The sequence below is a fragment of the Dama dama genome, chromosome 5, assembly GCF_033118175.1.
Source record: "Dama dama isolate Ldn47 chromosome 5, ASM3311817v1, whole genome shotgun sequence".
Classification (NCBI taxonomy): domain Eukaryota; kingdom Metazoa; phylum Chordata; class Mammalia; order Artiodactyla; family Cervidae; genus Dama; species Dama dama.
In genome coordinates, this window is record NC_083685.1 from 69,087,754 (window position 1) to 69,376,111 (window position 288,358).

Genomic DNA, 288,358 nt, shown 5'->3' on the forward strand with positions numbered 1-288,358 from the left:
ACAAGTGGCTGGTGACAGCTATGTTGGACAGGTGTTCTTATATTCCTATCTTCTAAAATTATTCCTTCTGCTTTATTTTCCCAGATAATGCCTTAGCACAGGCTCTGGTTATTTCTTGCCTGGACTATGGTAACATCCTCCCCTGAAGATTATTCCTCTCATCAGCGGTTAACCTCAGTTGCTAATCTTGCTGCCAAAACCACCTTTTTCCTCATTCACCTGGATTATGCCATCCACCATCCTGCCCTGTCCATCACTCAGTGGATCAATGCCAAAGCTGTGATCCTCTTCCTCAGAGAATTTCCTTAGAGAGCTCACTTCTTGTGCCTCCTCCTGCTTCTTTCACTAGCACATTTTCTCTCTCAAATTCCTGCCCCATCACCCCTCAAACCACAACACATTTATGTTTACCCTTTCCTTACCCCTGTGCTGTCCCTTTCTGCTCCCTAGTCCAGCCTCAATCCACTAACCTACTCCTGTTCTCACTTCCCCACCAAGCACTCTTCCCCTCTCCTGAAATTGCAGCTGCCTGCTCTCCTTGCAAACTCTCCTTGGCCAACTCTCTTCTCTCCTCTAGAAAACACTGAAATTCTCACTTTTTACTTTCCCCATTAGTTATCATCCAATGCTTCAACTTTCTCACAGCACATCCTCTCTCCCATGTGAATTCTCCTCTGTGGGTTCTGGCCCCACCCAGACTGAACATCCCCTGGCCTTGCCTGGGCTTCCTCAGGCCCGCACTTGGCCTGCTGTCCTGCTCCCTCTTCACATGCTCCATCTGGATGACCTCATCCTTGCTCATGGTATCAATTATCACCTCTCTGTTTGTCACGCCTAAGGTTGAGTCCTTTATCCATTCCCTCCCACTGAGAGGCAGAGACTGGCCTGGCTTGTGTGTTTGCCTCCACAGCCGAGCACAGAGGGCCACGGCCACCAGGACTCAACACGCTTGCAGACAGTGGGTAAACTGCTAACTTGCTACCGGCTGCCTTCTACTTTTGGCGCTGAGACTAATGCCTGTGTTTTTAATGCTCTGATTACTCAGTGAATTCCTGGGCTCTTTCATTCTTCTGCAGGTTCCCTTCCTTGGTTTGACACAACCAGTGTCCTCTTCACTCATCAACCACATGTACTAAGTTGTTTGCATGTAACAAGACATTTGCCGTGATCTCATTTTATCTATGTAATTCTTCAACGTAGTTCCTATCTCTCTCGACATTGTTGTTGTTCGTGTGGTCAGTTTAAGTAAACTGCATCACACATATAATATGCAAAAGAGAAAGGTGGATTTTTCTATGATGTTCTTATCTTTGGAAACCAAATTACTGAAATGAAAATCAAATTGCCATTTTCCATCATGTAAACCTCTCAAAGAATGATTGATTTTCCCTTCAACTGCTGGAAGCCAATCAACATGAATAATTCATGACAACTTCATACACAGGATGCCAACTTTATGGAGCTCAGGAATATTAAACATTATGTAGATCATGATGAAGTACTGAAACTCCTCATTACAAACAATAAACATGCCTTATCTACTACATAATATTTCTTGTATCTTTTTAAATCTCAAATGCCCAAGAAAGAAAGTTGTTCACCTCTTAGTTTTGCCACCCCATGGACTGTAGCCCACCAGACTCCTCTGTTTATGGAATTTTCCAGGCAAGAATACAGGAGTAGGTAGCCATTCCCTTCTCCAGGGGATCTTCCTGACACAGGGATCGAATCTGGATCTCCTGCATTGCAGGTAGAGTCTTTACCGCCAAGAATGAATTTTCTTTCTGCCTACTCCTCTCCACCTATATGTTTATAGAACATATGAAATGTCAAAGTGAAACAGTCTCTTATCTGAGGAAGCTGCCCATTTTCCTGTAAACTTAAAAGTATTAAGATAAGTAAATACATGTTGCACCCACACGTATAAGTTAAGGTGTCTTCTGCCTTGGCCAACATTTGGAAGCTTCTGCTTCTAGAGGGACTGACCAAGGTGCTAATGAGATTAAAATTGAGGCTGACTGATGACTCCAGTACAGAGGGGAAAACAAGAAAGTCAACAAGCAAATTTCTTACTCATTACCAGGACTGTACCTTTAATTTCAAAGAAGCTTTGTGGATAGCAACAAACCCACTGAAGGAATGACTTACATCATCCTGTGGGTAAGTGAGCAGTCAGTCACATCATTATTTGCAAAAGAAAAAAGTATAGCACATTCATCAAGTGGATGCTCAAACACTGTTCATAGACATCTGTGACTTTAACGTGGTACAGTTTCAGTCATTGATATTATGCACCTCGGTGTGGATTGATTAGTCTTTGAAGCTAAATCGGACTTTTCCTACACCCCATACATAGGACTGGGATTGGCCTTTTTGTTGAAAAATAACTCATAGGTTGAGTCTTGCTCCAAGTCAAAGAAGAAAGCAGTTTGGCTTATTCCTCTCTCAGTTGCATGATTTACTCCACGACTCTACATCCAGAGAGGGAGAGGGCAGACTAATACATCAGGAGAGAAGGGGCCAGGAAGTCTGGAGCGGTGGCTGCCCAGAAGGTTCTGCTGGCCAGTCATTCCTTCCTGTGAGTGCCTTAGTAGACTGTCCCCTTTAGGGGAAATCCCGTGGTGAAAGGAAAAGAGTGTAGCTGAGAACCTAGGTGGGATTTGTATTAGAGAGGAAGAGTGGGGTGGGAGGAGAGAAATAGTGAGACAGAGAGGAGGGCAAGGGGGAGAGTGAAAAAAATAAGAGGGAGAGAGGAAGAAAACAAGCAAAAGTAAGGCAGGTGAAAATCTGGTAATCTCTCTATTCAAGGGTCATAGAAGTTTAATAACTCCATCTACTTTGTGATGAGTGTGGGAAATTTGGAAGATTAGTCCCAAATCAAACTGAGAAATATCTTCATATATCTTATTTGAGATACGCAGTTGCCTAACAACAACAAATAAAATCTGTAACGTTTACAAAGTGTTTCCTCTGAATTTTCTAACTTGATTCTCACAATGACCTCATTTCATTATCTACATTTTAAAGACAAGTCACCTAAATTTATGGAGGATAAATTCCAAATCAAGGGGACACTGGGTCAAAGAGAAATATTATAACTCAAAGATATATTTTACAGTTACTCCATTTAATTTTGTGGATCTGAATGATTATATTTTAGAAAAACATACTATAAATCTAGAGGCTTAATATGTTACTGGAGCCAAGAATGAATTTTCTTTCTGCCTACTCCTCTCCACCCATGAACAAATTGTTCCTCAGTCTTTGTCAATGATAAATTGTGATATGTCTTTAACAACTATAAAATGTGATGATGGTGTTTACCACCACCACCATTTAACTTAAAATGATATACTCTGGTATCTAAAGCAGTATTCCAAAAATATAGTAAAAAAGATAGCAAAAACATAAAATATTATGCTAGACCCTAGTAGCTATCTCATATCCACACATGACTACTGGAAAAGCCATAGCCTTGACTAGACAGACCTTTGTTGGCAAAGTAACGCCTCTTCTTTTTAATATGCTGTCTAGGTTGATCATAACTTTTCTTACAAGGAGTAAGTGTCTTTTAATTTCATGGCTGCAGTCACCATCTGCAGTGATTTTGGAGCCCAAAAAAATAGTCTGCCACTGTTTCCCCATCAATTTGCCATAAAGTGATAGGATAGGATGCCATGATCTTAGTTTTCTGAATGTTGCGCTTTAAGCCAACTTTTTCACTCTCCTCTTTCACTTTCTTCAAGAGGCTCTTTAGTTCTTCTTCACTTTCTGCCATAAGGGTGGTGTCATTTTGCTCTGTTCAGTTCAGTTCAGTTCAGTCGCTCAGTTGAGTCCAACTCTTTGCGACCTCAAGAATCGCAGCACGCCAGGCCTCCCTGTCCATCACCAACTCCCAGAGTCCACCAAAACCCATGTCCATTGAGTTGGTGATGCCATCCAGCCATCTCATCCTCTGTCGTCCCCTTCTGTTCCTGCCCTCAATCTTTCCCAGCATCAGGGTCTTTTCCAATGAGTCAGCTCTTCCCATCAGGTAGCCAAAGTATTGGAGTTTCAGATTCAACATCAGTCCTTCCAATGAACACCCAGGACTGATCTCCTTTAGGATGGACTGGTTGGATCTCCTTGCTGTCCAAGGGACTCTCAAGGGTCTTCACCAACACCACAGTTCAAAAGCATCATTTCTTTGGCACTCAGCTTTCTTTATAGTCCAACTCTCACATCCATACATGACCACTGGAAAAACCATAGCCTTGACTAGACAGACCTTCATTTTGTTTGACAATAACTAAATATTCATTCACTTAATATTTACATTGAAATCAGTTTCCTTCTAAGCATTTTTGTCAACCTCTTCTGGTTTCAGTTAAAAATAGTCATATTTTCATTTTATTTAGCTTTCCTAGTACCCTCAAACACTGTGTAGGAACTGGGGATGCTACTGTGAGTAAAATAACCACTACAACAGTCATTGAGGGAAATTTTACAGACAAGCAAATTGGCCCTTGCAATGCAATATGCTCAGTGGTATGGTAGGGAAAGTACATCAGAAAACTACCCATACCACACTTGGAGAGAAAAGATCAGAAAATGATCATCAGAAATGCCTGATATGAAACAAAATGCATGGGAGTTAGCCAGGTGAAGAGGACCAAATTTCTGGGAGATGAAAGATTGTTCTTTCATCTTTCATTGTTCTTTCATTGCTCTCTGCATCAGGCAGAGAAAATGTAAGTGCCAAGAGGCAAGAGAGAATAAGGTTCTTTGCAGGGCTGAGCAGCTTGGTATGGACCTGATTGGAGCAGTACAAGTAGAGTCAATTGAACCTGTAACCATATGAAAATGATTATAACAATAAGTTAAAATATCTCCATTAGAATCACAGGCAGAGCTGGAAGTATCATTGGAAACAAACCTGTTCAAATGTTCCCTCATCTCAGAGATTTCTTCTGTGAAACACTGATTAAGGATCCTATAGCTGCTGCCTTGCAGAAGGAAATGGCAACCCACTCCAGTATTCTTGCCTGGAGAATCCCATGGACAGAGGAGCCTGGTGTGCTGCTGTCCATAGTGTTGTACAGAGTTGGACATGACTGAAGCAACTTAGCATGCATGCATGCATTGGACAAGGAAATGGCAACCCATTCCAGTGTTCTTGCCTGGACAACCCCAGGCATGGAGGAGCCTGGTGGGCTGCTGTCTATGGGGTCGCATGGAGTCGGACATGACTGAAGTGATGCAGCAGCAGCAGCAGCTGCTACTTAAGCCATCAAGGAAGAAGCAAGCAACAAACTCTAATGGCTAGAAAGTTCTTTCAAAGTTTGAGCTATTTAAAAATAATTCTATAACTTTATTTCCTAGTAAAATTCTTCTCTCTGAGGCAATAAGGAATGCCTCAGCCTCTTCTACAGAAAAATTTGTATTTAGTCCTTTTGTAACCAATCAGTGCTTTCTAAAAGAACTTCTGTAATGATGAACATGTTTTATAATTTATGCTATCAATTGCATCAGTAGCTACAAGTAGCCAGTCACTTTCATACTTGATGAAGCAGCTCTAGAGTAGGTCTCTACATTCACTCACACTATTTTGGTGTCATTATTGCTGGGCCTTAAGTCCTTCCTGACCAGCTAATCTAATCACACGGACACAGTCTTGTCTAATTCAGTGAAACTAAGCCATGCCATGTGGGGCCGCCCAAGATGGTCATGGTGGAGAGGTCTGACAGAATGTGGTCCACTGGAGAAGAAAATGGCAAACCACTTCAGTATACTTGCCTTCAGAACCCCATGAACAGTATGAAAAGGCAAAAAGATAGGACACTGAAAGAACTTCCCAGGTCGGTAGGTGCACGATATGCTCCTGGAGATCAATGGAGAAATAACTCCAGAAAGAATGAAGGGATGGAGCCAAAGCAAAAAACAACACCCAGTTGTGGATGGAACTGGTGATAGAAGCAAGGTCTGATGCTGTAAAGAGCAATATTGCATAGGAACCTGGAGTGTTAGGTCCATGAATCAAGGCAAATTGGAAGTGGTCAAACAGGAGATGCCAAGAGTGAATGTTGACATTCTAGGAATCAGCAAACTAAGATGGACTGGAATGGGTGAATTTAACTCAGATGATCATTATATCTACTACTGTGAGCAGGAATTCCTTAGAAGAAATGCAGTAGCCATCATGGTCAACAAAAGAGTCTGAAATGCAATACTTGGATACAATTTCAAAAATGACAGAATGATCTCTGTTCATTTCCAAGACAAACCATTCAATATCATGGAAATCTAAGCCTATGCCCCAACAAGTAATGCTGAAGAAGCTGAAGTTGAACGGTTCTATGAAGACCTACAAGACCTTTTAGAACTAACTCCCAAAAAAGATCTCCTTTTCATTACAGGGAACTGGAATGCAAAAGTAGGAAGTCAGAAAACACCTGGAGTAACAGGCAAGTTTGGCCTTGGGGTACGGAATGAAGCAGGGCAAAGGCTAATAGAGTTTTGCCAAGAGAACGCACTGGTCATAGCAAACACCCTCTTCCAACAAAAGAGAAGACTTTACACATGGACATCACCAGATGGTCAACATCAAAATTTTGATTATATTCTTTGCAGCCAAAGATGGAGAAGCTCTATACAGTCAGCAGAAAACAAGACCAGGAGCTGACCATGGCTCAGATCATGAACTGCTTATTGCCAAATTCAGACTTAAACTGAAGAAAGTAGGGATAACCACTAGACCATTCACGTATGACCTAAATCAAATCCCTTATGATTATACAGTGGAAATAAGGAATAGATTTAAGGGACTAGATCTTATCAGATCTGATAAGATAAGATAAGATCTTATCAGATCTTAACAGAGTACCTGATGAACTATGGACAAAGGTTTATGACATTGTACAGAAGACAGGGATCAAGACCATCCCCATGGAAAAGAAATGCAAATAAGCAAAATGGCTGTGGGAGGACGCCTTAAAAACAGCTGTGAAAAGAAGAGAAGCAAAAAGCAAAGGGGAAAAGGAAAGATATTCGCATTTGAATGCAGAGTTTCAAAGAATAGCAAGGAGAGATAAGAAAGGCTTCCTCGGCGATCAATGCAAAGAAATAGAGGAAAACAACAGAATGGGAAAGACTAGAGATCTCTTCAAGAAAATTAGAGATACCAAGGGAACATTTCACGCAAAGATGGGTTTGATAAAGGACAGAAATGGCCTGGACCTAACAGAAGCAGAAGATATTAAGAAGAGGTGGCAAGAATACACAGAAGAACTCTACAAAAAAGATCTTCATGACCCAGATAACCACGATGGTGTGATCACTCACCTAGAGCCAGACATCCTAGAATGTGAAGTCTGGTGGGCCTTAGAAAGCACCACTATGAACAAAGTTAGTGGAGGTGATGGAATTCCAGTTGAGCTATTTCAAATCCTGAAAGATGATGCTATGAAAGTGCTGCACTCAGTATGTCAGCAAATTTGGAAAACTCAGCAGTGGCCACAGGACTTGGAAAAGGTCCGTTTTCATTCCAATCCCAAAGAAAGGAAATGGCAAAGAATGCTCAAATTACCACACAATTGCACTCATCTCACACCTAGTAAAGTAATGCTCAAAATTCTCCAAGCCAGGCTTCAGCAATACGTGAACTGTGAACTTCCAGATGTTCAAGCTGGTTTTAGAAAAGGCAGAGGAAGCAGAGATCAAATTGCCAACATCCGCTGGATCATCAAAAAAGCAAGAGAGTCCCAGAAAAACATCTATTTCTGCTTTATTGACTATGCCAAAGCCTTTGACTGTGTGGATCACAATAAACTGTGGAAAATTCTGAAGGAGATAGGAATATCAGACCACCTGACCTGCCTCTTGAGAAACCTGTATACAAGTCAGGAAGCAACAGTTAGAACTGGACATGGAAAAACAGACTGGTTCCAAATAGGGAAAGGAGTACGCCAAGGCTCTTGACGTACCCTGCTTATTTAACTTATATGCAGAGTACATCATGAGAAATGCTGGGCTGGAAGAAGCACAAGCTGGAATCAAGATTGCTGGGAGAAATATCAATAATCTCAGATATGCAGACGACACCACCCTTATGGCAGACAGTGAAGAGAAACTAAAAAGCCTCTTGATGAAAGTGAAAGAGGCGACTGAAAAATTTGGCTTAAAGCTCAACATTCAGAAAACTAAGATCTTGGCATCTGGTCCAATCACTTCATGAGAAATAGATTGGATAACAGTGGAAACAGTGTCAGACTTTATTTTTGGGGGCTCCAAAATCACTGCAGATGGTGACTGCAGCCTTGAAATTAAAAGACACTTACTCCTTGGAAGGAAAGTTATGACCAAACTAGATAGCGTATTTAAAATCAGACATTACTTTGACAACAAAGGTCCATCTAGTGAAGGTTATGGTTTTTCCAGTGTCATGCATGGATGTGAGAGTTGGACGGTGAAGAAAGCTGAGCACCGAATAATTGATACTTTTGAACTGTGGGGTTGGAGAATACTCTTGAGAGTCCCTTGGACTGCAAGGAGATCCAACCAGTCCATCCTGAAGGAGATCAGTCCTGGGTGTTCATTGGAAGGCCTGAGGCTGAAGCTGAAACTCCAATACTTTGGCCACCTGATGCGAAGAGTTGACTCATTGGAAAAAACCCTGATGCTGGGAAAGATTGAAGGCGAGAGGAGAAGGGGACGACAGAGGATGAGATGGCTGGATGGCATCACCAACTCGCTGGACATGGGTTTGGGTAGACTCTGGGAGTTGGTGATGGACAAGGAGGCCTTTTGTACTGTGATTCATGGGGTCGCAAGGAGTCGGACATGACTAAGTGACTGAAGTGAACTGAACTGAACTGAAGCCTTTCCTGGTCATTGTTTTGAATCAAAATGTACCATAGTAATCATGATATACTCTTCCAGGTGCTGTCAACCAAGCAGTCAAATGAGATGACTGATTATTCTCTCTGAAGTTTGGGCTTGCCAATAATTCAGTTTAATATTTTCTTAACATTGGAGTAGGTTAGTGCTTGTGCTCTACTAAAACTCAAGTTCTTCAGGTGTATATTGCTATTTATCTAAGTCTGTAACTCTAAGCTTCCATTTTAATAGCTGAACTTTAAATGAAAGCAAAAAATTTATTGGTTGTTGAGTCTGTCATGTAAAACAAAGTGTTAGCTTTCTTTTTTCCGTTTGTTTTGATCAATAATTTGATAAGTTCGCCTTCAGTGGTATTATCCAAATCAATGAGTTTAACAGGAAAAGACCACCCCAATGTTTACTGTCACAGCACAGAAACTCTCACTAATCAAGATAATTTGTATTTTGTTGTTAAACCAGGTAGAATTCTAACTATGTTTGCGTGCCAAGTCGCTTCAGTTGTGTCCAACTCTTTGCAACCCTATGGACTGTAGCCCTCCAGGCTCCTCTGTCCATGAAATTCTCCAGGCAAGAATACTGGAGTGGGCTACCATGCCCTTCTCCAGGGGATCTTCTGGACCCAGGGATCAAATCTGCATCTCCTGTGTCTCCTGCATTGCAGGCAGATTGTTTACTGTCACCAGGGAAGCCCATAAGAATATCACTATATTCCTGGTCAAAAGTGATAAAGAGGTAGTCAAGTTCTTGATCTGGGTAGTGACCACATGAATATGATCATTTATCAAACTGTGGGGTTTTGTTTGCATGATGTATTTCAATTAAAACCCTCTAACACAGTATTGAAAAATAGTGACAACAGCATTGCAGTCTCTATTCAGAACTCTGTTCACAAAGGCTTTATGTCACCGGCCTCTTCCCATAGCTCTCCACAGACACCCCTCAAAGGGAGCAGATTATTCTCTGGAGAAATTGAACAAGAGAGGCTGAGGATTCTCCAGATAGTGGAGAGGCCTTGTGTGAGGTAGGTATACAGCTGAGAACAGAGGCATTTGGCTGAACTTGGGGATCCTAAGTTCCTTTTCCATAGCTGATCCTCAGAATGATGGCATTGGGGAATATTCTTCCCCATGCAGAGATTAGGAGACTCTTCCCTGGAGAAACTGAATTCAACCTAAAGAAAGAGACAAAGTCTGAAAAAAACAGAGTGATGCCTTATCATCTAAAGTGGTTTTAGAATCATGTTTGCAAATGCTTCCCTTTCTCAGAAATGTAACTCATTTGAAGCTGGTAACTTCATAGTTCATTTAAATTTATTATGCACTTGATGAAATATCTCCTCCTCTGTATTGGGGTTCAATTCCCTCTCAGGAGAGCTATTTGATTCATTTTCCACCTTGCACATAGCTTTACCCTGATGCAGAAGGGCAGGCACTGAGTGGCTCTGAAGCCCCCTAGATACTAACAGTGTGCCACCCATTCCTCAGGAGTAGCCCCTGCCTTATTCTTATGGCTTCCTCTTTACCTTCTTCCTTCACTAGCAGATGAGTTATTTTCTAGCATGAGAAAGCTCAGAGACGCTTCATGGAATACAAGAAGTCTTGCTCAAATCTGCCAAAATATAAAACAAAGTTTTACATATTTGTTTTTTTTTTTTTTGTTAATTTATTTTAATTGGAAGCTAATTATTTTACAATATTGTGGTGGTTTTTGCCACATATTGACATGAATCAGCCATGGGTGCACATGTGTACCCCCATCCTGAACTCCCCACCCACTTTCTTCCCCACCCCATCCCTCTGGGTTGTCCCAGAGCATTGGCTTTGAGTGCCCTGCTTCATGCATTGAACTTGCACTGGTAATCTATTTTACATATGGTTATATACATGTTTCAATGCTATTCTCTCAAATCATCCCACCCTCACCTTCTCTCACATAGTCCAAAACTCTTCTTTACTTCTGTGTCTCTTTCGCTGTCTTACATTGTTACTGTCTTTCTAAGTTCCATAGATATGCATTAATATACTATATTTGTGTTTCTCTTTCTGACTTACTTCACTCTGTATAATAGGCTCCAGTTTCATTCACTTCATTAGAACTGACTCAAATGCATTCTTTCTTAAGCTGAGTAATATTCCATTGTGTATATGTATACCTGCATATCCATTCATCTGCCAACAGACATCTAGGTTGCTTCCATGTCCTAGCTATTGTAAGCAGTGCTGCAATGAACATTGGGGTACATACATCTCTTTCAATTTTGGTTTCCTTGGTGTGGATGGCCTGCAGTGGGATTGCTAGGTTGTATGGCAGTTCTATTTCCAGTTTTTTAAGGAATCTCCACACTGTTCTCCATAGTGGCTGAACTAGTTTGCATTCCCACCAACAGTGGAAGAGGGTTCCCTATTCTTCACATCCTCTCCAGCATCAATTATTTCTAGACTTTTTTATTTATTAATTTTTTTATTGAAGGATATTTGCTTTACAGAATGTTGTTGTTTTCTGTCAAACCTCAACTTGAATCAGCCATAGATGTACATATGTCCCCTCCCTTTTGAACCCCTCTCCCATCTCCCTCCCCATCCCACCCCACTAGGTTGATATAGAGCCCCTGTTTGAGTTTCCTGAGCCATACAGCAAATTCCCGTTGACTATCTATTTTACACATGGCAATGTAAGTTCCCATGTTACTCTTTCCATATATCTCACCCTCTCCTCCCCTCTCCCCATGTCCACAAGTCTATTCTCTATGTCTGTTTCTCCATTGTTGCCCTGTAAATAAATTCTTCAGTACCATTTTTCTAGATTCTGTATGTGTGTTGAGTGAGTGAGTGAAGTCGCTCAGTTGTGTCTGACTCTTTGCGACCCCATGGACTGTAGCCTACGACTCCTCTGCCCATGGGATTTTCCAGGCAAGATACTGGAGTGGGTTGCCATTCCCTTCTCCAGGAGATCTTCCCGACCCAGGGTTTTACAGTCTGAGCCACCAGGGAAGTAATATGTGTGTTAGTATACGATATTTATCTTTCGCTTTCTGACTCACTTCACTCTGTATGATAGATTCTAGTATTGTTTGTAGACTTTTTGATGGCAGCTATTCTGAACTGTGTGAGATGGTGCTTCATTGCATTTCTCTGAAAATGAGTGGTGTTGAGCATCTTTTAATGTATTTGTTAGCCATCTGTATGTCTTCTTTGGAGAAATGTCTGTTTAGTTCTTTAGCCCACTTTTTAATTGGGTCATTTATTTTTCTAGTATTGAGCTGCATGAGCTGCTTGTATGTTTTGGAGATTAATTTTTTCTCAGTTGTTTCATTTGCTATTATTTTCTCCCATTCTGAAGGCTGCCTTTTCACCTTGCTTATAGTTTCCTTCGTTGTGCAAAAGTTTTTAGTTTAATTAGGTCCCATTTGTTTATTTTTGTTTTTATTTCCATTACTCTGAGAGATGGGTCATAAAGGATCTTGCTGTGGTTTATCTCAGAGAGTGCTCTGCCTATGTTTCCCTCTGAGAGTTTTAGAGCTTCTGGTCTTACATTTAGATCTTTAACCTACTTTGAGTTTAATCTATTCTTGTGTATGGTGTTAGAAAGTGTTCTAGTTTCATTTTCTTACACATGGTTTATCAGTTTTCCCAGCAACACTTGTTAAAGAAGTTGTCTTTTCTCCATTGTGTATTTTTGCCTCCTTTGTCAAAGATGAGGTGTCCATAGGTGCATGAATTTATCTCTGGGCTTTCTATTTTGTTCCATTGATCTATATTTCTGTCTTTGTGCCAGTTCCATACTGTCTTGATGACTATGGTTTTGTAGTATAGTCTGAAGTCAGGAAAGTTGATTCTTCCAGTTCCATTATTCTTTCTCTAGATTGCTTTGGCTGTTCAAGGTTTTTTGTGTTTCACAAACAAATTGTGAAATTATTTGTTTTAGTTCTGTGAAAAATACTGTTGATAGTTTGATAGGGATTGCATTGAATCTATCAATTGCTTTGGATAGTATACTCATTTTCACTATATCAATTCTCCCAATCCACGAGCATGTCATATTTCTCCATCTATTTGTGTCATATTTGATTTCTTTCACCAGTGTTTTATATTTTCCTATATTGAGGTCTTTTGTTTCTTTAGTTAAATCTTATTCCTAAGTATTTTATTCTTTTCATTGCAATGGTGAATGGGATTGTTTCCTTAATTTGTCTTTCTCTTTTTTCATTGCTAGTGTATAGGAATGCAAGGGATTTTTGTATATTAATTTTATATCCTGCAACTTTATTATATTCATCAATTAGCTCTAGAAATTTTCTGGTGGGGTCTTTAGGGTTTTTTATGCAGAGGATCATGTCACCTGCAAACAGTTTACAGTGACAGTTTACTTCTTCTTTTCCAATCTGGGTCCCTTTTATGTCTTTTTCTTCTCTGACTGCTGTGGCTAGGACTTCCAAAACTATGTTGAATAGTAATGGTGTGAGTGGGAACCCTTGTCTTGTCCCTGATTTTAGAGGAAACGCTTTCAATTTTTTGCCTTTGAGGATAATATATGCTGTGGGTGTGTCATATATGGCTTTTGTTATGTTGAGGTATGTTCCTTCTTTGCCTACTTTCTGGAGCTTTTATCACAAATGGGTGTTGAATTTTGTCAAAGACTTTCTGCATCTATTGAGATAAACATGTTTTTTATCTTTCAATTTGTTAATATGGTGTATCACATTGATTGATTTGTGAATACTGAAGAATCCTTCAACCCCTGGAATAAAGCCCACTTGGTAATGATGAATGATCTTTTTAATGTTGTTGGATTCTGGTTGCTAGAATTTTGTTGAGGATCTATGCATCAATATTCATCAGTGATATTGGCCTGTAGTTTTCTTTTTTGTTTCTGGCATCTCTGTTTGATTTTGATATTAGGGTGATGGTGACCACTTAGAATGAGTTTGGGAGTTGACCATCCTCTGCAATTTTCTGGAAGAGCTTGAGTAGGGTAGGTGTTAGCTCTTCTCTAGATTTTTGGTAGAATTCACCTGTGAAGCCATCTGGTCCTGGGCTTTTGTTTGTTGGAATATTTTTTTATTACAGCTTCAATTTCCGTGCTTGTGATGGATCTGTTAAGATTTTATGTTTCTTCCTGGTTCAGTATTGGAAGGTTATACTTTTCTAAGAATTTGTCCATTTCTTTCAAGTTGTCCATTTTATTGGCATATAATTGCTCACAGTAGTCTCTTAGGATCTTTTGTATTTCTGTGTTGGCTGTTGTGATTTGCCATTTTCGTTACTACTTTTATTGATTTGATTCTTCTCCTTTTTTTTCTTAATGAGTCTGGCTAATGGTTTGTCTATTTTAGATGTCTTCTCAAAGAGCCAGCTTTTAGATTTGTTGATCTTTGCTATAGTCTCCTTCATTTCTTTTTCACTTATTTCTGCTCTGATTTTTATGATTTATTTCCTTCTACTAACTTTGGGGTCCTTCTGTTCTTCTTTTTCTAGTTGCTTTAGATGTAAAGTTGGGTTGTTTATTTGATGTTTCTCAAGGTAGGCTTATATTGATTGCTATGAACCTCTCTCATATCACTACTTTTACTGAATCCCATAGGTTTTGGATTGTTGTGCTTTAATTTTCATTTGTTTCTATGCATATTTTGATTTCCTTTTTTTATTTCTTCCATGATCTGTTGGTTATCCAGAAGTTTGTTGTTTAGCCTCCATATGTTTATATTTTTAATAGTTTTTTCTCCTGTTCAGTTCAGTTGTGTATAACTCCTTGTGACCCCATGGACTGCAGCATGCCAGGCCTCCCTGTCCATCACCAACTCCAGGAGCTTGCTCAAACTCATGGCCATCGAGTCAGTGATGTCATCCAATTATCCTCTGTCATCCCCTTCTCTTCCCATCTTCAATCTTTTCCAATGAGTCAGTTCTTCACATCAGGTGGCCAAAGTATTGGAGTTTCAGCTTCAACATCAGTCCTTCCAATGAATATTCAGGACTGATTTCCTTGAGGATTGACTGGTTGGATCTCCTTGCAGTCCAAGGGACTCTCAAGAGTATTCTCCAAAACCACAGTTCAAAAGCATCAGTTCTTCAGAGCTCAGCTTTTTTTATGCTCCAACTCTCACATCCATACATGACTACTTAAAAAACCATAGATTTGACTAGACGGACCTTTGTTAGTAAAGTGATGTCTCTGCTTTTTAATATGCTGTCTAGGTTGGTCATAGCTTTTCTTCCAAGGAGCAAGCATCTCTTAATTTCATGGTTGCCGTGATTTTGGACATTTAATCTTACCATATTTTGATCAAAAAGATGCTTGAAATGATTTCAATTTTTAGAAATTTACCAAGACCAGATATGGCCCAGGATGTGATCTATCTTGCAAAATGCTCTGTGTGCACTTGAGAAAAAGCTGAAATCTACTCTTTTGGGGTGAAATGCCCATAAATATCAATTAACTCTAACTGGTCCATTGTATCATTTAAAGCTTGTGTTTCCTCACTAATTTTCTGTTTGGTTGAGCTATACATAGGTGAGAGTGGGGTATTAAAGCCCCTCACTATTGTGTTACTGTTAATTTCCCCTTTCATTCTTGTTAGCATTTGCCTTCCATGTTGTGGTGCTCCTATGTTGGGTTCATATATATTTATAAATGTTATATCTTCTTGGACTGATCCCTTTGGCATTATGTAGTGTCCTTATCACAGTCTTTATTTCAAAGTCTATTTTATCTGATATGAGTATTGCTATTCCTGCTTTCCTTTGGTCTCCATTTGCATGAAATATCTTTTTCCAGCCCCTCACATTCAGTATGTATGTGTCCCTAGGTTTGAGGTAGTCTCTTGTAGACAGCATATATAGGGGTCTTGTTTTTGTATCTATTTGGCCAGTCTTTGTCTTTTGGTTGCAGCCATTAATTCATTTACATTTAAGGTAACTATTGATAAGCATGATCCTGTTACCATTTACTTTGTTGTTTTGGGTTCGTTTTTATAAACCTTTTCTGTGTTTCCTGTCTAGAGAAGATCCTTTAGCACTGGTTGAAGGGCTGGTTTTGTGGCGCTGAGTTCTCTCAGCTTTTGCTTATCTGTAAAGCTTTTGATTTCTCCTCCGTATCTAAATGAGATCCTTGCTAGGCAGATTAATCTTGGTTGTAGTTTTTCTCTTTCATCACCTTAAGTATGTCCTGCCATTCTCTTCTGGCCTGAGCAATATCTATTGAAAGATTAGCTGTTATCTTATGGGGATCCCCTTGTGTGTTATTTGTTGCTTTTCCCTTGCTGCTTTTAATATTTGCTCTTTGTGTTTGATGTTTGTTAGTTTGATTAATATGTGTCTTGGGGTGTTTCACCTTGGGTTTCTCCTGTTTGAGACTCTCTGGATTTATTGGACTTGGGTGGCTATTTCCTTCCCCATTTTAGGGAAGTTTTTGACTATTGTCTCCTCAAGTATTTTCTCATGCCCTTTCTTATTGTCTTCTTTTACGGGAACACCTATGATTCAAATGTTGGGGCATTTTACATTGTCCCTGAGGTCTCTGAGGTAGTCCTCATTTCTTTTAATTCTTTTTTTCTTTTAACCTCTCTGCTTCATTTATTTCCACCATTCTATCTTCCACCTCAATTATCCTATCTTCTGCCTCAGTTATTCTACTGTTGGTTCCCTCCAGTTCAGTTCAGTTCAGTCGCTGAGTCATGTCCGATTCTTTGCGACCCCATGAATCGCAGCATGTCAGGCCTCCCTGTCCATCACCAACTCCCGGAGTTTACTCAAACTCATGCCCATCGAGGCGGTGATGCCATCCAGCCATCTCATCCTCTGTCATCTCCTTCTCCTCCTGCACCCAATCCCTCCCAGAATCAGGGTCTTTTCCAATGAGTCAACTCTTCGCATCAGGTGGCCAAAGTATTGGAGTTTCAGCTTCAGCATCAGTCCTTCCAATGAACACCCAGGACTGATCTCCTTCAGGATGGACTGGTTGGATCTCCTTGCAGTCCAAGGGACTCTCAAGAGTATTCTCCAACACCACAATTCAAAAGTATCAATTATTCGGTGCTCAGCTTTCTTCACAGTCCAACTCTCACATCCATGCATCACCACTGGAAAAACCATAGCCTTGACCAGGTGGACCTTTGTTGGCAAAGTGATGTCTCTGCTTTTTAATATGCTATCTAGATTGGTCATAACTTTCCTTCCAAGGAGTAAGCGTCTTTTAATTTCATGGCTGCAGTCACCATCTGCAGTGATTTTGGAGCCCCCCAAAATAAAGTCTGACACTGTTTCCACTGTCTCCCCATCTATTTCCCATGAGGTGATAGGACCAGATGCCATGCTCTTAATTTTCTGAATGTTGAGCTTTAAGCCAAATTTTTCAGTCGCCTCTTTCACTTTCATCAAGAGGCTTTTTAGTTTCTCTTCACTGTCTGCCATAAGGGTGGTGTCATCTGCATATCTGAGATTATTGATATTTCTCCCAGCAATCTTGATTCCAGCTTGTGCTTCTTCCAGCCCAGCATTTCTCATGATGTACTCTGCATATAAGTTAAATAAGCAGGGTACGTCAAGAGCCTTGGCGTACTCCTTTCCCTATTTGGAACCAGTCTGTTTTTCCATGTCCAGTTCTAACTGTTGCTTCCTGACTTGCATACAGGTTTCTCAAGAGGCAGGTCAGGTGGTCTGATATTCCTATCTCCTTCAGAATTTTCCACAGTTTATTGTGATCCACACAGTCAAAGGCTTTGGCATAGTCAATAAAGCAGAAATAGATGTTTTTCTGGGACTCTCTTGCTTTTTTGATGATCCAGCGGATGTTGGCAATTTGATCTCTGCTTCCTCTGCCTTTTCTAAAACCAGCTTGAACATCTGGAAGTTCACAGTTCACGTATTGCTGAAGCCTGGCTTGGAGAATTTTGAGCATTACTTTACTAGGTGTGAGATGAGTGCAATTGTGTGGTAATTTGAGCATTCTTTGCCATTTCCTTTCTTTGGGATTGGAATGAAAACGGACCTTTTCCAAGTCCTGTGGCCACTGCTGAGTTTTCCAAATTTGCTGACATACTGAGTGCAGCACTTTCATAGCATCATCTTTCAGGATTTGAAATAGCTCAACTGGAATTCCATCACCTCCACTAACTTTGTTCATAGTGGTGCTTTCTAAGGCCCACCAGACTTCACATTCTAGGATGTCTGGCTCTAGGTGAGTGATCACACCATCGTGGTTATCTGGGTCATGAAGATCTTTTTTGTAGAGTTCTTCTGTGTATTCTTGCCACCTCTTCTTAATATCTTCTGCTTCTGTTAGGTCCAGGCCATTTCTGTCCTTTATCAAACCCATCTTTGCGTGAAATGTTCCCTTGGTATCTCTAATTTTCTTGAAGAGATCTCTAGTCTTTCCCATTCTGTTGTTTTCCTCTATTTCTTTGCATTGATCGCTGAGGAAGCCTTTCTTATCTCTCCTTGCTATTCTTTGAAACTCTGCATTCAAATGCGAATATCTTTCCTTTTCCCCTTTGCTTTTTGTTTCTCTTCTTTTCATAGCTATTTGTAAGGCCTCCCTAGACAACCATTTTGCTTATTTGCATTTCTTTTCCGTGGGGATGGTCATGGTGGCTCCCTCCAGAGTGCTTTTAATCTCAGTTAATGCATTGTTCCTTATTGATTGACTCTTCTTTACTTCTTCTAGGTCCTTGTTAAACATGTCTGGCATCTTCTCAATATTTGTCTCTAGTCTATTTATCTGTAACTCCATTTTGTTTTCAAGATTTTGGATCATCTTTACCATCATTGTTCTGAGTACTTTTTCAGGTAGACTCCCTATCTACCTGGTTTGGTGGGTTTTATCACGTTCCTTCACCGGCTGAATATTTCTCGGCCTTTTCATTTTGCCTAGATTGCTGTGTTTGGGGTGCCCTTTTGCAGGCTGAAACTTCATGGTTCCTCTTAATTGTTTAGTCTGCTCCCTGTGGGTGGGGTTGGACCAGTGGCTTTTCACAGTTTCTTGGTTGTGGGAACTTGTGTCCGTGTTCTGGTGGGTGGAGCTGGATTTTGTCTCCCTGGAGTGCAATGAAGCATCCAGTAGTGAGTTTTGGGGGGATCCATGTGTTTGGCATAGCTTTGGGCAGTCCGTCTTTAATGTTCACGATTGTGTTCCTGTTTTGCTGGAGAATTAGTGCGGTGTGTTTTTCACGGGAACTTGTTGGCTCCTGTGTGGAGCTTGATTTCAGTGTAGGTGTGGAGACTTTTGGGTGAGCTCTTGTCTATTAATGTTCCCTGGAGCCGGGATTTCTCTGATGTTCTAAAATTCTGGAGTTAAGCCTCCTGCTTCTGGCTCAGTCCTTCTCTTACAGTAGACTCAAGACTCCTTCATACAGCACAGAAGATAAGACCTCTGTGTTAATGGTGAAACAATTCTCCACAGCCAGTAACACCCAGAGATATTTACAGAATTATATAGAGAAGAGGGAGGAAGGAGATAGAGGTGACCAGGAGGAAAAAAGGGAGAGTCAAAAACGGGGAGAGCAATCTAGCCAGTGATCAAATCCCTAAGTGCTCTCCATAGCCTGGAACATTCAGAGAAATTCACAGAGTTATATAGAGAAGAGAAGAGGGAGAAGGGAGATAGAAGTGACCTGCAGGAGAAAGGGGTGAGTCAAAAGATGATACACCAATTAATAATCAAATCCCTAAGTGAAAATGGAGACTGAAGATTAGATTCTTAAAGGTATAAAATTGATAACAAATCTCAAAAAGCAAAGATTAAAAACCTAGAATAGAGGTTAGACTCCCAAAAATACTATATAAAATACAAAACAAAATTAATCACAGAAATTAAAAAATATATATGGAATTTGTTTTAAAAAATAGGTTTTTTTTGAAAGGTAATAGTAGGTTATAAAAATAAAAGTTAGAGGAGTAATAAAGAACTAAAAGTTTAAAAAAATTATAAAGTGATAGTAGTAAAAATATATCTAGGAATTTCTCTGGAGCTGCTGTGGGCAGTGTGGGGTTCAGTGCCAGATAGTCCCGTGTTCTGGCTTGTACTTGTTCTCAAGGTCTATAGGTGTCTATCAAATGCAGTCTCAGCATTAACTGCAGGGTTTTAATCTGTTGCATCTGTCACTTCCAGAGTGGTTCCCCCTTCTTTGCTTATCTTGGCTTCCTCTGTTTGCAGGTCACTTCAGTTTCTAACCTCTCTCCTGACACAAGGGGGCAGACATGGCCACTCATTTAGGCTCGCTTGTTCAGTTGTGCTGTGGGTAGGGAGGGACACTGCAAACAAATCTGCTGGCACGTGTGGGGAGTGCTCACAGTGAGGTCCACACTGGGTTTGCCACAGCCCAAGGAGGCATGTACTTCCCAGGTCCACACTGCTCAGGCTCCAGCATGCTCTGCAAGGACACTGTCCCAAGTGGACCCTGTGTTTCATGCACTTCCCAGCACTAAGCTGCTCAGGTTCTCAGAGGCTCCACAGGGGCACAGATCCAGACGGGCTGTGCATTTTGTGCTCTTCCCAGGTCCAAGCAGCTCAGGCGACTGGGTGCTTGTTGAGCATCCCATCCCAAGTGTTCGTGCGTCTTCTACACCTCCCCGGCCCCGGCTGCTCAGTTTCCCGGGCGCACCATGAGAGCACAGTCCCAGGTGTGGCAGGTGTCTCCTCTGGGGAGCTGAGCTCTTCCTGTGACACTCCTGGCAGATGTGAGCCAACTAGTATCCCAGGAAGATGTGGTTAGCAACTGGCAGCCTGCTCACAGTTTGGTGGAAGATGCAGTCTCTGGGGCCAAGATTGCAGCAGCCTCTTGCTTTCCGGGTCTGGCTGTCACACACCTGCCTTTCTGCCTCTGGGGAGGGAGGACCCTCCCTATATGGCAGCCAGCTTGCTCTCCTTTGGTTATTGTTCACTCCTTTGTTCTGTGAGTGTGCCAGGGGTCACTGTGCAGCATGACAGCCTTTCTCAGAAAGGTCTTTTTTTCTGTTTCTGTGGTGATCCCACAGTTTGGGTTGCTATCTCACATTAGCTTCCTCAGATAGTCCTCAGGGCATTCGGGCCTGGTCCTTAAGGACCAATGATGCAGCCTGTGCCTCCCTGCCCAGCCCCCACTTCTCTGATGTCACTAGTGGTTGTGGTTCGGTGCATATTCTGTGGGTTTTGTTTTTTTTTTCCTCCAAGTTATGTTGCCCTCTGAGATTTCAAAACTCCCCACAGACACACCTGTAAGGGGGTTTCCTACTGTGTGGAAACTTTTCTCCTCCTTCACAACTCCCTCCCTAGGATGGGTGTCCATCCTAAATCTTTTGTCTTCTCTGTTTTCATCTTTTATATTTTGTCCTACCTCCTTTTGAAGAGATTGGGCTGCCTTTCTGGGTGCCTGGTGTCCTCTGCCAGTGTCCAGAAGTTGTTTTGTGGAAGTTGCTCAACATTCAACTCATCTTTTGATAAATTTGTGGGGGAGAAAGTGGTCTCCCCATCTATTCCTCTGCCATCTTGGGACAACCCCCCTACATTTTTCTTGTTAGGTAGGATTTCTTGTCAAGTTAAATACACACACATATACCCTCTAATCTGTAACTTGTTCCCTAAAAGAGCACATCAAACTGCATATTCCATGAGAATTTGTACCTATGATATCAAACTTTAGGATCCTGAAGAATTAGCACAAAGACTTCAACTGGCCCAAGCAGCCCCACACCTAGCTCTGGTTTTGTCATGCACTTCAAACATCACTTGCTCCCCTCCTGTACCCCCACTATTGGCTCTTATTACTTAAGACACTCTGAATTGTTTAAATGGCAATATAATTGGCAAATCCTATATTAAGTTGCTATTACAATAGTCTCCCCTTTTTTAAATTAATAAAACATTTCTTGATCTCCTATCATGTACAAGGCATCATGCCAGGTGTACAGAGGATATGGGAGGAAAGATGGAGAATAGTAAGTTCCCAGCTCTGCAGTCACTCATGACCTGCCTGACTTTGACCTTATTAATAACCCTCACTGAACCTCTTAAAGGCTCAGAAAGAGATTAGCAAGAACAATGTTACAGGAGAATGAAAGTACATAGAAATCTTTGGATTAAAAGAGGTAGCAATCCAAGGCAAAATGTGCTGAGGCATGAGAGACAGAGGTTAGTGATCCAGAATGGGGAGGAGGGAGAAGGGTGGGAGGCTGATGTTCCCTGAAGCAGCACAGGGCCTCAGTGAGGAAGTCGGCGCTGGTGGGAGGGGGCTGGAATTGGTTCAATTAGAAAACATGGAGGGAATTTTTAATACAATAGCTAACATTTTTTGCACACAGCAACAGGTACTTCACATGTAACATTTTAATCACTCCTCACCAACTCCCTATGAAATGTTATTATCCTCATTTCAGGATGAAGAAATTGGTGTAGAGTAGCAGGAGAGAGAAAGGTTTTCCAGGAAGTGGACCAGTTACTTGGAGCGAAGGGACAAGGCTCAGTCCTGCTTAGTGCTAGGTTCATTCTACTGTGAGCAAGTCTACTGCTTGATAGCCTAGGCTCTGAGCCTCCAACTGCACAGAGCTCCACCCTTCCCGAGTTTTATTTTTTCAAAACTTGAAAGTAGCATAGTGGGTTCTACCGTCTTCCACCCTCATCCTTTCAACACGTGGAGCACAAGTGTGTCCTAAGACGTCTTACCACAGCCCTCTGGTGACTTTATGGGAGAACGTCAGCATTTGACAACCACTTGCCACAGCATCTGTTTGACCAAAGGCATAGCTCACTCTTCTGAACATTAGTTGGAAGATGTTGATCTTTTCAAAGAATAGATTGGGATTAAATCCTCAGAGACAAACATACAGCCCTCTGTGCATTCACACATGAAGACTTTGAACAGTCTTTCTCCAACTTGGGGAATTTATAACCCTAGGCTTTATGTGAAAGTTTAGGAGTTAAAAGTTGAGACAGGAATTTCTTTAAATATTGCAGATCCAAGCTTTTCCAAAGGTTGAAATGTCTTTAGCCAGATTATATAGAAAAGAGTAACATACTAATAGCATGCATGCTCAATCACTTCAGTGGTGTCTCTCTTTGCAACGCTATGGACTGTAGCCCACCAGGCTCCTCTGTCCATGGGATTCTCCAGGCAAGAATACTGGAGTGGGTTGCCCTGTCCTCTTCCAGGGGATCTTCCCTACCCAGGGATTAAACCTGGGTTTCCTGTGTTGGAGGCAGATTCTTTATCACTGACCTACCAGGGAAGCTCAAAATATTAATTAATTATAACATTATAGATATTAACTCTAAGCATATCCTACACCTTCATTTTAATTATATTAACTTTAAGCTTTCAGATTACTACTTCAGCAAAATTCAAAATAGATAATCTAAGAAACAAAGAATCCCTTGTTTTCTAGACAGGTCTATGTATGGTTTTTATACTCTAGCCTTCATATTTATTTGTTTCTGTCCCACTGTCAAGTGCTAAAAAAAGATAGCTTGATTCAGGTAATCTTAAAAGAAGTCTGGTCAGTAAATCATATCAAAATTCATTTGTACTGAAGTGCCTATTAATGAGTCTTTCTAGATGGCTACTGGCTTAGAACTTTTTCTTTCCTTTCAAAGCATCTGTACTCTCAAAAAATTGTGCATAAGGGTTAAATTCTGGGAAGCATATTCTGAGATTTTCTAGAAGATGCAAGTCTGCAGTGTCTGCATGTAGTGGCCACAATCATGGTTTCTAAAGTCAAAAGTCTGGTCCCATATGCCCAGATTAACTTCACCTCTGAGACAGTTCCTTCACATATAAATAGAAAAAAAAAGGCAACTACATTCCAGAGCAATAAGTGAGATCAAGCACAATTCACAGTAAAAGTTATCTAGTATGAAAAGAGAATTAGAACATAACAAGTTGTTTAAAAATATTTAGCACCATTTTCAACAGTAGGTGTCACTCTACTCTTAGTTCAGACCCCTGTGTTCCAAGAGTATTAGGGAATGTAGATGATAAAAGAATTCCCCTAGATACCTTACAACTAAACAGCATAGTTTTAGGTACAGCCTCAAAATTGTTGTTTGAGAGTTAAGAACAGACTTATTAAACACACACACACACACACACACACACACACATTGGGGGAGGGTTGGAAAGTGACCCCCCAGGTCCATAGGTGTCCACTATGCTACTGGGGAGTAGCAGATAAATAGTTCCAGAAAGAATGAAGAGGCTGAGTCAAAGCAGAAAAGATGCCCCGTCTGTCTGGTGGTGAAAGTAAAATCTGATGAAAAAGTAAAGTCCAATGCTGTAAAGAAGCATATTGCATAGGAATCTGGAATGTTAGGGCCATGAATCAAGGTAAACTGGACGTGGTCAAGCAGATGACAAGAGTGAACATTGACATTTTACAAAATCAGTGAACTAAAATGGATGGAGTAGGCTAATTTAATTCAGATGAACATTACATTTACTACTGTTGGCAAGAATCCCTTAAAAGGGATGAAGTAGCTCTCATAGTTAAAAAAAAAGAGTCTGAAATGCATTACTTGGGTACAGTCTCAAAAACGACAGCATGATCTTGGTTCATTTCCAAGGCAAACCATTCAAATATCATAGTAATCCAAGTCTATGCCCCAACAACTGATGCTAAAGAAGCTGAAGTCAAACGGTTCTATGAAGACCTTCTAGAACTAACACCAAAAGTTCTTTTCATCATAGGGGATTGAAATGCAAAAGTAAATAGTCAAGAGACACCTGCAGTAACAGGCAAGTTTGGCCTTGGAGCACAGAATGAAGCAGGGCAAAGGCTAACAGGAGTTTTTCCCAGAGAATGCACAGGTCATAGCAAACACCCTCTTCAAACAACACAAGAGACAACTCTACACATGGACATCACCAGATGGGTCAATATTGAAATCAGATTGATTATATTCTTTGCAGCTGAAGACGGAAATGTTCTATACAGTGGGCAAAAACAAGACTTGGTGCTGACTGTGGCTTAGATCATAAACTCTTTATTGCAAAATTCAGACTTAAAGAACATATGGAAATCCACTAGGCCACTCAGGTATGACCTACATCAAATCCTTTATGATTATACGGTGGAAGTGACAAAAAGATTCAAGGGATTAGATCTGAAAGACTGCCTGAAAAACTATGGATGGAGGTTAGTAATACTGTACAGGAGGTGGTGACCAGAACCATCCCAAGAAAATGAAATGCAAGAAAACAAAATGGTTGTCTGAGGAAACGTTACAAATAGCTGAGAAAAGATGTCAAAGGCAAAGGAGAAAGGGAAAGATAGACCCAACTGAATGCAGAGTTCCAGAGAATACCAAGAAGAGATAAGAAAGCCTTCTTAAGTGAACAATGCAAAGAAACAGAAGAAAACAATAGAATGGGAGATGAGAGATCTCTTCAAGAAAATTAGAGATACCAAGGGAACATTTCATGCAAAGATGGGCATGATAAAGGCAGAAATGCTAAGGACCTAACAGAAGCAGAAGAGATTAAAAAGAGGTGGCAAGAATACACAGAATTGTACAAAAAAGGTCTTAATGATTCAGATAACCACTATGGTGTGGTTACAAATCTAGAGCTGGACATCCTGGAGTGTGAAGTGGGCCTTAGGAAGCATTACAACCAACAAAGCTAGTGTGTGGATGACTGAATTCCAGCTGAGCTATTTCAAATCCTAAAAGATGTTGCTCTTAAAGTGTTGCACTCAATATGTCAGTAAATCTGGAAAACTCAGCAGTGACCACAGGACTGGAAAAGATTTTCATTACAATCTCAAAGGAGTGCAATGCCAAAGAATATTCAAACTACCATACAATTGCACTCATTTCACATTCCAGGAAGGTAATGCTCAAAATCCTTCAAGCCTGGCTTCAACAGTACGTGAAATGAAAACTTCCGGGTGTACAAACTGGCTTCAGAAAAGGCAGAAGAACCAGAGATCAAAATTGTCAACAACTGTTGGATCATAGGAAAAGCAAAAGAATTCCAGAAAAACATCTACTTCCGTTTCATTGACTATGCCAAAGCCTTTGTGTGGATCACAACAAACCATGGAAAATTCTTCAAGTTATGGGAATACCAGACCACCTTACCTGCCTCCTGAGAAACCTGTACACAGGTCAACAAGCAAGTTAGAACTGGACATGGAACAATGGACTGGTTCAAAATTGGGAAAGGAGTACATTAGGCTGTATATTGCCACTCTACTTATTATTTAACTTACACATCATGTACAATGCCAGGCTGGATGAATCACAAGCTAGCATCAAGATATCTGGGAGAAATATAAACAACCTCAGATATGTAGATAACACCAATTCAATGGCAGAAAGTGGAGAGAAACTAGAGCCTCCGGATGAAGATGAAAGAGATGAGTGAAAAGGCTGGCTTAAAACTCAACATTCATAAAACTAAGATTATTGCATCCAGTCCCACAACTTCATGGCAAATACATGGGGAAACAATGGAAACAGTGACATTTTTATTTTCTTGGGTTTCAAAGTCACTCTGGACAGTGACTGCAGCCATGAAATTAAGACGCCTGTAGCTTGGAAGAAAAGTTATGACAAACCAAGATAGCATATTACAAAGCGGAGACATTACTTTGTGGACAAAGGTCGATCTAGTCAAGGCTATGGTTTTTCCAGTAGTTACGTATGGATGTGAGAATTGAACCATAGAGAAGGCTGAGTGCTAAAGAAATGATGCTTTTCAACTGTGGTGTTGCAGAAGACTCTTGTGAGTCTCTGGACAGCAAGGAGGTCAAGCTAGTCAATCCTAAAGGAAACCAACTCTGAATATTAATCAGAAGGACTGAGGCTGAAGCTCCAATACTTTGGCCACCTGATATGCAGAACCGACTCATTGGAAAAGACCTTGATGCTGGAAAAGACTGAAGGCTGGAGAAGGGAACAACAGAGGATGAGATGGTTGGATGGCATCATTTACCATGGATGGACACGATTTGAGCAAACTCCATGAGATACTGAAGGGCAAGGAAGCCTGGCATGCTGTAGTCCATGGTGTTATACAGTGGGACACGACTTAGCAACCAAACAACAGCCAGAGTCTGAGCTGTAACTTTCTCAGTCCCTATTTGAACCTCTTTACTGTATAAGTATTAAATATAAAAAAAAAGAAACTTACTAGAAGATAGTTCCATATTTTTTAGAAATTACAAATTGGTACTACCATATACAAAGTTAGAATTATCACCTCTCAATTTAAGCTAGACTCTAGATGTGTATGTGTGTGTGCTCAGTCATGTCTGACTCTTTGTGACCCCATGGACTATAACCCACCTCACTCTTCTGTCCATGGGATTTCCCAGGCAAGAATATTGGGATGAGTTGCCACTTCCTTTTCCTGGGGATCTCTCCAACCCAGGGATTGAACCCATGTCTCCTGCATTGGCAGGTGGATGTTTTCCCACTGGGCTACCTACTTGAAATTAAGTCAGCCCTTAAAATTCTGTCTCTATTCTTCCATCTTTATATTTTCTAAGTGGAGTAAAGAGCTGTTTCAATATCCTCCGTTTTATTAGGTCAACAGAATTTCCCACAATAGCCTGATAAATACATGTTGAAACTGTCAAAAAGTTTAAGAAATGAAGCATTTAAAAAGATAAAATTATTCCTTTTGTTATAAAACTTAATTTAGTGATTTTTATACTTTTCTTGATAAGAATAAATAAAAGGTGACAAATGATATTTTAAATTGGAAACGAAATAATCAAACAAAATCACATTTATTTCAATAGCTCCAAGTGCAAATACAGCAAGTCAGTACACAAAGTTTCAGGACACAATTTAAGTACAAAGAAAACTGGATATACAAAAATGAAAGGGTAAATAGCAGAAATAAAGCTCAATTTTTTAAAAAGTTCAAGTAACCTGAAAACCTTTAGACTAACGCAGTCTTTCATCAATTCATAAATGCCTTAATTTATAGATAGTACATTGTAAGCAAAAAGGACTTCCCAAAGAAAGAGTCACTTCAAACTGGTCAGTTCCAGATAAGAAATTTCTGGCATTGGCTATTCTGGGTTCGGCACTCACTCATACTGTACAGACTGGTTCAATCCATGGCATTTGATTTTTACGCAAATTCCAAAAAGGTATTTAAAGTTCAATAGGAGGCCAACACCACTACCAAGAGTTCCTGAAATGGCCAATATATATTTAAAAGGTTTAAAGACCAATTTTGGCTTCATGCCTATGGTACAATGTTGGGGGAAAGACTTCAATTAATACTGTTTCCATTACTTAAATCCTTTATGTAAGATTAGCAAAATGGCCCTTAAAACTTCCTCAGGAAAACTGTACTTAAATATATGAAAGCTCCCACTAGGAAATTAACTAAAAGTTGTTAATATTCTTTTTAATCACTTACTGACCAAGTCATATGTATATTTCTGCTCCCCAGAAGTAATGTTAGCTACTAGCTTCAATTGAGGAAATGCATATTTGCCGGAAGGTTTACATGAGATGCTTATTCAGTCTTTTTCTCAACTTTCTTCATCTTTTCATTGTAGGCATTAAATTGAGAGTCTGTTCCAAAAATTCTGTCCCACCATGTAAATGTTGAAGCATAGTTTCCAATGAAGTTCATGTGGTGGAAATCGTGATGCCGAGAACCAGCATAGAAAGGAATGAGATTTAAAGGGTTGAGAGGAATGTCATAACCACTGAAATGAAAATGATAAAGATTATTAAGGAAGCAAATACACCTTCAATAATCAACTTGTTCACTGACCGTAATATGCTTGTTAACCATTCAAATAACATTCCACTGTACCTAAGTCACTTATTTCTGACATGTTTACAAAAGTTCACAGCAAATGGTACATATCCTAGAAACCACTTTCAGTAATTAAAGAAAAACTTGAACAGTTTATAGAATTTACTATTAATATTATAATCAGGAGATGAAGGAAGGATTATAGTAATGAATTCTTAGACATAGATTTTCATGAATGTTTTCTGTTTTAGAGGAATTTGCTTACCAAAGTTTGTAACACCCATAATACTACGTATGTCTTTTAGGAAAAGTTATACGAAATTAGTACCAAGCATTACAAAGGTTAAATCTGAGGATTACTGTTTTGCAACTTCTTTTTAGAGTACCTGTCTTTATTTCTAACTACAAGTCTAAAATCTGATATATACAATTATACCAGTCTGAATCACCCCAATCCTTCCTCCTCACCCTTGAGTAGGCTGAGAAAGAAGGAAGTAGAAAGGAGCAATAGAAAGAAAGAAAAGAAAGGACACATCACCTACCACTTCTCTGCCTAAGACTTCCTAGATGCATTAATTTTGCTATTTTAATGATTCAGAAATAATTTCTAGAATTTCATATTCTGCTTGCACAGATGAAATAAAAGGTTCCCCTAAAATTCAAACAATATGTAATCATGTTTAAATAATGAATTAGGGTATTGTATTAGGCATTTGAAAAGGAATTAGATAGAAATAATTTACCAAAAAATTTCTTCTATTCAATACAAAGGAAGCATGTGAAATATGCACATAGTATTTGTCAGTGGTGGGCAGAAATGTGCAGAAATGTTCTATTTAGTGAAGGCTGGAAGCTTCAGTATTTTTTTCAAGTAAGGGTTAGATTTAGGGTCATTACAGAAGAATAAAATAACTGCTGTCCTGAATTACAGTATTTAACCAAATTTTTTATTAAAACCACAAATATTTTTCATTCAACACTGTTTCAGGAAGACATTAAACTTGCTTTTCAAGCAAGGCATGAAACCCAAAAGCCATAAAAAAATAAAACTGATAGATTTTACTATATAAAAATTTAAAACTTCAGTACTGCAAAAGAACCATCAACAGTTAAAACTGAAATGACAGATGGGGGAGAAAATATTTATAACATATGTAACAAAGTTACGTATGTTGTAATTTCATGTAACAACCATGAAATTAAAAGATGCTTGCTCCTTGGAAGAAAAGCTATGACAAACCTAGACAGCATATTAAAAAGCAGAGACATTACTTTGCCAACAAAGGTCCACCTAGTCAAAGCTATGATTTTTCCCGTAGTTGTGTATGGATGTGAGAGTTGGACCATTAAGAAAGCTGAGAGCTGAAGAATTGATGCTTTTGAACTGAGGTGTTGGAAAAGACTCTTGAGAATCCCTTGGACTACAAGATCAAACCAGTCAATCCTAAAAGAAATCAGTCCTGAATATTCGTTGGAAGGACTGACACTGAAATCTCCAATAGTTTGGCCACCTGATTCAAGAACTGACTCCTTAGAAAAGACCCTGATGCTGGGAGAGATTGAAGGTAGGAGAAGGGGACGACAGAGGATGAGATGGTTGGATGGCATCACCGACTCGATGGACATGAGTTTGAGCAAGCTCTGGGAGTTGGTGATGCACAGGGAAGTCTGGCGTGCTGCAGTCCATGGGGCTGCAAAGAGTCAGACGTGACTGACAGACCAAACTGAACTGAAATGAACAAAGCTTACACATGAACCAAAATGTTATAAGTCTCCCTGGTGGCTCAGGCGGTAAAAAATCTGCCTGCAATGCAGGAGAGACCTGGGTTCAATCTCTGTGTTGGGTAGATCCCCTAGAGAAGGAATGGCTACCCACTCCATCCCTCAGTATTCTTGCCTGGAGAATTTCATGGATCGAGGAGACTGATGGGCTACACACCACGGGGTCACATGGGCTACACACCACAGGGTCACAAAGAGTAGGACACAACAGAGTGACAAACACTTTCACTTTTTCATAATAGGTTATAAAACATATAACCTAACAAAAAAGTAGGCAAGTGATATAAAATGCTAATTCAAAGAAAAAAAAAAAACTGTTGGTCAACAAGCACTCAGGCATGCAGCCTCACCAGTCCCTGGGGAACGCAGATCACACCCCTAAAGGTTCTCTGCTCTCCTAATAACCAAGATTAACGAGATTGTAATGTCCAGGCTGGAAAAAGTATCAGAAGCAGGGAAAGCATTCTTGCAGGCTCCTGCTGGGCATGTAAAGAGATGCCCATGCCCAGTTTTGCAGCACTTCCAAAATTTTGTTTTGTTTTCCCAAATAATACATGAATATAGTCTTACCATAAAAATGACAACAGTTATAGACAAGAATACAAAAAAAAAGTCTATTATTTGAACTTTTTCCCAACGATTATGTTCTCCTGTTTTCTTAAAAACAGTAACATTAACAAGGTTTAACTTATCCTATTAGTCTACTTAGGAGAAAAGATAATCTATGACAATGACTATGAGTGTGTAAAATGGATGAAAGTGGACAAAGGTATGAACTTCCAATTGTAAGATGAGTAAGCCTTGGGCATGTCATGAAGAACATAGAGGCTGAAGTCAACAGTCCTGTGAATTTGAAAGTTGCAAAGAGAGTAAATCTTAAAAGTTTTCATCACACACACAAAAAATTATAACAATGTATAAAGATGGATCAGCAATATATACATCAAACCATTACACTGTATACCTAAAACACAATATGTCAATTACATCTCAATTAAAAAAAATAAGAAAGATAATCTATGACCATGAAGAAAGGATATTTTATGATACCTTCTACCTGAATAGAAACCAAACCTTACCTATGGACATCAATAGTCTCTATCAAACGAACAGTCACCCAGGCCCAAAGAAGAATAACATGATCACATAAAAGCATGATTCCAATGAAAAATCCAGTTCCAAGAATTATGGTTTCCAGAGGATGTGCATATTCAGCTTCCATTCCAAATGGAGCCTAAAAAAGTAAGAATTGCTTAATATATTGTGATGGTTAATTTTATGCATCAACTTATCTAAGCCATGGTGCCCAGTTGCTTGGTCAAACACGAGTCTAGATTTGGTATGAAGTTCTATTTTAGATGTGATTAATATTTAATATTTAAATCGGTAAAGAGGATCCTCCATAATGCAGGTGGGCTTCATTCAATCAGCTAAAGGCCTTAAAAGCAAAGACCGAGGCTTCCCAAGGAAAGAAGGAATGCTCAAGACTACAGTACAGAAAACCTGTGTGCTTTCCAGCCTGTTGCCCATAGGAATTCAGATCCAGGACTGCATCTCTCCTGCATTCCCAGCCGGTTAGCTGCCCTATAGATTTCAGATTTGCCAGCCCACACAACTGCATGAGCCAGTTCCTTAAAATAAATCTGTGTGTATGTATCTCCTATTGATTCTTGGAAGAACCCTGACTTATATGTATTTTAAATTTATTTGTGTATATCATTTTATAAAACTATATCCCTTCTATATGTTACGATAATACAGTCATCCCTCAGTATTCTAAAGGGATTGGTTCAAGGACCCCCATGGATACCAAACTTTAATATAAAGGTGCAGTATTTGGCAGCATTTGCACATAACCTATGCACAACCTCCCATATACTTTAAATCATCTACAGATTACTTACAAGACCTAATACAATATAAATGCTATATAATTGTGTAATTGTTGTAAATACAATTTAAATGTTATGTAAATAGTTGCCCACTCAAGGCTAATTCAAGTTTTGCCTTTGGGAACTTTCTGAAATTTTTTTCCCAAATATTTTCAATGAGGGTTTAAAGAGGATGTGCATATTCAGTTGGCTGAATTCATGAATTCAGAACCCATGGACACTAAGGGTCAACTGTATATCTAGCCATACCTATACAAACATTAACAGTAATTCTCAATAAAGATATCTCTTTAGCAAACACTAAAAGGCCTAGGGATGTCCTTAATATGATCTATTTCAATGGTTTGAGATAAAGGCATTAAAAGAACAGACTTGAATTCTAATTTTGGTTTATACACCTGAATTTGTTCTGCCAAGAAAGGGATATTTGGTTTATCATATCAGGTAATCAAGATCAATGCAGAACATACCAACGTAACAAATCTGACAAAGCTAACAACAAAGCAGTTCTGATTAAAAAAAAAAAAAAAAAAATCCCTGTTGTGTGGGAAGAAGTTAGCAATGAGGTGGAAAAGCATTAAAACTAAGTTGAAAATTGTTTTAAAAATTTAATGATTCAAGGCTTGTTGTTTTGGGGTCTCACTTAAATGATCGTAACAGCATTAGCGCCTCCATCAAACTGCCAGGTACCCAGCTGTGTGAGGACAGTGCTCTGAACCAAAATACAAAAACGAATATTTTTCTTTCAGGCTTCAATTTACCATGAAATTAGGATACTAGTAAAAAATCTGTAGAACCAGCTTTGTGTTCATGTTTATGTGTATGTGTCTATTCTAAACAATCATGCCAAAGGAAATTGAAATAAAAACATCACTGACAACTTTTTTAAGTTCAGATTAAAAAAAAAAATAACATTTTTGCCTCAAAGAGTGAAAAATATATTAAATATAATTCTAACATACCTGAAACTCATGATGAATTTTATGAATATATTTATATATTCTTTTGTGGTGTAAAAGCCTATGCAAGAAATAGTGCCAAGTATCCTCAATCACTGCACAGCCAAAACATCTTGCCAAAAGCATGTACCTTTTAAGATGAAAATACTGTAATGAGGATAAAATAACTTACTAAAACAATCTAGACTTTTACCTAGGATCACTGCTGGAGACACTGCATAAAATCAAATACCATCTTGACCTAACTGGTTATATTGATCAACAAATTCTCAAAACAATACATATAGTTACAAGCTAGATATATGATACCACCTGAAGATGGGTTAAAGAGGCTGACCACCATACCAATTCTAATTCAATTAAAAAAAAAAAAGTAAGTTATAAAATCAGAGCTAAGAAACAAAACTCAAAATTTCTAGGCAAAGAGTAACACTGATAAAGGACTTACTATTAATAATAGTAAAATTACTTTCTTCTGCCGAAGAGAAGCATGTAAGTGCAATGGGCAAAAATATTTTATTTATATAGGAACAAATACACAAATTCTCTTATATGTTGCATATACAGTAATAGGAAAAGCACATATCTATATATTATATATCTGTATTCAGGTTTAGTCAGAACAGAAAGCTAGAATACAAAAATTATTTGAACACAAATATTTATGCTCAGATAATATATATATATGTGTCTGTATGGACATAATTTTTATAACTTTATACTCATTTTTTTTCATTCATTTTAGACTTAAAATGTAATATATTTTTTCTTGGTATAAGTCTCTGTATTCTGTACATAATCATATAAAGGATGCCATGGAAACTTCTGATGTAAGAAACTCACCCTCCAATAAAGATATCAAAATACAGAAACACATAAAAATGGGAACATTTCAAGTTTCTACTATGTTTTCTATATTTTATTTACTTCAAAGTTAAGAACAAACATTAACCAAATGAAGAAAGAAGGTAATACTAACGATATTTTAATTGGATGATAAACCATAACTGAGTATAAAAATCAAATCTTTATCTACATACCATCTTGGCATTGTTTCCCAATCATAGGGAATACTGAAATACTCTGTAAAATAATAAGTTCCACAAATCAATGGAAGCTGGATACAAAAGTGATTAAAGAGAAGCACTTTAAAACATTTCCATTGGTTTTCCCATGTTTCTGGTTTATCCTATGGAGAAAAAAATTAAAACATTTAATATTAGCCTCTGCTATCAGAAGTTTCACCTGAAAACTAAAAGTAAAGTCTTAGCTTTTTCTCTAATGTTTATATGGGACCTGAAATTTATGTTATTTAATTAATCATATGTTATGTGGATTCTGTATTATAATTGCTATGTTATAGTAACTAAGGCCCAGGAACTACAACACTCACCCCCACCTTCTAAATTCTTGACAACTATTATCACTACTATAAACAGATGAAGAAATTGTCAAAACTCAGGCCCAGGCATAATGGTCCCAATGATCTTTAAGCAACACTACAGAGCAAACCAAAGCAACACTACAGAATGAGTAACTCCTGTTTTTGCTGCCCACGGATCATTTACTTTTATCAGGAATTCCAGAGATGAAGACATGTGTCATGCTACAATCACAGCTGAGTTCTCCGAACTGCTGAGGCAGCTATACACACAGCATTGAAAGCCTTACTACACAGGTAAATCAACACCATTCAGTGGTTTTCATTCCCAGAAATAAGTGCATTTTTCATACACATTGACAAAATTAGAAACTCTCTGAGCTAAAATAACTCCAGAAACAAATGTGTCCCCAAGGAATGGAGAGCTACTGGCCACAGATGAAGTTCACAGATTAAAGTGAAATGAGGAAGTGATCAATGTAGAGAAATGTTCACAAAACCCCATCAGGATTATCAACTTGCTCAGCAAGCCATAAAGAAAAGTGAAAATGTATTCAATTCAAAGGGCTCTACTTAGTTATGAGGTCCTTTTCGTTTTACAAAAAGATAGTAATAATAAATAGTTATTGCTCTTTTAAATGTCCTAATACCCCTAAATTCAGAAATTTGCAATGGAAACCACTGACCTCAGCAGAGGCCCAGAGGTCAACCACCTTGCCCAGCATCACACAGGCAGTTATTAGCAGAACTTGGGACTAACTAAAATCTAGGGTTCCAGTATTGTTCCTGAAATTCTTTAGAAGAGCTTCCCTCCCTGACAAAGAAGAAAGAGTTCAACTGAGTTCAGTCAGAAAGGAAGGGTTCAGTCAGAGACTTGGTTCTAACCCCAGGGTCTCTGTGAAGCTCACACCTCAGTCTCAACAATAAAATGAGGGAATTAGGCAAGATTAATTTATAATTATCTATCTCTGCTCTGAGCATGATCTGACCTTGCTCCTCTGAACTTCCAGTCTGTGACTAGGGACAAAATAAATCAAAGATTCTGGCTTGGGTAGAAAAAGCCACTCTTTTCCCCAAAGAACTATGTTTAACTAACTGGCGATATCTTGACTAGAATCTAACACTGATGTAGCTGCAGAAATTAACAGAAAAAGAAATCAGTTATAACATTAACTGTCTATTCTATTTCAAAGCAGAATTTTTGGTGTTGCTCCACCAGCAACTTTTTTCTGCACTGTCAAGTGTTTCAGGCTATCTGCCTTCAAAATGCATAAACCTGTAATTAACTTATACTGACTTATTGGCTTGTTTTTAAATCCACTTATATTGTGAAAACTTGTATTGATTTATCTTCAGTTAATTTTATTATAAAAAAATCTCAAAGCAGGGACTTTAATGGTTGCAAAACTCAAGAAACACATGCTAAGTACAGCCTTGAAGGCTTTCGATCTCTGTTTATAAGTAACTAGTTGTAAACTAGACTACTGCTTGTCCTTTCTTTTGTCACATTTTTCTCTGGAGTCTTCATAAAATCTTAACTGAAACAGGCCTTTCTCTCTCTGAAAAAATTACCACCTCTGACTAGTGAATCAACTGTAGAGGGCAGAAGGCAGAGAGGGACAGTTTGGCCTGGACAGTTATACAAGTCAATCAGCCCCATAAATAACGCACCGGGTGACCCACTGCAGTCAGAATTCCAAACATGCATGAGAACTTAGAGACATTCAAACACAATTCTGCCTTTCAAAGCAGAGCTTTTTATAAAAAGCATTTTGGAAACATTGTGTCCTTTATTCACAGTAACAGGATGCTCTCCTTCAGGCTTCAGCCCTTTTAATTCCTTCTCCCTTTACTCTTTGCTCTTCCCTCCTCTGACCTGGAGTCTACAAGCAGCTGCCCCCTGCAGTATCCCCAGAAAGGATGAATGCTAGCAGTTGCTTAAAGTGAGACTCACCAGGAGAGGCTACAAAGTGAAGAGACGGATTACAGAGGATGTGTGTACTGACTGCCACCAGACAGAACTCTGTGAGTGCAACCAGCCTCCCTTAGATGAACATCCCCAAATGCCTACTTTACATCAAGACTATGTGCCCGAGACTGAGTTTGCCATGACTTTTTGAAAAAAGTTCACAGTAAGCATTACAAACGATTATAAGTTTACTAAGTGTTGATAAATTATTTCTTTCTCTAACAATATGGTACAGATTCCTTCCTAAGAACTATGTCAAACTCTTCAGTTACAAGAGTTCATTATTTTCCCTATGTCTAAACCTGAGAAGATGTACCATGTATGCAAGCTCTCAAGAAATACTTAGTGCACTGAAGCAAATACTGAGAGGTTAGGAACATCATCAGTTTTGGGAAGATGACATGAATGCTGCAAAAATACTATGCTATATTTAGAATAAAAACAAAATCTTTAACAGTCTTGATCAAAGTCTTAGCATATTAACAACACTGAAGAGTTGAGACATCAAGGATTGTAGTGAATTGCAAAATAATACTCAGGAATTCCCATAAGATTCCCTTCCAGCTAATTAAAAAAATTACAATTTATATACGATAAGACTTCTCCATTAAGTGAGTATAAAGGGAGCATATCTCAATATAATAAAGGCCAGATGATAAGGCCACAGCTAACATAGTCAATGGTGAAAACCTGAAAACATTTCCTCTAAGATCAGGAACAAGATAAGGATGCCCACTTTTATTCAACATAGTATTGGAAGTCTTAGACACAACAATAGGACAAAAAAAAGAAACAAAAGGAACCCAAATTGGAAAGGAAGAAGTAAAACTGTCACTGTTTGCAGATGACATGAAAAATCCTAAAAACACCACCAGAAAACTACTAGAGTTTTATCAATGAATTTGGTAAAGTTGTTGGATACAAAATTAATACATAGAACTCTATCAGATTTTTATACACTAACAATGGACTATCAGAAAGAGAAATTAAGGAAACAATCCCATTTACCATTTCAGCAAAAAGAATACCATACCTAGCAATAAACCTACCTAAAGAGGTAAATGATCTGTACTCAGAAAACTCTTAAGACACGGATGAAAGAAACTGAAGATAACACAAATGGAAAGATACATCACGTTCTTAGATTGGAAGAACTGTTATATTGAATTGAATTATTATGAAAATGACAACACTACCCAAGATAATCTGTACAGTCAATACAATCCCTATCAAAACACCACTGGCATTTTTTTTTAGAACTGGAACAAATAATTTTAATATTTGTATGGGAACACCATAAAACTCACAGAAGACAACACATCACAACAATACCTTTTTAGATCCGTCTCCTAAAGCAAAGGAAACAAAAGTAAAAATGAACAAATGGGACCTAATTAAACTTAAAAGCATGTTTTTCATAGCAAAGGAAACTCCTGACAACACAGGCAACTACTGAATGGGACAAAATATTTGCAAGTTATTTAATTTGCAAGACTGATTAGGGGTTAATATCTAAAACATAAAAACAGTTCATATAATTTGATATAGAAATGAGCATTAAAACTTGAACAGACATTTTCCCAAAGAAGACATACAGATGGCCAATACACACATGAAAAAATACTCAATATCACAAATCATTAAGGAAATGCAAATAAAAATCCCATTGAGATATCACCTCACACCTGTCAGAATGGCTATTATCAAAAAAGACTACAAATACAAATGTTGGTGAGGATGTGAAGAAAAGGGAACCTCGGTACACAGTTGACATGAATGTAAACTGGACAGTATGTGGTGGACAGTATGAAGGTTCCTCAAAAGACTAAAAGTAGAATTATCTTATGACCCAGTCATTCCACTCCTGGGTATATATCTGAAAAAAACAAAAAAACTAATTAGAAAAGATACATGCACACCATACATTCATACCAGCATTCTTTACAATGGCAAAGAGATGGAAGCAATCTAAGTGTCCATCAACAGATGAATGGTGGAAGAAGATGGGGTATATATACACACAATAAACTACTCAGCCATTAAAAAAATGAAATTTTGCTATTTGCAACATCGTGGATGGACCTGGAAGGTATTATACTAAGTGAAATAAGTCAGAGAAAGACAAATATGTACGTTATCACTTAGATGTGAGAAAAAAACCCAAACGAATGAATAAAACAAGACATAGATTCAGATATAGAGAACCAACTAGAGATTACAGCCAGCAGGGAGAGAGAAGAGGAAAGGAGTGAGATAGAGGTAAGAGATTAAGAAGTACAAACTACTACATATAAAATAGATAAGTAACAAGGCTATTACTTCCTTGTTACTTCCCTTTTACTTGTTACTTCCCATGTTAGCTTCCCTGGTGGCTCAGACGGTGAAGGATCCACCTGCAATGCGGGAGACCTGGATTCCATCCCTGGGTTGGGAGGATCCCCTGGAGGAGGGCATGGCAACCCATTCCAGTATTCTTGCCTGGAGAATCCTCATGGACAGAGGAGCCTCAAAGGCTACGTCCATGGGGTTGCAAAGAGTTGGACACAACTGAGCGACTAAGCACAGCAAAACAAGGATAGCTTAGGGAATATAGCCAGTATTTCATAATAATGTTAAGTGGAGCATAATGTACAAAAATTCTGAATCACAATGCTGTACATCTGAAACTAATTTATTGTATAGCAACTCAATAAAAAAATTTAATTAAAACTTATAAACTCAAATTAGATAAACATCACATCTATTGAAGGCACAATTCAACCAATTCTTTCTGAAACCTTATCAGTAATGACCTAGGGTTGTGCTGTGTAATATGGTAGCAACTAGAGATGTGGCTACTGAACATTTTCAATTCACTTAGTCTTAATTGAGATGAGCTGAAATTAGTGTAAAATATACACTAAATTTTGAACACTTATTGTAAGAATAAGAACACAATATATCCCATTAAATACATTTTAAATTTTGATTATTGAAATATAATTGAGATTTATTGGATTAAACTAAATACACTGTGAACATTACTCCCCCTTTTTGTTACTTTTTAATATATTCTAGTAGGGAATTATCTATGTGGCTTCATTATATGTCTATTGGACAGCCCTGACATACAGTCTATTTTCAGTTACAAATTATATTTACTTTAAAAATATTCAACAAGACTAATGATAATACTCCAATGCAAGTCCATTATACTCACCTTTTGAATTTTGTACTTCTTCATGTAAGGTATGAATTGAAACAAAAATCCAGGTAAACAGAACAAGAAATAAAGGACCTCATGAACTATGAGAGATCCCCATGTTGCAATCTGGAACTTTGTGTAATTATTCAACATATAGTTCCAAGCATTTTTAAATGGTTCCTGCAGAGGATTCTCAGGCAAAAGTGAATCTACATATTCCACAGCCAAGGATGCTGAACTAAAGATGCTGATACTTTCATTTGTTGCCATTTTTCAAATCTTTGCAGACAGCCTTATTATTCTGTAAATATAAATAAATAAGTAAATAAGCAAGCAAAATAATAAAATTATAAGATAACAGTTTTTAAAATGCTTCTGATTAATTTTTAAATTGCTAAAGGAGTGCCAATCTCTCAGATCCTAAACCCATGATTAAAAACACCAGTCTACAGGATGTCATCACCACCTCCATTTGTAGATAGGATTTAAAAGCCACATGTTAATGTTCAAGAGCAGCATCTAAAGAATAGTGGATAAGAAATTTCAAGCCATCTTTAAGGAGACTTATCAATGTGGTCTCCCAGGAAAAACTTGTATTTCAAAGAGCAATAGCTGGGTTTAAAAGTATCACTTAAGAACCTATTTAGAAAAAGTCTGCCAATATGACTACATAAATACTAAATACTTATAATCGGGAATAAAAAGACAACCATAAATAAAGTCAAAGATCAAACAACAAACTGGAAAAAATATTTCCAAGAATTATGACAAAGGGCTACAATGAGTGCTTTAGAAAAAGCCTAAAAACCCAATAGAAAAATGACAGACTACTCACAGAAAGTTCACAGAAAAATAAATACAAATACTAAGAAAATTAATAGCTCAGTTCGACTCAAATAGGAAATGCATCGTAAAACAAAAACAGTTTCACAGTGCGCCTAGCAGTAACACTTTGGGGAAACCGGCACCACTGTACATTGTTGATGGGAGGATGAATTTATTCTTTGAGGAAAAAAATCACAGTATTTATTACAATTCAAAGTGAATACATCTTTTGATCCAGCAGTGTTCTCACTTAAGTACACAAAGATGAGCACACTAAGAATGAAGGAAGCATTGCTCATAATAGTAAAAACAAAGAAAAATACAGCAGGATGTTAGGGCCATCAACAAGAAATGAATTAAATAAATTCTATCAGGTCCTTCTAAAAACACTGCCACCGAGGAGGAAGATCTACATATTCTACATAGAAAGACATCTAAGTGAAATAGCAAGTTGCAGAATGTATAGGAAGAGCATCAGCTATGTTTTTGTGAAAAGGTTATGTCTTTATATATGCACTTTATGCATATATACAGAGGAGAAACACCCAAACAGAAAATGTACAGAAAATGTATTTGCATACATGGTAGGGAGGGATTATGAAAAGAAAAAAATTTACTTTCCATTTTATACCTCTTATAGTTTTAATTTTTTCATGAGTATGTTTTACTTATAAATAAGCTTAATAGGTCACCAAATCAAAAAACAGAGAAACTTATGAAGAATGTCACTTTTCTAAAAACATTTACTGATGTCCCTAGTTTATGAATTATGATGGGCCCCTCTAAAACTAAATATATTAAGCCTCAAAAGCATTCTTATTATTGTTTAAAATGCTCCTATGTCCTCGTGCACCAGCCCATGACCCACTCAACTACGGCCAACCCTTCAATAACACAGCTTTGAATTGTGCAGGCAGGTCCACGTAGACTTAGGTTTTTTTTGATAAACAAATTGGAAGAACTTGGGGAGATTTGTGACAATTTGAAAAAAACTCACAGACGAACTGCATAGCCTAGAAATATTAAAAAAAAAATTAAGAAAAAGTTAGGTATGTCATGAATGCATAAAATATGAAACTGTGAAAGTTAGTCTCCCAGTCGTGCCTGACTCTTTGTGACCCCATGGACTGCAGTCTGCCAGGCTCCTCTGTCCATGGAATTCTCTAAGCAAGAATACTGGAGTGGGCAGTCACTCCCTTCTCTAGGGGATCTCTCCAACCCAGGGATCAAACCTGGGTCTCCTCCATTGCTGGCAGATTCCAACAAATCTAATAATGTTGAATCAACACCACTTACTAGCTGTGTGACCTTGAGCAAGTTAAGTAACTTCTCTAAGCCTCAGTTTTATTACCTGCAAAATGTAAAGAATAACAATAACTAGATGATGGGAATCTTTTCATGATGTACATGTATATCAAATTACCACAATGTACATTTTGCTAACAGAAACTCAATAAAGTTGAAAAAATAAGGAATAACAATATAGTTCTTCTGAAGAGTCCAAGAAATAATACATGTTAACTACTTATGTTGAGGTGACACATAAGCTAAAAGAAGCTAACAATTATTAAGTGCTTTATATACACCAATAACTTCTAAGAGTGTCACATGCTCTCTCTATATTATACACTTTACTCCTTACCACAGCTTCAAGGTAGACACTTTTATTATTTCCATTTTACAGATAAAAACTGAGGTTTAGAAAGATTAAGTAACTTCCCCAAATTACAAAAACACTAAGTGGGGGAGCCTGTGCTCTCATCCATTATATCATACTGTGATCCTAAATTATAAAGCACACAATAAACAGTATAGTAAGAGGGGAATAATTCTCAAAGTTCACCCAAGCCTCCTGAAACAGTATTCCATATAGGCTGTCTTCATTTTCAGATTTCACATCCATTCTCTAGCAATTACAATCAGTTTTGTATTCTAACCAATGCACTGAATTTACTCCTACTAAATAAAACCACTAAATTTCCCAGCTGCCAGATCCAACAAAAATATTTTGGAGTTTATTTTATCTGGCCCTTCTGGAAAATTTGATACTTCTCACCTTGATATACCTGCCTTTCTCGCTTCTTGGGATTCATATGTATTTACTCTGATTTAACATGTGGTACCATTTGTAGCCACTGCGCTTCCTGCTGCTCTCACCCCTGACTTCAAATCATAAAATCTAGGGAGGAATACAAAGAAAGAACAAGACCGTCACAACATCTGTGATAAGAACAATAAAGGGTTGGAAATATAAAACAGAGAGGCCCAGGGAACAGATCTTAGAGAAAGAGGCATGTAAACTCAAACCTGGAGTGTGGAGGGAAGGCAGGTAAATCTAGTTTAACTAGATCAAAAGAGAGTAAAGTAGGCGGGATGGGGTCGATGGGTGGTTTTGAGCAGAAGAAACATCAGTTGTAGAGGCTCAACCAGGAGATAAGAAAGGATACAGCACTTTCCCGTTGAGTATGTCTGTGGTAGAGCTTTTGAGAAAGAAAGGCTCAAGAATTGAGGCTGAACAGTTTCCCAGAGATGCTTGATTTACTCCAACTATTCTAGATTGTCAGGAGTGATCATATCTGTTCCCTGTTGTGAGAATATGCTGAAATCCTCTCTCTCTCTAAAACCCCAAGTTCTGATTATCCAAAAGTATACTTGCCATCTCCAATTTAGGCAGTTTGGAGGCATACAAAGTCAACATGCCCTCAAATTCGGCCACTACTCCTGGCAACCCTGCCCACACACTCCCTTCCTACCTACTTTAACTTGGTGAACTGATGCCACTACCTACTTAGTCATCTAGGACAGAATATTCCAGATCTCTATCTCTGCTGCCTGGATTAAGTCTTCAAACACACCCGATTTAAGACAACTGGTTTAATTAAAATTCAGGAGTTTACTCTCTAGATTTAAGGGAGGGAAATAGATATACTACTGACAACTGAACAAAAGCAAAAAATAGGTATTAAGGAAGAGAGGAGAGGGGAAACGACGAGTGAATTTTCTTTTTGTCATCCTTGCACAACTGGATTGACTTGAGGTCTACTACAGACTCCGAAAAAAAGAAATGTAGTCGTCTGTGGATCCCCCCCTAGAAACTTTGAAGTTTCCCTGTCTCTGAGACCTGCCAGCAGTGCCTGGCCTTTGCCCGGCCCGGACGCCGAGCACCTCCAAGTGTGCCCTTCTTAAACCCTCCCTCTGAAACACGAGGCCAGCATTCCTGTAAACAGCAGACAGGGTTCAGCCCTTCTGCAGACCCTTACAGTTTCAGGGAGAGCCTCCCCACAGATGAAACACCTGGGCCTCTGCTCTCCTTTAACTCTCAGTTTTTCGCCCCCCACCCTCCGTAATGATACACGAAGGCCTCTGACTGTACTCCGCTTCGGGCCTCTCTGGCCATGAAACAGCTTCTCTTGCCGGTATAGTCCTCTGCCCAGTTGCTATTCACCCTTTAGAACCCTCCAGGACGCCCTTCCCACCCGCGCGCCCCGCCGCGCCTACAAGCAGGTCTTGCTTCTTCCTTTTGTAGACCTCTAGTCACGGTCACTCTGTGCTGAGCACTGCCTGGTTCCGACATTAAGAGATTTCACTCGTTTCCACCCATACCTGCCGCCAGGCCGTCCGTCCCGGAGTCTGTACGTGGGAGCCGACCGAGGTCCCTCCACCCCGTTCCCTCACCTTATGCACCACCCAGTCTGCCGCCGCCTCCAGAGCTGCGATAGGCGCTTCCACTCGGGAGTCGACGGGCTCCTCCGCTGTTATTGGCTTGCGTGGGCCCCGCCCCGCCTTCTGAGAGCCGTGATTGGCCTACGCAGCTGCCGGCATCGTGTGACTCGTGCGAACATGGCACTGGAAGCGCGGCCATTGGCTGCTCAGATGGAGTGAGGATCGTGAGAGCTAGGCGTCCGGCCAGTAGCTGGTCCACCAGCCCGGCTAGGCTGACGCGAGGCCTTGAGACGTCGCCTAGCAACCTCAGCCCCGCCCAGCACCCTCAGCCCCTTCCAAGAGCATGCGCACTCGGGGAGTTTGCAGGCGCGCCCACCCTGAAATCTTTACTAGGCGCTGTATTCACTGGCGCCCCTTTAACGCTCTTGCGCCTAAAGTTTAGACCTCTTTCTCATCCCAACCCCAGCGTCCTTTGATAACCCCTATATGTACGTGGGAAGTGAGTAACTCCAAATGCAGCGCGATTCCTGTTTGAGCACGGGAAGCCAAGAGTCGGAGGTTTAGAAGAGACGACGCGCAGCAGTTGGTTTTGCTGCTGTGGTCGGCTGCCTCCCGCCCCTCCGGGGATGCAGAGGTGTGCACGGATGGGGGTCATCCACGAAATTAAGCTTTCACTTAAGAGAGCCTTTTTAAAATTTGCACAAGGGCACTACTCGCTCTCGTTGAAGGCACTTTCTTTGCAGGACTTTGTGCAAATGGGACGCTATCGCTTCTTATAGCTGTGACTTTTTTTCTCATAGACTGACTTTTGTGCCTGAAATAACAGGCCAACTGCCATCTGCTTTAGGAAATCCCTCAACCCATTCATCTAACTGTCCCATGTATTTGACACCCACGTTCTTTGTAAAGTATGACAGAAGAGTCATATCAAATGAATAGAAATGGGATCTGTCCCTTGCGTGCTCAGAGCTCTGTCTTCAGGAGCCCTGTGGTATCCTGGGGTAGATGTGTGTTGCACAGCCTAGGTCTCTTCAGGACTGAAGTAGGCCTTCAGTGACCGAGAATGGGTAAAGCCATTTTCCCATGAAGCATTTTTCTTTCCAGTGGGAGTATAAAGGCCCAGACCCGCAACCCAATTTAGGATTCCTTTGATTGGCCAGTTTAGCTACAGACCACCCCCCCCCCCCCCCCCCCCCCCCCCCCCGCTCTCCCATTGACTGAGGTTGTGGGTATGACTGCAATGCAGTCTACTTTTCCCTCTGCCTAAATATGCTGCCCTCTGTTAAGGGAGGATTAAGAGCATATGCCATGGGGTCAGACCTACCAAGCTTTGCCACTCATTAGCAGTGTGCTCTTAGATAATTTACTTCTCAAAATTTTATCCAGTACTTATTAAAGTGGGTATTATAATAGTTTCTTATGACAATAAATGTGACTATATATGTAAGCCCATTGCACACTATCTGGAATACAGGAAGTGCTCAGTAATACTAAGTCGGTTATTATCCCTGACTTAGAGTCCTACTTACTATATTAAAGATATATTATTTTTAATATTAGAGAAGATGCAAGTATGTGAAAGGGTCAAATGATTATTTTAAATTTTGGGGATTTAGAACTGAAAGGAAACAGATATAACTCCGAAAAACAAAACAGAAATATGCTCAATTCCTTCCAGTGAAGAAATGGGAAACTACTTCAAACAGGAGGTTAGCTCAAACAGGGGCTCTGTTATCAACCTAGAAGGGTGGGATGGGGAAGGAGATGGGAGGGAGGTTCAAAAGGGAGGGGCTATATGTATGCCTATGGCTGATTCATGTTAAGGTTTGAAAGAAAATAACAAAATTCTGCAAAGCAATTATCCTTCAATAAAAAAATAAATAAAAAAAAAGAAATGGGCAGTTTAGAGAACTTCAACAATAGCGGTAATTTATTGAGACACATCCCTTTGGTGACAAAAGTCCATATAGTCAAAGCTTTGGTTTTCCCAGCAGTCATGTACAGATGTCAGAGTTGGACTATAAAGAAGGTTGAGTGAGGAAGAATTGATGCTTTTGAATTGTGGTGCTGGAGAAGACTCTCGAGAGTCCCTTGGACTGTAAGGAGATCAAACCAGTCCATCCTAAAGGAAAGCAACCCTGAATATTCATTGGGAGGGCTGATGCTGAAGCTGAAGCTCAACTTTGGCCACTTGATCTGAAGAACTGACTCATTGGAAAAGACTCTGATGCTGGGAAAGATTGAAAGCAGAAGGGGATGACAGAGGATGAGATGGTTGGATGGCATCACTGACTTAATGGACATGAGTTTGAGCTAATTCCAGGAGACATTGGAGGCATGCTGATAGAGAAAAGCCTGGCATGTCCATGGGGTCTCTAAGAGTCAGATACAATTTAACCACTGAACAACAACCCTGAGGGTCTTTGGTATTTCAAGCACAGTACTATACATCATTTCTTTCAAACTCCACAATAACCTTGTAAGTGATATGCTTTTGTTGTTTTTTGTTATTATTCAGTTGTGTCCAATTCTTTGGATCACGGAGAAAGCAAGGCAATTCCAGAAAAACATCTGCTTCACTGTCTACACTAAAACTTTTTGACTGTGTGGATCTCAACAAACTATGGAAAATTCTTAAAAGAGATAGGAGTACCAGTCCACCTTACCTGTCTCTTAAGAAACCTGTATGTGGATTAAGAGGCAATAGTTAGAACTGGACATGAAACAGACTGGTTCAAAACTGGGAAAGGAGTACAACATGGCTGTATATATTGTCACCCTGCTTATTTAACTTATATGCAGAGTACATCATGCGAAATGCCTGGCTGGATGAATCACAATCTGGAATCAAGACTGCTGGAAGAAATATCAACAACCTCAGATATGCAGATGATACCACTCTAATAGCAGAAAGTGAAGAGGAACTACAGAGCCTCTTGAGGGTGAAAGAAGAGAGTGAAGAAGCTGGTCTGAAACTCAACATTAAAAAAAAAACAAGATACAGATACTTATGTTGCCATTTTAGAGAAGACAAATAAGGGTCAGAGGTTAAGAAATGTGTTTAAAGTTACAATTAGCAACTGACAGAAAAATTAATTGCTCAGTTGTTGGGACTCTTTTGTGACCCCACAGACTATAGCCCGCCAGCCTCCTCTGTCCATGGAAATTTTCCAGGTAAGAATACTGGGGTGGGTTGCCATTCCCTTCTCTAGGGGATCTTCCCAACCCAGGGATTGAACCCATGTCTCCTGCATTGCAGGCAGTTTCTTTACCATTTGAGCCACCAGGAAAGCCAGTAACTGAGAGAAGGGGATGCAAACTCAGAGCCATCTGATTCCTATGCCCATGAACCCTGCAACACTTAAACTGCTTTTTTTCCCTTTAGAATTGTGAAGCCAGAATTAGAATGCCAGAAACTTGATTCAAAGTGTGATTCCACTTTCCCACCTAGCCTTCTCTCCAAAATCAGACACAGTCAGCCATATAAGCCAGTAGGAGGGAATCTGCTCAACAAACTGAAACAAGAGGCAGGCTAATCCATTATATCACTATGTAATACTATGCTAACTCATCAACAGCTGAGATTATAAATACATGGGTCCTCATGCTATCTATAGGGATGGTTAATAAAAACCAGGAATCATATATCAGAGTTCATGGGAAGGGAAGTGAAAGTATACTCATCATTTACCTAAACCCAAATCATCACTGCTCTTAGTTACGAAGGTGCAGAGCCAAGTGGAGCAAGAAGCAGAGCTGCTTTAAAATGTCTTTTCATGGAACTAGCCTTGAACTCTGCTCACACCTGGTGGTTCCCCTGGCAGGATTTCTAAGACTTCTGACCTCTTTTCTGGACAATAATCGAACAAGCCAGGAACACTTTTATAAGCTCAAAGAGAACAAAACAAGATGTTTCAAACTGGAGAGATAAAGACGGGCATGGAGGGGAGGGGAATAAATTCAAATTCTTCGAAATCAAGAGTTATGAATCTAGTACTGAAACTTGGCAAACTGTTTTATCATATAGCTGTATAACTTATTAAATCTCTAAAGAGAGAAAAGATAAAGAGGGATCTGACATGCTATTTTAAGAAAAGCTTTAAAAATTTTTAGATAAATCGTTAATTGATAATTCATGGAATATTCGTGTTTGGAAGTGATCAGGAGAGATAATGACTTTTTTTGGTGCCACTGTCTGAAGCAGTTAACAGTGCTCCAAGTTCATTAGATCCTCAACATGTTTGTTGACTATGGATGTGCTTGGAGCAACACTAATGCAGAAATTTATTTTCATAAGGTGAGCACAGGCTTTTGCTTTTCCTAATTATTTATAATTCCACTTACAATGGAAAATTCAACTAAGTTGGTAATAAATGTGGTTCTATGTTTAAATGTGACTCTATTAACTAAACAGAACTTTCATCACAGGTATAATTCTTCTTTTATTGACTGTTCTGGCAAGAGCTCAGGCCTGCTACCTTCTAAATCCCTGAGGAACAGCCACCATATCCCATCACCCCATCCCATCTCCTCCTCCCATGTTCAGCACCTCAGGTATCCACCCCACTTCCCTATGTCCATTTCCTCAATTCCTTCTATTTGGTATCAAAACCACAATTTATTTCTCGGTTGTGTCAGAGTAGATACTGTTTCTTTAGCTTCCTTTTGATTCAATGCTATTTCTTTTACTTTTATCTTGTGTCCTGCCCATGTTAGGGAGAGAACACTATGAAAACTTTTAAGTTTTACCAATTCTCGGGAGATGTTTTCCTTGATAATTAAGGTAGCTTTTTCTTGGAGAATAGTTTTCAGTGACTTTAGTTCAGTGACTTAACTAACTTGTCTTGTAGGTTACTTTGGCAACAAATTTTAAATATGGATTTATGAAGTAGAAAATGCAAATTTTATAAAAGAATACAAGAAGTAAACAGGCAACTTTCTTAATAGCAAACTACATAGACAAAAATCAAGGACAACGTGAAACAAATAATATACAAACTTTTATTCAAAGTTAATTCAATAAAGACGTATTTTGGTCATTTTTAAGGTGAGAGTAATTGAAGATCTCAGAAAAACTATCTGATTAATGCACATGGCTACTCACAGAAAATTCTCTCTTCTGTTAATAGCAGCTAAATTTATACACACAGAAAAAAATTCTTAAGAGCATGCAAATTCAGTTGAATTCCATACATTCATTATATTCATCAAAAACCTGCAATAACGTTCATGCCAAAGTGTTAAGAAAAAAATTTGAAACTCACACCAAAACATGACCAAGATTAAACCAAAGAAAGTAATAAATAAGCATAGTTTATATTTTATTTTAAAAAGTTTGGCATCATACAAGTATTCAAGTGTGTTACACCATGTTCATTCCTCAGAAGTGGCATTTTAAAGTGTTAAGCATTCTTAAATATCAAAAAATACAACTCTGTTTTACAATGTAGTACTGGCATAATTCAAAGTACTGTGCCAATTATAAATAGTATAATCAAGTTTCAAACATCTTTTCAAACATATTTAAAGGAAAGCATACAGACACACATTTATATGCATACAATTTATTATACTCATATAATCAAACATATTTTATAAAAGCAAACGGTTTTATCCCTCAACTAGTTTATATACTTACACAGAGTTTAATACCTGTTCAAAGATTTTCAGTTCCTGTGCATACAGATTTTCAGGAGAAGAAATAAAGATGAAATTTAATTTTACAAGAACACATATTACTTTATCCCCCTTCACAAAATAATCCATAGTTATTCATGGTTGATAACTACTCTTTGTAAAAGCAACTGTTGTCCAAAGACTACAGGATAATACTGCAATCCAAGTTTCTTATTAAAATTCAGTCAGCTGCTGCTCACTGCAGAAAAAGCCTACACGGTGCATCTACCAAAAATAATCTTCAGTATCTGAGGCCTATAGAGGCAGATGATCTTATCCTCTGCAGAGACTTAACGTGCAGCTACAAGTGGAGAAGTGCTAGACTCTCAGTCACTTCAGAAGTACTTGCTGAAGTCTGCTTCTCATGTGTAAATGCGCTGAAAATGTCCTTTAGGCTCATAATGGTTTATCAATAACTGTGACCCCTGAACAAAGAAACAAAGAAATAAAACTGAGGTCACGGGAAGCATTCTGTATCTCTGAGAAAATCCTCAATTTTTTTATAACTTAAGTGACGAGGACCAAAGAGATCATGATGTTTCTAAATCTCTAAGAAACTGTAGTATTACTATCATTTTAATCTAAATGACAATGAAATCTTTGTTTAAAAATTATGTACCAAAACTATCTCAGACTATTTAATCCAGAACACACCTTTTGCTCTTCATAGTTATATAATGAAGGGAAAATAATTTTACTCAAGAAATACTAAGATCCACCTAATACTAAAAGGGGCACAAAGAAACTTGTGAGAGTGATGAATATTCATTATCTTGATTGTGGTGATGGTTTCATACATATGTCAAAACTAATAAAATTGTACACTTTAAATATAAGCTATTTATTCTATGTCAGTTATATCTCACTAAAGCTGTTTTAAAAAATTTTACATAATTTCGAGGACTGCTACTGGAAGCTTATAGGTATATAGTTCTATTACATGTTGTTTTGGATGATACATAAATAACAGTGATGGCTAATTAGTATAAATTTCTTTTTTCTCCAGTAGTCAATCAGTATTAGAATGTTACTGAAACATTCTAATATTTAAAGCAATATAAATATAGATATCAGAAAATTCATATGCAACAGTTTTAAAGACTCATATTATTAAAGATTATTACCATTTTTCTTATGAAGAGAATGGACGAAAACGATTATTTTATAATTCAGTCAGTGCTGTGCTTAAAAAAAATTACTCTGTAGCCTCACCATAATACCTTCACATGGAGCCCTGCCAGGGAGATTTCTTTTAGCATGCATGATGAGTCGCTCAGTCACGTCTTGACTCTTTGAGACCCTTTGGACTATAGCCTATCAGTCTCCTCTGTCCATGGGATTTTTCAGACAATGATACTGAAGTGGGTTGCCATTTCCTCCTCCAGGGGGATTTTCCCAACCCAGGGACCGAAACTGTGTTTCCTGCATTGCAGGCAGATTCTTTACCCAGTGAGCTATTGGGGAAGCCCCCATATCTTTTAGATATCTGAGTAATTAGAGCCTTGCTACATAGTGAATTCCCTGCCACTGCATACAGGTGTAGCTATATTAAATTTTATTATATGATTCTACAATGGAAATATTTTTAATTTTGAATACAAATGACTACAGAATGACAAAAGAATACTAGTACCTTATTTTAGAACATACGTATCTGACATAAATTATTTTTAGAATAAGAAGTAAGATATACTTTGAGAAAAGACTTTCTTCTTATATGAGAAAAACATTCTTAATGTAAAAATCATAATGATTTTGTATTATAATAAAAGACTGTAAGAAAGCTGAACAATCATTACCTGCATAACTTCTCCCTGTGCTCATACAAGATGATACCACTGTCCATTTATCAGTTGTTGGGTTATAATATTCTACTGATGCCAAGTTACAGGAACCATCATCCCCTCCAACTACGTATAACAGACCATTAACTGCACAAACGCCTTTAAAAAAATTAAACAGAGAGAAAACAATTATTTTAAAAATTTGGATGACTATAAATGGCCCTGAACGTGTCTGGTCAAGTGATCCAGATACACTTACTTCTGTGTGAGAGGCAGGAAGAGAAGATGGGGGAAGCTGAAAAGAATTCCTTTGTGCGAGGAATTTCTCTAATCCCAACTGTAAGCTTCTACTCAAGTTACTGATACAGTAGTTGCTCTATATACGCATTATTTCATTTAATCTTCACAATAACCTTACTTTATAGGCTAGAAACTGTTTTATTCCCCACTTTATTAAAAACAGTAGAAAATTAAAAAGTCAAAGAAGTTTAATAATTCTCCCAAAGTCAGTTTCTAAGGAAATCCTAAGGAAAAAGAGAAAATAATAAATATATATATTTGTAGAAGGTAAAAATGATTCTGAATTTTATTATACTGACTAGCTAATTATTTTATCTCCTTTAAAGGGAGAACAGTATTATTTATTTCATTATTATGAGAATACTATGTTTTTTTCTTTTTTGGAAAAATTCAAAACCCCTAGAAAAGTACAAAGAGGAAAAGACCACCACTAATCTTATACACCTAGAATCCTGATCACTGAAATTTTGGCTCTTTTCTATGCATATATTCTCAGACTCTCCTTTTTTAACCCCAAAGTAGCTCATACTACATAAGCTACTTTTTACACACTCACACCAAAAAATATATACCTGGATATTTCCTCAAGTTAATAAATACAGATTTATATTATTTTAAATGGCTGCACAATATTCCATGTATGATACTACCATAATTCATTTGTCTTTTACTGATAGATGTTAAGTTATTTTCAGCTTTCTTGCTCTTATTGCCAATAATCTAGGAAGTACAAGCACATATGCTTTTCTAACTTCACATGTGCTGGGACCCAGATTTGTGGGGTTTTACTAGTTTTGGACTATCCATAGCTGAGAGCGCTTTAATACCTCACCTAGTACAACTGATTGGATGAGGTACAAGGTCAAGTGAATTAATTATATATTTTGTTCTGCTGAGTGAGTTCTTGGAGTCCGACATACTTATCTTCCTTAGTGATCCCATTTAAAGTAAAGAGAAATAGGAAGAGCATTTCTAGGGGGATGTAGGGTGCATCTTGCAACATCAATCAATGGTACACAGTGATTCTAAGAATCATCAGGATTATTTTGGATTGTGGGACCTGGCATGAAGACAATGGCATTTTTAAGAAGATGAGCATTTCCCCAAAAGACTACCTAGCTATTCTGAATCTATTTTCCATTTCTATTTCCCTTCCATAGATTTTCTTTTTAAGGAGGTACTTCCCTGGTCTTGAAGACCTCAGGTTTCTGAAAATTGCTATTGTTGTTTTAGCTTTTCCATTCTCTAGAAACCCTGAACTATATTAAATTGTGGTTACCTTCTTTAGGCTTCCCCTCCAGATTCAGATAAACAACCAGCTTTTTAATCTGGTGTAAGTATTTACTTTGGGATTGCCTTTCTTAGGGATTGGAATGAAAACTGACCTTTTCCAGTCCTGCAGCCACTGCTGAGTTTTCCAAATTTGCTGGCATATTGAGTGCAGCACTTTCACAGCATCATCTTTCAGGATTTGAAATAGCTCAACTGGAATTCCATCACATCCACTAACTTTGTTCGTAGTGATGCTTTCTAAGGCCCACCAGACTTCACATTCCAGGATGTCTGGCTCTAGGTGAGTGATCACACCATTGTGATTATCTGGGTCGTGAAGATCTTTTTTTTTTTGTACGGTTTTTCTGTGTATTCTTGCCACCTCTTCTTAATGTCTTCTGCTTCTGTTAGGTCCATACCATTTCTGTCCTTTATCGAACCCATCTTTGCGTGAAATGTTCCCTTGATATCTCTAATTTTCTTGAAGAGATCTCTAGTCTTTCCCATTCTGTTGTTTTCCTCTATTTCTTTGCATTGATCACTGAGGAAGGCTTTCTTATCTCTCCTGGCTATTCTTTGGAACTCTGCATTCAAATGCGAATATCTTTCCTTTTCTCCTTTGCTTTTCACTTCTCTTCTTTTCACAGCTATTTGTAAGGCCTCCTCAGACAACCATTTTGCCTTTTTGCATTTCTTTTCCATGGGGATGGTCTTGATCCCTGTCTCCTGTACAATGTCACGAACCTCCATCCATTGTTCATCAGGCTCTCTGTCTATCAGATCTAGTCCCTTAAATCTATTTCTCACTTCCAGTGTATACTCATAAGAGATTTGATTTAGGTCATACGTGAATGGTCTAGTGGTTTTCCCTACTTTCTTCAGTTTAAGTCTGAATTTGGCAATAAGGAGTTCATGATCTGAGCCACAGTCAGCTCCCGGTCTTGTTTTTGCTGACTGTATAGAGCTTCTCCATCTTTAGCTGCAAAGAATATAATCAATCTGATTTCGGTGTTGACCATCTGGCAAAAAATTGATGCTTTTGAACTATGGTGTTGGAGAAGACTCTTGAGAGTCCCGTGGACTGCAAGGAGATCAGTCCTGGGTGTTCACTGGAAGGACTGATGCTGAAGGTGAAACTCCAATACTTTGGCCACCTCATGTGAAGAGCTGACTTGTTGGAAAAGACCCTGATTCTGGGAAAGATTGAGGGCAGGAGGAGAAGGGGACGATAGAGGATGAGATGGCTGGATGGCATCACTGACTCGATGGGCATGAGTTTGAGTAAACTCCAGGAGCTGGTGATGGACAGGGAGGCCGGGCGTGCCGCAGTCCTTGGGGTCGCAAAGAGTTGGATGCTACTGAGTGACCGAACTGAACTGAACTGAAGTATTTACTTAACTAGACTAAAGTCCCTGAAAACTGAACTCCAAAATGTGATAGAGGCAGACATTCAAAAATGTCTGTGGTACAAAAGAATGAATTCAAGTATCAAATAGAGTTCTTTTTCTAACTTAGTATTTATGGTCATCACCAAAAAGTAAATTCTGACAGAAATTATAAGTTAACAGAAGGATCACATTAAACTGCATGCCCCACATCATGCTTGGCATTCACTACTTAGGATTATTCTAAGTTTCTGCCTTTAAAGAGCAAGTCTATTAGGAATTCAGATCAGTAAAAGAACAACGGAAATACAACAGTGATACTAGTAAAACTCTGAATACAATTCAATACAAAGTTCATAATCTTAAATTAGACAGATACCTGCATTTCTTCTGCACATGTTCATATCTGCAACCTGTCTCCATGTGTTGGTGGCAGGATCATACACTTCAACACTTTTTCGTACTAAAGGGCCATCATGACCCCCTACAGCATACAGTAAGTTGTTTAACACACCAACACCTATAAAACAAAAAAAACAACCTGTAGTAGAGTAAAAGGGACAGGAAGTTTGTAACATTTTAGGGTTTATTCAAATGACTTGTAAATAAAACTTCTGAAATTATTCATATTAAAAATCAATATTAAAGCATTCAACCTAGTAAAATGGAAATGAAAATAATTACAAATGAGAATCTTACTAAGAACTATTGTTATTGTCAAATACAATAAAAATAATGTGTAGGTGAAAACAGAGAGGGAAGTCCTTTACAATATAACCATTTTGAAAACAACTTTCATGATAGAAGGAAATCAGTATTAAGAGTATTAGATCTGTAAGAAATGGATATGAAGGGAGTTGATTATTAAGCAAGTTCTCCAATAAGCACTAAAAGCAAAAACCTAAAAGTAATGCCAAACAATATGAATAATTAAATGAAACAGAACAAGCCTTTAATATAGCACATGAGAAATTTTACAAAGTGAATTTAAGTGCATCTGTCTACTACTCCAACCTGTATAATGCAAAAGACATTTTAACAGTGTCACTAGAATCAGTATATATTTTCTGATAATATAAAGAGATGTCATTATTTCACTTGTTTAATTCTTTTCCATCATTTTTGTGTTTCAATTGCTGAATGAGGTTCCTATTCACCTGCTCCACTCCTTCTAGTACTCATTTCTGCTATATAGGTCCACTCATTTGCCGTGGCACTGTAGCATTCCACTGTGCTAAGACACTGACGTGAAGCTCCATCGTAACCCCCAACAGCATAGAGCAGACCTAAATGTGGAATCACAAAGAAAGTCAAATTCATAAACAGCTATTTTTACAAGTCATGAAATGTTGAATTTTCCTCCATGGTAGCAGAGTTTACCTTTAAAGTATTACTGATTTTTACGAACTATTTAAAATCTTGCCTAATGGTGATAGGTGGAGTTACCAAATCACATTATAAAGATCTATAGAATATACATGATATTAATATAACACTTTCATCAATAATCTGACAGAAAAGAAAGTACACTTATTATATCTTTGGATAACACTATTTGCTAAGTGAACAATATCCTAGAAAACCAAATTAAATAGCAAAGTTATCTTATATGTGTGTATGTGCGCGCAGTTGTGTCTAACTCTTAAAACCTCATGGACTGTAGCCCATCAAGCTCCTCTGTCCATGGGATTTCCCAGGCAAGAATACTGGAGTGGGTACCATTTTAAAAAAGTAATATTAAGAGTCAGTACCATATACAATGAAATATTATTTGCTAATAAAAAGAAATGAGGTATTGGTAAAAGCTACAGCATGAATGAACCTTGATCATTATGCCAAGTCAAAGAAGTCAGCTGCAAAAGGACAACATACTCTACAATTTCTTTAATATGAAAATGTCCATAAGTGGAAAATTTATACAGAGACAGGAAAGTAGGGTAGTGTTTGCCAAGGGCTGGCAGGATGCGGGTGATAACCAAGGGCAATAGGGTTGCTTTGGGGGTAATAAAAATGTTCTAAAATGAACTGTTACAATAGATGCACACCAAATTGTACACTTTAATGAGTGAAATGTACTGTATGTGAATTAAAATACAATAAATCTGGTTTTAAAAAAGTCAGTGCAGAGAATTATACCCACTATGGAGAGGAAGGTGGGAACCCACAAATTTGCCCAACGAGTAAAAAAACTCATATTTACAGCGCTAAATTCTTTGGGGGAACAAAGTAGCATATACATAAATAACTGGCAGCCCATCGCTTACAAGGTAAACCGCCCTTCTCTAAATGCAAAGCTTCATACTCACTCCATCTGGCTTGCTTCCCAAATGATTACACTAAGATCAGTTAATAATTTTACATATGTTATACAAAGAGATGAGAAAAAGAGGGAGGGAGGACAGAGAGAGGCCAGAGGGCAGGCAAGAAAGGACAACTAACATTTCATAGTAACCACTGTATGTTTCCCTTTTTAAAACAATCATTTGCTTGCCCATTTAGAAAACTTGGGTCTGGGTTACTGGAAGAAACACCCTTAACCACCAGAGGGTTGCCCGCACCTCCAACGACACCAACACCCACACTGCTCCTCCTCGTGTTCATGGGAGCCACGTGGAACCACTCGTTAGACTTGATGTTGTACGCTTCCACGGAGGACAGCCCTGTAATGAACAAAGCACAGTGCACTTCATCTCCTCCTCAGGCTCCTTACATATACAATAGGGGAAATACTTCAGCTGCATTAAGATGGGCTAACATTCAATTACATGATGAAGAGAAATAATTTCTTTTCTAGAGAACACCTATGCAAGCTACTGACATCCATTGGCTTTTTAAACTTGAGAAGATAACTGATACTGAAGCATGAGAAAAAAACTATATACTTAGCACTCTTAACATCATTTAAAGGAATTCTGGATGGAAATTTTAAAGTTATCTTTATAATACCTAGTAAAACACTCAACTGACTCCTAATTATGCCAGGCCTTGTTCCATAAATGTGATTGCTATGTTAATTTCTAACAGCAATTTAGAAAAGATGAAAGAAAATTGCCTGTACTCCCGTCAAAGCCTCCCACCGCATACAACAGTCCATTCAACACGGCAGCCCCCAGAGTGCTTCTCCGGTCTCGCATGTTAGCAACACTGGTCCACTGATCTTTCACAGGGTCATAAGAATCCACAGTGCGGACCCTCAAGGAACCATTAAAGCCACCAACAGCAAAAACGAGTCCAGCCATGTAAACCATCCCTGCAAAAGAAATACAGCAGTTACTAGTGAGTGTGCAACCCAACTGCTACCACCACCTAAAGACTGCATTCCAAACAGTCTAAAACTGTTGTCAGATTTTAAGTTCCCCTAAGGAGAAGCTTGGCTGAATAGGTCCTAAGAAACACTATTTGTTAGTGAGAATACAAAACAACTAGATTGCGCTCCTTTCTGCTATGAAAAAATGCAATGGCATGGGCTGAGGTATTACTTTGACTCCTGACTTTTTCAAAGATATTCACAGACTTAAACAATGAGCAAGAATTTTCCAACTACCTGAACATGTCTATATTTAATTTGCATAATGTGCTTCTCATTTATCATGTTAGTGGGCTAAATCTGGGGTTAGCAAATTATAGCCAGTAGGCTATTTCAGTAGAAGCTCACTGAACTGAGAATGATTTTTACACTGTTAAATGGTTGAAAAGCAGTCAAGAAGAAAAGAATATTTCATGATATACGAAAAGTTACATAAAATTAAAATTCCAGTATCCATAAATAAAGTTTTATTAGAACACAGCTCCAGACATTCATCATGCTGCTTTCAACTATGGTGGCACTTAATTAGTTGTGACAAAGGTCATATAACCCACAAAGCCACAAATACTTTCTGGTCCTTTAAGAAAAAGTTTGCTGGCTAGTGAGATGCTAGGGGGTCCCTAGGTGGAGAAACTAAATTGCAGACTCTGGATTTCACCACTTCTTCACCTTCCCAAACTTTTTTGTGCTGCTGTTCTGTTCTGAGAAGCTCCTCTTCAAGTTGGAAATCCCAATGAAAGTTTCATACTTTCTATGAGGCCTTCCCCAAACCACTAATCCTGAAGGGATTATCAGTAACTCCTGAACCACTAGAGCAAATAACATCTATTTCAAGGTTAATAAATCTTATACACTTTGCAGTATCATTGTAAAACATTCTTCAAAATATCTGATCAAATGCTCTTCCAAAGAATCAAGGGCATGAAAATACAGACAGACTATGGAACTGTCACAAGTCAGAAGAGATTAAGAAAACACGACAACTAAATGCACTATTACAGGGATCAAAACGGCAAAGCAGGAGGAAGTGGAGCTCACCTCACCCACAAATGCACCAAACACGCACTACATGTGGAACAACTCTCACAGAAAACTGACTGGAAACTGGCAGGAGATCTCTTTTACAACCAAAGCTGCAAGGAAGATTTCCATGTAACCAAGAAGGATGGGGGGGGGGGGGGGAGGGGGGGGCGGAGAGGCATTCAAGACAGGCCTGGCACCCCTGAGAGGGAGCTGTAAAGAAGGAAAGGTTCACATGGGCAGGACCTCGTCCTGGGGAGCCCCCCTTGCTTGCTGCAAGGTCTGCTAGGACAGATAGAGGGGCTGGAGGTGTTACAGGTATGGGTTCCTGGACTCTCTAAGCAATAGAAATTGAGAAGAGGCCAGATCAGGAATTCAGGCAGGCCTTTATTGGGATACGTGCTTAGCAAAAGGGAGCAAAAACAAGTAACAGGTTCCCTTGCTCACTCCCTGAAGAGAGGAGAGCTGATTTCTTAAATGGTGTGAAGATGAGAGAGGATTGGTGGGCTGCATGGGACATGTGACTTAGACGGTCTGCCCACCCCTTGGTAGTACTGTGTGCAGGACCCTGCTTTTGCTCCCAGCATGTCAGAAGTGGCAGTTGTGTTTTAGCCTTGTTCATAAGTGCCCTGACTATGCATGTGTGAAGTGGGCTTCCCTCATAGCTCAGTCAGTAAAATATCTGCCTGCAGTGCAGGAGACCTGGGTTCTATTCCTGGGTCAGGAACATCCCCTGGAGAAGGAAATGGCAACCCACTCCAATATTCTTTCCTGGAGAATCCTATGGACAGAGGAGCCTGTCAGGCTGCAGACCAAGGGGTCACCAGAGTCGGACATGACTTAGCGACTAAACTACCACCAGAGTTTCTTTATATTCTGCTGCTAAAGGTGTTTCCAGATACAAGCACTACAGTAAAGGATGCCATGTCCCAGGTCCCAGCCTGTCTCAAAGGGGCCTGGTCTTTGCTCTTGAGGAGTGTATGGGTGCTGGTTTACTAGCAATCAGAGCAGAGAGACCCTGGAGCTGATTGCTGCAACCTGCTTTCCTGTCTAAATTAAAATGCACAATGGGTGGGGATGCTAGTATGCACAGCAGCTAGATGCTGAATCTTGGGCAGATGGGCCCATGTTGAGAACTCAGTCTATCTGCATGGGGACAGCTTGGAGGGCCTTGTGTATGGCCTTGTCAAATCTCAGAGCCCACTGTCAGCATTCACACCATGATGGCACGCCCAGCCCCAGCAGACACTCTTGGTGTGTACACTGGGTGACACCACAGAAACACATGAAAACAGAAACACAGGAAGAACCTCTGGGGAGGAGTACATAGGGGATCCTTCTCTGGATGGAGCACTCTGGTTCTGCCCATCTGACACTGAAGCTTGGAGCCAGATCTAATGCAGATAGGTCCTGGGAAAGGTCTATCACAGAGGCAGCCCAAGTAGCAGAAGCAGCACAACCATCGTGATTCCTGCAGCTACGGCACCCTGGCCCCTAGCACCAGCCCACTCCACACCACACACAACAGCCTAGCAATAGATCTGGGATGAACAACATGGAGAAAGGGACATGACCATGGGCTGTTTCTAGGCAAAACCACAAATGACTGCACAGGGGTTCACACTGTGACCATGTGGTCCTCACTTGCTTCTAGAGCTCACTTCCTTTGAGACAGAGCAAAGGCAACGGTGCCATATTGAGCCTGAGACTCAGGGCTTCTACTCAAACAACTGGGGGGCAGATCCTGCCCCTGCCAAGGCTGTGACAGCCAAGAAGAGGAGAGGAGGCCCCGCTCAACACCTAGAGCAGGTTCTGGACACAACTCCAATCACATCCCCTTAATCAAGGGTTAACAGCCAGCACATTCTGAGAGATGTGGCTGGCGTACAGACAAGAAACAGCCCTCCCATCAAAAATACTGGACTTACACAGTCTACACAGGGATTTGACAGCTCTCTGTGTACGTACTTCGTTGCGTTCAACTCTTAGCGACTCCACAGATTATAGCCCACCATGCTCCTTTGTCCATGGGATTTTCCCAGCAAGAATACAGGAATGGGTTGCCATTTCCTCTTTTAGGGGATCTCCCCAAGCCAGGGATTGAACCTGAGTCTCCTGCATGGCAGGCAGATTCTTTACTGCTGAGCCACTTGGGAAGTCCTAATAAGTACATTCCTATCAATAATTACTTCAAATGTCAACAGACTAATCAAAAGACATATAGATTGGCAGACTAAACAACAACAACAACAAATATGACAAGAAATTACACTGTGTTGCCTACAAAGAGACTCACTTCAGTGTGAGAGACACAGATTGAAAGTGGGAAGATGAAAAAAGATACTTCATACAAATGGAAATGACAAGAAAGGAGTTGTAATACTCATATAAGACAAAATAGACTTTAAAAGTCCTAATGAAAGACACAGAAGGACATTATTTAATAATAAAGGGATCAATATTGGAAGAGGATACATGTACCCAATATAAAATAAATAAAATAAAAAAAAATACTAACAGGCATAAAGGAAGAAATTGACAGGAATACAATAATAGTAGGAAAATTTAATGCCCCATTGCTATCAATGGACAGACATTCCAGACAAAAAAATCAATAAGAGAGATCATAAATGATACAACATATTAGTTGGATTTAACCGATATCTACAGGACACTACATCCAAAAATACCCAAGATATAATTACATTTTTTTTTTAAGTGTGCTCAGACCATTCTCTAGGATACACCATACACTAGGTCACAAAACAAGTCTCAACAAATTTAAGAGGACAGAAATTATTTTATGTATCTTTTCTGACCACAATAGTGTAAAACTAGAAATCAACTACAGAAAGAAAACAGAGGAAAAAATGAACATATGGAGACTAAACAACATGCTACTAAAAAGCCAATGGGTCAATGATGGACTCAAATAAGAAATCAGAAAATGCCTTGACTCAAAGGACAATGAAAACACAACCTTACAAAATCTATGGGATGAAGTAAAAGCAGTTCTACAAGAGAAGTTCATAGCTATAAAGGCATTCCTCAAGTAAAAACTCAAACAACCTAACCTACCAACTAAAAGAATTAGGACAAGAAGAATAAACAAAACTGAAGGTTAGCAGAAGGAAAAATAACAAAGATCAGAGAGGAAATAAAGAAAATGAAGATTAAAAAGAAAAACAACAGAAAAGAGCAATAAAACCAACAGCTGGTTTTTAGAAAAGATAAGCAAAAATCAACAAACCTCTAGTTAGGCTCAACAAGAGAGCAAATCCAAATAAACAAACTAAGAAATAAAAGAAGAGAAATAACAACCACAGAAATACAAAATAAAATAAAATAAAATCATTAGCATACTGTGAACACTTACATAATGACAAACTGGACAGCCTAGAAGAAATGGAAAAGTTTCAAGAAACATGTTGCTGTTTAGTTGGTAAGTCATGTCCAACTCTTTGGTGACCCCATAGACTATATGTAGCCCACCAGGTTCCTCTATCCATGAGATTTCCCAAGCAAGAATACTGGAGTGGGTTGCCATTTCCTGCCTAGGAAAGGACTTTCTCATTTCCAGCCTCTTCCAAATATTACTTGGGGCCAGTGGATCAGAGACCCTCAGTATGAGGGTTAGGAGAATATGTTGCCTCAACAATTTAGGGACCATGCCCCTAAACAGCACGAAGTAGTTATGGAATGAAAGCAATGCCCCTTTCCCTTGGCAACATAATTCTCCTAAAAGAAAAGGGGGGAATGAGAGACTCCTTTCCTAGGCAGGTTGATAGGAAGTCTAGGGGTCCCCAAGGAGAGAGGGGTCTGGAATTCTCAAGGAGGAAGAAAGGACAAACTTTTTTTCCCTCTACATTCCTTAGGACTATATAACAATAATGTATCCTGCTTGAGGACAGTCTCTGGAAAAAACCTTCTGGCTAATTCTGTTATCTCAAAATGTAAATTATGGGAGTAGGTCTGGTGAGGTCTTTACAAACTCCAGACATTCTTTTGATTCACTGTAATAACTAATTTGAGAGTATATAACTCCATTGTTAATGCTAGCAAGAGGGTACTCTTTCTGCCCCCTTCTGATGTCTATGTCAGAAGCTTTCTCTATCCTTTTTATACTTTAATAAACTCTATTGCACAAAAGCTCTGAGCGATCAAGCCTCGTCTCTGGCCCCGAATTGAATTCTTCTCCTCCGGAGTCCAAGAATCCTGGCGTCTTTTCGTGGGTTCAGCAACAACCTTTCAGAACTATTAAATGAATGCAACAACATGGCAGGATACAAGAATAATACACAGAAATCTGTTGCATTCCTTTACACAAAAAATGAAATATCAGAAAAAGAAAGTTTAAAAGATAGTCCCATTTGAAATTCCAACAACCTAGGAATAAGTGTAACCAATGAGGTGGAAGATCTATATGCTGAAAACTATAAAACAACAATGAAGGAAACTGGAGATGATTCAGAATTTAAAGAAATCTCTTGCTCTTACAAAAATTAATATTGCTAAAATGACCATACAATTTACAGATTAAATGCAATCTGTAATACCCAGGGACAGTTTTCAGAGAACTAGAACAAACAATACTAAAACTTATATGGAACCATAAATGACCCAGAAATGCCAAAGAAATACTGAAGAAGAAGAATAAAGCTAGAGGCATAACTTCTAGACGTCACACAACACTACAAAGCTACAGTAAACAAAACACAATGGTAATGGCACAAAAACAGACATATAGATCAATGGAAGAGAACAGAGAGCCCAGAAATAAAGCCACATACCTATGGTCAATTAATCCAACAAAGGAGACAAGACTAAGCAATAGAAAAGAGACAGTCTCTTCAACAAGTAGTGTTGGGAAAGCTGAACAGCTGCATGTAAATCAATGAAATTAGAACATTCCCTCACACCACCTACAAAAATAAACACAAATGGTTTAAAAACCAAAATGTAAGACATGTTACACCTGGAAGAAAAAACAGGCAAAACATTCTTGGAAATAAATCACAGCAATATTTTCTTAGAGCAGTCTCCCAAAGCAAAAGAAATAAGAGCATATATCAACAACAGGACCTAATCAAACTTAAAAATTTTAATTTTTACAGAATCAAAGGAAACCATCACAAACACAATCACAACAAAGAAAACCATCATAAAATGAAATGACAACCTATGGGATGGGAGAAAATATTTCCAAATGATGCAACTGACAAGGGGCTAATATCCCAAATATACAAACCACTCATACAAGTCAATAGAAAAAAAAAAAAAAAAAGTCAACCCAATCAGAAAATGGGCAGAAGACTTAAACAGACATTTCTCCAAAGAAGATAAATAGATGTCCAAACAGGCACATGAAAAGATGTTCAACATCTGAGATTATCAGAGAAATGCAAATCAAAACCACAATGAAGTATTACCTCACAGTGGTCAGATGGCTTCATCAAAAAAATCTACAAATGATAAATGCTGGAAAGGATGTGAAGAAAAGGTTATCTACCTACATTATTGGTGGGAATGTAAATTGGTGTAGCTACTGTGGAAAATGGTACGGAGTTTTCTTAAAAAACTAAAAATGCAAACAACAATATGATCCAGCAATACCCCTCCTGGGCATATATCTGGAAAAGACGAAAATTGTGATTTGTAAAGATACATGCACCTCAATGTTCAGAGTAGCACTATTTACAATAGCAAAGACATGGAAACAAACCAAGTGTCCACCAACAGATGATTGGTTTAACATGTGTTACATATACAGCAGAATATTACTCTGTCATCACAAAGAACGAAACACTACCATTTGCAGCAACATGGATGAACCTAGAGAATACCATACAGAGGTAAGTCAGAAGACAAATACTACACGACATCACATAGGTGACGGTGAAGGTGAAGCTGCTCAGTCGTGTCTGACTCTTTGCGACCCCATGGACTGTAGCCTACCACGCCCCTCCGTCCATGGGATTTTCCAGGCAAGAATACTGGAGTGGGGTGCCATTTCCTTCTCCAGGAGATCTTCCCCACCCAGGGATCGAACCCAGGTCTCCCGCACTGTAGACAGACACTTTACCGTCTGAGCGACCAGGGAAGTCAACATCACATATGTGGAGTCTAAAACATGATACACACAAATCTACATACAAAACAGACTCACAGACATAGAAACCAAACTCATGGTTACCAAAGAGGAAAGGGGAAAAGGGATAAATTAGAAGTGTGGGATTAACACATATATACTACTACACATAAGGTAGATAAGCAACAAGGATTTACTGTATAGCACAGAGAACTATATTCAATATCTTGCAATAATGCATAATGGAAAACAGTCTTAAGATCAATATAAGTGAATCATTTTGCTGTATACCTAAAACTAACACGATATTATAAATCAACTATATTTACTTCAATTATAAATGCATGCATGCATGCAATGTGAGGGCTTGAAACAGAATAGGAACATTAACAGAAAAAACTGTAAAATATAGTAAGCCTTTAGCTTAGGTAACAGTAATATACCAATACTGATTTCTTAAGTTTTGAGAACTATCACAGCTATATGAGATATTAATACAATGAATTATACACACAAATAATTTTTGAGTAAGGCTTTTCTACACAAGAAAGAAATCCATAAGTACAAGGACAAAATTCTGATGGTACAGGAACCCACAGAAAGTAATAGAGTTACATGGCAAAAATAACACAAAAATAATGCAAATAAAGTCAAAAGATTAATACAAAGAAATATTCACACCACAACTGACAGGAAAAAAGGGCTATTCTCCTTAACATATCAAATCAATAATAAAACACTGGCAAAAATCATGAAACCATGAACTGACCATTTAGAAAGATGTTTAACTTTCCTCAAAATAAAAGTGCAAACTAGATGTGAAAGAATTTTTCACCTACCAGCTTGCAAAACTCAAACATTTAATTATAAGGTGTTACAGGGGCTTCCCTGATAGCTCAGTTGGTAAAGAATCCACCTGCAATGCAGGAGACCCCATTTTGATTTGTCGGTCGGGAAGATCCCCTGGAGAAGGGAAAGGCTACCCACTCCTACCCACTCTAGTATTCTTGGGCTTCCCTTGTGGCTCGGCCGGTAAAGAATCCGCCTGCAATGTGGGAGAGACCTGGGTTCAATCACTGGGTTGGGAAGCCTAGAGAGTTCCAGGGACTATGTAAGTCCATGCGGTCGCAAAGAGTTGGACACAACTGAGTGACTTTCACTTTCACAGGGTATGTAGCGAAATTAGTACCTTCATATTTACTGTTAGTGGAAGTAATAATTAGTATATCTTAAGATACCCTTTTAATAATTATTCCATTTCTAGACTTTTATCTAACTAAAATCTATTAGCACACACACATACTGATATATGTATAAGGAATTGCAGCACTGCTCATAAAGATTAAAAACAATCTTAATGTTCAATTAAAAACTAGTAAAAATTATACTACATCCAGAACCCCCCCCTCCAACATACTAGACAGCTATAAAGAAATGAGTTAAATCTATGCTCTTATATATAACAAGCTCCAGGATGTACTGTTAAAAGACTACCACAATATAAATGTTCTGTTATGCTTACAACTCATTTTGCTACAGGAGCTATGAATTTACAGATCCAGGTTTGAGTCTCAGAAAGAATTCTTAGAAATTGCAAAAGTCTTTTTTTGATTGCAGTTTTGGCTGAATTAAGGTCCACTTCAACAAATGTTTGAAAAGCAGATGCTTGGAAGAAAGCAACTGTGGCTTACAGCCAAGTTAGGAATTTCTTAGCAATAAGTGTCCCAAGCTAAAGAATTCCTTCTCAATACTTCAACAAAGGTAACAAGGAAAATATCCAACAAATTGCTAGCTACTCCACCTTACATTAGAATCAGAAAAATATGTAAATTTAAGAAAGAGCTTCTAACTCCATCAATGTCTTGTGAGTTGTATGAGGCTCCTGAATCACTGTTTAATCACACAGCTATTTTAATCAAAATTTTTCCAGTAAAGACTCTTTTAGTTACTAACTAAAGACTCTTTAGTTAGTAAGATAAGACCTGACAGGAAACTCCCAATGACCCAGCAGTAGGGAAATGATCACAATGCATCATGCTTACCTGCCCTACATCTCCTAGAAGGCAATTCTGCTACTTGGTGCCATCTCTCTTCTTTGAAGTCATAGCATTCCACACTTCGAATAGCCTTTGGTGCTTGGCCCCCAACCACCACCATTAACTGGAAGGGCAGAAGTATAAGCACTTGAACAAACGACTACTGCATACTCAGGAATTTAAAATGTCTTACTGATACAAAGACAATGACATGGAGAGTATTAGGATGAAGATGGTAAGGTGAGTTGGGGGAAAACAACCACCTAATAAACATTTAATAAACATCACCAAAGGGGGCACACATATGTTAGAACTACAATTCTATTTTCTAGCACATTTAGTCAAAAATAAGGATATCAGAAACTAAAATAAGTTTCTGATTCTTCAAGCAAAAGCAGTATTTAAGCCAAAAACAGCAGGCAATCAGCACTGGCAAGGCTGCAGTATGTCATCGGGCTTGCTATAAACTAGATCCCAGCTTTGTAATGACCAGGGATTAGATCTCCACAACTTAGGACAGCAGACAAAAGTGAAATTTATGTTAGTGGGTCGATGAGGTGAAGAGGACAGTATGGTATTAAAAGAAAGATGGAAGAAGAAAACAAACAAACTACTGAAAAAGGAGCACTAATTAAGTTCACGAGAGAGTACAGATTCCTAGATGTCAAGTAAAGAGATCTCCATGGATGTCCCACAAATAAAAACAAACAAGAGGTCAGATAATGGAAATACTAGAAATCATAACAAATGAATGAGCAGAGAATAAGTGAGGTCAACTCAATTCACCAACCATTTACTAAGTCTGTGTTTAATCAGAACTGTGCTAAGGTGTTCTACATAAGAAATATAAGACATGGTCTCTATCCCTAAAAGGTTATAGATTTCACTCGGGAGACAAGATTCTAAAGTAGTTCAAGAATAATATACAATTATATATGATTATAGACATTAACTGCTATTCCTGATCAGAAAATGAAATGTAGCCATAATTTAGTGAAAACTTCCTGGAGGGGGGAGAACCTTTACAGATAGACGGAATTTAGCAATTAATGTGTTTGTCTTATAATGAATATAAATAAGCACACTGAGCACTCTTTGGGCAGCTGTCAATTCAGAAGAATGTCAAAGTTAATGATGTCACAAGTAAAGATGTCACAAGTAAATGATGTCACTGTAAAGAACGGCAGGGACCTTTCAAGCGAGAAGTAGATAAATAAATGAAAAAGAATGTTCAAAAGAAACAAAAACTCAAACAGAAGATGGAATGATTCATAGACACAAAAGGGGGAAGTTTGCACCTGAACTGAGCAATGACCTACTCGTACTTAAAACTATAGAAAGATGGGTACACAGAAATCAAAGTAAATCCTGTTTCCAAAAAGAAGCCTATTCCAGTAATTTACAGGAAAGTAGAAAGAATTTTAAAGGTCTTAAAAAGAAGATCGGATACAGCACAAATATATGTTTTTTCAGACCTGTCATTCCCCTAGTGTTGAATGCAAATAAATAAAAGGCAGAATTAACAAAGAAAATCTGCATTACCCTTCCTTCCTATTCCTAAAGGAAAAAAAGGGATGGGGAAAACTTGTGAAATCACAAAGGTGCAACAGACAGTAAGATCAATCCTGTATCTAGGGATCTATAGAAGATCTATCTGTGCTTAAACTTTTAAACTCTGCCCAGCAGTTACACAACAGTTAGAAGAGGCTTGGTTAACATCTCTGATGAAGATCAGTTAAGGAAAAAATCTCTAAAGGGAATACTTCTCAAAAAATCCTTGAGAAACAAAATAGTTGAATAGATTTCATGATTCGCAACTATGAATTATGTAGATCAAAATGGGAAGGGAAAATGTGCTACTGATTACAGAGAAAGGTAGTAATACCTGTCCTTTACTCACCCAAGAAAAGTAAAATGGGAAGAGGATTTGGATCTCCAAAAATCAGAGATAAACAGGAAAGGAAGAATGTATAATGGGAAGATGAGAGCAGGGATATTTGTATGAGATAAAGAGACAGTGCTACTACCATCAAAAGTGTGTCATGACTCTGACACCCCAAATGTTTGTAAAAGACAGCTGGTTTCACTTGAGAAACACCATACTTATTAATATAAAGGAATAGAAAACTACTAAGACATGTGTATGGAAAAGTTAAATATGACATATTTAAGGAAGGTAAGAAGTAGGGAGTTATACAAAATCAAGTGAGCATCTTGAAATGTAGATCAATTAAATTTTGTTCTTTCATTTTCTTCACCTATTAAATATTAGTTTAGTTTAAATTGCCTCCTGAAATATCAAGTTTAGATATCCTGGGTAAAATAAAGAAAAATAGAAATAATATAGCATTTACAAAAATACAGATTCCAAATAAAAAAAGAAGCTAACAATAACATGGGACTTCCCTGGTGGTCCAGTGGTTAAGAATCTTCATTGCAATCCAGGGGATGTGGGCTCGATCCCTGGTCAGGGAACTAAAGTCCCACATGCTGAGAAGCAACTAAGCCCACACAACACAACTACTGACAAAGAGTGGAAACAGTGTCAGATTTTATTTTTGGGGGCTCCAAAATCATTGCAGATACTGACCACAGCCATGAAATTAAAACACACTTGCTCCTGGGAAGAAAAGTTATGACCAACCTAGACAGCATATTAAAAAGCAGAGACATTACTTTGCTGACAAAGGTCCGTCTAATCAAGGCTATGGTTTTTCCAGTGGTCATGTATGGATGTGAGAGTTGGACTATAAAGAAAGCTGAGCACCAAAGAATTGATGCTTTTGAATTGTGGTGTTGGAGAAGACTCTTGAGAGTCCCTTGGACTGCAAGGAGATCCAACCAGTCCATCCTAAAGGAAATCAGTCCTGAATATTCACTGGAAGGACTGATGCTGAAGCTGAAGCTCCAATACTTTGGCCACCTGATGCGAAGAACTGACTCATTTGAAAAGACCCTGATGCTGGAAAAGATTGAAGGTGGGAGGAGAAGGGGACAACAGAGGATGAGATGGTTAGATGGCATCACCGACTCAATGGACATAAACTTGAGTAAACTTTGGGAGCTGGTGATAGACAGGGAGGCCGGGCGTGCTGCAGTCCATGGAGTCACAAAGAATTGGACACAACTGAGCGATTGAACTAAACAATATCATACAGTAGCAAAACATACACAGTTTTTCATTATACTGTCCAAATCAGAGTGCCTTAGACAATCCCAAGACGGTTTACTGAAGACACAAAACTAATGTCTGAGCTATAAAAAGATTTATCTTATGCAAATAGTATCAGTCCACAAGATCAGAGCCTAATAAGTCACTGTCATGGTAGAAATATTATCTATTATTCCAGGACTGCTACCACATTTTGCCTGATGTGTCTTATTGTGATTATAATAAAATGCATCATTACTGTTAATCATGTTGCCTCATTCTTAACTATCTAGTTAGAATTAATCTTGACTATAGCCCCTCTAAAATGACAAACAGTGCTATTGTAAAAGCATACAGTAGAAGCACTTTTAAAAAATCTGTGCAGATAAATAAACTTTCAGGAGAGACTATGCAGATACAAAGCTAGCAGCAGTGTACCTCCCTGCTACCTGTCAGGTCTGCCGCCCTACTCTCCAGGCCCCCTGAGAGAGCAGAAGAGAACCTTCATGGATCGGCGTGTGTGTGTGTGTGTGTGTTAGTCGCTCAGTCGTGCACACCCACCACAGAATCAAAGCTAAAGAACTGAGAAATCCCAAGTTTAATACAGTCGGGAGGGCTACCCAAACTCATAGGCAGAGAAGAGCCCAGAGACAGTGTCAACTGAACAGATGATCACAAAAGAGAAAATAATTGACAGGATTTCACCAAGAACTCTTTAGAATGTTTTCAAACGTAGCATCCTTATTACAGAAATTAGAAGAGAATTAGTTTTCACTCTAAAGGTTAAGGCATAGCTAAAGACAGCAAAGCTAAAGATGCCAGCTAAGGGAATATACAGGTTAAGAAGAGACCTTTTACAAATATGAAATGTTTAAAAAGTACTAAAGATAAGACAAACCTTTTAGAAGGAAGTTAAAAAGACCAGCATAAAAGAAATAATAATTCAAATGGGCTAAGACTATAGACGGCTTTTATAAACCTGTATTTTTTTGTAAGAACAAAAACTGACACCAAACAATATGGACAGATATGAAGTAATGAAGACTTAATAGAGATGACTTCTTATAAAAGTAGGTAAAGGTATTTGGAAAATGTAAACACTTATAAAATCAGCAGACCCAGATGGCATGCATACTAAGGTATTAAGGGAACTAGCTAATGTACTTACTGAGCCACTTACAATTATTTTTGAAAAATCTTGGAGAACTGAGGAGAGATCAGAAAATTTAAAAACGGCAAATACCAATTTTCAAAATAGGGCAGGAAGTGAGTGCCTTGTAAATATCTTTTAAGTGATATTAATTCTCACTAAAACTTTAGAATATTTTGAGAAAAGCATTCAAACTTCTAGGAGCCTATGAAATGGTGAGTAACACACAGAGGGATATTAAAAAAATCATGCTAAATTTGAACCTATATGATCCTAGATCTCATCAGATGCTATTTGCCAAATTACTTGTTTTTGGTTTAGATAATAAACATAATAATGTGGACTGACACTTCCTATAAATGGACTATATTGCTAAGTAGGTATTTCTAATGAGGAATCACCAGGAAGAGTACTGAAGTCCATTTTAAATTAAAATATTTACTAATACTCTAGAAAAAAGGAGGGAGTAGCACACTGGCAAAATACAGTCAGTTCTAAATTGAGAACTCTTAACACTGGGCAAAACAGAAAAAGACTACTAATATGGATTTGAAGCAATTAAAATGTAGACTCAAAAAAAAAAAAAAAAAAACCTTGAAAAATACTAAATAAAAGTATTAAAGCAAAAGAACATAAAAGATATAATTTAATGGAAATATAAAAAGTAATAACTAAAGATGATGTAAGAAAACAGTAGACAACAGATTCTTATTTCTTAATCCATCATTGCCCCCAAACACACGAGAGCTAGAAATCAATACATAAATAAAAGTATTATATTCTGTATGGATCATTTTGATCAGACCATACACAAAATGGTGCTTTAAGTGCTGGCCTCCTAGTACTATAAAGATGAAAACAGAGCAGAAACTGCAAACAGAAAGACAGAAATAAGGGGTTATTTGTAAAGAAAATTCAATCAGTAAGAAATGAATGGTTTCAACTAAAAAGATAAAGGTAGAATACAAACTTTCACATAGGAAACTTAGGAACACTGGAGATCTGGGAAGACATATGGGAAATCTACACTGAAATGGCTATGTATGATGTGAGAGTGAACCATCACACTGTGTACTGTTTGTACACAACAGACAATAGGAGAGAACAAAAAACAAGCCAGCATCCTTAGTTGTAAGCAATTCTGGGAAGCTACTCAGTTTTCACTTATCATCCAAACATGTAGCTTACAAAGAAATCTTTAATCTACATATTCTAATTATCCTCTCTGCTGTTAACTACAGCTGAAGAAACTCAGAAGGGATAAATACCAGTTGCCTCTGTTCCAGAAGAGCAATATCAAGTGGTTTATAAAGATTAAATGAGTCAAACAATGCCCACCCTTCACAGACAAAAAAATCAAAAAAGAAGTTGAATTACATATACTACAGTGAATTCCTGGGTACATGGAAATTCAGATGAGTAAAATAAATTAAGAGCCTCATTATGGGCCTTTCAGATGAGGTAGTAACAGGTATGAATAGCAGATCCTACTTTGGGAAGGTTCATGGGTGTCCTCAGTCGGGTTCGGACACTCTTCATTAATATACGCTGCTCTGTTGGTAGCAGATGGTACTTCATAGCTTCAATGAGGTAATCTTTGCAAGCACTGCTGTTCTTCACCAGTGCTTCTTCCTCAACCCTCTGAAAGAAGAAATCAGACTCGCCCTATGAGGGGATAGCTACTTCATGATAAAATGACAAAGAAACAAGTAAAGAAGAGGAAAAAGGAATAACTATCTTCTGGTTCAATCTAAAAGTTACAGAGGCAAGTTTATAAATATCACTAAAAAAAAAAAGCCTGACTGCATTTTTTCTCTGGTCTGCAGAGAAAAATATATAAATAATAAAGAACTGCAATGAAAATCATATACTTCAATGTCAGTTGTAGAATAATCTTTAGTAGTACTATGTTCATCTATTTGTTATCTCTAAGCCAAATTAAGAAACAGTTTAAGCCAAACAGTAAGAAAAATTAGGAAATTGAGATCATGAGTCCTTCAGGCAGGGGAGGTAATATTATAAATACAACCTTTTAAAACTTGAAAAAAAATATCCAGTAAAGGGATTCAAAATACTTTATAACAACGTGCCTATACCACAAATAAATCTTGTCCCTCCTATCCCTATCCTCAAGTGTGGGACAGGTTTCTTCTGTTTTCTCTTTTTTTTTCTGTTCATTTTCTTAAAGGCGGAGTACCAGTGATTACACATTCTTCAAACAATTCTAAAACGTTCAGATCTACTGCTAAAAAAGAAATGTTTCTTCATATTGATAAATGGCAGAAACCAACACAACACTGTAAAGCAATTATCCTCCAGTTAAAAACAAATAATTTAAAAAAAGCTTCACTGGATGGCTTCAATTATAAATTAAAATGTTGAAATGACCCTAGTATAAAGGAATGCTAATAATAAAACAGTAAATTTAATATTGTTCAGAGACTACTAAAGATCCATTTATTGCTATTTGTTTCAAATAACCCGGTTTTCTTCAGCTTAGAATTCCATTCTATTCTATTCCATTCACTAATCAGAGGAGGCTATCAGAAGGAAGGCAAAAGAGCTGCAAAAGTGATACAGAACTATAGATGTGGTTTCTGCATGTACTTATATCACCACAGACAATGCTTCCACAAGCTCCAGTACTTGCTCGTGCAAATCAGATACTGGGGATAAGCAAACTTTAAGACTGGGAAGTAGCCCAAGAGGTAGCAGCTACCGAGGACATCAGGTATATTTACTGTCCTATGCCCAGTTACCACTGTGTAACGGAAATCAACACACTGTTGCCCCAGTGACATGGTGCTAGTGCATACTTATGTGTTCTGCAAATACTTTTACCTGAACTAAATATTCCCGAGGAAGCAAAGGTAACCGTACATGTTCCATCAGCCGAGCCATAAATTCTTGCCTCACATCCTTGTCATGATTCACCCAAGCTATCACTGCTTCAAATACCTTGCAGAGAATATGGGGGAAAGAAAATTAATGAGTTATGTACCAAGGTATCTGAATAAAATACAAGGAGATTACATTTTATATAAAACTCTTGCTAAGACATCCAAGTTTTATCCATGGTTGAAGTTTTTCAAATCATGACTATGCTGTTGCTGTTCAGTTGCTCAGTTGTGTCCAACTCTTTGTGACCCCACAGACTGCAGCAAGCCAGGCCTCCCTGTCCTTCACCATCTCCCCAAGTGTAAGCTGCAGGGGCCAGTCTAGAGGAAGAGGCTCAGTGTGCAACCTGTTAAACTTTGCTCAAACTCATGTCCATTGAGTCGGTGATGCCATCCAAGCATCTCAACCTCTGTCATTCCCTTCTTCTCCTGCCTTCAATCTTTCCCAGTATCAGGGTCTTTTCCAGTGAGTTAGCTCTTCACATCAGGTTGATGGCCAGTATTTTTACTGGTGCTTCAGCATCAGTCCTTCCAATGAATATTCAGGGTTGATTTCCTTTAGGATTGAATGGTTTCATCTCCTTGCTCTCCAAGGGACTCTCAAGTCTTCTCCAACACCACAATTAGAAAGTATCACTTCCTTGGTGCTCAGCTTTCTTTATGGTACAACTCTCACATCCATACATGACTACTGGAAAAACCATAGCTTTGACTAGATGGACCTTTGTCGACAAAGTAATGTCTCTGCTTTTTAATACGCTGTCCAGGTTTATCATAGCTTTCCTTCCAAGGAGCAAGCATCTTTTAATTTCATGGCTGCAGTCACTGTCTGCAGTGATTTTGGAGCCCAAAAATGAAATCTGTCACTGTTTTCACTTCTTCCCCATCTATTTCCCATGAAATGATGGAATGGATGCCATGATTTTAGTTTTATGAATGCTGAGTTTTAAGCCAGCTTTTTCATTCTAGCACCACTCTGTCCATGTAGCCGCTGACGGACACTCAAGTTGTTTCCACATCTTGGTTATAGTAAAAAATGCTACAGGCAAAGGGGAATGTAGATATTCCAAGACTCTGTTTTCATTTCCTTCGGATATACACTCAGAAGTGGGACAGCTGGATCATATGGTAGATCTACTTTTAATTAAATATGTACTTTAATAAGTATGTTTAGTACTTTTACATATTTAGTGAGTACTTTTCGCTAGGTATTTACTATGTATTTCAGCAAGTACATTATCTAATCTTCTTGAACTTCAGTGACAGAGGTGATAATTTGAAGATATATGATCTAATTCATTGGTGACAACCTTTCCAAACTGAACTTGGTTCTACTAGATTAAAATCTAAAGTCTCTTTTGAATAAAGCACCCAAAATAATAAAGCAAAGTGATACCTGGAATAACAATCATCTACTCCTAGCATTTTTTACTTTTTCTTTGGGTTTGCAAAATGCTGGACCACATACTTCTAAATAATCTGCAGAATAGATTAATTTTCTTTCATCATAACAGTACAATGTATTAAAATGTGATATTTAAAAATTTAAAAATCTAAATAATAGGGCATTAAAACATAGACCTATGAGAAAGTTAATAAGCTATTAAGAAGATGGTATTTAACCACATAATTTCCTTCCTGATTGATGAGAATATAACTCAATAATCTTATAAAAAAATGTTTGATGATATGTAAATGAATAACTGTGGAGCAAAAATTAGGTTACTGTACTGCAAGTATAGAGCAAGACACTGAAAATAATCTACACTATAATTAACATGCCTCTTCAATTCATTCAGTCAAGAAGTACCTTTATGTGCCAGATGCTAGAGACTAAGAGGGTCCTGCCAATTTCATCTGCTATTTCTTGGTTCTGCTCTCTCTTCTCCACCTCTTTCTACCACCCTACACCAACCAGATCTTACTGCACACTGGTAACTTCAGCATCCTCCCATCTGATCCTCACCCAACTTCTAATCTATTATGCACATCACCATTTTAGAGCTAGTCTCCAAAAATGGTCCCTAGTAAAACCATTTCTCTAATATCCATACCTTATATAGTAACCTCACACAGGAATCTAAGCTGGCCCTGAGAAACCAACAGGGAAGGTTGTGGAGGCAGTATTGTGGAGTCATATGTGTTCTGGGTCTTGAAATGCTCCTTTGAGGGGAAGCCAGATGTCATGTAAGAAGTCTGATTACTGGTGGTAAGAAGCCATGAGAGACCCAAGCCAGTTACAAAGAATAAGTGGGTGGGAGAATACCAGCCAACAATCGGCCCAAGAGCCAGACAAGTGAGAGAAGGAATTCTCCTGGGTGTTCCAGACACACCAGATGCCATGCGCAAAGGGACTGTAGCCTTGGGTCTGTGGCTCCAGTCAGAAACATGCCACCTGTCAGACCAGCCCGGCAGAAGCCCCAGGCTCTGTGCAGCAGAGACAAGCTGTCCCCATGTGCCCTGGATGAATCCTGTTCACAAACTGTGAACCTAAGAAAATGGCTGGTGAGGTTGTTATGTAGAAGTAGAAAACCAGAATAGTCTCCATGACATGTCTTATAGGGCAGGTATTATGGCACTCTCCTACTGCTCAGAACTCTTCAGATGCTCTTCATCACCAGGATAAAGTCAATTTTCTTTAACATGGCTGAGGAACTATTTTATTTCATCTTCCCATCTTATCTCCAACCACTGTGCCGATACACATAAACTCTATAGTGTATAGGCACAATGCTGCTGCTAAGTCACTTAAGTCATGTCTGACCCTGTGAGACCCCATTATCAGCAGCCCACCAGGCCACCCCGTCCCTGGGATTCTCCAGGCAAGAACACTGGAGTGGGTTGCCATTTCCTTTTCCAATCCATGAAAGTGAAAAGTGAAAATGAAGTCGCTCAGTCGTGTCCAACTCTTCCCGACCCCATGGACTGTAGCCTACAAGGCTCCTCCGTCCATGGGATTTTCTAGGCAAGAGTACTGGAGTGGGTTGCCATTGCCTTCTCCGGTATAGGCACTACAGTATAAACTATAAAGATACACTATAAACTCTAATCTTACTAAAACAACCAAATGCAATCATTCTTTCACGTCTCTTTATATTTACGTATTCTGTTCCCTCTACCTGGGCTACCCTTTCCACTCCCACCCGTCCTGTTTCCACGGAAAACTCATACTCACTTTAAAAAAACTTGGATCATACACTGGAGTCATGCTAAATTCCAATCTGTATCCAAGGAATGATCACATACTCCTACTGGATCCTCTACAGCATTCTGTGATCATTTATTACCTCACTGGTTGTTCTGCTAGTCATAACTAAAGAATTTTATGCTGTCAATCTTCTTATATCCAGAATTCCATAGCAATATCTGGTACACAGTAGAAACTCAAGACACATCTGTTAAACATGAATAGTAGTGTCTTCCTCTATATTTCTGGGATGCTAAAAGATTATATATTTCACAACATTCACATATTTTTTCACTTGGTAACTATTGTAAGAAATGTGTCTTGCCCCCAAGCAGGATGAATATCCTTGAGGAAGAGAACTAAAGTTTATGCAACAAAGCAAAAAAAGGAAAAAACTAAAGTTTCATTTCTTCCAAGCACAGCCTGTGCATAAGCTTTTGTGCCCTGATTCCCACAAGGTATAAAACCTATCCAAACAATAAAAGCCACCGAGAAGCTTTTCTCTCCACTGATATGAAAGATGCAGGTGGCTGACAGAGGCAACTTCAAATCTGGAGAGACAGGCTACACAGCCAGACAAAGGAACCACACATATCTCTGGAACTGGGGTAAGAAAACACAGGGAGAATACGTGTAAGCTGCAGGGCCCAATTGAAAGGAAGAAGCTCAGTGTGGAACCAGTTAAATTTTGCCACCTGGGTGTCTTCCAGTTCACAAGATGATGAAGTCAGTTTGGTTTGAGAATATTATGTTTTAGATCACAATTCTTCCAGGTATCTATCTAAGCCGTGAGAAGAAATCCAGTTCCCAAAAAGTCCTTTGTTTCAGACAGTTTAATGTGTGCAAGCTCTTGCTGTGGGGTCCAGTACAAAACTTCAGTGTCTAAACAGCTAGGAAGCGCCTATGGAATGAGAAGACAGTCATTTACACAACCAACGAGTCAACTAACTGAGTTTCTCAACTTCTGATCAAAGATAACTGGCTGTCACAAAACAAAGTGGAAAAAAAAAAAAAAAGGAAAACTACTATATCACTGTACACCAGAAAAAGAAAAATACACGTACCTTCTCTTCTGAAGAAATGGTAAGTTTGTCACTTGAGATTAAGCTGCACACTTGTTCAATGCCAAGGTTGAGAAATTCTTCACTGAGCACGACATCTGCAAAATGTTGCTCTGTTGGGAGGTTACAAAGAAAATCAATTCTATTATCATAGTTTCAAACTACTTAAAAAAGAAGAGATTTTTCTTAATCTAACCTATGAATGAGAAAACCAAGTATATTTCATAAGTGAGAACTCGTAACTAGTAACAACTCAAACAAATTCAGTGGCAGCCCAGGCAGGAAGGCTGCCTGACTGTACACTCAAATGGACTACTTTTATTTTATTAGGGGGTATTTTAGAGGTAAACATCTATTCCTTATGTGTTAATAAGACTACCAGTATTATTCTGTAATATCAGAGAAAAGACATGATGTCACACATTTGAATGTATTATGTAAAATATCAGAGGGCTTTAGAACATAACGATATAAGGAGAGGAAACTGCCTAATTTAAGAACTAAAGACTAAACTAAACAAACACATCTTAAAATCTGATCAGTCTGAATATATAACCATTATTTAAAAAAAACAGAATTGGTTTATGATATAGATAGCTCTGGGCTACCTGGTGACTCAGATGGTAAAGAGTGTGACAACAATGCAAGGGACCCTGGTTAGATCCCTGGGTTGGGAAGATCCCCTGCAGGAGGGCATGGAAACCCACTCCACTATTCTTGCCTGGAGAATCCCATGGACAGAGGAGCCTGGCGGGCTACAGTCTACAGGGTTGAAAGAGTCAGATAAAACTGAGTGACTAACACTTTCACTTTTACTTTCATAGATAGCTCTGAATACTATGTAAGCAACTTATTTGGGGATCAAGTTATATACTATTTTATACCTTCAACTCCCTTCCAGAAACCAGTGAGATTAACAATTCTTTAAAAAATTAAAACAAACAAACAAACAAACAAACAAAAAAAAAAACCCCAAAACAAAAAAACACCTTTCTTTGAATTCACAAATATACCATTCCTCCAAAGGGGAAGAGAGAACTATTAATACAACCAGTAACTTCAAAACTTAAAAATAAATAAATAAACAAATAATCATTCACAAAGTATCCTTTTCTCCACACCCAGTTCTCATTTTAAAGTGTGAACTCAAGTTTTGGCCACAGCAATCAGAGCAGAAAAAGAAACAAAAGGAATCCAGATAGGAAAAGAAGTAAAACTCTCACTGTTTGCAGATGACATGATCCTCTACATAGAAAACCCTAAAGACTCTACCAGAAAAATCCTAGAGCTAATCAATGAATATAGTAAACTTGCAGGATATAAAATTAACACACACAAATCACTTGCATTCCTATACACTAACAATGAGAAAACAGAAAGAGAAATTAAGGAAACAATACCATTCACCATTGCAAGAAAAAGAATAAAAATACTTAGGAATATATCTACATAAAGAAACAAAAGTCCTATATATAGAAAACTATAAAACACTGATGAAAGAAATCAAAGAGGACACAAATAGATGGAGAAATATACCGTGTTCATGGATCGGAAGAATCAATATCGTGAAAATGAGTATTTTCTATAGATTCAATAATCAATCTATAGATTCAATGCAATCCGTATTCAATGCAATCAGTATTCAATGCAATCCGTATCAAGCTACCAATGGTATTTTTCACAGAACTAGAACAAAGAATTTCACAATTTGTATGGAAATACAAAAAACCTCGAATAGCCCAAAGCAATCTTGAGAAAGAAAAATGGAACTGGAGGAATCAACCTGCCTGACTTTAGGTTCTACTACAAAGCCACAGTCATCAAGACAGTATGGTACTGGCACAAAGACAGAAATATAGATCAATGGAACAGAATAGAAAGCCCAGAGATAAATCCACATATGTATGTACACCTTATCTTCAACAAAGGAGGCAAGAATATACAATGGAGAAAAGACAATCTCTTTAACAAGTGGTGCTGGGAAAACTGGTCAACCACTTGTAAAAGAATGAAACTAGAACACTTTCTAACACCATACACGAAAATAAACTCAAAACAGATTAAAGATCTAAATGTAAGACCAGAAATTATAAAACTCCTAGGGGAGAACATAGGCAAAACACTCTCTGACATAAATCACAGCAGGATCCTCTATGACCCACCTCCCAGAATATTGGAAATAAAAGCAAAAATAAACAAATGGGACCTAATGAAACTTAAAAGCTTTTGCACAACAAAGGAAACTATAAGCAAGGTGAAAAGACAGCCTTCAAAATGGAAGAAAATAATAGCAAACGAAGCAACAAAGAATTAATCTCACAAATATACAAGCAACTCCTGCAGCTCAATTCCAGAAAAATAAATGACCCAATCAAAAAATGGGCCAAAGAACTAAACAGACATTTCTCCAAAGAAGACATACAGATGGCTAACAAAGCCATGAAAAGATGCTCAACATCACTCATTATTAGAGAAATGCAAATCAAAACCACAATGAGGTACCATTACACGCCAGTCAGAATGGCACTATCCAAAAGTCTATAAGCAATAAATGCTGGAGAGGGTGAGGAGAAAAGGGAACCCTCTTACACTGTTGATGGGACTGCAAACTATAACAGTCACTATAGAGAACAGTGTGGAGATTTCTTAAAAAACTGGAAATAGAACTGCCATATGACCCAGCAATCCCACTCCTGGGCACACACAATGAGAAAACCAGAACTGAAAGAGACACGTGTATGCCAATGTTCATCGCAGCACTGTTTATAATAGCCAGAACATGGAAGCAACCTAGATGCCCATCAGCAGACGAATGGATAAGAAAGCTGTGGTACATATACACAATGGAATATTACTCAGCCATTAAAAAGAATACATTTGAATCAGTTCTAATGAGATGGATGAAACTGGAGCCCATTATACAGAGTGAAGTAAGCCAGAAAGAAAAACACCAATACAGTATACTAACGCATATATATGGAATTTAGAAAGATGGTAATGATAACCCTATATGCAAGACAGAAAAAGAGACACAGATGTATAGAACAGACTTTTGGACTCTGTGGGAGAAGGCGAGGGTGGGATGATCTGAGAGAACAGCATTGAAACATGTATGTTATCAATTGTGAAACAGATCGCCAGTCCAGTTTTGATGCATGAGACAAGTGCTCAGGGCTGGTGCACTAGGATGACCCAGAGGGATGGGATGGGGAGGGAGGTGGGAGGGGGGTTCAGGATGAGGAACATATGTAAATCCACGGCTGATTCGTATCAATGTATGGCAAAAACCACTACAATACTATAAAGTAATTAGCCTCCAACTAATATAAATAAATGAAAAAAAAATAATAATAAAAAAAAATAAATAAACTGTGAACTCACAAGGAAATGTGGTTTTCAAATTCCAGCTCTGCCATGTGCTAGCTTGTAAAACCCTGGGCATGTTTTGTAATTTTTCTAAGTATTGGCTTCCTCAACCATAAAATGGGGAATATAAAAATACCTTACATAAGAAAGACTGCTGTGAGAATTAAATACCTTTATAGCTTATAAATAAGCATCTAGAAAAGAAATGACAACCCACTCCAGTATTCTTGCCTGGAAAATTCCATGGACAGAGGAGCCTGACTGGGCTATATACAGTCAAAGGGATCACAAAGAGTCAGATAACAACTGAGCATGCACACACACACATGGTAAATGGCAAATATTCAATAATTCAGATCTTACTGTATTGTGATACCTATGTTTTAAAGTAAAAATTTGCCAGGAATTGTAGGTATTTTCTAGGTCTTTACAATTAACTGTATTCTACCAGCAGTTTATTTTTAAGGTTTGTTGAAAAAAGATTCAAGTACATGTTTTAACATACCATAAAAATGAATAGTTGGCTTCCCTTGTAGAAAACACAGGGCAAACCATGTCATGTCCCCAAGACTGAAGACATCAAAAGGAGAATACAGGGAAGTGCAGCTGATTGGAGCAGAGACTCACAAGCGGAAACTGCATGGGAACTGGTGCAAGTGTAGCAAAATCTCAATGTGGAGATTTGAGCATTAAAAACTCCATGGGGACCCAGTCACAGGGGGATTCTACAATACTGGGAGATTTCCTCCAGAAGCTCAAACAGGTTTCCACAGTAAATATGAGACAAGAACCCCCTGTAGCTTCTGTAGGGAGAGGAGAAATGAAACAATTTTGAAATACCCAATGTACTCTGTTCTTAACATTACAGAATCTCAAGTCTGTGCGTCTGAAGCACAGAGAGACCCATCAATACTAAAACATTAGAGTTTGGAACAGAGAAAGGCTTATTACAGATTCATACAGGGAGATGGGTGGCTCACACCCTAACCACAAAGTTGCTGAAAGCTTTTAGCAAGCCCCTTTAAAAGCAAAAATTGAGGGACAGGTAGTTAGCTGTTGCAAACTTCTTGGTGTCAGATCCTTTGTTTTTGGGGTTAGGTCATGGTCCGGTAACAATTTTCCTGTAAATCTCTACCAAACGAATGTTACTCGTTTATTATTAACAGAATAATGTTACTCTGTCCTGACAAGAAAGGGCAAAGTCCCAAGGCACAACTTTCACCCTCTAAGGTCCCAGTCCTGGCTAAGAGGAGGCAGAGCTCAGCTACAGCTCCTCAGGGTCAGGCTCCGCACGCTGCCCACCTGTCACCCCTGATGGAGTCAGGCATCTGACCAAACTGGCCCTCAGTCTCCTCAGGCTGCCCGAGTAGGGGAGACCAGGTCTCACAGACTGTGACCCAGACAAATGGACACTGCTATTAGGTCACAGACAGGTTCACTGCTGCCTCAAGGCCTGGGCCTCGGCATGGAGGGCCTGAGTGAGGGCTCTGGAGCCCTGCAGGACAGAGTGTCCAGCATGCTCCCTGGGCCCACCAGCTCACCCGTTGGCCCAAGGCTGGGTAAGCTGGAGGGCCTCCAGGAGAAGCCTGAATCTGCTTCTTACCTCACTCTCCACCTGATGACCACACCACTGACCCTGGCTGAATTGCTCCCCTAATGGTCCCGTGGGCAGGGCCCACTGTGGTGCTGACCAATAGCTGGGCAGGACAGTTGGTTGCCTGGGGTGGGGAGCGGGCAGTGAGGCAGCACCAATCAATGGTCGAGTAAGACCTGTTGCCTAGTAACAGGATGGGGAATAATGAAGCACAGCAATGGCTGCCTGCTGAAGGGTGTGCTCATTCTGATCTGTTACATTAACAAGATCTGCCCTCAGGAGAATCTAGTTAACCAGAGCCTAACTGACTGAATTTAGAGAAACACCCAACTCCAGCCCACTCTGCCCAACCAGTTCCACCTAGGAAGGAGAAAGAAACCAGAGAAACACTTGTGAAGCTCAGTTCAGAGCCAAAAGCTCACTAACAAACCCTTCTAGTCACATATAGAAGGGTTCCTTCCCCACATCTCACTGCCAAATCTCTAAAGGCCTGCTTATAGCAGTTCACTGGGCACATCACATATGGCTATCAAGAAAAGAATTATGAGGTATTCCAAAAGACAAAAGACACAACTTGAAGAGACAGACCAAGCATTGGGACCAGATATGGCAGGGATGCTGCATTTATCAAACTGGGAACTTAAAACACAATTTAACAACTATGATCAATTCAGGGTTTCCCTGGTGGCTCAGACTGTAAAGAGTCTGCCTGCAATGCAGGAGACCTGGGTTCAATCCCTGGGTTGGGAAGATCACCTGGAGAAGGAAATGGCAATCCACTACAGTATTCTTGACTGGACATTCCATGGACAGAGGACCCTGGCGGGCTACAGTTCATGGGGTCTCAACAGTTGGACACGACTGAGTGACTAACACTTTCACTATCGTGATAAAGATGCTCAGGGCTCTACTGGATAATGTAGACAGCATGAAAGAATAGATGTGTAATGTAAACAGAGAGATAGAAATGTCTAAGAACAAAATCAAAAAGAAATGCTAGAAAACAAAAACACTATAAGAAAAATGAAGAATGTCCTTGATGAGCTTATTAGACTAGATAGGGCTGAGAAAAGAACCTCTGCCTTTGAGAATAATGGTGGATACATGTCATTATACATTGATAAAACCCCACGGAATATACAACACAAAGAGCAAACCATAATAAATACTATGGTCTTCAGTGAATAATAATGTATCAATATTGGCTCAGAATCTATAACAAATACACCACACTAATGTAAGATGTTAAAAATAGCAGAGACTGTAAGGAGAGGACACAGGAAGAACTCTGTTCTGCCCCTCTCTTTGTCTATAAACCTACAACTGCTCTAACAAATAAATTTTACTGAAAAAAGAATGCACTAATAAAGAACAAGAGAAATGAAGACTTTGTAACTGAATCTGTAATAAATCAAAAGTCAATGGAAAAAGGTAAAATTGGTATTTGAAAGACTACAAACTAAAGATTAAACTTAGATACCCATTTTTAAGAGCTACCTAGTCTTTATAGCATATTACTTCACAATAGTACTTCAAAACTTAGCATGAAATATTTAATAGGACTAGAGAGTTTAATAAACCATCATGATTAATTACAAAGATCATTTCTACACCTAAAATAAAATCCTAATTTTCGTGATCTCAAAAGAAGTTGACACAAAAAAATTATTTCAGAAGTTTTTGTACTTTCCTTATAAAGAAATAAGGAAAACCTTTTTTCAGTGGTTGGATCTGCATTTCAAAGAAGGAACATTAAAAAAAGCACAAAGAGATCCTTTGTATTTAAAGTTCCCAAATAAATTCATTTTAGCGAAAATATGGCAAATAGCATATGAACTTTAAAATGTTTGTGATAACAAATTGGAAGTTCAAAGATAAATGTAAAACAGCTACTGAATAAAAGACAAGTGAATATAAACTTCTTTACCTCCTAATCATAAAATATTTCACTTCCAAATACAGGTCTGCAGTGATTTTACACTAAGTTCCTTTTATAATTTTAAAATCTGAATCAAAGAAAGAGGTTACCTCTACATACTTTTCACATGGGAAAAAAATCCCTAGTAGTAACAAATACGTTACTTTTCCAAATCATGACTGTACGGGTTACTCTAGCCTCTGCCTCATCAATCAAAACAACAGACTTGCTAAAAAATAAATTTCTTGACTTTTTAAAAATAAATAATTATTCATTAATAAATTTTGAAGTAAGGGCATTAGTAACCTATCCAAAGTCAAGTTTGGGCTCTAAAGTCATCATGTACTCTTCATTAGTAGTACTCAAGATGGTCTGGTCATAGTGAAGAGTTCTGACAAAATGTGGTTCACTGGAGAAGGAAATGGCAGCCCAGTCTAATATTCTTACATGGAGAACCCCATGGACACTATGAAAAGGCAAAAAGATATTTCAATGCAATATGAGTCCCCTCACCCCAGGTTGGAAGGTGTCCAACATGCCACTGGAGGGCAATTACTAACAGCTCAAGTAAGAATGAAGTGGCTGAGTCAAAGCAGAAACAACACTCAGTTGTGGATGTATCTGGTGGTGAAAAGTCAAGTCTGATGTCGTAAAGAACAAAACTGCATTAAGAACCTGGAATGTTAGGTCCATGAATCAAGGTAAATTGGCTGTAGTCAAGCAGGAGATGAATGAACATCAACATTGTAGTAATCAGTGAACTAAGGACAGGAATGGGGAACTCTTATAATAATTCAGATGACCATTATATCTATTACTGTGGGTAAGAATTCCTTAGAAGAAATGGAGTAGCCCTCATAGTCAACAAGACTCAGAAATGCAGTACTTGGCTGCAACCCCCGTTTTCAAGGTAAACCATTCAACAACACAGTGCGTATTAAGTCACTTCAGTCATGTCTTTTTGACACTATAAACTATACCCTGCCAGGCTTCTCTGTCCATAGGATTCTCCAGGCAAGAATACTGGAGTGGATCTATGCCCTAACCACTGATGCCAAAGAAGCTAAAGATGACCAGTTCTATGAAGACCTACAAGACCTACTAGAACACCAAAAAAGATTCATCAAAAGATTCGTACAAAAGTAGGAAGTTAAGAGATACCCAGAATAACACGCAAGTTTGGCCTCGGAGTACAAAATTATGCAGGGCAAAGGCTAACAGAGTTCTGTCATGAGAACACACTGGTCATAGCAAACAACCATTTTGAACAACCAAAGAGATGACTCTACACACGGAGATCACCAGATGGTCAATACTAAAATCAGACCGATCATGTTCTTTGCTGCCAAAGATGGAGAAGCTCAGCAAAAAGAGCTGACTGTGGCTCAGATCTCAAGCTCCTTATTGCAAAATTCAGGCCTAAATTGAAGAAAGTAGGGAAAACTATCATGGCATTCAGGAATGAGCTAAGTCGAATCCCCTATGATTATACAGTGGAAGTGACAAATAGATTCAAGGGACTAGATCTGACAAACAAGAGTGCCTGAAGAACTATGGACAGAGGTTCGTAACACTGTAGAGGAGGTGGTAACCAAAGAAAAAGAATGCAAAAAGGCAGAGTGGGTATCTGAGGAGGCTTTACAAATAGCTGAGAAAAGAAAAGAAGTGAAAGCCAAGGGAGAAGGAGAAAGAAAAGAAGTGAAAGGCAAAGGAGAAGGGGAAAGATATACCCAACTGAATGCAGAGTTCCAGAGAACAGCAAGAAGGGATAGGAAGTGCAAATAAACAGTGCAAAAAATAGAGGAAAGCAATAGAATGGAAAGACTAGAGATCTCTTCAAGAAAACTGGAGATGCCAAGGGAACGTTTCACGTAAGGATGAGCACAATGAAGGATAGAAATGGAAAGGACATTAACAGAAGCAGAAGAGATTAAGACGAGGTGGCAAGAATACACAGATGAACTATACAAGAAATGTCTTAATGACCTGGATAACCACAATGCTGTGGTCACTCACCGAGAGCTGGACATCTTGGAATGTGAAGTCATGGGCCTCAGAAAGCTTTACTATGAACAAAGCTAGTGGAGGTGATGGAATTCTAGCTGAGCTATTAAAAATCCTAAAAGAAGATGCAGTTAAAGGGCTGTACTCAATATCCTAGCAAATTTGGAAAACTCAGCAGTGGCTATAGGACTGGAAAAGGTCAGTTTTCATTCCAATCCTAAAGAAGGGCAATACCAAAGAATGTTCCAACTACCATACAATTGTGCTCATTTCAGATGCTAGCAAGATTATGCTCAAAATCCTTCAAGCTAGGCTTCAGCAGTACTCGAACCCGGAACTTCCAGATGTACAAGCTGGGTTTGGAAGAAACAGAGGGACGAGAGATCAAATTGACATTCATTTGATCATGGAGAAAGTAAGGGAATTCTAGAAAGACATCTACCTCTGTTTCACTGACTACGCTAACCTTTGACTGTGTGGATCACAACAATCTGTGGAAAATCCTTAAAGAGATGGGAATACCAGACCACCTTACCTGTCTCCTGAGAAACCTGTATGTGAGTCAAGAAGTAACAGTTAGGACTGGACATGGAACAGTGGACTTGTTGAAAATTGGGAAAGGAGAATGACAAGGCTGTATATCATCGCCTTGCTTATTTAACTTATATGCAGAGTACATCATGAAAAGCTGTGGGTTGGATGAATCACAAACTGGAATCAAGACTGCCAGGAGAAATATCAAAAACCTCAACATGCAGATGGTATCAATCTAATGACAAAAAGTGAAGAAGAACTAAAGAGCTTCTTGATGACAGTGAAAGAGGAGAGTGAAAAGCTAGGTTAAAACTCAACATTCAAAAAAACGAAGATCATGGCAATGGTCCCATCACTTCATGGCAAGAGAACGGAAAAAAGTGGAAGCAGTGACAGATTTTATTTTCTTGGACTCCAAAATCACTGTGAACAGTGACTACAGCCAAGAACTTAAAAGATGCTTGCCCCTTGGAAGGAAAGCTATGACAAACCTAGGGAGTGTATTAAAAGGCAGAGACATTACTTTACCAACAAAGGTCTGTATAGTCAAAGCTATGGTTTTTCCAGTAGTCATGTAGAGATGTGAGTTGGACCATAAAGGATGAGCACCAAAGAATTGATGCTTTTGAACTGTGGTTTTGGAGAAGATTCTTGAGAGTCCCTTGGACTACAAGGAGATCAAACCAGTCAATCCTAAAGGATATCAACCCTAACTATTCATTGGAAGGACTGATGTTGAAGCTGAAGCTCCAATACTCTGGCCACCAGATGCAATGAGCTGACTCACTGGAAAAGACTCTGATTCTGGGAAAGATTGAAGGCAACAGGAGAAGAGGGTGGTAGATGATGAGATGGTTAGACAGCATCATGGACATGAATTTGAGCAAGTTTTGAACTGTGGTGTTGGAGAAGACTCTTGAGAGTCCCTTGGACTGCAAGGAGATCCAACCAGTCCATCCTAAAGGAGATCAGTTCTGGGTGTTTATTGGAAGGACTGATGTTGACGCTGAAACTCCAATACTTTGGCCACCTGATGCGGAGAGCTGACTCATTTGAAGAGACGCTGATGCTGGGAAAGATTGAGGGCAGGAGGAAAAGGGGACGACAGAGGATGAGATGGTTAGATGGCATCACTGACACAATGGACACGGGTTTGGGTGGACTCCGGGAGTTGGTGATGGACAGGGAGGCCTGGTGTGCTGTGGTTCATGGGGTTGCAAAGAGTTGGACATGACTGAGCAACTGAACTGGACTGAACTCTATTTAACAGCATCAATCTTCAAATGTTCTGCTGTATTAATTGACAGGCAGCACGACAGAACTCTTTCTGTAATATACCACATGCACCCAGAAACACTAGAATACTGGCTTAGTCACTGAAAAGCACTCTGGGACACTTTAAATGTCTTTGATTACAAAAGTTTGTCCTGTGAAAAATATTTTTAATTTAACGTCACCTAACATGAGCATTAACTGATCTTTCCCACTAAACCTGAAGATTCTACTTACCTACCTACAGCGATTCACACAATTTGTCTGGCCTGATCATCCCACAGGCCAACAGGACTTGGGGATACCCTAGGGCCACTATCCCCGACACAATCCTCACTAAACTGTTTCCAAAACAGCTTATACTTGACATTGCTAATAATCTGCTACTTTATATATTCTGAAGCCTTGGTCTCCAGTTCCTATTGGGATTTTTTGTTGTTCCTCATTTGTGCTTTGAAGTTTCTCTCTTATTTTTTAACATTTGTTTATTTTTGGCTGAGCTGGGTCTTTGTTTCTGTGCAGGCTTTTCTTTAGTTGCAAGGAGTGGGGGCCACTCTCCAGTTGCTGTGCACAGACTTCTCATTGTCGGGCTCTAGGGTGTGTGGGCTTCAGTAGTTATGGCTCCCATGCTCCAGAGCACAGACTCAATAGCTGTGACACACAGGCTTAGATCTCCGAAGCATGTGGATCTTCCTGGACTAGGGATGGAACCTGTGTCTCCTGCACTGACAGGTGGATTCTTTATCACTGAGGTGCCAGGGAATCTCCATATTGTTTCTTATCAGCCCATGTTTGCTCTGGATGATCCTACCAACCTTAAAAGTTTAACCAATTTATTCAGTATCAAGCTAAAAACATTGAAAGCATGCATTCTTTCTGATGTGATGGTATTAATAAGGACTTTAGCTGAAAGTGAAGCTCCAATACACTGACCATCTGATGCAAAGAACCGATTCATTGGTAAAGACCCTAACGCTGGGAAAGATTGAAGGCAGGAGGAGAAGGGGACGACAGAGGACGAGATAGTTGGATGGCATCACCAACTCAAAGGACATGAGTTTGAGCAAGCTTCAGGAGATGGTGAGGGACAGGGAAACCTGGTGTGCTGCAGTTCATGGGGCTGCAAAGAGTTGGACACAACTGAACAACTACAAATGTACTATTGGAGTTGGTTGGGTAGTATTTGGTTGAGGATTTTTACATCTATGTTCATCAGTGATTTTGGTCTGTAATTCTCTTTTTTGTGTGTGATATCTTTGTCTGGTTTTGGTTTCAGATGCCCTCACAGGATGACTTTAGAAGTATTCCTTCCTCTGCAATTTTTTGGAACAGCTTGGGAAGGACAGGTGTTAACTCTTCTCTACGTGTTTTATAGAATTCACCTATAAAGCCATATGGTCCTGGACTTTTGTTTTCTAGAAGTTTTAAAAATACTGATTCAATGTCATTACTTGTAATTGACTGTTCATATCTTCTATTTTTCCCTTGTTCAGTCTTGAGAGATTATACTTTTCTAAGAACTTCTGCATTTCTTCTAGGTTGTCCATTGTATTGTTATACAGTTCCTTAAGGTAGCCTCATAATTTTTTTTTTTTTTTTTTTTTTTGCATTTCTGTGGTGCTGGTTGTAACTTCTCCTTTTTCATGTCTGATTTTATTTATCTGGGTCCTTTCTCTTTTTTTCTTGATGAGTCTGGCTAAAGATTTATCGATTTTGTTTGCTTTTTCAAAAAGCCAGCTTTAGTTTCATTGATCTTTTCTATTTTTTTTCTTTAGCCTCTATTTTATTTATTTCTGCTCTAATCTTTATAATTTCTTTCCTTCTACTAACTTTGGATTTTGTCTGTTTTTCTCTTTCTAGTTCCTTTAGGTATAAGATTGGGTTGCTTATTTGAAACGTTTCTTGTTTCCTGGGGTAAGCTTGTATTGCTATAAATTTTCCTTTAGAATTGCTTCTGCTATTTCCCACAGGTCCTGGATCACTGTGTGTTCATTTCCATTTGTCTTCAGGTACTATTTTTAAATTTCATCTTTGATTTCTTCACTGACCCATTGATTGTTTAGCAGCTTATCATTTAAGCCTCCATATGTTTGTATTTTTTACAGTTTTTTTCCCTGCACTTAACTTCTAATATCATAGTATTGAGGTCAGAAAAGATAATAAGATAAAAGATCTGTACTTGGAAAACTATAAGACACAGATGAAAGAAATGAAAGGCAACACAAACAGATGAAAGATATGCCATGATCATTAATTGGAAGAATAGTGCTAAAATGACCATACTACCCAAGGCAATCCACAGATTCAATGTAATCCCTATCAAAGCAAAAGGGCATTTTTCACAGAACTAGAATAATTTTAAAATTTCTATAGAAACACAAAAGACCCCAAAATAGCCAAAACCATCTTGAGAAAGAACAGAGCTGGAAGAATAACGTTCCCTGGTTTCAGACTACACTACAAAGCTGTAGTAATCAAAATGCTATGCTAATGGCATAAAAACACAAAGAGATCAATGGAACAGAAGAGAGAGCACAAAACCCCACACATTTATGGTCAATTAATCTATGACAGAGGCAGGAATGAACAATGGAGAAAAGACAGTGTCTTCAATAAGTGGTTCTGGGAAAATTGGACAGCTACATGTAAAAGAATAAAATTAGAACACTCTCTAACACCACATACAAAAATAAACTCAAAATAGATTAAAGATCTAAATGTAAGAAAAGACACTATAAAACTACTAAAAGAAAATAGGCAGATTACTCTGACACAAATGGCAGCAATATTTCTTTTTTTATCTGTCTCCTAAAGCAAAGAAAGCAAAAGCAAAAACAAAAGGGACGTAATTAAACTTAAAAGCTTCTGGACAGCAAATGAGACCATAAAGAAACTAAACAACAACCTTCTGAGTAGGAAAAAACATTTGCAAACAATATGATCAATAAGGGGTTAATATCCAACACATATAAACAGTTGATACAAGTCAACATCAAAAAGACAAATCCAATTAAAAATGGGCAGAAAAACTGAACATTTTTCCAAAGAAGACATACAGATGGCCAATAAACACATGAAAAATACCCAACACTGCTAATCATCAGGAGCAAATCAAAACCACAATGAAGTATCGGCTCACACTAGTCAGAAAGACTATCATTAAAAAAGAACAGAAATAACAAATGTTGGCAAGAATGTAGAGAAAAAGGAATCCTTGCTCACTGTTTGTGGAATGTAAATTCCACAAAAAGGCAAAATTGGTGCAGCCACTGTGAAAAACAGTATGGAGGTTTTGCAGAAAATTAAAAACACAATTACCATATGGCCTACCATATGACCTAGTAATTGTGTTCCAGGGTAAATATCCAAAAAAAAAAAAACAAAAAACAAACCTCAAGAACACTCATTTGAAAAGATCCATGCACCCCAATGTTTAAGAGTGCATTATTTACAATTGCCAAGGTATGGAAGTGACCTAAGTGTCCATCAACAGATGAATGGATGAAGATGTGGGGTGTGTATATATATATATATCTATATATTTGTATGTATACACACACACACATGATGGAATTTACTCAGTCATAAAAAAGAATGAAAACTTTCCATCTGCAGCAAAATGAATAGACCTGAAAGGCATTATGCTTAGTAAAGCAAGTCAGAGAAAGATAAATCCTGTACGATATCACTTATATGTGGAATCTAAAACATACAACAAACTAGTGAATAAAACAAAAAGAAACAGGCTCACAGATTTAAAGAACAAACTAGTGGTTATCAGAGGGGAGAGAGAACAGGGAAAGGGTAGGGAGAAAAAGGTTATTATATAAAATCATTTGTGGGAAAGTTTTTGTACGTGTGTGTGAATGTGCATATGTGTGTTACTTAGTTTTATTTTATTATAGCGAAAGGATGGAGATTAACATCAGCCAAAGGAAAAAGCATACAGGGAAGAGTCCAGAAAGCTAAATTCAGAGCTTCCAGTTGTCTTTTTCATAGAATCAAGGCAGCAAGATTCTCCTGGTAATGATGTGTGAAAAAAGCATGAACTTTTGCCAAACAGGAAACCCAACGAAGCCTTGGTGTTAAGAGCGTTAAATTGGGGTCCATCTTGCATGCATAGTTGCCTGCCCATCAGGGCTGATTTGACCACCTCCACTTCCAATCCTGACGAAGTCAAGCTGTAAAGCTGAAAGTCCATGCCCTTCCTCATGCTGTGGGTGTGGCTCTGAGGTCCTGGGCAAATCACACAATTACTATCTGACCCATTCCAGTATTCTTGCCTGGAGAATCCCATGGACGGAGGAGCCTGGTGGGCTACAGTCCACGGGGTCGCAAAGAGTCGGACACAACTGAGAGACTTAAACACCCAAAAAAGATGTCCTTTTCATTACAGGGGACTGGAATGCAAAAGTAGGAAGTCAAGAAACACCTGGAGTAACAGGGAAATTTGGCCTTGGAGTACAGAATGAAGCAGGGCAAAGGCTAATAGAGTTTTGCCAAGAGAATGCACTGGTCATAGTAAATACCCTCCTTCCAACAACACAAGAGAAGACTCTACACATGGACATCACCAGATGGTCAACACCGAAATCAGATTGATTATATTCTTTGCAGCCAAAGATGGAGAAGCTCTATACAGTCAGCAAAAACAAGACCAGGAGCTGACTGTGGCTCAGATCATGAACTCCTTATTGCCAAATTCAGACTTAAACTGAAGAAAGTAGGGAAAACCGCTAGACCATTCAGGTGTGACCTAAATCAAATCCCTTATGACTATACAGTGGAAGTGAGAAATAGATTTAAGGGACTAGATCTGATAGACAGAGAGCCTGATGAACTATGGATGGAGCTTCGTGACATTGTACAGGAGACAGGGATCAAGACCATCCCCATGGAAAAGAAATGCAAAAAAGGCAAAATGGTTGTCTGAGGAGGCCTTACAAATAGCTGTGAAAAGAAGAGAAGTGAAAAGCAAAGGAAAAAAGGAAAGATATTCCTATTTGAATGCACAGTTCCAAAGAATAGCCAGGAGAGATAAGAAAGCCTTCCTCAGCGATCAATGCAAAGAAATAGAGGAAAACAACAGAATGGGAAAGACTAGAGATCTCTTCAAGAAAATTAGAGTTACCAAGGGAACAATTCATGCAAAAATGGGCTCAATAAAGGACAGAAATGGTATGGACCTAACAGAAGCAGAAGATATCAAGAAAAGGTGGCAAGAATACACAGAAGAACTGTACAAGAAAGATCTTCATGACCCAGATAATCACAATGGTGTGGTAACTCACCTAGAGCCAGACATCCTGAACTGTGAAGTCTGGTGGGCCTTAGAAAGCATCACTACGAACAAAGGTAGTGGAAGTGATGGCATTCCATCAGTTGAGCTATTTCAAATCCTGAAAGATGATGCTGTGACAGTGCTGCACTCAATATGCCAGCAAATTTGGAAAACTCAGCAGTGGCCACAGAACTGGAAAAGGTCAGTTTTCATTCCAATCCCTAAGAAAGGCAATCTCAAAGAATGCTCAAACTACCGTACAATTGCACTCATCTCACATGCTAGTAACGTAATGCTCCACATTCTCCAAGCCAGGCTTCAGCAATACGTGAACCGACAACTTCCAGATGTTCAAGCTGGTTTTAGAAAAGGCAGAGGAACCAGAGATCAAATTGCCAATATCTGCTGGATCATCGAAAAAGTAAGAGAGTTCCTGGAAACATCCAGAAATATGCTTTACTGACTACGCCAAAGCCTTTGACTGTGTGGATCACAATAAACTGTGGAAAATTCTGAAGGAGATGGGAATACCAGACCACCTGACCTGCCTCTTGAGAAACCTGTATGCAAGTAAGGAAGCAACAGTTAGAACTGGACATGAAACAACAGACGGTTCCAAATAGGAAAAGGAGTAGGTCAAGGCTGTATACTGTCACCCTGCTTACTTAACTTTATATACAGAGTACATCATGAGAAATGCTGGGCTGGAAGAAGCACAAGCTGGAATCAAGATTGCAGGGAGAAATATCAATAACCTCAGATATGCAGATGACAACACCCTTACAGCAGAAAGTGAAGAGAAACTAAAAAGTCTCTTGATGAAAGTGAAAGAGGCGACTGAAAAATTTGGCTTAAAGCTTAACATTCAGAAAACTAAGATCATGGCATCTGTTCCCATCACCTCATGGGAAATAGACAGGGAGACAGTGGAAACAGTGTCAGACTTTATTTTTTTGGGCTCCAAAATCACTGCAGATGGTGACTGCAGCCATGAAATTAAAAGACGCTTACTCCTTGGAAGGAAAGTTATAACTAACCTAGATAGCATATTAAAAAGCAGAGACATTACTTTGCCAACAAAGGTCCGTCTGGTCAAGGCTATGGTTTTTCCAGTGGTCATGTATGGATGTGAGAATTGTACTGTGAAGAAAGCTGAGCACCGAAAAATTGATGGTTTTGAACTGTGGTGTTGGAGAAAACTCTCGAGAGTCCCTTGGACTGTAAGGAGATCCAACCAGTCCATCCTGAAAGAGGTAAGTCCTGGGTGTTCATTGGAAGGACTGATGCTGAAGCTGAAACTCCAATACTTTGGCCACCTCATGCGAAGAGATTACTCGTTGGAAAAGACCCTGATGCTGGGAGGGATTGGGTGCAGGAGGAGTAGGGGATGACAGAGGATGAGATGGGTGGATGGCATCACCGACTCGATGGGCATGAGTTTGAGTAAACTTCGGGAGTTTGTTTTGGACAGGGAGGCCTGGCGTGCTGCAACTCATGGGGTCGCAAAAAGTCGGACACGATTGAGCGACTGAACTGAACTGACTGATCTACTTACATAATTACTATCACAAGGCCTTGGGGTAAATGAAGACATTCCTATCAACATAACATTCCAAGGGTCTAGAGATTACCTCCTAGAAACTGAGGCAAAGAAGAGACATTTCTCTGCCTGAGGTTCAAATCTTACTATACAATCTGTACCTGGCCTTTACCAAAGGCTCTTTGAGAGCAAAATATATTTATGTGGGAATCTACTTTCAGTATAGCATTTATATGACACATGACAACAGTAATAAACAAGCCCATCTTATAAAGTCATTACATACATTTTTGTATTTTTATACCAACTTCTTCTTTGATCTACCTCTATTTGTACTTTATAATAAACTTAGCTGATGGATAGCTGAATCAGTTTTCCCTCAAACTACTCATTTGCCATCTCTTTTATTTTTTGGCTGCACTGAGTGGCTTGTGAGATCTTAGTTCCCCAACAACAGACCCAGGCCCTCAGCAGTGAGAGCAGAGTCATAACCACTGGATCACCAGGGAACTCTCTGCCATCAGTATTATATCCTGAAAAGCCTTTAACTCAATTCCCCGATATATTTGACCATCAACAGAAATATAACCTTAGCAACAATACATTGTATTATGATACACTGTATGATACGACAGATGTAACTTACATACAACACTATATAGTCAACATAATACACTGTAGATTTAAAATTTGTAAACAGAGTAGATGTCCTGTGAAGTGTTCTTTCTGAAGTAAAATACTCAAAAGATACTGGCACATTACTAGAGTCCTACTCAGTCATCAACAATTGGTTCAGTCGATCTCCCAAAGCAAAGTCACTCAGTTTGCAGGCTTTCATCTTCTCAGGTTCCAAAAGGAGGAGCAGTCTTGGCAATATATGGCTGCATTCTTTGCAACATCTGCCAAAACTGAATTAAGATACAGTATCATCTCTTACCTTGAGCCTCTCAGGGCACCAATGGAATGACTTCTCTTGTTGTATGCCCTATTTATTCATTCTTTTACTCTCAGCTATCAGTTCAGTTCAGCACTCAGTCATATCGGACTCTTTGTGACCCCATGGACGGCAGCACACCAGGCGTCCTATCCATCACCAACTCCCTGTCCATAAGCCTCTTATCCATATCCATCAGAAGGCAGAGAGAATGAAAACTACAATCACAGAAAACGAACCAAACTGATCACAAGGACCACAGCCTGGTCTAACTCAATGAAACTATGAGCCATGCCGTGTAGGGCCACCCAAGACGGACGGGTCATGGTGGAGAGTTTTGACAAAATATGGTCCACTGGAGAAGGGAATGGCAAACTACTTCAGTATCCTTGCCTTGAGAACCCCATGAACAGTATGAAAAGGCAAAAAGATAGGACACTGAAAGATGAACTCTCAGCTATATTTCTCCTTTTCTCCATTTATCACTGAATTTGACCCAAACTTTTCCACTTCTGGAAGGGACACTTTTCAAAGTGTGGCCACTGTGCTGGTTCAGGCTGCCAGGAGCAACAACAGTCTACCAAATGCTTCCCCTTCAGCCCTCTCTCATTTACACAGAGTATCATTCTAGTGGTCTATCACAACCACTAGGTAATATAGCTGTGTTCACTGTCAACCCCAATTTTGCCAGATGAGGTGAACACACAACCTGTCATTAGGCCTTTAGGAATTCTGGTGTAAAAGTTTAAAAGTAGAGTTAAAGTTTCTTGCTTAGGAATTAGCCCTGCTTCTGGCCCCTGTAATTGCAGCCCTATTCCTAGGACCACTGAATCAGGTAGGAATAAAAGAAAGTTGAGGTATTGTGAGGGGAAACTGTATAATCATACCAGCAACATCTCCATCTCCCTGTTCCCCAGGTACTTCTGAAAAGTGAAGGACTCTATCTATTGAAGACCTTGCTTTGATTGCCTTCACATCCAGTGTGACCCATTCTGTTACATCTCCTTCATACCTGTGAAGACATGTAAGCCAGCCCTTCATGCTTTATCTCCCCCAGTTTTAGATAACAAGTGTCCAGTTGCCTATTCTAAATCTCAATCAAAGCACTACTCCTAGGATATCTCTTGGCTCATTATTGAACATTATGGATTGTTCCTGTGAATTGAACTACGTCCCCCCTTCAAATTTATATTTTGAAGCCCTAACCCTCAATATGGTTGTATTTGGAGATAGATCCTTCAAGGAGGTAATTAAATTTAAATGAGGTAACAAGAGAGCCTTAAATGAATAGGGCTGGTGTCACTATAAAAAGAGGGACATGCACAGAGAAAATGCTATGTGAGGACACAGTGAGAAGGTTGCAAACAAAGCAACAAACAAAGGATTAATCTTTAAAATATACAAACAGCTCATGGAGCTCAAAATCAAAAAAATAAACATCTCAGTCAAAAAATGGGCAGAAGACCTAAATAGACATCCCTCCAAAGATTTACAGATGACCAACAAACATATGAAAAGATGCTCAACATCATTAATTATAAGAGAAATGCAAATCAAAACTACAATGAGGTATCACCTCACATGGATCAGAATGGCCATCATCAAAAGTCTACAAACAATAAATGGTGTAGAGGGTGTGGAGAAAAGGGAACGCTCTTACACCACTGGTGGGAAGGCAAACTGATACAGCTACTTTGGAGAACAGTATGGAGGTTCCTTAAAAAACTGAACATAGAACTACCCTATGACCCAGCAATCCGGCTAATGGGTATATACCCCAAGAAAATAATAATTCAAAAGGACACATGTACCCCAATCACTGCAGCACTATTTACAACAGCCAAGAAATGGAAGTAACCTAAGTGTCCAACGACAGATGATGGATAAAGACAATGTGGTACATACACACAATGGACTATTACTCAGCCACCAAAGAAACGAAAGAGAGTCATTTGTAGAGACATAAATGGGCCTAGAGCCTGTCACACAGAGTAAAGTAAGTCAGAAAAAGAAACACAAATATCACATATTCATGGATATATATTCCCTGGTGGCTCAGACAGTAAAGAATCTGCCTGCAACGTGGAAGACCCGGGTTCAGTCCCTGGGTGAGGAAGATCCCCTGGAGAAGGGAATGGCAATCCACTCCAGTATTCCTGACTGCAGAATTCCATGGACAGAGGGGCCGGGTGGGCTATAGCCCATGGGGCCACAAACAGTCAGACAAAACTGAGCAACTAACATTTTCACATAGAATCTAGAAAAATGGTATAGATGAACCTATTTCCAAAGCAGGAATAGAGACACAGACCTAGAGAAATGCCATGTGGATAGGGGAGGGAGGGTAGAGTAGGACAAACTGGGAGATTAGGACTGACCATATGTAAATAGCAAGTGGGAAGCTGCTACAAAGCGCAGAAAGCTCTACCTGGTGCTCTGTAAGAACCTGGGAGGGGTCAGTCGGGGAGTGGGGGTCCAAGAGGAAAGGGGTAAATGTAAACATACAGCTGATTTACTTCATTGTAAAGAAGAAACTAACACATCATAAAGGAATCATATTCCAATAATTTTTTTAATATCTACAAAAAAAGCAGTATCCGAGCCTATTATATTATTTTCAAAAGCATGTAACATGTCTCTTTACTTCTTTGCAACCCCTTGTACTATAAGAAAAATTTTTTTCATGAAAAACAGTTTGGTGATTCAAGCTTCTGACAAAGTACGACTGGAAACTGAGAACAGAGGAAGGAATTAATTATTACTCAGTTAATGAGAAAGTATTAATGAATAGCCAAGAGAACACTTACAGCACATCTAAATAATGTATTAATAAACTCTTCTCTAAAATACATTAGGGTGTGCTTTAATCTACTACCTTTACTATGTGTGTGTTTGTGTGTATAAGTGTGTGAGTTTGTGTATAAAGTGGCTTCAGTCATGTCCAACTCTTTGCAACCCTGTGGGCGGTAGCCTGCCAGGCTCCTCTGTCCATGGGATTCTTCACGCAAGAATACTGGAGTGGATTGCCATGCCCTCCTCCAGGGGATCTTCAAGACCCAGGGATTGAACCCGAGTCTCTTACATCTCCTGCATTGGCAAGCAGGTTCTTTACGACTATCTCCACCGTCATTCTCAAACCTTATGCTGAAGATGATAGTTCCACTGTTGCCATGATACCATCCTTCTTTTTGACTGTGGGTTAGGACAACTATATATAGAGTAGTATTATCACATGCAAAGGATCCAAATGCAAAAGATGTACAGAAAAACGGGACATCTGTGCAGGTGCACAGACATATGCAAACCACAATGGGCCCATTAGCCTTTTCCAAGGGATATTCCTGACCCAGAGATTGAACCTGGGTCTCCTGCATTGCAGGCAGATTCATTACTACCTGAAGCCCTGTTAGCCAGCCACACTTCACCACAATTCAGCTTTATGCCTCAAAATGCTTTAGAGAATCGAGAGTAGTTTGCTTTAAAGTACCTATAAACAATTATCTTGAACTAGTGTAAGGCAAGCCTTGTCATTTGAATAGAAAAGTTTAATTCTATATCTGCTGAAGAAAAAAACAAAAACAAAAAACCCTGTTGTCAAACTTGAAAGGGCAAAAGCAGCTTTACAAAGTTGTTACAAGAACATATAAAATCCAAACCACACTTATAAAGGGAGTCTCCTGGCCATCTCAAAAGGAACATCTTTGGGTGAGACAAGATCACAAATGTTAGTCGGTTAATGCTGAGAGCTAATTGTTAGGTAGGCTGATAAAGAGTCTGGGGCCCTCAAGGAGGAAGGGGTCCAGGGCTTTCAAGATGGAGAAAGGGCAAAATGTTTTTTTATGCTACATTGCTTTCCTTTAATCACTTAACATGTGTTTTTCCTAAACTCTAAGTTGTACTGACAACAATCTTTAAGACTAACTTTCTTTAAGACCAGAGCTGATAGTTACACAACAAAACAACTCATCTTAAACTATGTAGCAGAAAATTGTATTAAAGATTTACTGAGCATGGCCCTGCCCATCAGAATAAGACTGCAGGTTCCCCCTCAGTCAGTCTTTCCTACCAGGAAGCTTCCATAAGCCTCTTATTCTTCTCCATCAGACAGACTGGAAACCACAATCACACAAAACTAACCAATCTAATCACATGGTCCACAGTTAGTTCAGTTAGTTAATTCAGTCGCTCAGTCGTGTCCAACTCTTTGCAACCCTATGAATCGCAGCATGCCAGGCCTCCATGTCCATCACCAACTCCCGGAGTTTACTCAAACTCATGGCCATGGAGTTGGTGATACCATCCAGCCATCTCATCCTCTGTCATCCCCTTCTCCTCCTGCGCCCAATCCCTCCCAGCATCAGGGTCTTTTCCAATGAGTCAACTCTTCGAATGAGGTGGCCAAAGTATTCGAGTTTCAGCTACATGGTTCACAGTGTGGTCTAACTCAATGAAACTATGAGCCATGCCAAGTAGGTCCACCCAAGACGGATGGGTCATGGTGGAGAGTTCTAACAAAGTGTGGTCCACTGGAGAAGGGAATGGCAAACCACTTCAGTATTCTTGCCTTGAGAACCACATGAACAGTATGAAAAGGCAAAAACACAGGACACTGAAAGATGAACTCCCCAGGTCAGTAGGTGCCCAATATGCTACTGGAGATCAGTGGAGAAATAACTCCAGAAAGAATGAAGAGACAGAGCCAAAGCAAAAACAATACCCAGTTGTGGATGGGACTGGTGATAAAAGCAAGGTCCGATGCTGTAAAGAGCAATATTGCACAGGAACCTGGAATGTTAGGTCCATGAATCAAGGCAAACTGGAAGTAGTCAAACAGGAGACAGTAAGAGTGAACATCGACATTTTAGGAATCAGCGAACTAAAATGGACTGGAATGGGTGATTTTAACTCAGATGACCATTATATCTACTACTTTGGACAGAAATCCCTTAGAAGAAATGGAGTAGCCATCATAGTCAACAAGAATCCGAAATGCAATACTTGGATGCAATCTCAAAAACGACAGAAAGATTTTTGTTCATTTCCAAGGCAAACTATTCAATATCACGGTAATCCAAGTCTATGCTCCGACCAGTAATGCTGAAGAAGCGGAAGTTGAATGGTTCTGTGAAGAGCAACAAGACCTTCTAGAACTAACACTCCAAAAAGATGTCCTTTTCATTATAAGGGACTGGGATGCAAAAGTAGGAAGTCAAGAAACACCTGGGGTAACAGGGAAATTTGGCCTTGGAGTCCAGAAGGAAGAAGAGCAAAGGCTAATAGAATTTTGCCAAGAGAACACACTGGTCATAGCAAACACCCTCTTCCAACAACACAAGAGAAGACTCTACATATGGACATCACCAGATGGTCAACACTGAAATCAGGCTGATTATATTCTTTGTAGCCAAAGATGGAGAAGCTCTATACAGTCAGCAAAAACAAGACCAGGAGCTGACTGTGGCTCAGATCATGAACTCCTTATTGCCAAATTCAGACTTAAATTGAAGAAAGTAGGGAAAACCGCTAGACCATTCAGGTATGACCTAAATCAAATCCCTTATGATTATACAGTGGAAGTGAGAAATGGATTTAAGGGGCTAGATCTGATAGACAGAGTGCCTGATGAACTATGGAGGAAGGTTCACGACATCGTACAGAAGACAGGGATCAAGCCTGCCCTCAAGACAAAGAAATGCAAAAAAACAAAATGGCTGTCTGAGGAGGCCATACAAATAGCTGTCAAAAGAAGAGAAGTGAAAAGCAAAAGAGAAAAGGAAAGATATAGCCATCTGAATGCAGAGTTCCAAAGAATAACAAAGAGATAAGAAAGCCTTCCTCAGCAATCAATGCAAAGAAATAGAGGAAAACAACAGCATGGGAAAGACTAGAGATCTCTTCAAGAAAACTAGAGATACCAAGGGAACATTTCATGCAAAGATGAGCTCAATAAAGGACAGAAATGGTATGGACCTAACAGAAGCAGAAGATATTAAGAGGTGACAAGAATACACAGAAGAACTATACAAAAAAGATCATCATGACCCAGATAATCACAATGATGTGATCACTCACCTAGAGCCAGACATCCTGGAATGTGAAGTCTGGTGGGCCTTAGGAAGCTTAGCTAGGAACAAAGCTAGTGGAGGTGATGGAATTCCAGTTGAGCTATTTCAAATCCTAAAAGATGATGCTGTGACAGTACTGCATTCAATATGCCAACAAATTTAGAAAACTCAGCAGTGGCCACAGAACTGGAAAAGGTCAGTTTTCATTCCAATCCCAAAGAAAGGCAATGCCAAAGAATGCTCAAACTACCATACAATTGCACTCATCTCACATGCTAGTAAAGTAATGCTCAAAATTCTCCAAGTCAGGCTTCAACAGTACATGAACTGTGAACTTCCAGATGTTCAAGCTGGTTTTAGAAAAGGCAGAGGTAGCAGAGATCAAATTGCCAACATCCGCTGGATGATTGAAAAAGCAAGAGAGTTCCAAAAATATATCTACTTCTGCTTTATTGACTATGCCAAAGCCTTTGACTATGTGGATCACAACAAACTGGAAAATTCTGAAAGAGATGGGAATACCAGACCACCTGACCTGCCTCTTGAAATCTGTATGTAAGTCAGGAAGCAACAGGTAGAACTGGACATGACAACAGACTGGTTCCAAATAGGGAAAGGAGTACGTCAAGGCTGTATATTGTCACCCTGCTTATTTAACTTATATGCAGAGTACATCATGAGAAATGCTGGGCTGGATGAAGCACAAGCTGGAATCAAAATTTCTGGGAGAAATATCAATAACGTCAGATATGCAGATGACACCACCCTTACGCCAAAAAGTGAAGAACTAAAGAGTCTCTTGATGAAAGTGAAAGAGGAGAGCGAAAAAGTTGGCTTAAAGCTCAACATTCAGAAAATTAAGTTCATGGCATCCAGTCCCATTATTTCATAGCAAATAGATGGGGAAACAGTGGAAACAGTGGCAGTTTTATTTTTTGGGGCTCCAAAATCACTGCAGATGGTGACTGCAGCCAGATATTAAAAGACACTTACTTCCTGGAAGGAAAGTTATGACCAACATAGACAGCATATTAAAAAGTAGAGACATCAGTTTGCCAACAATAGTCCGTCTTGTTAAGGTTATGGTTTTTCCAGTAGTCATGTATAGATGTGAGAGTTGGGCTATAAAAAAAGCTGAGCACCAAAGAATTGATGCTTTTGAACTGTGTTGTTGGAGAAGACTCTTGAGAGTCCTTTGGACTGCAAGGAGATCCAACTAGTCCATCCTAAAGGAGATCAGTCCTGAATATTCATTGGAAGGACTGATGTTGAAGCTGAAACTCCAATACTTTGGCCACCTGATGCAAAGAGCTCACTTTTTGAAGAGACCCTGATGCTGGCAAAGATTGAAGACAGGAAGAGAAGGGGGCGACAGAGGATGAGATGGTTGGATGGCATCACCGACTCAATGGACATGAGTTTGAATGGACTCCGGTAGCTGGTGATGGACAGGGAGGCCTGGTGTGCTGCAATCCATGGGGTAGCAAAGAGTGGGATAGGACTGAGGGACTGAACTGAAACTATGTAACAATGTATCCTGCTGGAGTACTTGTTTCTCCTTCTGAAGAACCTTCTGACTAATACTGTTATCTTAAAATGTATATTGTGGGAATGGGTCTGGTAAAACCTTCCTATTGTTAGTTCTAATCTTGTTAATTTAAGATGTATGTTATGGGAATGAGTCTGTGAAAGTATATAAGGCCTTGATAAGACTAGCCAGTGGGCCACTCCCTCTCCCCCTTCTCATGTCTGTGTCAGAAGCTTTCTCTGTACCTTTTTGTACTTTAATAAAACTGCTACATAAAAGTTCTTGAGTGATCAAGCCTGAAGCTAAATCTTCTGCAGAGATCACGAATCTGACATCATTCACTGTAAGCTATCAGTGCTAGACAATAACAATACAGTAAGCCATTTCTCCAATATATATTAAAAAAAAAAATAGTATGGTTTCCTATCAATACCTTTAACGAATGAATAAAATCTTGCAATATGTTTCCAAAACACTGAAATAACATAAGCCTAGCATGACTGATAGTAACAGTTCTAAATTTAATGATTCCTTTATGCATGTTCAAATTTCTAGGCACCAAAAGCAACTGAAAACATGTTTGGGTAGAAATTTGTTCAAAGGAACTCTGTAGGAAGAAAGGCAAGAAAATGGTTAGGGCTAACTATTTGTTATTTTATATTCTTTATACAAGTGGATAAGGCAATGGCAACCCACTCCAGTACTCTTGCCTGCAAAATCCCATGGACGGAGGAGCCTGGTAGGCTACAGTCCATGGGATCACGAAGAGTCGGACACGACTGAGCAACTTCACTTTCACTTTTCACTTTCATGCACTGGAGAAGGAAATGGCAACCCACTCCAGTGTTCTTGCCTGGAGAATCCCAGGGACGGCGGAGCCTGTTGGGCTGCCGTCTATGGGGTCGCACAGAGTCAGACACGACTGAAGCAAGTTAGCAGCAGCAGCAACAGAGCACTCTTTGTACAAGTCAGTATTTGTCTTTCTGTTGCTTAGCTTCTATTGTCAAATGCTCTAATAATACCACTACTGTAAATAAAAATGATATATGAACATTTCTTCTCTGGCCTCAAGCTACAAAACCATGAAGACCAAACTAAAAACAAACAGAAAAACAAAATAAATCCCTACTATGAACCAGGGTACTATTTCATACTGCTGGTAGGAACATAAATTAGTACAGGCTCTACAGACGGCTTCCCTGGTGACTCAGACAGTAAAGCGTCTGCCTGAAATGCACGAGACGCAGATTTGATCCCTGGTCGGGAAGATCCCTGGAGAAAGAAATGGCAACCCACTCCAGTATTCTTGCCTGGAGAATTCCATGGACAGAGAAGCCTGGTGCAGGCTACAGTCCATGGGTTGCAAAGAGTCGGACACGACTGAGCAACTTCACTTCACTACAGACAGCAATAATGAAATCTCATCCTACAAACACACTTTACTAATTACGAAATAACACATTCCAAGTTTTTCACTGTAACATTGTTTTTAACAATTGCAAAAGAGTTCATTGGTTGGCACTGATTAAAAATAGGAAAATTACACAATGGAATATTCTTCATCTATAAAAAAAGCATAGGAAAGCTCATGCTTTGAAAAGAGCTTTAGGAAATATTGCCAACTTGAAGCAGGGAAATGGTACTGAACAGAGTATACAGTATATCAGCTACCTTTTGTGTAAGAAAGGGGAAGGATAACACTATAGATTAACATATATTGGAAAACTATAAAAAGAACTAACAAAACCAGCAACCTACAGAGGAGGGCATACCTAAGGAGGAGGGAAATAGAGGGCAGATGTGGAAACATTTTTTCAATGGATAGCATTGTACACTTTGTTTAAAAAAAAAAAAAAAAATCTCCAGCCAGTTAAAGAAAAATTATACACAATTTATTTTTCCCCAATCTGTTCTGGCATGCTTCCAATGATATCAGTCACCTGGATCAATGACAGTCAATGTGCATACTCTGTAGTATTTTCCACATGCTATGCCCAATTCAGTATTATCACCACTGCAGTGACGGACACCAGTTTTGGCCAAGATGGCACAGTACTCTGTTTCAGATTTCCTCAAGGCTGGGCAGTTGTTGGCAAGGATGGCCAGTTTTGCTTTGCCTTGTCTGAACATTTTCAGAGTCTGCTTGTACCCAACTACATACATTCCACTTTTTGTAAACAACTGGAGCACAGCGTTGATTGACCCCGGTGACTTTTACATCTCCTTTGTGGCCACCGTCTTTCTACCTTAGGAGCAGGAAGCCCCCAACCAAGAGCAGCCACCAAGATGGCCAGGGAGCAAGAAAGGTGTGTGCTGTATTGTTATATGAACCATGTACATAGATTATCTAGCCTCCCTCACCCCACAAAACAGAACACAAAATTCAAAAACTAATACTAGTAATTACCTCTACAAGGGGATGGGAGTGAAGGTGATGAAGGGCAAGGGTGACAGCAGTGGGATTGCTAGATCATATGGCAGTTCTATTTTTAATTTTTTAAGGAACCTCCATAGTGTACTCTTCAAAGTACAACTTTCAATACCCTTGTGTATATTGCCAAATGATCTTTGATAAGGATACCAAGACCACTAAAAGAAGAAACAATAGTTTCTTCAAAAACAGTGCTGGGAAAAACTGGATACTCACATGCAAAAGAATGAGGGTGGGCTCTAATCTTATACCATACCCCAAAATTAATTGAAAATGGATTAAGTTCCTAAACCTAAAGACCCCAAACTATAAAACTCTAAAACAGAACACTGGGGAAAACCTTATGATGTTTAATTTAGCAATTTTTTCTTAGATATGACAACAAAAGAACAGGAAACCAAAACAAAACTAGACAAATGGGACCATATTGAACATAAAAATGTTGTGCATCAAAAGACACAATAATCAGTGTGCAAAAGCAACTTACTGGAATGGTAAAAAATACTTGTAGATCATACATCTGATTAGGTGTACTATGTTAAGAATATAAAAATAATTCCTACCACTAAACAGCAAACAAAACAAAAATCTGATTAAAAAATAGGCAGAGGATCTGCACAGATGTTTTTGCAAAGAAGATATACAAATGGCGAACAAGCACATGAAAAGATGCTCAACATCATTAATCATCAGAAAATGTAAATCAAAACCACAATGAGATATCACCTGACAACTGTTAGAATGACTATTATCAAAAAAGACAAGTACTGGTGAAGATGTGGAGAAAAGGGAACTCTCCTACACTCCTGATAGAAATGGTAAACTGTGCAGCCACTGTGGAAAACACTATGGAGGTTCCTTAAAACATTAACAACAGAACTACCGTATGATCTAGCAACCCCACTGCTGATATTTATTTAAAGGAAATGAAATCACTACTTGAAGAGATATCTATATTATCATGTTCACTGTGGTGTTATTCACAATAGCAAACATATTGTTGTTGCTCAGTCATGTCCAACTCTTTGCAACCCCATGGACTGCAGTACGCCAAGCTTCCCTGACCTATCCTGTCTCCCAGAGTTTGCTCAAACTCATGTCCATCAAGTCGGTGATGCCATCCAACCAGTTCATCCTACATCAGTCCCTCCAATAAACACCCAGGACTGATCTCCTTTAGGATGGACTGGTTGGATCTCCTTGCAGTCCAAGGGACTCTCAAGAGTCTTCTCCAACACCACAGTTCAAAACTTGCTCAAATTCATGTCCATTGAGTCCATGATGCTATCTAACCATCTCATCATCTACCACCCTCTTCTCCTCTTGCCTTCAATCTTTCCCAGCATCAGAGTGTTTTCCAATGAGTCAGCTCTTTTCATCTGGTGGCCAGAGTATTGGAGCTTCAGCTTCAGTATCAGTCCTTCCAGTGAACATGGAAACAACCTAAGAGTCCGTTAGCAAATGAATGAAAAAGGATGTCACACACACACATACATTACTTATGAACAAAGAAGAAAACTGTGCCATTTGTAACAATTCGGATGGACCTCGAGGGCATCATGCTAAGTGAAATAAGTCACATGAAGACAAATATCACTTATATGTGAAAGCTTAAACAGTCAAATCAATATAAACACCATAGATTGGGGCAATTAACAGGGCTTGGAGGGGTTAGGTCAAAGGGGACAATCTTCTAGCTATAAGGTGAATAAGTTCTGGGGATCTAACATATAGAGTGGTGATTACCATTAATAATAAGGCATTACACAGTTGAAAGCTGCTAACAGAAGAAATCTCATATAATCAAAAAGGCAACAGTAATTATGTTTTGTTACTGCATTGTATGAGATCATCATATATTTTAGATGCAAATACTTCCTCCTACTTTGTAGGCTGCCTTTTCATTTTGCTAACTATTTCTGTTGTTGTGCAGAAGCTTTTTGGTTTTTATAAAGTCCTATGCAGTAATTTTTGCTTTTTTTGCCATATCTGAAAAATCACTAACAACACCAACGTGTTTCACAAAAACTCTCTGTTTTCATCTAGGAGCTTTATGGTTTCAGGTCTTATGGATAACTCTTTAATCTATTTAATTTCCTTAAGTGATGTAAGACAGGGGTCCAATTTCATTCTTTTAAGTATCCAATCCTTCCAACACCATTTACTGAAGAAATGTGACACCCCTCATTGAATATTTTCACCTTCCTTGCCAAATACTGGTTGGCTATATACGAGGGGGTTATTGCCACGTGCTCAATTCTGTTCCATTGGTCCACGAGTTTATATTTATGCCACTATCACCCTGTTAGAGTGCTGCACTCAATATGCCAGCAAATTTGGAAAACTCAGCAGTGGCCACAGGACTAGAAAAGGTCAGTTTTCACTCCAATCCCAAAGAAAGGCAATGCCCAAGAATGTTCAAACTACTGCACAATTGCACTCATTTCATGTGTCAGAAAAGAAATGCTCAAAATTATCCAAGCTAGGCTTCAAGAGTACCTGAACTGAGAACTTCCAGATGTTCAAGCTGGTTTTAGAAAAGGCAGAGGAACCAGAGATCAAATTGCCAACATCCAGTGGATCATGGAAAAAGTATGAGAATCCCATAAAAACATCTACTTCGGCTTTATTGACTACGCTAAAGCCTTTGACTGTGTGGGTCACAATAAACTGTGGAAAATTCTTAAAAGAGATGGGAACTAAGCACCTTACCTGCTGCCTCAGAAACCTGTATGCAGATCAAGAAAAAACAGTTAGAACCGGACATAGAACAATGGACTGGTTTCAAACTGGGAAAGGAGGATGTCAGGCTGTATACTGTCACCCTTCTTATTTAACTTACATGCATCATGAGAAATGTCGGGCTGGAGGAAGCACAAGCTAGACTCAAGATTGCTGGGAGAAATATCAATAAAGTCAGATAAGCAGATGACACCACCCTTATGGCAAAGTGAAGAGGAACTAAAGAGCCTCTTGATGAAAATGAAAGAGGAGAGTGAAAAAGTTGGCTTAAAACTCAAGGTTCAAAAATCTAATATGGCATCCAACACCATCACTTCATGGCAAATTGATAGGGAAACAATGGAAACAGTGAGAGACTTTATTTTCTTGGGCTCCCAAATCACTGCAGATGGTGACTGCAGCCATGATATTAAAAGATGTTTGCTTCTTGGAAGAAATGCTATGACAAACCTAGACAGGACATTAAAAAGTAGAGACAGTACTTTGCCTACAAAGGTCCTAGTCAAAGTTATGGTTTTTCCAGTAGTCATGTATGGATGTAAGAATTGGACTATAAAGAAAGCTGACAGCCAAAGAACTGATGCTGTTGAATTGGTGTTGGAGAAGAGTCTTGAGAGTCCCTTGGACTGCAAGGAGATCAAACCAGTCAATCGTAAAAGAAATCAGTCCTGAATATTCATTGGAAGGACTGATGCTGAAGCTGAAGCTCCAATATTTTGGCCATCTGATGCAAAGAACTGACTCATTGGAAAAGACCCTGACACTGGGAAAGATTGAAGGTAGGAGAAGGGGTCGACAGAGGACGATATGGCTGGATGGCATCACTGACTTAATGGACCTAAGTTTGAGCAAGGTCCAGGAGTTGGTGATCGACAGGGAATCCTGGCGTGCTGCAGTCCATGGGGTCGCAATGAGTCAGACACAACTAAGCCACTGAACTGAAATGATAGATTTTGGTATGGTACAGTTTCATTTTTGTTTGCTTCAAGATATTTTTCAATTTTCTTTTTGATTTCTCCTTCTTTAGCTGTTTTCTTTAAATTTCCTTTTTTTGATCTACTGGTTGTTCAGGACTATGTTGTTTAATTTTCACATATTTGTGAATTTTTCAATTTCCTTCCATTACTGATTTATAGTATTATACCACTATGGTCAAAAAGAATACTTCTTTGATTTGAATTTTCTTAAATCTGTTAAGACTTGCTTTATGATCTAGCCTATGGTCTATCCTGGAGAACATTCTGTGTGTGCTTGAGAAGAACGTGTATACTGCTACTTTTGGGTGTAATGTTCTGAATGTATCTTTTAGGTCCATTTGGTTTAAAGCTTGGTTGAAGTCTAGTTTCCTTGTTGATAATCTAGAAGATTACCCATTGCTGAAGGTGGGGTAATGATGTCCCTGAAGACTATTTTATTGTTGTCTGTTTCTCTTTCCAGACCTTTGAGCATTTAATATATTTCAGTGCTCTAATGTTGGGTATACATATTCTGCCATAAGGGTGGTGTCATCTGCATATCTGAGGTTTCTGATATTTCTCCCAGCAATCTTGATTCCTGCTTGTGTTTCATCCAGCCCAGCATTTCTTATGATGCATATAAGTTAAATAAGCAGGGTGACAATATACAGCCTTGACGTACTCCTTTCCCTATTTGGAACCATCTGTTGTTCCATGTCCAGTTCTAACTGTTGCTTCCTGACCACCATACAGGTTTCTCAACAGGCAGGTCAGGTGGTCTGGTATTCCCATCTCTTTTCAGAATTTTCCAGTTTGTTGTGATGCACACAGTCAAAGGCTTTGGCATAGTCAATAAAGCAGAAATAGATGTTTTCCTGGAACTCTCTTGCTTTTTTGATGATAAAGCAAACGTTGGCAATTTGATCTCTGGTTCCTCTGCCTTTTCTAAAACCAGCTTGAACATCTGGAAGTTCATGATTCATGTACTGTTGGAAGCCTGGCTTGGAGAATTTTGAGCATTACTTTACTAGTGTGTGAGATGAGTGCAATTGTGCGGTAGTTTAAGCATTCTTTAGCATTCCCTTTCTTTGGGATTGGAATGAAAACTGACCTTTTCCAGTCCCGTGGCCACTGCTGAGTTTTCCAAATTTGCTGGCATATTGAGTGCAGCACTTTCACAGCATCATCTTTTAGAATTTGAAATAGCTCAACTGGAATGCCATCACCTCCACTAGCTTTATTCATAGTGATGCTTCCTAAGGCCCACTTGACTTCACATTCCAGGATGTCTGGCTCTAGGTGAGTGAGCACACCACCGTGATTATCTGGGTCGTGAAGATCTGTTTTGTAGAGTTCTTCTGTGTATTCTTGCCACCTCTTCCTAATATCTTCTGATTCTGTTAGGTCCATGCCATTTCTGTCCTTTATTGAGCCCATCTTTGCATGAAATGTTCCCTTGGTATCTCTAGTTTTCTTGAAGAGATCTCTAGTCTTTCCCATTCTACTGTTTTCCTCTATTTCTTTGCATTGCTTCTCTCATTGCTGAGGAAGGCTTTCTTATCTCTCCTTGCTATTCTTTGGAACTCTGCATTCAAATGGGAATATCTTTCCTTTTTTCCTTTGCTTTTCGCTTCTGTTCTTTTCACAGCTATTTGTAAGGCCTTCTCAGACAGCCATTTTGCTTTTTTTTGCATTTCTTTTTCTTGGGGATGGTCTTGATCCCTGTCTCCTGTACAATGTCACGAACCTCCATCCACAGTTCATCAGGCACTCTGTCTATCAGATCTAGTCCCTTAAATCTATTTCTCACTTTCACTGTAAAATCATAAGGTTTTTTATATAGGTCATACCTGAATGGTCTAGTAGTGTTCCCCACTTTCTTCAATTTAAGTCTGAATTTGCCAATAAAGAGTTCATGATCTGAGCCACAGTCAGCTCCCGGTCTTGTTTTTGCTGAATGTATAGTCATACTCAATCATTTTTAAGTATGCATATAGTTCAGTAGTGTTATGCGTGCTCACACTGTAAAATCTAAAACTGTGTACCCAGTAAACAACTCCTCTCTTCCTCTTCCTCCCCTCCTCTCCATAACCTCTAAAATAAATTGCTTCTCAAATCCTGGGAATCCTCAATAGTGACTCCGGAAAGTCATAAGATTTAGTGATACAAGAGACCTGACCACAACTTCTGTATGAAAGAGTAATCTCTAAAATGTTCACATTCAGTGGGTATCTGGCTATCGTTTACAGACATCAGCAGAGAGCAAAGTAGCCACATCACCCTTGAGCATTTACTACAAGCTTCTTTGTTGCACTAAAATCTTTCTCCTTAATTTTTAACACTGATTCTACTTATACTCACCACAGAACAAGGTTAAGCTCTTTCTCTCATGAAATTCCCTCAAACTTTTACAGAGAACATTATATTCTTCAGAATTTTACAAATTCTTTGACTACTCCTTGTAAAACTACTCCTAGTATCAGGTCTTCAACATCATCCTGGCTCTGAATTCAGTGCTTCAGTTCACCACTCTCTCTTAAAACATGTAATTGAAAATGAACTCAATTTCATAGATATGATCTGACCTGGGTGGAAGAGAATGAGATAATCACCTTACATATTTATAGATACAATTACATTATTGATTGCTATTGAATCCACTATCAACAAAAACTCTAATATCTTTGGATTGGTTTGACCAATACAAGCCTAATACTTGTCACAAGGGCTTCCCTAGTGGCTCAAATTATAAAGAGTCTGCCTGCAAACTCTTTACCATGAAACCTACAAACACGGAGACCCAGGTTCGATCCCTGGTTGGGAAGTTCCCCTGGGGAAGGAAATGGCAACCGACTCCTGTATTCTTGCCTGGAGAATCCCATGGACGGAGGAGCCTTGCTGACTACAGTCCCTGGGGTCGCAAAGAGTTGGACACAACTGAGCAACTTCACTTCCTTCCTTCCTTACTTGTCACAAAGCTGAGATAAGAGAGTCTTCCTTTTCACTAAATGAACTGTTATTCAGATTTCTGTATCTCAGTAAGGTATAGTAAAACTGAACAGCTACTACACATTGGCAATACACATGCACACACTGAGATTACCTACAAAGCTTTACCTAAAGCGTAATGCTAAAGGCAGAGCATTTCAGAGTCTAGTCTGCTTCCCGTACTCACATCCAGGGTCAGTTCCAAGATCCACAACCTTCTCTCTGTCTTCACCACCCTAATTCTGTTACAGACCTCACTGACTCTTTCCCATCCTCCCACCCACATGTTAACAGATTATTCTGTTTATAGCACAGAGCTTTTATTGTGGTATTAGTGATTTGCCTCTACTAGTTTCCTCTGCCACTGAGTAAAGCCAACCAGTAATCACACTGCCATTTGATGATCAGTTCCTTCTCTCTCAAAAAAGTATGATTCCTAGCAGTATTAACTATGCTTAGCCATGCAATATACATTAAACACATATATTATACATATATAATGTACACAAGCATTCTTCCTTATATATAAGAAATCTCTTTACTATGCAGAGCACCTGAATTTCCCTGTTTGCTTCCCTCCTACAAATAAAATAAGTTTATCAAGAAATGAGAGACAGTCACTAGGATTTATCACACCAAGTCTAAAAGGCTAAAGTTGCTCATCCCAAATTAAGCTGATGAAGGCAACAAAACAAGCCCAAAGTTCTTTTTTGTTTTGCACCCTCTGATAAGAAACAAAATAGTCTTCATACCTGATTTCTACACAACAAGAACCTTTTTGATCAAAATTGAATGCCATGAGGGGTTCATATAATTCCTCTATACTCCATCTAGGGCAGAATCTTATCTGAAAAGTGAGGTTAAGTGCCTGGATAACAACAGTATTTTAAGTTCACAAACAGCTTACCTCTGAGAAAGTGTTCTGGGGAAAATAAAGATATCTCTAGTCTTCATTTTCTTAATTAATACAATTAAAGTGTTAGACTAGATAACTGCTAAGTTCCCAACTAGTGCTAGCACTCCATGAGTCTTTCATTCTGAATACTATTAGTTTCTAGGGGGAAAAAAATCCATATATGTATCTCCAGCAGTTCCCATTAACACACAGTTTGGTGAAACCTGATAACAGCTAACTCATCTCAGCTAGAAAAACTGTCAACAAAGCAAAACAGACTGCATGTAGTTAACCAGGACATAGTGAAGTGAAATCACTCAGTTGTGTCCAACTCTTTGTGACCCCGTGGACTGTAGGTCACCAGGCTCTTCCGTCCGTGGGATTTCCCAGGCAGGAATACTGGAGTGGGTTGCCATTTCCTTCTCCAGGGGATCTTCCCGACCCAGGGATCGAACCCGAGTCTCCCGCATTGCAGGCAGACGCTTTAACCTCTGAGCCACCAGAGGTTAAAGCAACTAGGACATAAATGAGGACTATAATGAATTTAAGAATATAAAAATGATTAATTCTTTGAAGAGCTGTCATTTAAGTCAGCAAACAATCAAGCAGTGGTGCACATCAAATGTTTTCATTATCTTCCAAAGGAAGAATTTTCTTTAGTAGTACGTTAACATAGTAATAGACTCTCAATAATCAGCATCTACTCTTTATTTTGCATATCACAAAGTCAAGGCTGGTGACACCATTATTAGAACTACCCTCTCAAGTTTCTTTCAAGAGGGCTGTTTTCAAAATCATGAGTTTATTTTGACAGATGTTTACCCCAAGTAGTGATTCCTAGCCTAAATTAGAGAAATGGAAAAATGACTAAAGGAAACTGACAGCAGAAGAAAATGTCATGGGATCAGCTCTCACAGAACATAGAGCATAATCTGGATATGCTAAAATTGGGTGTGAGTTGACCATTACTGGCCAATAAACTCCACGGAATCAGGGGTTAAACCATACTGAACCTGTTACCACAGCAGTTCAGGCAATACCAGGCACACAGACGGTAGTTTTGAAAGGGCTGACTACTGGGTCTAAGCTCAGCAGCCAAGAGATGACTGGAAGAATTGGGACCAGAGAACACAGATTTATGAAGAAATACAAGAGCATGGGGCAGGAAATGGTCAGCATTGGTCAGAGTTTATGGTCATCACAAAGGTTGATACCTTGGAGCTCCAAATGGGAACAAGGTTCAAAATACCCTAGAATTGTGTGGCAAATGGGTTTATGGAAGGAAGACAGTAGTCACAAGGAGGTAGGAAGAGGGAGTCTCAGGAAAGACAGCAGTACAGATTTTTAAGTTTCTGGCAGCAAGAGAAACAGCACAGAGGGAAGAAACAATGGAGGCCTGAAGGCGTTGAGAGAAAATAGGCTGCAGAGAGAGTGTTGCAGGCTGACAGCCAGCCAGTGCAGAACTGAGGATGGTGACAGTGAGAGAGGAACAGTCTGGAAGTGTACCCTCCTACCCACCTTCCTGGTGAGTCACTCTCTTTAAGGGGGAATGCCACTTAAAGAAGTTTGCCCCCAACATACAGGTATGGGGAAAAGCTAAGTTTCATTTAAGATAACGGGAGAGAGGGCACACATGAAAACATCCAGCATATAAAAATGCTTGATCACGGTACAAGCACAGTGGGAAGGCTGAGTGGGGCAGCACGGGGCTCATGGACAGGCCTCGGATATACAAACAAAGAAGAATGAGAAATAAACTGAAAGGATGTCAGAGACAGGAGAAAGGGACTTCTTCACAGGTAGCTTTGTTGCAGAGGAATGCCAGGTTCCTCAGTTTCAGCTGGTTTGAAAATGATAGTAAATATTTCCCCGAAGATCAGTTAGAATCTATATTAAGCAGCTTCTCAGATTTTTAGTGTGGTGAGTGTTGAGACGTTGGAATGACTAAGAATCTGGTATTTATTGCTTCCCTTAAGTTTGTTAGAAATTCTCACAAGTCAACCACTGGTAACTTGTTTATCAACAAAGAAGGCTGAATAAAATTTGTATTTCAAATTAAAATCTAACTTCCAAAAGCATCTTTTACTGGGACTATTAAAATGCACCTGAAGTCATAAGTTCAATTTTTATCTTCTCTATATTTTCAGTCCAGCAAAAATGCTCAAAGTCTTAATGATTTGGGGAATGAATTAAATATAGACATCACTCAAAACACATCAGAAGTAAGAGCCCACAAACCAGCATTCTCCAAACAAGTCCACACTCTTGAAGGAGATGTGAAAGTTTTCATTTTTAGGTATACAGCAAAAATAATTTCATACAGCTTTTTAGCTAAGAAAACAACCACTCAAGAACTACTTTAGTTTAGTATTATACTGGATTATATATTTTAGAAAGAGCATCCTGGGTGGCTCAGTGAGTAAAGAAGTTTGCCTGCAATGCAGGAGACATGGATTCGATCTCTGGGTTGGAAAGATCCCCTGGAGGAAGGCATGGCAACCCACTCCAGTATTCTTGCCTGGAGAATCCCATGGACAGAGAAGCCTGATGGACTACAGTCCACAGGGTTGCAAAGAGTCGGCCATGACTGAAGTACGCATGCACATTTGTTTTAGAAAGTTTCCTGCAGCTAGTTATCAATACACCAAAGTTATGGAAATAGCTTGACTATATGAAATTGGTCACTGCAATTTTATTTCTTTAAAAGTATAAGAAAAATGACCCACCTCCTAGAATATTGGAAATAAAAGCAAAACTAAACAAATGGGACCTAATGAAACTTAAAAGCTTTTGCACTACAAAGGAAACTATAAGTAAGGTGAAAAGACAGCCCTCAGATTGGGAGAAAATAATAGCAAATGAAGAAACAGACAAAGGATTAATCTCAAAAATATACAAGCAACTCCTGCAGCTCAATTCCAGAAAAATAAATGACCCAATCAAAAAATGGGCCAAAGAACTAAACAGACATGTCTCCAAAGAAGACATACAGATGGCTAACAAACACATGAAAAGATGCTCAACATCACTCATTATTAGAGAAATGCAAGTCAAAACCACAATGAGGTACCATTACACGCCAGTCAGGATGGCTGCAATCCAAAAGTCTACAAGCAATAAATGCTGGAGAGGGTGTGGAGAAAAGGGAACCCTCTTACACTGCTGGTGGGAATGCAAACTAGTACAGCCGCTATGGAAAACAGTGTGGAGATTTCTTAAAAAACTGGAAATAGAACTGCCATATGACCCAGCAATCCCACTTCTGGGCATACACACTGAGGAAACCAGATCTGAAAGAGACACGTGCACCCCAATGTTCATCGCAGCACTGTTTATAATAGCCAGGACATGGAAGCAACCTAGATGCCCATCAGCAGATGAATGGATAAGGAAGCTGTGGTACATATACACCATGGAATATTACTCAGCCGTTAAAAAGAATTCATTTGAACCAGTCCTAATGAGATGGATGAAACTGGAGCCCCTTATACAGAGTGAAGTAAGCCAGAAAGATAAAGAACATTACAGCATACTAACACATATATATGGAATTTAGAAAGATGGTAACGATAACCCTATATGCAAAACAGAAAAAGAGGCACAGAAATACAGAACAGACTTTTGAACTCTGTGGGAGAATGTGAGGGTGGGATATTTCAAAAGAACAGCATGTATACTATCTATGGTGAAACAGATCACCAGCCCAGGTGGGATGCATGAGACCAGTGCTCGGACCTGGTGCACTGGGAAGACCCAGAGGAATTGGGTGGAGAGGGAGGTAGGAGGGGGGATCGGGATGGGGAATACGTGTAAATCTATGGCTGATTCATATCAATGTATGACAAAAAAAAAAAATAAAAATAAAAAAAAGAACATAGCAAAGGTTGATTACAGTCCAGAATACCAGGTTTAATATGCAGGTCATTTTGCCTGGCTGGTCTGGGTGACCCTTGACTGTTCATGGTTTGAGGCTGTTCACAACCCTAGAAAACAGCATGGGCCAGTGGGGACTGAGACTGAAACCAAGGGAGAGGGGCAACAGGCTGGGCAGAGCAGACTCTCCTGCACTGCTCAGACCTCCTACCTTCTCCACCTGGTTTCCCACATTTTACTTTTTCTAAAGATGCTAATACTAAGAAAAACAAGCACCATTCACAGATATTCCCATAGAATATCTTCACTCTTCCATTCTACCTGCACAATTTAACTATAGTGAATACAACAGAGCTCATTCCCAATCTCCAAGAGAAAGGAATGATGCAGATCTTGTGCCCAGAGCCCTGGTGAATTTTCAGAGGATAAGGATGCTCCAGTCTCAACACACAGTGATACCTTGGATCAGAAAGTACCCTGAGGTCATGCAACTTTCTTCACTTTCCCACCCTCTCTCTCAACCTTCTTTCTCCCCACTCCTTCCTTCCATGTATGTATGGACTTCCGTATGCATTAAGTTGTCTATTGCTCTTTATTTCTTCCTTTCCTTCTTTCTTGCCTGTATGTCTCAGACCCTACTTAAAAGCCTAACAGACTGGGAACAAAGTTAAGATTTTAACTTCCATCTATTACCATTGTTATGAAAACACCTCCACTCTCTTAGATCTATTCACATGTTCTAATTTGAACTTGAAAGCAATTTAGGTGTCTGGGTAGGCCTTCGGGACACATAAGTGCTTGAATTGTAAAAATAAATAAGGAAGGGATTGAAAAACAATTATTATGGCAGAAAAAGAGAACTCTAGGTATTTTCCTCTGTTGACTCTTTCTTTACCTTCTGTTTGCTTAAGATATAAACAACATTCAGATATTTTCACTATGAAGAACTACTTTAGTTTAGTATTATACTGGATTATATATTTTAGAAAGAGCATCCTGGGTGGCTCAGTGAGTAAAGAAGTTTGCCTGCAATGCAGGAGACATGGATTCGATCTCTGGGTTGGAAAGATCCCCTGGAGGAAGGCATGGCAACCCACTCCAGTATTCTTGCCTGGAGAATCCCATGGACAGAGAAGCCTGATGGACTACAGTCCACAGGGTTGCAAAGAGTCGGCCATGACTGAAGTACGCATGCACATTTGTTTTAGAAAGTTTCCTGCAGCTAGTTATCAATACACCAAAGTTATGGAAATAGCTTGACTATATGAAATTGGTCACTGCAATTTTATTTCTTTAAAAGTATAAGAAAAATGACCCACCTCCTAGAATATTGGAAATAAAAGCAAAACTAAACAAATGGGACCTAATGAAACTTAAAAGCTTTTGCACTACAAAGGAAACTATAAGTAAGGTGAAAAGACAGCCCTCAGATTGGGAGAAAATAATAGCAAATGAAGAAACAGACAAAGGATTAATCTCAAAAATATACAAGCAACTCCTGCAGCTCAATTCCAGAAAAATAAATGACCCAATCAAAAAATGGGCCAAAGAACTAAACAGACATGTCTCCAAAGAAGACATACAGATGGCTAACAAACACATGAAAAGATGCTCAACATCACTCATTATTAGAGAAATGCAAGTCAAAACCACAATGAGGTACCATTACACGCCAGTCAGGATGGCTGCAATCCAAAAGTCTACAAGCAATAAATGCTGGAGAGGGTGTGGAGAAAAGGGAACCCTCTTACACTGCTGGTGGGAATGCAAACTAGTACAGCCGCTATGGAAAACAGTGTGGAGATTTCTTAAAAAACTGGAAATAGAACTGCCATATGACCCAGCAATCCCACTTCTGGGCATACACACTGAGGAAACCAGATCTGAAAGAGACACGTGCACCCCAATGTTCATCGCAGCACTGTTTATAATAGCCAGGACATGGAAGCAACCTAGATGCCCATCAGCAGATGAATGGATAAGGAAGCTGTGGTACATATACACCATGGAATATTACTCAGCCATTAAAAAGAATTCATTTGAACCAGTCCTAATGAGATGGATGAAACTGGAGCCCATTATACAGAGTGAAGTAAGCCAGAAAGATAAAGAACATTACAGCATACTAACACATATATATGGAATTTAGAAAGGTGATAACGATAACCCTATATGCAAAACAGAAAAAGAGGCACAGAAATACAGAACAGACTTTTGAACTTTGTGGGAGAATGTGAGGGTGGGATGTTTCAAAAGAACAGCATGTATACTATCTATGGTGAAACAGATCACCAGCCCAGGTGGGATGCATGAGACAAGTGCTCGGGCCTGGTGCACTGGGAAGACCCAGAGGAATCGGGTGGAGAGGGAGGTGGGAGCGGGGATCGGAATTGGGAATACATGTAAATCCATGGCTGATTCATATCAATGTATGACAAAACCCACTGGAAAAAAATAATAATAATAATAATAATAATAAAAAAAAAAAGATAAAGAACATTACAGCATACTAACACATATATATGGAATTTAGAAAGATGGTAACCATAACCCTATATGCAAAACAGAAAAAGAGACACAGAAATACAGAACAGACTTTTGAACTCTGTGGGAGAATGTGAGGGTGGGATATTTCAAAAGAACAGCATGTATACTATCTATGGTGAAACAGATCACCAGCCCAGGTGGGATGCATGAGACAAGTGCTCGGGCCTGGTGCACTGGGAAGACCCAGAGGAATCGGGTGGAGAGGGAGGTGGGAGGGGGGATCGGGATGGGGAATACGTGTAAATCTATGGCTGATTCATATCAATGTATGACAAAACCCACTGAAATGCTGTGAAGTAATTAGCCTCCAACTAATAAAAAAAAATAAAAAAAGAAAAAAAAAAGTATAAGAAATATGTAGATGAAATAATATGACTGAATTGCTCCAAAATAATACAAGAATTCAAAAATTCATCAAGCTGTAGATGTCTAATTTGCATACTTTACATGTTTACTAGTCTGCACTAAAAAGTTTACATAAAAAATAATAACATAGGAGAGAGAAGTCAAGAAGGGTATAGTCAAAATGAAGTTATCCATGAACTGACAACTCTCAGTGTTGGGTAGTGAGTACTAGTCTATTTCTGCATGGTTGCAACTTTTCATAATAAAAGATGCTGTAAAATGTTACTGAGAAACTTGAGCAATTTTAAGATTCAGATGCATGGTATAAAAAGCAGTACATCTTTTAAAAAAAGATTTTGATTTAAAATTAGTGTGTAAATATGAGAAATCAAATTTTCTTTGTAATTTTGTTGAAAGTGTTAACATTTTCATAAAAAATTTTTGGCATAATTATGTAGAAAGAGTCTGTATACTAAGATGTAGAGGTGTTGTAATTCTAGTAGAAAATTGGTGACATTCTGTCATATACTACAATAAATTTAAAACTGTAAAGAAGAGTAAGAAATAATAAAATCTTATTGTCTTCCAAAACACAGTTAGTTGGTTCTGATATGAGTAAAACTAAGAGTTCTACCACAGCATGAGAACTATGTATGGAAATTTTTTGCATTAATCCTATTTTATTCCTTCTCTTTCTATCTCTTAAAACTCAGTAACATTTATCAAGTACGAAGGACAACTAGCAGTCCAAGAAAGGTATTAACTAGAGATTGTTTTATGTAGGAAAAACTATCCAAAAAAAATGCACAACGCCTCCTTGGCTTTCCTAACATAAATCACTTAGAACAGCCGCAGTATGTCTAGCAATTAAGGGGTCTAATGGATTTCTATTTAGCTGAAGAACAGAATTGGTTGCACTGGACCACATCAATAAATACAAACTTGTGTTTGGTTTTCTTAAAATACCTCATCCCACTCAAAAGGACTATATGAATACTGCTACATGCTATATGTATTCCCCAACTTACAGAAATTATATTCTAAAAGTTTATCTGTAATTAAGCATTCTGGGACTCAGATCACATTTTCCCACTGAAACAATTTTACAAAGGATAATTAAGCCTATCAGGCAACCCCAGAGAAATCTATAAATTTCAAAATTACTGGACCTATTATGGTTTACTGCAGCACTTTTTTTCCCAACTAACCACTTTGTACCACTATTTCTTTGATAAACGCAATATGGATTCTAGGAATAAAGCTCCTGTCAGATACTCTATGCCTTGCTGGTGTCTATGTTCCTTAGTTATCAGAGTAAGCAGAGTGGAGTAGAGTTTAGATGAGGGGCTTTTGCATTTGAAGGGTGCAGAAACTTGGGGCCCTATAATTTACTAAGGGGCCGCAGTCTTGGAAGGTTTTATAGTAACTTGCTCCTACTGGGTCTAACAGATACAAACTGGAGATGTGGGACTGTATCTTTCAACAGGTTTATCATCTAGAAAAAAAAATTTTTTTTTAAATTAGAAACTTCTTAATAATCACTTTTAATATGAATTTTTTAAATGTTTATAAACTCAGAGCTAAATAAATTATAGGTTACTCCTGTGAACTTTCAGTTCAGTTCTGTTCAGTCGCTCAGTCATGTCCGACTCTTTGCGACCCCATGAATTGCAGCATGCCAGGCCTCCCTGTCCATCACCAAATCCCAGAGTTTACTCAAACTCATGTCCATTGAGTCGGTAATGCCATCCAGCCATCGCATCCTCTGTCGTCCCCTTCTCCTCCTGTCCCCAATCCCTCCCAGCATCAGGGTCTTTTCCAATGAGTCAACTCTTTGCATGAGGTGGCCAAAGTATTGGAGTTTCAGCTTCAAAATCAGTCCTTCCAATGAAAACCCAGGACTGATCTCCTTTAGGATGGACTAGTTGGATCTCCTTGCAATCCAAGGGACTCTCAAGAGTCTTCTCCAATACCACAGTTGAAAAGCATCAATTTTTTGGCGCTCAGCTTTCTTCACAAGACAACTCTCACATTCATACATGACCACTGGAAAAACCATAGCCTTAACTAGATGGACCTTTGTTGGCAAAGTAATATCTCTGCTTTTTAATATGCTGTCTAGGTTGGTCATAACTTTCCTTCCAAGGAGTAAGGGTCTTTTAATTTCATGGCTGCAATCACCAACTGCAGTGATTTTGGAGCCCAAAAAATTAAAGCCTGGCATTGCTTCCACTGTCTCCCCATCTATTTCCCATGAAGTGATGGGACCAGATGCCATGATCTTAGTTTTCTGAATGTTGAGCTGTAAGCCAACTTTTTCACTCTCCTCTTTCACTTTCATCAAGAGGCTTTTTAGTTTCTCTTCACTGTCTGCCATAAGGGTGGTGTCATCTGCATATCTGAGATTATTGATATTTCTGTCGGCAATCTCGATTCCAGCTTGTGTTTCATCCAGCCCAGCATTTCTCATGACGTATTCTGCATATAAGTTAAATAAGCAGGGTGACAATATACAGCCTTGACGTACTCCTTTTCCTATTTGGAACCAGTCTGTTGTTCCATGTCCAGTTCTAACTGTTCTTCCTGACCGCCAAACAGGTTTCTCAACAGGCAGGTCAGGTGGTCTGGTATTCCCATCTCTTTCAGAATTTTCCACAGTTTATTGTGATCCACACAGTCAAAGGCTTTGGAGTAGTCAATAAAGCAGAAATAGATGTTTTTCTGGAACTCTCCTGCTTTTTCGATGATCCAGCAACGTTGGCAATTTGATCTCTGCTTCATCTGCCTTTTCTAAAACCAGCTTGAACATCTGGAAGTTCACGGTTCATGTATTCCTGAAGCCTGGCTTGGAGAATTTTGAGCATTACTTTACTAGCGTGTGAGATGAGTGCAATTGTGCAGCAGTTTGAGCATTCTTTGGCATCACCTTTCTTTGGGATTGGACTGAAAACTGACCTTTTCCAGTTCTGTGGCCACTGCTGAGTTTTCCAAATTTGCTGGCATATTGAGTGCAGTGCTTTCATAGCATCATCTTTCAGGATTTGAAATAGCTAAACTGGAATGCCATCATTTCCACTACCTTTGTTTGTAGTGATGCTTTCTAAGGCCCACTTGACTTCACAGTTCAGGATGTCTGGCTCTAGGTGAGTTACCACACCACTGTGATTATCTGGGTCATGAAGATCTTTTTTATACAGTTCTTCTGTGTATTCTTGCCACCTCTTCTTGACATCTTCTGCTTCTGTTAGGTCCATACCATTTCTGTCCTTTATTGAGCCCATCTTTGCATGAAATGTTCCCTTGGTATCTCTAATTTTCTTGAAGAGATCTCTAGTCTTCCTCATTCTACTGTTTTCCTCTATTTCTTTGCACTCATCACTGAGGAAGGCTTTCTTATCTCTCCTTGCTATTCTTTGGAACTCTGCATTCAAATGCGAATATCTTTCCTTTTTTCCTTTGCTTTTCACTTCTCTTCTTTTCACAGCTATTTGTAAGGCCTCCTCAGACAACCATTTTGCCTTTTTGCATTTCTTTTCCATGGGGATGGTCTTGATCCCTGTCTCCTGTACAACGTCACGAAGCTCCATCCATAGTTCATCAGGCTCTCTGTCTATCAGATCTAGTCCCTTAAATCTATTTCTCACTTTCACTGTATAGTCAGAAGGGATTTGATTTAGGTCATACATGAATGGTCTAGTGGTTATCCCTACTTTCTTTAGTTTAAGTCTGAATTTGGCAATAAGGAGTTCATGATCTGAGCCACAGTCAGCTCCTGGTCTTGTTTTTGCTGATTGTATAGAGCTTCTCCATCTTTGGCTGCAAAGAATATAATCAATCTGATTTCGGTGGAAGAGGGTGTTTGCTATGACCAGTGTGTTATCTTGGCACAACTCTATTAGCCTTTGCCCTGCTTCATTCTGTACTCCAAGGCCAAATTTGCCTGTCACTCCAGATGTTTCTTGACTTCCTACTTTTGCATTCCAGTCCCCTATAATGAAAAGGATGCCTTTTTTGGGAGATAGTTCTAAAAGGTCTTGTAGGTCTTCATAGAACTGTTCAACTTCAGCTTCTTCAGAGTCACTGGTTGGGGCATAGGCTTGGATTACTGTGATACCGAATGTTTTGCCTTGGAAACGAACAGAGATCCCTCTGTCATTTTTGAGATTACATCCAAGTACTGCATTTTGGACTCTTGTTGACCATGATGGCTACTCCATTTCTTCTAAGGGTTCCTGCCCACAGTAGTAGATATAATGGTCATCTGAGTTACATTCACCCATTCCAGTCCATTTTAGTTCATTGATTCCTAGAATGTCTACATTCACTCTTGCCATCTCCTGTTTGACCACTTCCAATTTGCCTTGATTCATGGACCTAACATTCCAGGTTCCTGTGCAATATTGCTCTTTACAACATCAGACCTTACTTCTATCACCAGTCACACCCACAACTGGGTATTGTATTTGCTTTGGCTCCATCCCTTCATTCTTTCTGGAGTTATTTCTCCACTGATCTCCAGTACTTTAGCTACACCCAAAGCTGTGACAATAATCTTGCTCTGTGACTGGACAGCCACAAGCCTCTACCCACTATAGGGAGAGGATGCCACCAGGAGGTCCTGAAAACCAGCATTTAATCTAAGCAGAGGGCTGCCTCTAGTTGGAGTCTATGTTACTCCTCTACTCACAGTCAGCTAGATTTCATTGCTTTGAAAATGTTTAAGCCACAAATTGTTTTCTTGGATACAAGAAAAGGTTGCAAAAAGCAGGGATAAAATGGGGATTAAATGACTTAATTTCATATGTAAACACTTTTTTTATCCCTATTAATCTGACAGTGTGAAAGAAAAACATAGAGATTCAATATTTGCATAAAATTATCTTCTCTATCATTTAGGCCTAATATCATATACAGTTTATGTTTTTTTTTAAAATTCAGAACTCTATGAGTATGCTTCAACTGTGCAGTGCTATAATACCAGTATAACATTTTAAATGTATTTTTTAATGTGCAGATCTAAAATCACGAAACAAATTTCCAGAAATCACTATAGAATCATATTAGAAATCAAGATTTCCAGATTATTCCTGTCTCAAATTCAGTTGAGATTTATTCCACTTGCCTGCATAGGTGTTGGCCTTGTTTAGGAGGTCCGTGCATGCATGCATATCAGCGAAAGCCCGGATTCCTAAGCAGTTGACAGGGTGAAGTTGAGATTCCAAAAATTCACAGCAAGTCTTCTTCACATCCTGTAACTGTAACAGACCAGCAGCTGGGAGAAGTACCTGTAACACAACAAGTGAGCATGCTTAGCTGACTGGCTAGAAGTTTACTCTTGATTGTGTCTACAGATGGCTCAGGGATTCAGCCACAGTTCAAGATCTGCACCCAGACACCAGCATCCCATAGACAAGTAATGTAACTATTATTTGCAAAAAGGATGATGCCTCCTTCCAACCCGTAATTTCTGTGGAATCTTTCAAAGATCTCTTCTTGGTCACAAGAATGTAAGAGACATCAGTTTATATTAGATTAACAATTCTTTTCATAGATCTAAACAAATGTTCCTTTGAATTTTAAAAACATATATTATTAGGCTGCAAGGGGGTGCTATGGTTCCATGAAAATGATTTTCTTCCCTTAGAGTAGTCAGGAGATTCAGTGATTTGTGAAGAAGGGGTAAGCACAGAGTAATAATGCTGGAGTGGCTTGGCATGTCCTCCTCCAGGGGGTCTTCCTAACCCAGGGATTGAACCCAGATCTCCCACATTGCAGGCAGATTCTTTACCAGGAAAGCCCACACCAAAACTTCATCTTTTTGTTATTCCACTAAGTAACACCACAAACTACTTTCCTTAGCGGGGTAGAACAATTTAAAACTCAACAGTCTAAATACAAGCAACTTCTCTGAAATATATGTGCTTAAAAAAGAAAACAAAAGGAGTAATTACCTAATAATAACTTTTTAATTTATATTTTTATTTCAATAACTCCACAAGACTCTGTATTAATTAGGTTATTCTTTGGGATTTAACCAGTGTCTTCACTATAAATATGATATCCAACACAATTACTTTTCAAATAGGCCAATAATGGAAACATTTTTACTTGTATGTAAATTAGTACAATGCTATGTAAAGGACCATATTGGAAAGTCAAATTTGGAAAACTTTATAAAAAAGAAGCTGGTAAATCCTTCTAGAAAAGCCAAAAAGGTGGGGGCGGGGGGGCTATTAGAACAATAGTCAATTTTAGAAAAGGTAATTTGGGCATATTAGCATAAAAATTAAGTAAGTTCTAAGTTCCTTCAGGAACTGATTTTCATATATTCCAAGCTGAGACCCAAACAGAAAATGAGAAAAGAGATAGCAGTTTTAAATATCCTTCAAAATTTTCCTAAATGTATGCAGTAAGTCCTAAATGCAGAAGAGAAAAAGTGCATCCCTGTCTTTCTGTAATACAAACTGCTTTATTTTCTTAAAGGAACCATAGCAACTTTAACTCTCCAAGCTAAAAACTGTGTGTCTGTCCACATATACAGTCAAGTAGTTATGAATCAAAGATGAAGAGGACTTTTTGTGTTTTTAGTTCAATTACACCAACTAAATAACTTTTCTCTGAAAATTATGAAAACAATATCTGGTGATAATGCCTTTTCTTTCGGAATAGGAGAAATAAAGTGCAAATAACTCTGTTTATACTCAAATCTTTTATATAATATGGATACTGTGTTTAATTATGTGATGGGAATGACTCTCCATGGAAGGCTGACAATTTGCACACTGGAGTTTTTCTACACTGGAATAATTGTGCTCTGAAGCATGTAAAGTACATTGCATGATGCTTAATAGCACAGCCATTTAATTCAGCAAATATTAAGAAAGTGGTCTTCTGTGTAAAATTCAGTCTCTGTGAAGTTTATAAAAATGGTAATCATCACCCATCTAATCAGCATTTTCCGAGACAACATAGTGTAATATAGTATAATGCAAACTGCTTTGTAATACACAAAGACAGGAATCCTTGAGGGGGAAAGCAGTCAAGCAGAAGCAAGCTCACCCACACATTGTTGGTGGGTGTGTACACTGGTTCAGTCTCCATGAAGAGCAATTTGTCTATTTAATCAAAATTACAAATGCACATATCCTCCAATACAGCAATTTAACCTACAGATTACACTAAAGAAAGAAAGTGAAGTTGCTCAGTCGTGTCTGACTCTTTGCGACCCCATGGACTATAGCCCACCAGGCTCCTCTGTCCATGGAATTTTCCAGGCAAGAGTACTGGATTGGGTTGCCATTTCCTTCTCCAGGGGATCTTACCGACCCAGGGATCTAACCTGGGCCTCCCACACTGCAGGCAGACACTTTACCATCTGAGCCACCAGGGACACTAACATATGCACAAAAGTGCTCATATAAACACAACATTCATTACAGTATTATTACGGGTAATAGCAGAAGTTATAAAACAGCCCAAATGCCCACCATAAGGAGATTGGTTAAACACTGGTGTTCATCCATTTGATGGAACACTCTGTATACATTAATGAGAAAACTATATGAATAGGACTATTTCTAAGATATATTCTTAAATGAAAATAAATCAGCAATTGGTTGATACTCTGCTATCATACAGGTTTTCCAGGTGGCTCAGTGGTAAAGAATCCAGCTGTCAATGCAGGAGATGAAGGTTGGATCCCTGGGCTGGGAAGATCCCCTGGAAGGGGAAATGGCAATCCACTACAGTATTCTTGCTGGGAAAATTCCATGGCCAGAGGAGCCTGGCAGTCCATGGGATTCCAAAGAGTCAGATGCAACTGAACACACAAACACACACTCACATACACATGGTAACATATACATACCCACTCACATTTATACATACATCTATAAAAAAAGCAGATATAATAGACTTTTAAAATTTTATTTTGCTTCCCCAATTTCAACTTCATCACTACCATGTCTAGACCTATCCAACAGGAGACTGAAACTCATAAACTGTTAAATCCCAGATCTGGAAAGGATGTAACAAGTCATGTAGGCCAGGAATATAAAAGTTAACTTAATTGTTGGCCACATGGCTAGAAATTCACATGTAGTTATTATGGTAGCAATACACACCATAAATGTTAGTAAAATGCAAAAAATGAATTCATTTATATTTTCCTTTTATCAATAAATCCTTCAAAATGCCTCAGTTTTATGACACAATTTTATTAGGACTAAACTACAATAGAGAAGCAAAAAGCAAAGGAGAAAAGGAAAGATATACCCATTTAAATGCACGGTTTCAAAGAACAGCAAGGAGAGATAAGAATACCTTCCTCAGTGATCAATGCAAAGAAATTGAGGAAAACAATAGAATGGGAAAGACTAGAGATCTCTCCAAGAAAACTAGAGATACCAAGGGAACATTTCATGCAAAGATGGGCTCAATAAAGGACAGAAATGGCATGGACCTAACAGAAGCAGAAGATATTAACAAGACGTGAAAAGAATACACAGAAGAACTGTACAAAAAAGATCTTCACGACCCAGATAATTACGATGGTATGATCTCTCACCTACAGCCAGACATCCTGGAATGTGAAGTCAAGTGGGCCTTAGAAAGCATCACGATGAACAAAGCTAGTGGAGGTGATGGCATTCCAGTTGAGCTATTTCAAATCCTGAAAGATGATGCTATGAAAGCACTGCACTCAATATGCCAGCATATTGGGAAAACTCAGCAGTGGCCACGGGACTGGAAAAGGTCAGTTTTCATTCCAATGCCAAAGAATGCTCAGACTGCCACACAATTGCACTCATTTCACATGCTAGTAAAGTAATGCTCAAAATTCTCCAAGCCAGGCTTCAACAGTACATGAACTGTGAACTGCCAGATGTTCAAGCTGTTTTTAGAAAAGGCAGAGGAACCAGAGATCAAATTGCTAACATCCTCTGGATCACTGGAAAAAAAAAGAAAGAGTTCCAGAAAAATATTTACTTCTGCTTTACTGACTATGCCAAAGCCTTTGATGTGTGGATCACAAGAAACTGGAAAATCCTGAAAGAGATGGGAATACCAGACCATCTGACCTGCCTCTTGAGAAACCTGTATGCAGGACAGGAAGCAACAGTTAGAACTGGACATGGAAAAACAGACTGGTTCCAAATAGGAAAAGAAGTATGCCAAGGCTATATATTGTCACCCTGCTTATTTAACTTATATGCAGAGTACATCATGAAAAACACTGGGCTGGATGAAGCACAAGCTGGAATCAAGATTGCTGGGAGAAGTATCAGTAACCTCAGATGGGCAGATGACACGACCCTTATGGCAAAAAATGAAGAAATAAAGAGTCTCTTGATGAAAGTGAAAGAGGAGAATGAAAAAGTTGGTTTAAAGCTCAACATTCAGAAAACTAAGATCATGGCATCTGGTCCCATCACTTCATGGCAAATAGATGGGGAAACAGTTGAAACAGTGTCAGACTTTATTTTTGGGGGCTCCAAAATCACTGCAGATGGTGACTGCAGCCATGAAATTAAAAGACGCTTACTCCTTGGAAGGAAAGTTATGATCAACCTAGACAGCATATTAAAAAGCAGAGACATTACTTCCCCAACAAAGGTCCATCTAGTCAAGGCTATCCAGTAGTCATGCATGGATGTGAGAGTTTGACTATAAAGAAAGCCGAGCGCAGAAGAATTGATGCTTTTGAACTATGGTGTTGGAGAAGACTCTTGAGAGTCCCTTGGACAGCAAAGAGATCCAACCAGTCCCTCCTAAAGGAAATCAGTCATGAAGATTCATTGGAAAGACTGATGTTGAACCTGAAACTCCAATACTTTGTGTACCTGATGCGAAGAGCTGACTCTTTTGAAAAGACCCTGATGCTGGGAAAGACTGAAGGTGGGAGGAGAAGAGGAAGACAGAGGATAAGATGGTTGGATGGCAACACCATCTCAATGGACATGAGTTTGAGCGGACTCTGGGAGTTGGTGATGGACAGGGCGGCTTGGTGTGCTGCAGTCCATGGGGTCGAAATGAGTCAGACAACTGAAACTTCAATAGCTCATAATTATTAAACTAATCATATACAGCTTCAAAAACAATTATTTATAACAACTGGCTCAGGCTTACTAACATAATCCCTGTTGAACATGAGTCACTTATGATGAAAATAGGAAAGCACTGAGGCCACACCAACTGTCCATATTACTCTGTGACCAGCTAAAAAACAACCAAACAAAACACACGCAACTTGCAGATGCTATAACTCACAATGGGAATCAAACAGCTGACAGTCTATGAGCTAGATGCTTTCGGATCAAGTCAAATCAAACCTCCTAACTTGTCTGATGAAGAAACTTAATCCTAGAGGGGCCAAAAGATCTGACTAAGTTCCACAGCCTGTCAGAAGAGAGCTAGTGCGTGCTGTAACTGCTTAGTCGCCAAGACGTGTCTCTTTGTAATCCCATGGACTGTAGCCGGCCAGTCTTCTTTGTCAATGGGATTTTCCAGGCAAGAATACTGGAGTGAGTTGCCATTTCCTCCTACAGGGGATCTTCCCAACCCAGGAATCAAACTTGCATCTCCTGCATTGGCACACAGGGTCTCTACCTCTGCGCCATATGGGAATAGGGATATAATCAAATTCACTAACTCTTTGGTCTAGTGTTCTTTCCACTACCTTCATACCCATCTGTAAGTATGAAGTGCTTGTCTAATTTCTAAATCTGTAATACTGCTCTTTTCGGTAATATAAAGATGATGGGCTTCCCTGGCAGCTCAATGGTAAAGAATCTGCCTGCCAATGCAGGGGACGTGGGTTTGATCCCTGAACTGGGAAAATCCCCTGAAGAAGGAAATGACAACATATTCTATTATTCTTGCCTGGGAAATCCCATGGAGAGGGGGAGTCTGGTTTTGTTTTGTTTTTTCAAATTTTTAACCTGTGGTTGGTTGAATCAGCAGATGTGGAACCTGAAGATACGGAGGGCCCACTGAATTAAAAGAGATGAATAGTTAATGACTAGGACATTTGTTCCTAATATATTTAGTGTAAAAAAATCAAATTTTTAAACAGTCCCCTTTTTTTAGCAAACATATACATGATCACAGAGACAGTACTAGCGGAACAGTCCACAATTGTTATTTGGGATTACCTCTGGTTAACAGTAGTATGGAGGCTTTTCTATTTTCTTCTTTTGATTTCTATTTTCTAAAATTTCAATAATAAATCTGTACCATTTAAACAGTCACATTCTAATGAAAGTCAGGGAGAAGCAAGTAAAGAAATGCCTTTCTGGGAACTTTCCTGGTGGTCCAGTGGTTAAGAATCCGCCTTCCAATGCAGAGGGTATGGGTTCAATCCCGGGTCTGGGAACTAAGATCCCACATGCCATGTAGCAACAACTGAGCCAGCGAGTCACAACTAGAGAAATGCCTGTGTATCGCAACTAGTGAATCCTGTACACAGCAACGAAGATTCTACCTACCACAACTAAGACCCAATGCAGCCAAAGAAAGAAATGCCTTCCTGGATCTCTAGAATTCTAGCCAATCTCAAAATGGTAAGGGGAACTGTTTATTTAGTGACTACCACACTCACCAGAGACTACCACAGTTTGGCCTGTCCTCCGAGTATTGTGAAGCTGAAAGACCTTTGAAGTGAAGTGAAGTGAAGTCACTCAGCCGTGTCCAACTCTTTGTGACCCCACGGACTGTAGCCTACCATGCTCCTCCATCCATGGGATTTTCCAGGCAAGAGTACTGGAGTGGGTTGCCATTTCCTTCTCCAGAGGACCTTCCCAACCCAGGGATCAAACCTGGGTCTCCCGCATTGTAGGCAGACACTTTACTGTCTGAGCCACAAGGAAAGTCCTTACCTTTAGTCTTTCTCAAGCTAGTGTTTTGTAGAACCTTAAGAGGTTCTACATGTTCCTCTTCTTGTTCATATAAATAGCTCTTAAAGTGCTCAGAGGAACATGATAGCTGATTAAATAAACTTAACTTCATATGTTATTTTGTTAAGCAGAAAAAAAATTTTCCATCTAGATATGTTGATTTCCAGCATATGGAGACACATAAAGCCTAAACATCTTGTACTGTGGAGATGTTTTCTGCAACGAACAAAGAAGTAGGGGGAAAACTACCAGTGATTCCTGAAGACAAGTCGAACATCAGACACGGAACACACCCAAGCCAAACAATAAGCACCCATATGACATCTTACACCAGCTGCACATTTTAAAGTAAGAAACTTCCATCCTACTTCACATTATCTGACAAGCCAAATTACATATAAGATGTCTCGCTTAGACAAGTACACACCTTCTGCTTGGCTATTAGTATATGCAGTTTATTTTTAGCTTGGGCACCTACTCTATAGAGTGAAATAATTTATGTAGTAAATCTTTTGAATCCTGAACCTTTAAGGGATGTTTATTAGAAGACACTACCACAGGGTCTGATTATTCCATAGATGTAAGATTTCCAGATGTCTGGGAATGATGCTTACATGATGCTCATAGCTCAGTCACTGTTAACATTACAGTTAGCACACTGCCAAAAAGCAAATTTTTATTAATTTTGCAGTCATCTTGTAACCATATCAGAAGAACCTGTTTGTTTAAAGTGCCAGGGCCTTGTATGCCAGGAATAATGTGAAAATAAGGAAAATAGCTATCCAAAGGGTGTGAGCAGAGGGTAGAAATTATCCCCAAAGTTAAAGAAGCTGTATGTTGTTAGACTGAAAAAGCCTCATTATGAAATATAACCTATAACTTTCATTAGCATACCTCTTCTTAAATCTGGGATTTCCCTGGTTGTCCAGAGTTAAGGTAGTGGTTAAGGTAATTCCCCTGGTGGCTCAGATGGTAAAGCGTCTGTCTGCCTCCAATGCGGGAGACCCAGGTTCGATCACTGGGTCAGGAAGATCCCCTGAAGAAGGAAATGGCAACCCACTCCAGTACTCTTGCCTGGAAAAATCCATGGACTGAAGAGCCTGGTTGGCTACAGTCCATGGGGTCCCAAAGAATTGGACACAACTGAGCAACTTCACTTTCACTTTCTTTCCAGTGGTTAAGAGTCTGCCTGCCAATGCTGGAGACATGGGTTCCATCGCCGGTCTGGGGAGATTCCACATGCAGCACCACAACTACTGATTCTGTGCTCTAGAGTCCAGGAGGTACAACCACTGAAGCCCAAGCACCCTAGAGCCCTTGAGCCCATGCTCTGCAATGAGAGAAGCCACCACAGTGAGAAGTCTGTGCACTGCAACAAAGTAAACCCCACTGGCTTCAATAACAGAAAGTCTGTGTGCAGAAATGAAGACTCAGCACAGCCAAAAAATTAATAATAAAATCTTTGAAATAAATAAAAATTAAAATCTCCCTTTAGTCCCCAAGTTACAAGTAAGTCATATGCCACAATCTTATTTTTGTAATTGGCTATGTGACACACCTTGCCATTTACTCATAGAAACAGTATTAAAAATCGTTACAAACCACAATAGCAATGAACACAGTATTACTTCTTGATGGCTATGACCTCAGGGGGCAGTAGGTGCGAAGAAGGAAGAAGAAAGTTTCCTTCCTCTTTGTGGGATGTAGGCCTGGCTGGGGACAGAGTTTTGAAACAGGAAATGTTTGTCTCTGGCATCCTGCCACCTCACTCGCACTGTGCTGTGCGTGTGTTCAGTCACTCAGTCGCGTCCAGCTCTTTGGGACCCCATGGACGGTAACCCGCCAGGCTCCTTTGTCCACGAGATTCTCTAGGCAAGAATACTGGAGTGTGTTGCCATGTCCTTCTCCAGGGGTTCTTCCACACCCCGCGACTGGACACACGTCTCCTGCGTCTCCTACGTGGGCAGGTGGGTCCTCTGCCACCGAGCCGCCAGGGCTCCCCCCCATAGGCACCGCTGTGTCTCAGAACCCTAATGCTGGGCCACAGGCAGCCAGATCTCCGGTCTGTGCACCCAGCTGTGACTTCCCACCCCGATCTGTCTTTCCTTCTAAGTGTTTCATTTTACTCCCTAAATGCACCTACCTCACCTTCCAACACATCCCATACCCAAGCTTCATCCCTTGGGATGTCAGTAGGGTCAAAAGAAAAACCATCTTATTATTAATTCATATTTAGAGTTAATAACATATCACCTTCCAGGAAAAACTTCTTCCAGAAGTAAAAGTTTTATAAGCAGCTGACTCTTACGCAGAACATATTTGTAATTGATGTCATTTCCAGTGATAAAATAAATGAGGGGGAAAGGCAAAGGGAGCACAAAAAGAAAAAATATGGGAGCAATACAGCTTCCAGACAGAATGAACATCCCTCTTATACCACCCTTTTCATAGCTGCTGGCTCAAATTTACAATGAAGACAATCTGCCTGCAGAGTTGTTGAAAAAATTTTAAAAATTGGTCAACCTTTAACACTGCCTGACACATGACCAGAGTAGCACATTAGCACTGACTCAAGGCTTCTATTCTTTGAACATTCAATCCCATCACAATGAAATGCCACAATTTCTTCTCCCTCACAAGATGACATTCTATGCCAGATCATTCACAATAAACATAAAATTGCTTTCTTTTCACATCAAATATTGTAAAAGTAAAAGATATAATCAGGGACAATTTGGAAAAGAGCAACACAATATACAAAAATAAGAAATATATCTGATACCTCACTAGTCATCAAATAAATATAGATTAAAATGAACGTATTTTATGACTATTGATTAAAAATGATTAACATCAGACATTCAAGTCAAGGTATAGTAAGTCTTGGCCCCTAGCTCATTTCTGCTGTCACTGTAAACTAATCAGTTCTCTTAGAAAGGAAATAGGCAATAGTCATCAAGAGTTCCCCAAAAAATCAAAGTTTAAAGTCTTTGGCCCTGAAAGTATGTTCTGGGATTCTACTTTGAGAAAACAGTTCAAAAAATGAAATAGGCTCTACATCCATGAATTCTACTTTAGCATTACTTATTAGAGTATGGGGAAAAAAACTAAAGGTTTAACAGTATGGCAATTTACTAAATTAGGCTACACTCACATAATGAAATATTATAATCAATGATAATGAAGACTAATAATGGTTAAACACACTAATATTTCTAAAATATCTGCAATAAGATACAATCATATTATAAAAGTAAATTAATATACAGCTTTAACCTACAGTCACATTAGAAAGAGTTTAATGGACATCAATTACATTTGCTTTGAACTCAAGGAACATAAGACAATGCTGAACAAACAAAACACTGAACATTCCCACATGATTCGTTTTTCCTGACACGCAGTGGAATAAATAAAGAGGGCCTTTCAAAGCCAGCTTGCCTTCCCGCCCTTGCATCCATCAGTTGCATAATTGGCAGCTTTGGATCTGAATTTAATCTTATCTCTAAGCAGAGAGAACATCTTAGCTCTAATTAAGCAGCTCGATCCACTGGACATTTATTTCTGCCCACACTGATGTGGCCCTGGACAGTGATGTTCTGCTCTCCAGTGACCCAGTTCTAGTTCATGTGCCCCTAGATGCCTCTACCTAGGGCTCCTTTCCCAGTGGACCCTACATTACTATGCACTGACCACTTCTCCAAGAAACTAAAATTGTGCCCAGAAGACAACAGAATGGTTGTTCCCAGGTAACTTCCTCCTGTCCTGCCAGGACTTCTTGCTTGTCTCAGCCTCTATTTATCACACAGGGCCATGCCTGTGTGATATCACGCCAGTCTATCTTATAGGCGTTCCTTCATTATTCATCTGACAATTGTTTTAATTAATACCAATCACTAGTCTAAGTTCTGGGGATTGGGAAGTGATCAGCCACCCTAGAACCCGGATTCTAAAAGGGAGTGCTTACATTTAGTAGGGACATGTGGAGTTTCCATCACTTAAGTTCTTCTGCCCTTCACAGTGGTCTCTGGATCTCAGAGTCTAAAGTTCACAGGTATGACAGCACTTAGGAGAGCCACAGATATTAATCCACAATCTGTTACTGAGTTCCTGTACAGCTTCAGGGTCAGAATGGAATTATATGAAAAGAATGGAGAATGGAAACTACTCACAAGCTCCAGAGTCAGAGAACTCTGGCCTTGAAGGCTGTATGAGCAACATACTCACTGTGTCACCCTAGAAAGTCAAACCACTCAAAGTTGCAATTATTTGATGTGTAAAAAAAGAAAAAAACAACCCTCTGTCCAGCATGTTACAAAAACTAAATAAAGTCAGCATTTCAGCATTTAGCAAAGTAACTGGAACACAGAAGGCAGGTAATCCCCTCTTCCAAAATGAATATTTCATTCCAGTTTTCCTATCATTACTCAGAATTAATCCACTTTAATCTCCTCTCCTTTAGTCTCTCCTCTCTAAAATCAACGCAAATAAAAAAACATGACTGCTCTTCTCTCAAAAAACTGAACATACGTTTTACTCCTATAAGTCAAAATTCTCTTCCGTATCTCCATCAGATCCTCCAAGAGTCTTCCTTTCAACAACCTCAGCATTTCACAAATAATTACTTTCAAAACCAGAACTTAAGCTGGTTAAAACCATGATTTAAGCTGGTTAAATCATGGCTGTGAGGTTGAGGCCTCAAGTCACTATCTAAACAAGAAAACAGGAATTGACAAGTGCCACCAGTGGGCCTCAAACATATTTTTTTTAATTAAAACAGAAACAAGTTTAAAAGGCCAAGATTATCAGTTAACGCAAAGAACAGACCATCTCTTAACGTTGGGGACTAAGGACAACTCTGACTTTGCAAAGGTGCTGCATATATTTACAACTATGAATGATGATCACCAAATTAACTGCCAAATATAACTGTCAAAACAGTTTATATTCATTGTCTCTTTTGTGTGTCAGTCATCTGGCCTACACACAAATAATCATCCAAAGCATTATAAATAGAGGATTGGGTTAAACTTTCATTCAAATGTGCTTGAAAATCAGAAAATTATTAAGTGAAAAATGAAAATCTCAATATGATCCATTTGAGTAGTCCTTTACCAAGGGTTCATTATTTTTCCACCAACAAATATTTCTTCTTTGTTCCAAAATCTGTAATGTCTATTAAAATGGGAAAGTATTTTATCCACCCATCACTGTTCACCAGGTTCCACAAAATAGTTAATGGGGAACAACTTCACATGTGTAATAAATTAAGCAAGATCTCTGTCTTAAAAGAAAAACAACAGGTCGTGTGATGGCACAGCATGACTCGCTTATGTACTACACCCTCCTCTTCCTCTCCTTCTCGCTCCTTTTGTCTATGACTATTACTTTTCCATCATCTTTCTAAATTGTTTTGTATTATTCAGAAGATCCACAAATTACCAAATTTATTTCAATGGAATTTTTTTTCAATGCTGAAGAGATTACTAATTATTTTTAAAGATTTGGTGTTTTTTTGCTAAATATTATGCTAAATCAAAACTCTCTCCCACATAATACACTCTTATTCCTTAAATAAATAACTCTTTTCAGGTACATGTTATTTTTCATCAGAAATTATTCTATACTCTCTCCTCTCAACTCTGTCTGCAATCAATATTCATACATGATATCTCAACTTTGTTTCTCAAAGCCTAGACATAAGAAGAGATTCTAAGATAAAATTAAATTACAGCTGGAGAAAGAAAAGGGAAAAAGTACATGATAAGAAAGCACATGCGAAGCAAACCAAAGAAAAAAATAGAAACATATTTAATAGGCAATTACATAACATCGTCCATCTGAATCATAGCTTCTACCTGACCCCAAATAGCATTTAAATTGTAGCATTATTGTTTATGTTCCTTATCAGAGTGCTTTAAGTTTTCTTCATAACAGCCAAAAAACTTTAAACAGATCAACATGGTGAAAGTGAAAGTGTTAGTTGCACAGTCGTGTCCAACTCTTTGGAACCCCATGGACTGTAGCCCACCAGGCTCCTCAGTCCATGGAATTCTCCAGGCAAGAACACTAGACTGGGTAGCCATTCTCTTCTGCAGGGGATCTTCCTGACTGAGGGATGGAACCCAGGTCTCCTGCATTGCAAGTGGATTCTTTATCATCTGAGCCACCAGGGAAGTCCTTACCTGTATACATGTAAAACTGCAATAAATACACACAACCGAATACTCAGCATATTTATAAACAGAAACACACTACTGGAACGTGTGATAACATAAATGACTGTCACAAATGTTACGTTGTGCCAAAAATATCACCCTCAAAAGAGTACATTCTGTGTGACTCTATTTATATGAAGTTCAATAGGCAAAACTAATCAGTTGTAATAGCAATCATATCACCCTAGATTCGGGGTGAGGGATTTACAGGGAAGAGGTTTGAAGTTATAAATGCTCAATATCTTGATCTGGGTGTGGTATACGCAGTTGTTAAAACTTAGCAAACTGAAAAGTTAAAATCCATGGAATGTAAGCTACAGCCCACTAAGTGGTGGAAAATGACTGCTTTAAGCAAACGCTGAGATTAACCAAAGGTCAATAGAAGGTTTTTATAAATTTTGAAACACATTTTTTAATGGAAAATAATAATCCTATCTGATAGAATCCAAAATAAGAATATAACCCCTCCCCAAAAATCAAACACATTTATATGACCAAATTTCTACACTAGTCATTATAAAGTTAATTTAAAACAGCAGCTTACAAATACATGTTAGTGACACAAAGTAAAATAATTGCAACTTATACATCCTAGGGGAAGGCACAAGTACACTCAAACTAGAAGAGCACATTGATTTTACTAACCTGACAAGGGATTAATCATCAAGGTTCAAAAGGTAAAAAATTTTATGTAAATAATGCTAGGGTTTATAAAACCTTTGGCTTATCTCAAACCAAATATGTCAGAATCACAGATAAATTAAGAACTCTAGACTAACCACCTAAACTGGTTTGGTGAGACAGACTTGCCACATGCCTGATGCAAACATGTTATCTCCCACGCAGGCTCCATACCTAAACAAAAGGCAAAGATCAAGGGGAAAAAACCCACATGATAAGGATTTTGACTTATTTCTAATTTTTCTCATCCCTGCTCAAATTATTCAATATTGTTTATAATATGCTAAATCTTAATCAGGGTAGGCTTATTTTTTATTCATCAAGTTATATACCTTGCATATACCACATGAAGCTTCTTAAAACATGAACTGCAAAACAATTCAACTGTCTTGACACCTTCAAAGATTATATATTTCAATGATATGAAGCTATAATAAATAACATAATTACTAATGCTTCTGGAGTAACTAGCTTTTCTCCAAACAAAAACTTAACAAACCACTTCAAGTGTGATGTCCATCTAGTTCTATAGGATGTTCTTATAATAAAGCTTCTAGATTTTCTCAAGCTAGCTGACCCCAGTGACTTTTTCCATATTAAATTTTGAATAAGTTCTTTATCTGTTCTATATCTTAACTTATATAGAGTAAAACATAATTACATAATTTAACTGGCAAGGCTAAAAACTGGATGTTCTCACTGGTCAAATATTTTGATTAAAATTATGAGGCTTACCAAGTTCTAACTAAAAACACAATAAAATACAACTAAGATCAAACTCAAGCTTCCCTGGTGGCTCAGATGGTAAAGAGTCTGCCTGCAATGCAGGAGACCTGGGTTCGACCCCTGGGTTGGGAAGATCCCCTGGAGAAGGTAATGGCAACCCACTCCATATTCTTGCCTGAAACATCCCATGGATGGAGGAGCCTGGTGGGCTACAGTCCATGGGGATGGAAAGAGTCAGACACGACTGAGCAACTAATACATAAGATCAAAACTCAACTATAAGTAAAGTTTTACAGTAATTTTTAATGTAAAAGAAATTCACCATGTTTTGCCTCTAGATAATAATAATAAACTAAAATTACCACTATTCCAGTAGAGTGATAAAATACTAAGTTAACAGATTTCTAGGTATTAGAATGTCAGATAAATTCACTCCCATAAGATTTCCATTGCTATACCATAAACCACCACCAACCCTAAAGGTTTGATTCAAGGCATTTTTACTATTTTTTAAGTGTTAACTGTGTTTTCCAAGCATATCATCTACCAAAAATCCTTTTAGACACAAGGCACTTACTCTCTATTTCCTAAGAGAAACAGAACTTGAATGGAAAAACAGTAAGTGTTCTGTAGATTCTGCTAGAAGTATCTCCAGCCACCACAGTCAAACCAATGGAAAAGGCTGTTATAAATCAAAGATAGAAAACAGTACCACCCCAGAGTGCTACCACCACACTAATCCAAATATACAAGACTTGTTGGGTGGAGAGAATCAACAGCAAATTATGAACCATTATTTGGGGGGGATCACAAATAATATATGCTGATTATGAAGAGTGAAAATATAAAGAGTAAGGAAAAGATTACATGAGCACTTTTTATACAGTGATCCCAAACAATCTCAAATGAGTTCTTCCTCAAGGACTCGAGTCCTTTTACTGCTGTTGCATTTTCTGGCTAAGATCCATTGTTGCTATTTAGTCACTAATTCTTATCTGACTCTTTTGAGACCTCAAGTATGTACAGGCTCCTCTGTCCACGGGATTTCCCAGGCAAGAACACTGAAGTGGGTTGCCATTTACTTCAGCACAAGACCTTTCCAAACTACGTCTCCTGCATTGACAAGCAGATTCTTTACCACTGAGACACCTAGGAAGCCTGACTAACATCATAGAGCCTCTTAGTATTTTTAGAAGTCTTAGCTGTGATATTTTACAGCATTCCTATGAGGTAGTGAATCATTATTAGCCTCATTTAATAGCTGTACATCAGACAGAAAGCTTAACGTCTTACTCAAAGCCATTACTGAAGTTGATAGTAAGTTCAAGATTTCAGCTTTGAATTCTAATAGGACAATGATCAAGAGTCCACTGACCCATAAAGTTTCCAGCAGAGAGTCAATTTACAGGTTCCTTATTATCTTCTCAGTTGTTCAATATTAATTTAAACAAGCAGTATTATATACTCATTGAAATAATTTCATGCTAAGATGCCATTGTCAACATCTGGGAAACTATTCGGTAGATGTTCTTTAACCTAGGAGATGAGCCTTTCTTTACTGAACTCCTTTGGTATTCAGGCAACTTCCACATGTGTGGCTGAGAATGGAAAATGATCATTCAATCAAAATAACGAAAGGGCAGATCTCAAGCATGACTGTAACCAAGCTTACACCATGATTATGAGTATAGTTACAGTCTCTCTCAGAGGAAATTATTTTTCAGATTATTTTGACATAAGGCACATGAACAGTATGAAAAGGCAAAAACACAGGACACTGAAAGATGAACTCCCCAGGTCAGTAGGTGCCCAATATGCTACTGGAGATCAGTGGAGAAATAACTCCAGAAAGAATGAAGAGACAGAGCCAAAGCAAAAACAATACCCAGTTGTGGATGGGACTGGTGATAAAAGCAAGGCCCGATGCTGTAAAGAGCAATATTGCATAGGAACCTGGAATGTTAGGTCCATGAATCAAGGCAAACTGGAAGTGGTCAAACAGGAGACAGTAAGAGTGAACATCGACATTTTAGGAATCAGCGAACTAAAATGGACTGGAATGGGTGATTTTAACTCAGATGACCATTATATCTACTACTTTGGACAGAAATCCCTTAGAAGAAATGGAGTAGCCATCATAGTCAACAAGAGTCCGAAATGCAGTACTTGGATGCAATCTCAAAAACGACAGAAAGATCTCTGTTCATTTCCAAGGCAAACTATTCAATATCACGGTAATCCAAGTCTATGCCTCGACCAGTAATGTTGAAGAAGCTGAAGTTGAATGGTTCTATGAATACCTAGAAGACTTTCTAGAACTAACACCCAAAATAGATGTCCTTTTAATTATAGGGGACTGGAATGCAAAAGTAGGGAGTCAAGAAATACCTGGAGTAACAGGCAAATTTGGCCTTGCAATACAGGCAAAGGCTAAAGGAGTTTTGCCAACAGAACACCCTGGTCATAGCAAACATCCTCTTCCAACAACACAAGAGAAGACTCTACATATGGACATCATCAGATGGTCAACAGCAAAATCAGATTGATTATATTCTCTGCAGCCAATGATGGAGAAATTCTACACAGTCAGTAAAAACAAGACCAGGAGCTGACTGTGGCACAGACCATGAACTCTTTATTGCCAAATTCAGACTTGAATTGAAGAAAGTGGGGGAAACCACTAGACCATTCAGGTATGACCTAAATCAAGATGGAGAAATTCTACACAGTCAGCAAAAACAAGACCGGGAGCTGACTGTGGCACAGAACATGAACTCTTTATTGCCAAATTCAGACTTAAATTGAAGAAAGTGGAGAAAACCGCTAGACCATTCAGGTATGACCTAAATCAAATCCCTTACGATTATACAGTAGAAGTGAGAAATAGATTCAAGGGATTAGATCTGATACACAGAGTACCTGAAGAACTATGAATGGAGATTTGTGACACTGTACAGGAGGCAGGGATCAAGACTGCCAGCAAGACAAAGAAATGCAAAAAAGCAAAATGGCTGTCCGAGAGGCCTTACAAATAGCTGTGAAAAGAAGACAGTGGAAAAAAAAGGAGAAAAGGAATGATATAGCCATTTGAATGCAGAGTTCCAAAGAGTATCAAGGAGAGATAAGAAAGCCTTCCTCAGCAATCAGTGCAAAGAAATAGAGGAAAACAATAGAATGGGAAAGACTAGAGACTGCTTCAAGAAAATTAGAGATACCAAGGGAATATTTCATGCAAAGATGGGCTCAATAAAGCACAGAAATGGTATGCATCGAATAGAAGCAGAAGATATTAAGAGGAGGCAAGAATACACAGAAGAACTGTACAAAAAAGATCTTCAGGACCCAGATAATCATGATGGTGTGATCACCAACCTAAAGGCAGATATCCTGGAATGTGAAGTCAAATGGGCCTTAGCAAGCATCACTATGAACAAAGCTAGTGGAGGTGATGGCATTCCAGTTGAGCTATTTCAAATCCTAAAAGATAATGTCATGAAAGTGCTGCACTCAATATGCCAGCAAATTTGGAAAATGCAGCAGTGGCCACGGGACTGGAAAAGGTCAGTTTTCATTCCAATCCCAAAGATAGGCAATGCCAAAGAATGCTCAAACTACCACACAATTGCACACATTTCACATGCTAGTAAAGTAATGCTCAAAATTCTCCAAGCCAGGCTTCAACAGTACGTGAACTTCCAGATGTTCAAGCTGGTTTTAGAAAAGGCAGAGGAACCAGAGATCAAATTGCCAACACCCACTGGATCATCAAAAAAGCAAGAGAGTTCCAGAAAAACATCTGCTTTATTGACTATACCAAGGCCTTTGACTGTGTGGATCACAAGAAGCTGTGGAACATTCTTATAGAGATGGGAATACCAGACCACCTGACCTGCCTCTTGAGAAACCTGTATGCAGATCAAGAAGCAACAGTTAGAACTGGACATGGAACAACACACTGGTTCCAAATCAGGAAAGGAGTACATCAAGGCTGTGCACTGTCACCCTTCTTATTTAACTTATATGCATCATGAGAAACGTTGGGCTGGATGAAGCACAAGCTGGAATCAAGACTGTTGGGAGAAATATCAATAAACTCAGATATGCAGATGATACCACCCTTAAGGCAGAAAGTGAAGAGGAACTAAAGAGCCTCTTGATGAAAGTGAAAGAGGAGAGTGAAAATGCTGGCTTAAAACTCAGCATTCAGAAAACTAAGATCATGGCATCTAGTCCCATCACTTCATGGCAAATAGATGGGGAAACAGTGACAGACTTATTTTGGGGGGCTCCAAAATCACTGCAGATGGTGACTGCAGCCATGAAATTAACAGATGCTTACTCCTTGGAAGAAAAGCTATGACCAACCTAGACAGCATATTAAAAAGTAGGGACATTACTTTGCCAACAAAGGTCTGTATAGTCAAAGCTATGGTTTTTCCAGTGGTCATGTATGGATGGGAGAGTTGGACTATAAAGAAAGCTGAGCAGAGAAGAATTGATGCTTTTGAACTATGGTATTGGAGAAGACTCTTGAGAGTCCCTTGGACTGCAAGGAGATCCAACTAGTGCATTCTAAAGAAAATCAGTCCTGAATATTCATTGGAAGGACTGATGTTGAAGCTGAAACTCCAATACTTTGGCCACCTGATGCGAACAGCTGACTCTTTTGAAAAGAGCCTGATGCTGGGCAAGACTGAAGAAAGGAGGAGAAAGGATGACAGAGGATGAGATGGTTGGATGGCATCGTCAACTCAATGGAAATGAATTTGAGTAAACTCTGGGAGCTGGTGACGGACATGGAGGCCTGGCATGCTGTAATCCATGCGGTTGGAAACAGTCAGACACAACTGAGTGGCTGAACTGAAGAATAAAAACTTTTTCCAACAATTTTTATAATGTTATTAATTGTAGAAATGTTAGTTAATTTCCATTTGGAGACAGATAAGAGTTCAAAAATACTAGTCCTCTGCCTTCTGGTTGGAATTTTGGCCTCAGTAAGAACTATGGCTGGTATACCAAATTGGCCACATCCTCAAGAGTTTGAGGATAGGAAAGACAACTACTAGAATATCAAATGTTCAGAAATACGTTATCTGATGAGAATTTTTCTGGATACCACACAGGGTGGAGATACATTAGACTTGATGGCGCTCAATCAATATTCCTTACTAGAAATGTATGTTTGATAGTGGGATGACAATTCATTACAGTCCTCTCTTACCCATTAGAAGTAACCCCCCTTACTGCCTCCACCCCTTCTCTGTGATTCCACATTAACTACAACAACCCTCTGATTACTAACGCTATCAGCAGGGACCTAGATCCTAGAAGTGATGTACATTGGACACTATACACATCTATACTCACTCAATTGAGTTCAGTCGCTCAGTCGTGTCCGACTCTTTGAGACCCCATGAATTGCAGCACCCCAGGCCTCCCTGTCCAAAACAAACTCCCGAAGTTTACTCAAACTCATGTCCATCGAGTTGGTGATGCCATCCAACCATCTCATCCTCTGTCGTCCCCTTCTCCTCCTGCCCCCAATCCCTCCCAGCATCAGGGTCTTTTCCAATGAGTCAACTCTTTGCATCAGGTGGCCAAAGTATTGGAGTTTCAGCTTCAGCATCAGTCCTTCCAATGAACACCCAGGACTGATCTCCTTTAGGATGGACTGGTTGGATCTCCTTGCAGTCTATAGTCACTAGAAACACCCAATTAGCTGTAAAGTAACAGGCTGTTTAAGGTTCTCAGGACAGGAGCCTTGTCTGTCTTGCTTGGTATTGCATTGTCAATTCCTGGAACATTATCTGGCATAAAAAAGATGTTCCATAAAATTTTAATGAACTATTATTGAAAATTGAAATTTATCAGAATCAATACCAGCAGTGGAAAATACAAGCAAGCTCAATAGCTTAGAAGAATGAAAGGGAAAGAGCAAGTCATGCATGAACAGCAGTAAAATGGTTATTAATCCTTATGTGAACTAGCCTGGTCTAGTTGCAGACCATAAAAGGCTTAGATCTTCAACTTCAATCCTAAACTAATCCTGACGAAGACTGCAAAATTTATTAGTGACCTAATCAGTGATTACAGTCTGTCATTAAACTTGCTGTTCTAAATGTAGAAGGCTCCCCAACACACCCTCAGGCTTACTAAGCCACGTGTGGCCCTAAAGCCCCACAGGACTGAGCATAGTCCCAGATTCAAGGTTTATAGTCTGTTCCCTAATGGGAATACGGATATGACAATACCAACCTTACTTAGCTCTGGTCATAATAAATGCCTAGCCCTTACTAAAGCCTCTTTCCAGACAAGCTAGAACCTAGAAGCTGTAGGCTTGAATCACTGTTCACTCAGAGCAGCTCTTTCTGGATCAAAGGCACCATCATCAGTCTAACAGCGGGCATTACCACCACCACAAGACCCCACTGCAAGGGATCCTGTGGCACCTCATTCATACTTGAATTTATCACTCAACCTTGAACATTTTAATTTGGAATGCATACTACTCTCAACCTAAGAAATATTTATCTAGTACTTGCCCCTGTTCCACCCCGGATTAGCACCCTTATTCCTAGCTCCATTCATTCCTGGCTCAAACCTCAATCCAAACTGGACTTTTAATGAAGTCCCAGCATGTCTCACCTCTATATAAACCAGTTATCTAATCACGATGTTCCACAAGCTCTATAAGAAAGAACAGAATCATCCCCACTTTGTAGACAGGCTCAGAGAAGTTAAGGACTTTGAACAAGGTCACACAGTGTTTAAATAGTAAACCCAAGATTTGAATCCAGCTTAAAGTCTATACTCTATTCATTATGCTTTCTGTTCCTTGTTCATTTCTTGTAGCATCAGGACCATAAGTACACGCCAGAGTATTCAGCAGATATTCCATCAACGTCTGTTTAACTGATAGGATTTCTTCAGTGTTCATTTTAAAATAAATTTTCATCAACGGGCATCGCATCCCAGTGTTGATCTATCCAATGCAGAAATACAGAAAGAGTATCCTTTCAACAACTCCCACTTAGCCAGTGGCCTGACTGACCACCTCTTCCCGCGCTCTGTGAACGTGAACAGGCCTGTACGCGTCGACCTCTCCTCTCAGCTGACACGCAATTCATCAACACACGTGTGTTAGATCTGTCTGGGGCATATGCACTTGCTACTGAAATAATTTAAATACCTATATGTAATCCAATGAAATGTGAGTGTAAAAAGAGTGCTTTTATGTGAAACCGAGCTTGATTGCTTTAGAATGATTTGATCAATATGTTACTACAAAAATTTTTTTAATCAAATTAGACGTGTGAAGAATGTCAGAGAAAGTCTATAGTCTGAGGAAGACTTTGCACTGAAATTTCTTTTCAAGTGTCTCAGTTCTTTTTCTAATTTTAATTTTATTTATTTATTTTTGGCCATGCTAGGTCTTCGTTGCTGTAAACAGGTTTTCTCTAGTTGCAGCAAGCAGAGGGCAGTGCACTGGCTTATCACTGCCATGGCTTATCCTGTTGTAGAAACATTACTTTGCCAACAAAGGTCCGTCTAGTCAAGGCTATGGTTTTTCCAGTGGTCAAGTATGGATGTGAGAGTTGGACCATAAAGAAAGCTGAGCACTGAAGAACTGATGCTTCTAAACTGTGGTGTTGGAGAAGACTCTTGAGAGTCCCTTGGACTTCAAGATCAAACCAGACAATCCTAAAGGAGATCAGTTCTGAATACTCACTGGAAGGACTGATGCTGAAGCACCAAAACTCTGGCCACCTGATATGAAGAGCCAACTCATTAGAAAAGACCCTGATGCTGGGCAAGATTGAAGGCAGGAGGAGAAGGGGACGACAGAAGGCTAGATGGTTGGATGGCATCGCCAACTCAAAGGACGTGAGTTTGAGCAGGCTCTGGGAGATGGTGAAGGACAGTGAAGTCTTGCCTGCTGCACTCCATGGGGTTGCAAAGAGTCGGACATGACTGAGCGACTGAACAACAACAACGTCCTGTTGCAGGGCATAAGCTCGAGGGCGAGAGGGCTTTGGTAGCTGCAGCAGGTGGGCTCAGTAGTTGCAGCTCACAGGCTCTGGACTGCAGGGTTGGTAGTTGCAGCACATGGGCTTAGTTGCCTCATGGTATGTGGAATCTTCTCGGGCCCGGGATGGAACCTGTGTCCCCTGCACTGGCAGGCAGATTGTTAACCAGTGGACCACCAGGGAAGCCCTCAAGTTTCCCAGTTCTTGCTGTACTTTAAGAACAAGCATGTGTCTCTCCAAGCAGCTGGCTGTACTTAGTTTTACAACAAAATACTGGCATAATTTGTACAGTAACATGTTTGGGGTTAAATATCTAGGGTAAACAAGTGCTCTTTAATAATTTCTCCACTTCAACAGCCTTTTTTTGATTAAGTGACCAATTGTATCAACAGGCATCCTACCGTGGAAGCCCTTCCTGAAATACCCTCCTTTCAGGCGCCCTCAAGTAAAAGGCTCGACAATGACACACCGCTGACACTTCTGATCTCAAACAGACATGCTAGTCTACACAACCAAGAAATTGGACACACCATGTTCGGTTTTCTATTGTACTGCTGCTGCTGCTAAGTCGCTTCAGTCGTGTCCAGCTCTGTGAGACCCCATAGACGGCAGCCCACCAGGATCCCCCGTCCCTGGGACTCTCTAGGCAAGAACACTGGAGTGAGTTGCCATTTCCTTCTCCAATGCATGAAAGGAAAAGTAAAAGTGAAGTTGCTCAGTCATGTCCGACTCTTAGCAACCCCATGGACTGCAGCCTATCAGGCTCCTCTGTCCATGGGATTTTCCAGGGGATAGTACTGGAGTGGGTCGCCATTGCCTTCTCCCTCTATTGTACTGAGGTTGTGTTAAACATTCCAGTGAGTTTCTCTTGAAAAACTCTTGCTTTAATTCTGTTCCTTTTGAAAAGGGATGAGCTTTTCTATCTCAAATAATTTCAGTTTATGCAACACACAAGTTTCATGAACTGTTTAAAACCAGTCCATTCAAAATTATATCAGATGCTTCTTAAATTCTGGTATGATAAAAGTTCTAATGTAGACAGAACCTGCAGACAAACACTCATAATATTAATTTAGGAACAAAATCATTTACTTACATTGGCACTGTCTATTAAGAGTCTTACCTTAGTTTTTCACACTTAGTTTTTCAAATGAAAAACTCTTATCTACCTTTAGCAAGTCAAAACAAATACCCAAAAGCTGAGAAGTAAAAATGCATGTAACAAAACCAAAAATTTAGCAATGAAGTGAATGTTTTTAAAAATTCAGTATTCTTTAGGATTCTTCAACATGTTAATCAACACATCAAATGAAGAATACAAAACCTTCAATAATTTGGGGGATACTAAAAAATTTTTTTGAGTTATAAATGTGCTTTTATTTTTAAATTCACAAACTTTTTAAGTAACACTAGTAGTTAACGACAACTTAATAGTTATTGTGTGATGCTGAACTAATTACTTAACCCTCCTGAGCTTCCTCATTTGAAAAATGGAGTAATACCTATTTACTATGCTGATGAATATCAACAAAGGCATATGTAAAATGCCTAGCATACAACTGAAAATAAACCCATGTAAAAACCCTTCATACACACACACACACACACACACACACACACACACGTACACAGAGTCAAGTATTTTCAGTGGGGGAGGTAAGGGGAGACAAAGTACAAGAATTCTCTGAACATGTATGCAAAACTCTGTGCATATATGCTTTAGTGCACTTTACTTGGGAAAAAGTTCACAGTTTTTCATCAGCTTCTCAAAGATTCCATGACCCCAAAAAAGTTTAAAAGACTACTTTTATAGTAGCCTTTGGCTTTATTTTCTCTGTTCCCAGATTTATAAAGTTCATAAAATTTGATTTGATACACTAGACACAAGTAATTTAAATTATTCAACAGCAACAACAGCAAATAGAAGTTCAATTTAAAGTGTGGTCATGGTAAAATATTCTCCTTTTATTTCTCTTAAAAAAATTCACTTGACTCAAATTATTAAAGCAATTAAACGCAACTACTCAAAGTCAAAATCAAAATTTGAAAACCTAAACAAAAACCAACAGCAATACCAAAAAAAAAAAAAAAATCAGGAAACCTTAAACAGTCAAAATGTAAAACCCTATTATTAATACTTATATAATAAAGTGACATTTATTCCTCCTTTAGAATTAACTTTTCAAACTACTTAATTCCCTTATTCCAACTCAAAGTTAACATAACCTTCACTTCAAACAGTTTTTTTCTATATTTTAAATTTGCATAATAAGGAGACTGTATGGTATCACAAAAGTGACCCTTAACTAGGAATCAGGGAAATCAGGCTTATGGTCCTGCTCTGTCACCAGCAGACTCTATAAAGACAGCTGTGAAGAGTCAGTTGCTCAGCATTCTATGGCACTATGTATGATTCTATATAAAACATGCAATCCCAAAGTAGAATACTAAGATACCTGCTATCCTAAGACTATACTTTATTATTAAAGAGAAATGTACAAAAGGAAGTTTACCTACCTACCTGACAAAAGATATGATTCTAGGTCTCATGAGAAAATCTATCCACAACAATAAACCGTTTAATTACAGAAAGTTCTATCCCCATTGCCAGCACGTTCAAGGCAGATATACTCAGAGCAGGACTTCTAGTTAGGACTATTGAAAACTTCAGCTTCACATTAATAAGAACACCATATACCTCCCCAGAATTGTTTCTTTCCTTAAGGTGAAAAGCATTTAGAAGAAAGATCTCCAAAGTGCACACAGACAAACATACACAAAATAGAGGAAACAGTAGTTTAGCATATCTTAAGAGTTAAGCCCTTACTTTGTACTTTATTTTAAAAAATACTTGTTATGGAAAAGGTAGCTTATTGTAACCAATTTTATTTCCAAACTGACTTTTCCAAAATAAGTATTCTTCAATGGAGCATAAAATAAGGCTTCATATACCAAGATACCCCTACATACCTCTTCCAAAAAACAACAAAACAATACAACCAAATACAACTCTTTGAATGTATTCCTGTAAGAGTCAGCAATACATACAAAGGGAAATTAGCAGGACAAAAGGTTTTCTGAGAGGTGTGATGACTAACATTTCAGGACTGGAACATGACAGCTATTAAAAGAAACGTGGAAGGTATTCCCAGTTCCTCACAGGCCAATGTCTTTACTGCAAGAATTACTACAAACAGCATTCAGGGCTGAATTCACACAGTCCAGTCTTCTAGGCCTAAACCACCTTTTGTAATTTTACCCAGGTGACACATTATGTGAATCAAAGAAACCAATCAGTAGCTCATTTACTGAAGGCCAGATACGGGACACAAGGAGACTCTGCACTAAAACTAATAAAAAGAAGGGACAAAAGAAACCCAAGATCAGGGTTCTTGTTGAAATAATGCCCCAGAATCCAGCAAATAGCATTACTGGTACAGAAAAGATCAGAATGAGATAACATATACCAAACATTTCCTCCATGTTTAAAAAAATGTTCACAGAGCATCTGATTCACACCTTTATATATGACTTCAGGATCAACCAAGGCTTTTCAAATGCTTTACCTTATGAATGAGACTTCCAAGCAGAGGTTTATTGAGACTATCTAGCAAGGATCACCAGGAGGCCTCACCACTGCCAATATATAAAATTTAATAACAGCATGTCCTAACAAGTTAAAGTGCAAAGATTTCAGTCTCCCAACTCAAATATTCTGTGGCATATTTCATATGCCATAATTACAAGGAACAGAAGATTTCCTATTTGTGCAAGTAGAATTTATACAGATTATTTCTTAAGAAGTTAGCCCTAGTTCTTTTTGCTATCCTCAAAACACAGCTAATCTATTGGAAGGAGTATAAATAAATACAAACTTTTAGATGGCAGTCTGGCACATCTATCAGAAATTAAAATATGCATGTACCTTTTGATCCAGCAAGTATATGTTGAAGAATCTATCCCATGAAATTTAATGCAAATATAAAAATGCTCATTCACTGCAACATTTTTTGTAAAGGTGAAAAATCACATATGCTAACTAACACATGGGAGAGCCCACAGAAGAAATGAGGTGGACCCATATGTATTGACATACAAAGAATTTCAAGACACTTTGCTCAGTGAAAAAGCAAGTTACAGAACAGCAGGTATAATAAAAATATACTTTTGTCAAGAAACTTGTGTATGTGTGTGTGTGTAACTGCAGAGAAAACAGTCTTAAAGATTAATAGCAAACAGAGTCTACCCTTCAGGGAACAGAGTGTGGGATGGGTAAGTACAAAGAGAAGTATAGTTTTAAACAGGGACTTTTACTTTCTACTCCACACACACCTGTATTAAACATGTGCACCATACATATAAAACATTCACTCTTTATAGAAAGTAAGAGAGATGGAATGTCAAATTTTAGCTGAACTCTAGAATCACTAACAGAGGACGCTGAAATAGTCAAAGAAGTAAAGGCTCTTGGGCATCAGAAACACCCTTTACAGACTTAACCTTCCAGGAAACAATGGAAAAAGTGGGCAGCACTGACCAGTACTTATAAATGAATATGTCATGTTTTCATAAAAGAACAAGCATCATTCAGAGAACTAAAGACTTTGTGTCTTAGAACTTTAAGAAAGATAATGAAATCAGAAATATTATTAAAAAGCTATAATCATTCTAAATGTCTCTTAAAAATATAGTTATAACAACAAATTCTGTTACTTTGGTACTGTTGACTAAAAAATACAGTCCCAACCTCAAAGCAGAGTTCTTTTATTTAGTGGGAATATTTAGGACTTGGAGTACAGGAGGCAGCGTCTCAGTAGCCCTGAGAGACTGCTCCTAGGAGGCAGGAGGGAGACAGTCAGGCTACCTATAAGTTTGCCACAAAGTGGGCAGGCAGTCTGAACATCAAAGATTATTGGTAAGTAAGAAAAATCAGATACCAAGTTAAGGAATTTAGCATTCTTCTATGTAGGGAAGGTGCAAGCATCTGGGATTATTGAAGTCATGCCTTTCATATGCATCTCGGCTAACTGGGGTCAGCATACAGCATATTTACAGAGATCTTTTCCTCTCTTGAATTCCCTTGGGGCCTTCTGGCTCACACAGGAGGGCTGTAATTGCTGATAGCTGTGACATCCTTAAGTTCCTTTTGCAGGGAGTGGGGCCACTTGTCAGCATGGCTCAGGAATTCAGGGCTGCTGCTTGCCAGCATTGCTTAGAAATTCACAGTGGAGAGCCAGAATCTCAGAGAGCTGTGGCACTTTGTTTACTGATATGGCAGGAGACACTCCATTTCACAATACAAAGTATCTGTGCACAGGTATGCTCTTTTGCATTAGAAAACTGGCACGTGTAGAGAACCACATGGTACGAGCTGTCGCCCTTACCTGTACATTCTCTTCTGTCACCTGAATCTCTGCTGTGTAAACGTAGTCGATCAGCATCCTCAGGGTCCAGCCGTCCACCTCCTTGATGCGGACTCTCTTTGCTCGGCTCTCACTCATCTCACCTAAAATATAAGGAGCAATGTTGACACTGCACCAGACACCCAGCAGGAAGACCAAGGCCAGGCAGATGGCCAGCCACGCACTGTATTCAGCAGGCAAAACGGTCAGCCCCTTCAGCAAGCCTACAATATTCCCTTACCTCCCGTAAAAGCTTACCTGAACAAACCATACAAAGTACCTCTGTTACCCACTTATACCTGAAAATTACATCACGGTGATGAACATGCCACATGTCCAACTGCGTGAACTCTTAACACCTGTGGCATTATAGATTCACGGTCTGATGCTGTCCATGCCGTTTTTTGGTCCATGCTGTGGATAAAGAATGTCATCTGCCATATCAGTCAACAAAGGATGTTGCAGCCATCAGTCACTGCAGGCCACCCCAGACTGTACACCATGAGGGAATTCAGAATGGGGGGAAAAAAAAAACCAGGCAAACTAATATATAATAAAGGAATGATTTAAATGAGCCCAGATTTGTGTATCTTCCCATACACAGAAAAGCACTAAATTGACTTGTCAGGTTTTTCATCTTTAGATGTTCTGACTATCTGCTTTTTTTATTTTTTATTTTTGCAAAAACTCCTCCATACCCTGGCTCCTCGCTTATTTCTTCAGATCATTCCCTCAGAAAGAGCTGAGAGGCTACCCCCTGGGCTCCAAAAGTCCTCCAAAAGTCCAATGAATAAAACATAATGCACACTTCTAATGTGTGCATTTTTTTAGTTGACAATGCTTTAAAGCAGTTTCTTTCCCTTTTGAATTTCAACTCATGACTAGAACACAGTGTTACCCCATGAGGCTAACCGCCAGGTTCATAGCACTCATTTACAAGCACTCCAGGGCCTGCCCCTGCCCTCAGGAAGGACACACCTCTCAGGCAGGAAATAATCAGAACACAAATTACACAAAATGCCAAGGAAATGCAAGACAAAAGAGGGATTTTAAAGAGGTGAGTCAACCAAAGCAACTGTCAAAGGGCCTTCTAGCCCAAAATCCATTCCTGCTTGTCATATGTAGCAACTTAATCCTCAGGTAATTTCCATACCACCATTTATAACCACTATGCTAAAGCCTTTGACTGTGTGGATCACAACTGTGGAAAATTCTTAAAGATATGGGAATACCAGACCACCTTACCTGCCTCCTTACTTGACCTCCTGTATGCAGGTCAAGAAAATATAGTTAGAACCAGACAAGGAACAACAGAATGGCTCAAAATTGGGAAAGGAGGAGGCGGTCCTAAGATGGTGGAGGAATAGGACAGGGAGACCACTTTCTCCCCCACAAATTCATCGAAAGAACATTTGAATGCCGAGCAAATTCCACAGAACAACTTCTGATTGCTGGCAGAGGACATTAGGCACCCAGAAAGGCAGCCCATTGTCTTCAAAAGGAGGTAGGACAAAATACAAAAGAAAAAAGAGAGACAAAAGAGGTAGGGACAGAGATCCGTCCTGGGAAGGGAGTCTTAAAAAAGAGAGAAGTTTCCAAACACCAGGAAACACACTCTGGCGGGTCTGTGGCAAGCCTTGGAATCTCAGAGGGCAAAATAACCAGAAGGAAAAATAAATAAATAATTAAAACCCACAGATTACCTGCCTAACAGCAACTCCCAGTGGAGCAGCAGCCCAGACGCTCACATCCCCCACTAGCAAGGTGCGGGGGAGGGGGGGACAGGGAGGAGCGTGCTGCATTGCTTAGGGTAAGGACCAGGCCTGAATGCCCTGAGGGCAATCTGAGGGATCTAGCTTGAGATAGCAACCCAGACTGTGGGATAGCTATCCTGCGATCACATGAAAAGCCCTAACCTAAGACACCGCCAGGCCCACTCACAGAACAAAGGACTGAGCAGAGTTTGCCAGCAGCAGACCAGCCCATCCCCCGCCCGAGACAGGCAGGGGAGGACAGCAAGAGCCGGAAGGGGGCAATCGGCCCCAGAGAGGCACCCGATACCAAACTGCAAGCAGAGTTCTCTGCTAACCAACACTTCTTGGGATTCTGGACAATCGACATCCACCAGAGGGTTGCAGCCAGAGACCAGCTCCCCAGAATAGACACACAGCACACCTAAGAAGGCGCGCCCATTGTACACCCAGAAAACCAGCGGCTGGAACGGGGGAGGGGGTAAGCCGCAGCCTCCAACTGGGGGCAAATACGCGTGACAAGCACCTGGTCACCTGAGCTGCTTGGGCCTGGGCCGGGCGCAAAACGCAGGCCCAACCAAGTCTGTGCCTTTGTGGAGTACCCGAGACCCTGAACCTGAGCAGCTTAGACCTGGGAAGTGCATGTAAACCAGGGCCTGCATCAGACAGTTCCCGGCAGAGCAACCTAGAGTCTGAGCAGTGTAGACGGGGAGAGCACACACGCCGTGAGCGGGGGCAACCCCCGTGTGAGCACTCGCCAGTGACAGTTGTTCCCAGTGTTCCTCCCTCTCCAAAGCACAACTGACCAAGCGAGCCTAAAACAAAAAAATAGTGACCACCACCGCACCCCTTGTGGCAGGGCGGAAATTAGACACAGAAGAGACCAGCAGACAGAAGCTAAAATAAACAGAGGGAACCGCTTTGGAAGTGACAGGTGCAACAGATTAAAACCCTGGAATTAGCACCAACTACATAGGAAGGGGCCTATAGACCTTGAGAAGTACAAGCCGGACCAAGGAACTATCTGAAGATGAACTGACCCCACACTGTCTGCAACAGCTCCAGAGAAAGTCTCAGATATATTTTTACTACTATCATTTTTTAAATTAAAAAAAAAAAAATTAAAAAAAACTTTTTTAATTTTTTACTTTTAGTTTTTTTATTTTTTAAGTCCCCATTACTCCTTTAATTTTCATTTTTATAACCTACTATTACCTTGCAAAAAAAAAAAGGCCCTATTTTTAAAACAAAGTTCATATATACATATTTTATAATTTCTGTGACTTTATTTTTTTTTTGCTTTTTGTTTGTTTTTTTGTTTGTTGATTTGATTTTCTTTCTTTTTTTTTTTCTTAAATATTGTATTTTTGGGAATTTAACCTCTACTCAAGATTTTTAATCTTTGCTTTTTGGTATTTGTTATCAACTTTGTACCTTTAAGAACCCAACCTTCAGTACCCATTTTCACTCGGGAGCAGGATCACTAGCCTGATTGCTCTCTACCCCTTTTGACGCTCCTTTTTCTTCACCAGGTCGCCTCTATCTACCCCCACCCCCTTTTCCTCTCTGCCCAACTCGGTGAATCTCTTTGTGTGTTCCGGGCTGTGGAGAACACTTAGGGAACTGATTACTGGCTGGACCTGTCTCTCCCCTTCTGATTCCCCCTTTTATCCTCCCGGCCACCTCTGTCTCCTTCCTCCCTCTTCTCCTCTCTGTGTAACCCCGTGAACATCTCTGAGGGGTCCAGACTGTGGCGAGCACATAGGGAAGCGATTACTGGCTAGCTTGCTCTCTCCCTTTTGATACCCACTCTGTTCCTCCTGGTCACCTCTAACTCCCTCTTCCTTCTTCTCTTCTATGTAACTCTGTGTACCTCTCCGGGTGTCCCTCACTGCGGAGAAACTTTTCATCTTTAACCAAGATGTTGTATCATCGGTGCTGTATAGATGGAGAAGTCTTGAGGTTACTCTAAGAATAAGACTGAAAACCAGAGGCAGGAGGCTTTAGTCCAAATCCTGAGAACACCAGAGAACTCCTGACTCCAGGGAACATTAAACGATAGGAGCTCATCAAACGCCTCCATATCTATACTGAAATCAAGCACCACCCAAGATCCAACAAGTTCCAGAGCAAGACATACCATGCAAATTCTCCAGCAACACAGGAACATAACCCTGAGCCTCAATATACAGGCTGACCAAAGTCACACCAAACCCACTGACATCTCAAAACTTATTACTGGACACTTCATTGCACTCCAGAGAGAAGAAATCCAGCTCCACCCACCAGAACACCGATACAAGCTTCCCTAACCAGAAAACCTTGACAAACCACCCGTCCAACCCCACCCACAGTGAGGAACCTCCACAATAAAGAGGAACCACAGACTGCCAGACCACAGAAAGGCCACCCCAAACATGGCAATATAAACAAGATGAAAAGGCAGAGAAATACCCAGCAGGTAAAGGAAAAGGATAAATGCCAAAAAAAAAAAAAAAACAAACAAAAGAGGAAGAGATAGGGAATCTACCAGATAAAGAATTCCAAATAATGATAATGAAAATGATCCAAAATCTTGAAAGCAAATTGGAGTTACAGATGAAGAGCCTGGAGACAAGGATCAAGAAGATGCAAGAAAGGTTTAACAAAGACCTAAAAGAAATAAAAAACACTCAATATATAATGAATAATGCAATAAATGAGATCAAAAACACTCTGCAGGGAACCAACAGTAGAATAATGGAGGCAGAAGATAGGATAAGTGAGGTAGAAGATAGAATGGTAGAAATAAATAACACAGAGAGGAAAAAGAAAAAAAGAATTAAAAGAAATGAGGACAACCTCAGAGAATTCTGAGACAATGTAAAACACCCCAACATTCGAATCATAGGAGTCCCAGAAGAGGACAAAAACAAAGACCATGAGAAAATACTTGAGGAGATACTAGTTGAAAACTTCCCTAAAATGGGGAAGGAAATAATGACCCAAGTTCAAGAAACTCAGAGAGTCCCAAACAGGATAAACCCAAGGTGAAACACCCCAAGACACATATTAATCAAATTAACAAAGATCAAACACAAACAACAAATATTAAAAGCAGCAAGGGAAAAACAACAAATAACACACAAGGGGATTCCCATAAGGATAACAGCTGATCTTTCAATAGGAACTCTTCAACCCAGAAGGGAATGGCAGGATATACTTAAAGTGATGAAAGAAAATAACCTACAACCCAGATTACTGTACCCAGCAAGGATCTCATTCAAATACAAAGAAGGAATCAAAAGCTTTACAGACAAGCAAAAGCTGAGAGAATTCAGCACCACCAAACCAGCTCTTCAACAAATGCTAAAGGATCTTCTCTAGACAGGAAACACAGAAAGGATGTATAAACTTGAACCCAGAACAATAAACAAAATGGCAACAGGATCATACTTATCAATAATTACCTTAAATGTAAATGGATTGAATGCCCCAACCAAAAGACAAAGACTGGCTGAATGGATACAAAAACAAGACCCCTATATATGTTGTCTACGAGACACCCACCTCAAAACAAGTGACACATACAGAGTGAAAGTGAAGGGCTGAAAAATGATATTTCATGCAAAAAGAGACCAAAAGAAAGCAGGAGTAGCAATACTCATAACAGATAAAATAGACTTTAAAACAAAGACTGTGAAAAGAGATAAAGATGGACACTACCTAATGATCAAATGATCAATCCAAGAAGAAGATATAACAATCATAAATATATATGCACCTAACATAGGAACACCACAATATGTAAGACAAATGCTAATAAGTATGAAAGGGGAAATTAACAATAACACAATAATAGTAGGAGATTTTAATACTCCACTCACACATATGGACAGATCGACTAAACAAAAAATTAACAAGGAAACACAAACTTTAAATGATACAATAGACCAGTTAGACCTAATTGATATATATGGGACATTGCACCCCAAAACAATGAATTTCACCTTTTTCTCAAGCACACATGGAACCTTCTCCAAGATAGATCACATACCATAAATCTAGCCATAAATCTAGCCTTGGTAAATTCAAAAAAATTGAAATCATTCCAAGCATCTTTTCTGACCACAATGCAGTACGATTAGATGTCAATTATAGGGGGAAAACTATTAAAAATCCCAACATATGAATGCTGAACAACATGCTGCTGAACAACCAACAAATCACAGAAGAAATCAAAATATGCATAAAAACGAATGAAAATGAAAACACAACAACCCAAAACCTATGAGACACTGTAAAAGCAGTGCTAAGGGGAAGGTTCATAGCAATACAGGCATACCGCAAGAAACGAGAAAAAAGCCAAATAAATAACCTAACTCTACACCTAAAGCAACTTGAAAAGGAAGAAATTATGAACCCCAAGGTTAGCAGAACGAAAGAAATCTTAAAAATTATAGCAGAAATAAATGTAAAAAAAGCAAAAGAGACCATAGCAAAAATTAACAAAACCAAAAGCTGGTTCTTTGAGAAGGTTAATAAAATTGACAAACCATTAGCCAGACTAATCAAGAAAAAAAGAGAGAAAAATCAAATCAACAAAATTAGAAATGAAAATGGAGACATGACAACAGACAACACTGAAATACAAAGGATCATAAGAGACTATTATCAGCATCTATATGCAAATAAAATGGACAACTTGGAAGAAATGGGCAAATTCTTAGAAAAGTACAACTTTCCAAAATTGAACCAGGAAGAAACAGAAAATCTCAACAGACCCATCACAAACACAGAAATTCAAACTATAATCAGAAATCTTCCAACAAACAAAAGCCCAGGACCAGATGGCTTCACAGCTCAATTCTACCAAAAATTTAGAGAAGAACTAACACCTATCCTACTCAAACTCTACCAGAAAATTGCAGAGGAAGGTAAACTTCCAAACTCATTCTATGAGGCCACCATCACCTTAATACCAAAGCCTGACAAAGATGCCACAATAAAAGAAAACTATAGGCCAATATCACTGATGAACATAGATGCAAAAATCATTAACAAAATTCTAGCAAACAGAATCCAACAACATATTAAAAAGATCATACATCATGACCAAGTGGGCTTTATCCCAGGGATGCAAGGATTCTTCAATATTCAAATCAATCAATGTAATACACCACATTAACAAATTGAAAGATAAAAAGCATATGATTATCTCAATAGATGCAGAAAAAGCCTTTGATAGAATTCAACATCCATTTATGATTAAAAACCCTCCAGAAAGCAAGAATAGAAGGAACATACCTCAATATAATAAAAGCTATATATGACAAACCCTCAACAAACATTGTCCCCAATGGTGAAAAATTGAAAGCATTTCCCCTAAAGTCAGGAACAAGATAAGGGTGCCCACTCTCACCACTACTATTCAATATAGTTTTGGAAGTTTTGGCCACAGCAATCACAGCAGAAAAAGAAATAAAAGGAATCCAGATAGGAAAAGAAGTAAAACTCTCACTGTTTGCAGATGACATGATCCTCTACATAGAAAACCCTAAAGACTCCACCAGAAAATTACTAGAGCTAATCAACGAATATAGTAAAGTTGCAGGATATAAAATTAACACTCAGAAATCACTTGCATTCCTATACACTAACAATGAGAAAACAGAAAGAGAAGTTAAGGAAACAATACCATTCACCATTGCAACGAAAAGAATAAAATACTTAGGAATAAATCTACCTAAAGAAACAAAAGACCTATATATAGAAAACTATAAAACACTGATGAAAGAAATCAAAGAGGACACAAATAGATGGACAAATATACCGTGCTCATGGATTGGAAGAATCAATATAGTGAAAATGAGTATTCTACCCAAAGCAATCTATAGATTCAATGCAATCCCTATCAACCTACCAATGGTATTTTTCAGAGAACTAGAACAAATAATTTCACAATTTGTATGGAAATACAAAAAACCTCGAACAGCCAAAGCAATCCTGAGAAAGAAGAATGGAACTGGAGGAATCAACCTGCCTGACTTCAGTCTCTACTACAAAGCCACAGTCATCAAGACAGTGTGGTACCGGCACATAGACAGAAATATAGATCAATGGAACGAAATAGAAAGCCCAGAGATAAATCCACGCATATGATTCAGTACATGTGAATCAGTTCTGATGAGGTGGATGAAACTGGAGCCTATTATACAGAGTGAAGTAAGCCAGAAAGAAAAACACCAATACAGTATACTAACACATATATATGGAATTTAGAAAGATGGTAATGATAACCCTGTATGCAAGACAGCAAGAGAGACACTGGAAGTTAATTCACTGGATGCTGAAGCTGAAGTTCCAATACACTAGCCACCTGATGCAAGTGAAGTGAAGTGAAGTGAAGTGAAGTGAAGTCGCTCAGTCGTGTCTCTTTGTGACCCCATGGACTGCAGTCCACCAGGCTCTCCGTCCATGGGATTTTCCAGGCAAGAGTACTGAAGTGGGTTGTCATTTCCTTCTCCAGGGGATCTTCCCGACCCAGGGATTGAACCCGGGTCTCCCGCATTGCAGGCAGACGCTTTTACCGTCTGAGCCACCAGGGAAGCCCACCTGATGCAAACAGCCAACTTATTAGAAAAGACCCTGATGCTGGGAAAGATTGAAGGCAGAAGAAGGGGACAACAGAGGATGAGATGGTTGGATGGCATCACCGACTCGATGGACATGAGTTTAAGCAAGCTCTGGGAGATGGTGAAGGACAGGGAAGCCTGGCATGCTGCAGTCCATGGTGTCATAAAGAGCTGGACACGACTGGGGCTGAACAACAACAATTTATTATGAAAACCAGATGTCTTCTACATCACTCCATTAAATACTTAGTACAAGACCCCCTTCCTACTACCCACTGAACTAGTTAAGCATTCAGGGATCATAAATAAGATCCTCTTTTATGGAGAGAAATGGAGAAGCAGAAAAGAGAAGGGATTGCTTCTAAACCCAGGGGACTCATGAAGAGTTAGAAGCAGGCCTGGACAACATGCATGGACATATAATGGCCCAAGAGTAGGAAGACATAAGCAACGGTGAAAGAAAACTCAGTTAAAAATGAGACAGTCTAAAAATAATGTTGAGCACTAGGGGACACCTTGCCAAAAAGGTTTAGTTCTACATTCATCAAGTTTTGATACCGTGCAGGGTCCTGTGGGGCTCCTGGTCACAAGGCCTTTTTTGTCCCCCCATTTCTTTCATTATAGAAACAGCCTCCATGACTTTATTCAGCCTCCATGACTTTCCCTGAGTTCCAATGGGCAGATGCAAGCAGTTGTTAATTATGGAAGGGAGGTGAAACAGTCAAAAGCAGCCTTGGGACAAGGTCCTGTTTCCACATCAAAGGATACACACAACAATATTTTTGAACTATTTTGCAGATATTGAAATTCCCTCCAGGTGGGAGAAGTAGATGATTAATGATGGTATGCTGCCCAAAAGCATGTAGATCCCAGACCAGTTGAACCTGAAGTTTGATGATGCTGACTCCTACTTATCTCACCACCAACCCATCAGAATGTCCACAGACTGATACATCACATGAGAGATAACCAATATACTCAAAACTATCCAACCTAAGCAGTGAAAACCATTTGGACCAGCTTCATTACATTAATTTTTTGATGTCTGATAATGCCCTCTTTGAACAATTATTACAGAACTTCTCTTTTTCCCAAGAAGGGACACATGGTTTTGCTGGCATGAGGCCACCATGTCATCCTTTGCTGGCAAAGCAATAAAGCAATTCTTCTCTACTTTACCCAAACTCTGTCTCTGACATTTGATTTGACACTGCTGTACAGAGAAGCCAAGCTTTCAGCATCAAAGATAAAAGAAGTATGAAAACAATGCCATCATCCCTTTCCTGTTAGAGAAACAACACAATGGTTTCCAGATTTCTTGAAAATTTGTTTTTGATGTCTGGGTCCCACATAATTAAGTGGAAATAAAACCTTCTTGGCAATATTTCCACCTGCAATTCTCTACTGAAATGTTAACAAAAACATTCCAATTTTAAAAGAAAATGTGGTGAGTGACAAAAAGTGGATACTGTACAATAATGTGGAATGGAAGAGATCATAGGGCAAGAGAAATGAACCACTACTAACCACACCAAAGGCCAATGTTCATCCAAAGAAGGTGATGCTGCATATATGGTACAATAGGAAAAGAATCCTCTATTATGAGCTCCTTGGAGAAAACCAAATGATTAATTCCAACAAGTAATGTTCCCAACTAGATGAAGTGAAAGCAACACTTGAAGAAAAGCATTTGGAATTAGTCAACAGAAAATGCATAATCTTCCATCAGGATAATAATACATAAGCGTGTGTTTCTTTGATGATCAGGCAAAACCTGTTACAGCTGGCTGAGAATTTCTGATTCATCGGCCATATTCACCAGATATTGCACCTTCAGATGTCCATTTATTTTAGTCTTTACAAAATTTTCTTAATTAGAGAAATTTCAATTCCCTGGAAGATGGTAAAAGGCACCTGGAACAGTTCTTTGCTCAAAAAGATAAAAAGTTTCCTGAAGATGGAATTATGAAGTTGTCTGAGAAATGGCAGAGGATAATGGAACAAAGAGTTCCAGAGACTAGCAAGGAGAGATAAGAAAGCCTTTTTAAGCAAAAAATGCAAAGAAATAGATGAAAACAAAAGAATGGGAAAGACTAGAGATCTCTTTAAGAAAATTAGAAATACCAACCAAGAGAACATTTCATGAAAAGGTAAACACAATAAAGAACAAAAACAGTATGGACCTAACAGAAGCAGAAGATATTAAGAAGAGGTGGGAAGAATACACAGAAGAGCTATACAAAAAAGATCTTGATGGCCCGGATAACCATGACGGTGTGAACACTCACTTAGAGCCAGACATCCTGGAATGTGAAGCAGGATGTCAACAGCTCAGGGAGTTTGCAGACTCCCTGTCTGCAAAAAAAAAAAAAAGTGTCATCTTTTGAAGGGAAAGGAAACTAACTCTTCTTGTAATTTTAAATTAATCATTACATTTTGTAACTGGGAAATAAAATGTTTATAAAAAGAAGTCTACTTTAAGACATTTTCAATCTTTTACCCTTACAATACAATGACCTTTAGGAATTGAGGGTAAAAACTAACAATGATAACCATGAAAATTACTGCCAATATAAATTGAACATTTTCTATGTGCCAAATAAAGGACAAACATACATGATCTCATATAATCTTTATAAGAATCCTAGGAATTATATTATTATCCCCATTTTCCAAAAGGGAAAACTGAGGCCAAAACTGAAGAAGAGACTAATGATCCCAGATTCAGTAATTCTGACAAGGGCTTGAAGGAAGGCACTTCACTAGGGAACTCCTAAATTAGGGCAACACAATGCAGATCAAATACTCCTTTTACAAACCTAGAAATTCTGTTTGGAAAAGTCTCGAGGAATAATAAATAAGATGGTCATTGAACTGAAATCAGGACATAAAAATGTGACTAGTCCCTCTCTGACTTTTCTAATCAGCCTCAGTTAAAGGCACCATCCCCAAATCACTTGCCCAATATGGTTCACAACCCCTCTACTGTCTTTCCTACATTTGTCTTTTTTACAATTACTTAATTTTATTATTTATTTTGGCTGAGCTGGGTCTTCGTTGCAACGGGCTTCTCGTTGTCGTGGCTCCTCTTGTTGCAGAGCACAGGCTCTAGGTGAGTGGGCTGCAGCAGTTACAGTGCATGGGCTCAGCAGTTGCAACACATGAGCCCTGAGTGTGGGCTCGGGAGCTGTGGCGCTGAGGCATCAATGCAGCACAGAGAATCTTTCCAGACCAAGGATCAAACCCGTGTTCCCTGAACTGGCAGGCAGATCTTAACCACTGGGCCACCAGGGAAGTCCCTTTTCTTACATTCTTGACTGTTTAACTCAGTTCAGGAGCAACAAGAATGTAACAGGTTGAAAAGTGAGGTGGTCTCCAGAGTCCTCACTACTCTCAAAACACTAAGCCTATTCTCTCCACATTGCCTCTGCAGTTTTTTTGTGTGTATAAACCCTTTGTACTCATTACATTTCAGGAAATGTCAGATCCTCATCCCTCAATGCTGTCCATCACAGTCCTCACTATCTGTATTACTGCTCTGAACAGATCTTCCACAAACTATTATATATTTAAAGTGTGCACATCTATTAATACATGCCACGCTGTTAGTCTGCTTGGATTGTTCAATGCTTGCACCTTGACCATTCTAATAAACCATCCTTTGACAAAAAGCAAAAAAGTGTGTATAACTCATTTCTCCAATGATATTAATAACTTATTGGTACAAGAAGTGGGCTAATATTGTTTATTACCCCTTGAAGTATCTAGCAGAATGCTGGGCATAGGAAATATTTAAATTTCTAAAATATGAACAGATATGCATTTGTAAACTATGTATTTACAAGCATTTGTTCTATCAATAATCTAAGATTATAAGCTCATTTTTGGAAAAGATAGTAACTTCATTTTCTTGAACAGTACTATACTAGATATTTAGATTTTGCTTTCTTAAGAATGAAGTTAAGGGAGGATGTGGCCCGGTTGGCAGAGTAGGAAGACCTGGAGCTCACCAGCTCCTACAGACACACCAAATTACAACTATTCACAGAGCAACTATAAATGAAAATGACCTGAAGACTAGCAGATATCTCCCACAGAAAGAAATAGAGAAGGAACCACAATGAGAAGCTAGAAGGGACAAAATGACAAGACCTACTCAAGATCTAACTCACCTGAATGAGCAACCCACAAACAAGAGTATAATCACAATTACAGAGGTTCTCCCCAAAGAGCAAGGGTTCCGAGCCCCATATCAGGGTCCCCAGCCCAGGAATCCTACACCAAGAAGACAAGCCACTACAACATCTGGTTTTGAAGGCCAGAAGGGCCTGAGTGCAGGAGAGCAAGAGGGCTGTAGGAAACAGACTCAGCTGTTTCAGGGATGTGCAAAATCTCATACACTCTGAGACCCAGGACAGAAGCAGTAGTTTGAAAGAAGCCTGGGCTAGACCTATATACTGATCTTAGAGAGGCTCCCAAGAGGCAAGAGATCACCCTGAGGGCACCAGTGCTGGTGGCAACCATTCTGGGGATATCATTCTACCACAAGGACCCTGCTACTGGCAATGCCATTTTGGGATCCACCCTACAGACTGTTAGCTCCAGGGGCTTACCTGCACACCAGCAAGCTGGCAGCAGCCCTGTGCCCCAATCAGGGTTATGCAGACAGCCTCAGGGGAAGCCGACCCCAACCTCCAGCCCGACTACAGCCACTATGCAGGGCACATCTTGCAGCCAGCCAGGCCAGGAACCAGGAATCTGCCTACCAAAGTGCCCACAGTCCTCTCCCCACCACAAGAGAAGGAGCCACACAGTCCATATGGGGGCACCCCAAGAACATATACCTCTGAAATAGGAGGGGAGCAAGCTACTGGGCCCTACAGGATGTCAATATATAAGGTTACTTCTCCAAGATCCAGAAATATAACCAACTTGCCTGAGAAATACAGAAAATTGGGCAAAATGAGGAGAGAGCAAAATATGCTCTACATAAAGGAATAAGACAAAACTTCAGAAAAGAACTAAAAGAAATGGAGGCGGGCAACCTACCTGATAAAGAGTTCTCATTAATGATCATTAAGATGCTCCATGAATGTGGGAGAAGAATTAGATGAACACAGTGAGAATTTTAAGAGACTTAGAAAATATAAAAATAAACCAAACAGACATGAAGATAAAACACTCAGAAAAAAGAAACTGGAAGGAAAAGTATTTTAGATGATACAGAGAAGTGTAATAACAATGTGGAAGACGGAGTAGTGGAAATCATCCAAGGTGAACAGGAAAAAAAAAAAAAGAATTTGAAAAAAATGAGAGTAGTTTAAGAGACCTCTGGGACAACATCAAGCATACTAACATTCATATTATAGGGGTACCGGAAAAAGACAGAAAAGGGCAGAGAAGTTACTTGAAGAAACAACAGGTGAACTTCCTTAACCTAGGGAAGGAAATAAACATTCAGTGAGAGGAAGCAAAGAATCCCAAACAAGAGGAACTTAAAGAGGTCCACACCACAGCAATTGTAATTAAAATGGCAAGAATTAAAGATAAAAACAAAATCTTAAAAAGCAGCAAGAGAACACCCCAGACTGTCAGCTGACTCTTCAGCAGGAACTTAGCAGACCAGGAGGAGTGCCGTGATATTCCAACTGATGAAACAATAAAATCTACACCACACATGTTCTACCTGCAAGGCTCTCATTCAGATTTGAAGGGAAAGAGGAGAAGAGTTTTCCAGATGAGCAAAAGCTAAGAGAGTTTAGTACCACCAAACCAGCTTTATAAGGAATGAATTCAAGGAATTTCTCTAAGTGAAAAAGAAAGACCCAAACAGAAACATGAAAATTGGGAAATGAAAATTCTCACATGTAAAGGCAAACAAATAGTAAAATTAGTAGATAAGCAACTTAAAGGCTAGAAGGAAGGTAAAAAGGCAAAAATAGTAAAATCATTTATAGCTACAATAAATAGTTAAGGGATATACAAACAAAAAGATGTAAAATATGACATAAAAAACATTAAATAAAGGGAGGTAGAAGTAAAAATGCAGGGCTGTCACAATGCATTAGAACTGCAGAGATCTTCAATTTAAAATAATCACGTACATACACGCACAGGTTGTTATACATGAACCTTAGGGTAACAACAAAAGAGAATCATCAGGGATTCCCTGGTGGCTTAGTGGTAAAGAGCCTGCCTGCCAGTGAAGGAGACATGGGTTTGATCTCTGGGCCAGGAAGAGACCTCATATGCTATAAAACCACCCCATATGAGCCACAACTGCTCAGCCCACTTGCCACAACCCCTGAAGCCTGCATGCCTAAAGCCCGTGCCCTGCAACAAGAGAAACCACTGCAATGAGAAGACCTCTCACAGCAATTAAGAGCAGACCTCACTCGCTGCAACAAGAGAAAAGTACACACAGCAGAAAAGACCCACCACAGCCAAAAACAAACAAATAAATAAATCTTTTAAAATTAACTAAATTACATGACATTTTTAATAGGAATGTTAAAGAAAAAGGAACAAAAGAGAACCATAAAAAAGACCAGAGAACAATTAACAAAATGGCAAGAACTACATGTACATCAATAGTTTAAATGAAAATAAACAGACTGCTCCAATCAAAAGACAGAATGGCTGAGTGGATTAAAAAAATAAAACCTATCTGTATGTCTCCCAGGTGATGCTAGTGGTAAAGAACCCGCCTGCCAATGAAGGAGACATAGGAGACGCAGGTCCAATTCCTGGGTCAGGAAGATCCCCTGGAGGAGGGCACAGCAACCCACTCCAGTATTCTGGCCTGGAGAATCCCCATGGACAGAAGAGCCAAGAAGTCTACAGTCCACAGGGTCATACAGAATCAGACACAACTAAAGCAACTAAAGCACACACATTTGCTACCTACAAGAGACTTAGTCCAGACCTAAAGATACACCCAGACTAAAAGTGAAAAGATAGAAAAATATTCCACATAAATGCAAATGAAAAGAAAGCTGGGGTGGCAGATGTATATCAGACAGGACAGACTTTAAAACAAAGATGTTATCAAGAGACAAAGATGGGCATTACCTAACGATCAAGGGATCAATCCAAGAAAATATAACAATTGTAAATGTATACACACCCAACATGCATGCATGCATGCTAAGTCACTTCAGTCGTGTTTGACTCAGTGTGATCTTACGCACTGCAGCCCACCAGTCTCCTTTGTTCATGGGATTCTCCAGGTAAGAATACTGGAGTGGGTTGCCATGCCCTTCTCCAAGGGATCTTCCCAACCCAGGGATTGAATGTGCGTCTCTAATGTCTGCTGCACTGGCAGGAGGCTTCTTTACCACTAGTGCCACCTGGGAAGCCCAACACAGGAGTACCTGAATAAATTAAGCCAACAGGATTACAATAATAGTAGGGGACTTTTAACACCCCATTTATATCTATGGACAGGTCATCCAGGAAAAATATCAGTAAGGAAATTAGCCTTAAATAACACATTTGACTAGATAAATTTTCTATGTATATATAGAATATGGGCTTCCCTGGTAGCTCAGATGGTGAAGAATCTGCCTGTAACACAGGAGACCTGGCTTCAATCAGAACACAAGTAAAAAGCAGCAGAATACACATTCAAGTGCACAAAGAACACTCTCTAGGATATGTTGCCACAAAACAAATCTGAATAAATTTGAGATGACAGAAATCATATCAGTGGTATGAGAAGAAAAATCAACAAGAAAAAAAATGAAAAAGCACAAACACATGCAGCCCAAACAATATGCCACTGAACAACCAACAGGACACTGAAGAAATCAAAAGGAAATAAAAATCTGGAGACAAATTAAAATGAAACACAATCCAAACATGACACAATAATCCAAAGTCTATGGAACACAGCAACAGCAGTTCTAAGAGGAAAGTTTACAGTCATACAAGCCTACCTCAGGAAATAAGAAAAATCTCAAAGCAATCTAACCTTATACCCAAAGGAAATGGAAAAATTAAAATAAACCAAACCTAAAGTTAGTAGAAGGAAAGAAATAATTAATATCAGAGCAAAAATAAATAAAATAAAGACTAAAAACCAGAAAAGATCAGTGAAAGAGCTGGTTCTTTGAAAAGATACATAATATTAATAAATCTTTAGCCAGATTCATAAGACAGGGCCCAAATAAACAATTGAGAAATTACAGATGAAACCACAAAAATACAAAAGATCATTAGAGATTACTGTGAACAAATATACATCAACAAATTGGGCAATTTAAAATAGATGTATTCCAAGCAATATAAAATCTCCAAAGACAATCAGGAAGACACATAAAATATGAAGACTGGTTACCAGTAATGAAACTGAACCAATAATTGTGAAAATTACCAACAGAGAAAAATCCAGGACCAATAGGTGATACTCTAGCAAACATTTAAAGAGTTAACACCAACTCAAACTATGCCAAAAACTGAAGACAAAGGAACACTTTGGAGTGCATGCTGTAAGATCAGCATCACCCTACCAAAACAGGCAAAAACACCACCCCAAAATAAAACTACAGGCCAGTACCACTGATGAACACAGGTGCAAAAACTCTCAAAATATTAGTACACTGAAATCAACAAGGCACCAAAAAAATCATATACCATATCAAGTGGACTTTATCCTAGAGACATATGATTAAAGATGATTTAATAATCCACAAACCAATCAATGAGATATACCACTTTAACACACTGAAGAATAAAAATGATATGATCATATCAATAGATGCACAAAAAGCTATTGATAAAATTCAATATCCATTTATGATAAAAAAAAACTCTCTAGAAAGTGAGCACAATATATATATTGTGAACCTACCTCAATATAATAAGGCCATATATGACAAGCCCACAGTTATCATACTCAATGGTGAAAAGCTGAGAGCATTTCTTCTAAAATCAGGAACAAGACAATGATGTCCACTCTTGCCACTTTTATCCAACATAGTTTTGGAAGTTCTACCCACAGCAAACAGGGAAGAAAAATAAATAAAAGGAATCTAAATTGGAAAAGAAGAAGTAAAACTGTCAATGTTTGCAGAGGACATGACCATATATAGAAAATCCTAATAATGCTACCCAAAACTATCAGAATTAATTTAATACATAAACTCAGTAAAGATCTAGGATAAAAATGTAATATTCAGAAACATGCTGTGTTTCTATACACTAATAACAAACTATCAGAAAGAGAAATTGATCACATTTACAATTTCATCCAAAAGAATAAAATACCTCAGGATAAATACAACCAAAGAGGCAAAAAACTTGTACTTTGAAAGCTATAAGACATGGATGAAAGAAACTAAAGACAACAAAAGCAAATGGAAAGAATACTATGCTCATGGGTTGGAAGAATTAATATGGTTAAAATGATGATAAATCCTAAGGTAATCTATAGATTCAATGCAATCCCTATCAAAATACCCATGACACTTTTCACAGAACTAGAACAAATAATTCTAAAATTTGTCTGGAAACACTCCAAATAGCCAAAACAATCTTAAGAAAGGAGAACAAAGAGGGAGGTATCATGTTCCCTGACTTTAAATTATATTACAAAGCTACAGTAATCAAAATAGTCTGGTATCAGTACCAAAAAAAAAAAAAAATACATGGGTCAATGTAACTAAATAGAGAGTACAGAAATAAATAAAACTTAAATGGTCAATTAATCTCCAACAAAGAAGGCAATGGGGAGTAGACAGTCTCTTTAATAAATGATGCTGGGAAAAGTAGACAGCTTCATGCAAAAGAATCCAACTGGACTGCATTCTAATATCATGCACAAAAATAAACTCAAAATGGATTAAAGACTTAATGTAAGACCTGAAACCATAAAATTCCTAGAGGAAAGCATAGACAGTATGATCAAAGCAATATTTATTGGATTTCTCTCCTCAGGGAAGGGCAACAAAAGCAAAAATTAACACATGGGACTACACAAAATAAGAAGCTTTTGCACAGCGAAAACTATCAACAACTAGGTAGTCAGCCTACCAAGTGAAAGATGTACTTCCAAATGAACCATCCAATAAGGAGTTTCCATCCAAAATAAACAAAAAACTCATACAACATCAAAAATAAAAATAAAAATGGGCAGAGTACTTGTATAGACATTGCTCCAAAGAAGACATACAGATGGCCAACAAACATATGAAAAGGCAGTCAGCATCACTAATTACCAGGGAGATGCAAATCAAAATCAAAATAAGATTTATATCATACCTGTCAGAATGGCTATTTTCAAGAAGTTAACAAATAAGAAATATTGGTGAAGATGTAAAGAAAAACCCTTGTGCACTGTTTGCAGGATTGTAAACTAGTACAACTACTATGGAAAACAGTATGGAGGTGCCTCAAAAAATTAAAAATACAACTACCATATGATTCACCAATTCCACTTTCTTCACACCTGAAGAAAACAAAAACAGTAACTGGAAAAATATGTGCACCTCTACATTCATTGCAGCACTGCTTACAATAGCCAACATATAAAAGCAACCTGTGTCCACTGATAGATAAAAGGATAAAGAAGATGTGGTACATATACAATGAAATATAGATAGGCATAAAAAAGAATGAAATCTTACTGTTTGCAACAACATGGATATACCTAGAGGATATCATGCTAAGTGAAATAAGTCAAACAGAGACTACAAATACTACATGATTTCATATGTGAAATCAAAGATAACAAAACAGAATCAACAAACACAGAGAAAAAATGGGTGATTGACACAGGTTGAGTACAGTGGAAAGGGGGAGAATTAGGTGAATAGTTAAGTGATACAAACCTATAATTATGAAAATAATAAAGACATGGGGATGTAATATACAACATAAAGACAGTAACATTATAGTAACTCTGTATGGGGATATGTGGTTGAAGGACTTATACAGTGATCATCTGATCATTTCATAAAGCATGCAAATGTCAAATCATTAAACAGTGCTCTTGAAACAAAATATTGTACATCAACTGTATTTTTTTAAAGGGTTTAAAGACAGAAAAATGAATTTAAAGGCTTCCAGCGTGGCATGAGTAAACTACTTTTTTGTCCGAAATACTAAAATTATTCTATGTATTTTTATAACTAAGTATCCACTCTATTTTCTTATATTTCTGAATCAAAAGGCATTTATTAAACATTTATTTGTTCACTATAAACACTGATGAGGCAAATGTGAAAATCATTTGAAGAAATGCAGAAGAGTAAAAGCAATTTACTTTCGTCAAAATGAGAAAGTGCTAAAAGCTCTTATAAACTGCAAGAAGGCAAACTTAGCCAATATATGCAAATATAAATGCAAAAGAGGGAGGCTGAGCATAACATTGTACTTGTATGTAATGTACACATGTATGTACACAACATGATAACAATAATGAAAAACAAAGATGAAGAGTAATTTAAAACAAAACAATAGCATTTTCTTCTACTACAATGTTTAATTTCATAACAATAAAATGTTAATAAGAAAAGAAAATGTGGGACTTCCTTGGTGGCACAGTGGTAAGAATCTGCCTGTCAATGCAGAGGACAAGGGTTTGATCCTTGGTGTGGGAAGGTTCCACATGTTATGGAGCAACTAAGCTCATGTGCCACAATTACTGAGCCTGAGCTCTAGAGCCTGCGAGCTGCACCCACTGAGCCTGTGTGCGACGGCTACCAAAGCCCGCGCGCCTAGAGCCTGTGCTCTGCAACCAGAGAAGCCATCACAATGAGACGCCCGTCACTGCAGTGAAGAGCAGCTCCCTCTCACCACAACCAGAGAAAGCCCTCGTGAAGCAAGGAAGACGGAGTGCAGCCATAAATAAGTAAATAAAAAACAGAAAATGTGGAAAGAAAAGCCCACTTCTGTTTACATTTCATAAATGTCCATAACCAAACATTTCATACCTGTAAACATGGCATGAAAGTAAGGACTACAGGCAGCCAGCACCACTCTATGGGCAGAAATTTCCATGTCTTCAGCCACAATCGTGACATCACACAGCAGATTCTGACTGTTCAAGAGAGAAAGAGAGAAAATTTAAATGATAACAACAGTAAATGTACTGAACATCCTATGAAAACTTTTACAGTAAAAGCCCAATTTTCTGAAGACTTAACTAAAAACTGCCATCCTTAAAAATGAGTTCCCAAACATGAGTCAACTGCATCTTTATGTCTCTTTTCCTTTTGTCAATAATCCCTCCTAGTGCTCTAGTTTCAAGATGGATCTTAAATGGAATTATACTGAACACCTCAAAAGCACATAATTACATTCAGCTTCAATTATAATTACTCATTGATCCAAATCTTTTATCACATAATTATCTTGGCCTTACTGGTAAGGTAATTAATATCAGTTAGTCGCTCAGTTGTGTCCAACTTTTCAAGCCAATGGAGTATAGCCCACCAGGCTCCTCTGTCCATGGAATTCTTCAGGAAAAAATACTGGAGTGGATAGCCATTCCCTTTTCCAGGGGATCTTCCTGACCCAGAGATCAAACCGAGTCTCCTGCATGGCAGGCAGATACATTACCATCAGAGCCACCAAGGTATAACAATGGCTTACTAGCTGATGTTCATTAACTAATAAGATAAAAACAAAGGCAAACCAGTATTAAGTCACACCCTGGGATAGGTCACATGGAGTTTAATGCCACATTATAGATCAAAGACATGTTTAGTTTTAGTATTCAATTCCAGCAACAATGTATTTTTAAAACAGTACTTGCAGACAAGAGAGATTTGATCAGGCTTCCTATCATTCAGCCAGTTTGTGTCTACTGAATGTGGCCCTTACCTTTTCCTTCCAAGTGTGCATGCTCACAAGACGCTGAATGACTTTGGATGAGGAGAAGATGGCTACAAATAAAGTCCAGCAATAAAAATAACAGAAATTTGTTTTAGCAGCCCATACCCAAAGTATACATGGTGAGTTTATATTTCTACTATGTGAAATCGAATTAGGCAATTGACTATAAAATTAAAGTCTTTCAGAATGAAGGTATAAATAAAGTTGCTAATTAGCAAAATCTACATTTATTCATTCATTCATCAAATATCTAAAGTGCATACAGGGCACCAAGGACAATGTCAGTTTACCACAATAAATAAGACAATGCCCATGACAGAAAGGAATCTACCCTGGAGGCTGGGAAAGAGACAAGCTAACAGATACTCACAAAATGAATTGACAGCTCTTAGGATGAAGGAGCCTGGTAGGCTGAAGTCCATGGGGTTGCGAAGAGTCGGACACGACTGAGTGACTTCACTTTCACTTTTCATTTTCAGGCATTGGAGAAGGACATGGCAACCCACTCCAGTGTTCTTGCCTGGAGAATCCCAGGGACAGCAGAGCCTGGTGGGCTGCTGTCTATGGGTCGCACAGAGTTGGACACGACTGAAGCGACTTAGCAGCAACAGGGCAAGTGTGGGAGGCTGGAGTACACAGCACACAGGCCAAGCCCTAACATACAGGAAAGCTTTGGAAAGAGGATAACTTCTAAGCTCAAGTCTGCAGAAGAACAGGGGTTACACAGGCCTCATACAAAACTCAAATGACACAGAAAAAAAATAGGCACTCATCTCCCAAATGAAACATCGTAACAATTGGTCCTTCTCAGGAAAAAAACTCCTTTGAAAATAAATCACACCCAAATATATCAACACACTCTTTGGTTTTCAGGTATCAAAGGAGTGAATTTCTAAGACTAGAAAACCCTATCATTTCTGTATATACAGAAGCGTTCCCTAACCATCGGGAAGGCATTCCAAGACTTCCAGTGGATCCCTAAAACCGCAGATAGCACTGGAACCTGTATGTACTGTTATTTCCCATACATATATACCCATGATAAAGTTTAATTGATAAATTAAGCATAGTAAGAGATTAACAACAGTAATAATAAAACAAAACAATAACTATACTATAATAAAAGTTATCTGAACGTACTCTCACTCTCTCAAAATATCTTACTATACAAATTTAATGTGTTTTCCATTTTAACTGAGCAATTATCATGCCCTGTGGCTATAACTTTCACAGTTTGAGGTGTGACAGCAAAATTAGCACAAATTTCTTTTTCGTTTTTCACAATTTCACAGATGGAAGGTTCATTCTTACCACAGACCTTAGCAACCTCAGCACATGATGTTTTTTCCTTCTGTTAAGTCAAGAACATTTACACTTTTCACTTAAAGGAAGTACTTTACAGCTTATCTTTGGCATATCTGAATTGCCAGCATCACTTCTCCTGCACTTTGGGGCCATTATGAAGTAAAATAAGGGTCACTTGAACACAAGCACTGCAACAGTCACCCTAATGGCTGAGAGAGCTGCTGAGTGACTAACGGCTGAGACACGCTGGACAGAGGGGTGAGTCCCGTCTCAGGCTGGCGAGAGCAGGACAATATCACCCACCACCAGAACAGGGCTCAATTTAAAGTTTATGAAGTTTATTTCTGGAGTCTTCCATTTAATATTTTCAAACTGTAGTTGACCATGATAACTGAAACCTTGGATAAGGGGGGGACTAATGTGTATCTTCTTAAAGTTAGAATGTGCCAATAGGCTCTGAGGTATCTAAAACAGTTGGTAGTTTCAGGAAACAAGAATTTACTTTCTACTGGAGGTGGGGGTGGTAGAGAGATTATGCAGCATCTGTCCACCTTTCTTCCTCAGGTGCACAGGATGAGCCAGACTCAGAGCTGGTCAGCTGCTTCATCAGATGCTGGCTGCTCAGCATGAGGGGAAGTGAGATAGAAAAACAGGCTGTTTTAAAAATGAAAGGGTTCCTGATCTCTGACTTAAATCAGTCATATTTAACCAAACCTCCTATAACTGATAATATCATTCAACAGACAAGCAAGATGCAACCTAGCTAAAATGTCAATAATCTTGAAGAGCAACACAGCTCCATAACAAGTGGTACCACCATCAACTTTTTCTCCTTAAAACAATGATGGTTCGAGTCTGAATTTCTGTAGCAGTGAAGCACAAGGAAAACCTAGCTGCTGGTTCACCACCACGTTCAGAGTCCTGAAAAACAGCACAGATTGTACCTGCCGAGATTTCAAAGCAAAGGTAAGAAAGGGTGATGGCCAACTATGGTCAGCGATTTAGAAAGTGCCTTAAACAAGAAAAGGATCCCAGAATAGAGAATTTCACATAGAAACACGAGAGAAGAATGACAGGGAAAAGAGATAAGACAGAGTCACAAGAAGATGTGGCAAGAAGCACATTACTGAGTATTTGTAGAGAAGGGAAGGTAAGGAATCCAGATTTAAGGACTTCTAAGATACCTGGTCACAGTTAAGAGGGAAAAAAAAAAAAAAAACAGTAAGTGGAAATAAAATGAAAGAAGATATGAGCAACAGGGAAAAGATAACAGGGATGAAGCAAAGTGGAAACATGAGGATTTTACAGACAGGAAACAGTAATGGTAGAAGTGAGTTTCTGAACATGTGTGATGAAAACTCAACTACGTGCAGAAAAAGGAAAACATGTACAAGGAAAACATCTTCATTAAAAATTATTTTAAAAATCTGATGAAATAAAACATGAGCTAGATACTCCTGCTGTTATTGCTGCTGTTCAGTCACTAAGCTGTACCCGACTCTTTGTACCCATAGACTGCAGCACACCAGGCTCCTCTGTCCTCCGTTATCTCTGGGAGTTTGCTCAAATTCCTGTTCACTGAGTCGGCGATGCTATCTAACCTTCTCATTCTCTGCTGCCCCTTTCCTTTTGCCTTCAACATTTCCCAGCATCAGGGTCTTTTCCAATGAGTCATCTCTTCCCATCAAATGGCTGAAGTACTGAAGCTTCAGCATCAGTCCTTCCAATGAATATTCAGGGTTGATTTCCTTTAGGGTTGACTGGTTTGATCTCCCTGCTGTTCAAGAGACTCTCAAGAGTCTTCTTCAACACAATTCAAAAGCATCAATTCTTTGGCATTCAGCTGGCTTTATAGCCCAACTCTCATATCTGTACATGACTACCAAAAAAATAACAGCTTTAATTACATGAACCTTTGTTGGCAAAGTAATGTCTGATTTTCAAAAAGCTGTCTAGGTTTGTCACAGCTTTCACTCCAAGGAGCAAACATCTTTTAATTTCATGGCTGCAGTTACCATCCGCAGTGATGTTGGAGCCCAAGAAAATAAAATCTGTCACTGCTTCCACTTTTTTTCTCTTCTGGTTGCCATGAAATGATGGGCCCGGATACCATGACCTTAGTTTTTTGAATGCTGAACTTCAAGCCAGCTTTTTCACTCTCCTCTTTCACCTTCATCAAGAGGTTCTTTAGTTTCACTTCACTTTCTGCCTTTAGAGTGGTATCATCTGCCTATCTGAGACTGTTGATATTTCTCCTGGCAATCTTGATGCCAGCTTGTGCTTCTTCTAGTGTGGGATTTCATGTAATGCATTCTGCATATAAGTTAAATAAGCAGGGTGACAATATACAGTCTTCTCATACTCCTTTCCCAATTTTAAATCAGTCAGTGGTTCCATGTCCGGTTCCAACTGTTACTTTTTGTCCTACATACAGGTTTCTCAGGAGACAAGTAAGTTGGTCTGGTACTCCCATTTCTTTAAGAATGTCGCACAGTTTGTTGTGATCCACACAGTCAAAGGCTTTAAGCATACCCAATGAAGCAGAAGCAGATGTTTTTCTGGAATTCCCTTGATTTCTCCATGATTCAACAAATGTTGGCCATTTAATCTCTAGTTCCTCTGCCTTTTCTAAACCCAGCTTGTTCATCTGGAATTTCTCATTTCAAGTACTGTTGAAGCTTAGCTTGAAGGATTTTGAGCATAACCTTGCTAGCATGTGAAATGAGCACAATTATACAGTAGCTGGAACATTCTTTGCCATTGTCCTTCTTTGTGATTGAAATGAAAACTGAACTTCTCCTTCCAGTCCTGAGGCCACTGCTGAGCTTTCCAAATCTGCTGATATTGAGTACAGCACTTTAACAGTATCAACTCTTGGGATTTTAAATAACTCAGCTGGAATTCTGTCGCCTCCACTAGCTTTATAGTAATGCTTTCTAAGGCCCACCTGACTTCATACTCCAGGAGCTCAGCTCTAGGTGAGTGACCACACCACAGTGGTTACCCATGTCATTAAGACATTTTTTGTATAGTTCTTCTGTGTATTCATCACACAGCCTTCCAGGCATGCTAGCTGACTTCAAAGGAGAACTAGGTATCTATAAGTACTTGTTGAATACACTGTTGAGAAGTGACCACAGGGTTTTTAAACAAAATAAGTCCGAGTTATTCAAGCTCATATTGAGATAGGACATAGAGCTATATCTGGGCCTCTGAAGTAAAAAAAATGAAAAACTAGTTTAAAGAAAAGGTAACATTTCACTTTTATAAGCTTAAATTATAATTCTTAACTTAAAATTCTGTAACTTACCACTGGTCCTCCTATTTCCACAACCATACCTTACACCAAGTATAACTGGAAGAATAGTGAGTTGACTTTGACTTCTAAAACTTCACTTTCATCAGTCAAAGGTTCATAAAAACACCCCAGTGTACAGCTGATATTCTGCCTATTAGAAGTAGACAGCCCAAAAGCAGAAAGGTGAGAACAAGAAGCTCTCTCTTCCCAGAAGTCAGGAAACTACTCTCAGCTACCCATTTCTGGCAGCAGGAAGTTGATGCAAGAATAGGAAATAACTAAAGATTTTCAGCTGTACAAGGAACTCTTTATAGAGTTTTTTAAGAATTACATAAAATTGGCAATAGGGGGTAAAAGAAAAGGAAATAACATTAAAAAAAAAAAAAAAAAAAAGTTCTAATGAGCCCCAAAGAGAGTTCATTTTTTAAAACACTAGTGGTCAGTGACTTCATTTAAACAGTCCCTATTGTGAACCTGGCAGTCAAGATTCAGCTATTCAAAGCTTATCTTTCCTTCTGAAAACCAGTATCAACTATTAGCCTGCTTATATGCTAGCTACTGAAACGGTACAACACAAAGAACAAAAGCATACTGTCCACAGCCACACAGTTCACCCCCAAAATGGGACGAACAATTGAATGAAGGGTAAAGCTAAATAATACTTGAACCAGACAAGGGCACCATACAACCTGCAGGGAAACAGGAGAAACACCTCACAGGCTAAGAAAATGTCAGGGAAGCAATGAAACTTAAGACTACATTCCATCCATTCCCCTCATATAGTTATGGCTCAAAGAAGTAAAACAACTGGCAAGGCCAAAGACATTGTCCCATAACTTGGGTCATCTTCCTCAGGGGAAGGTGAGCTAGGTGTGGGCTTCCCTGTAGTTGAGTGAGTCAGACCTTCATCAACAGGAGCCTACACACACAGAAGTGAAAAACCAGGCTACCGATCCCAGAAGGAGCTGGGGGAAAGGTAAGAGGAATAGGCCTATTAAAAGTCAACCTTTATAGACTTTTCAAAGAAAAAAATGTCTCAACATAATCAGACTATTTTTCCTACTTTTATTTCAATGTCACTTAATAACTACCACATTCTACATCCCAATAACTATTTTTCCAACCAGACTGACTGAAACAGCAGGGCCAGACCTGCCAGATTATTCCAACTATGTTTTCTCCCCAAAACTAAATGAAAACCTACTGATTGAAACTGATGTCAGAGCAGCACTAGGAAACAAATCAAATATCCAATATTCAGTTTTACTTTCTCTCATCTTTCTCTCTCCAATCCACTCTCCACCCAGCAGCCAGTGTGTTTTGTTCAAAATACAAATCTGATCATGCCACATCCCTGCTTAAAACTCTACAATGGCTTTTCACATGGCAACTCCTGATAAAGACCAAAATGCAGAAAGCTCTAAGAATGCTGGCCTTCATGAACTCACTCAGCATCCTCTCTTGCCATGATACCCCACCCATCTGATTCCAGCTACCCATTAGCCCCCACAGAAGCCTGGCTCTCTCCGACCACAAGACTTGGATATTGCCATTCCCTATGCCTAATTTCATTTCCTTATTTCTCTTTTCCTTCTGATCGCAGCACAATTATTCTTATCTTTCCAGGGAATATATCCCTGACCACTGTTATCTATCTTCACAGTCCTCACGGTAGCAGTTACTGCCATTAAAATTTGCAGTAAATTATTTGTATGATTGTTTCATTAATGCCTGCTTCCTACAATCAATCATAAGCCCCATGAAGGCAGCAGCCATGTTTTGGCTCACCACTGTTATCTCCAACACCCAGCAGATGATATTCATTGAATCATGAACTTAATTAAAGAAGAAGCAAACAAATGATGGAACAAAAGAAAGGATCGCCTTTCAAAACATAGCACAGAGATTAAAGGAAAGTTTAAGTCACTCCCTTCTTAGCCCAAGCTTTCAAATATATGTGCTTTCACAAAGGAAATGATGGAAAAATACATGCCTTTCACAAAATGCTAGGAAAATAATACCAAGATTGTTCATTCATTCATACTTCAGTCTTCTAATTAAAAAAGCTACTCATTTTTCACTCAACACTTAAAGTCACTCTTTTCATTGCAGTGACTCAAGTATTTGAGAATACTTTAGCAATGGGCAGGTCACTACTGCCTAAAATCACTAACACTACCACCATCATCATTAAAGAGAGAGTTATATTTTTCTCTATCTAAAAACTTTCCCATATTTCATGCAATGGAAACAAGTAAGCAGGGGTAGAAAGACTGATATCAGACAAAACAGACTTTAGAACAAAGTCCTATAATAAAAGACAAAGAATGGCATTATATAATAATAAAGAGATCATTATAAGAGGATGTAATACTCATTAACATATATACACCTAATACAGGAGCACTTAAATATATAAAGCAAATATTAATAGACACAAAGAGAGATATGATAATAATACAGTAATAGTAGGGGACTTTAATACCCAATTGACATCAGTGGACAGATCATCCAGACCAAAATATCAATAAGGGAACAGCTGTCTTAAATACCACGTTGGACGTAATGGATATCTGAAAGACATTTCACCCAAAACACCAAAATGCACATTCTTTTTAATGCATTTAGAATGTTCTCCAGGATAGATCACATGCTAGGCTACAAAACAAGTCTTAAAACTCTGACAAAGATGCAAGCCCAACCAAGCAATTTTTCTGACCAGAACAGTGTGACACAAGAAATCAAATACATGGGGAAAGACGTAGGAAGTATATTCAAGTGGGAGGAGACAAGGGTAAACCTATGGCTGATTCATGTTGACGTTTGGCAGAAACCAACACAGTACTATAAAGTAATTAGCCTTCAAATAAAAACAAATATTTTTTTTAAAAAAGAAATCAAATACAAAAGAAAAAGTGTGAAAAGCAGAAATACATGGAGACTAAACATGTTACTAAAAAAAAAAAAAAAAAACCAATGAGTCAATAAAGAAATCAAAGAGGAAGTCAGAAAATACCTCAAGACAAATGAAAATGGAAACACAACTTCCCAAAATCTATAGAAGGCAGCAAAAGCAGTTTTAAGAGGGAAGTTTATAGTGATACAGGCCTTACTCAAGAAAACAACCTAATCTACACCTAAAGGAATTAGAAAAAGAATTACAAAGCCCAAAGTCATAAGGAAAGAAATAGTAAAGATCAGAGAAAATATTGAGTAAAACAGAGACACACACAAACCAATGAAACCAAGAGCTGGTTTTCTTTTTTTTTTTTTTTTTGGTTAAAGAAAAATAAAATTGATAAACTTCAGTCAGGCTCACTACCAAGAGAGAATCCAAATAAAAAATTAAAGAGGAGCCCATTATACAGAGTGAAGTAAGCCAGAAAGATAAAGACCAATACAGTATACTAACGCATATATATGGAATTTAGAAAGATGGTAACAATAACCCTATATGCAAAACAGAAAAAGAGACACAGATGTACAGAACTGAATTTTGGACTCTGTGGGAGAAGGTGAAGGTGGGATGTTTCGAGAGAACAGCGTTGAAACATGTATATTATCTAGGGTGAAACAGATCACCAGCCCAGGCTGGATGCATGAGACAAGTGCTCGGGCCTGGTGCACTGGGAAGACCCAGAGGAATCGGGTGGAGAGGGAGGTGGGAGGGGGGATCGGGATGGGGAATACATGTAAATCCATGGCTGATTCATGTCAACGTATGACAAAAACCACTACAATATTGTAAAGTAATTAGCCTCCAACTAATAAAAATAAATGAAAAAAAAAATTAAAGAGGAGAAATAACAATCCATACCACAGAGATACCAAAAAAATCTTAAGAGAAATAGTTATATAGTTATATAGTTAATATTTATATACTAACAAATTAGATAACCTAGTAGAATGGAAAAATTTCTAGAAACATACAACCGTCAAAGACTGAATTAAGAAAAATCATACAATTCAACATTGAAACTGAATCTGTAAAAAAAAAAAATCTTTCAGCAAAAAAAAAGTCCAAGACATGATGGCTTCACAGAAGAATTCTACCAAATATATCAAGAAGAAAGAGCTAATACCTATCCTTCTCAAATTATTCCAAAAAACTGAAAAGAATGGAACACTCCCAAATTGATTCTATGAGGACACCATTACCCTGATAACAAAACCAGAAAAAGACACTACAAAAAAAGAAAATTATAAGCTAATATCTCTGATGAATATAGAAGAAAAACATCCTCACAAAGTATTAGCAAATCAAATTCAACAATATAAATAGGATCATATACCATGAATAAGTGGAATTTATTCCATGGATGTAAAGATGGTTTAATATCCATAAGTCAATGTGATATATCACATTAACAAAAGGAAGGATAAAATTCACATGATCACCTCAACAGATGCAAAAAAGTGTATTTGACAAAATTCAACATCTATTCAATATAAAAAAATCTCAGCAAAGTGGGTAAAGAAACATATCTCAACATAATGAAGGCAATTTATGATAAATCCTCAGCCAATGATTAAAGCTGAAAGCTTCTCTAAAATTAGTGACAAGAATGTTCACTCTTGCTACTTCTATTTAACATAGCATTGTAAATCCTAGTCACAGCAATTAGAAAAGAGAAATAAAAAGACTCTAAATTGGAAGGCAAGAGGTAAAACTGTTACTACTTGCAGTTGACATGATGCTATACACAGAAAATCCTAACATCTCAACACCAATAAAACATGAAAACTAATAAATGAATTCAGTCAAGTTGCAGGAAAGAAGATATCTCTGTTGCTTTTCTATACAGTAATAATGAACTATCACACAGAGAAAGTAAGAAAATAAATTCATTTAAAATCATACCAGTCTCCATTTAATAAGGAAATTCAGTCATACTGAATGACCGGTCCTTCCTACCCCAGTATCTTAGCAACAGCCCTGTTTCTAAACAAACATATTCTGAAGTGTGTATGGCCTGGGGGCGGGGGGGACCTGAACTCAAGACAGCACCATACCTCCAGTCCAAATACAGTTGAGGGGGTACTGTCAAGATGGCAGAAGAGTAAGATGAGACCACCTTCCTCCAGACAAACACCTCAAAAATACATCTGCATATGAACAACTCCTTCAAAACACCTTCTGAACACTGGCAGAAGAACCCAGACTTTACAGCTCATCTTCACAGAATGAGGCAGGGTAAAAGATAAAAGAAAAAAAGAGACAAAGGAATTTGGGACGAGGACTTGGGCCTTGGGGAGGTAGCATAAAGAAGGAAAGGTTTCCACACACATGGAAACCCCCTCCCAAGGACAAACTAGGAGAACTTTGGAGCCTCAGAGGGGAGTGCAACAGCAGGTGCTTAAAAGGCAAAACAGAATTCAGCACAGAGATCAGTGCTGACCAGCACTTCCCAGCATGAAACATATGTCTACATGGCCACTGGTGAGAGGAGGCTGGGTACTGAGGGTTAGGCTTCAGTGGTCGGGTCCTAAGAAGAGCACTGGAGCGGACTCCTGTGAAGATACTCTGAAGAGGGTAGTGCAGCAAAGCTGAGAATCCAGGGAAAAGCCTGCACCTGCTGGAGAAGCAAGGGATCATTGTCACAGGGACACAATAGCTCTGCCAGCACAAAGACAGGAGGACTTGACCTTGGCAAGCGTCATAGATGGGAGAAGCCATGGCTATGAACTGCAACCCCAGAGGCAGAAATGTTGACTAGCCGCCACCAAAGAAGGGAACAAGTACTAGAGGCAGGACTAGCCACGACTTCAACTTGCAATCCCAGAGGAGGAATGCAGGCCACTTGGCCACCACCAAGCGTACCAGGGGCAGTGGAAAAGACATCACTGTGGTCCCAAACCACCAAGCTATAAGCAGGCACAGGTCAGTTTCCACACATTCCTGGAAGCCTATGCAGATATGCTCTGCCAAGGGACCCACAACACAGGGCCAATTGCCCTGAGGGAGCACATGACCTGCCTGAGACTGCAAGCTTCCCCCAGGACTCAGCAACAGCAGGCACACCTCACAAACCCCAATTGTGTCTCTTGCACCCCTCCATCTCCTCAGCCTGAGTAAACAACTGAACCCTAGTAAGTAGCAACTTTTAGCCCCTCTTGTGTGGGCAGCAAACAGACACAGGAGGGCAGCCTACAAGCAGAGGTGGGTCCAAAATCAAAGCTGAGCACCAGGGGCTCTGTTATCTAAGAGGAAAGGAATTCCTTCCTGCAGCCACAGGTACAGCACATTAAATCCCCACGATGAGTTTGAGCCTGTGGACTCTGGGACCAATTGTCGACTTTGGAAGCAACTACAAGCTGCTGTAAGACCAGATCTGAGTCTGAGCTGACCCCACAGCACCCACAGCAGGTCCAGAGAACTTCCTAGAAACACTGGAGGACTTTCTGAGTCAGCAGATTGGCAGGAACTCACTGTGTGATGAGGACAATGGAGGACATTCTTCTTACTACTACTCTCTCTGCATATATAAATAATTTTTCTTCTGTCTTTTTCATACTGTTCCATTGTTACTCCTTTTTCACTATTCCTTTAATTTTGGTTTTACTTATTCCTCTTTTAAATGTGTCTATTTTAAAATTATTTTATTTCTATTTTTACAGTACTCTCATCATATTGCATTTTTACCCATGTTTTTGGTTTGGTATTTTTACTAGTCTAATTTTAAGTATTTGTTTTCACTTATGGATTTATCGACTTGACTATTCTCTTTCATTTTTTGGTTCCTGTGTCCATTCTTTTTTCCTCTCTCTCCCCTGTTCTCCTTGTGAGTGTGTGAGTTTATTTAGCTGTTTCTTTGACCAATTCTCACGGGGTTTAGTTCGTCCGTTCCTTGTATGACTGTTAACTTCCTTTTATTTTTCTGTTTTTTCTTCTTTCTTTTATTTTCCTTTTTAAGTCCCTTTTTTCCTCCTTCTCTTCTGTGCTGTGCAGCTTGTGGAGTCTTGGTGCTACAGTAAGGCATTGGGCCTGGACCTCTACAGTGGGAGACCCAAGTCCACGATGTTGGACCACCAGAGAACTCCCAACCCAGTGGAATATTAATTGGCAAGAGCTCTCCCAAAAGTTTCCATCTCAACACTAAGACCATGACCCACCCAACAGCCAGCAAGCTCCAAAGCCAGATGCCTCACATCAAATCATTACCAAAACAGGAACACAACCCTGCCCATTAGCAGACAGGCTGCCCACAGACATATCAAGCCCACAGATATCCCAAAACACAACAATGGAAACAGCACTGCCCTTCAGAGAGACAGTATCCAGCTCTAATCACAACAACACAGGCACTAGTTCACTCAACCAGGAAACCTTCACAAAAGCAGAATAAGTGAGGAAGAAGAATGAATAAGTGAGCTGGAAGATAGAATAGTGTAAACAACTGAAGCATAGCAGAATAAAGAAAACCTAATGAAAAGAAAGGAGGACAGCCTCATAAACCTCTAGGACAACATTAAATGCACCAACATTTGAACTAGAGGGATACCAGAAGAGAAAAAGAGAATGAAAAAATATCTGAGGAGATTATAGTCTAAAACTTCCCTAAGGTGGGAAAGGAAAAGAGCCACCCAAGTCCAGGAAGCTCAGCGAGTCCCGTACAGGATAAACCCAAAGAGAAACACGCCAGACACACATTAATCAAATCACAAAAACCAAACACAAGGAAAAAATATTGAAGCAGAAAAGTAAAAGCAATAAATAACATATAAGGGGATCCCCATAAGAATAACAGCAGATATTTCAACCAAACTCCGCAGGCCAAAATGGAGTGATAGGCTATATTTAAAGTGATGAAGGGAAAAAATCTACAACCAAGATTACTGTACCCAATGATGATCTCATGCAGATTAGATGAACAAATCAGAAGTTTTACAGATACCCAAAAGTTAAGAGAATTCAGCACCACCACACCAGCCAACAAATGCTAAAGGAACTCCTCTAGAGAGGAAACACAAGAAAAAGAAAAGAATACAAAAACAAACCCAAAACAATAAAGTGAAAGGTAAAAGGATCATATATATCATTACTTTAAATTTAAACGGATTAAATGCTCCAACCAAATGACATACACTGGCTGAATGGAACAGAAACAAGAACTATATGCTGTCTACAGAGACCCACTTCAGAGCTAGGGTCACATACAGACTGAAAGTGAGGGACTGAAAAGATTCCATGCAAAAGGAAAACAAAAGAAAACGTAGCATCAATACTTGCATCAGGTAAGAATAGACTTTTAAACAAAGACCATTATAAGAGACAAGGAAGGACACTACATAATCATCAAGGAATCAAGCAAAGAAGAAACAGGAGCACCACAATACATTAAGGAAAATGCTAACAACTATAAAAGGGGAAGTAAGACAGTAACACTATAATACTAGGGGACTTTAATGCCCCACTCACACCAATGGATATTATCCAGGAAATTAATAAGGGAACACAAACTTTAAATGACACATGGACCAATTAGACTGAACTGACATCTACAAGAATTTCATCTAAGAATAATAAAATTCAGTTTAGTCTCAAGTGCACATGGAACATTCTCCAAGACAGACTACATCTTGGATCACAAATCAAGTCTGGGTAAATTTAAAAAGCCTGAAATTATATCCAGCATTTTTTCTGACTACTATGCTGTAAGGTTAAATATCAACTAAAGCAAATAAACTGTAAAATACAAACACATGGAGGCTAAACAATACACTTCTGAATAACCAAGAGATCACTGAAGAAATCAGAGGAAATCAAAGAATACCTAGAAAGAAATGACAATGAAAACATGACAACTCAAAACCTATGTGAGAGTAAAGGCAGTGCTGAGAGGGAAGTTTATAGCAATACAGGCCTACTTCAAGAAACAAGGAAAATGTCAAACAACCTAACTTTGCACCTACAGGAACAAGAAAAATAAAAAACTCCCTTTTAATAGAAAGGGAAAACATCATGAACATCAGAGCAGAAATAAACAAAAAAGAAATGAAGGTGACAATACCAAAGGTCACTAAAACTACAATGCGATTCTTTCAGAAGACAAACAAAAGTGACAATCTATTATCCAGACTCATCAAGATAAAAAGGGAGAAGACTCAAATCAATAAAACTAAGAATTAAAAAGAAGTTACAACAGACAACACAGAAATACAAAAGATAAGATCACTACAAGCAATAAAATGGACAACATGGAAGAAATGGACCTATTATCAGAAAAGTATATTCCTCCAAGACTGAATCAGGTGGTGATGGTTTAGTTGCTAAGTCGTATCCGACTCTTGCAACCCCATGGACAGTAGCCTGACGGGCTCCTCTGGCCATGGGATTCTCCAGGCAAGAATACTGGAGTGGGTTGCCATTTCCTTCTCCAGACTGAATCAGGAAGAAATAGAAAATATGAAAAGATGAATTGCAAGCATTGAAATTGAATCTATGATCAAAAATCTTCCAACAAACAAAAGCCCAGGGCCAGATGGCTTCACAGGTGAATTCCATCAAATATTTAGAAAAGAACTAACATGTACCCTGCTCAAATTGTTCCAGAAAATAACAGAGGACCCAGACTCATTCTATGAGGCCACCATCATCCTGATGACCAAAATCAGACAAAGATACCATAAAAATATTAATAGGCCAGCATCACTGATGAACATAGGTGCAAAAACCCTCAACAAAATTCCTACAAACAGAATCCACCAACACGTTTAAAAGGATCACACAACATGATCAAGTAGAGTTTATCCCATGCATCCAAGGATTTGTCAATATACACAAATCAATCAATGTGATGCACCATATGAACAAACTGAAAGATAAACATATGATCATCTCAATACAGGCAGGAAAAGCTTTTGACAAAATTCAACAACCATTTATGATTTTTAAAAAATCTTCAGAAAATTGGCACAGAAGGAACCTACCTCAATATAATAAAGGCCACATAAAACAAATCCACAAAAACATTATTCTCAATGGTGAAAAACTGAAAGCAATTCCTCTAAGATTAGGAACAAGACAAGGGTGTCCACTCTCACCACTATTATTCAATATAGTTTTGAAAAGTCCTAGACACAGCAATCAGAGAAGAGAAAGAATTAAAGGGAATCTGTATTGGAGAAGAAAACTTTCATTGTTTGCATGTGACATGACACTACACAGAAAAACCCCAGGTTTGCAACCAGAAAACTACCAGAACTAATCAATGAATACAGTAAAGTTACAGAATATAAAACTAATACAGAGAAATCCCTTGCATTTCTGTACACCAACAATGAAAAATCAGAAAGAGAAGTTAGGGGAACAATTCCATTTACCACTGCAACAAAAGAGTAAACTATCTAGGAATAAACCTACCTAAAGAGACAAAAGATCTGCATACAGAAAACTGTAAGACACTGATGAAAGAAATCAAAGATGATACAAACAGATGGAGAGATATACCATGTTCTTGGATTGGAAGAATCAACATTATGAAAATGACTGTACTTCTTAAAGCAATCCAGATTCATTGCAATCTCTATCAAAATGCCAGTGGTATTTTTCACAGAACTAAAACAAAAAAATTCACAACTTATATGGAGTCACAGAAGACCCCAAATTGCCAGAGCAATCTTGTCAAAGAAAAATGGAGCTGGAGGAATCAAGCTTCCTGACTTCAGCCTATACTACAAAGATACAGCCATTAAGACAGTATGGTACTGGCATAAAAACAGAAATACACACTAATGGAACAAGACAGTAAGCCTAGAGATAAACCTACACACCTATGGGCACCTAATCTTTGATTAAAATAGCATTAATATAATAATGGAGTAAAGTTTCTTCAATAAGTGGTGCTGAGAAAACTGAACAGCTCCATATAAAAGAATGAAATTAGGACACTTCCTAACACCATATACAAAAATAAACTCAAAATGGCTTAAAGACTTAAATGTAAGATCAAAAACTATACAGTTCTTAGAGGAAAACATTGGCAGTGCATGTTTTGACATAAATCACAGCAAGATCCTCTTTGACCCATCTCATAGGGTAATGGAAATAAAAACAAAAATAAACAAATAGGACCTAATTAAACTTCAAAGCTTTTGCACAGCAAAGGAAACAATAAATAAGATTAAAATCAACCCTCAGAATGGGAGAGAATAATTACAAATGAAGCAACTGACAAAAGATTAATCTCCAAAGTATATAAGCAGTTCATATAGCTCATTATCAGAAAAACAAACAGCCCAATTAAAAAGTGGGCAGAAGGCCTAAACAGACATTTCTCCAAAGAAGACATACATATGGCCAATAAACATTTGAAAAGATGTTCAACATCACTCATTATTAGAAAAATGCAAATCAAAACTACAATGAGGTTACACTACCTTATACCAATCTGAATGACCAGCATCAAAAAAAACTAGAAACAATAAATGCTGGAGAGGATGTGGAGAATAGGGAAGTCTCTTAAACTGTTGGTGGGAATGCAAACTGACACAGCCACCATGGAGAGTGATACGGAGATTCCTGTAAAACTAGGAATAAAACCACCATATGACCCATCAACCCCACTACTGGGCATATACCCTGAGAAAACCATAATTCAAAAAGACACATGCACCCCAGTGTTCACTGCAGCACTATCTACAGTAGCCAGGACATGGAAGCAACCTAGATAAGAAGTGATACATATATAAAACAGAGTAGTATTCAGCCATAAAAAAACAAATTTGAGTCAGCCATAGTGAGATGGATGAACCTAGAGCCTATGATAGAGTGAATTAAATCAGAAAGAAAAAACAAATATCATATATCAGCACATATATATGGAATCTAGAAAAACATTACTGACGAAGAACCTATTTACAGAGAAGAAAGAGATTCAGATGTAGAGAACAGACTGGCGGACACAGTGGGAGAAGGAGAGAGGGCAAATTGGCAAAGCAGCATTGACATATATACAGTATTATGCATAAAACAGATAACTAGTGGGAAGCTGCTATATTAAAGAGACAGTCCAGCCTGGTTGGTGCTCTGTGATGATCTAGAAGGCTGGACTAAAGGTTTGAGAGAGGCTCAAGAGGGAGGGTAGACATATATGTGTGTGTGTGATTCTCGTTGTATGTATGACTGATTCTCGTTGATGTACCACAAAGACCACCTCAAGATTATAAAGCGATTGTCCGCCAATAAAGATAAAAATAAATTAATTAAATAAAATCACACCAAAAAAATAAAATGCCTAAGAATAAACTTAACAAAGGAGGTAAAAAAGTTACACTCTGAAAATTATGAAATACTGACAAAACAAAAAGAAATAGATGATACAAAGAAATAAAAGATATCCCATGTACATAAGTTTTGAAGAATTAATATTGTTAAAATGCTCACATCATCAAAAGCAATCTATAAATTTAATTCAATCCCTATCAAAATACTCATGACGTTTTTCATAGAACTAGAGTATATAATCCTAACATTTACATGGAACCACAAAGACCGTGCACAGCCAAAGCACTCTTGAAGAAAAAAAAAAAAGAACAAAACTGGAAGTATCACACTCCCTGACTAAAAGGCTATCATCATCAAAACAGCATGGTACTGGCACAAAATCAGATACATAGATCAATGGAACAGAATAAAGAGTCCAGAAGTAAAGTCATGCATCTATGGTCAATCTACAACAAAGGAGGGAGGAATACACAAAGTATAAAAACCAGTCTCTTCCACAAGTGGTGCTGGGAAAACTGAACAGTTAACATGTAGAAGAATGAAATTAGAACAGTTTCTCATACTGCATACAAAAGTAAACTAAAAAATGGAGACCCAAAACCATAAAACTCCTAGGAAAAAACATAGGTAGAACACTCTTTGACACAAATTGTTAAAATATGTTTTTGATCTGTTTTCTAATGCAAAGGAAACAAAAGCAAAAATAAACAAACAGAATCTACTTTTACTTAAAAGCTTCTGCACAGCAAAAGAAACCACTGACATAGTAAGACAACCTGCTGAATGGGAGAACATATTTGCAAATGATACATCTGATAAGCTGCTGTCATTTATATAAATACTTTAACAGCTCATACAATAGCAAAAACCTGATTAAAAAATGAGCAGAAAGTCTGAATATACATTTTCTAAAGAAGATATACAGATGGTCAAAAGACACATGAAAAGATGCTAAACATTGGTAATTTTCATAGAAAAGCAAAACAAAACCATTTTTTGTTTTGTGAAATGAGAGATCATTTCACACCTGTAAAAATGGCTACCACCAAAAAGTCTACAAATAACAAATGTTGGCAAAGATGTGGAAAAAAGGAAACACTCCTACACTGTTGGTAGGAATATAACTTGATACAGTCACTATAGAAAACACTATGGAGGTTTCTCAAAAACTTGAAAATAGAATTACTAGCAAGTCCACTCCTGGGTACACATCTGAAGAAAATGAAAACACTAATTCGAAAATGCATGCATTTGAATGTTCACAGCATTATTACTCATAATAACCAAGACATAGAAGCAGCTAAAGTGTCCATAACAGCTGAATGAATAAAGAAGATGTGTTTTATCTATACAACGGAATACTGGATGGTGGTGATATATACATGTGCGTGCTCGGTCACGTTCAACTCTTTGCAACCCTCTTTGTAGCCCACCAGGCTCCTCCATCCATGGGATTTTCCTGGCAAGAATCCTGGAGAGGGTTGCCATTTCCTCCTCCAGGGGATCTTCCCAACCCAGGGATCAAACCGTGTCTTTTGCATTGCAGGCAGAATCTTTACTACTGAGCCACCAGGGAAGACCCCACAATGGAATACTACTCAATCATACAAAAGAATGCGATTCTGCCATTGACAACAACATGGATGGACCTAGAGGGTGTTATATAAGCTAAGGGAAGTAAGTCAGACAAAGAAAAATATTCTACATTTTAACTTATATGTGGAATTTAAAAAAGAAAACAAACTAGTGAATATAGCAAAACAAAAACAGACTCAGGTATAGAGAAGAGACTGGTGGCTACCAGTGGGGAAAAGGAGGGGAGGGAAGGGATTGAGGTAGGGGATGAGAAATACAAACTAGTATGTATAAAATGGACAGCCTACATATTGTACAGCACAGGGAAATACAGTCATTGCTTTGTAGACTTTAAATGGAGTATAATCTATACTGTTGAGTCTCTATGTTATATACCTGAAACTAATAACATATTATAAATTAACCATTCAATTAAAAGAATTTTATTAAAAGTTTTCTTTTCATATGCTTTGCAATGATGTTAGAAACCCTAGACTAGCGAGTCCAACAGAAATATAATGCAAGTCAGAATTTTCTAGTAATCCCATTTAAAAATAAACAACTAAAATTAATTTAATAGAATTAAGTAGAATTCTATTTAACCCCAAATATCCAATATTATAGAGGAATAAAAATCATTTCAAAATGTAATATTTTTAAAACTTATATTTTACATTTTTTTGTAATAAGTCTTGAAAATCCATTATGTATTTTCCATTTACAGAACATCTCAATTCAGACTAGCCAACCATGACTAGTGGCTACCATATTGGACAGAGCAGCCTCATACCATTCACACTTCTGATAAATTACTTGTTCTTTTCCTTCCTTTAAAAAGCTTGCAGAAAAACCTTTAAATGTTCTCTGTAGCAAACAATGCAATAATGAGGGACAGGGAATATATTCACTATGCATTATATGCTAAGTTGCTTCAGTCAGTCTGATTCTGTGCAATCCTATGAACTGTAGACTGCCAGGCTCCTCTATCCATGAGAAGAATACTTCTCTTCCAGAGAAGAATACTGGAGTGGGTTGCCATTTCCTTATTCAGGGGATCTTCCTGACCCAGGGATTGAACCCACATCTCTTAAGTCTCCTGCAATGGCAGGCAGGTTCTTTACCACTATCACCACCTGGGGGTACTACTATACACAACTGAAAAATAAAGGCATGTTAAAGTAATAGTACCTTCTTAATTCATTCATGACTTTAAAAGCTTTCTTCATATGCCAAGGATTCACTGTCACCGGGCAGTGTTTTTCGGTATTATCATCTTTTGAATCGAGAGGCTTCTGATGACCCTGATTTGTGCATCTGTACATAAGGGAAAATAACAAAACACAGAAAAAGATCTTATTAAAGATAGTTTAGTTCAGACTTATCAGGTTACAAGAGATACAATGAACACACCTCTCCCCCACTTACTTAGAGGAAGTCTCACAGTATATTCCAACAAAGGACTAAACGACAATTCAGAACACTTTCTGATGGTCACTGGGATTTTAACAAAAAAAGTAGGTAATTACCTTCCTGGTGTCAAAACTCTCTCAAAGATGAGCACAGAAAATTCAGTAAAATGGTTCAGCAGATACCTTCAAAAGAAATCCTGAGAAATGATCTTCCCTGTTGGAAATTAACCTGCTTTTACATTCTGCAGTAGGCCTATTTACAAACCAAGACAGGAACTGGTTCATATTTTATACATACTTCAGAAGCTTAGAATCTGAACTGAACTTTGTTCTCTATTGCAAGGTTATTTACCACATATATTTCAGACCTACTTTAATTCTTCACTGAGCATTAACTTACAGGCAGCCTCTGTACTATATTTTTTTCATTTTTTTTTAATCCTCATAACTCTGTAAGCTAATTACTATTATTATCACCAAAAAACATATAAAGAGACTGAGGCAAAAATAATTTGGGCAACTTGGTAAATGGTAGAGCTGGACAAGAGTGTGGCCAGTTTGACTCTCAAGTCCATTCTTTTCACTGATGTTAGATACCATTTCCTGCATTAAGCAGTGGATAGTTAATTCCATAGTTGTATGTGTAATTTGTTAAGAGTACAAAGCTATTAGTATGGCTGTGTAAATTATTCTTTCAAGATCTGGGAACCAAAAAATTAACAAATAAAATCAGGGTGCCATTGTGGGGAGGATTAACCACATATGGGCAGACACAAGAAACGTTTTGAGATGGTTGCACAGCTCTAGAAATTTACTAAGATCACAATTATAATGGTTGAATTTTATGGTATGTAAATTATACCTTAATAAAGCTACTAAATAAAAAAATGAGGATACCAAATTAAGCTTAAAAAAATTCATTCTTGTATACACATCACACACAGAACAAAAGGCAAACACCATTAGTATTACACCATTTCTCTTCATGCCTCTTCCTTTCCTAATGATAATTCATTCTTTAAATATTATTTTATTAATTCAGCATCTAATTTTTGGCACTATGTACCAAGCACTATTCTAGGCAGTAGGTCCTAGGAATATTTCAATAAATAAAACAAAATTCCTGTCTTCATGGAATTTGTAGTTGGGGGTGGGGGGGCGCATAATGATATACAAAACAGACCAGTATACAGCATGTTAGAAAATAAGAACTTTGGAAAAAAGAAAATGTGTCAGGTAAAAGAGTCAGGAATATGGGGATGATGGACCTTATGGTATTAAATAGGGTGGTCAGGGCAGGTTGATTTGAGAACTGAGATTAGAACAAGGACCAGAAGGTGGGAAATGGCCAAGATGGAAGGAATAACTAGAGCAAAAAGGCCACTATGCACCTCATGTGTTCCAGGATGTGAGAGCAGGGCTGCAGAATGGAGCGCAGATTGTGTGTCTACTCCAAGGCCTCGTATATGTGTGTGTGTGTCTACTCTGAGGCCTCGTATATGTGTATGTGTGTGTCTACTCTGAGGCCTCATGTATGTGCGTGAACACACAGAGGGATGAGTTACACCTGGCCTAAGAGAAAGAGCTAGTAAGTCTAGAAGCCAAGAGAGAAAGAACATCCAGATATAACAGAGGAAAGTGGGGACACTCCTAATAATATGAGACATATTCTCACAATGCCATTTCTACCACTACTTCATTACGAAAACAGTAGGAAAAGAAAAAATTATGTAGATACATCCAACCTACACAAACTTTCTTACCATGTAACACTGAATACCCACATGTGTAGCAAGTTGACAATATTTATATATGCTTCAAGTTTAATTACTTAAGCTTACAACAGAGGGAAAATACAATATTGAGGACTGGCAGAACTATCACCTAAGGCCTTTCAATGCTCACAATGGAAACAAAAGCAACTCTGCCCTACAAAGAAGATCATTAAGAGTCATGAGTATTTATATTTGCTAAGAAATTTGAATTAAAACTTACTGCATTAAAGAATTCACTTTAAGACAGATACCATTCAACAACCAATGTCTATATTGCTGCTTTCTTAAAGCTATTGTTAGCTCTTGCTTTTCTACTGTATTCCAGAAACTTTGCAAAGAAAAGATTCTATTCAAAAGCTTAAAGGAATAAATAAGGAATAACACTGCTTCTTTTAAGTGTTGTCTGTACTGAAAGCCCCTTTCAAATGCAGAACCCTGCCAGAGGTCTATATTTCTGACACTAAACTCCTTTCCACAATTTTCTAATTCTATTTGATTTTGTGTCAGATGGTCTCTGGTTCAGAAGTAGAACTGAGTAACAGAAAATGACACAACATGTCTAAAACTACAAATGCAGAAGAAGAACATCCAATAGGAAGCAGTCAAATAGGAGGGAAAGGTTTACCTTTTAAGTTACATTATAAGTGCAGTTGGAGTAGGAAATAGCAACCCACTCCAGTATTCTTGCCTGGAAAATTTCCATGGACAGAGGAGACTGGCGGGCTGCAGTCCATGGGGTCACAAAGAGTCGGACACAACTGAGCACACACACACAAGTGCAGTCACACCTTCTCCCTGCTTCCCGTGAGAAGCAAAGTGCTAACCTTTTCCAGAAAAGCTCCTCACTACGAAAACCTTTAAAGAATCTGAAGGAGATGCTTTTTCCAACTCTACATCCCATAACCAGTGTTAAAATTACCCAGCGGCCTGTTGTTACAACACATACTCTACAACCATTGAGGTTTCAAAGGTTTGGATACCAGAACACTTCTAACAGACAATCCTGAAGCTTTCCTTCCACGACTAACTCTTCTACAAACTCCCAGCTGTAGGCAAGGTTGGCTTCTCAGACCACCTTTCTAACTCTGCTTAAGAACATACTACTGCCAATAAATGATTCTCAGAGAGGAGGCCAATAAAGACTTTTATATGGGTTGTCTCTTTCAAACAGGATTCCAAAATCAAGCAAAGGTTTAAACCTACTGCAAAAATTTTGAGGAAATCTGTGAAATAACATAGTTTCGTTAGATGCATATTATTTGTTCTGGAATAGCACTTTCCAGGGAGAAGGAAATGGCAACCCACTCCAGTATTCTTTGCCTGGAGAATCCCATGGACAGATGAGCCTGATGGGCTGTTGTCCATAGGGTCGCACAGAGTCGGACATGACTGAAGTGACTTAGCGGCAGCAGCAGCATTTTCCAGTGAAGGATGGAGGGGATAGAAGGACTACATGACCCAAGCAATTTTTCTAAACTACACATAATCATCCTTCTTCCTGTGAAGATTCAGGCAAGTCCCTTTTACAGGTCTAAGTATACCAGAATGACAGCATCTCCAGGAATAGAGGTGAAAGGCAGCTATGTATAATTAAAAAAAAAAAAAGGCAGGGCGGGGGGTGTGATGTAATATGCCCCACCACCCACTTACCTCCCACCACAGGACAATCATCTCAGATTGAGAACAAACACATTAGGAAATAGTGGTTGTTTACGTTTTCAAGGTTTTTTTTCGGTGGAAATAATGCCGTTAAGTAACGTGAGTGATGCAGCTGAAAAATTTAACAGTGGACCAGACATTTTCACATTCAAGACAAATACTCAGCTCCTAGGTGGCCACTATCTTTGCTCTTTCCTTTGCCTGTTCACCTCAAAAGATGCAAGATTCCCCTGCCTGCAATGTCACCCACCATTACTCGCAAATTTCTGCCAAGTTCACGTCAGAAGCTGTTGTTCTCAAAGTCACCATCCATGCTGTACTGCTATGAAGTTTGTCCATTACTTTATACCTCTTCTATTTTCTCTTCTGTCTTCTAAGTACACCTGCATTCAGAAACTGATTACCGTAAGAACACTGCTCCCATAACAAGTCCAGGATATGAGAAGTAGAGACGCAACCATAACTCTCACTTTAACACGTTATGCTGCTATATAGTTTCCCAACAAAATACCCGCACACCCTTCACTTCACCCAAATAAACACATTTTACTTAAAGGTTGTAAAAGCAGAAGGCTTTCTCCACCGGAAACATTCTGGTTTGTGATAGAGTTGTGCTTTCAGTTTTTGCAATTAGGTACAGGCAAAAAAAACATGCTCCACAAATTTTCTTCAAGTGCTTAAAATTTAAACTTTTATTAGGTACATACCCAGCAGACTATCCGTAATCTATGAACATATGCTCATATTAGAAAATAGTTAACATCTGCCCTACAGACATGTAAGAACTTGAGTTAGACCTTCAGGACGGAGACTTTCAGAACTGATTATGAAGCATCATGTGATTAAAAAACGCCTCTCATCCAGTCACAGAACACCTTACAGACAACATCATAACAAAGGCACTGAATACATCTGCATAGTAGATACACTGCTAAAAGTTATGTTTCCAATTTCCCAGAGCAAGAAAGAAAAAGTCTAGAAAAGCTGACAATGCCCAACTTTACTAACGGCTTACCACTTAAACCAAAGTGCTGACCCTCTTGGAGCGACAGAATGGAGGCTTACACAGCCCTGTACTCCCCCAGGATGTGGTGTGCGAAACACCCACAGGATGTGAATGGGACTCTTAGGTGGAGAGGTGAAGGAAGCTCTCAGATCAAAAGACAATAAGCTGTAAAATCCTCTGCTTCAGTTCAACCTTGCTCCCTCTCCCACTTTCCCTCTTACCCACATGACAAACAAGAGCACAAGCAAGCACTTTTTGTCCCTGACAGTGACTACGACCAGAAAAGTGACCAGGGTAAAAAGCCCTGCCTTCCGCAAGATCAGTCTTATTTTAAATAGTGTATTATAAACAATTAACAAAGTTACTGTCAGAGTGGGATATATGTGAGATGCTAAAATTGGGAGGCGTATACAATGGAGAAAACACAATCTCTTTAACAAGTGGTGCTGGGAAAACTGGTCAACCACCTGTAAAAGAATAAAACTAGAACACTTTCTAACGCCATACACAAAAATAAACTCAAAATGGATTAAAGATCTAAATGTAAGACCACAAACTATAAAACTCCTAGAGGAAAACATAGGCAAAACACTCTCTGACATAAACCACAGCAGGATCTTCTATGACCCTCCTCCCAGAATATTGGAAATAAAAGCAAAAATAAACAAATGGGACCTAATTAAAATTAAAAGCTTCTGCCCAACAAAGGAAACTATAAGCAAGGTGAAAATACAGGCTTCAGAATGGGAGAAAATAATAGCAAATGAAGCAACAGACAAAGAATCTCAAACGTATACAAGCAACTCCTGCAGCTCAATTCCAGAAAAATAAACGACCCAATCAAAAAATGGGCCAAAGAACTAAACAGACATTTCTCTAAAGACATACAGATGGCTAACAAACACATGAAAAGATGCTCAACATCACTCATTAGCAGAGAAATGCAAATCAAAACCACAATGAGGTACCGTTACACACCAGTCAGAATGGCACTATCCAAAAGTCTACAAGCAATAAATGCTGGAGAGGGTGTGGAGAAAAGGGAACCCTCTTACACTGTTGGTGGGAATGCAAACTAATACAGCCACTACGGAGAACAGTGTGGAGATTCCTTAAAAAACTGAAAATAGAACTGCCATATGACCCAGCAATCCTGCTGCTGGGCATACACACTGAGGAAACCAGAACTGAAAGAGACGCCAATGTTCATCGCAGCACTGTTTATAATAAGCCGGACATGGAAGCAACCTAGATGTCCATCAGCAGATGAATGGATAAGAAAGCTGTGGTACATATACACAATGGAATACTACTCAGCCATTAAAAAGAATAAATGTGAATCAGTTCTGATGAGGTGGATGAAACTGGAGCCTATTATACAGAGTGAAGTAAGCCAAAAAGAAAAACACCAATACAGTATACTAACACATACATATGGAATTTAGAAAGATGGTAACGATAACCTTGTATGCAAGACAGCAAGAGAGACACAGATGTATTGAACAGTCTTTTGGACTCTGTGGGAGAGGGCAAGGGTGGGATGATACAGGAGAATGGCATTGAAACATGTAAATTATCATATGTGAAATGAATCTCCAGTCCAGGTTCGATGCAGGATGCTCAGGGCTGGTACACTGGGATGACCCAGAGGGACAGGATGGGGAACACATGTACACCCATGGCGGATTCAAGTCAATATATGGCAAAACCAATACAATGTTGTAAAGTAAAATAAATAAATTAATTAATAAAAAATATATACAAATTTTTAAAAACGTTGGGAGGAGGTTGATGATCCATTTCAAACATTTCCATGTCTTTTATCACTCATATTTCTGACCTATCTTTTGTGATTTTTCCCATTATCATCACTTGGTTGGTAAGGGGGCAGCAATACGACTTGGCAATTCAGTTGACTGGGCTACATTTTCCAACATTTGACTGAAAAGGCACTAGAAGAGAAGCAACATCAGCTGGAAAACATGAACCACAGTTCACAGATAAAATGTGGAGGATAATTAAAGAAAGAGAAATCAAAGACCGTTTCAAGGCTTTGGGTATCCAGGACCAAAAGAATGATTATTCCATTGAGTAAGTGGAGATGTTATAAACGGAAGACAATTTGAGAAAAAGATTATGAAAACTCAGTTTTAGACATGCTGAATCTGATGTACGCGGTAAGGATAAGTGTACGGTAAGAAGCTCAAAATTCACAACTGAGGCACAGATCTAGAGCTCAGGCTTAAGATACAGACAGAGCCACAACTTAGTGATAAATAGTTGATTGAAAAAAAGAACTGGCTAAGGCCTGTATCTGTGAGAAACAGTTACTGCCAACGAACAGAAGCCTTGTACGCCAAAAAAGTGAGGAGAGATGAGGAGTCCCAGTTTCTCCTCTATTTGATAAGCTTAGGAATGTAACTTAACCCTGAAAGTTAATGAGATCTACTTAGTAAAGAATCCTCCTGCAATGGGGGAGACCTGGGTTCGATCCTTGGGTTGGGAAGATCCCCTGGAGAAGGGAAAGGCTACCCACTCCAGTATTCTAGCCTGTAGAATTCCATGGACTGTATAGTCCATGGGGTCACAAAGATTCGGACATGACTGAGCAACTTGCACTTCCCTTCCACACTTAATAAGGTAGGCTACTGACAAGATTAAATGAAATAAAGTAATAAAATTAAGTAAATCTCATTTAACAACCTAAAAACTAGAGCAAGAAACCAAGAAAAAGTAGTGTCAGAGGGAGCAAGGGCCTGTTTTTCAAGACAGGATCAGTGGTCAAAACAATACTGTAGCAACGCCCGTAGCCTGCAACGTGAGAGAAAAGTACACAACACAAAGTGCTTAGACCCCCTCTGGAGTAATTGTGTCATAGATTTGTTTGTCAGCTTCAACCTGAGGAAAAAGACTGTTTTGTTTTCTGAGATATTCCTTTGGGAATATTTACTGGGTGCTTAGTCACCAAAGGCACCCAATAAATATGGGGAAGAAAAAAAAAAGTCCCTCAGGTTGTTGCAGTTTAGCTGCTAAGTCACGTCTGACTTTGCAGCCCAACAGATGGAGGCCCACCAGGCACCTCTGCGTGCGGGACTTCCCAGGCAAGAATGCTGCAGTGGGTTCACATTTCCTTCTCCAGAGGATCTTCCTGACCCAAGGATGAAACCTGCATTGGCAGGTGGATTCTTTACCACTGAGCCACCAGGGAAGCTTCATAAAACTAAATGTACTCAATAAAGTATCCTTTAGCCTGAGATTATGTCCTTCTTTGTCTTTGGGGAGAGGCATTAAAATGTCCTTTCTTTTACAAAAAGATGATAGTTGATAATTATAACTTTTTTTAACTTGACAAAACAAAAAACTTAGCAATTCTATGTCAGACTCCATTTTTTTTTTAATTTCTCAGTCAGTTCAGTCGCTCGGTCATGTCCAACAATTTGTGACCCCATGGACTGCAGCACACCAGACCTCCCTGTCTATCACCAACTCCCGGAGTTTACTCAAACTCATGTCCATTGAGTCGGTGATGCCATCCAACCATCTCATCCTCCGTCGTCCCCTTCTCCTCCCACCCTCAATCTTTCCCAGCATCAGGGTCTTTTCCAACTAGTCAGATCTTCGCATCAGGTGGCCAAAGTATTGGAGTTTCAGCTTCAGCATCAGTACTTCCAATGAATATTCAGGACTGATTTCCTTTAGGATGGACTGGTTAGAGTTCCTTGCAGTCCAAGGGACCTCCAGAGTCTTCTCCAACACCACAGTTCAAAAGCATCAATTCTTCGGCACTCAGCTTCCTTTATAGTCCAACTCTCACATACATACATGGCTACTGGAAAAACCATAGCTTTGACTAGATGGATCTTTGTTGGTAAAGTAACATCTCTGCTTTTTAATATGCTGTCTAGGTTGGTCATAACTTTTCTTCCAAGGAGCAAGCATTTCATGGCTGCAGTCACCATCTGCAGTGACTTTTGAGCCCAAAAAATTAAGGTCTGTCACCGTTTCCCTATCTATTTGCCATGAAGTGATGAAGCGATGGGACCAGATGCCATGATCTCAGTTTTCTGAATGTTGAGTTTTAAGTCAATTTTTTCACTCTCCTTTTTCACTTTCATCAGGAGCCTCTTTAGTTCTTCTTCACTTTCTCTGCCATAAGGGTGGTATCATCTGCATATCTGAGGTTATTGATATTTCTCCCGGCAATCTTGATTCCGGCTTGTGCTTCATCCAGCCCAGCATTTCTCATGATGTACTCTGCATATAAGTTAAGCAAGCAGGGTGACAATATACAGCCTTGATGTACTCCTTTCCCAATTTGGAGTCAATCTGTTGTTCCATGTCCAGTTCTAACTGTTGCTTCCAGACCTGTATAAAGATTTCTCAGGAGGCAGGTAAGGTGGTCTGGTATTCCCATCTCTTTAAGAATGTTCCACAGTTTGCTGTGATCCACACAGTCAAAGGCTTTGGCATAATCAATAAAGCAGAAGTAGGTTTTCTGGAACTCTCTTGCTTTTTCAATGATCTAATGGATTAGGGCAATTTGATGTCTGGTTCCTCTGCCTTCTCTAAATCCAGCTTGAACATCTGGAAGTTCACGGTTCACATACTGTAGAAGCCCGGCTTGGAGAATTTTGAGGATTACTTTCCTAGTGTGTGAGACGAGTGCAATCATGCAGGAGTTTGAGCATTCTTTGGCATTGCCTTTCTTTGGGACTGGAATGAAAACTGATGTTTTCCAGTCCTGTGGCCATTGCTGAGTTTTCCAAATTTGCTGACATATTGAATGCAGCACTTTCACAGCATCATCTTCTAGGATTTGAAAAACTTCAGTCAGTGAAGTCCAAAAACATGAGAACCTCTGCTCTAATTCAACTAATTTTCTGGCTGCCTAAATACCTCAGAATACAGTCAACAAGATGTTAGTCTGCCTATGTTGAACATCTTTAATGTTCAAGAGCTTCCAGTGATGTGGAATCAAATGAAAAAAGATACAGCTGTATATCTGGGGCATGTTTACTTAGCTTCATGAAGAAAAAGCAAAAAACCAAAGCCTGTAGGGAGAAAGCCAACTTGTGAAAGAGTGCCAGTAGAGAAACGAAGGCCAAGAAAACTTTTCAGTAAGTTCAAAGGGATGCATTCTGTGCTATAATCATAGTCTTCCCTCAACTTAGTGATTATGAAAATCTTCGCAAAAATAACTATAAAGGCTAGAAATGTATAAAACACTCCTGAGGTCAGGGGTGATCATCTTTCATTTCCTTTCACACATCTCAGTAATGCCTGAGACGACTCGTTTGCTAACCTATATAAATTTTAGTTGAACACTTTTCAGCTTCAATCAGAGGCAAATATCCCATGGTTTTAATATTGCCCAGACCCAAAAATATAACAGAATCTAAAAGAAACATATACTCAAGGATGCAAAAAACAACAAACAGAGATATAAAGTCCAAGACAATCAACATGAGAATCAAAAAGGATGAGAAGAGCTTGAAGGCAAGGAGAAGGGGAAAAAAAAAAAGCTAATGTCAACAAGCCCATCTAAAGGAACCAGAGACCTGGACACAGTAGCCTCCAACCTTCCAAGACATAACAGGCTGAAAAGGAGCAAGGTGGGATTTGAAAATGATGCAAAACAGGTTGTTAAAAAAAGCACAAGCAAAAGTATAATACTCAGTGCCAGGTAGAGACAGGCATTTCAAATATTTGGAGAAACAAATATTTGCACAAATAAAAAGACAGTCATACAAAGAGGATGTGAGTCCCCACTTCCAACCACATCATCCAAAGCATGTAGGTCCCCATCAAACACCTTTCTTTGCATTTAAGCTCAAGCTACAAGTCTAACCTTATGAAACTCTGAGCCCTCCCAGTAACCCGAACTGGCCGCCTAGCCCAGTCCTAGCACAGCGAGGCCCAGCAAAGCTCCTTCCCTGACGGCCGTCTCTCAGACCCAGCACCCAAGAGTCAGTGCCGCAGAAAACACAACGCCATTTGGGGCGGAGGCAGACGCCAAGCGGCGGGAAGGAAAACTAGTTTTGATGTACAGAAAGGTAAAAAACACTCCAGTTCTGGAATTAGAGTATTCCTAGATAAACCAAATGAAAACAAAACCTATTTGTATTCATCATTAAATGAACAGAAATAAAAGTCTCACTAACTTAAGCCACCAATGACTGAAAGGAGTTTTTTGGTTTTAACTTTCTTTCACCCCTGGTTTTCCATTACATCTCAGCCTCTCATTGTTGCAGCACTACTGATGAAGTCTCAGTAGCAAAGAACTGTGCTGGACACCAATATATTCTGCTTAGTTGATCTGTATTAAATTCAGTTTATCAGTATTTGCATGCACACATTTATTTCATTTTTCATTACTTATATTTAAATAATGTGTAACGTTCTCTTTTCCTTCCTTCAGAGCCTGCTTTCCCACACCCTCTTCTCGTCTGCATTCTAAGGTACCCCTTTTCTTTCCTTTAGTTCACTTTGCTTCCGAAGCAAAACAAGGTCTGCAGGGAATTGATATAAACGGGGCAGGTTTACGACAAATAACACCCTACCTAGGATATCCTCTATACCACGTGTTGTCAACAGCCAGGTAGTAATTCGTTTCATGCCTCTGAGCCTGAGCAGAACTCACGTGCTGACGCTATGCTCCCATTGCTGATGCTAACAACCACCATCATGTTTCCTAGAGGTTCAGGAGTGTTCCCAATCCCACTGAAGAACATGAACAAATCACAAAGCCCTCAAAGCCACAACCATCAACAAGCAACTGAGCTCTTGTTCCTATCAGTCCAGGAATTCGAGTCTCAGGTACTCCTTAATCCCCATGACTTGTTCTACTCAAGCTAAAAATTCTGTAAGGCACTTGTAAAAACTGTAGTTTCAGAATTCTATTAGCTCTCCTAAAAGGACTCATCAAACAAAATTTCAGCCCAAAACAAATATTTATATTAAATAGCTACAAAAGGCTGCTGTGGTACACTGCCCTGGAGTGAAGCTGGCAGAATCTAAATGCAAAACGATAAAGCTCCAAGAATAAGCTGTCATAAAAAGGTACATGGTCTCGCACAAGAAATTTGCTGGCAGTTTGAAACGTCAGATTCAAAGGGCTCTTGTCCCTTTATAAAGGTTAAACTAAAGAAAGTAAATCAAAATTGAAATGTTCAAAATTCTGGGGGATTAATAGTCCACTTCTAACAAAATGCTTAAAAAAAAAATCTTGTATTGAATAATGCAATATCTTCAATGTCTCCCAAGAAACTGTTCAGTTTATTTTGGAAGCAATTTCATTGCAGCTGGTCTTGAATGTACTTGGGTACCAAGGAAAAGACACCTGTGCCTGGCAGGTCGTACACTACTAATTCGCCCATGGTGCCAGAAGATGCTGTGATTTCTGGATACGATTTTCTGCAGTGCCAGGTAAAAGAGGTCATAAGCCCTGTACAGCCGCGGCTGAGCTTTTTCCGAGTGATGTGCAAGCTCTTCGGACAGAATTTTGCTAGGAATTCGGAGAAACAGGCAAGCTGAGAGGAATTCCTCTCGGCACCGGTGTCTATACTTTGCAGCTTCCTTTTCCGACGGCCTCGCGCGCATGCTGTGTCTCCATCCCGCCGAGGCTCGGCCCTGCCTGGGCTCCAGCTAGCCAGCGGAGGACCCTCCCTACAGCCCCGCGCGGCGACGCCCCGCCCGCAGGTCAGCTGGGTTCCGCCTGCCGCCCGGCCCGGCCGCTGCAGCCCCGCCCGCTGCCCTTCCGCTCACTCACGCGGGAGGCCGCGGCGGCGTCTCCATGGCTGCTCCTCGCGGGCTTCAGCTCTGGGGCGCCCGCCGCTGCCAGCACCATTCCAGCTGCGGACGCCTGCCCCGCCCGCCCGTCGCGCTGCGTCCCATCCGCCCGGGCGCCAGCCCACTGCCGCTCCGCACCCGCGCCCGCACCGGCACCCGCTCCAGAGGCGGCGCCGCCAGCCGGCCCAGCTCTGCAGCCCCACTTCACCGGCGCTCTCCGCCTGCCGGCGATGCTGGGGGCGGAGCGGCAGAAGGGCACTTCCGGGTGTGACGCGCCCTCGAGACCCCGCCCTGCCTCTTCCTGCCGCCGCCGAGTGGGCTCCCAGGGTGGGTTGGCCCGCCCGAACCCCTGAGCCCGAGACGTGAGGGCGGGGTCCTGTCGGAAAGCGCTTGGTTCCGGCTTTCGGCGTTCACTGACTGCCCGACTCCACAGGCGCGCTTGTTTTGTCCTCTCCCAGTTTGCCGCCTGGGAGGCGGGAGGAGTGGGCGTAGCCTATCCTTCCTTTACAGATAGAGAAACTGAGGCAAGAAGAAATGGCTCGCCAGTCCAGAGTCCCAAGCAGGAACTGGAGCCACCCTTCTCAGGCTGTGATCCCCTCGTTGCGCTTACTGGGAGAGATCTGCAGCACTGGAATGGGATGCAGAGAAAAACTAGGTATCCGTGCCCTTGCACCTGCCTGCCATGAAAATACCAAGTAATTAGGTGAGGGGAGGATGCTAAATGTTGGTCAAGGAAGGCCTCTCAAAATATGTCAAATAGAAGAGATGGAAGAAAGCGAATCTTGAGTATCAAAGAGTGCTCAGGACAGACGAAGAGCAGTGCAAAGACTCCTGGACCTTGAAGAAGTGAAAGAGTACAGTGCAGCTGATGGTTCCCCCAAGTATGCCGCTGGGCAGTGGTAGGATCTGGGAACTTGTTAGAAAGGCAAATTCTCGAGGCCCATTTCAGATCTAAATCAGAAGTTCTGAGGATTAAGCCCAGCATCCTGTGCTGTGACAAGCCTTCCAGAGGATACTAAGGTTTAAGGACCTCTGTGGTAACTGAAGCAGTCAGGACAGAAGACAGTATAAGGAGATGGTGTCCCGGGTGTAGTGACAGATCAAATAGGCCTAGTAGGCCTGTGAAAAGCTTTCAGCTTTTATTGAGAACAGAAACAAATGCTGTGAGCAAGGTGATCTGATCACTAAAAGGATGACTTTGCTGGGATTTGTTTTAAAATCCTCCACCAAAGAAAGGGAGGGTAGGAAATGGAAGAAAGAAGATGGCAAAAATGTTAGTTTTTGTTGCCGAGTGATGAGTGCACAGGGTTAGTCATTTATGTGTAAGCTGATTCTTTTGTTGCTATATAAGCCACAGATGCAAGAAAGCAAACAAAAAATTACCTGCTGGGATGATCAGAGTGATAGAAGTTTATAGATTCTGATTTTGCTGAAAATATAAAGCAGATCAGAATTACTGATAGATTAAATATGAGTATAAGAGAGCAAAGTGAAAGATAATCTCAAATTTTGGTCTGGGCTCTTGGGAGAGTGGAGTTGACATTTACTTAAATTGAGAAAATAAAGAAGAAACAGATTTTATGTGGGGAGGAGAGTATTTGTCAATTCTGATTTAAACATGGTTAAATCTGAGGTGTCTGTTAAGCATGTATGTGTAGATAGGTGTAGACATTTAGATATCTGGAGTGGGCATAACTGTGGGGATTGTCACCATATAGACGGTGTTTAAGGTCTGATTAAGATCAACTATATAGTATAACTAGAGAAAAGAAAAGACCAAAGAGTGAACCCGGGGCCCTCCAACACTAAAACGATAAGATAAGGAGGATTTAGCAAAGGAAACAGAAAAGGGAGCAGTAGTGAAGTAGGAGTAATATCTTGGTAACCTACTGATATGTGCTAGGAAAACACTGTAGAGCTCGGTGGCATTGTTGACCCACCATGAGGAGGGCATACATAATTGAGTTATTTCTCTAGTGTTAGTAGTGATTTTGTTCAGATCCAAAATAAAACTTCCTGCTTTATAAGGACATTGTAAGAATTAAAATAATCTATTTAAAATATATAGTACTTTGTGTAATGGAATAACTTCATAAATGTTCATTGCTATTATTCAGCTCAGTTCACTTGCTCAGTCCTGTCTGACTCTTTGCAACCCCATGGACAGCAGCATGCCAGGCTTCCTTGTCCGTCACCAACTCCTGGAGCTTGTTCAAACTCATGTCCATCAAGTTGGTGATGCCATCCAACCATCTCATCCTCTGCTATCCCTTTTTCCTCCCACCGTCAGTCTTTCCCAGCGACAGGGTCTTTTCTAAGGAGTCAGTTCTTCACATCAGGCGGCCAAAGCATTGGAGCTTCAGCTTCAGCATCAGTCCTTCCGATGAATATTCAGGACTGATTTCTTTTAGGATGGACTGGTTGGATCTCCTTGCAGTCCACGGGACTTTCGAGAGTCTTTTCCAACACCACAGTTCAAAAGCATGAATTCTTCAGCACTCAGCTTTCTTTATGATCCAACTCTCACATCCATACATCACTACTGGAAAAACCATAGCTTTGACTAGATGAACGTATGTTGGCAAAGTAATGTCTCTGCTATTTAATACATTGTCTAGGTTTGTCATAGCTTTTCTTCCAAGGAGCGAGCATCATTTAATTTCAAGGCTGCGGTTAGCATCTGCAGTGATTCTGGACCCCAAGAATATAATGTCTGTCACTGTTTCCATTGTTTCCCCATCTATTTGCCATGAAGTGATGGGACCAGATGCCATGATCTTAGTTTTCTGAATGTTGAGTTTTAAGCCAGCCTTTTCACTTTCCTCTTTCACTTTCATCAAGAGGCTCTTTAGTTCCTCTTCACTCTCTGCCATAAGGGTGGTGTCATCTGCACATCTGAGGTTATTGATATTTCTCCTGGCAGTCTTGATTCCAGCTTGTGCTTCATCCAGCCCAGCATTTCGCATGATGTACTCTGCATATAAGTTAAATAAGCAGGGTGACAATATACAGCCTTGTTGTACTCCTTTCCCAATTTGGAACCAGTCTGTTGTTCCATGTCCAGTTCTAACTGTTGCTTCCTGACCTGCATATAGATTTCTCAGGAGGCAGGTCAGGTGGTCTGGTATTCCCGTCTCTTGAAGAATTTTCCACAGTTTGTGGTGATCCACACAGTCAAAGGCTTTGGCATAGTCAATAAAGCAGAAGTAGATGTTTTTCTGAAATTCTCTTGCTTTTTCTATGACCCAGTGAATGTTGGCAATTTGATGTCTGGTTCCTCTGCCTTTTCTAAATCCAGCTTGAACATCTGGAAGTTCTCAGTTCATGTACTGTTTGAAGCCTGGCTTGGAGAATTTTGCACATTACTTTGCTGGTATGTGAGATAAGTGCAGTTGTACAGTAGTTTGAACATTCTTTGGCTATCATTGCTATCATTATTTCTATACATTTACATGACCATCAGTTATACTTGATTCAGTTGGGAACTGAGGTTAAGTGCTAGACCCAAGAGATACATATGACTTAGATTTGATCAAACCTTTGGTCTGACTTTCTTCTTCTAGATGCAAGCAGAGTGAACAGAACTGTTTGATCAGCCATTTTAGGAGCTCTCTCAGGACAAAACAAAAACATAAAATTCTTCTAATGTTTGTGTGTCTTCCCACCAAAATAATGTTATAGGTACAAGTAAATACTGAAAAGTGAGGCTATCTGACACAACTCCAAACCATAACCAGTTTCACATCCTCCCCTGGATTATGTCCAGTACAATTCTGTTTTGTCCAGTACAATTTTCTGCTTCTTAAGGGATCCAATTCAGCTAGCATGTGAAATGTCTACTCAAACCTTTTCTTTTTCACACCCATCCCTAAGTTCATAGGCCTGAGAAAGAGTACTTTTTTTTTTTTAATTCTCAAGCTTGCTAAGAGTTAAATATCAGTCCACATTCCTATTGTTCCTAGTGTGATGGTTATTGTGCATTTGAAGATGGTCCATTTTCCTAATTCATTTCTCTGCCCTGACTCCACTCCCTGCAGAAAAGAGAAAGAACCAGGTCCACAGCTCAATAGCTCATCTCCGAGTCTTGAAGCAATTTGAAAATGTGTTAGTTTATACTGAACCTCTGTTGTTTTCTGAAAAGACAAAAGTGATAGGACCTTTGGCTTTCATACATAAGCATACCTGTTTAAGAGGAGTAGCAATTTATGAGCCCAGTTTCCATTTTCATCTTTGTATGGGCCAAGGAACTGCACGAAACTGGTTCTTGGACAGATACAGTCTCAACAGTTAACCTCATCTCACCAAACACAAGAAAAACAAACAAACCTTGGCAAGATGGGCACAAATCCATCTGGTGGGGGGGGGGGGGGTGGGGGTGGGGAGAGAGACTTTTACTATGTCTTCCTTTATATGTCAGTTTCACCATTTTCTGAAGTAAAAGATTATGAGGCCACCAAAGACTTCCAAATGCTTTGGAAGAAACTATAAAACTCTTAGAGGAAAATGTAGACAGAACACTTGATGACATAAATCAAAGCAAGATCCTCTATGATCCACCTCCTAGAGTAATGGAAATAAAAACAAAAGTAAACAAGTGGGACCTAATTAAACTCAAAAGCTTTTGCACAGCAAAAGAAACTATAAACAAGGTAAAAAGACAACCTTCAGAATGGGAGAAAATAACAGCAAATGAAACAACTGACAAAGGATTAATTTCTAAACTATACAAGCAGCTCATATAACTCAATACCAGAAAAACAAACAACTCAATCAAAAAGTGGGAAAAAGTCCCAAATAGTTATTTCTCCAAAGAAGACAGACAGATGGCTAACAAACACATGAAAAGATGCTCAACATCACTCATAATTAGAGAAATGCAAATCAAAACTACAATGAGATATCACATCACACCAGTGAGAATGGCCATCACCAAAAAGTCTACAAATGATAAATGCTGGAGAGGGTGTGGAGGAAAGGGAACCCTCTTGCACTGTTGGTGGGAATATAAATTGATACAGCCACTACAGAAGATGGTATGGAGATTCCTTAGAAAACTAGAAATAAGACCACCAAATGACCAGCAATCCCACTCCTAGGCATATACCTTGAAGAAACCAGATTTGAAAAAGACACTTGTCCCCCAGTGTTCATTTCAGGACTATTTACAATAGCTATAACATGGAAGCAACCTAGATGTTGGTAGATGATCCATCGACAGATGAATGGATAGGGAATTTGTGGTACATATACACAATGGAATATTACTCAGCCATAAAAAGGAATGCATTTAAGTCAGTTCCAATGAAGTGGATGAACCTAGAGCCTATTATACAGAGCGAAGTAAGTCAGAAAGAGAAAGATAAATATTGTATACTAACGCATATATATGGAATCTAGAAAGATGGTACCAAAGAATTATTTTCAGGGCAGCAATGGAGAAACAGACTTATGGACATGAGGAGAGGGGAGGAGAGGGTGAGATGTGTGGAAAGAGTAACATGGAAATTTACATTACAATAAGTAAAATAGATAGCCAACGGGAATTTGCTGTGTGTCTCAGGGAGCTCAAACAGGGGCTCTGTACCAACCTAGAGGGGTGGCAGGGGGAGGGAGATGGGAGTGAGGTTCAAGAGGGAGGGGACATGTTTACCTATGACTGATTTGTATTGAAGTTTGACAGAAAAAAAATTGTAAACCAATTATCATTCAATTAAAACATAAATAAAATTTATTTTTTTAAAAAAGGCCAAGGCCACCAAAGACTTCCTATCTCCATTTCCATTGGCATAAGAACTAATTGGACATGCTGAAGTGTTTGAATCCCTCCTCAGGTTATTAGCTCCAACCACCTACCAGTTTTTATTTAGATGAGCTCTTGACTCCCCCACAGAGGGATGAGATCTTATCAATATAGAAGTCTATTCACTTAGTATACTGTCGAAATGGGACAGTTGCTGTACTAGTAACCATTACCTAAAGTGAATGGAAGTAATCAGAATATGCCACTGGTAAAGTGAAAGTGAAAAAGCTGCTTAGTTGTGTGCAACTCTGCGACCCCGTGGGCTGGCTGTATAGTCCATGGAATTCTCTAAGCCAGAATACTGGAGTGGGTAGCTTTTCCCTTCTTCAGGGGATCTTTCTAACCTAGAGGTCGAACCCAGGTCTCCTGCACTGCAGGCAGATTCTCTACCAACTGAGCCAAAGATGCAACCATGCAGAGGAACAAGTCTGTGACAGTAGCTGATAAGTCAAATCAGATGGTTCAGTAGAACTAATGACATGATGTGGAAAGCACAAACATCACATGGCAAGAATCTGGAAGCTAAGAATTGCTCCTGTAAAGACATAATTTTACCAAAGAATATAAAACAGTAAGAGTCCTTGTAATTCCTACCAGTGTAAAGGTAGCAAGGATGAAATGCATCACTCATTCAAAACCGATATTAGGGAATTCCGTGGTGATCCAGTGGTTAGGACTGGGCTCAATCCCTGGTCAGGGAATCAAGATCCCGCAAGCCACATGGCCAGAAACAAACAAACAAAAAAGGCATATTAAAGAAGATGGAGACCTTCTAAAAAGTTTTGTTTTTCATCCTAAAGAGTTAGTCTAAAATCCATTACTTGAGTTGCTTTTCTAATTTTAAATCAGGGTTTTGCTTTTATTTTTTTGACTTGGAAGCAGCTTAGTGTACAGAATATATTATGAGGCATTTCAAATTATTCTTGTGAGACTTTGCTATTTTGCAACTGGAATTTTCAATACATGAAGGTATTTATTACAGGCTTTGTGGTGTTAAATGGAGTCATGTTAGTCTTCTCGAGACCAGTAGAAAATCTTTAACTGAAGAATCTTTCATTGCTATGAGTCCAGTTTATTCTACAAATGTCACTTCCTTGTTTTTGTAATCCTTAAGATACAAATCTTACTTCCAGCACAACACACCTACCCATTATCCTATATCAGACATTCCTGGAAAAATGAAAGCAAATTGTTTGCTATAAAGTTCAACTGGAAATCTGTTAGAACTGGTACAGGAAATATCCCCAAATAGACTTCACACTAGTGTATATCAGGTAAGAAGTTTCTCTGCACTTTTTTAAGAAAAGGAAATTTGCTTAATCTATTTTTACTTGTATATAGTTATATGGTATCTATTTAAATAGTCTGGTGATGTAATACCTCATTATAGAATTACCCAGGACTAAACATCATAAAGGTGCAGCTAATCAAAGCTTTGGTTTTTCCAGTAGTCATGTATGGTTGTGAGAGTTGGACCATAAAGAGAGCTGAGCACTGAAGAATTGATGCTTTTGAACTGTGGTGTTGGAGAAGACTCACAAGTCCGTTGGACTGCAAGGAAATTAAACCTGTCCATCCTAAAAGAAATCAGTCCTGAATATTCATTGGAAGGGCCGATGCTGAAGTTGAAGCTCCATTGGCAGCCTGATGCGAAGAACTGTCTCATTAGAAAAGATCCTGATTCTGGGTAAGATTGAAGACAGGAGAAGAGGACAACAGAGGATGAGATGGTTGGATGACATCACTGACTCAATGGACATGAGTTTCAGCAAGCTCCGGGAGTCGGTAATGGACAGGGAAGCCTGGAGAGTCAAACACAACTGATCAACTAAACTGAACTGAAACATCACAAACATCTTTCTACACAGTCAGCAATGGTGGAAGAAGAGAAAGCAAATAAAAGCTCTTGACAAATTATGCAAAGCATTATGAGCTTGGTGTCATTCATCTCAAGTTATACACAAACACATACTGTTCCACCCACAGTTTCTGTTTGTCCATCACTGATAACTTTTGATAGCATGGACCCTAAGCCCACCTGTGAAGTAAGGGGTATTTTTGCCATTCTTATTTGCTCCAGTGTTCCCTTTTTTCTTTTGGCATCCATATATCTATCACCTCTGACCCTCACCATCTGCAGGACTCTACTATCTTCTCTTCATCCCTAATCAAATCTAGAAATTATCTAGTATCACTTAGAATGATTAGTGAATTGCACTATAACACAAAGGGGTAATATTGGTATTGTTTCATCTTGTTATTGTTTTAGCCAAATAATATGTTTCTACCCTATCCCCTAGTCTTATTTCTCCTAGAATGCTTTCCAGTGCATTCTACATTATTTCAGAAACAACACTTTTGACAGTAAAGTGTATGTCCTTTGCATTAATAGAGGTATTTCTGTATAACATTGTCAAATGAATGCTTTAATAAAGGACCACTCTGAGAGAGATGAAAAATATTCTTCTTAAACTCTAAACTTTTGGAGACCAAACTTCTAAGAGCCTGTATTTTTGTTGTTGTTGTTGTTGTTCAATTTGTTCATATGATAATGTGAAAAGAAAAGTCTAGAGTTTCCACATAAATCCTAAAAGTTGAGTTTAGCCCAAGCCTTGGACTTATTTTTGCAAATAAAGATCCTTTGCCAAGAAATCCTTTCTCATTCTTAATCGGGTACTAGTCAGCTTCTGGATGCAGAGAAACATGTTTAATGCAGGATCTAAGTGGTTAGTCAATTCTTGAGGCATCCATATTTATTCATTTTTCTTCTTAAGATCTTGGTAAGGATCCAATCCAAGGAATAGAATTGAATCCATGCTGCATGTGTATGAGAACTATTCTTCATTGAACTAAAAATGAACCTAAGGTGCCAGTTTGAAGTCTTTGTTAAAAGCCAACTGAAATTAAGTCAAGAGAAAGACATTCCTAGTCATATTTTCTGAGGCAAAATGATTCAGGCAATCTTATGTATTATATCAACTTATTTTCTACTCAAGTTGGGGAGGATACTGATGCCCTGTCTTAAACTGCAAATACCTCTGCCCCAGTACTCCCTAAAGTCCTGTCCTGTTTCATTTCCCCCAGAACTGTTACCACCACTGCACAAACGATGTGTTCTACTTACTTTTTTCATTTATTGCCTAAATTCTTCCTTGGACTGTAATATCTATGAATGCATGGATTTTGTTGGCTTAGTCATTGCCAAACCTGCAAGGCCTAGAAGGGTACTTCAGATAGTATGCCCACAGCAATACTGTTGGGTGGACAAACTGGCATGGTTGTGTACACCAACCAAAGAGTTTACCTCCAAAAACACACATTTTAACTCAAGTTCCTGCAATGTGCATTTTAACAGCTATAAACTACATTTATGTGTTAGTTTTCTTTTTACTTTTGGAAGCATAAAATCAGTGCTCCCTGGAAATAAGGAAAGTGAAAGTGAGAACTATTCTCACTCAGTCATGTCTCTATATAGGTTGGCATCCCAGTGTTGCTTTCTTAATTTTTAAGTTTTAAAGTTGTACAAATAGTACATGATTACATTCTTATAGTTAAAATTCAAACCATAAAGTGAAAGTATCCATCTACCTCTCTTCAAATCCCTTATGTAAACAGAGATTACACATATTAACAATTTTATGTATTTTTTCAAACATTTTTCAACACAGTAACATACATGTGTGGTACATATAAAAATACATGGGTTTGTGTTTGTTTGCTTCACGTAGGTGGAATCATGCTGTGTGGTACCATTTAGCTTGTTAGCACCTGCTAAGGAAGTCTTACTGCCAATTTGCCGTAGCTTTGGGACCCAGGCAGGGGGAGCTGAGCTGCCAGCTGCTGGTGCATCCAGGATTTTAAGTTCATTTCAAGCATCAGTGAGCAGGAAGATTGTGAACATCAGAAGTTTGGCTGATGAATCAAATAGTACCATGCCAGATAAACACTCCTTTGCATCTTAGTACCACAGACAATTTTCCCCTCTTCTCTCACCAAAGCAAACATACTGTTTTGGAAATCTTATTTTTACTCTAATCTTAAGAGAGCAAGATTCAGTCACTACTTCCCCAGTAAAAATTAGCTTTTTAAAATTAGATTTACATTTACAGAAATCTTTAGTGTTTCTAGATTCTCTATTTCTTTTTTCACATCTTTTGCTTCAATCTGTAATTTTTCTCTCCATAATTTTTCATCCCAGTTACACCATCTAAAAAGGAGGCTTTCTCTTTCAAATTCAGGATGTGAGGAAGGCCTTGGAGTGATGAATTTGATGAATATCTGTTCATTTTTTGTTGGTCAAGAGCCACTGAAATTTTATTCTTTTGTGTTTTTGTTCCTGATTAAACCTCCCTAAAACTGAAGTAACAGCATGCCTATTTATAATGATTTACTTTAAAGCATGTTTAAATATTGCAGTAGCTTGCACTTCATTTAGCACAATCTACTTTTAAAGTTCTAAGAAGCTATATATGTTCATAATTACAGTTTATTTGAATGTGTAGTATTTTTGGAACAGTGAAGTACCATACTTTGGGGAGGTGGAATGAAAATAATTTGCTGCTGCTGCTGCTAAGTTGCTTCAGTCGTGTCCAACTCTGTGCGACCCCATAGATGGCAGCCCACCAGGCTCCCCCATCCCTGGGATTCTCCAGGCAAGAACACTGGAGTGGGTTGTCATTTCCCATTTCCTTCTCCAATGCAAGAAAGTGAAAAGTGAAAGTGAAGTCGCTCAGTCGTGTCCGACTCTTAGCGACCCCATGGACTGCAGCCCACCAGGCTCCTCCATCCATGGGGTTTTCCAAGCAAGAGTACTGGAGTGGAGTGACATTGCCTTCTCCAGAAAATAATTTATGTATTTTTAAATGAACTAAAGTTTTTTTAATGTTCAGTGTCTAGAGTAATTTTAAACTTCATTGTTTCTATTTTATATAATAATCTGTGAATTAAAACATCTTCATACAATAGAATATCACTAATGTGGTTTTCAAAATCCTTGTCATATGGCCACCACTTTGTAATTGTGGTGATTAAATCACCATTGAGAGATTTTTTTTTCTCATACTGAATTTCATGCCAGTTAATTTTTGAAAGTAAGTGAAAGTGTCCTTCAAATGACTAGCTAAAAATTATTTATGTTTCATCAAAAACTTATTATAGTCATGTTGTTAGCAAAGGATGGCTGAAGCCATTTTGAAAACTCACCAGATCTATAATCCAATTTCATATGGGAGTATGACCAAATTGAAAGGCATTCAGGGAATATTTCAGAATTTTCTCCAGTAACTCATTCTATACTTTTATACTCCTTTTTAATATTTAGCACCTAGCTCTGTTTGCTTTGGGGACATATTCAAAAAATAACCTGTCTGGGAATAGCTTGCCCACCCAGAGGAAATGAGATATACATACCTAAAATTATAGGGGAATGTGATTCATGTGTGAAAAGATAATTTTGGGGTGAAATTATCCCAGAAACACTTTCTGGAAGAGGTATAGCTTAGTCTGGGTTTTGGGAGACATATAGGATTTGTATTAGTGGAGAAGAAAGGAAGCAGTTTCCTCATGTGCTGTGTCACTTCAGTCATGTCTGACTCTATAGACTGTAGTCTGCCAGGCTCCTCTGTGCATGGGATTGTCTAGGCAGGAATTCTGGAGTGGGTTGCCATTTCCTACTTCAGGGGATCTTTTCAACCCAGGGGTCAAACCCATCTCCCTTTCATCTCCTGCATTGGCAGGTGGGTCCTTTACCACCAGCACCACCTGGGAAGCCCAGTCTCCTCACACAGGGAAGGAAAAAAACAACTGGTGGATCTGGCAGAAACGACAGATCAGCTCTAACTGGAGTTGAAAAGTAGTAGATGAGCTTGGACAGGTAAGGCAAGGTTTTATCCCAAAGCCTGAGTTGGGGTGGTTTTGAAATTGATCTAATAAGCTAGAAGACACTGAGGCTCTTTAACAAGGGAGTAAAATATGCAAGCATTACTTTAGTGAGTTTTTTTAAGCTGAAGTGAAAAGATTTGTTGGGAGATTTTAGGAGGAAGGGCATTGTCGAAGATACATTACACATGCATCAAAAATATTTTAAAAATAGATGTGTCCTGTGATGGCAATTCTACTCCTAAGAATTTATCCTAAAGAAGTTATCACATAACGCTATATGCAAAACAGAAAAAGAGACACAGAAGTACAGAACAGACTTTTGAACTGTGTGGGAGAAGGTGAGGGTGGGATGTTTCAAAAGAACAGCATGTATATTATCTATGGTGAAACAGATCACCAGCCCAGGTGGAATACATGCACTTGCTCGGGCCTGGTGCACTGGGAAGACCCAGAGGAATCGGGTGGAGAGGGAGGTGGGAGGGGGGATCGGGATGGGGAATACGTGTAACTCTATGGCTGATTCATATCAATGTATGACAAAACCCACTGAAATGTTGTGAAGTAATTAGCCTCCAACTAATAAAAAAAAAAAGTTATCACAGATGCACATAATAGGTCATCTATCAAAATATTAAATCAGTATTTCATACAATAATAAAGTGGAAATTTAAACTGATCAAAAGGTGACTGGCCAAATATTATAATACCACCATATTATATAGGACCATTAAAATTGTTACAAGATAAGACAATTTAATATTGTAGAAAGATGACACTGTTGAAAGGAAAAAGGAAGTTACAAAATATTCTGTATAGTACGATTCTAGGCATGTGCAAGGAGAAAAATGTGCATGTGTGTGTTGTGTTATGCATGCACTTCTGTGTATAATGAGTAAGTTGAACAAATATGACACACTTTAATTGTATGGAAAATGCAATTTTTGTCCTTTTCAATATGTTTTCATTGATATTATCTTTTCTTGCCAGAACATGAAGCATTAAACAGGCCTATCACTCTTAGAAAATAAAAAATCCTTCAGTCAGTCAAAGTCTTAGCAAGCCACAGCTCAGTCTTAAGTAATATGCAAAATTCCAAATTTAACTTTGTGTTCATTGTTTTTCCTTCCCCAACCTTCAAAGACTTCAGTCTGAAGTGTTGTAGGGAGGAAACTTGAGGAGGGGGTGAGATACCTTTGTAAAATACCTCAGATGACCTACTAGAAAATTTGAATTCTAGAACCATCTCTACAGCCCAGACTAGTAAATCAACCTCTCCAATGTTTAATTACATCTTGTGAAAAATGGAACTAGTAATACTTGGCCTACCTATATCTGAGATTCATTATAAATAACAAATTATATCATAGAAGCAGAATTATTTTGCAGAGTTAAAAAGTGTTTTAATAGTATATAATCAAATGCCAAATTCAGACTGAAATTGAAGAAAGTAGGGAAAACCACTAGACCATTCAGGTATGACCTAAATCAAATCCCTTAAAATTATACAGTGAAAGTGAGAAATAGATTCAAGGGATTAGATCTGATAGACAGAGTGCCTGAAGAACTATTGACAGAGGTTCCTGACACTGTATAGGAGGCAGGGATCAAGACCATCTCCAAAAAAAAGAAATGCAAAAAGGCAAAATGGTTGTCTGAGGTGGCCTTACAAATAGCTATGAAATGAAGAGATGCTAAAGGCAAAGGAGAAAAGGAAAGATATTCCCATTTGAATGCAGAGTTCCAAAGAATAGCAAGGAGAGATAAGAAGCCTTCCTCAGCGATCAGTGCAAAGAAATAGAGGAAAACAATAGAATGGGAAAGACTAGAGATCTCTTTAAGAAAATTAGAAATACCAAGGGAACTTTTCATGCAAAGATGGGCACAATAACAGACAGAAATTGTATGGACCTAACAGAAGCAGAAGATATTAAGAAGAGGTGGCAATAATACACGGAAGAACTATACAAAAAACATCTTCGTGACCCAGATAATCATGATGGTGTGATTACCAACCTAGAGCCAGACATCCTGGAATGCAAAGTCAAGTGGGGCTTAGGAAGCATCACTATGAACAAAGCTAGTGGAAGTGATGAAATTCCAGTTGAGCTATTTCAAATCCTAAAAGATGATGCTGTGAAAGTGCTGCACTCAATATGCCAGCAAATTTGGAAAACTCAGCAGTGGCCACAGGACTGGAAAAGGTTAGTTTTCATTCCAGTCCCAATGAAAGGCAATGCCAAAGAATGCTCAAACTACCGCACGATTGCACTCATCTCACATGCTAGTAAAGTAATGCTCAAAATTCCCCAAGCGAGGCTTCAACAGTACATGAACCATGAACTTCCAGACGTTCAAGCTAGATTTAGAAAAGGCAGAGGAACCAGAGATCAAATTGCCAACATCTGCTGGATCATCGAAAAAGCAAGAGAGTTCCAGAAAAACATCTATTTCTCCTTTACTGACTATGCCAAAGCCTTTGACTGTGTGGATCACAACAAACTATGGAAGATTCTTAAAGAGATGGAATACCAGACCACCTGACCTGCCTCCTGAGAAATCTTATGCAGGTCAAGAAGCAACAGTTAGAACTGAACATGGAACAACAGACTGGTTCCAAATAGGGAAAGAAGTGTGTCAAGGCTGTATATTGTCACCCTGCTTATTTAACTTATATGCAGAGTACATCATGAGAAACACTGGGCTGGATGAAGCACAGGCTGGAATCAAGATTGCCGGGAGAAATATCAATAACCTCAGATATGCAGATGACACACCCTTATGGCAGAAAACAGAGAACTAAAGAGCCTCTTGATGAAAGTGAAAGAGGAGAGTGAAAAAGTTGACTTAAAAACTCAATATTCAGAAAACTAAGATCATGACATCTGGTTCCATCACTTCACAGCAAACAGATGGAAACAGTGACAGACTTTATTTTTTGGGCTCCAAAATCACTGAAGATGGTGATTGCAGCCATGAAATTAAAAGATGCTTGCTCCTTGGAAGAAAAGTTATGACCAACCTAGACAGCATATTAAAAAGCAGAGATATTACTTTGCCAACAAAACTCTGTCTAGTTAAAGCTATGGTTTTTTCGGGAGTCATGTATGTATGTGAGAGTTGGACTATAAAGAAAGTTGAGCACCAAAGAATTGATGCTTCTGATTGTTGGAGAAGACTCCTGAGAGTCTGTTGGACAGCAAGGAGATCTAACCAGTCCATCCTAAAGGAGATCAGTCCTAGGTGTTCATTGGCAGGACTGATGTTGAGGTTGAAACTCCAATACTTTGGCCACCTGATGTGAAGAACTGACTTATTGGAAAAGACCCTGATGCTGAGAAAGATTGAGGGTGGGAGGAGAAGGGGACAACAGAGGATGAGGTGATTGGAGGGCATCATCTACTCAATTGCCATGAGTTTGAGCAAACTGGGAGTTGGTGATGGACAGGGAGGCCAGGCGTGCTGCAGTCCATGGGATCACAAAGAGTCGGACACGACTGAGCGACTGACCTGAACTGAACTGAATCAAATGCAACCCACTAGTCTAGCAATGTCAAACGCAAATGCCCACAGGCAGCCAGGAAGATAACCTAAATGACCAGATCAGGCCAAGGGTAAGATAATAGCACCTGGCATCTGCCCTTGATGTAGAATAACAGTGGCAGGAAAGATGGAGAACTAGAGATGGAGCATTCATGATGGAGCACTCAAGAAGTTCCTCCTTGTATTTGAGCAGTATTGCCAATGTTTCTAGATCCTCTCATATTTCAAGGGAAGCCCCCAAATCTGATTTTTTGTGAGATCTTCTCATTTTCCAATGTTAATAACTAATTTAAATACCAAATACCATATAGACCAACAATGTGTAAGTTGAACTAATAATGAATAAGGGCTAGATTCAGTCCCTAGGATATTGGTTCATCATTCTGAACAAGTCTATAAACAACTTGAAGGCAGATATCTTGACTTTTCTCTCTGTGGTCTCAATATTTTATACAATGTCTGATATATTTGGTGCTTAATAATTGCTGGTAAAACTCTGGATGCATGCTGCTAACTATTTCTGCAGGTGAAGGTGTCTAACAACTCAACACTGCCTTTGGCCTTGTGCATAGGGCTCTTTAGTTTTTCCTAAATTATTTGTGTATTTATTTTGGGTTGCCCTGGGTCTTCACTGCTGCACATGGACTTTCTCTAGTTGTGGTGCAAGGGCTTCTCATTGTGGTGGCCTCTCTTACTGCAGCTCACAGGCTCTAGGAACGTGGGCTTCAGTAGCTGCAACACACGGGCTCATTAGTTATGGTGCCCAGGCTTACTTGCTCCACAGCATGTGGAATCTTCCCTAGCCGGGATCGAACCTATGTCCCCTGCATTACCAGGTGAGTTCTTAACCACTGTACCACCAGGGAAGTCCAAGGGGTTCTTTATGTGTGTACATCTAAGTGTAACAATCCTTCTTTGTATTTTTTCCCAATTTGTCAAAGTAGAGTAGGGAAAGGAAGTAGAAGAAAGCTAAAGGAATAGATAGAAAATAAGAGACCAATGTGAGCAAAGAGATAAGTTAAATAAATAAAATCATAAGATATTGAGTTATTTCTGTTGCCCTATCCTATAAGGAGGTTAGTCTGGTCTGATTGAAGTGAGTGGATTTAACTAACTTTAGATCAATGAGAAGAAAAGCAGCACCTTATTTAGGAGATGTGGGTGTCTCTGGGGGGATGGACAGCAGGTAGTCAGAGAAGACTTCCTGAGGGTGTGATATTATTTCATTGAATGAATGCCTATTGAATATTTACTGTGGAATACATCAGCAAGCAAAACAAAGGCCTCTCACCTTCATGGAAGTTATTTTTAGTAGAGAAGGCAGACAATTGACATAAAAATTAGAAAATTATATAGGGTGTTAGAAGGTGTGCTGGTCAATATTATGTGACAGTTGGCTAGGGTAGAGTCCTTAGTTACATGGTTTCCTAGATAGTCTGGGTAGGGCTGATTCAATTAGTTGAAAGACCATGAGAGCAGAACGGAGACTTTCCTAAGAACATGAAATTCCCCTAATGGATTGCACTTTTGGCTCATGTGGACAAGTTTTAGCCTGCCCTTCCTGACAGCCTGCCCTGTGGATTTCAGGCTTGCCTAGTCAACCCTCACAGTTGCAGAAGCCAGCTCCTTTGATATATATCTCCTTCTGGTTCTGCTCCTCTAAGGGATCACTGACTCATACAAAAGTTGGTAGGGTACAGGGGTGAGTGGGAGAGTAACCTGATAGGTAGGAGCAAGTTGCAGTATTAAGAGATTCAGCTTAGGTTACATTGAGAAAGTGAGATTTGAACAGACTTGGCAGAGGTAAGCATCGTTCCTTTGGGACGATGGTTCCAGGAAGATAGAACTGCTAGAACAAAGTCCCTAATGTAGGCAGCTTTGAAGAAGGTATTCAGTGTAGCTGTTGCAGAGTGTAAGCATAGCAGGCAGATGAGAGGATGTCAGAGAGGTAAGGGTCGAGAGCAGAGGGCTTAGACGTTTTAATGATCTTACATTTTACTTGGAGAGACCAAGAACCATTGCCCAGTTTTGAGAGAGGGGTGCATAATCTGACTTATGTTTTTAAAGGATCATTTACAATTTAAAAGATGACTCTGTTGAGAACAAACTACTGGATGGGGAACATGAGAGCAGAAACAGGGAAATCTGATAAAGTGTTCTAGTAACTCAAGCAGCAGGATGCTTGAATTGAGATTCAAAGACAGTCTTGACATTCAAATGGTTCACATTTGATTGCTTGCTGCCCATGCCATACCAGTTCTTAAACATTTATAATATCCCCCTGCTCAAGGGACAAGGAGGAAGTAGGCAGTTAGTTAATGCAGATATGAAAGTTTTAGTCATGTGCAAAGGCACATGCAAAGGAATATAAGAAGGCTAAGCACATTCACAAGTCTCCAAGATCACCATTATGGCTGGAACCATTGATAAAGAATAATAGATAACTACTGACATGAGCGCAAACCTTGTCCCACACACTTCTCTAAATACCTTTTATGTACCATAGAAAAACTCATTTATCTTTGTATTAGCTAACTATTACTACATAACAAATTGCTCCAAAACTGAATAACTCAATCATCACTTAGTTGCTAAAGATTCTGTGGGTTGGCAATTTGGATTTAGTTGGTAAAATTTATCTTTGCTCCATATAGTGTCACCTGGAAGCATTCATGTGTTTGCAATCTCTTGGCAAGTTAGCCAGACTGACGAGTTCCAAATGGCCTCATTCACATGTCTAGTAGTTGACCAAGGGAAGGTGGGAGTGTGGTGGGTTAGCTGAACAGTTGTCTCTCTTCCTCCAGCGAGTCTACCCAGGCTTCTCCAAGTGGTGGCTGCATTCAAAAAAGCAGCAAACGAGAGAGTGTAAAAACACAATGCACACACACTGATCAGGCCTCTGCTTCTGTCATTGGCCAAAGAGGCCACGTGGTGAAACCAAATCAATATCATAGGGGATCTCCCAAGGGAGATGGGGAGATGGGTTCAGGGAGGCATGACTCACTGGGTTTGGCAGTACTTCAGCAATCTACCAGTCTTCATTAAAAACCCCAAAAGGTATGTCTTGTTAATATCTCCATTTTTCAAATGAGGAAACTGAAGCCAACACATGTTGTATACCCCATACCCAGCAGGAAGCAAGGCCAAAGTCTGGACCCAGTCCAGTTCCAGAGATTGAGGAGAAGCCAGGCAGTGGGTCCAGAGGGTGATGGGCCTGGAACACTCTCCAGGTCAGTGTGACTGTGATGGAGGTCTGGGCTACAGCAAACAGAGGACTTGCAGATGGGATTCCTGAGAAAAAGGAGAGAATAAAGCTTTAACCAAGAAATAGAGTCAGGGTTACAGACTGGGAGAAGAACAAACCTCAAACCAAACTGTAGAGGCAGGTGGAAGCATAAATGGAAGCCAGCACCAAGGAATGTGAAGGGAATAGAGTGAGAGCAGAATGTTCTTTATGTGTCTCATTGTTCTACAGACAAATGAGATACACTTAAAAGTGATGTCTGTGTGTTAATTTTATATCCTGCAACTTTGGGGAGGGAGGTGGGAGAGGGGTTCAGGATGGGGAACACATGTACACCCATGGCTGATTCATGTCAATGTATGGCAAAAACCACTACAATATTGTAAAGTAAATATTAATTAAATTAAATTAAATCCAATTAAATTAAATTAATTAATTAAATCCAATTAAAATAAATAAATTAATTTTAAAAATAAAATAAAAGTGATGTCTGGTTTTGTAGCAATTTATCTGGAGTCATGGTCATCACAGTAGAAATAAAATTCTGCTTTACTCCTTTTTATGAGGGTGTGGGTATATGTAAAAACTGGGAATAGTGAATGTGCTGAAATACCAGTGAGCAGCTCCGAGCAGCTCCGAGTGTATTTATAGATGTCAAACACACGAAACACGCCCACACCACACACCCGCTTCCAGGGATCCAGAAGCTGGGGAGATTAATACCAAGTGTACATGGGCGGGCTGTGCCCCACAAGGCTGTGCAGGGCATTATCATGTAAAGATCCTCTAGAGTACCCAGTCAGGGTTTAACAAAGCTGTAAGATGAATGACTGGAAGGCTTGAAAACAAAATTATTTTGAATACAAGGTTTTTTTTTTTCCTTGAAACACAGGCCCTGTCTTAATCTGCTGAATATCTCAAGACATGCTCTTTGTGACCTCAGGTGAATGGACAGATAACAGGATGGCAAAATTCTCTACCATCACTATTAACAATAAAATATGTTGATTTTCTGACCATGGATACCTTATTTTTTAAAAAAGTAATAGGCTCTCAAGACAGAGCTGGCTGGCTCTGCTGGTGTGAAAGGCAGAGAGGTCCATAACAGGAACAGGAGGAATGAGCATTCAGACCAGAGGTCACTTCCTGCCTTCCGGTGCTCCAAGGTTTGAAAATAAAACCCTGAAACTAGAGAATCACTTCTAACCAACAGTAGTCTAACCAATAGTAGTTGGCAATTTACCAACTAAATCCAAATTGCCAACCCAATAGTAGGCATGAAAAGTAGGGGCCCGGCTGGCCTTTTGATTTGTCATCATTAGTGGCAATGAAGTCATTGTTTGCCAGAGAAGTTGTCACATTTTCACTGCAGAAAAAGAAGGGAAATAAATTACTGTGAGACCCAGGCTTAGAATAGATAGTACAAAAGACTGAGGGCATCTGCTTTTCTGTGAAGTGCCCAGAACAGAAAAGATTGGCAGAGACTCAGAAATGCTCTCTGTGGGAGAGAACACAGGCATGTCCTGGCCCTTCCTAGACCAAGTATGCCTCAAAGATTTTGATGCACCAGACATCTACAGAGTGCCTCCTCTCTGCTGCCTAATTCAAGAGTGAGCAAAGTACATCTTCTTCCTCAAGGAACTGATAATCCCACTTTGCTTTCCAGGACTTTGCGGCAACTAAAGCACTATTTCTTGGAATGAGATCTGCTCATTTGTTTTATTTTCATTTTTGTCTGTCACTTTTCTTGAAGGAAAGTTACACAGCTCAAGGTAGCCTGAAGTTAAAGCTCCCCTTGGGTCCTCCCCACCATTCTATGCAAAACAAAGAATTCTCTCACCCAAAGAAAAAAATAGATATTAAGGTTGATTATGCTGAGCTCCCAGCTGGTCCCAGCCTCAGGGCCGATCTCCAGGATTCCTTGCCCCAGCCGTTTAAGAGGTAACTAATCCAAACAAACTTGGAGAAGAACAGGTCCCCTTAAGACAGTAGATTCCCACATATATATTTCCTCTTTTCTTGCGTTAGTGCAGTAGCTCACTAACCTGACTGCTGCCCCTTCTCGCCTCATTAAAGCTGATCTGTTCCTGTAAAGTGCCTGTCTCCTTTCTCTGAACCTCATTTTCTCTAATTTCCTTACCCTACACTTCTGCCACTAGTTTCTTCAGAAATTTGATAGGTGGTGGACTTAAGTTTTAATTTCTAGTCTCTCATGTCTAATTTCTCTAGAGAAGAGACAGATTAACAATGTTACCTCTTAGGACTTTCCAGTGACTCACTTGTCAGGGTTTATAAATTTACAAAGGCTCAGTAACAAGAGAACACATCACATTTATTAAGCTGTTAATTCCTCCTTTAGGTGTAAACCATCTTCTATTTAAACATGATTTCATAATGAGTTCTTTTTTAGCATAATAATAATGGGAAAAATTATAGATGCTTCTTTATTACTTTTAAATTCCCTGTCGGTCACTACACATGACTGCTGTGGCCCTGTGACACGAGCAGGCATGCCATGTCTGTCACTCAGAGGGGAAACTGGAGAAGCGCTGAATGCATCTGGCTTCTGGTCTCCTGTACATCCCGGGATTTCATTTTTTTTTTTTTCCCTTTTTTGATGTTCTGAGGGAAAACCTTAAACTACTGGCCAGGTTCATAGGAATAGGGAGACATTTATGAAGGTCATTTACTGAAAAGAAGGAAAAAGGGATGGGGCCAAGACACACATTTCATTATTTTTCTGGAGCAAGATAGCCCTCTATGTAGGACAGCCATCCTGTCTGCACAAACATCAGTAGTGTCCTGAAGGAGATGTAAGTTTCGCTCCTCCCGTACCAGCAGGCCTCAGGGGAGAAGCAGCCCAGGACAAGGGGAAAAACACAGGATGCCAGAACAAGAAACACAGAACTGTTGCTCTTCTAGATTCAGAGTTCAGTGATCTGTGGAGAATCAGAGGTGAAAGAAAGGAGGAAGGAATGCTTTTTGAATTGAGCCTTGAAGGATGGATAGGGTTTCCACTCAGAGATGATGAATGGTGAGAAATAAAGATCTGCTTCTGCTGTGGTGTGAGCTTGTGACTTTTGTCTCCCCAAGATCCAGTATCATGCACTCTTAAAAATGAAGACTGGGACTTCCCTGGTGGCCCAATGGTAACAAAAATCCATTTTACAGCTTTCCTCCACTGACGCTAGGGTGCTCAGTCCTCCCAGGGAAGCTAAGGCCATTTTGGGGTGAAGTCCTCACATCAACTGGCGACTAGCACTGCAGCTGGCAGCCCCCACCTAGCACTCACCCACACCATGGTCTTGGTCTTGGAGCTCGCTTGCATCTACTTGGCCCTCATTCTGCACAATGATGAGGTGATGGTCACGGAGGATAAGAAAAATGCCCTCATTAAAGCAGCTGGTGTAAATGTTGAGCTTTTTTACCAGGCTTGTTAGCAAGAGACTTAGCCAATGTCAACATCAGGAGCCTCATCTGCATTGTGGGGGCTGGTGGTCCTATCCCATCAACCACTGCTGCCCCAGCTGAGGAGAAAAAAGTAGAAGCAAAGAAAGAAGAATCTGAAGAGTCTGACGATGACATGGGCTTTGGTCTTTTTCACTTAACCTCTTTAGTAACACATTCAATAAAAACCTCTTTAAAAAAAAAAAACAGGAATCCAGTTTCCAGTGCAGGGACATTGTTTGATCCCTGGTCAGCAAATTAATATTCCACATGCCAGGGAGGCAACCTAGGCCGTGGAACACAACAACAGAACTCAGTGCTCTGTAGCCAGCAGGACACAACTAGAGAGCTTGCACATTGCAACTAAGACCCAGACAACAGTCAAGTAAATAAATAAATGCTTAAAAATAATGATAAGTAAGTAAATAAAATAAAAATGAGGAGTGGAGAGCGTGGAAGGCTTCCCTTCAGCCCAGCTCTTGTTCCATTGTGCCATTCAGATTACAGCTGCTGCTGTAATCGTGTCCAACTCTGTGCGACCCCATAGACGGCAGCCCACCAGGCTCCCCCGTCCCTGGGATTCTCCAGGCAAGAACACTAGAGTGGGTTGCCAATTCCTTCTCCAAGGCATGAAAGGAAAAGTGAAAGTGAAGACGCTCAGTTGTGTCCGACTCTTAGCGACCCCATGGACTGCAGCCCACCAGGCTCCTCCATTCATGGGATTTTCAAGGGGAGAGTACTGGAGCGGGGTGCCATTGCCTTCTCCGCAGATTACAGCTAGCCATGGTTTTTCCCACCTGCCTTCCATTTTATGCCACGTTTTGTCTTCCTCCGTTTGCTCCCATTTACCCTCTCTACCTTAATAGTGAAATGATTACAGCGTATGTAGATGTATTTGGAGGAGTTGTTAAGCCTGTGCTTTGCTGGGTGGTTCTGGCTCCCCCTCCAGCCTGACTGAGCTCTACTCTGTTCTTACCACTTCCAAAGAATGCTTTGGATTCTTACCTTTGCCTACACCATCTCCCAATTCAGTGTTTATGTGGAGAAAGAATCAGATAAATATTCATTAGGACTTCCCTTGTGGCTCAGCTGATAAAGAGTCCGCCTGCAATGTGGGAGACCTGGGTTCAATCCCTGGGTTGGGAAGATCCCCTGAAGAAGGGCAAATATTCATTAGCAAAATAAACTCACTACGTTTTCCCAAATCTTGTTTAATGTTTCAACAAATATTCTAGAAATAGCTAATCAAATCATAAGGAACTGCCATTTGGACTGCTTTCCACCAGGTTTGTAGACATGACACAATAACCATTCTTGTGTGATAAAGGTAATAAAGAGGATACCAGTAATATTTCCTTAAAGAAATCTAGTGTTTAAGACGGTGAAATAATTCTACAATGGCAAGGTCACAATCTTTGTACTTTTTCTGAAGAAAGTGTTTGCTAAGTAAATTATTAATGAAAAAAATTCCGGAGGGCGCTATTAGCCTTCCTTCGGAAGATGCAGCACCCTTCATACTGTGTGGCAGCACTTATTTGCATGTAAATGGTAGCCAATTAAAAATGACTTTTATCTATGTGTTAAAGAATTCCCAAGAATATCTTCCTTGGAAGTTTTGTGGAAACTAGCCCATGTTCCAGGGGACCTTTAAAATACAAACTTGTAATCTCAAAAATAACTTTGTAAATCAGACGTTGATTCACTTGAGTCTTCCAGGTGACATTTCTGAATAACTATGGTAAATAACTTTACCCACCTACGGGTGATTTTTAATGGAGCATATTTTAACCTAAATAAGTCATCTCCAACAGGCATCACTGTACAGTGACCCAGCTGTACCACATAGCCTGCAAAGAAAAGTCATGAGAAACCCAAAAGATATGAGGATTATCTTTTTAGAAGTGACTTTTAAAGTGTGTTCCTCCATAGGGTATAGGCATAGAGTCCCTGTTTGTTCTCCAAGGACTGTATTTCTCTAGCTGTTCAGAGAAATTGCTGTGGTTAGAGCGTGAAAATGTGTGTGTGCCTGCTTTGCTGCTTGTCTCCAAATAATACATGCTTTTGAACACTGTTTAAAATTCTAGTTTCTGGCAGCTGTAGACTTGTTACCTTAAAATGCTAAAGTTCTGTGTATTATAGTGAAAAAAATTTTTTTCATTGATTACTATATACATTTAATTGTATGATGATCTATTGTTAGAGATTCTGTGTTTCTTCATAAATGTAAAATTCAATACAAATTTTTAATTTTCTCTCCCTCTCTTCTAGAGCTTGATTGTTCTCTCTTGCACACAGCTCTCCCCACTCCCACCTCTTCTCTCTCTCTGCCTCTCTTTGTTTCTCTTTCTCTGTCCCTCCCTCCCTCTTTCCTAATTTTGTCATCTTTAATTTCCCAGTCACCTTTAGGCACATTTAAAATCCTCAACCTTTTGGAATTGCCACTTGGCAAGGGTTATGTTTCTTTGTTTCGGTTCTGAAGCACAGTGCCATGATTTCAACTGAACTTGACCTTAATTGAAGCTAATCAAGTTGCAGTTCTGCCTTCCAAATTCACAACTTGCTGTGAGCAGACAGGCATGGGAGGGAAGGAAACTGGATCGCTGGGTACTGGAGATTCCCCCATTCCTCTGTCACCTCTAACAAGAAAGTTTTCTTAAGATTCCAGCTAAATGACCAGTTCTTTTAAAACCTTCCTTCTTTGACAATAATGTTCACTATTGGGACTTCTGTAGTGGTTTAATGAAACTGCCTACAAATGCGCACATGGGTTTGATCCCTAGTCTGGGAAAATTCTGCATGCTGTGGGACAACTATATCCCTGTGCCACAACCACTGGGCCCGCATGTTGCAACTACTGAAACTCACACACCCTAGAGCCCAAGCTCTGTAACAAGAGAAGCCACCACAATAAGACCTCAAACCACAGCTAGAGAGTAGCGTCTGCTCACCACAACTAGAGAAAGCCCGCGTGCAACAACGAAGACCCTGCACAGTCAAAAATATAAATTAATAAATAATGTTCAGTATTTGTTAATGCTTCTCAAACTTCTAAAATCTATACACCTATTTTTTCCAGAGTCTTACCTTCTCTAGTCTAATTTAAAAAGTAGGAGTATTTCCGCCAAATATAAAATTATAATTGAATTCCGCACCCCCCCCACCCCCCCCCCCAGTTAGATACACCTAAAGCTTCTCAGCCAGCTCTGAGTGAAGAATGTAGGGGTTGACTGTCTACCCTCCCACATGGCCCTCTTTGAGAATCACTTGTTGCCGCTCTGCTGCTCCCTGCAATTTGATCAGTAAATCTGCTGAAACTGAAAAGAAATTCTAAGGAGTAAATTGTTGTAGATACCACAAACTGCTTTGAACCAAGAGCTGGGGCTATAAAATAGTAATTTAGATGATCCCTGGGGAAAAAGTTCAGATTTCTTAGATGTTCTGCAGTTGGTACTAGAACCTTGCTGTAATGACTTTCAATTTTGTAACTAATAAAAAGTAGCAACCCACAATAATCCTTGTGTTTCCAGTCAAGCAAAATGGAATTTAGAGAGTTCTTTGGTTAGTCTAAATGAGTTTTCTATTTTCAATCCCTTTTCCAAATATGCGGTTCTGCATTTCAGTTTTTATAGTAAACTGACTTATACACATTTCTAAAAAAGTGAGACCCAGAAGTTAGTGACTAATGGATAAGGCTGAGCAGTATTCAAACAAAATGGTAAGGTTGCCTTCCTAGCGTTCATATGATCTTGGGAACATTGGTGTTTCTAAAGCTGGGTTTTTTGTTTTTTGTTTTTTTTCTTTTCCCACCTTCCTTGGTAAAGCATATAAATTGAACTTATCTACGAATTTGAAGCATTGAAAGTATTAAAGTTTACACATGCTTTTTGTTTCTGGGCTATATTTTTCCTTTTAGTTATCAATATGCAATAAGCATATACATAGCATTTTCCTCCTTTCTCCTGATGATTATCAGTTATCTCATTAACCCTTACTGCCCCCCTGTGGAGTAAGACAATGTTCTTGCTCTCTCTTTCATTTTTTAATTGGACTGACCAAATTCTAAAAATAAGAGTATGTCCAAACTAATCAGTGAAACAGTGCTGCAACTGGAAGTAGAAATCAAGACAGCAGGTACATAGAACTTCTCAAGGTTGTAATAGAATGTAAAATTTGACTCAAGCTATATAGTGTCACAACATTTTCTCAGAGGATGCCTGTTGGCATCATTACATGATGTCAATACATACTTATTCCTAAATAAGTATGTGTGAACCATAAAGCATACATTCTTGTTTCCAATAGTATGGCTGCTGCTGCTGCTAAGTCACTTCAGTCATGTCCAACTCTGCGTGACCCCATAGATGGCAGCCCACCAGGGTCCGCCGTCCCTGGGATTCTCCAGGCAAGAACACTGGAGTGGGTTGCCATTTCCTTCTCCAATGCATGAAAGTGAAAAGTGAAAGTGAAGTTGCTCAGTCATGTCCGACTCTTAGTGACCCCATGGACTGTAGCCTCCCAGGCTCCTCCGTCCATGGGATTTTCCAGGCAAGAGTACTGGAGTGGGTTGCCATTGCCTTCTCCTCCAATAGTATGGAGATCTTACCTAATAGTTGTTAGTGTTCAGAAATGCTTCAGGTCAGGGAAAGGAAAACCAAATCTACTTCTAAATCTATTCTATTTCCTCTGGAACATAATACCCTCTTGAAATATATTTGATACCTCCATTACCAAACCTTGTTCCTGGCAATGTTGTGCTATGTATTTGACCTCACCCAATACTATTGCCTAATACTGTTGTCTTGTTCTCTGATACACTTGTCCTCTGACTGCAAATGTAAGTTTCCTTCAGGAGAGGCAGTGATGCTTTTCCTGACCTTGTTTTTAGATATTTCACTACAGAAATATGTACCAACTCAAGAGATTTAATTTGAACAGTGAATGCCCCTTTTGAGAATAAATGTGATATTTTGGGATAGACTGTTTTAAAGGAATATGCAGATGCTAGGTGAACTCTCTGAAGCCATTCTGTTGAATACAGAGATGGACTTTGTACAAACCACTCTGTATTAAATCCCTCCCAATATCTCTTCTACCTTGTGAGCTTTTTAATACTTTTCTTTAGACTAAGGGTGTTTTTTAAAGGGGAGGAGCTAAGATGGCAGAGGAATAGGACGGGGAGACCACTTTCTCCCACACAAATTCATCGAAAGAACATTTGAACACTGAGCAAACTTCACAAAACAACTTCTGACCGCTAGCAGAAGACATCAGGTGCCCAGAAAAGCAGCCCATCTTCAAAAGGAGGTAGGACAAAATATAAAAGATAAAAAGAGAGACAAAAGAGCTAGGGATGGAGACCCATCCCGGGAAGGGAGTCGTAATAGAGGAAGTTTCCAAACACCAGGAAACCCTTGCACTGGCGGGTCTGGGGGAAGTTTTCAAATCTCGGAGGGCAACCTAACTGGGAGGAAAAATAAATAAAACCCACAGATTACATGCCTAAAGGCAACTCCCCGCAGAAAAGTACCCCAGACGCCCACATCCGCCACCAGCAAGTGGGGGCTGAATGGAGAGGAGCGGGCGGCATTGCTTAGGGTAAGGACTGGGCCCGAATGCCCGAATGCCCTCCGAATGCAATCGGAGGGAGCTAACGTGAGATAGCAACTTAAACTGTGGGATAGCAAGAGAGAGAGAGAGAAAATTAACCAGCCTGAACACACTGCCGACCGTTCACAGAACAAAGGGACTGAGCAATTCCGGAGAAGAGCTAGCGGACTGACCCATCCCCCGCTGGAGGCAGGGGGGCGGGGGGAGGGGCAAACTCGGCCCCAGAGACGGCATCCCTACCAAACTGCAAACAGGCTCCCTGTTTCTAACCAAAGACTTCCTAAAATTTATTCTTTAATTGGGGGAAAATTGCTTTTCAATGTTATGTTGATTTCTGCTATACAACAATGCAATTCAGCCATAATTATACCTATATCACCTCCCTCCTGAACCTCCCACCCCCACCCCCTCACCCCTCTAGGTCATCACAGAGCACCAGGCTGGGTTCCTTGTGTTATACAGCAACTTCTCAGCAGCTATCTATTTTACACATGGTAGTGTATATATTAGACTAAGGGTGTTTTAAGGGAGAAATGTCTTGGATATAATCATTGCTTCCATACCTGTGCAGACTGCTAACACATGCATGCCATGCTGAAAGAAGTTGCACTTATGGTCAATATATGAAATACTAGCCTATAGTTTTTAAAATATGATATATGTTCATTACAAACAAAATTTGAACATGATAGAGATGTACAAAGAAACAAATTTAAAAATATACAGAAAAAATTAAAATATACAGAAATTCCCAGAGAAAGCATGTGATGTAAAGGGAGATTCAAGGTTTAGATCTGATAGAAAGAGTGCCTAAAAAACTATGGATGGAGGTTGTAACACTGTACAGGAGGCGGTGATCAAAACCATCCCCAAGAAAAAGAAATGCAAAAAGGCAATGTGCTTGTCTGAGGAGGCAAGTTGAAAGAAGAAGAGAAGTGAAAGGCAAAGGAGAAAAGGAAAGATATACCCATCTGAATGCAGAGTTACAAAGAATAGCAAGGAGAGATAAGAAAACCTTCCTAAGTAATCTAAAGAGCCTCTTGATGACAGTGAAAGAGAAGAGAAGAGTGAAAAAGCTGGCTTAAAACAACATTCAAAAAAATAAGATTGTGGCATTTAGTCCCATCACTTTATGGCAAATAGATGGGGAAACAATGGAAACAGTGACAGACTTTATTTTCTTGGGCTCCAAAATCACTGCAGATGGTGACTGCAGCCATGAAATTAAAAGACGCTTGCTCCTTGGAAGAAAAGCTATGACAAACCTCAGTTCAGTTCGGTCAGTCAATGATGTCTGTTTCTTCACAACCCCACGGACTGCAGTTTGTCTATGACAAACCTAGACAACATATTAAAAAGCAGAGACATTACTTTGCTGACAAAGGTCCATCTAGTCAAACCTATGGTTTTTCCAGTAGTCATATATGGATGTGAGAGTTGGACCATAAAGAAAGCTGAACGCTAAAGAAATGATGCTTTCGAACTATGGTGTTGGAGAAGACTCTTGAGAGTTCCTTAGACTTCAAGGAGATCAAACCAGTCCATTCTAAAGGAAATCAGTCCTAAGTATTCATTGGAAGAACTGATGCTGAAGCTGAAGCTCCAATGCTTTGGCCACCTGATGCAAAGGACTGACTTATTGGAAAAGACCCTGATGTTGGGAAAGACTGAAGGCAGGAGGGCAGGAGGAGAAGGGGACGACAGAGGGTGAGATGGTTGGATGGCATCACTGACTCAATGGACATGAGTTTGAGCAGACTCCAGGAGTGGTGATCGACAGGGAAGCCTGGTGTGCTGCAGTCCATGGCGTCACAAAGAGTCGGACACAACTGAGTGACTGAGCTGAACTGAAGTGACAAAGCAAGGAAATAGAGGAAAACAATAGAATGGGGAAGACTAGAGATCTCTTCAAGAAAATTAGAGATACCAAGGGCACGTTTCACGCAAAATGGGCAAAATAAAGGACAGACATGGAATGGACTTAACAGAAGCAGAAAATATTAAGAAGAGGTGGCAAGAATACACAGAAGAACCATACAGAAGAGATCTTAATGACCCAGATAACCATGATCGTGTGATCACTCACCTAGAGCCAGACATCCTGGAATGCAAAGTCAAGTGGGCCTTAGGAAGCATCACAACAAACAAAACTAGTGGAGATGATGGGATTTCAGTTGAACTATTTCAAATCTTAAAAGATGATGCTGTTAAAGTGCTCCACTCAATATGCCAGCAAATTTGGAAAATTCATCAGTGACCACAGGACTGGAAAAGGTCAGTTTTTATTCCAATCCCAAAGAAAGAATGCCAAAGAATGCTCAAGCTACCACACAATTGCACTCATCTCACACGCTAGCAAAATAGTGCTCAAAATTCTCCAAGCTAGGCTTCAACAGCAAGTGAACCGAGAACTTCCAGATGGACTTCCCTCATAGCTTGATAGGTAAAGAAACTGCCTGCAATGCAGGAGATCCAGGTTCTATTCCTGGTTGGGAAGAACCCCTGGAAAAGAAAATGTCAACCCACTCCAGTATTCTTACCTGGAGAATCCCATAGACAGAGGAGCCTGGCAGGCTACAGTCCATGGGGTCACAAGAATCTGGGATGACTGAGTGACTAACACTTTTACTTCTTTCAAGCTGGATTTAGAAAAGGCAGAGTAACTTGAGATCAAATTGCCAACATCTGTTGGATCATAGGAAAAACAAGAGAATTCCAGAAAAACATCTGCTTCTGCTTCATTGACTATGCTAAAGCCTTTGATCGTTTTGATCACAACAAACTGGAAAATTCTTAAAGAGATTGGACTACCAGACCACTTTGCTTGTCTCCTGAGAAACTTGTATGCAGGTTAAGAAGCAACAGTCAGAACTGGACATGGAACAACATGGTTTCAAATTGGGAAAGGAGTACATCAAGGCTGTTTATTGTCACCCTGCTTATTTAACTTATATGCAGAGTGAAAAGTGAAAGTTGCTCAGTTGTATCTGACTCTTTGCAACCCCAAGGACTTTAGTCCATGGAACTCTCCAGGCCAAAATGCTGGTGTGGGTAGACTTACCCTTCTCCAGGGGGTCTTCCCAACCCAGGGATCAAATCTAGGTCTCCTGCATTGCAGGCAGATTCTTTACCAGCTGAGTTATCAGGGAAGCCCATGCAAGTTACATGCAGAGTACATCATGTGAAATGCCAGACTGGATGAATTACAAGCTGGAATCAAGATTGCCAGGAGAAATATAAACAACCTCAAATATGCAGATGATACCACTCTAATGGAATAAAGCAAAGAGGAATTAAAAAGCCTTCTGATGAAGGTGAAAGAGGAGAGTGAAAAAGCTGGTTTAAAACTCAACATTTAAAAAACTAAGATCATGGTATCCAGTCCCATCACTTCATAGAAAATTGATGGGGAAAAAGTGAAAACAGTGGCAGATTTTATTTTCTTGGGCTCCAAAATCACTGTGGACAGTGGCTGTAGTCATGAAATTAAGACACTTGTTCCTTGGAAGAAAAGGTATGACAAACCTAGAGAGCATATTAAAAAGCAGAGACATCACTTTGCCAACAAAGGTCTGTTTAGTCAAAACATTTCCTCCAGGCTCTGTGTCTTCTTGGGAAGGCTACTGTCTCTGTCGCCAGACTTCAGAATGGTCCTGAGGCATCAGGTCCTCCCCACCATCCCTGGAAGGGCATGTCAACTCATGAGCATCACTCATCAGTCACTCTTCTACTGTTGTTGTCTAAAAGGTCCTGCTGTTTTACATAGTCAGTCACAGTCTGGTCTAGGGAACTTTTAGGAAAATGTAATCAAGTTTGTGTTTAATACTGAATTCTGAATTTAGGAAGGTATAATGAACACTGACTAATTTGGAAATTATAGTACTATAGAGGGAGCAGTTACACTGATTTTAATTCTCACAAAGGAAAAATTCTACCTCTGTGTTTGCCCACACCTGCAATCAGTGTAGATTCAGCAGTATGTCTTTGAGAAACTTGGACTTAGTTTTTGAAATATCATTTTAAAGGGTTATATTACCCAATAGTTGTGAGGGAAGGGTACTTGCCTTAAAGGTCTGCTTCGAGAAATAAAAAACTTATGGAAAGTACTTGTTTTTTTATAAATAGTAAGTGCTATACTTACTTCCACCACTACTAGTAGTAGCTTAATAATAATGATTGTGTAGGGCTCTTGATGTTCTAGTCCAATATATCTGGAGTCTATAATTTAAACAAAAAGAGAGAATTCCTAGTAATCAATCTAATAAGGAGTTGCTGTTGCTGTTTAGTCCTCTGTCATGTCCAACTCTTTTGCAACCCCATGGACAGTAGCCCACCAGTCTCCTCCATCCATGGGATTTCCCAGGCAAGAATACTGGAGTGAGTTGCCATTCCCTTCTCCATGGAATCTTCCCAACCCAGGGATTCAAACTCACGTCTCCTACAATTCAGGTGGATTTTTTTTTATCACTAAGCCACCAGAGAAGTCAATAAGGAGCAGCTAGAGCATTTATTATAATAAAAAGTGTCCCAATTACAAAATATGTATTCAAGGATGACCCATTACCAAGACTTATTATCTCACCAAAATTTTCTCATAAGAGCAATACTGGACAGATTTGGCAGCTGAAATATCATTTCTTGTTATTCAGAAGTGGGTCCCATGGACACCCTATATGGAGGAGGGTGGTTGGGAAGGTCAAGACTGGGATTCAGGTTGGGTTAGCCAACAGCATTAGCTCCATCATCCTTCCCCTCACTCCTTCCTAATCCCACTGAACTCAGTGAAGTTCAGTGATGGGGGAGAAGCACAGAGATGTTTGGAGGCTCATAGAAAGGAAAGAATGTCTGTTTCACAAATTATCTAAAAATCAGTTTTTACTTATAAAAGCTTAGTGGTTTGAGAACAGAGTTAAGGCATTACACTATGTAATTTCAAGACATTATAATGCTACAGTAATCAGGAGAGAATGATATTGGAATAAGGTGAGATATAGATTAGTGAAATAGAATAGAATGTCTAGAAATAGACCCATGTAAAATATGATCAAGTGATTGCCAACAAAGAGGTTGAAACCAGTTGATTGAAAAATAATTGCCTTTTCAACAAACATTAGTGTCACAATTGAACTTTTGTATGGGGAAAAAATTAGCCATGTACACATAAACAAATATTAACTTGAATTAATGTAAAAGTTAAAACTGCCAGAAGAAAGCAGGAGAAAATCTTTATGATCCTGAAGTAGGCAAAGTCAAAGTACAAACCATAAAAGATTTGATAAATGGACCTCACCATAATTTAAAACTTTTGATCATTAAGAAAGATGATTAAGAAAATAAAAAAAGCAAGACAGAAAAATTCTGAGTTTCCTTTCTTACTAGTGATTTGGGAATGGAAGGTAAATTTGCACACATTCTGAAGATCAATCTTCAGAATCATACTTGGAGTACTTAGTTAAGTACACATATAATCAGTGACTCAGCAGTCCCCCCAGGTATATACCCCAAAGACATTCTTACACAGGTCTCCAAAGGGACGTATCTATTAATAACTGCTCTCATTGCAGTACTGGTGGTGTTGGAGATGATTGGAAGCCATTTAAGTATCTGTCACTGGAGGAAGAGATCAGCAAACTAAGGTGGATACATAGCTTGAAGTGTGCCAATTAGAAGTAAAGGACCAGAGAAAAAGAAGTAGCAGGAATAATCCCAAAAACCTGTGCTGGCTACAGAGGGCAGAAAACAGAATGAGATGGATCACACTTACTATTATGTAAATAAAAAATACATGCATACAAAACACATATTCTCACACAAACAGAAAAAGTTACTTTAACCACACTAGAAATGTGGTAGGGATATGGGAGGAGGGTGGAGAACAGGCATAGAAAATGAGGATACAAAGAATAAGCAAAACAGGAAGGGTCGAATGAAATCAAATAGCACGTATAAAACAGTGAATACTGTAGGGGAGAAAAAATAATTTTGCCTCTACCTTTCTAGGTTCTTGGCTGAGACTGCTTTTCAGTCAAAAAAAAAAAAAAAAAAAAAAGACAGATTAATGGGGATAAAAAGCAAATTTAGTTACATGTGTACATACAGGAGCCCCACAAAGATATAAAACTCAAAGAAGTGACCAAAGCAGGAAGCTTTTATACCTTTTAGACAAGAAAAGGAGGTTTGGCTTAGGAGTAGCATAATGGTGAAAAAATAAGAGCTTTGTTTACATGGGCTTCTCAGCCCTAAATTCCATCTGGTGATAAGGATGTCTTCCACTCTCCTGGTACATGGAGGGTACGTTTCACAAGGGAGATTTATCTTGTGCTTTTAGAACAGAACATGAGGTGTGGTTCAGAGTGACCTTTCTGCTTTTACCATTTTCTTGTGCTCCTTGAGCCTAAGATATTTAATATATCAAAGTGCCATGTTTGGGAGCAATGTATCCTGAACCCCAATAATTACTTAGCATGAAACTCAATAAAAGTAAGTTTTATTTCTTTCCTACATCCTTTTGTACACACTGAGGCACAAAACAAGGAATTGGGCATAGGAGAAAATTGAAAATCCCAAACATTTGGTAGGGGTGCAAATAAGTACAACAAGCATGTTAGAAAATAATTTGCTAAATTTTTAGTAAAGTTGAACATGTGCATAATCTGGATGGCCCTTCAGTTTCATCTCTAGACTATCCTGGAGAAATTCTCACATATGTGCATCTGAAGATGTGTTCAAGGATACTTATTATAACATCGCTTGTGATGGTAAAAACTGGAAACCTCCCAAATGTTCAGCAGCATGTCAGTGGGTCAGTTTTGAAGTTGTGGATAAGAAACATTAGGTCTTTTGTCCCTGGTTACTGTTACAGAGCTCCTAAAACCCTTGGGATTTCCTGAGTGATGCGGCTGTATTTTGGCACTCACTAGGGGTCCTTTTACAGCATTCTTGAGTTCATGCTAATGAAGTGACTTAGGATGGGGAGACCCACACACAGACCTAGGGGAGAGAGAAAGAGGAGGCGTTAGAGACTGAACTCTATAAAAATTTTTGAACAAGGAGATTGGAAAGCTTCTGGGTTGGTGCATACATTACAGTGCTAAGAGGGTAATATGCCTTGAGAAGCACACTAACACAGAGGCATGGAAGCAAATTATATATATACATATATACACATGTGTATATAAATTTATTATCTTATATACATGTGAATATGTGCTCAGTCGCTTCAGTCATATCCGACTCTTTGCGACCCTATAACCTGTGTCTGCCAGGCTCCTTAGTCCATGGGATTGTCCAAGCAAGTGTACTGGAGTGGGTTGCCCCGCCCTCCTCCAGGGGATCTTCCCAACCCAGGGATCAAACCTGAATCTCCTGCAGCTCCTGCACTGCAAGCAAATTCTTTACCGCTGAGCCACTGGGGAGCCTGTTATTTTATATATATCATACCAGTTACACAATTGGAATCTGAAAATGTTGCCATAATCATGGCCTCTGTTCTCCTGTGCCAAATATAAACAGAGAGTTTTGGGTGAAGTAGAAAAGAGTAGCTTTTATTGCTTTGCCAGGCAAAGGGGGCCATAGTGGGTTAATTCCCTGAAGACTGAGTGACACACCCTGGAGGAGGTAGCGAGGAGTTTTATAGTGTTCAAGGAGCAGGTCATGATCAGCCTGTGAACTGTTCTTGGATTGGTTGACATCAAAGTAAAGTTTCAAGCGTCATCAACCTTCTGATTTCAACCAGTTTAGGGTCTATTTTCTTGTGGTCAGCAGTTTTCATCCAGAGGGGAGTCTCCTTCCCATAGAAACAACTTAGGAATGTGTGTCAGACCTTTATTTCTTTCAGGAAACTGAGAGTTTGGCGATTCCATTATGTGACAGAATTATAAAATGTTACCAGTTCCTTAGCCCAACAGCTATTCTTTGTTTCTATATCTTCACAATTTCCAAACATTAATTCTTGAATCAGCATTTTACTTCAAAGACAAGGACACAGGGGCCTGTACTCAGTTTTAAAAACAACTTACCCTGATAGATCCTATTTAATTTTACAAAAAAGAAAACCAATTTGCACCTGTTGTTGTTGTTTAGTAGCTAAGTCCTATCCAACCCTTTTGCAACCCCACAGACTGTAGCCAGGCAGGCTCCTCTGTCCATGGGATTTCCCAAGCAAGAATACTGGAGTGCGTTGCCATTTCCTTCTCCATTGCACTCATTAGGATGGCAATTAGCTTTTAAAAAGGGGAGGGGTAAATAAGGGTCGGTGAGGATGTGGAGAAAATGTAAACCTTGTGCACTGCTAGTTGTTGTTGTTCAGTCGCTCAGTCGGGTCTGACTCTTTGCGACCCCACAGACTGCAGCACGCCAGGCTTCCCTATCCAACACCAACTCCCAGAGCTATCTTAAACTCATGTCCATTGAGTTGTTGATGCCATCCAATCATCTCATCCTCTTTCATCCCCTTCTCCTCCTGCCTTCAATCTTTCCCAGCATCAGGGTCTTTCCTAAAGAGTCAGCTCTTCGCATGAGGTGGCCAAAGTATTGGAACTTCAGCTTCAGCATCAGTTCTTCCAATGAATATTCAGGATTGACTGGTTTGATCTCCTTGCAATCCAAGGAACTGTCAAGAATCTTCAAAAGCATCAATTCTTTGGTGCTCAACCTTCTTTATGGTCCAATTCTCACATCCATACATGACTACTGGAAAAACCATAGCTTTGACTTGATGGACCTTTGTTGGTAAAGTAATGTCTCTGCTTTTTAATATACTGTCTAGGTTAGTCACAGCTTTTCTTCCAAGGAGCAAGTGTCTTAATTTCATGGCTGCAGTCACCATCTACAGTGATTTTGGAGCCCAAGAAAATAAAGTCTGTCACTGTTTGCATTGTTTCCCCATCCACTTGATACGAAGTGATCGAACTAGATGCAATGATCTTAGTTTTTTGAATGTTGAGTTTTAAGCCAGCTTTTTCACTCTCCCACTAGCACTGCTTGTGGAAATGTAAAATGTTGCAACTGCCGTGGCAGTTTGGCAGTTACACAAAAAAAAGTTAAACACAGAAATATGGTATCACCCAGTAATTCCTATCCTAGGTGTGTAGGAAAACAGAAACTCAAATGCATACTTGTGTGTGATTGTTCACGTAAGAGTTATTCAGAATAAGCAAAATGTGGAAACAACTCAAATATCCATGTAAATGAGTAGACAAAACATGGTACATATGGGACAATGGAACATTATTCATCAGTAATGAGGAATGAAATTCTGATACATACATACATATATTCTCATACTTGCAACATGGATGAAATTTGAAAATATTATGCTAAATGAAATATAGCATACACAAAAGAACAACTGTTTTTATAATTTTACTTATATAAGTTTGCTAGAACAGGCAAATTCATAGAGACAGAAAGCAAAATAGAAGTTACCATGGGCTTGGGGCAGAAGAAGATGGGACATTATTGTTTAATGGATACAGAACTTCTGTTTGGGTGATAAAAAAAGCCTGGAATTAGATGGCAACAATTATTGCAGAACATTGTGAATGTACTTAATACCACAGAATCGTATAACCACTTAAAAATGGTTAAAATGGTAAATTTTGTGTTTTATCTGTTTTACTACAATAAAAAAAAAAAAAAATCAGAGAGAGAGACACACAAATGTGGAGAGACATGAGACAGACATGAAAACCAGAGGTTCAGAAGCCTTGGTGACTTGTCTGAGGTTTGCCTCACTAACACGGAGGCCAGAGCTAAGATTCAAGCCCCTCCATCTGGCCTCAGAGATGAGCCTTGTGTGCAGTCCTGCCCTCTGCTTCCATCCTCTGGTCCTTTCACCGTAAGAGCTGGAACAATGTGTGCATCTGACCATTCAGATTTATTGAGGTTCTGCACACATCTGCACAGGGAGGCCGGGTGTTCTGCGGTTCATGGTGTCACAAAGAGTCAGACACGACTGAGTGACTGAACTGAACTGAACTGAACTGAACTGAACACATCTGCAAATGAACTCAAAGGGCCACAAGTATGGATTTGGGGGTTACAAGCTAATTTTAGCAAGCAGGGGAAGTCGCAGATGTGGAATCTGCAGATAATGAGGGTTGACTGTATATACAAAATTGTAATTTTAAGTTTGTGAGGTTCTGGAAGTGAACCTGTCACAGAGAGGTACCAGTGTGGGTGAGGTGCACAGTTCCCTGCTGGCTTTACTTGAATGGACTCTTCTTCAGCACCTGTAGAAACAGGGAGCTATTTACATTCTTTTTTACACATAAGAATCACCTGGGGAACTTGTGAAATGCGGATCCTAGGGTTCAGCTGAGGCTTGGGGGATCTAGAACTGAACCCAGGAATCTTCATTTTTTAGAAACAGGTTCAAGTGATCCTGACACATTTTGAAAATAAAATATTTATAAATTTGAAATCTGAACTTGCCTCTTGTTGATGCATTGTTGCCAGAAACCAACAGTAACACAACTGCAGCCAAACAAAATTAGGTTCATTGGCTGGGCTCATTACAACCATAAAGACCACACACCTGGGAGAACTATGGGGTCTCTCATCAAGAAAGAGTTAGAAGGGAGTTGAATGGTAATTTGGTGTGTGTGAAACGTCTTGAGGGAGGGTTGAGAAAAACAATCATTTGCCATGATTGGGTGTTGTCAGGAAATCAGAGCAACACTCGGATTGGGTGTTGCTAATCACTTTCCTCTAGAATGCAGGATAAAGGAAGCAGGACTGAAACTGCAGTTGGTAAAGAATCAGTAATTACTCTCCTGGGAGAGACCGCATTTGAATATGTTTATTACTTCACAGTGATCTTGTTCAGAGAAGGCAATGGCAACCCACTCCAGTATTCTTGCCTGGAAAATCCCATGGATGGAGGATCCTGGGAGCCTGCAGTCCATGGGGTCGCTAAAAGTCGGATAGGACTGAGCAACTTCACTTTCACTTTTCACTTTCATGCATTGGAGAAGGAAATGGCAACCCACTCCAGTGTTCTTGCCTGGAGAATCCCAGGGATGGGGGAGCCTGGTGGGCTGCCGTCTATGGGGTCGCACAGAGTCGGACACGACTTAAGTGACTTAGCAGCAGCAGCAGTGATCTTGTTTGTTGTCGAGCTCAGAAATGATTACAGAGTGGTCTTTCATCTGTTTCCCTCAATCAGACCCAGAGCAGCCTCACCCAGGGTAGGTGTTCCAGGAGCCTTCCTGGGCACAACAGAACAGCAGGGCCAGCAGTGAGCATCAGCAACCCAAAGGCCAACTGGTAGGATCAGGTTGGCTTCCAGCTGTGAAGGGTTGCTTTTTCCATTCTCACACATGGATCTCAATTTTTTGGCCCTATCCCCTCCTTCTTCCATGGCCCTTTCACCTCCCTAGGTCTTGTTTCTACCACTGTCTTAACAGTTCCAGGCCTGGCACTGAAGACATTGGGAGGAACAGCCCTTGCTCTTCACCCCTTTCACAATTAGCTTGTCCATGCTCAGATGGATACCAGATCCTATGTTTTTGCTAACATTAATACACAAATACTTGTTAGAGAAAAATGCTCCCCAAACACCTACAATAAGATAAAAGTAATGTAATTTTTTTTAAAATTGCTCTTCCAAAGTAAGAAAATTTCTTTTACATAGCTTTGGCATATCATAAATGTTAAGCAAGTATGAAAGGGGGAGTGGTGATAATTTGGGGAAGAAAAAGGTAAAAACAGCAGAGTTAAATGGAGTCAGAGGTGTTTAATCTCATTTTAAAGCCATAGAGGAACTATAACCACTTCTAATAAACAGTTTTAATTGTATTGCAGTTAAAAAATGTGAATTTAATGATCATAAGGTCATTAAGAAAATCAAAGTAGGTAGTTTAGGTGTTTTAGAACTACAGAAGCCACTACATTTTAAGAATCTCAGAATGGTCAAATTTGATTTTCCATTGGTTCTTGGTTTGCCTTAGATAGGAGGACTAGAGCTGACAGGTGTGCATAGTGATGCCAATGGTTGTTAAAACCTAGATCTTTGTAAGTAGAGTGACAGTTACTGTAAATATGTTAATTATTACTAACTATAAATGCTTAATTCATGCATTCTAAATATGCTTTTACTTGCTCAGAATCTGGGGAGTAGAAATGTCAAGTCAAATGTTCACATCATAAAAAATATATAACTTGCTCATCAAGAATATTTGTCTTTGTCATATATTTGGGCAATGTTTCCCACTCTCCCATCAAAAAATCTTCACAAAAATTTTGAATTATTATCCCCATAAGCCAAATATTTGGTAGTTCTCAGAAAAACAGTTTTATGCCTGAAGAAGAAAATCTGCTTTTACCAAAAATTAAAAGAAAAATTAAAGAATTGAATGAAACTAGCCTGGGGAAAAGAGAAATCACATTAACTTGGCAAGTAAAATAGTTTGGATAATCTATTCATAGCAGCTCATCACAGATTCCAGGTGATTTTAGTTCTTATCTAAAACAATACACTCTTTCAAAACTTTATCTTAAGAAAAGTCATTTTTCCAAATATAGAATACTATACCTCATTATCTGCTTACTATCCTACCTCTTAATTTCCCCATATATTGTCTCCAGACAACGTCTATTTCCAAACAGAAAATATCATAAACATACAGAGAATCTTCTATTTTTTTGAGGCTAGATTTATTCCAATCTTGACAATCATTTTAAAGCACATGGTTACTCTACAAAGGATTCAAGTATATACTTCAAGATCTTTACTGATGTATTGGCAAAATATTCAATATTCAATAAAAGTTGTATAACAGGAAACATATATGAAGTAGACCAGTAGGGGGAAGAGGTAAGAATATTTTGGTTTAGTTTAAAAAACTAAAATGTTGATTGGATAAGCAAAAACAACATCAACTAAATGTATAGATTTTTCCTATTTTCAAAATGTAAAAGTGAAGTATATTGTTGTTCAGTCACTCAGTCATGTCTGACTCTTTGAGTCCCCATGGAATGCAGCACACCAGGCTTCCCTGTTTATCACCAACTCCTGGAGCACGCTCAAACTCATGTCCATTGATGTCACTGATGCCATCCAACCATCTGATCCTCTGTCATCCCCTTCTCTTCCTGCCTTCATTCTTTCCCAGCATCATGGTCTTGTCCAATGAGATGTCTCTTCACATCAGGTGGCCAAAGATTGGAGCTTCAGCTTCAGCATCAGTCCTTCTAATGAATATTCAGGACTGATTTCCTTTAGGATTGACGGGTTTGATCTTCTTGCAGTCCAAGGGACTCCCAAGAGTCTTCTCCAACACCACAGTACAAAACCATCGACTCTTTGGCACTCAGCTTCCTTTATGATCCAACTCTCACATCCATACATGACTACTGGAAAAACCATAGCTTTGACTAGATGGACCGTTGTTTGCAAAGTAATGTCTCTGCTTTTTACTATTCTGTCTAGGTTGGTCATAGCTTTTCTTCCAAGGAGCAAGCATCTTTTAATTTCACTGCTGCAGTCACCATGTGCAGTGATTTTGGAGCCCAAGAAAGTAAAGTCTCTCAGTGTTTCCATTGTTTCCCCATCTATTTGCTATGAAGGGTTGTGACCGGACACCATGATCTTAGTGTTTTGAAAGCTGAGTTTTTAAGCCAGCTTTTTCACTTTTCATCAAGAGGCTCTTGAGTTCCTCTTTGCTTTCTACCATAAGCGTGGCGTCATCTGCATACCTGAGGTTATTGATATTTCTCCCCACAATCTTGATTCCAGCTTGTGCTTCATCCAGCCAGCATTTTGCATGATGTACTCTATATATAAGCTAAACAAGCAGGGTGATAATATACAGCCTGACGTACTCCTTTTCCAGTGTGGAATCTTTCCATTATTCCATGTCCAGTTCTAACCGTTGCTGCATACGGATTTTTCAGGAGACTGGTAAAGTGGTCTGGTATTTCCATCTGAAGAATTTTCTACTGTTTATTGTGATCCACACAGTCAAAGACTTTGGTATAGTCAATAAAGCAGTAGATGGTTTTCTGGAATTCTCTTGCTTTTTCAATGATCCAACAGTAAGCAATTTGATTTCTGGTTCTTTTGCCTTTTCTAAACTCAACTTGTACATCTGGAAGTACTTGGTTCACATACTGTTGAACCCTGGCTTGGAGAATTTTGAGCATAACTTTGCTAGCGTGTGAGATGAGTGCAATTGTCTACAAGTTTGAACATTCTTCAGCATTGCCTTTCTTTGGGATTGGAATGAAAACTGACCTTTTCCAGCCCTGTGGTCACTACTTAATTTTCCAAATTTGCTGTCATATTGAGTGGAGCACTTTAACAGTATCATCTTTTAGGATTTGAAATAGCTCAGCTGGAGTTTCATCACTTCCACTCGCTTTGTTCATAATGATGCTTCCTACGCCCTACTTGAATTCGCATTCCAGGATGTCTGGCTCCAGAAAAGTGAACACACTATCATGGTTATCTGGGTCATGGAGATCTTTTTTGTATAATTTTTCTGTGTATTCTTGCCACCTCTTCTTAATAGCTTCTACTTCTGTTAGGTCCATACCATTTCTGTCCTTTATTGTGCCCATCTGTCATGAAATGTTCCCTTGATATCTCTAATTTTCTTGAAGAGATCTCTAGTCTTTCCTATTCTATTGGTTTCCTCTATTTATTTGCACTGATCAAGTGCAAAGGCTTTTTTCCCCCTCTCCTTGCTATTCTTTGGAACTCTGCATTCAGATGGGTATATCTTTCCTTTTCTCCTTTGGCTTTAGCATCTCTTCTTTTCTCAGCTATTTGTAAGGCCACCTCAGACAACCATTTTGTCCTTTTGCATTTCTTTTCCTTGGGGATGGTCTTAATCACTGCCTTCTGTACAATGTCATGAACATCTGTCCATAGTTCTTTAAGCACCCTGTCTATCATATCTAATCCCATGAATCTATTTCTCACCTCCACTGCATAATCATAAGGGATTTGATTTAGGTCGTACCTGAATGGTCACAGTCAGCTCCTGATCTTGTTTTTGCTGTCTGTATACAATTTCTCCATCTTTGGCTGCAAAGAATACAATCAATCTGATTTTTATATTGACCATCTGGTGATGTCCATGTGCAGAGTTGTCTCTTGTGTTATCGGAAGGGGATGTTTGTTGTGACCAGTGCATTCCCTTGGAAAAACTCTGTTAGCCTTTGCCCTGCTTCATTTTGAATTCCAAGGCCAAACTTGTCTGTTACTCCAGGTATCTCTTGACTTCCTACTTTTGCATTCCAGTCCCCTATGATGAAAAGGATATCTTTTTTGGTGTTAATTCTAGAAGGTGTTATTGAGTTTACTCAGTAAACATCAAACAAAAATAATACAAAAAATAAAAATGCCCTGTTTAGAAGAATGATAAAATGCCTCAGTTTCATGACTGTATTCTTGAAATTTATACATACATAGATAGCTTACATATGTTTATGCAGTTAAACTACTTTTACTGCAAGACATACATCTGCAATGCCTTTTGAGAACAGACCTATTATGAAATAGTACAATTATAAGAATGGCATTTAGGTGTATTCTCTTTCAGAGTTAACACACTACAATTTTACTCAGTCTGTTCATGTGTTTAATTGCTTTCTGGTATTATTTTTTAAATTAATCTATCTATTTTAATTGTAGGATAATTACTTTATAGTATTGTGGTGGTTTTTACCATACATCAACATCAATCAGCCACAGGTGCACGTGTATCCCCCCCCATACTGAACCTCTCTTTCCCCTCTCTTCCCCCCATCTCTCTGGGTTGTTCCAGAGCACCAGTTCTGAGTGCCCTGCATCATGAATTGAGCTTGCACTGGTCGTCTATGTTACGTATGGTAACATACATGTTTCAACGCTATTCTCTCATATCATTCCACCCTCACCTTCTCCCAAATAGTCCAAAAGTCTGTTCTGTACATCTGTGTCTCTTTTGCTTCCTTGCATATACGATTGTCATTACAATCTTTCTAAATTCCATATATATGCATTAATAGACTGTATTGGTGTTTCTCTTTCTGACTTTTCACTCTGTATAATAGGCTCCAGTTTCATCCACTTCATTAAAACGGACTCAAATGTGTTCGTTTTTACAGCTGAGTAACATTCCATTGTACAGTTGTAGTACCACAACTTCCTTATCCATTTGTCTACTGACAGACGTTTAGGTTGCTTCCATATCCTAGCTGTTGCAAACAGTGCTGAAATGAACATTAGGGTACACGTGTCTCTTTCAATTCTGATTTTCTTGGTGTGTATGCCCAGCAGTGGGACTGCTGGGTCATATGGCAGTTCTATTTCCAGTTTCTTAAGGAATCTCCAAACTATTCTCCATAGTGGCTGTACCAGTTTGCATTCCCACCAACAGTGTAAGAGGGTTCCCTTTTCTCCACACCCTCTCCAGCATTTATTGTTTGTAGACTTTTTGATGGTGGCCATTCTGACTAGGGTGAGATGACACCTCTTTGTGGTTTTGATTTGCATTTCTCTAATAATGAGTGATATTGAGCATCTTTTCATGTGTTAATTAACCATCTGTATGTCTTCTTTGGAGAAATGTCTGTTTAGTTCTTCAGCCCACTTTTTGATTGGGTTGTTCATTTTTCTGTATTGAGCTGCATGAGCTGCTTGTATATTTTGGAGATTAATTCTTTGTCAGCTGCATCATTTGTTATTATTTTCTCCCTTTCTGAAGGCTTCCTTTTTACCTTGTTTATAGTTTCCTTTGATGTGCAAAAGCTTTTAAGTTTAATTAGGTTCCATTTGTTTACTTTTGTTTTTATTTCCATTACTCTGGGTGGTAGGTCATAGAGGATCTTGCTGTGATTTATGTTAGGGAGTGTTCTGCCTATGTTTTCCTCTAAGAGTTTTATAGTTTCTGTATTAAATTTAGATCTTGAATCCATTTTTAGTTTATTTTTGTGTATGGTGTTAGAAAATGTTCCAGTTTCATTGTTTTACACATGGTTGACCACTTTTCCAAGCACCACTTATTAGAGAGATTGTCTTTTCTCCACTGTGCATTTTTGCCTACTTTGTCAAAGATAAGGCATCCATAGGTGCATGGATTTACCTCTGGGCTTTCTATTTTGTTCCGTTGATCTATATATCTGTCCTTGTGCCAGTACCATACTGTCTTGATGATGTAGCTTTGTAGCATAATCTGGAGTCAGGAAGGTTGATTCCTCCAGTTCCATTCTTCTTCTCAAGATTGCTTTGGCTATTGCTTTGACTATTCAAGTTTTTTTGTTTCCATACAAACTGTGAAGTTATTTGTTCTAGTTGTTTGAAAAAATACCAATGGTAGCTTGATAGAGGTTGTATTGAATTTATAGATTGCTTTGGATAGTGTACTCATTTTCACTATATTGATTCTTCCAATCCTCAAATATAGTATATTTCTCCATCTATTTGTGTCGTTTTTCATTTCTCTCATCAGAGTTTTATAGTTTTCTGTATATAGGTCTTTTGTTTCTTTCAGTTCAGTTCAGTTCAGTCGCTCAGTCATGTCCGACTCTTTGCGACCCCATGAATCGCAGCACGCCAGGCCTCCCTGTCCATCACCAACTCCTGGAGTTTACTCAAACTCATTCCCATCGAGTCAGTGATGCCATCCAGCTATCTCATTCTCTGTTGTCCCCTTCTCCTCCTGCCCTCAATCCCTCTCAGCATCAGGGTCTTTTCCAATGAGTCAGCTCTTCGTATGAGGTGGCCAAAGTATTGGAGTTTCAGCTTCAGCATCAGTCCTTCTAATGAACACCCAGGACTGATCTCCTTTAGGATGGACTGGTTGGATCTCCGTGCAGTCCAAGGGACTCTTAAGAGTTCTCCAACACCATAGTTCAAAAACATCAATTTTTCGTTGCTCAGATTTCCTCACAGTCCATACAACTCTCACATCCATACACGACCACTGGAAAAACCATAGCCTTGACCTGACAGACCTTTGTTGGCAAAGTAATGTCTCTGCTTTTTAATATGCTATCTAGGTTGGTCATAACTTTCCTTCCAAGGAACAAGTGTCTTTTAATTTCTTTGCTGCAATCACCATCTGCAGTGATTTTGGAGCTCAAGAAAATAAAGTCTGACACTGTTTCCACTGTCTCCCCATCTATTTGTTTCTTTAGGTAAGTTTATTGCTAAGTATTTTATTCTTTCTTTCTTTTCCTTAATTTCTCTTTTGGTGTTCATTGTTACCATATAGGAATGCAAGGGATTTCTGTGTATTAATTTTACACCTTGCAAATTTACTATATTCATTGATTACCTCTAGTAATTTTCTTGGTGGTGTGTTTAGGGTTTTCTATGTAGAGGATCATGTCATCTGCAAAGATGGATTCCAATCTGGATTCCTTTTATTTCTTTTTCTTCTCTGATTGCTGTGGCTAGGACTTCCAAAACTATGTTGAATAGTAGTGGTGATAGTGGGCACTCTTGTCTTATTTCTGATTTTAGAGGAAATTCTTTCAATTTTTCACCATTATGGCTGTTTGCTGTGGGTTTGTTGTATATGGCTTTTATTATGTTGAGGTATATTACTTGTATGCCTGCTTTCTGGAGAGATTTTGTCATAAATGGGTGTTGAAATTTGTCAAAGGCTTTCTCTGCATCTATTGAAATAATCATACGATTTTTATCTTTTGATTTGTTAATATGGTGGATCACATTGTTTGATTTGTGAATATTGAAGAATTCTTCCATCCCTAGAATAAAGCCCACTTGTTCATGATGTATGATGGTTTTATTATGTTATTGGATTTTGTTTGCTAGAATTTTGTTGAGAATTTTTGCATCTATGTTCATCAGTGATATTGGCCTGTAATTTTCTTTTTTGGATCGCATCTTTGTCTGGTTTTGGTATTAGGGTGATGGTGGCTTCATGGAATGAGTTTGGGAGTTGACCTTCCTATGCAATTTTTCTGGAAGTATTTGAGAAGAATAGGTGTTAGCTCTTCTATAAATTTTTGGTAGAATTCACCTGTGAAGCCATCTAGTCCTGGGCTTTTGTTTAAGATTTTTAATTACAGTTTTGATTTCTCTGCTTGTGATGGGGTCTGTTAAATTTTCTATTTCTTCCCAGTTCTGTTTTGGAAAGTTATACTTCTCTAAGAATTTGTTCATTTCTTCCAAGTTGCCCGTTTTAGTGACATATAATTGCTCATGGTAGTCTCTTATGATCTTTTGTATTTCTGTGTTGCCTGTGTGATTTTGCCATTTTCATTTATAATTTTATTGATTATTCTCCCTTTTATTCTTGATGAGTCTGGCTAACGATTTATCTATTTTAGTTATCTTCTCAAAATAACAGGTTTTAGTTTTGCTGATCTTTGCTATAGTCTCCTTCATTTCTTTTTAAATTATTTCTGCTCTGATTTTTAATATTTCTTTCCATCTACTAACTCTGGGGTTCTTCTGTTCTTTTCCTAGTTGCTTTAGGTATAAAGTTGAGCTGTTTGTTTGATGTTTCTCTTGTTTCTTGAGGTAGGCTTATATTGCTGTGAACCTCCTTCTTAGCACTGCTTTATTGAATCCTATAGTTTTGGCTTGTCATATTTTCATTTGTTTCTATGCATATTTTTATTTGCTGTTTTGATTCCTTCAGTGATCTGAAACGTGTTGTTTAGCCTCCATATATCTGAGTTTTTTATACTTTCTCCCCTGTAGTTGATATCTAATCTTATCACATTGTGATGAGAAAAGATGTTTGAAATAATTTCAATTTTTAAAATTTACCAAGGCTAGATTTATGGTCCAGGATGTGATCTATCCTGGAGTATATTCCGTGTGCATTTTAGAAAAAGGTGAAATCCATTGTTTTGTGGTGAAATGAGCTGTAGATATCAATTATGTCTAACTGGTCCATTGTATCACTTAGAGTTTGTGTTTCCTTGTTAATTTTCTGTTTGGTTGATCTATCCATAGATGTGAATGGAGTATTAAAGTCCCTCACTATTACTGTGTTGCTGTTAATTTCCCCTTTCATACTTGTTTGCATTTGCCTTACATATTGAGGTGCTCCTCTGTTGGTTGCATATATATTTATAATTGTTATATCTTCTTTTGGATTGATCCCTTGAACATTATGCAATTTCCTCTTTGTCTCTTATCATGGTCTTTATTTCAAAGTCTATTTTATCTGATATGAGTATTGCTACTCCTGCTTTCTTTTGGTCCCCATTTGCATGAAATATCTTTTTCCAGCCCCTCACTTTCAGTCTGTATGTGTCCTTATGTTTGAGATGGGTATCTTACACACAGCATATACAGGAGTTTTGTTTTGTATCCAGTTGGCCAGTGTTTGTCTTTTGGTCAAAGCATTTAACCCATTTACATTTAAGGTGATTATTGATGAGTATGAGGAGGGTGAAAAAGTTGGCTTAAAGCTCAACATTCAGAAAACTAAGATCATGGTATCCTGTCCTATCACTTCATGGCAGATAGATAGGGAAACAGTGGATGACTTTATTTTTCTGGGCTCCAAAATTGCTGCAGATGGTGATTGCAGCCATGAAATTAAAAGACGCTTGTTCTTTTAAGTTATGACCAACCTAGACAGCATATTAAAAAGCAGAGACATTACTTTGCCAACAAAAGTCCATCCAGTCAAGGCTATGGTTTTTCCAGTGGTCATGTATGGATGTGAGAGTTGGACTAGAAAGAAAGCTGAGCGCCAAAGAATTGATGCTTTGGAACTGTAGTGTTGGAGAAGACTCTTAAGAGTCCCTTGGACTGCAAGGCGATCCAACCAGTCCATCCCAAAGGAGATCAGTCCTGGGTGTTCATTGGAAGGACTGATGCTGAAGCTGAAACTCCAATACTTTGGCCACCTGATGGAAAGAGCTGACTCATTTGAAAAGATCGTGATGCTGGGAAAGATTGAGGGCAGGAGGAGAAGGGGATGACAGAGGATGAGGTGGCTGGATGGCATCATCGACTCAATGGACTTGGGTTTGGGTGGACTTCGGGAGTTGGTGATGGACAGGGAGGCCTGGCGTGCTGCGGTTCATGGGGTCTCAACGAGTTGGACACTACTGAGTGACTGAACTGAACTGAACTGATGATCCCATTGACATTTGCTTTGTTGCTTTGAGTTCATTATTTTAAAACTTTTTTGTGTTTCCTGTCCAGAGTAGATCCTTTAGCATTTGCTGAAGACCTGATTTGGTGGTGCTGAATTCTCTCAGCTTTTGCTTGTCTGTAAAGCTTTTGATTTCTCTTTTATATCTGAATGAGATTCTTGCCGGGTAGAGTAGTCTTGGTTGTATGTTTTTCTCTTTCATCACTTTAAATATATCCTACCATTCCCTTCTGGCCTGAAAGTTTCTATTGAAAGACCAGCTGGTATCCTTATGGTAATCCCTTTATTGTTATTTGTTGCTTTTCCTTTGCTGTTTTTAATATTTGCTCGTTGTATTTACTTTTGTTAGTTCGATTCATATGTGTCTAGGGGTGTACTGCTGCTGCTGCTGCTGCTAAGTCGTTTCAGTCATGTCCGACTCTGTGCGACCCCAGAGATGGCAGCCCACCAGGCTCCCCCGTCCCTGGGATTCTCCAGGCAAGAACACTGGAGTGGGTTGTCATTTCCTTCTCCGATGCATTAAAGTGAAAAGTGAAAGTGAAGCCGCCCAGTCGTGTCTGACTCTTAGTGATCCCATGGACTGTAACCTCCCAGGCTCCTCCGTCCATGGGATTTTCCAGGCAAGAGTACTGGAGTGGGGGTGCCATTGCCTTCTCCAAGGGGTGTATTACCTTGGGTTTATCCTGTTTAGGACTCTCTAGGATGGCTATTTTCTTCCCCATTTTAGGGATGTTTTCGACTAGTATATCCTCAACTGTTTTCTCATGCCCTTTCTTTTTGTCTTCTTCTTCTGGGACCCCTGTGATTCAAATGTTTGGGCATTTAACATTGCCACAGAGGTCTCTGAGGTTGTCCTCATTTCTTTTAAATCTTTTTTTTTTTTTTCCCCTCTATGCTTGATTTATTCCCACCGTTCTATCTTCCTCCTGATTTATCCTCTCTTCTACCTCAGTTATTCTACTGTTGGTTCCTTCCAGAGTGCTTTTAATCTCAGTTATTGCATTGTTTATTATTGCTTGACTCCTTTATTTCTTCTAGGTCCTTGCTAAACATGTCTTGAATCTTCTCTATCCTTCTCTCTAGTCTATTTATCTGTTACTCCATTCTGTTTTCAAGATTTTGGATCATACTTACTATCACTATTCTGACTCCTTTTTCAGGTAGACTCCCTATCTCCTCTTTTGTTTGGTTTCTTGGGTTTTCATCATGTTCCTTCACTTGCTGAGTATTTCTCAGCCTTTTCATTTTCTTTAAATTGCTGTGTTTGGGGTGCCCTTTCTACAGGCTGGAAGGTCATGGTTCCTCTTAATTGTGGTGTCTGCTCCCTGTAGGTGGGGTTGGGCCAGTGTCTTGTCAAGGTTTCCTAGTTGGGGGATTTGTGTCTGTGTTCTGGTGAGTGGAGCTGTATCTCCCCCTCTCTGGAGTGCAAATTAAGTGTCCAGTAGTGAATTTTTGATTGTCTATTGGGTTGACATGTTTTTGGGCATCCTGTTCAGAGTTGTGTTCCCTTTTGCTGCAGAATTAGAGTGGTGTGTCTTCCACTGGAATTTATTGTCTCTTGGGTGGAGCTTGGTTTCAGTGTAGGTATGGATACTTTTGGGTGAGCCCTTATCTATTAATGTTCCCTGGAGTTTTGAGTTCTCTGATGTTCTAAAGTCCTAGAGTTAAGGCTTCTGCCTCTGGGTTTCAGTCCTTCTCTTATAGTAGCCTCAAGAAATCTCCATCCATACAGCACAGAAGATAAAACTCATAGACTAATAGTGAAACAACTCTCCACAACCAGGAACACCTAGAGAGATTCATAGGGTTATATAGAAAATAGAAGGGGGAGGAGGGAGATTGAGATGACCAGGAGAAGAAAAGGGAGAGTTAAAAGGTGAGAAAGCAGTCAAGGCAGTAATCAAATCCCTACATGAAAATGGATACTGAAGATTAGATTCTTAAAGGAACAAAATTAATAACAAATCTCGAAAAGCAAAGATTAAAAGCCTAGAATAGAGGTTAGACTCTCAAAAATATAAATATATATTATATATATTTAAATACAAAATATAAAAATTCAAAACAAAATCAATCACAAAAATTTTAAAATATGTATATGGAATTTTTAAAAAATATGGGTTTTTTGGGAAAGATATTAGGCTATAAAAATGAAAATTAAAAGAGTAGTAAAGAACTAAAATTTTTTAAATATTAAAAAGTGATAATATAAAAATATATCTATGAATTTCTCTGGAGCTGTTGTGGGCAGTATGGGGTCAGTTCAGTGTCAGAGAGTACCTTGCTGTGGTTTGTATTTGTTCTCAAGGTCTATAGTGAGTGAAAAGTGAAGGTAACTCAGTCATGTCTGACTCTTTGTGACCCCAAGGACTATAGAGTCCATGGAATTCTCCAGGTCAGAATACTGGAGTGGGTAGCCTTTCCCTTCTCCAAGGGATCCTCCCAACCCAGGGATCAAACTCAGGTCTCCCACATTGCAGGTAAATTCTTTACCAGTTGAGCCACAAGGGAAGCCCTTGCCCCTCAAATGCACAGTCTCAGCATTAACTGCAGGGTTTTAATCTGTTGCACCTGTCACTTCCAGAGCAGTTTCCCACTTCTCTGTTTATTTTGGCTTCCTCTGTTTGCAAATCTCTTCAGTGTCTAATTTCTTCCCTGACACAAGGGGGTGAAGGTGGTCACTTATTTAGGCTAACTTTTTTCAGTTGTTTTGTAGGGAGGGAGGGACACTGCAAACAAATACTGCTGGCAAGGGGGCATGCTCACAGTGGATGGTGCACACTGGGTTTGCCACTGTTCAAGGTAGCATGTACTTCTCAGGTCCATGCTGCTCAGGCTCAAGGGTGCTCTGCAAGGGTAGTATCCTAAGTGAGCCCTGTGTTTCATGCACTTTCCAGGTCTAAGCCGTTCTCAGGTGCTCCGCAGGGGCACAGACCCAGATCGACTGTATGTTTTGTGCCCTTTCCAGGTCCAAGCAGCTCAGGCGACCAGGTGCTTGGTGAGTGCACTGTCCCATGCGGGCCCTATGTCTTATGCACCTTCCCGGCTCTGGCTGCTTGGGTCTTGTGTGTGCTGCAAGGGCACAGTCCCAGGGGTGCCATGTGTCTCCCCTGGGGACCTAATCTCAGGTTGTGAAACTCCTGGCAGAACCATCCATGATCCCAGGAAGATATTTTTATCAACGGGCAGCCTTCTCATAGTTTGGTGGAAGATGCAGTCTCTGGGGCCAAGATTTCACTAGATCCTTGCTTTCTGGCTCTGGCTGTCACACACCTGCCTCTCTGCCTCTGGGGAGGGAGGGCCCTAAATGGCAGCCGGTTTGCTCTCCTTTGGTATTCGCTAGAGCACAATCTTTTTTTCTGTGAGCACGCCAGGGGTCATCATGTGGCGCTAGAGTCTTTCACAGGAAGGTTCTTTTTCGTTTGTTTGTTTCTCTGGTGATACCATGGTTTGGGTTGCTATATCACATGAGCTCCCTCAGATTGTCCTCAGGGCATTCAAATCTGGTCCTTACCCTGAGGACCAGTGATGCAGTCTGTGCCTCCCTGCCCAACCCAACTCGTGGTTGCATACACGAGCATCTGAACCACTTCTCCACTGGTAGTTGTGGTTAGGCATGTATTCTGTGTCCATTTCCCCCTGTCTCCCCTGTTATTTTGCCCTTTGAGATTCCAAAGCTCCCCACAGACATGCCTGTGAGAGGGTTTCCTATTGTGTGGAAACTTATCATTCACAACTCCCTTCCAGGATGGGTCTCCATCCCTAAAGTTTTTGTTTCTGTTTTTGTATTTTATATTTTGTCCTACCTCTTTTTGAAGAGATTGAGCTGCCTTTCTAGATACCTGGTGTCCTTTGCCAGCATCCAGAAGTTTTTGTGAAAGTTGCTCAACATTCAAATGATCTTTTGATGAATTTGTGGTGGAGAAAGTGGTCTTTCCATCCTACTCCTCCACCATCTTTGGACTTCCCCCATCTTATTCTTTTTTATGCAAGAAATCTAGTCAGAAATCAGTGAATTAGAGCAGTGATGTTAGGCTTGTGCACTTTCACATGCAAAAAGAGCCTACTAATTGCTATGAAGTTTACCTTCAACTGTGCTTCAGTAATTTGTCTCAGACTACCTCAGAGGCAGAGTGGAGGCATAGAACATTATTCGGGTAAACCAAGCCCCAAAAAATAACTGGAAGGAAAAATGTATTTTCTAAAAATACAATGTGGTTACTAATTTATACAAAATGAGTTAATCTATTTTTTATGTTAAGGCAGATTTTGTTCAGGACCATTGTGATAATATAGGTACCACTACAATGGGGTTTTACAGTGGGAGAGAGAGGATAAACTCAACTCCAAATACAGCATGGACAAGCAAGACTTTATTGACAAGGAGGAAGGTGGGGGTCATACACAGATTGATTGTAAATATGCATTTCATCCACCAATCGTTTATAAAAATTTCTTTTCTTAGGTATTTAATATTTATGTAATAATATGTGTGTGATCTAGCTATAAAAGTGAAAAGAATGCTTAGAATTACATGGAAAAGACTGAATTAAATTGAACATGAACTTAATAAATTGTCTTAATATTTGGAAAATTTTGGAGAATTGTTGTAATGGACCACTACCTCCACGTGACACTAAATGGAATGAGGTGTCAACACTCAGCAGACAGACTTCAACACAAACATTTTAGTATTTCTGATTTTCATCACATTCACATGTTCAAGACTAGATATTCTTTGGCCCAGGAATGTGGCTCTAGGAGGGTTTAGAAAGCTTTAGTGCCTTCTCTGCAGTAAGGCTCATTGTATTTTTGTTTTCTCACTGTTTTTTCTCAATAGTTAAGTACACTTATTTCTAATATACCACTTATACTCATACTCATATGTTTTACTGTCAGTTTTACTCCTATCATTTAAGTTGCACTGCCACTAATTCTTAAATTTATTTATTTAACTTGATTACTAAATTTTCTCTCTTCATAAAAAGGATTTCTTTTGGATCTACATTAAACATTTTTCCTTATCTTTTACTTAGATTTACTTTTCCATTCTCTAATATATTTTTCTCAACTTAATAGTGTCTTAGTTTCCTGACTATGAACTACCTTGAGTTTGGTGTTACCATGGCTAGAGTCAATCTTTGCCTTTTCAATAAGTGTACATACTGTCTTAGCTAGTTTTTGGTTCAGTTCCATCTATTTAGCATTACCCCTCTTTCTATAGTATATTCTCTCTTTTTTCACTTAACTTCACACATTTTAATCCCCTTAAGGAAAAAAGCTCATATTTATAGTTTTACACAGAGGTTAAAAAATTCATGTAATTTGGATTGTTCAATCTTTAGCCCTTTTTGTAGACAGTATTGGAAACATGACTGCATTGCAATGTAGCATGCTATGTGTTATTTTGATCTCTTAAGCTATCAACTTAGAATCAAGGTTCTTCTATTAAATTTGGCTTATGGAATTTTAACTCAGCCCCAAAACTGCCTTAAAACAAATGAATAATCTTCCTTGGTGGCTCAGATGGTAAAGAATCTGCCTGCGTTGTGGGATACCTGGATTCAATCTCTGGATTGGAAAGATCCCCTGGAGAAGGGAATGGCAACCCACTCCAATATTCTTGCCTGGAGAACACCATGGATAGAAGAGCCTGGCGGCTACAGACCATGGGGTCACAAAGAGTTGGATACGACTGACTGACTAACTCTTTCAAGCAAACAGTTGCATGTATATAAAAAAAAAAAAAAAAAAACAGTTCAAAAGCAGAAGGTCACAGAAGCATCATGTAAAAGAAATAACTTGGTGAATCAATAATTTGCTTATCTAATATTATTATCTTTAATTATTGATTCTACTCATCATCCTGGCTGCCTATGTTAGATCTGTGGTTTTGTTCCTTAGGAAAGCTCTTCTGGACCTGCATATGTTGGAAGCAATTCCACAATGCCTGGGATGAAGATAAAAAAAAAAAAAAAAATTAAAATAATTGTAAGAATTTAAAATCTTAGGGAACAACATGCTAACTAGGATGCATGGTAACTGAAGTTTGTTACTTCCCTCTCCTCTGGCTGGCCTTCTTAGCCACTGAACAACAGGTATCTCTGGAAGTGTCTTTGCTTTCTGGAAAAAGAAAGTGGCAGACTTAACTTGACCTTTCCTGCTGCAAGACACAGACTCTTATGAAAAGTTATGGTTCTTTTTAAAAGAGAATGATAGGGGAGAAAAAGAGAAAAACAATGCACTGGATGGCATTTTACTTATGGTTTACATGACTGCTAGAAGGTGGCAGGATGACATCAGAGAATATACTTCTCCCGTTACTGTGCTAACAGCAATAATCTCTTAAGAAAAATGGATGATGAGTTTATGTTAATGGTTTCAAATTATCTCTACTTTAAGTCCCTTGTTCTGTTAAGAGAGCTTATTTTTCCATTTTAGATAATAGAGTTCTTCTAATTTATGTTAACCTTAACATACCATTTTGTATACTTTCATACCAAACTATATGTCTTAAATATTGTATTGTCCCCTAAATTTCAAATTCTTAGAATTCATCTAATTTTAGGATGGTGTATCAACCCAGGTATACTGGAAATGCCTCAAACATATGCAAGTTCAGAGAGCTTAGATATTCTACCCATTATCAGCATGATCAGAAGCTTCAACTATCTTAAAATGAGGAAACTCCCCCCAGTCCCATCTTAGGAATACAACCGCAAGCCTGATGAATGGAACGAACTCTTAATTGAAGATAATAATACCTGATGGGCAAATCATTGATTCTCTAAGTTTGGTGGTTTTGTTAACAATGCCTTCCACTTTTCAGTTTTTCCATTATTTTTTTCCTTATGATTGTGCCATTGTTTGTTTGTATATTTGTTTAAGGCTGTCTTAGGGCTGAACTCCAGTTTTAGAAGTTCTTGGATACTATTGTCTCAGTGTTACACAATGCTCATGATCTAAAAAAGGCAAAAAAAAAAAAAAAAAATCTGAAAACATGAAAATAAAACAAAATTATAGCTACAGTAACTGGAAAATCATATTAAATAGAATAGTTAAGAGAAATCTCTTCTTAGAAAGTTTCTTTTGAACAACTTTTGTTTTATTTATTGTTGATTCTGCTGTATTCCATAGGAACCTTTTCATAAAAGACAAAAGCTTAGTTGAATTATATTGTTTTCATATTCAAATAACTTTTAGATATTCTCCTAATAACATTATATGCAATTCCCAGACATCTTGGCTCTTCTACAGAAACTTGCAGCCCAACAATTTTTTAACTCAGCATATTATAGTCATTGAAAATTTCAGTGCAACAAATCAGATTCTTGATGGATTAGCATATTCCATGCCTATACCCCAATACTGCAATCTGTGGTAATTACTCAGTCACCACAGAATTAAATAACCCAAATAATTGATTTCTAAACAGACAAAAGAAGGAAAACCTGATTTCCTTTTTTAGTTAGAAGCACATAAAGAGAAATCTCGCACAACTAAGAATTATTAGCTTCTTCAGTTTTATTGTATCATATATGCAAATATGTTTTTTTCTCAATGATATGAGGAGAAAGGTTTACTCCACTGTAGCCAGATGGAAGAAGAAAAAAAAAAAAAAAAAAGAGTCCAAATAGGCAGATTTGTGGGTTTGGTGTCAGAAAGATGAAGAAGTTGAAGTCTGATTGTTTCTATCTTCTCAGTGAACAGATTTTCACAATGAAGTTTGAAGTAAGTGCATCACGTAGAGTGTGGGTATGCAGGAGAAGGTGTGAAGGTTTGCAGAGAGAGGAGGGTATAGAAAATAATCATCCCACTTAAAGGAGTGGGAAAACTGGTCAGTAGAAATCAGTGTGATTGTTAGGAAAAATCGCCATGAATTTAAAGTGAACATATTGACCTGGATTGTATGGTTCCCAAAATGTCCAACTGCTTAGGTGGCAAAACCAGAGAGATTCCCTGATTGTGCCTCTCCTCAACTCAGATGAATACAAAGGATGTGGAGGGAGGGACAGGAAGTAAGACCATGGAAGCCAAACCAGCAAGAAGGTAGATAGGTGAGAGGAACTTGAGATTATGGTAGGTCCAGGGACTGCATGTCTCCATGAATAGAAGAATGGGAGTTACTTGGCCAACTGAGCTAAAAAGAAGGCAGTGGTGTTTGCAGAAGTGAGTATTTGAAAACAAAATTTCAGAAGTGAAGACATTTTTTGAGATTGATATCTTGATTGTGACCGTGGAAATTGGCATCTGGTATCAAATAGAGGGAAAAGTCATTAGAGATGTCTTGGACCCTTTTAGCCTTACATTTTAAATTGTTTATTAATAGGTATAGAACATTGATTTTTGTATTTGTTCTTATATGTGATGACCTTACCAAATAATCTAATTAGTTCTGATTATTTTAAAGTTGATTCTCTTGGATTACCTAGGAACGTAATAATATTATTGGCAAACAGTGACAGATGTAAAATAATCTTACTTACTTTATTCTTCCTGTCTTATTGAACTGGCTAGAACATTAAGCAAAATGTTGAATGTGTGCATGCAGTGTCAATTCAGTCATGTCAGACTCTTTGTGACCCTATGGACTGTAGCCTGCCAGGCTCCTCTGTCCATGGGATTCTCCAGGCAAGACTACTGGAGTGGGTTGCCATGCCCTCCTCTACTATTTCATCACTACCTGTGGTGCTGGCTATGACTTTCTGATATATGCTGTTTATCAAACTGAGAAGTTTTCTTTTATTCCCAGTATATGAGGTTTTTGTTTTACTTCTTTGTATGAAATTGGGAGTGTGCACTATATTTTATCAAACATTTTTTCATTATTTATAAAGTTAAACATGTTTTTCTCCCTTAATTTCTTATTGTAATGGATTTTATTATATTAAAATGCAGATGTTATTTGGTTCATTTTAACAAATTTTTTTGAGTGCTTACTATAGTCCACATTTACCTATCTAAATCTCTGCCCTCAGTGAATGGATAAGGAAGTTGTGGTACATATACACAATGGAAAAAATACTCACTTATAAAAAAAAAAAAAACACACACATTGAAATCAGTTCTAATGAGGTGGATGAAATTAGAACCTATTATACAGAGGGAAGTAAGTCAGAAAGAGAAAGACAAATATTGTATATTGACATATATAAGTGGAATTTAGAAAGACAGTAACAACGATTCTACATGCAGAGTAGGAAAGGAGACACAGATGTAAAGAACAGACTTTTGGACTCAGTGGGAGAGGGCGAGGGTGGTATGATTTAAGAGAATAGCATTGAAACATATACATTCAGTTCAGTTCAGTCACTCAGTCATGTCCGACTCTTTGCGTCCCCATGAATTGCAGCACGCCAGGCCTCCCTGTCCCTCACAAACTCCTGGAGTTTACCCAAACTCATGCCCATCGAGGCGGTGATGCCATCCAGCTATCTCATTCTCTGTCATCCCCGTCTCCTCCTGCCCCCAATCCCTCCCAGCATCAGGGTCTTTTCCAATGAGTCAACTCTTTGCATGAGGTGGCCAAAGTATTGGAGTTTCAGCTTCAGCATCAGTCCTTCCAATTAACACCCAGGACTTATCTCCTTCAGGATAGACTGGTTGGATCTCCTTGCAGTTCAAGGGATTCTCAAGAGTCTTCTCCAACACCATAGTTCAAAAGCATCAATTTTTCAGCACTCAGCTTTCTTTACAGTCCAACTCTCACATCCATACATGACCACTGGAAAAACCATAGCCTTGACCAGACGGACGTTTGTTGGCAAAGTAATGTCTCTGCTTTTTAATATGCTATCTAGTTTGGTCATAACTTTCCTTCCAAGGAGTAAGCATCTTTTAATTTCATGGCTGCAGTCACCATCTGCAGTGATTTTGGAGTCCCAAAAAGTAAAGTCTGACACTGTTTCCACTGTCTCCCCATCTGTTTCCCATGAAGTGATGGAACTAGATGCCATGATCTTAGTTTTCTGAATGTTAAGCTTTAAGCCAACTTTTTCACTCTCCTCTTTCACTTTCATCAAGAGGCTTTTTAGTTCCTCTTCACTTTTGGCCATAAGAGTGGTGTCATCTGCATATCCAAAGTTGTTGATATTTCTCCTGGCAATCTTGATTTCAGCTTGTGCTTCTTCCAGCCCAGCATTTCTCATGATGTACTCTGCATATAAGTTAAATAAACAGGGTGACATAATACTGCCTTGACATACTGCTTTTCCTATTTGGAACCAGTCTGTTGTTCCATGTCCAGTTCTAACTGTTGCTTCCTGACCTGCATACAGGTTTCTCAACAGACAGGTCCCATCTCCTTCAGAATTTTCCACAGTTTATTGAGATCCACACAGTCGAAGGCTTTGGCATAGTCAATAAAGCAGAAATAGATGTTTTCTGGAACTCTCTTGCTTTTTCAATGATCCAGTGATATTGGCAATTTGAAGTCTGGTTCCTCTGCCTTTTCTAAAGCCAGCTTGAACATCTGGAAGTTCTCAGTTCACATATTGCTGAAGCCTGGCTTGGAGAATTTTGATCATTACCTTACTAGCGTGTGAGATGAGTGCAATTGTGAGGTAGTTTGAGCGTTCTTTGGGATTGCCTTTCTTAGGGATTGGAATGAAAACTGACCTTTTCCAGTCCTGTGGCCACTGCTGAGTTTTCCAAATTTGCTGACATATTGAGTGCAGCACTTTCACAGCATCATCTTTCAGGATTTGAATTAGCTCAACTGGAATGCCAGCACATCCACTAACTTTGTTCATAATGATGCTTTCTAAGGCCCACTTGACTTCACATTCCAGGATGTCTGGGTCTACGTGAGTGATCACACCATTGTGATTATCTGGCTCGTGAAGATCTTTTTTGTACAGTTCTTCTGTGAATTCTTGCCACCTCTTCTTAATATCTTCTGCTTCTGTTAATTCCATACTATTTCTGTCCTTTATTGTGCCCATTTTTACATGAAATGTTCCCTTCGTATCTCTAATTTTCTTGAAGAGATCTCTAGCCTTTCCCATTCTGTTGTTTTCCTCTATTTCTTTGCATTTATCACTGAGGAAGGCTTTCTTATCTCTCCTTGCTATTCTTTGGAACTCTGCATTCAAATGGGAATATCTTTCCCTTTCTCCTTTGCTTTTCACTTCTCTTCTTTTCACAGCTATTTGTAAGGCCTCCTCACACAGCCATTTTGCCTTTTTGCATTTCTTTTCCATGGGGATGGTCTTGATCCCTGTCTCCTGTACAATGTCATGAACCATAGTTCATCAGGCACTCTGTCTATCAGATCTAGTCCCTCAAATCTATTTCTCACTTCCGCTCTATAGTCATTAGGGACTTGATTTAGGTCATACCTGAATGGTCTAGTGGTTATCCCCACTTTTTTCAATTTAAGTCTGAATTTGGTAAGAAGGAGTTCATGATCTGAGCCACAGTCAGTTCCTGGTCTTGTTTTTGCTGACTGTATAGAGCTTCTCCATCTTTGGCTGCAAAGAATATAATCAATCTGATTTTGGTGTTGACCATCTGGTGATGTCCATGTGTAGTGTCTTTTCTTTTGTTGTTGGAAGAGGGTGTTTGCTATGACCAGTGCGTTCTCTTGGCAAAACTCTAGTAGCCTTTGCCCTGCTTCATTCCATACTCCAAGGTCAAATTTGCCTGTTACTCCAGGTGTTTCTTGACTTCCTATTTTTGCATTCCAGTCCCCTATAATGAAAAGGACATCTCTTTTGGGTGTTAGTTCTAAAAGGTCTTGTAGGTCTTCATAGAACCGTTCAACCTCAGCTTCTTCAGCATTACTGGTTGGGGCATAGGCTTGGATTACCGTGACATTGAATGGTTTGCCTTGGAAACGAACATATACATTATCATATGTAAAATAGATGACCAGTGCAAGTTTGATGCATGAAGCAGAACACCCACACCCAGTGCTCTGGGACAACCCAGAGTGATAGGATGGGGAAGGATCTGGTAGGGGCATCAGGATGGGGTGACACATGTGTACCCATGCCGATTCATGCTGATATATGGCAAAAACCATCACAATATTGTAAAGTAAATATCCTCCAATTAAAATAAATTAACTGGGGGCAGTCCTAAGATGGCAGAGGAATAGGATGGGGAGAACACTTTCTCTCCCACAAATTCATTGTAAGATCATTGGAACTCTGAGCAAATTCCACAAAACAACTTCTGAATGCTGGTGGAGGACACCAGGCACCCAGAAAGGCAGCCCATTCTCTTTGAAAGGAGGTAGAATATAAAATATAAAGGACAAAAATAGAGACAAAAGAGTTAGGGATGGAGATCCACCCCAGGGAGGGAGTCCTGAAGGAGGAGAAGTTTTCAAACACCAGGAAACCCTCTCACCAGCGGGTCTGTGGAAAGTTTTGGAATCTCAGAGGGCAACATAACCAGGAGGAAAGTAAAAGAGAAAAACCCACAGATTACATGCCTAGCCGTGACTCCCAGTGGAGAGGTAGCCAGGATGCTCGCGTCTGCCAGCAGAGAGCTGGGGTGCTGAACAGGCAGGCATGGACTTCATGCATAGGGTGGGGACTGGGCCTGAACTCCCTGAGGACAATCTGAGGGAGCTAACATGAGATAGCAACCCAAACTGTGGGAATAGCCAGAGAGAAAAAAAGAGAGAGAATTTCCCATGAAAAGTTCTGAGGCACAGCCTGGCCCGCTCACAGAACAAAGGATTGAGCAAATACCAGAGAAGAGCTAGCCAGCTGTGGACTGGCCCCTCCCCTCGCTGAAGACAGAGAGGCAGGTGGGCAACAGCCAGAGTTGGAAGGCAAGGGGCAATCTCGGACCCAGGCATGGCATTCTCCACCAAACTGTGAGCAGGCTCCCAGTTACTAATGAAGTCCTCCTGGGATCCTGGATGGTTGACATCCACCAGGAGGGTTGCAGTCAGAGATCAGCTCCCAGAGGAGACACATGGCACACCTAAGACAGCGTTCTTGAGGCAAACCCAGGAAACCAAGATGCTGGGACCGGGGAGGTGATAAGATGCACCGCCCAGCTGGGAGAGTGTGCTTGCCAAGCACCTGGTTGCCTGAGCTGCTAGGACCTGGGAAGGGCACAAAACGCAGGCCCAACTGAGTCTGTGCCTTTGTGAAGTAGCCAAGAACCTGAACTTGAGTGGCATAGACTTGGGAAGTGCACACAACCCAGTGTCCGCTTTGGACAGTTCCCCTGCAGAGCAACCTGGGGCCTGAGCAGTGTAGACTGGGAAAGCACACACGCCATGAGCGGGGTCAAACCCAGTGTGGCCCAGATACTGTGAGCACTCCCCACACACGCCAGTGATATTTGTTTGCAGTACTCCTCCTTCCCCACAGCACAACTGAATAAGTTAGCCTAATAAGTGTCCACCTTCACCCCTTGTGTCAGGGCAGAAATTAGACACTGAACAGACTTGCAAACAGAGGAAACCAAAATAAACAAAGAAGAGGGAACGTCTCTGGAAGTGACAGGTGCAATAGATTAAAACCTTGTAGTTAGCACTGATTACATTGGAAGGGGCCTATAGACCTTAAGAAGAAGTATAAACTGGAACAAAGAACTATCAGAAAATGAACTGACCCCACACTGCCCCCCAACAGCTCCAGAGAAATTTCTAGATATATTTTACTATATAATTTTTAAAGTTTTTTAATTTTTAAGTTCTTGATCACTCTTTTAATTTTCATTTTTATAGCCTACTATTACCTTGAAAAAAAGAGAGACCCTATTTTTAAAGCAAATTTCATATATATATTTTTTATAATTTTTGTGATTTTGTTTTGTTTTTTTAATATTGTATTTTTGAGAGTCTAACCTCTACTCTAGATTTTTAATCTTTGCTTTTTGGCTTTTGTTATCAATTTTGTACCTTTAAGAATCCAATCTTCAGTACCCATTTTTACTTAAGAGTGTGATTACTGGCTTCATTGCTCTCTCCCCCTTTTGACTCTTCTTTTTCTTCCCCAGGTCACCTCTGTCTCCTCCCTCCCCCTTCTCTTCTCTACCCAACTCTGTGAATCTTTTTGGGTGTTCCAAGCTGTGGAGAACACTTAGGGAACTGATTACTGGCTAGATCTGTCTTTCTCCTTTTGACTCCCCCTCTTCTCCTCCTGGTCACCTCTATCTCCTTCCTCCCTCTTCTCTTCTCTATGTAACTCCGTGAACCTTTCTGACTGTTCCAGACTGTGGAGTGCACATAGGGAATTGATTACTGGCTAGATTGCTGTCTCCCCTTTTGATTCCCCTTTTTCTCCTCCTACTCACCTCTATCTCCCTCCTCCCTCTTCTCTTCTCCATGTTACTCTGTGAACCTCTCTGGGTGTCCCTCACTGTGGGGAATCTTTTTGCCATTAACCTAGAGGTATTATCATCAGTGCTGTATGGATGGAGAAGTCTTGAGACTACTGTAAGAATAAGATTGAAAGCCAGAGGCAGGAGGCTTAAATCCAAAACTTGAGAACTCCAGAAAACTCCTGACTCCAGGGAACATTAATCGACAAGAGCTCATCCAAAAGCCTCCATACCTACACTGAAACCAAGCTACACCCAAGAGCCAACAAGTTGCAGAGCAAGACATACCAAGCTAATTCTCCAACAACGTAGGAACATAACCCTGAGCATTAAAATACAGGCGTCCAAAAGTCACACCAAAGCTATAGACACCTCAAAGCTCACTACTGGACACTTCATTGCACTCCAGAGAGAGGGCATCTAACTCCACCCACCAGAACACTGACATAAGCTTTCCTAACCAAGAAATCTTGATAAACCACTCGTGCAACCCCACCCATAGGGAGGAACCTCCACAATAAAGAGAAACCACAAACTACCAGCATACAGAAAGGCCACCCCAACACAGCAATCTAAACAAGACTAAAAGGCAGAAAAATATTAGGCAGGTAAGGGAACATGATAAATGCCCACCAAACCAAACAAAAGAGGAGGAGATAGAAAGTCTACCTGAAATAGAATTCAGAATAATGATAGTAAAAATGATCCAAAATCTTGAAAATGAAATGGAGTTACAGATAAATAGTCTGGAGACAAGGATTGAGATGATGCAAGAAATCTTTAACAAGGACCTAGAAGAAATTAAAAAAAAAGTCAATTAAAAATGAATAATGCAATAACAGATCAAAAACACTCTGGAGGGAACCAACAGTATAATAACTGAGGCAGAAGATAGGATAAGTGACGTGGAAGATAGAATGGTGGAAATAAATGAAGCAGAGAGGAAGAAAGAAAAAAGAATGAAAAGAAATGTTGACAACCTCAGAGACCTCTGGGACAATATCAAATGCCCCAACTTTCAAACCATAGGAGTTCCAGAAGAAGCAGCCAAAAAGAAAGGCCATGAGAAAATACTTGAGGAGATAATAGTTGAAAACTTCCCTAAAATGGGGAAGGAAACAGCCACCCAAGTCCAAGAAACCCAGAGAGTCCCAAACAGGGTAAACCCAAGGCAAAACACCCCAAGACACGTATTAATCAAATTAACAAAGATCAAAGACAAAGAACAAATATTAAAAGCAACAAGGGAGAAACAACAAATAACACACAAGGGAATTTCCATAAGGATAACAGCTGATCTTTCAATAGAAACTCTTCAGGCCAGAAGGGAATGGCAGGACATACTTAAAGTAATGAAAGAGAAAAACCTACAACCCAGATTACTGTACCCAGGAAGGTTCTCTTTCAAATATGAAGGAGAAATAAAAAACTTTACAGACAAGCAAAAGCTGAGAGAATTCGGCACCACCAAACCAGCTCTTCAACAAATGCTAAAGGATCTTCTCTAGACAGGAAACACAGAAAAGGTGTATAAACTCGAACCCAAAACAGCAAAGTAAATGGCAACAGGATCATACTTATCAATACTTAACTTAAATGTAAATGAGTTGAATGCCCCAACCAAAAGACAAAGACTGGCTTGAATGGATGCAAAAACAAGACCCCTATATATGCTGTCTATCAGAGACCCACCTCAAAGCAAGGGACACATACAGACTGAAAGTGAAGGGCTGGAAAAATATATTTCATGCAAATAGAGACCAAAAGAAAGCAGGAGTAGCAATACTCATACCAGATAAAATAGACTTTGAAATAAAGACTGTGATAAGAGACAAAGGAGGACACTACATAAGGATCAAAGGATCAATCCAAGAAGAAGATATAACAATTATAAATATTTATGCACCCAACATAGGAACACTGCAATATGTAAGGCAAATGCTAACAAATATGAAAGGGGAAATTAAGAGTAACACAATAATAGTGGGAGACTTTAATACCTCACTGACACCTATGGATAGGTCAACTAAACAGAAAATTAGCAAGGAAAGACAAACTTTAAATGATACAATGGATCAGTTAGACCTAATTGATATCTATAGGACATTTCACCCCCAAAACAATGAATTTCAGCTTTTCTCAAGTGCACACGGAACCTTCTCCAGGATAGATCACATCCTGGGCCATAAATCTAGCCTTGGTAAATTCAAAAAAATTGAAATCATTCCAAGCATCTTTTCTGATCACAATGTGATAAGATTAGAAGTCTACTACAGGAAAAAAAAAAAAAAAAACCAAACTATTAAAAATATAAATATATGGAGGCTAAACAACAAGTTTCTGAATAACCAACAAATCACAGAAGACATAAAAAAAGAAATCAAAATATGCATAGAAACGAATGAAAATGTAAACACAATAACCCCAAACCTATGGGATTCAGTAAAAGCAGTGCTAAGGGGAAGGTTCATAGCAATACAAGCTTACCTCATGAAACAAGAGAAAAATCAAATAAATAACCTAACTCTACAAATAAAGCAACTAGAAAAAGAAGAAATGAAGAACCCCAGGGTTAGTAGAAGGAAAGAAATCATAAAAATTAAAGCAGAAATAAGTGAAAACGAAACAAAGGAGACCATAGCAAGAATCAACAAAGCTAAAATCTGGTTCTTTGAGAAGATAAATAAAATTGACAAACCATTAGCCAGACTCATTAAGAAAATAGGAAAGAAGAATCAAATCAACAAAATTGGAAATGAAAATGGAGAGATCACAACAGACAACAATGAAATACAAAGGATCATAAGAGACTACTACCAGCAGCTCTATGCCATTAAAATGGACAACTTGGAAGAAATGGACAAATTCTTAGAAAAGTATAACTTTCCAAAACTGAACCAGGAAGAAATAGAAAATCTTAACAGACCTATCTTAAGCACAGAAACAGAAACTGCAATCAGAAATCTTACAACAAACAAAAGCCCAGGACCAGTCGGCTTCACAGCTGAATTCTACCAAAAATTTATGGAAGAGCTAACACCTATCCTACCCAAACTCTTCCAGGAAATTGCAGAGGAAGGTAAACATCCAAACTCATTCTATGAGGCCACCATCCCCCTAATACCAAAACCAGACAAAGATGTCACACACACACACACACAAAGAAAACTACAGGCCAATATCACTGATGAACATAGATGCAAAAATCCTTAACAAAATTCTAGCAAACAGAATCCAATAACATATTAAAAAGATCATACATCATGACCAAGTGGGCTTTATCCCTGGGATGCAAGGATTCTTCAACATTTGCAAATCAATCAATGTGATACACCACATTAACAAATTCAAAGATAAAAACCATATGATTATTTCAATAGATGCAGAGAAAGCCTTTGACAAAATTCAACATCCATTTATGATAAAAAAAAAAAAAAAAAAAAAAAACAACAAAACAACCCTCTGGAAAACAGGCATAGAAGGAACATACCTCAACATAATAAAAGCCATACATGATAAACCCACAGCAAACATTATCCTCAAAGGTGAAAAATTGAAAGCATTTCCCCTAAAGTCAGGAACAAGACAAGGATGCCCACTCTCACCACTACTATTCAACATAGTAGTTTAGCCACAGCAATCAGAGAAGAAAAAGAAATAAAAGGAATCCAGATTGGAAAAGAAAAAGTAAAACTCTCACTGTTTGCAGATGACATGATCTTCTACATAGACAATCCGAAAGACTCCACCAGAAAATTACTAGAGCTAATCAATGAATATAGTAAAGTTGCAGGATGTAAAATTAATACACAGAAATCCTTTGCATTCCTATACACTAACAATGAGAAAACAGAAATTAAGGAAACAATTCCATTCACCATTGCAATGAAAAGAATAAAATAATTAAGAATAAACTTACCTAAAGAAACAAAAGGCCTATATATAGAGAACTATAAAACTGATGAAAGAAATCAAAGATGACATAAATAGATGGAGAAATATACCATGTTCATGGATCAGAAGAATCAATATTAGTGAAAATGAGTATACTACCCAAAGCAATCTATAGATTGAATGCAATCCCTATCAAGCTACCAATGATATTTTTCAGGGATTTAGAACAAAATAATTTCACAATTTGCATGGAACTACAAAAAAACCTCGAATAGCCAAAGCAATCTTGAGAAGGAAGAATGGAACTGGAGGAATCAACCTGCCTGACTTCAGACTATACTACAAAGCTACAGTCAAGTCAAGACAGTATGGTACTGGCACAAAGACAGAAATATAGATCAATAGAACAAAATAGAGAGCCCAGAGATAAATCCACACACCTATGGACACCTTATCTTTGACAAAGGAGGCAAGAATATACAATGGAGCACCATTGTATATTTGGAGCACTCTTTAACAAGTGGTGCTGGGAAAACTGATCAGCCACCTGTAAAAGAATAAAACTAGAACACTTTCTAACACCATATATAAAAATAAACACAAAATGGGTTAAAGATCTAAATGTAAGACCACAAACTATAAAACTCTTAGAGGAAAACATAGGCAAAACACTCTCTGACATAAATCACAGAAAGATCCTCTATGACCCACCTCCCAGAGTAATGGAAATGAAAGCAAAAATAGACAAATGGGACCTAATTAAACTTAAAAGCTTTTGCACAACGAAGGAAACTATAAGCAAAGTGAAAAGACAACCTTCTGAATGGGAGAAAATAATAGCAAACGAAGCAACTGATAAATAATTGATCTAAAAAATATACAAGCAGCTCCTGCAGCTCAATTCCAGAAAAATAAACGACCCAATCAAAAAATGGGCCAAAGAACTAAACAGACATTTCTCCAGAGAAGGTAAACTAATGGCTAACAAACACGTGAAAAGATGCTCAACATCACTCATTTTCAGAGAAATGCATATCAAAACCAAAATGAGGTACCATCTCATGCTCATCAGAATGGCTGCTATCAAAAAGTCTACAAACAATAAATGCTGAAGAGGGTGTGGAGAAAAGGGAACCCTCTTACACTGTTGGTGGGAATGCAAACTAGTACAGCCACTATGGAGAACAGTGTGGAGATTCTTTAAAAAATTGGAAATAGAACTGCCATATGACCCAGCAACCCCACTGCTGGGCATACACACCAAGGAAACCAGAATTGAAAGAGACACATGTACCCCAATGTTCATCACAGCACTGTTTACAATAGCCAGGACATGGAAGCAACCTAGAAGTCCATCAGCAGATGAATGGATAAGAAAGCTATGGTACATATACACAACGGAATATTACTCAGCTATTAAAAAGAATGCATTTGAATCAGTCCTCATGAGGTGGATGAGTGAAGTAAGCCAGAAATAAACACCAATGCAGTATACTAACGCATATATATGGAATTTAGAAAGATGGTAATGATGACCCTATTTGTGAGATAGCAAAAGAAACACAGATGTAAAGAACAGACTTCTGGACTCTGTGGGAGAAGGCGAGGGTGGGATGATTTGAGAGGATAGCATTGAAACATGTACATTATCATACGTGAAATAGATTGCCAGTGCAGGTTTGATGGATGAGACAAGGTGTTCAGGGCTGGTGCACTGGGATGACCATGAGGGATGGGATGGTGGGGGGGAGGTGGGAGGGGGGTTCAGGATGGGGAACGCAGGTACTGTCATGGCAGATTCATGTCAATGTATGGCAGAAACCACTAAAATATTGTAAAGTAATTAGCCTCCAATTAAAATAAACAAATTAAAAAATAAATGAAATAAATTAACTAATTAAAATAAGAAAAATGAGTCTCACCTCGTCAAGTATATATTGTAATGGATCCATATAAATAGTACTTCTCCTACTAGGGATTTATTCTACAGATATACTCCTAAATATAGCATAACAATTCAGTCATCAGATGAGTTGCTCAGTCCTGTACGATTCTTTGCTACTTCATGGACTGCAGCACGCCAGGCTTCCCTGCCCATCACCAATTCCTGGAGCATGCTCAAACTCATTTCCTTTTAGTCATTGATGCCATCCAACCATCTGATCTGCTGTCATCCCCTTCTCCTCCTGCCTTCAATCTTTCCCAGCATCGTGGTCTTTTCCAGTGAGTTGGCTCTTTGCATCAGGTGACCAAAGTATTCAAGTTTAAGCTTCAACATCAGTCCTTCCAATGAATATTCAGAACCGATTTCCTTTAGGATTGATGGGTTTGATCTCATTGCCAACTAAGGGACTCTCAAGAGTCTTCTCCGACACCTCAGTTCAAAAACATCAATTCTTTGGTGCTCAGCTTTCATTATAGTCCAACTCTCATATCCATACACGACTACTGCAAAAACCATAGCTTTGACTAGATGGACCTTTGTCAGTAAAGTAATGTCTCTGCTGTCTAGGTTTATCATAGCTTTTCTTCCAAGGAGCAAGCATCTTTGAATTTCATGGCTGAAGTCACCATCTGCAGTGACTTTGAAACCCAAGAAAATAAAGTCTCTCACTGTTTCCATTGTTTCCCCATCTATTTGCCATGAAGTGACGGGATTGGATGCTATGATCTTAGTTTTCTGAATGTTGAGTTTTAAGCCAGCATTTTCACTCTCCTCTTGCACTTTCATCAAGAGCCTCTTAAGTTCCTCTTTACTTCTGCCATAAGGGTGGTGTCATCTGCATATCTGAGGTTATTGATATTTCTCCTGACAATCTTGATTCCAGCGTGTGCTTCATCCAACCCAGCATTTTGCATGATGTACTCTGCATATAAGCTAAATAAGCAATGTGACAATATACAGCCTTGACACACTTTTTTCCCAGTTTGGAAATAGTCTGTTGTTCCATGTCTGGTTCTAACTGTTGCTCCTTGACCTGCATACAGGTTTCTCGGGAGGCAGGTAAGGTGGTCTGGTATTCCCATCTCTTTAAGAATTTTCCACAGCTTGTTGTGAGCCACGCAGTCAAAGGCTTTAGCATGGCCAGTGAAGCAGAAGTAGATGCTTTTCTGGAACTCTCTTGCTTTTTCTATGATCCAGTGGATATCAGCCATTTGATGTTTTGTTCTTCTACATTTTCTAAATCCACCTTGAACATCATGAAAGTCTCAGTTCACCTACTGTTAAAGCTTAAGTTGGAGAATTTTGAGCATTTCTTTGCTGGCATGTGAGATGAGGGCAATTGTGCAGTAGTTTGAACATTCTTTGGCATTGCCTTTCTTTGGTTTTGGAGTGAAAATTGACCTTTTCCAGTCCTGTGACCACTGCTGAATTTTCCAAATTTGCTGGCATATTGAGTGCAGCACTTTAACAGCATCATCTTTTAAGATTTGAAATAGCTCAACTGGAATTCCATCACCCCTGCTAGCTTTATTTGTAGTGATGCTTCCTAAGCCCACTTGACTCTAGGATGTCTGGCTCCAGGTGAGTGATCACACCATCATGGTTAGCTGGGTCATGAAAATCTTTTCTGTATAGGTCTTCTGTGTATTCTTGCCACCTCTTCTTAATACCTTCAGCTTCTGTTAGGTCCATACTATTTCTGTCCTTTATTGTGCCCATTTTTGCATGAAATGCTCCCTTGGTGTCTCTAATTTTCTTGAAGAGATCTCCAGTTTTTCCCATTCTGTGTTTTTCTTCTATTTCTTTGAACTGATCACTTAGGAAGTCTTCCTTACCTCTCCTTGCTATTCTTTGGAACTCTGCATTCAGATGGGTATATCTTTCCTTTTCTCCTTTGGCTTTAGCTTCTCTTCTTTTCTCAGCTATTTATAAGGCCACCTCAGGCAACCATTTTGCTTTTGCATTTCTTCTTCTTGGGGATGGCTTTTTTCACTGACTCATGTACAATGTCATGAATTCCATCCATAGTTCTTCAGGCACTCTATCTATCAGATCTAATCCCTTTAATCTATTTGTCACTTCCACTGTATAATCATAAGGGGTTTGATATAGGTCATACCTGAATGGTCTAGTGGTTTTCCCTATTTTCTTCAATTTAAGTCTAAATTTGATGATCTGAGCCACAGTCAGCTCCTGGTCTTGTTTTTGCTGACTGTATAGATTTTCTCCATCTTTGACTGAAATATATAATCAATCTGATATTGGTGTTGAACATTTGGTGATATCCATTTTTATTGGAATGATTTTCTATGTTAAAAATATTCAACAATGGCTAAGTGATAGTGAAATGATACATTCATGAAGAGAATGCTGTGCAACTATTAAAGAATGCATTAGACATGTGTACTGACACCGAAACATTCTTTATGATTATTAAATTTAAAAAGAATTGCATCATCAAAAACCAGCTATTAATTAGTGGAACAGAATAAAGAGCCCAGAAATAAACCCACATACTTATGGTCAATTAATCTACAACAAATGAGGCAAGAATATACAATGGAGAAAAGACAATCTCCTCAATAATGATGCTGGAAAAGCTGGACAGCTATATGTAAAACAGTGAATTTAGAACATATTTCCACACCATATAAAAAGTAAACTCAAAATGGATTGAAGACCTATACATAAAACATGACACTATAAAACCCCAAGAAAAAAGGACAAGCAGAATGCTCTTTAAAATAAATCACAGAAATATTCTTGGATCTCTCTCCCAAAACAAAGAAAACAAAAAACCACATTTAACCTACTGAATGAGAGAAAACATTTGCAAATGATATAACCAATATGAGATTCATATCCAAAATACATAATACAAAACATACAACTGATATTTTTTAATAAAAGAAACAAAAAATAGGCAAAATACCTGAATAGACATTTTCCCAATGTGCACATGAAAAAATGCTCAACATCATTAATGATCAGAGAAATGCAAATTACAACCACAATGAGATATCACCTCACATCTGTCATAATCGCTATCATCAAAAACTCTACAAAAAACAGATGTTAGTGAGGACATGGAGAAAAGGGGACCCTTCTGCACTGTTGGTGGGAATATAAATTGGTACAACCACTGTGGAAATCACTATGGAGCTTTCTTTAAAAACTGAAAATAGAACTGCTGTATCATTCAGCAATTCCCCTCCTGGGTGTATATTTGAATAAGCCAAACACCAGTCTGAAAAGATACATGCACCTCAGTGTTCATAGCAACATTACTTACAACTGCCAAGATATGGAAGCAACCTAAGTGTATATCAAGAGAAGAATGGATAAAGAAGATGTGATATGGATATGCATTGGAATACTACTCAGCCGTATCAAAGAATGAAAATTTGCCATTTGCAGCAATGTGGATAGACTTGGAGAGTATTATGCTAACTGAAATAAGTCATACTGTATGATATCGTTTGTATGTGGAATCTAAAAAATAGAACAGACTACCGAATATAAAGGGCTTCCCAGGTGGTTCTAGTGGTAAAGAACCTACCTGCTAATAATGCAAGAGATGCCAGAGACAAGTATTCGATCCCTGGGTTGGGAAGATCCCCTGGAGGATGGCATGGCAACCCACTCCAGTATTCTTGTGTGAAGAATCCCACAGACAGAGAAGCCAGGCAGGCCACAGTCCATCAGGTCACAAAGAGTCAGACATGACTGAAGCAACTCAGCACACATGCACAGTGAATATAGTAAAAAAGGAACAGTGTCACAGATACAGACAACAAACCATGGGTTACCAGTGGGGAGAGAGAAGAGAGGAGGGGCAAGTTAGTGGTAGGAGATTTAGAGATGCAAGCTACTATCTATAAAATAAATAAGCTACAAGGATATACTGCACAATACAGGGAATATAATCAATAGTTTATGGTATTTATAAATGGAATATAACCTTTAGCCTTGTGAATCACTATGTTGTATACCTGAAGCTTATATATTATACATTAGCTATACCTCAATTTTTTAAAAAATTAAAAAGATTTATCATAGATCCATTTTGGAAAGATGTGTATGTCCACAATATAAATGTACAGAAACAGAAGTGAAGGAAACTGTGATGGTTAATTTTATGTGTCAACTTGAATGGGCTAAGGAATGACCAGATATGTGGTAACACATTAACTCTAGGTGTGTCTGTGAGGGTGTCTTTGGAAGCAATTAGTATTTGAATCAGTAGACAGAGTAAAGAAGATGCACATGAACATCATCCAACCCACGGAAGGTCTGAATAGAACAAAAAGGTGGAAGAAGGGTGAATTTGGTACCTCTGTTTCAGGTGAGACATGCATCTTCTCCTGTCTTCAGACATCATGCTCCCTGTTCTTGGGCTTTTGGAGTCAGATTGGGACTTACACCATCATCTGCTGACCCCCCATTCTCAGGCCTACATACTTGGACCTAATGACACCACCAGCTTTCCTAGTTCTCCAGCTTGCAGATGGTAGATTGTGGGACATCTTGGCCTCCATAATCATGTAAGCCAATTCCTATGATAAATCTCTTCTCTCTGTATCTATCTATCTATCTATCTATCTATGTATATAGCCATATATAAATATAGTTATATAATATCTATCTGTATCTATAGCTATAATTATAGCCATATAGACCATAATATATGATATAACATAGGATATATATATATTTATATGTATATATACATATACATGGCTATAACTATAGCTATTGATACAGATAAAAGAGATTTTATATATATGTGTGCATATATATATATATATATATATATATATATATACACACACACACACACACTAGTGATTCTGTTTCTCTGGAGATCGCTGAGTTACCCATCAAAATGTAATAGTGGTGGTTACCTCTATGAAAGGAATTAGGAATGAGAGATGAGAGTGGGGTGAATAGGAACCCAAAGTGTTATTCTATAAACTTCTGTATTGTGTATTATTTGAGCAGATTTAAAGAGAGAGAGAGAGAAAACAAGCATGCAGCTGCTGTGAAACTAGCAAAATTTTGACAGATGGTCTGTTAGAACTACCAGGGGAAAAAAATGCAAGCACTGGGAAAATAAAAAAGAAATAATATCAGGGAAATATCCTCAGTTAATTAATACTAAGGGAAAAAAAGGAAGAGTTAGAAAAACAATCTAAATAATTGGAATCTAAAATCAAAGTAGGAAAAAAAAATAATAAAATAAAATCAAAGTAGGAGATCTGAGAGATCTAGAAGAACTGTTAACTTGACCACAGCTCATTACATCTGTGAATTATGAAGATCATTTTATCAAAATGAGAGCATCACAAGTCTTTCTTACAGCTCTATTTCAGAAAGACTGGAAGACATCATTTCATCTTAACACACAAGAGGAAATGATCATGAGCCAAGAAAGATTTAAATATCCTCAGAAACAGGACTTTTGCTTGCCAACTTTTAAGGAATCAGGATTTGCTTGTCATGATGAACCAAGATGTTGAGCAGAAAACAGATTCTCAAGTAAAACGCAGGGACCAAGCAGGGTGACATCTGCAAGTCAGATGTTTTTATTAGGAAGTTTGGATTCTTTACAATTTTAGCACTTTTAAATTGAAAACTTATTTGATACATGCTTCTCTAGTCAAAATCAGATCACATCAAAGGGGAGATGGCAGCAGCTTCTTGAAAACTTAGCTGTTCACATCACTGGGTGCCCTTGTTCTTGCACATTGCTTGGAGGTTTATAAAACACTTTATCATGCATTATCTTAGGGGGTTCTCACAACAAGGTCCTTTTGATCTTATTTTATAAGTGGGAAACTGCTCAAGGGAGTCAGTTCAACAAGGTCACGAGTGAATGGCATAGGTGGGAGGCAGATCTATGACTGCTAACTCCAGTGCTGCCCGCAATGATCTCTCAGACAGAGACAGTTAATGTAGTTGATCTTCACTTGAACAATATCTGTGTATTAATACAAAAGAAGGAAAACTGATAGTTTGGGATGGAGTTGAAGAATTGAGACAAAACATAATGTAAATAAGCTTGAGGGAGCTTGTAAGGAGGAGTGAATTTAGCAGTGCTGATTTTGCTGGAGGCTTTTTATCTGTTATGATTAGGCATTCCAAATGCCACAGCATAACTTTGAAAAGGGAAACACCATGATGAAAACTGTTTTTAAGTGAAATTATCTGAAGAATTCAGCTTCAGAGGCAATGGGAGAATGGTGTACTAGAAATAAGGAAAGTATTTCACTGGTGGTCCAGGGGTTAAGAATTGACCTACCAATGCAGGGGGACACAGAAAGCTTGATCCCTGGTACAGAAAGATTCTATGTGCTGTGGGATATCTAAACCAGTGCACCATACCACTGAGCCTGAACCCTAGAGTTCCTGATCCAAAACTACTGAGCTCATGAGCCACAACTACTGAAGTCCTTGTGCCTAGAGCCCAGGTTCTGCTTTAAGAGAAGCCACCACAATGAGAAGACTGTGTACCACGGTTAGGGAGTAGCCCTCACTTGATGTAAATAAAAATTTTTAAAAAAGAAACAAGGAGAGTGGGATGGTAAAAAATGATGAGAATAGGCAATATCAAGCATAGGAAGGTTCTCAGGACTCTGAAAAGAGGAGCCATTCAGACCATAAAAGAAAAGTGAAGAATGAGTCAAAAGATAGAGCACAAGGTTTGATACTAAGTATGCCAGACTGGTGCTTCCCTAGTGGCTCAGCAGTCAAGAATCCTCCTGCCAATGTGGGAGGTGCAGGTTTGATCTCTGGGTTGGAAAGATCCCTTGAAGAAGGAAATGGCAACCCACTCCCATATTCTTGTCTGGGAAACCTCATGGACAGAGGAGCCCGGCAGGCCATAGTCCATGAGTCACAAAGAGTCAGACATGACTTAGCAACAAAAGAACAACAAAACACTACAATGCCAGACTGGTGGTATTTTTAGGAACCAGTGAGAATGCTGATAAGTGGGTAAAGATGATCTAGCCAATTACCAGGATGTAAAGCTTCAGGTGTCAATAATCAAGTGAAATGCTCTTATAAGGATTTGGTATATAAATCTAGAGAAAAGTGAGAAATGAGTGCTAGTTCCTTGTATTTGAAAGTTGTTTATTTATTAATAGTTAGGTGATTTTGACAAATAGGAAAATAGAGAATTGCCCAGGCATAAGAAACACTGAAGACATCCACCTAGTAGTAACCAGAAAGGGAACTCCAGCCAGGCAGAAGGGATGCAGCCGATAGTGAAGGTTTCAGCAAGCAGATAATTAGCCAAAGTAGAAGGAAGAAATAAGAGTCACTATCTACCCAACAAGATCTGTAAGTCTGTGAATACAGCCCCATGGAACATGCCTGGTAAACTCTGGATCCATAACAGCCCTCCTTTTTGCTTTTGCTAACCTCTTATTGAGTGGAGGCAAATCTTCAGCTTAAAAGCTTCATTATGGTTATGAAGAGGCTATTGGAGAAAGGCAGGGTATTGAAATTATTTCATTCTAAAGGTGGCTACTATATAAAAGGGAGAAAAATCTAAGTCAAAGATAAAGTTTACGAGATAAGCCACAATTAAGGAGCAGGAGAAAATTTAGTGAAAGAGATGGGGAGAGATCAGGAGAAGGAAAGAAGAGAATAATAGTAGCCCAGATCTCAGGCTAAGGTAAAGCATAGATATCAATGCTGTTAATCTAATTTGAAAAGATGTCCACCCCAATGTTCACAGCGGCACTGTTCACAATAGCCAAGACATGGAAGCAACCTAAATGTCCACTGACAGATGAAAGGATAAAAAAGACGTGGCATATAAATTATATATATATATATATATATAATGGAATATTACTCAACCATAAGAAAAAATGAAATAATACCATTTTCAACATGGATGGACCTAGAGATTATCATACTAAGTGAAGTAAGACAGAGGAAGACAAATATTGTATCACTTATGGCTTGCTTCCCTGGTGGCTCAGATAAGAATCTGTCCACAATGTGGGAGACCTGAGTTTGATCTCTGGGTTGGGAAGTTCCCCTGCAGAAGGGAATGGCAACCCACTCCAGTATTCTTGCCTGAAGAATTCCATGGACATAGAAGCCTGGCAGGCTACAGTCCATGGGATCACAAAGAGCTGGAAATGGCTGAGTGGCTAACACTTTATACTTAGAATTGAAAAAAAAATGATGCAAATGAACTTATTTACAAAACAGAAATAGATCCACAAACATAGAAAACAAAACTTATACTTACTAAAGAGTGGGAGAGAGATAAATTAGGGATTTGGGATTAACGTAAAGACACTACTATATATAAAATAGATAAACAGCAAGGACCTACTGTATAGCACAGGGAACTATATTCAATATCTTGTAATAACCTATAGTGGAAAAGAATCTGAGAAATAATATGTATATGTATAACCCAATTATTTTTTCTGTATACCTGTAAATCAACTGTACTTCAATAAGAAAAATTCCAAAACCAGAAAAAGCACTATTAAAGTGCTGTTGAATGAGCTAGAATATAAAAAAGGATGAGAGCACACCAAAAAAATTTCAGTTATTCTATAATCAGGAAATCAGTGGTGATGAGAAAGGGTAATTTTAGTGAGGATGAATGCCAAATTGCTGGGGATGAAGATGGTTAGAAAAGCCATAGGAAAAGAATAACCTTGCAAGATAGTCAAACAATATAATGACAATTGTTAGAAAAGGAAGATTGAATATAATTGAAGAAACATTGATTAAATACATAGCATCCTGTTATGTGCAAAAATTGTTTTAAGAAGAAACAGACAGAAAAAAGTAAGGGATGGGCAGGAAACTTGGCATCAGCAAGGCGATCTCCAGAAGGTTAACAGGAAAAAAGCAGAAAGAGTGACAATCTGTCAGCTAGGTGCTCAGATACTGAGTCAACAGGGAATGCAGCCAGGGCAGACAAAGTTCAGAGTAGAAGTATGACTTTAAAGCTGAACATAATTATTAATCAGCGACAAGATTGGCATGTGTGCTAAGTTGCTACAGGCATTATCTGACTCTTTGCAATCCTGTGGACTGTAGCGCACCCGACTCCCCTGTCCATGGGATTGGCAACTCAAGTCAAATTACAGTACAGGTAAATGTAAGAGTTTGAGCAAGCTTCGGGAGTTGGTGATGGACAGGGAAGCCTGGCGTGCTGTAGTCCATGAGGTTGCAAACAGTCAGACACGACTGAGCGACTGAACTGAACTGAAATGTAAGACTGCAGTTGAGGGCAGCAAGATGAGGGAGGAGGGATCTTTAGAGAGGTTTGCATAATGAAAGTGCAGAATTTTTTAGGCAGACCAGCTCATTTCCAGTGGCACTTTGCCTCTCTAGTCAAAATAGACTTGGGTTTGAAAGCTGGTCATGTCGCACTCTAGCTGTGTGACCTTAGGAAAATTGCTTAATATTTTGAAGCTCTAATTCCCCACATAAGTAACTATCTCACAGTATTATTGTAAACATTATATGAGATAATGCCTGTGAAAGCAAGTGCCTGACATTTGATAAGTACTGAATAAGTAGGATGAGATGATTGGATGGCATCACCAATTCAATGGACATGAGTTTGAGCAAACTCCAGGAGATAGTGAAGGACAAGGAAGTCTGGTGTGCTGCAGTCCATGGGGTCACAAACAGTTGGACATGACTTAACAACTGAGCAACAACAATAAATAGCCAATATTATTAATATGATTTTGAATTGATGTTTTCAGATTGTGGTGTTGGAGAAGACTTCTGAGAGTCCCTTGGACAGCAAGGAGATGAAACAAGTCAATCCTAGAGGAAACCAACCCTGAATATTCATTGGAAGGACTGTTGCTGAAACTGAAGCTCCAATATCTTGGCCACCTGATGTGAAGAGCTGACTCACTGAAAAAGAGCCTGATGCAGGGAAAGATTGTAGGCAAAAGAAGAATGGGGCAGCAGAGGAGGAGATGGTTAGATAGCATCACTGACTCAGTGGACATGAATTTGAGCAAACTCTGGGAGATAGTGGAGGACAGAGAGCCTGATGTGCTATTATCCATGGGGTTGCAAAGAGCCAGGCATGACAGCAATTGAACAACAACAGTTATTAATATGAGGTGCATGGGGAAAGAAACATTGAGCGGGGGAGACACAGGACTGGATTGCATCTGAGACACTAAAGCACTATGGTTCTGAGGGAATAGGGTCAGGAAAGAACACTTAGAACTCAACAGTCAGGCAGAAGAGGCCTGGAAGGATAGACAGCCTTTGTTACTTTCTAGAAGGTGCCATTATAGTGCTATCAAAGTGGATCCCTGGAGACCGGCTGAATAGCACTTCAACATATTTATTATAAAGCTAATACATATAATCGATATACAAGCTAGAAAATAAAAAAATAAGTAATAAACTCTAAAAAATTATGTAATTCCATATGTGGGAGATAGCCACTATTCAAATGGTAGAGTAATTCCTCAGTTTTGTTTTCTATATTCATGTGTGTATGGAGGTAAAAAACTGAATCCTACTGTTTTTCTTTTTTTTCTACTGTTTTTCACTTAACACCATACTAGAGCTTTTGTCCAGACTCTAATTTATGGACATACATTTATCAAATAGTATTTACATTTATTATATGTACTATTGAACATTTGAGAATTGTCAATTTTCTTTAATATAAGTATGGAGTGATACTAGTATCTATGCACAATTTAAAGCACTTTTATTGTGCTCTATTATGTTGCTAAACTTTAATTTACTTAGCCATTTCTTCCTCTCATACTTGATATTTTAATTTTTTCTTACTCTTTGATCTTTATTATTGAAACAGTGTCATAATGAATGTGTGTGTGGCAGGGGGGCGGGGATAAATCCTTCTTTTTTTTTTCTTTACATTTCTTTTTTTTTTCCCATTTATTTTTATTAGTTGGAGGCTAATTACTAAAAAAAAAACTTAAAAAAATCCACTTGATATACACAGTTAAATTTATCTCTAGAAAAAATAAAATAAAATATACCGGCAAAAAAAAAAGAGAAAAAAAAATTATCTCTAGAAAGTTTGTACCAATTTTAACCCTATCATCAGAACCTGATAGTGTTTATTTTAACACATTCCTGTCAATAATGAACAATGATCATTTTCATAAATTCATTTCCAAATTTCACACCAAACCAATGATTTCTGCTTTTTTTTTTTTTTTTTTGTCTTTCTCTGACTTATTACTTTTATTTATTTATTTTTTTATTTTATTTTTTCCAGTGGGTTTTGTCATACATTGATATGAATCAGCCATGGATTTACATGTATTCCCAATCCCGATCCCCCCTCCCACCTCCCTCTCCACCCGATTCCTCTGGGTCTTCCCAGTGCACCAGGCCGGAGCACTTGTCTCGTGCATCCCACCTGGGCTGGTGATCTGTTTCACCATAGATAGCATACATGCTGTTCTTTTGAAATATCCCACCCTCACATTCTCCCACAAAGTTCAAAAGTCTGTTGTGTATTTCTGTGTCTCTTTTTCTGTTCTGCATATAGGGTTATCGTTATCACCTTTCTAAATTCCATATACATGTGTCAGTATGCTGTAATGTTCTTTATCTTTCTGGCTTACTTCACTCTGTATAATGGGCTCCAGCTTCATCCATCTCATTAGGACTGGTTCAAATGAATTCTTTTTAATGGCTGAGTAATATTCCATGGTGTATATGTACCACAGCTTCCTTATCCATTCATCTGCTGATGGGCATCTAGGTTGCTTCCATGTCCTGGCTATTATAAACAGTGCTGCGATGAACATTGGGGTGCACGTGTCTCTTTCAGATCTGGTTTCCTCAGTGTGTATGCCCAGAAGTGGGATTGCTGGGTCATATGGCAGTTCTATTTCCAGTTTTTTAAGAAATCTCCACACTGTTTTCCATAGCGGCTGTACTAGTTTGCATTCCCACCAGCAGTGTAAGAGGGTTCCCTTTTCTCCACACCCTCTCCAGCATTTATTGCTTGTAGACTTTGGATAGCAGCCATCCTGACTGGCGTGTAATGGTACCTCATTGTGGTTTTGATTTGCATTTCTCTAATAATGAGTGATGTT

General features: G+C 39.1%; 2 protein-coding genes and 1 pseudogene across 6 annotated transcripts; 1 reads left to right on the forward strand and 2 right to left on the reverse strand.

Annotated features, from left to right (window-relative positions):
* Positions 1–27,553: 27,553 nt before the first annotated feature.
* On the reverse strand, positions 27,554–44,281 carry MSMO1 (methylsterol monooxygenase 1). Of its 4 annotated transcripts, none has more exons than XM_061142555.1 (6): positions 44,160–44,281; positions 39,747–40,032; positions 34,238–34,386; positions 33,201–33,327; positions 31,426–31,580; positions 27,554–28,511 (listed from the first exon to the last, which is right to left on the reverse strand). In XM_061142555.1, exons 2-6 carry the CDS (start codon positions 39,999–40,001, stop codon positions 28,316–28,318), a joined length of 882 nt encoding a protein of 293 aa, XP_060998538.1. In that variant the 5' UTR covers positions 40,002–40,032; positions 44,160–44,281; the 3' UTR covers positions 27,554–28,315. The 4 variants fall into 4 exon arrangements, with proteins under 4 accessions (XP_060998538.1, XP_060998540.1, XP_060998539.1 ...); XM_061142557.1 differs by having other exon boundaries at positions 44,232–44,251; XM_061142556.1 differs by lacking the exon at positions 44,160–44,281 and adding an exon at positions 42,613–42,631.
* A 4,919-nt stretch (positions 44,282–49,200) lies between these two features.
* KLHL2 (kelch like family member 2) lies at positions 49,201–207,735 on the reverse strand. Of its 2 annotated transcripts, XM_061142560.1 has the most exons (15): positions 207,518–207,735; positions 195,089–195,214; positions 174,593–174,699; positions 154,277–154,398; positions 126,469–126,631; positions 78,537–78,646; positions 74,230–74,346; positions 72,880–73,029; positions 67,094–67,211; positions 57,689–57,886; positions 57,195–57,296; positions 55,794–55,922; positions 55,016–55,156; positions 51,695–51,838; positions 49,201–50,320 (listed from the first exon to the last, which is right to left on the reverse strand). In XM_061142560.1, the coding sequence occupies exons 1-15, from the start codon at positions 207,541–207,543 to the stop codon at positions 50,292–50,294; spliced, it is 1,782 nt and encodes a 593-aa protein (XP_060998543.1). In that variant the 5' UTR covers positions 207,544–207,735; the 3' UTR covers positions 49,201–50,291. The 2 variants fall into 2 exon arrangements, with proteins under 2 accessions (XP_060998543.1, XP_060998544.1); XM_061142561.1 differs by lacking the exons at positions 154,277–154,398; positions 195,089–195,214; positions 207,518–207,735 and having other exon boundaries at positions 174,593–174,682.
* Positions 207,736–229,300: 21,565 nt separating this feature from the next.
* LOC133055548 (large ribosomal subunit protein P1-like) lies at positions 229,301–232,675 on the forward strand (annotated as a pseudogene).
* Positions 232,676–288,358: the final 55,683 nt, after the last annotated feature.

What these genes read in the sequence shown, in the direction of transcription:
- MSMO1 (XM_061142555.1), bottom strand. Translation starts at nt 40,001, where the DNA reads ATGGCAACAAATGAAAGTATCAGCATCTTTAGTTCAGCATCCTTGGCT. An exon ending in AGAAGTACAAAATTCAAAAG is followed by an intron (nt 34,387 to 39,746) that starts GTGAGTATAATG and finishes TTTTCTCCATAG; the next exon opens with GATAAACCAGAAACATGGGA. An exon ending in GAGACTATTGATGTCCATAG is followed by an intron (nt 28,512 to 31,425) that starts GTAAGGTTTGGT and finishes TTTTCATTTCAG; the next exon opens with TGGTTATGACATTCCTCTCA.
- KLHL2 (XM_061142560.1), bottom strand. Translation starts at nt 207,543, where the DNA reads ATGGAGACGCCGCCGCGGCCTCCCGC. An exon ending in ACGCCGCCGCGGCCTCCCGC is followed by an intron (nt 195,215 to 207,517) that starts GTGAGTGAGCGG and finishes CCTTATGTACAG; the next exon opens with ATGCACAAATCAGGGTCATC. An exon ending in TACTAGAAGGAGTGGAGCAG is followed by an intron (nt 55,157 to 55,793) that starts GTGAATAGGAAC and finishes TTTGTTTTATAG; the next exon opens with GTGTTGGTGTGTTAAACAAC.